The sequence below is a fragment of the Melozone crissalis genome, unplaced genomic scaffold, assembly GCF_028551555.1.
Source record: "Melozone crissalis strain CALT ecotype California unplaced genomic scaffold, PUWL_Pcris_2 ptg000042l_1, whole genome shotgun sequence".
NCBI classification, from domain to species: domain Eukaryota; kingdom Metazoa; phylum Chordata; class Aves; order Passeriformes; family Passerellidae; genus Melozone; species Melozone crissalis.
The window spans coordinates 16,980,439-17,263,397 of record NW_026535820.1 but is presented as its reverse complement, the minus strand read 5'-3'; the positions used below and the strand labels follow the sequence as shown (position 1 = coordinate 17,263,397).

Genomic DNA, 282,959 nt, shown 5'->3' with positions numbered 1-282,959 from the left:
GCCTTGTGGGACCCCAGCTGGAGTGCTGCGCCCAGCACAGAGGCACTCGGCATGGGAAGGATCTGCTAAATAAAGCAAGTCCACAGGAGGGAGGCAAAGATCGTCACAGGGCTGGAGCACCGCTCCTGGGGAGATAGGCTGAGAGAGCCCGGGATGTTCAAGTCGGAGAAGGGAACGCTCTGGAGGGACCTTATACCAGCCTCTTAGTACCTAAAGGGGAGCTGCAAAGGGACTTTTTACTTGGGCATGTAGTGGTAGGGGGAATAGCTTTGAACTGAAAGAGGGCGGATTTAGACTAGATGTAAGGAAGATATTTTTTATGGTGAGGGTGGTGAGATGCTGGAACAGGTGGTGGATACACCATCCCTAAAAGTGGTCAAAGCCTGGCTGGACAGGGCTCAGAGCAACCTGATCTAGCTGAAGACGTTTAGCAGGATGCCCTGCCCTGGAATGTGGTCAAGCAACTTGGACAATGCCTCATTTACAAGGCTATTAGTCCAGTGGTGGATTGAGAGAGGGCATCAAGCTGGCTTTGGTGTTGAATTCTGACAACACTAGTCTGACCCATCAACCCCCAAATTAGCATCCTGACAGTGAGGTAAAGATTTGGCAGACAAGCTGCTAAGCTGACCTGGAGATATATGAGTGGCAATCAATCACTGTACACTATAGAAGTCCAGTCCATTTCCGTATGCTTAGGTTCTTCTACCGTATCCTTTCTTGGAGCGTGTATGAAGATTCCTCCTCTGGGTGGGGACACCCCTCAGAGTTAGTCCTTAAGGCTGAGTGAAAGAGATTTTGCCCATGGTCATTTGCATGGGTGAATAACATCAATGTCTGCTTTAACAACTATTTCTTTTTGCTAGTTTTATTTAGAATTGCTTTAATATAGTTGCTTTGATAGACTGCACTGTACCATCCTATCATAGTAGTTGTATCTTCTAGTGTGTGTAGTAAGTAATTCTGAGTAAGATCTCCTTGTCTAATAATTTATCATAATATTCATTTTTATATAAGTAGATCTAGTTTGCCATCATTTATCCTACAGGACAAAGTTGTACAAAAGTTGAATCACACCTCTATAATTTCTTAAACTTAAACCACTGACAGTCTGAGGCTAAGATTAGATTCAGCTGCACCTTGGCTCCTCTCTGAGCAGGAATTTATAAAGCAAGGGGGTCCTTTCTGCACCTCATGGCTCAATGTGAGGGATTCCCTAATAAATTTTGTCTGAAACTCACACTCATGACAAGAAGCCACTCCTTATTGCAGGGGGCTGGACTAGATGGCTAACTTTAAAGGCCCCTTCCAACCAACTATTCTATGATTCTATGATTCACTGGTGATGTGTGAACTATAAATATCCCAGGCAGGTGAAAAGAAACGCCCTGTCAGGTCATGGTTACTGGGTGATCTTTTATTATGGCCTAGGTAAGCCTTGTTTTTCCCAGTCCTGGTATTAGCAAGGTCCTATCTTTGCAGCTCTTACCTTGACTTTGTTCAGGTAACACAAAGTACGGGGCCCTCTCTGTACACATACACCCTCTTTTTAGAGAACACAGCAAAGCAGCATAAATAAGGAACTTTATTTATGAGCATGGCTTAAACTAGGGAGGGAGGGAGGCACTAAGTGGTCAATTCCACTAAATGAGCCTGTCTAACTTGCTATGTTTAGCCTTTAAAGACAAGGTCAACAGAGTGCAACAGCTGAACAGCTGACCTGCACCAAGATAAATTAAAGTATTTTGGGTGCATCAGACGTGATCCTATCTGGTTTGTAAGGTAGTGGTCCAACACAGACATCAACTTCCAGTGCTGAAATGTTTGGTCCATCCAGGCTCACAGAGATCATTGATGAGCCACTGTAATGGATGTGTTAGAGATGGCAAGGTGAGTGATACAGCATTTCCACTTTGCACAGCACCTGTTTATGTACAAATGTCAAAAGTGCATTTGGCAACAAAGGCACACTTTGCATTGTGCCACAAATTCAGCCTGTAAAGCTTTAAAAAAGAGTAAGTAAAGTTTATGGATATCTGCAAAGACTAATGTAAGCATGCCGTAAGAGTACCTTTGACTTTTTATTACAGTGGGGTATCACTTTCATACAAAATATTACAGTGATATCTCTGAGCTTTTTGCAGTATTTCTTAGTACAAGTGGGAGACTGGGGCAAAGATGGTATATTTTCTTACAGCCAAATACAGAAGCAGGTCTGAATTCTTGTATGCCACTTAGAGTGAGAGATTAAGAATGAAGATGTAAATTTCTGCTAATGTTGTTTATCAGGACTGACTTGAATTACATACAAAGTAATCACTATGCAGCTTTGGAATTATTTTGATAATATGAAGGGATGTTTCTGCTCTATCTAGATTTTTAACTTTTTATTGGGAGGTATGAACGTGTTGCAAATTATTTTGTTTACACATCATTTCACAAAACATTTTTTTTTAATACAATTCACTTCAAAGCTTGATCCATTCATATGAGAAGTCATGGGATCAAGGCCTAATCAGGAAATATTCAAGAGATTAAAATAAAGGACTTCTTTTTGAAAACTTAAAAAACTTAAAAACTTAATAACAAGACATTGGAATATTTAGTTACTGTTCATGTCTTTCTGAATCAAAACCTACCACAACGCATTTTCTTAATCAGTGCTTGTACAGCTGTGCAAGAATAATGATTTTTCCCAGGGCAGCAGGACATTGCTTTGATATTCTGCTCATATATAAAGCTGTTAATTTTAGACAAAGAAGATAGAGGAGAGCATGACAGTAATCTTCACACCCAAAAGGCAGTTGCAAAGGAAAAGAAATAATCTCTTTTCACCAGAGCTAAGTGCAGAGAGGGTAAGAAACATGCTGGTGCTGCATCACCAGACAAAGCCACTCTCGCCAGCATTTGGCAGTGCTGTGGTAACCAATGAACCTGATGATCTTAAAGGTCTTTTACAACCTAAATGATTCTATGATCCTAAAATGCCTTCGTGGCACAAGCCTGTGTCACGCCTGCAGGTTGTGTGTAACAGGCTGGGTCCCTACCCTCTTCCAGATGGTTTGTCTTTTAGCTGGGAACTTTCTGGGGTAATGAACTCTGGAACAGTGTCTTAGGAGATTGTAATGCATTACGTCATTGCAGGTTGCTAAGGACAAATAAGAGGAACTTTGGCCGACGAAACTGATTCTTGCATGGCTGAGAATTGATATGAATGGCCTTTACTGAGCCTGCCTGGCAGTATAGGCTTTGCTAGATGTAAAACAGGGAACTTACTCCAAGCAGGCTGGGGGATGCCACAGAACCCCTTACAACTTCTGCCCTTGCAGCCACCCAGCTTTCCAGGCTGGTTTTCAGATTATCAACAGTGACTGTGACAGCGCATTTGTCTGACTGCAGACAGATACCTTCTACAGATGGTGATGAGCCAGCGAGGGGATTTCTAGGCATTACTTCCTTCCTTTAAGGAAACTTGCCCAAATAGACCTAATGTGTCATAGCAAAACATTATCCCATTGCTGCTGTCCTGGAAATAGGGCACTTTAGTCACAATACTATTTTCCAGATAAATATTACATATAAAATCGAGATGTAAAAGGCAGCAAGTCACATACAAAGTATTTCAACTTATATCTACAGTGGCTTACAGGACTGGGAAAAAATTTGTTTGTTTGTTTATAGTTTGGTTAATTTATTGTAATTTTTTTGTGTTCCTTCAGTTACTTCCTGTAATAAAAACAAATGCCAAATATTTCATTTCGGTTAGGTTGGAAAAGACCTCTGAGACTGAGTCCAATCTAAGACTAAACACCAAGTAGACTAGACCATGGCACTGAGTTCCATATCCCATCTTTCCTTAAACACCTCCAGGAATGGTGACTCCACCACCTCCCTGGGCAGTCTATTCCAGAGTCTAATCAACCCTTCTGTGAAGAAACTCTTCCTAATGTCCAATCTAAACCACCCCTGGCTCAGCTTGAGGCTGTGTTCTCTGGTCCTGTTGCTTGTTGCCCGGGTGAAGAGGCCGACCCCCAGCTGGCTCCAGCCTCCTTTCAGTGGTTGTAGAGAGCGGTAAGGTCACTCCTGAGCCTCCTTTTCTCCAGGATAAACACCCCCAGCCCCCTGAGCCGCTCTCCATCGGACTTGTGCTCCAGACCCTTCACCAGCTCCGTTGCCCTTCCCTGCACTCCATTTCATCTATCTGTTTTGCCTGGCTTACTGTTTGATTTGTTGGGGTTTTTTTCCTCCCACCGTTCCCTTGGTTACTTCCTGAGATAAAAAACAAACGTTAGCTATATAATTTCTCCCTTTCGCGCTACCACCAGCCCGGCTCAGCCCGCCTCTGTCCCTCAGCCCCCGGGTGGGTGGGGCGGGCCGGGCGGAGGTTCCGCCGGCAGGTTCCGCCTCCGCACGCCGCCGGTGCGGCCGCGGCCGGGCCGGTGACATCACCGGAAAGGCGGGTCAGCCCCGGCCAATGGGCCGCCCGACGGCCGCGGGGAAGCGCGGAGGACCCGGAAGGTTTCGCAGTCGGAGCGTTGCTGCCCCGCGGAGAGAGCCCACTGCTGCCGCCGCCCGCCCCTGCGTGCCCCATGGACTCGGTGGGAGTCGCTGCCGCCGCGCCCGACGCCGGGCCGGGCCCCGCCTGGCAGAGCAAGGTGAGCGCTGTGCCGGCCCCGCGGGGCCGCGCCCGACCCTGTCCCGGCTCCGGGGAGCCGGAGGAGCAGGAGGAGAAGCTCCGAGGCCGTGGAGAGGGCGCTGCGAGGTGGTGCCAGCGCCACCAGGGTGGCTGTCACTCGGTTGAACGACGAGAGCGCGGTTTGCTGCTACCGGCAATTATCTCCTTGGTGGTGAGAGCTGTTGTGACAGCCTGATAACTGAGCCGCTTCCCTCCGAGGGTGTTGGAGAGAGCGAGCTCGGTTATCCCGGCGGTAGGCAGCGAGTCCCGGCTTGCCTGGCTCGCCGTTCCCCAGCCCCGCCTCCCCCTATGAGCGAGGTGTTGTGTCCCTGTGCGGTTTTGAGATTGCATGTTTTACCGTGGCTGACATTTCAGGCCTCCAGGAGCGGGGCAGGAAGCTGGGCGTAAGCCACTGCTGTTGGGTTATTCCAAATTTTACCAAGGTTGTGTGTCTGCTTGTATGCAAACCTCCTGGGGAAGCTGTACCCCTGTCTCTAGAGGGTCCCGACACTGACAAACTGACGTTTTTCCCTTCAATCCCCGTTCTCTCTATTGAGTTTATGAAACTACTCTTTGAGTAGTTCCCCGAGTATCTGTAGAAGAGCCCTTACAAGATTACATGAGCTTATTTTGGAGCCAGCGATTGCTAATTATCCTGATTGTTGTGTTGCCACTGCACAAGTCTTGCTGACTTGAATAAAATGTTTATTTACAGTGTCCGTGGGGAGCCCCTAGCACAACATCAATATCATGTTCTCTTGCTGATGTCATGAGTGAACAGCTGGCAAAAGAATTGCAGCTGGAAGAAGAAAATGCTGCTTTTCCTGAAGTGGTTGCGTAAGTTTAAGTCCTGGATTAGTGCTCTCCATAGTTGTGATGCCATCTTCTCTCTGTTGCACATTTTCTTACAATGTGCTCAGTGCATAGCAATATGGTAAATGATTTGCCTGTTGCCCTTAATTCTGCTTCCTCTGATCTTTTTCAGTGAAGATGGCTTCCCCAGCTAAAAGTCTTCCTTAGATTCTCTTCTCTGTTGCTCTTCCTTCCTTATTGATGTTTTCTTTGCATTTTCTGGGGATGTTAACACAGTCTGTAAGCTATATTTAGAGAAATGTCAGAAATGGGTTTTTTCTACCCTTTTAGGAACTCTTGTCAACACTGTCCAATGTTATTTTGAGAACTATCAGGTGTATCACCTGTATCCTCCCACTACCTGAAAGTTCTAAACAAAGGCCAAGAGCTTACTGGTTCCAAAATTGTGCAAATTTTGGCTATCTTTCCTGTGAAGCAGAAAAAGCAACACTATTTGAGATATTTTAAACATATAAATAGGTATACGTATGCATACACCTATATGCCTTCTTTTTCTTTTTTCCTGAAGGACATCTTAAAAATAGAGCTTAATGCTTCTTGCTGAATGGTAAACAAGCAAAAATTTAAGTAAAATTTGCATCGTAAATGAGTAGCAAAGAGAAATGAAGTAATGATCTATTAATATTTAGTGTTGGCTTGGAGAGGAGGCAGACAGCTGAGATCCATTCCTTTCTGTCAGCTCTGCATGAAGTCTGTTGTATAGAGTGAGAGAGTGGTATAAAGCAGTGCTTCTGCTTAGATTGCTGTGTTTAATTTTTTAAAAATTCCTGTTTTCATCTTCTCTAGTGCTGCTGAAGGACCATTTATTACAGGAGAAAATATTGACACTTCTAGTGATCTAATGCTAGCTCAGATGCTGCAGATGGAATTTGACAGGGAATACGATGCACAGCTTCGGCGTGAAGAGAAGAAGATCAATGGAGATAGCAAAGGTACCTTCATCAGAAGGAATATTTTTGCTGTGGAGCTATTCTTGGCACTTAGCTTAAATTGGCAGAGCTATGAGGAAGTAGTAAATCCCTGATAATCACAGACATGCTTATTTGTTTTGTTTCTCAAGTCTCCATATCCTTTGAAAATTATCGGAAGGTGCATCCCTATGACAGCGACAGCTCAGAGGATGAGGTTGATTGGCAGGATACCCGTCATGATCCATACAGAGCAGGTATGTGCAGCTTTAAACAATGCAATTTCTTCAGCCAATAGACCTGAGAGTATGACAGAGTTAAATTAGGTCTTGTTTTAATGTGAGGAGAGACACTAGGTACATTTAAAATCAGGTCACCTCAATGGCAGGTGTCAGCAGGAGGTTGGGTGGATAACTTCAGGCTTCTGTCTGCCAGTATATTGGCTGAATCTGGCAAAATAACCAGTGTACATGGGAAGTATTGTGGCAAGTATTGTGCTCATCTGTCATCTATGTTTGGATGATGTGATTACATGTAATTTGCATATAATATCGAATACTCCTGTCATAGCATGCCAGAAATGTGTCTGACACCCCAGAGAAGACAGAGAAGTAAGTTGTAACATAGCCAAAAGACGCTGTCCTGCTTAGAATAGGAGAAGACTCTATTAAGATCATACAACTGAAGTAATTTATTCTGTTTTATAAATAAAATTATATTACTTTTTCAGATATTGTGGGACTTCTATGAGCATTGGTTATGTTTGTTTAGATGTAAAGTTTGGTTTCTTTTTCTCACTGCTGGCAGATAAACCTACTACTACACCAAGAAGGGGTTTCATAGGAAAAGGAAAAGATATTACTACAAAACATGATGAAGTGGTATGTGGAAGAAAAAACACTGCTCGCATGGAAAATGTAAGTGAAAACTTAGGGAAACTTAATTTGTGTAAAACTGGAATGCTGCAGTTCAGCCAAAGAACTAATGCTTGTCCACCAGTGCTGCTGGGTAGGGTGCTGACTTTTCTGTTTTCCCTGTTGCATGAAAGCAATGCAGTCTTTGCTTTATTGGTTACTCTCATTGGCAGTTTGAGTTTTGTGAGTTTTCTGTTTAAAAGTGGTTTGTTATTGAGCAATTCAAGGATTTGCACAGAACTGTTTTGGGAAAACAAAACTGTCAGCAAGTCTGGCCCACAAACTAATGAAACACAAAAGCTATTTTTGAAAACGATAGATGTTGTGTAATCTTTCTTCTAATTAATTTTGTCTGGTAAGCCAAGTAACTTATTTTCAGTCAATTGTTTGACTTGAAGCTTTTCAGTCTGTTTATCTTTAGTACATACCTTTCATTGTTTTTAAGATAACTGGTGCAACTTCTGTAAATAAGGAAATGTTGCAAGTGCTATTTTTTGCAGGATGTTAGGTAATCTCATATCAATTTGGGCAGAACTTTGAGTTCTGTGTTTAAAGCAATGTGTTTGTGCAATGTTGTCATTAAAAAAGTGAGTTTCACATAGGTCCAAATCTATCATGAGTTTTTCCAAAGCAGAATGAGAAATTTCTGTTTGTGCCAGCTTTTGGCATCTGCTAGTAACAATGCTTAAATTCCTATTATTTCTGCTTGTAGTTTGCACCTGAATTCCAAGTTGGGGATGGAATTGGGATGGACTTAAAGCTGTCAAATCAAGTCTTCAATGCCTTAAAACAACATGCATACTCTGAGGAACGTCGAAGTGCAAGGCTCCATGAGAAGAAGGAGCACTCCACTGCTGTATGTTTTTCATAACTACTCCTTTTCTCGTGGAATAGCTAAGCTCTGCTGGGTAACTTCTTGCAACATTCCATTTTTAGTAAAACAGCTAAGCAACATTATGTTAACATTGTTGAAGGAAATTAAATCAGCTAGCTCCTTCTAGAAAAAGGCTCTTTCTTTGAGCTGCATTACTGTGAGAACCATGTTGAAGTAAGAGCAAGCAGCTCCTGGTTTTTTTCTCTTTGTCTTTCCAAACTTGTCTCTTAATCAGCCATGTTGGAAAAACTGCCTGGAAGTTATTTATAGAAACATCCAGAGGACTAATCCTCTGCAGTTGAACCATATGGCTCTAAATATCTGTCTTCATAACAAGTTTCAAGAGTATGAGGTGACCTACTGACCTAATAATTTAGGAGTTTGCTTGGTAGACTGTATGGGTGAGTTTGAAGTAAGGCCTCTGGTAATTCCTGATGTGGACTTCTTCAGATTTGTGTGTTTTGCTTTGCTTTATTGTTACTTATATCAAAGAAATATAGTACTTGGGATATTGTGATTCATGATTTGTAAAGGCTTCTTGAAAACACTGTAGAAAGTGCTGTTGAGCCACAGTCTATATGGGCAATTAGTAAAATATTCTATGTGCACAGCTGATGGGAAACTAAGAGTATTAAATCAGTCCTGGAGCAGATTTGCTTTGCTTCAGGTGTTTGTTTTGGTTTGGCTTTTTTTTTCTCCCTACTGTCAGTTGAGAGAAATTTTATTAATATATTATTATTTCCATTTAGTTGAGTTCTTGTGATATATAAATATTCTAAACTCATGATAAAGCAAAGAATTGCTTTATTGAATTGAGTATTCATGTGTTGCCTATTAATCTTATTCTTGTAGGAGAAAGCAGTGGATCCTAAAACACGTTTACTTCTGTACAAGATGGTGAATTCTGGGATGCTAGAGACCATCACAGGCTGCATCAGCACGGGAAAGGAATCTGTTGTTTTTCATGCCTATGGAGGAAAGTGAGTATATTGTTTGTTACTGATGATAGCTTTAAGTACAAGAGATGATTTAAAAAGCAGAAAACACAAAAATATTTAAACGTCTGCACCTTTTTATTTCTGAGACTTAAAGGCTGTATTTGTGTATATGTGGGTAATAATAAAATCTGGAAACCAAATGATACCAACCATAAAGTAAAAGAATCCCCACTTTCCTCCTTGGAGGCTGTTAATGAATGGGGACAAATCCACTATGCCTTTCTGTGGAAAAATATGTACTCTTTTTATAAAAAAGAAATCTTGAGATTTTTGAGAGGCTCTTTCCACTGACCTGCCCTAGACCACAGAGCTGTCAAAAGGATTTTGGGCTACCTGGAGGTTGTCTTTCCATAGAGCTTGCTCTATTGCCAGCTCTATATTTGCAGCTTAGTGGAGGTGCTTTTTGTTACTTTCAGGTTATCTTGAGAATAGTGTTGGGGTACTGCTCATTTCTTGAATCCTTCCTGCCATACTGGAAAGATTAGAGTGCATTATGGCAACTGCATTGTGTTTAACTGACTTTAAACCAGTGATGTTTGAGAAAGAACTAATAAAACTCAAATACAGATAATGTATTTAGAGGTGTCAAGGGAGAGATTGGGAACTTTGGAATTGGGAAAGTTGGAACTGGGGAGATGTGCCTTAACAAATCGGGAGAGATAACCTATTTGATAAGCAACTTACAATCAAAATGCCAAAACCCAAACATTCATATGTAAATTTAATCATAGAATTTTTATAATTTTAAGCTGACTTCTAAATGTGATAGAAAATTAGATCCTCTCTTATATTAAAAATAGCTGTATGGGGCAATATATAAAAACCCAAACCCATGCATTTGCTTGTAAATATGTGAATAGTTAACTTTGTTATATATTTGTCTTTTTCCATGAGCAGTGCAACTGAAGATAAAGTTATTCCTCCAGAATGTGCCATCAAAGTGTTTAAAACAACTCTTAATGAATTCAAGAACCGTGACAAATACATTAAGGATGACTACAGGTTTAAAGACCGCTTCAGTAAATTGAATCCACGAAAAATTATTCGTATGTGGGCTGAGAAAGAAATGCATAACTTAACAAGGTAAAGAAAGATAAAAGAAGTGTCATTGCCAAATGCCTGTCAGTTTCCTGTTCTCTGTTTAAGGAAGATACTTTATGTCTGGGTATTTAACTTTTAGGCCAAAATAATATACAACCTGGCACAGATTGAATAAGCTCCTGGGTTTTTTTACAGTTTAATAAGCTGTGTCAGCATCTTCAGTGATTTTGCAGCAGAATTTACAGGCTCATGAAGTTAACAGGTTCTAGTTGCAAAAGTGATTAATATTTAGTGAGCATTTTTAGATTAACTTATAACTTCAGAATCTGAATTTTCCTGTGTAAAATACTGTACAATATATATAATTATTCAGTTTTTAATTCTTTCAAAGACTTTGTTTACTCTGGATCAGTTTTTTTACACAGCTCTCAGATTGCAAATGAGATAGCGGGAACTAGAACTTTGGCGGCTTTGAAGCTTTTGTTGTATTTTTCTTAATCAGTATCTATTTTCTGATCCACAGAATGCAAAATGCAGGAATCCCTTGTCCTCAAGTGGTTATCCTTAAGAAGCACGTCTTGGTTATGTCTTTCATTGGCCAGGATCAAGTCCCAGCTCCTAAACTAAAGGATGTAACACTTAGTAGTGAAGATATGAAAAAGGCCTACTACCAGATTCTTAATGTAAGATGATGCTGATTTCTCCTCTGATTCTGGGTTGTATTTTCTTTTAAGGGAATAACTGTAAGGACAAATGAGCACATATTTACTTTTCAGGATGCTTACATAATTGTCAAGATACGAAGTCCAAAGTCTTATTTTGCTGCTGTTTAATGTGTGACTTAGAATCAGTAAGACAGTATGCGCTGAAAAAATACAATTAAATTTAATCTGAGTGGAAAACGTACTGGAATTTGATGACAAACAGATGCTTAACAGCAGAGGAATTGTGAGCAAGTAGTTCTCCTTTTACAGAAGCAGTATGTGGTTTAGAAAATTCTCTCAAGTCTTTCTGGGCTTACCAAACCCTTAATGTACAATGCTTAAGCACTCTTCAGTGGATTGCCTGCCCCCTTTTCAGCAAACCTAGAAACTGGAGAATTAATTAGAACATTGCATGGTGGATGCTTTAATTTCCTATTATCTGCTTGGTTCAAACACACCAGCTGCTAACTGTCTACTCATTATTATGTTATAGATATTAAAAAAAAAATCAGGCAACCAGCCCCACAGCTTGGTAACAGGAGTGGTCTAGGTCTCAAATGAATGAGACCAGCGAGCAACACAGCTGGGTCTTAAGTGAATTTGTGTACTGGTTAGGACTCAGTCTCTACAACTGTGAGACTTTCTTCCCATGTGATAGGAGTGAAAATGACATCTATTTAGAGAATATGCTTATCTGTCTCCTGCACTTGGACTGCTCGGCAGAGCTGACTTGAGTTTACCAGAGTAGCTCTTCTGACTTTGCCAAAGCTAAGCTCAGTGATAAAAAGCTTAGTTTGCTGGCATTTTGCCAAAACTGCAATTCCCTGCATGGAAGTGTATTAAAGACTTAGGTAAAAATTATGTAAATTATGTGAGTGATTAGGGAAAGGTTGGTGTTGTTTTGGTGGTTTTTTTTTTTTAAGTCATGCCAGCAGTATTTATTTGGAGTATAGCATGCTTCCTTCATTAATTTGGTCCCTTGCAGATGATGCAGCAGTTGTATAGGGAGTGCAACCTGGTCCATGCAGATCTGAGTGAATATAACATGCTTTGGCATGATGGGAAGGTGAGTTTGTTCTTAATTTCAGGGGGGAAAGTTTTATCTACTGTGAAACACTAATACAAAGTGAATTGCTATTTCTCTGTGACTACAGGTCTGGCTCATTGATGTCAGTCAGTCTGTGGAGCCAACCCATCCTCATGGACTTGAATTTTTGTTCAGAGACTGTAGGAATGTTTCACAGGTAAGACCTCTTTGTCTGACAGTCTTCTGTTATGCTGCATGTTTTCTAAGATACAAGATATCTTAGATATGTAGAAGATTATTCTTGCACATTTTCCATGCTGATAGTGTCCCTCTCTGAAAGTGACAAAAATGTGGAAAAGTAAAATTATACCACTAGAAGTGAAAGCTTCTTTCAGTTACATTTATCTGTGGGTCAGCAAATGTAATTTTGGGTAAATGTAGTAACTGGGGAAAGTCAAAGGAATATTTTGTTGTGTGTAGTAAAGTGTTTAATGTGTGCTCTTTACATGGACTAGTTCTTCCAGAAAGGAGGCGTGGCAGAAGCACTTAACGAGCGGGAACTCTTCAACGCTATCTCAGGTTTAAATATTACAGCTGACAATGAAGTAGACTTCCAAGCAGAGGTATGGCTTTCTCTGTCTAACAATTTAAATTTGGTTAGCTATGGTAGCTGTTATATTACCTTAACTTTCCAGATTTAGTTTATGTGATTGCTGTGAGTAAAATTTCAGAAGTCATTCTGCATGTCTTTTTAAAACCTTGAGTATTTCAATTTAGTACAAACATTTCCAGAAACTCAGATTGACAGACCTCTCCACCCCCTTTCCTGATCCCCCTGCTCCCAGGCAGAAAAGACTTCATGTTGAATATAGTTGCTTCATTTCAGCATTAAGGCAAATCTAGTGATCTGCTTTAGTTTAAGACCTGTTGTCTTGCCTTACATATGTTAAAGGTTGTAGAACAAAAAGAAAGTTGGGTTAAAAATAGTAATTATTCTACTGCTAATTTTTCATGGTTTAGATGCCAATTTATTTGAAATTAAAGTTTAGGCTAGCATTTTTAATTTTGAAGCTTAAAATCATGCTAATGTAAATATGGACTTAGGAATCTGTGGTCGCTTGTTGCCTTTTAGTTTTCAACATTTGGCTGTAACTGCTCAAGGCCGGTGTCCAGATATCAGATTTAAAAAAAAGCTACTTGTCAAACATTCCATATTTTCTATTAAGTAAGGGCAATGTGGCAATTCTACTCTCCTTAATTACTAATGACATTGCAGGTTTGTGCTAGACCAGCATGGAATAGGTGGGAGCTGGTAATTAGGTGACTCCTGGGGCAGGTGGTCAAAGTAAGAAAGAGATAAAGGGAACACAGTGCCACAGTGCCGCAATCTCTGTGTCATTGGAGAAAGGCACACTTCTGTACTTTGAGGAATACAGCTGAAGTCTTAAGAAATCACCCAGTCCTCTCTGGTGCATTTTAGTTCCGTAGCTTCAAACTGTAAAGGAGTGCTGCTCATTTTAGTGACTTGTTGAGAACAGATATTTCAAGGTGTACCTGGCTGTATTTGAGCTGTTACATGGGACTGAATCTTTGAAATAGCAACATTTTACATACCTGCTCTGGCCTCAAAAGCTACTTTTTAATTCTCTTTAGAAGCCTTCTGCTGCTGGCATGGTTTTATGATTTCAGCATGGTGTTATTTTTGGCTCTCTAGATTGAAGCTTTGGAGAAGATGAATGAAGATCACGTGCAGAATCATGGAAAGAAACTGTCAACATTTTCTAGTGATGGAGACCCACCTATATATGATGAATAGCACTGAGTTTGTAGCTGCTGACGAAACAAAACACAAATTTACTGCTTCTAACTACGTTGGTGCAGTGGTAAATGTCAACTGCCAATGTCAAGAGAGTGGTTGGCTGGGAATACCAAAATGGAAAACACAGCAAGCATATGGTGATGCCTCAGTGGTTTGCTTTTTTTTTAACTTGTCCCACACATCAGGTTGGCACTGTGAGAATGGACTGTCACTACCACTTTGAACAGACTGACAACTTCACCAATTGCCCAGTTACATTAGACTAATGTAGCTCAGATGGTCATATTTTGCATGATTCAGAGCTTACATATCTTTTAGTCTAAAAAAATTAATTTTAAAATCATCTATATTGTCTGAAGTATCTAGTGGGAAAGCACACTAGAAGAGTCCCTCTCTTTTTTTTCCTAATGCAACTTGGAAAACTAATGAAATATTGTTTATGGACACAGTGTTATTCTATCTCCACCAAGGGCAAAATGAAAAGGCAAACTATGCACTGCAATCATATGAAAATTTTAATTTAGCAAAGTAATATATTTATAAATGCAGAAGTCTGGACTTTTTCATTTGAAGTACAGGGAATGTGGCTCTAATAATCTCTGTAAATACTGTTGGGTATTATATGGGAAACATATTTGAAATCCAGCCAGCAGAGGACTTCCTTGGTGACATGCCAGGAAATCCTGAGTCAATGATGTATAGTAAAGAGTCAGTTCAGGTAGCTTCACTCTTAATACACAAATGGTTCCAAGAACTTGGTGTAAGCCAAAACCAAAACTATAATAATCCTGTCTATACTTAGAACATCAGTTTGGAGCATCAAATATTCTTACCCTAAAGATAATCACAGACAAATATAAGTATTCTTTTTGCACCTGTAAGAAAAAAAAGCTTTGTTTAGAAATAATGATGACTGATACTGGTTTCCACAGTCTATTTATTCTTAATGTCAGTCTTTTTTTTTTTTTTTTTTTTGGTGAGCATCTTCTATAAATCTACTGATGTTTCTCTCCAAAAAATGCATTTAAAGATGAACTGATGTGGTGGGATAGTTTGGAATTAAGGAATTCTAATCAACTTCTTTTTAACTGATTTCTGGTTTCTAGTTTCTGATGCTGCTCTTTATCAAGCAGAATATAGTGATGCTACATGTGACCTCACAGTGTGCTGTGAAAGTGACTTTTTAATCTCTTTTTGTTGGAAAACTGGTGGTGAAGTAAAAATTTAAGATCTTGTGGTGGTATTCTTGCATGGTTCTTTGCATCACGGAGGCCTTCATTGATCTTTGGTGCTTCACTAGAGCAGTCTTAAGGGGGGTAGGACCACACAAATTCCTTACAACAATATAAAAATGAGTCTTTGGGTGGGTACTACATGAACAGTAAACAACCTTGGTTTTGCCAGTTTCACACTTGGATCCTCTTCCTTTTTCTAAATCAGACAAGTATCTTGCATTTACTCCTTACTTTTGAAATAAAGGAGCTTGTATCTTTCAGATCCTTAAGTCTGTTCTGAATTTCTCAGTGAAATAGTTTCCCAAAATAATGGTATCAGGGAAAGGACAGGCTAGGTACTGCAAGGGAAGTGCTAACCTCTTTAGGAGGACTACAAGCTGCTGTTATCAAGGATATCCAGATATCCTTCAGAAGAGAAGGCTTTTTTTTTAAAAAAAAAGATATTCCTATTCCCTGCTTATAACTAGTTTTAATATTCTTAACATTTGTTGGGGGGTGGGAAATATCTCAGAACAGTTATTAATGCCTTAAAATGTTCTTGTACAAGGAAGTTTTTGATTGTTACAGCTATTTGCATGAAGAGAGAGGAAGAAGGCAGAAATAACAGGAAGCAAGGAGGGTGTTTTTTGAGCTATTTGAAACAGGTCCCTCCTTGTATCTCTGTGCTTGGGCCAAAGCCTCCCTTGTTACTGTCATTTTTAATTTCTTGCTGAGATCTGTCTAGCACAGGCTTAAGAAAACCAAACACGCCCAAAATAAATGAAGCCATTTTTCTTGAGTCTGATTTAAAGCTACTGGGCCCAAATATATGATATACTATATATTATACACTATATACTATATCTTATATATTAATGTATTTTCACTTTGAGCAGTAAAATTGGCTCAGGAATTTGCTTTGAGATTTTAAGACACCTGGGCATGTTTCCAAGTAGTTGAAAACAAGAATTTGCTAAAAGAAGCATTTTCCTGGACTCCTTTGAAATAAAAGGTTCCAGGATTATTATTGGGCAAATAAATCTTAGTTTTGAAAATGGGCATTAAGGTTTATTACTATCAGATGAGTTACAAGTTGTATGTGTTATTTACTCGTCTGCTGATTTCCCCTCAAAGATACCTCAGTTTCTATTGCAGTTGTAGGAAGTCCATGCTGGTTTTTAGAGAAATAGAAAAGGGTAAATGTCAGTAGAATTTCTTACATTTTCACCCTGGATTAACTAAACTTCTGGCTAGAAAGCAATAAATTTTGTTACTTTATAAAAAATTGTAAACTTTAAGGTACTTCAAATGCTTTGGATATACTGGTCATCTCCAGTTAACAGAATGGTTTGGTGATGCAGGAGGGTTCTGCAGAACAAACAGCTCATTATAATTCTTAGTTGTGACTTTAATATCTTTATGTGAAATATCTTTAGTATCTGATGTGAAATTAGTGCAGGTGGACTGACTGGGTCACAAGTCATCCATTAGTTGTTTCATGATACTGTATTAATATCTGGTACTTAAATTTCTATTTCTCCCATATGAAACTGTGCTACCATTTTAATCTGAAATTTTTAAAATTGTTATGATCTTAGTCGTTTTTCCCCCCCTCTTTTTAAATTTTTCATTTCTAAACCAATAAGCGAGTACATAGTTGATATTCTCACACAATTTCTAGATTGTAATGCAGGGCTTACAGCTGGTGAGCTAAGACATTAGCTAGTGCATCAACAGAAAAATCCCATTGCTGTTTCGTTGTCCAAACTGAAATACATGCTCAGCATAAATGTTGAGGACCAAGCCACACTTTGACTTCAATAATGCTTCATTAATATTTTTCCTGAACTATTTTGCAACACTAAAAAGCAGTTTCCCGCCAAGGAGCAGGATCAATAGTGACAGTGATGAAGCAGTAATTGTGGACAAATAAAGGCAGATCTCAGAAGCAGTTGTTTCCTTTTTTTCTCCACATAAAAGTTTTGGGTTTGTTTTAGGTTTCTTGGTTTTAAGATCATTATAAAGACTGGGCCAAAAGCCCCTGTCTGCTGCTATGGCCTCCATGCTTGGCTGAGAAAGACAGTGCGTTTGCTTGCCTGACATTTTAAAGTCCATTAACTTTGCTTTTAAAAGCAGAATAAATCCTCCCAGCTAGAGCAGTGCCCTGATAAGTGAGTCAGAGCATATCCCAGCACCTTAATTCCCTTATTTCCCTCCTCTAATACGTGCCCTCCTAAATATTTGCAATGCGGTCCCGCACTGTAACGCTGTGCTCATCCCACGTCTTTCTTTTCGCCAGCATCCACGCCTTGCCCGAAGCAGATTTTGCAGCTTCTCGGGTCTCTGTCTCCCTTTGCTAAGCTCACTGATACCCCTCATACACTGGCGTTCAGGAGTGCTAGACAAATCCCTCTCCCGGTCTCTCCCAGCAGCGCTCCCTGATCCTGATCCCGGTATTTCCACCATAGCTCCCAGTCCCTGCTCCCTCTCCCGGGCCGCTGCGCCTTTAAGGCGGGAGCGCCGCGCGTCACGCGCGAGGGGAGTGTAAACAGGAAGCGGCCGCCCGGGAGCCGGGGTGGGCAATGGCTGCCGCCATGGGCCGCGACCCGCCGGGGCCGGCCGAGGACGAGGCGCCGGGAGCGGCAGCAGCAGCAGGAGGAGCAGCGGGGAGAGAAGGAGGAGGAGAAGGGGGCGAGGGGCGAGCGCGGGGCGGCGCGGAGGCCGGCGGCTGCTACCTGGCGCTGTGCGCGCGGCCCGTGCACTTCGAGAAGGCGAACCCCGTGAACTGCGTGTTCTTCGACGAGGCCAACAAGCAGGTGGGGCGGCGGGCCGGGCCGGCGGCTGCGGGGCCGGGCCTGGGGGTCAGCCCGGCCCGCTGCTGCTCCCCGCCTTGGCTATGCTTCCCTGCCCGGCTTTGCTTCCCTCCCGTCCCTCGGCTGCCGGGCATGAGCCCGGTTGTTTCCCCTCAGGACCTGTCATCGTGCTAGAGGCGGTAGAATTTTTTTGTTTTTCCTTTACCGATTTATTAGCTTGGATTTCACCTGCCTCACTCTCACTACCCTAAGGTCTTTCTGGAATTCGTCGGAGTCAGCACTTTTCCTTTCTGTTCCAAGTGTCCCCACCTGACTTGCAAACTTTGTCACTTTGCTCTTAGCTTAATTTCCCTGAAATTTTCACGCCTCTTTCAATTCCTGAAATTCAATATATTCATAAAAAACGAATAGTTACAGCTTTCTTTGTGGCACAGACCCAAGTGGCTGTTTCTTGGCTTTAGTGCTTTTAAGCAGGTTCTCCTTAATACCCATATGGGCTCCTGAGAGTTCAGCTCAGTACAGCTAAAAGATCCACAGGCTGTCATGTGCCTTATACAGATGTGGATACATTCCAATGTATAATTCCTCTAACTCTTCTTTGACCTCAGCATTCATGGAGTCAGAACCTTCAAGCTTTCTTCCCCGTGTAGCTGGCATGCCTTGCCCCATGTGTGGACATGATCAGTGGCATGTTTGGAGAGTGAGCAATATTTCTGGGCTGTGTTTCTTGCTGTTGCACTCTGTTCAGAATGATTACAGAATCATTTGGGCTGGAAAAGGTCTCTGAGATCATCAAGTCCAACCTTTTACTGAACACCATCTTGTCAGCTAGACCAGGGCACTGAGTGCCACATCCAGTCTTTCCTTAAACAGCTCCAGGGGTGGTAACTCCACACCTCCCTGGGCAGAATACAGAATATTCCCGTGTCTAATCACCCTTTCAGGGAAGAAATTCTTCCTAATGTCCAACCTAACCCTTCCCCAGTACAGCTTAAGGTGATGTCTTCTGGTTCTGTCGCTGGTTGCCAGGAGAAGAGGCCAGTGCTCACCTGGCTGCAGCCTTTTTCAGGGAGTTGCAGGGAGCAATAAGGTCCCCCCTGAGCCTCCTTTTCCCCAGGCTGAACAAACCCAGCTCCCACAGCTGCTCCTTGTAGGACTTGTGCTCCAGACCTTCCCCAGCTCTGTTGCCCTTCTCTGGACATGCTCCAGCACCTCAGTGTTCTTCCTGAATTGAGGGGCCTGGAATTGGACACAGCACTCGAGGTGTGGCCTCACCACTGCAGGGTACAGGGGGACAATCACTGCCCTGGTCCTGCTGGCCACATATCCATGGTACATTGTATGTATCTTGGTTTCTGGTTTCTTGGCCACCTGGGCACTGCTGGCTCTCGTTCAGCTGCTGTCATCCAGCATCTCCAGGTCCCTTTGCACTGGGCCACTTTCCACATATTTCTTCTTATAAACCATTATCTGTGAGGGCCACTTGAAATACCCTGTCAGGAGATGCTGTATCATAGTCTGGATGTGATATAACTACATAGAAACTGGTTGTTGAGAGCTCACTTGAAAGATTCGTGTTTTCCAGTGTAAATTTATTTCTCTGTGTTTTCTTGTTATATAAAGTAGTTTGCAGTGTGTCTCTGAATCATTTGTAACCAGCATTTCAATGACAGTTTCCCATGTGAGAGATGTGTCCATGCAATCTTCTCATCTTCCTGAGATTAAGAGAGGGTTGCCTTCTTTTTCTGTCTCCATAATACTAAAAATAGTTAAACTAAGTATTTATCATTTTAGTAAGGCTGTGGACTTGCTTGCAATTTATAATCTTGATATGTGTATTTCCTGCCTGAGCGTAGTGGACTGGCAGCATGGCTGAAAAATGTCCCTGTCACCCTGAGCCCTGCTCTGTGTCCCTGGTGCTGCTGCACACACAAGAAGTACCAATAAGGCATTTGCCTTTTCTTTTTCCAAGTTAGGCATAGTTTGTAACAGCATGACTTTTTTTTTTCCTTTTTTTGGTTATCTTATTCCAGCTCAATACGTGTCATACCTCGAGCAGGTTTTATACACTTACATGTGAAGCTGGGCTAAAGGAATTCTTAGTTGTAGGGCATATTGGCTGAAGCTCCTTCGGTAAAATCTATTGAAAATCTCTATGAAAATCTATTACTGTTAAACTATTCTGTTTAATAACATGTTCTGACAGGATCAGGCTTCTGGGTCATTGAGTTCCCAGTCCCCAAGCTGAGATCCTTTTTGTTTTAAACAACGCCTTGATGTCTTAGATACTTTTACTAGGAAAATATAAAAGAAACAAAAAACCAAGATAAAGGTTTATAAAGGTTTGTACTGATTTAACTTGCCCAGTAGTTCAGAATATGCCTGCAAGACCGTTGCAGTACCATTCAATCTGACAACTCAAAGTAAACTTGGAATTCCAGATTGTCTCAGTGTGAACTGTTAGATCTGCAGAAGAACAAAAGTTGTGTCTAGTAAAAAAAATTAAAAGGTGTGGCTTATAGAAGAGGAAGCAGGTGAAGGTGATGACTTTGAATGAGTTAAATATATATGTTCAAAACTTTTTCTGCAGGTTTTTGCTGTTCGATCTGGTGGAGCTACAGGGGTTGTTGTTAAAGGTTTGGAGGACAGAAATCCTATTTCCTTCAGGTAAGGCACCTTTGTGTTGGGATAGAAAGATGCAATCTTCAAATTATATGATGGTTGGTCCTGATCCACTGTAATTCAGGCATAAATCTGACAAGTAATTGTGATCATATTTTGACTTTTTCTTAGATACAATCTTGCAATTAAGAGGGTAAACTTTTCCCTCCCTGGTCTCTGGGGGGAAGAAGTAATTAGGCTGTGACTTCTTTTTTTTAAACAACAGTCTTTTACTGTAACATGCTGTACATATGAGAGAGTGATTCCTACAGCAGCAATGACATATCCAAGGATACAGTTTAGCAAGTGATGTCTGTGATTCAAGCACAATGTCCAAACCTAGGTGTAGGTTTCTCATGTTCTGTTCCTTGTTTCATCTGAATGGGCTTCTTCTGTGTCTTCTGTTTCTTGTGGAAACATTTTTGCAGAATTTGACAGCAGTAAACTATTTTATATATGTCTCTGTGAAAAGTTATGGCTCTTTGTGTTCTGCTGTGTGCATATGTAAGGAAGTATTCCTTTATTCCATATCAATCCAAATATGGATGAAGCAATTTGTAATAAAATTTGTTTACTGTGATCTCTTGGATATTGCACAGGGCCTGTCCTGAAAGTTGCTGGGTTTATTTTACTTTTTTATTTGATTACACTTGTCAATCCTGAAGGAGCTGAAAATATTTAGTATACTTCATGCTGTTCCAACTATTTTCATACTTGACTGTTTCTCTCTTTGGCCTGACTTAATAGCACATGCTGGAGGAACTCTATATACCTTATTCATGCCAGTTGTGCTGATGCTTGTTTGGTAAGAATACTTTTAAAATTTATTTTAATGGTGTGAAAGCAGTCTCACTCTCTTTTTAACATCAGAAGTTCTTCCAGAGGCTGTATCCTAGTGGGAAAGGAAGGAGGCTTGTGTCAACTAGCAGTAGTTCTGGAAGTAACACAGCAGATTGCAGGATGCTGGTGTCCAGAACTGAGGATGCAGGTTTGGATAGTCCCACAGGTGTTCCAGTTCCACATCACAGGCCACCAGAGCTGAGCATTTGCAGTGATTTCAGGTGCTAATTTGTGTGAGCTTAGCCATGATTCTGCAATTGATGTGTTCAGGACTTCTGAAGAGTGAGCTGCCATTTTCTGTTCAGTCTGGGTTTTGAATATATTAGTCAGGCAAGAGTAATAATCTGTATTCAACAGCATTTGCATGATCCTTTTTTTTCCCCATCATTGTCTTTTTTTAGGGTATATTCTTTATGAAACTATTTTAGATTATATTCCCATAACTTCTGTTTCTTTCTGTATAGGATGGAGGATAAAGGAGAAGTGAAGTGCATCAAATTTTCCTTGGGGAACAAGATTCTGGCTGTGCAGAGAACTTTGAAAAGTGTGGTAAGAAATGTACACCCTGCAGCTAGGGAATTGGAGCTGGAAATCCTCTAGTTCCAGAGTAAAACTCTTTGAGACAAATATTCAAGAAGTCTATTGGCTACCATCAGCTGTAGTGAAAATTCCTCCATCATTCTGAGAGGCTGGTCAGGCAGCATTGTTGTCTTGCTAGTATCATCATTTAAACAAAAAGTATAAGGGGAAGCCAACTCTGGCAAGGGTGAGGTGGAACAGAAGTTTTTCTTCTGTTCTGTTGTATATATTGCATCTAAGACAATTGGATAAACTAATATCTATTCTATGTATGTATCTTGTCTGTGCTTCATTATTGCTAATCCACTTAATGCGTGTTTTTGCAGGATTTTTTGAATTTTATTCCAGATAGCCCTCAGCTAGAATATACACAGGAATGTAAGGTGAGTTAAATGTCCCAGGCTTATATGCTTAAGTGAAACTCTGTTGTCAGTTAGGCTGGTGACTACAAGAGAACTAACTGGAGAAACCTTTCAAAACACTAACATCAGGGAAATGAGAGATGTCAGCACTGCTGTCTATTGAAACTGAGTGAACAAACAGGTATTAACAATACCTATAAAAACTTCCCTGTCTTGTGAATGTAATTGTTTCTTAGAGGGATCAGAAATGCTGTGGGGGCAACAAATGTCAAGGTTTGGTAAGGAGAAGAGACAAAGTGCTCATGATACAGAAGCAGTGAGCAGTGATTGTATTAGTGCCAGATATGTTAATGTGGATGTTCTTTCCTAATGTCACTAATCAGTAATAGTAAGCTATTACTAGTTTTCATATTGTGTTTGCTATTTTTTAATAATCCTTCTAATTGTTGATGATTATTTACCAGAAACAAGTACCATTGTCATTGCTTGATATTTTCAACTTTTAACTAAAACAAATTAAATTTTCGGGTAATAGAATGCTAAAGTAAATTTTTGTACATCTGATTTACACAGATCCTTTCATCCCTGTAGTCTTTAAAGCTGAAACACTGTCTGCTTCATTATTTAGGATTATGAGTTTAAGTAAACCATTCTAGCAAAACCTTTATGGTAATGAAAGTAGTGAAAGGAGTAGATTCTGAGTGAAGTCATGGCAAATTTTTTCATTTAGTTTTTAGTTTCTCTCAAAACTCTCTTCCTGCTTTTCATGTCAGGAACTGGTTGAATTGGCAGTAGAATTTGAAACAGAGGAATTTAATTTATCTTGGGTGAAAATAAAATTTGATTGTATAATAAACTTGTAAATCTTACTTGCTGCCAAAGATCCAGGTCCTACAGTAATTGTGTTCATGTGTAGTTTGGGAATGCATTATAAAAGCAGCTGATGCATGCTGGGTGTCTGGTTGGCCAAAAGTATTAACTCCAGAGATTGGATACCTAAATTGCCTTTGGTCTCGTGTTCATCATTTAGTAATATTAGCTTACCTGAATAGTTAATTTTTCCAAGTAAAAGAGTGTTTGTTTGCTTGTTTGTTAAAAGACAAAGAATGCCAATATTCTGGGATTCTGCTGGACAAGTTCTACAGAAATTGTCTTCATCACAGATCAAGGAATTGAATTCTACCAGGTAATACAAATAACTCCCATAGGACATGCTTAGAGGTGTGAAAATGTAAATTTGTAACATCGTATTTGAATTCTTTTGTTGTCGCTGTAACTAAGAAAGAGTGCTGCTAAAAAAGCAATTTTTGCTATTTGGTTTGCAGACTGCAATTTTTTTTTTTTACAGAAGAATACATTTTTAGGTCAGGGCAAATTTATCATTTACAGGTTTTAAGACGTTGTATAAAGGAGTATTCACCTAAGTTTTGGGAGCTCTAGATTAAGAGATGCTCTTGACTTGTATGGAAATGAGTATTTAAATCTAATGTGAAATACCACTTCACACAAAACAAATCAGCATTGGGGAAGATGTGTAAATACTTAAAAGGTGGCAAAGAACTAATAATTGACCAGCTAGTACCCTTCTGCAACTTGGAGCTTTGTCCTAGACCTCACTGACCTCATTGAGTCCCTTTATGTAACATGTAATTTCCTTTGCATGTGTTTTTAAAGATGTCTGATGAATAAATAACTCTTTCTAACATTCATGATGATGGATATTCAAACGCTTCCTAAAAAAAAGGTGTGCACTTTTCAATAGTTTCAGTCCTGGAGCTAAGACAGAATGTTTCTCGTGGTTACTGTTACTAATAACTAGTTCCTGAAAAAGCAGCATTATTTCATGCTGATTGAGGGGGAGAATATATATTTAGCACCTGAAAGGCTTATGAATGTCAACCCTGCAGGTAAAAGGACTAAATCAAATAAGTGTCTTTTAAAAGAGAGGATATTTAAGCCCTTGAAATGAAGAGAATTAGTTTACATATTTCTTAAAATATAAAAGATTAAGGAGGCTGGGGAATGAAGGCAGCAAGAATATTGTTAGAAGAACTTTTTAATCAAACTTCACTAGTTGTATCAAGCCAGGTGTTTTCTCCACTGTGCACAGAACTTATACCCAGATCTGGATGAGTGGGTAAACACAGCACCTTTAGGCTCATTTGTACTTGATGTGTGTTCTTTCTTAGCTACAGTAAAGTGGGGCCTCAGCTGTAATTGTCAGATTTCTGATTTTTAATTCTAGCACGGCAAGTGTCTTTACACTTACCTGTTTCTTGCTTAACGTTGTTTGCTCTTGTGGATTAATTACCATTTATGCTGGTGGAATCCTGGTGGTAATACAATGCTAATATTCTGTGTTTCCAGGTATTGCCAGAGAAACGAAGTTTAAAGCTCCTGAAGAATCAGAGTATTAATGTCAATTGGTACATGTATTGTCCAGAGAGCTCTGTTATCCTTCTTTCCACCACTGTCCTTGGAAATGTCCTGCAGCCATTCTATTTCAAGGTAAAGGGATATGTTCCAAACTTGTCATTGTCATTTTTTCCTAAATAGCTTCTTCATCCAAATATTCTATTGCTTGAATTTCTTCCAAAAGGTGCATTTGTTGATATCCTTGTATGACAATAAGCAAATCTATAATGTAGCTTCTAGGTGATGGCTTAAAATTAGGTAATTCACTCTTTCTTACATGCTCTTTGGGAAGATGTGTGTCCAGACAAGGCTGGACTGCTGACTTTGAGAAAGGAAAGAAAAAATTGGTGGTGACTAAATATTTTACAATTTAAATGTCTTCAAAGAATTTTTTTTATTAAATAGGTATTTATTATTTACTTTTAATATGAACATTTGCTCTCTGTAGCAATATTGATTTTCCTGATAAGGAAAAAAATAAGGGCCTTTCTCTTGTGATTATAAAGTATTACCTCCCTGATATGACTGGATGAAAAAAAGATAAAGAAAAGAGGTAGCACTTAAGAAAAAACTGTTGTCCCAAGCCAGAGAGGGCTTTGTCTACAGTAGTTTTTTCTTTTGGTGTTTTTTACTGTGGGCAACACTTAATGTTACTGGGGAAATATTTTTTCTTTTTGTCTTGGAAAAAGTGTGCTGTGAAAACCAGAATCTGCTTTCAGTTAATGATGCAGTCAGGTGGTTTTAAAAATTAGGAAAAGAACTGCAGCATTTATCTTGCTCCTGTCAATGGATTAGGAAGATTTCTGTGGCAGTTTAAGGGAAGAGATTGAAAAGCATCTTATTCACGAGTTTCCTGGTCTGTGTTAATCTTGTGTAGGGTCTGTACTGCTTCCTGAAATGATGTTCCCTTAGGTGGCTGGGGAACCTACTAGCCTTTCACAGTTTTCTATTTAACAACTTTGGTTATGGTTCCCTCTCCTTCCCATTTTGTGTCAAGTTGTAGCTTGAAGTGAAATAATTTTTATCTTGTGTTCAGAAGGTCATATTTAAAGATCTCTTGAGAAAAGTCCTGTACTAAAGTAATACTTGAAAATAGAGATCTAGCAAAGGAAGTAGTTCTATAGTATTCACACTTCACTCTTGAGAATGAATCAGTAAGAATAGGAAGTTAATTTCAATAGAAGCTTTGGAGACTGTGAAAACTTGCTTAAATATGAATTCCATAGAAAATAGGAAGAGGAAAGCAGAAGCCTTGGGCAGGAGAAGGGATGTGCTCTAAGTAGAAGGCAGGAACTAAAGGAGACTGTGACTGGTAGGAGGTAGTGATATTTTCTCCTTCCCAGGAAGCAGTTATTTAAGAGTTGGAGCATATACTTTTCTGGAAGAGGGAAAGTAAGTTAAGAGAATTTCTGTTTGAGATCTCCAGACCAATTGTACTTGGGATTTGCATACAAATTTGCCTTGACTGAATTGAAATGGAAATGTTTTTGTAGCTGAAGTCATAAAATCAAGATGATGAAGCTTCTGAAGTTACAGAGGTGTGCGTTAAGAGTCACTTGAGGGTTTTTGGGGAAAGAAAGCACAAAACCCTTTCGTTTGGGCTGTGACCGCCCTTCGCCTCGTGGGGGCGCTGTGATGCAGCGTTTGGGCAAAGGCGGCTCCTCCCTTTCGGTTCAGGTCGTGACAATTCTTGTTTTGCTTTTTAACAGAGTGGGACCATGGCAAAACTATCAAAATTTGAAATTGAGTTGCCTGCAGCACCCAAGTCATCCAAGCTCAGCCTTTCTGAAAGAGATATTGCTATGGCTACAATGTGCGTTTCTCACTTTCTTGGGAGGGTGGGGCAGTGTGGGAGTGCTGGAGGAAGGGAGGGACATTACAATGGTTGCACTTGTTTCTTGTTTTAGCAGTGCTGTTGCTTTAAAGCACTTCAGATACTGCCTTGAACAAAGCATCTAAACAACCCTCTTGGGTCAAGGTGGGGAGGGGCAGCAAATGGAGAAGTCTTACATGACACTGTTCTGGATTACCACAGAAATTTGGAGAATGTTTCATTTCTTTGTTGAAATATTGGTAGAGGAATCGTTCACAGGTGCCAGACTTGATAAATGATAATTCATGGCCTATACTCATGCAAGGACTGTTTAATCTTTCCCTTTTAATTAAATGATTACCTGACTTAGAGTCAGACATTTTATCCCAGAAGAAAGGATGAGATTACCTAAGAGACTGGTAGAGCTCTTAATTGAAAATAATCCTTTAATCCTGTTGTCTTGTTAGATACGGGCAGCTTTACGTTCTCTATTTGAGGCATCACTCAAGGACTTCCAACAGCACAGGAGCAGAAGTAGTGCTCTATCACTTACCCAGGTAAGAGCAGAATGAAGAACTTTAGTGGCAGTTCACATCTGTGTCAGTGTTGTGCTTTAATCCCAATTGGCAAGTACCACCAGCTGCTCCCCCAAACCCCTGGTGGGAGGGGCAGGAAAATCAGAAAAAGGTAAAACTCATAGGTTGAGATAAAACCAGTTTAATAAGTGAAATAAGGTAAAAAAGTAATAGTAGTAATGAAAAGTGCGTGGAGGAGGGAATAAAACCCATGAAAAGCAAGTGACACAGTAACAATTTTACCACCCAGCCTGTCCCAAACACTGACCTGTGCCTTCTGGCCAACTTCCCCTACTTTATATACCAAGCATGATGTCCTAGGATATGGAATATCGCTTTGGCCAGTTCAGGTCTGCTCTCCTGGCCTTGCTGCCTCCCAGCTTTTTGCACACCTCGCTGGCAGAGCATGGGAAATCAAAAAGTCCTTGGCTTAGAGTAAGCACTGTTTAGCAACAACTAAAACATCAGTATCTTATCAGTGTTATTCTCAAAATAAATCCAAAATACAGCACTGTATCAGTTCCTAGGAAGAAAATAAACTGAGTCCCAGCAAAACTAGGACAAAAAGACATCTTATATTGGCTTGTTGACCAGTTCTCATTTCTCTTTGTCTCTATAGAGAGGGCTCCTGTAAGAAGACACATATTTTAAAGCTGAACAGAACTGGGAAGTTTGCACTGAATGTAGTGGATAACTTGGTGGTAGTACATCATCAGGATACTGAGGTCTGATTTATTTATATTGTGTTGTGCCATAACTTTGAGAATTTAGGGGCAGGTTTTAATAACCTAATAATTTAATTTAGAAATTATTTTTCTTTGGGCTTAGCCAAAACCCAGAGTATTTGCAGAAACAAAGCCAGAACACTGTAAGAGATTCAAATGTATCCTTCTGTCCTGATGGGCTAACATATAATCAGGGCTGCTGGTAATGCCTGCTTTTTTCTTACACTGCTTTTGCTTCTTGTCAGTTTGCTATGATGCTTTGCTGCTCCACTGTGTAGGCTTTTAAGTCATTATATAAAGAAGTAGAGTTAAATTGGATACTAAATTATCAATCCTGGGAAGCTTACCATATCACAAACATTTGAATGATAATGTTTCTGTGACACAAACATAAGCTCCTTTAGTCTGAAGGCCTGGCTCTCTAAAAACTTGTATGAGCACCACCCTCCTTGTGCATCAGGTAGCACAGTTAAAACTTCTTATCTGTAGTCCCAGCAGCAAGGCTTGGTCAGTGGTTAAGCTAAAGTACTACTCTGCTGTTAACTTGGGAAAAGGCTTGGAATTCTGGTATTATCTTCTCTTGGACATCTTCAGGAAGTGGGGCACATTACCTTCTTAGGGGGATTAGTTGATGTTTCAGTTATATTTCATGTTAATTCTACACATTAGCATTTAACCCAGAGCACTTCCTCCCCTGTGTTTTGGTCAAACGATAAACATGACTACAGAAACCCAGAAAACATTACTCACCTTGCCTTTGGGAGACACCAGTAATTGAAATTTCACTGGCACTGAAAGCACAGCTGCTTTCCCTGGTGGTCCATGCTGGGTTAGAAGTGTTAGTGACTTGAGTTGAACAAGACTGAATGGTAGAAGTGTGAGGAAGATAGACAATTTTCCTCAGAGTTTATGCAGTGTCAAAGTCATGTGTTGTGCAAGACAGACTGAGAGAGACTTTTTTCTAGGGCATGTAGTGACAGTTCTAGGGGCAGTGGTTTTAGACCAAAGGGAGATAGATTTAGATGGGATGCAAGGGATGCAGCTTTTCACAGTGAGGGTGGTGAGACCCTGGAACAGGATTCCCCATTGCTGAAATGGTTCAGTTCTAGTTTGGACGGGGCCTTGAGCAGCCTGATCAGTGAAAAATGTCACCAACCCCAGTATATCCCTTCCAACCCCAACCATTCTATGGTTCTAACAGGGAATACTAGATGGAAATGTGAAAAGCAAACTGAATGCATTCAAATGAGTGGTGATTCACATCCATCAATACTAACTTCCTCTTTTTAATTGCAGACTTCAGTTATATTTGACATCAAGCTGAAGGGAGAATTTGATGGGTCCACAACAATCCATCAGTTTGTACTTCCACCTCGATCAATACAACCCTATCAGATACCTGTAGCAGGTAGAACCACTATGTAATGAATAACCTAACACTTAGCAAGAGCACTTAAATGTAACAGCTCACAGACAGGAGTGCTTCAGGTTACTAACACTTCAGTTACACATATTGGAGAGGGTGAGGAAGGAAGAAAGTAAGAAGCAATTGAGCAGAAGTTGGTGTTCCAAATGCGTGTGCCAACTACAGAAGAGTTGCTGTTTAAGGTGCACGTTTCCTATAGTACTTTGCTTTTACACTTGAAAAGTGTTGGGTGTGGGGAGTTTTTTGGCCATGGCTCTCAAAGCTTGTGGGTGCTCAAAAGCACTTCATGCTTTTCTGGCTTCAGTCAGGACTGTGTGACTTACGAAGTGGGAGGCTGAAAGAAAATACAAGCTCAGAATCAAGTTTGGGACCAGTTTAATGCTTCAATCAGTGTTAGGACTCAAATGCTTAGATTCTTCTTGGATTACCTTTCTGTTCTCCAGTCCTAGAAGTGTGACAGGTAGTTACACCTCAAGCTGGGGATATAGAAATAATCTGAGCATAGTTTCACTGGCAGGTGATAAAACAGTGAGGTTGTCTTTGTAGAAGAGAAAGATGCTTCTGTATAAAGATTGCACATTAAAAGCTCTAACATTTGATAGCAAGTATGATAAATCTGCAGATGGAGATTTGTATTAAACAAAGGCTAGGATCAGAATGTACCAACCACTTTTCCTTTTAAAGAGTATACATTTAAATACAGCAAATGAAATCTGTGTATCTAGAATTACAGTACTAGAGCTGGAATATTTCTACACACATTATTTCACTTGGCTGAGAAACAAAACAGGCATGTTTTGAAGGATTTCTTTGCCTTCTCAGTGTCAGATTTTCTTTGTAGATCTGGCTACACAGAGAAATGGATCTTTCTTTCTAACTACATGCTAGAGTGTTACAATCCATATTTACCTTTTCAGCATAAAACACTTGGTACAGGAGAGCTGCCAGAGTTACTACTGTTCTTCACCTGATGTTCTTTTTTCTGCAGGCCCAGCCTCTGTGACAAGTCAGGCTCCTGTTCCATGTAAACTCTGTATCCTTTAAATCCTCTCAAGAAGTAAGAACCTCATTCTATGTATCAAGCAGGAAAGAAGGTAGCATTTGTTACCTTGGTTCCTTAACAGAGCAGTTCTGGCTGATTTTGCACATGTACCTCAAGGCAAAATATGCTTCATAATAGCCTCACAATGCTTTCAGAGAGTTGTAAAAACTGAAGTCTAGTATAATACCACATTTCCTGATTATCTGAGACATGTGTATGTAATGATTGAATAGGTACACCATAAAATTGAAGATATCATTCCAAGAGCATGGTTCAAAGCCTCAGAAGTGACAGTAAATGAAAGTATGTTAATGGGATCTGCTTCTCTATGGTAATGTAAATTCAGGAGAAGCAGTTAGGCATCGATGTTAATATAGGTGTTAAAACCTTAACATTTAGATTCTTCTTCTTGGATTGTCTTTCAACCTGATATTATCATCAGTGCAAGTGAAGGTAAGTGGTGAGCTCTTGGACTCTACAATATTCAATATCAGGATGGCAAGTTTACACTTGCAGTGCACAAAGGAGCTTAAAACTGAAGGAACTTACTAGGTACATCTGCTGAGTTGATTGCTCTTGCTAGTGTTAACTAGAGCATTAGCTATCTCTACTACAACTTTTCAAGGGTAATGCTGCTCTAGCATATGGGCTTAGAAAGGCAAATAAACAATCTCAATGTGTTTTCATTTAAGGGTGGAAAAGTTGTAAGTCTAGGCTGTACTGTACAAGACAATTCATTTTGTTTACTCCTTCAAATCAAGGTTACCTCTGGAGTCTTCAAGTGAAACTTGAACCTGTAGTTAACCTCTTGCTGGATAAAGGAAAACTAATGGATTTCCTTCTCCAAAGAAAAGAATGCAAAATGGTTATCCTGTCTGTATGCTCTCAAAGTAAGTTCAAGTGTGTTTTATGTATCTTGAAGGTACAATACTGCTTATTCATAAATATTCACCCAAGTTAGCTTAGCTGTTCTTAGAGATGAGATCACCTCTGAATCTGCCTTGGTCCTTGGGATGCCATTTGCCTCAACAACCCTCAGTCACTATTCTGAAAGAATGTAACAGCGTGAAAAATTCAACTTTCCCCCCACTTCAATTCAAATACACCTGACGTGACTGAAAGTATTTCTTAAAAATTAGATAGAGAATAGAGATCAGCTTTTGAAAAAGGCAACTTTCAGGTGCCTGGTTATTTCTCCTCATAGTTATTTCTTTTTATCTTTTCAGTGCTGAGTGAACCAGAGAGAGGATCACTGTCTGTGATTGCAACTGTTTTTGACAAACTGAATCATGAATATAAGAAGTACTTGGAAGCTGAGCAAAGCTATACAATGGTAAACCGTGTTAGCTATAGCAGCTTACAGAGACAGGACAATGCTCTTTGCTTTTCAGGTGCTATCAAGGTGAAGGCATGCTCCTTTCTACTTAAAAGATTTGGGCTTACCCTCCAAAGGTCCTGACTGCCTGAGTCTCACAAGTAAAAGTCTACTGTGGGAAATGCTCTCAGACTTGACACTTGTGTGACAGGTGGTGCATAGTTCATCTCCAGAGTGATGAGTTAAAATACCCCAGTGCTTGAAAGCAGAGAGAAGGTAGAAGCTGAAAAAGCAACTCTGAATCAATACCTACTACTTTGGTTTCCAAAGCACTGATTTCACTGCACACTGTATCATGGCATAACAAGGCAGTCCTGATATATCTCAGTTACTTCTGTTAAAGTACCAATTCAACACTAACTCAGAGTACAGTCACATACTCAAAACTCTTCTAAGCCTGAGGGCCTGTCTCAGTGTAGTTAGATTCATCTCCTGGCTTTGAGGTATATAAGAGCAGCTGTATTTATATAAACTTTAAAAAGAAGTTTTAAATTTAATATTAAATCCTCACTGAACAAGATGCATCTGATATAACATGACCACAGATATGAATTTCCTTGTCAACACAACAAGTTTACAGTTGTGTTTGAATCAGAAAACAGTCTGTACAACTGAGATTGACTTAGAACTGTACTACACTACAGTTTTGTTTTTTTTAAGATCTCTTTTTTCCTCCTAGGTGGTAGAAACAGGCCTGAGTAGAAGTAATCCACTCTTGAAACGGCCTGTCCGCACCCAAGCAGTTATTGACCAGTCTGATATGTACACACATGTTTTATCTGTTTTTACAGAGAAGAAGGTAAGTTAATTTTAAGGGCTAATGAAATAAATTTAAGGGCTAATTTGGCAGCAGTCTCAGATCAGCCAGTGTAAGTTGATGGCTTGAAACTGGCTGCAGGAAGCTTTGTCAGGTTTAGGGTATTTTGATGCCTATTTTTGTGGGGTTATTAACAGAGAAGCCATGCAAATTCCATTTAACATTTGCTTCTTTGTCCAGGAAGCACCTCACAAGTTCACTATAGCTGTCTTGATGGAATACATTCGCTCTCTCAACCAGTTCCAGATTGCAGTTCAGGTAAACAACTTATGTGCTAAGTACATTGCCCCATTCCATGAAATTACATGCAGTTTTAGTCTAGTCTTGGTCACATTGTGAGTTGTATACAATATTGACTTGTAGATTGTAAAAACACATACAGAGACATGCTTTTGATTCTCTTCCTCCTGCATTCACAGCACTACTTGTATGAGCTGGTCATCAAAACCCTTGTTCAACACAACTTGTTCTACATGCTCCATCAGTTTCTGCAGTACCATGTGCTCAGTGACTCAAAGCCCTTGGTATGTAAGACAAGTAGCTCCAAAAGCTAGTGAGGGAGATGGGAAGGCTTCAGAATTTTAAGGTTATTTCTACTTTTGCCCTAGGCTTGTCTCTTACTGTCCCTGGAAAGCATTTACCCTCCTGCACATCAGCTCTCGCTGGACATGTTAAAAGTAAGCATTTCTGACTCTAATAACTCCCTGTCACACATGGGTTAGACTGGTCAAACAGCTTCCCTGACCAGGCTTGAAGTCATTAACTAGCATCAATCATTTCCATGCATTAGAAGCAGTGTCTTACAGCTGTGCTTGACTTCACAGAGACTTTCCACAGCAAATGATGAAATAGTGGAAGTTCTGTTGTCCAAACACCAAGTTTTGGCTGCCTTGAGATTCATCAGGGGTATTGGAGGACACGACAGCATTTCAGCCCGCAAATTCCTCGATGCAGCGAAACAAGCAGAGGATGAGATGCTTTTCTACACCATATTCCGCTTCTTTGAACAAAGAAACCAGCGGTTACGGGGAAACCCCAGCTTCACACCAGGTAAGGGAGAAGCAGTCTGACCAAGATACTCAGGTGTGCAATCCAGTTGAGCCTGTATTAGATGATAAAACTCTTGGCATAGTTTAGGCTATATTTTATATTCACCTTTAAGCACAATTCCAAATTAACCTGTCTTACTCCTTTGTCTACTGCACCCAGGAGTAAAGAGGCTGAACTAAACATAAACTTGCAGATGAACCTGTTTGACTTGCATTTGCTCTCACTGCTTAGGTTAGGAGAGCCATTATCTCCCATTAGTGCATTCTTCTGAAGTCAGCAACCAGGCTGGGAAACCTTTGAGTTCACTTGTCTATTTCCACTAATTACAAAAATTCAAGGCCTGTTTTATGCTAGTTCTTTCTTTAAAAGCCAAGACAAACTGCTTGCACCAGCAACATGTTTGTAACCACCAGACATTCCGTAGGTGTAGAATCCCACCCCACACTCTTGCATCTTGACAGTAAAAGGCTCTCATGGCTGTGAATCTGCTGGTTAGATCCATGAACTAGATCAAACCTCTGCTTCACCTCAAGAATACCAGTCACAGGACTGGAAATACCTCAGTATTCCAATGCTTTCTGTTTGCTCAACTCTGGTACTCAAACACATTAAAGATAAGAATTAGTACCAATAAATGAAGGTAAGTGAAACTACACAAGCTTGGTTCTTGGTTTGTGAGTTGGAAAGTGAACGTAGAACTTTTATTTTGTTTCCTGCAGGTGAGCACTGTGAAGAACATGTCACCTTCTTCAAACAAGTTTTTGGAGAACACGCTCTCATGAAACCCACAACATTCTGAAAGACTCTTCAACTGAAATGTATAAACTTAATTTATTGCATTTAAGTAGATTTTTGAACTACAAAATGGCTATTTTATAATAAAGTATATACAAGACATTTTGCCAAATAGTACTAAAAATATTACAACTTGTGATGGCTTCCCCCTAAAAATAGAGACAAAAATTGCATTGACCTGCATTTAAAATTAGTGTCAGTGGTTTAGCAGTCCATTCTCATACACATCACCTTAATTTCATTGACAAAATGCTATTCAACTCTCACTACAGCTGGTTTAGGTTTCTGAAGGAAAAAGATGCAACCTCTTGAAAACAGAAGTGTTTTAGTAATCTTATTAACGCATCTAGTTTTATAATACTGTTACTTGAGCCACACTTAGCATTTCCTGAGTTTAAAGCTATGTCCAAAGCTGCAGCTGGTATCTTCTAGTTGAATCTGTGCAGGAGTCAAGTCTGTGGTGGTTACAGTGTGATAGTCATAGAACATTGCTGCGCTTCAGTTCTTAGGAGTTGGGCCTAAGCCACAGTTCAGGCAGTCCACTGAACACTGTTAAAAACTAGAAGTAGAGGAGTCTCTCCCGCTCTGTACCTCTGGTCCTCTCCTGGGCAGCACGAGTTTTAGCTTTATTGACTGATGGGCCTGAGTGAGAGAACACAGTTACCAAAGGCATCAGGAAGCATGCATGATCTGTCTGTCTAGGGCCAGCTTAACAGTCAGAAACCTGCTTCTGCTCAGCTGTTAATAGCTGCCAGCCTCAACAAAGGCAGTGGGAGATGAATCCCCACCAGCCTTAAGCCCATTAAAGGAAGCCTTAAACTGAGCTTTACTTCAGGGCTACACTATACACATGCATTATCAAATTCAAGAGGACAGTGCTTGGACCACCCTCACTGAAAGGCAAGATTGTTTCTGCAAATGCAGGAACAGTGACTCACAGGAGGTTTGCTGCTTCCACCCACCATCCTGTCCCCAGGTTGAAACATGCTAAGCCTGCTGCTCTGTGGGACAGCAGGCACCTTCACAAAGCACAGCAAAGTGCAACCACTTGGGCCAGGCAGTGCTTGCTTCAGTTCAGCAAGCTCACAACAGTGAGCCTGCAGTGCCACCAGTCAGCCTCTGCTTTCCAAAGGACAGGCCACTTGGATCAGAAAGACACATTCAAGTGCTGCTTTTCTTCTCTGCAAACCTTTCCATGTCATGGTAAGTCCACAGACAGCTATTTGTGTTTGAAGTGTGGTATAGAGCAGACTGTCACATCTTACCTATGTAACTAAGCAGAACTGGAAGAAATATCAGCCCATGTGTTGCTCCCAGCACAACCATAGCTAGATACATCCTGAAGTAGAATATCTTGAAGATCTGAGATTTGGAAAAAGCCAATACTACAATTCCTCCAAATTTGGTCAGCGTGATACCACTGAACACCTGGCAATAAAAAAGTGATAAGTAGGAGTTTAGATAATCCATTTCTTTCAAGTATTTAGCATTTAGTAACATTTCTGCATAATCTAAGGCTCCCATATGCAGTATACTTCCTGCCCTGCCAGTCTAGAACCAAATCAAGATGCACTCAGGAGACGAGTTCATTTTTTTGGTCCCACAGGACAGGCTCAGTATGATTAAAAATCCACTCTGATCTGTGCAGCCACCTAATTAATTTTTGCATCAGGCAGATACAAGTGAAAACCATTACTTAACTCACATTCCAGTTAAGTTCTGTACCTGGGTGTGGTACACACATCACAAAAACTGTCCATTCCAACCCCATACATGTCACTTAGTCTAAGACAAGTGACATGACAGTACTGCCTAAACACCAAGTCCTGCTTGTTCTCTACAAGCTCCAACTACATCCCATATTCACAATCACCTTTCCTAGTCACCTCTGACTATCTGGAAGAGAAACACTTGAATTTTAATGGGACAATCTGAGGTTTATCCAAACTACTAGTTCAGCTAAAGCACTTGGCTCTCTTCTACTATTAGGTAGTAGTAACATCAGATTAACCCCTATTACTAGTAGAAGCCTGTGTTGACCTTAAGAGCTTTAAGCATTCCAAAAAGAAAAAGCAAGGCCATCTTTATGACTTAAGACTGTCACCTATAACATTTCTTAAAATAGTAAGGCTGTTACTTGGCTACTTGTTTTCCCCTCCCCAGCCAGCAGATACTCACTGAGCTGCCCATGTGAGACAGAGCTTCTTCTGCACGCTCCACTCTACTGCCCTTGGTACTGATGGTGAACGCTCTTGTCACATGACTGCAGAATTCCACAGCGATTCCACAGCTCTGGAGAGTCAAAGGAAATGTGAAAACTTCAGTTAGATCAGCACTTTGATAGCAAGGTCTCTACTCAGAATTCTGGATGGGCTAGAAAGATTCCTAGCAGCAGTCATCACTCCCCAGAGTTAAAGTACCATGGGAAGTTACAAACTTCGTGTTGTTTCCCAGAGGCTGTCTGTTGCAGGTGTTTACCACACAGTGTTTTACCACCAGTCATTACTAACAGGCAATCAAACAGGAAGTGGAACATGAGGTTATTTCAGAGGTCAAGTTTCCTGAGGTTGCAGCAAGCTGGCTTTGATGCACATAGTGAACATTGAACACTAGAATCAGTTTACAACTATTAGCTGCAATAACATTGCTTTAGAACAACACTGAATATACATCCTGATTTGATACCATGACAATTCAGCTGATCAGTCACTTGCAACACTAACTGAATACTTGGCTAATCTTAGCCTTATCTAGTAGATAGACTTCCTTGAACATACATCTAATTGTAACATGGGCCAACAGTTTACACTAGCCCTCAGACCTGCCACAAACCTCTAGAGAAGACAGTAAGGCCAGAGCAACCAGTAGCTGCTTGCTGGAGCTAGTTCTGGAGTGCTTTACCAAGGCTTTCTGCCCAGATGATTCCAGCCACTTATGCAGGAACAATACTGGTGCTAGCACATCCCAGATCTACTCTGTAGAACATAAACACAGCAGACAAACCTGTGCATCCTCCCCTTCAGCACGAGCCACCTGTGTTGATGTGGAGCAACACCTAGCCTAGATAGCAGCAATGCAGCTGTTGCTGCAAATCAAGAGTGACCTCCACCACATGCAGTATAACTTCAGTTCAACTGCTGTATCTTATTAGTGCTAGGACTAGTTCTCAGAATAAACTTGTTTTCTCTTCTGTTAAATAGTTCCACTACTGTGCAAAGGCCTGCCAAAGTTCAGTAGCAGAATACTACTCCGTATCACAAGTATAGATGTAGCACACAGAACTGTTCAAAACTTGGAAACAGAAGCAAAGAGAGGTTTTGTTGACTTACCATGACAAGATTTACTAATGAAACTGCATTCAAGCTGATGCCCCAGAGCCACATCACTCCAAACATGTTGACAATTATCATAGCAATAGTTATTGAAACCACAACAGCAGCCCACACTTCAAAACCAAGAAGCACAGTTGTCACCAGAAATATTGATCCCAAAGAGATGCAGAGGTTAAAGATAGCATCGTGCACAATTGTCAGGTATTGTTCATAGAAGACATAAAACACACTGCAGAAAAAACAGAGGTTGTCATTAGCCATCTTCCCTTCGATAAGCTAATATTAGATTAGTGTCAGTGCTAAGGAAAAAGTAGTTCCCCACCCCCCCACAGAAATTGGCTTCCTTGCATCAGTGGAATATCGTGTAACAGCCAGCATTTTGTAGGGGTTAACTCCTCACTAACACAACAAATACAGATCATGGTCTCAAAGTCAGTGTAATTCCCATATTTCAACATAGGCAGCTACAGTAGATACCAGAAGGCAGGTGCTCAGATCCCTTTAGGTATCTACAGGAGCTACTGCAGATGGACCATAAGTGCAGGTAGGATTCTTTGATGCAGAGATCAGTATTTCAGACACACAGATATCAACTCCAACTCAATTTCAGTGTGGTACTCCTATACTTGACATTTTATCTGAAGTCACATCACAGCTTGCCATTACCCATGTCAACATATCTGCTTATGTTTGAACTATTAAACCCTACTATGAAAGCTAGGAAATGCCCCAAAATGAGTCATATCTACATTTGTAGTGAAGGATTTAATGATAGTAGAAAGAGGCCAGTACTATGGATATAAATTATATCTTCCTAGTTTTACTAGAAATCCCCAAGTCTCTGCATTACCTTCTGTTAGACAAAACTCAGGTTTTTAATATGTTATTAGCCAGCACCTTTTCTGTGTTGCTCAAGTATTTGTCACCAAGGCAAGAAAGATCTAACCATACCTGTAAGGAAACACGCGGTAGTTCTTCTCTTTGATGCCCATGGTTTCAGTAATATTGTCTGCTATAATCCGAGCTTTCCTCATAGCATCAATATAATCAGATGATGTTTTCAGTACAGTATGGTAAGTCATAAAATAAGTGGCTCCAACCTCAGTTTTGTTGTTTATAAAGTTGACAGCAGAGTTATATGCAGCATGTCCTCTATAAAAACAGTTATCAGATGTCAGCACCATTCAAATTTATTAGCTTTTATAACAAATAATCTTATGGAATGGTTTGAGTTGGAAGGAAGCATAAGATCATCTAGCTAGTTGCACCTCTGCCATGAGCAGGAACACTTTCTACTAGACTATAGCTGCTCACATCCCATCCCACCTCATCTTGAACACTTCCAGGGATGGGCACAGCTTCTCTGAACATTCTGTTCCAGTGCCTCACTACCCTCAGAGTAAAGAATTTCTTCCTAACATCTATTTTAAACCTACCCTCTTTCATTTTAAAGCCATGCCTCCTTGTTTATCACTACACCCCCTTGCAAAAAGTCCCTCTCCAGCTCTCTTGTAGATATCCTTTAGAGAGCTAACAGTTGGTAGTTGTTTCTAGCAGTTTCTAAAACTAAAAAAGCTTCAGAGCACAACACATTTCAAGATTGCACAGGATATTCTAGAACAGACTGACCATAGATATTGTCTCTCTTTTTACAGGAGAAAGCTGCTGTTCCATTTAGTTGATGATGCATTTGGGTTTTTTTCAGAAAACAGTACAGAACCTGTGAGATGTCAATGTTTGTACGGCTTTTAGGAGGACATTATCCATCAAAGCTCCAGACAAAACCCAGAGCAAATATCTCTGACACATTGGTCTAAGCAGGGTCCATAGAATAAAGCCCTTACCCTTTGCCACATTTAGGATTAGGGTTGTCTGATAGGAACATTGGCAAAAAGGTCATGAAGTCTTCACCCTGTGGTCTCTGCTTGCCTTCTTGAGTCAGTGGTCGACAACGAGTGCAGGATGGATCGCTGACTGAAGAAATACAGGAAGGAGGTCACCCACAGGGACAAGTATTCTTTTTCCTAACACTAGGAACTTCTGACTTGCATTACTACAGGATGCAATTCCATAAAAAGCATTTTTACTGATGAACTAACTGATCCATCCTGAAATTCCATATAAGATTTGTACTCCTTAATTTGATTTATTGCTATTAAGGCAAGGGCTGTCAGAGAATTCTTACTTGTGCACTTATCTCCATTAGATCTGATGAGAACTACACCCAGCTGAAGGACCTGAACAAAAGCAGAGCACCAAGTTTGTGTGCTCTAAGAAGGCCAACAGAAGGATCAGAATTTTTACAGCAAGTTACATTGGCTGTCTAGGTAGGCTGTTTTCAGTCTGCAGCATTCCAGTAGAATATTGAGGCTCACTCAAACAGCAGTTCAAATAAATTAAGAGGATAACTCAAGAGGTTTCTACTTACAGTAAGAAAAGGTATTCACTTGACTCATAACATGAGGAAATGTTTTGGCTGTGAAACTTATAAACCAAGCTAATTCACTAGCAACAAGATGGATGCCAATACCTGAAGCATTGCAAAACTGTCCAGTGGTATTGTAGACTCTGCAACAGGACGACTGTGGCTTCACCCAGTCAAAGTAGTCATCAATCCAGGACGATGGGGCATAGCCTATCCTTGTGCTAATAACAATAACACAACATATCCATCATCAGTACTTTTATGTTTAATTCCAAAACATATCACTTGATCTCTCCAGTACCAATTTATGCCATGTCAACTCATTCTTGTCAAATCTACTCAGCTCTTTATACAGTCCCAAGCTCCAGTACTCCATCCAAGAGCCATAATGCTCAGGTAGCTCAGAACACCGCAGCTAGAAAACAGCAGGAGCTTTTTCACTGCATCTTGTTCTGCTGCCAAGCTCAGCTTTCCATTCCCCTGCCCACTCTGTTCCCCGTCCTATTCCACACTCTGTTGTCTCAGTTTTCAAGCAATGCTCCTCCTTCAGTTAGGCTGAAATGAACTACAGTGGAAAGAATTGGTAAAGACTTCCTTGAGTTGTTAAATTCCTGCTTAGTCTCCCTAGGCTAGCCTAGTTTATTCACCAGGTTTAGAAGCTGAGCATACAGCCATTTTCCAGATCATCATAACCCTGCTGAGAGGTTTTCACAAGTTATTCTTACTACCATCCCAAGATTCCTTGAAGGATCAAGCCCCTTTTCCAAACCCAAGTACATCAATGCATCCCATCAGTCCATACAGGTTTTATCCTCACTCTAGAAGACTGTCATAGCTGCTTCCAACACCCTTCCCTCTCAAACCCACAATACAAAGCAAATAAAATAGAATGTCAGTTTACAACCAGCAGGTGAGCCTGAGTAAATCAGGAGGACACACTGCTCTGCTACACCTCTTCCATGCAACTCTGCAGAAACAAGCATGAAAGACTTACTAGCTACCAATTTCTGCAGCATTGAAGACTTGCTGGACAAGTGAGTCGTTATTACATCCTGTTCCACCACACACCATGTTCTGCCCTTCCAAAGTGGTGTAGTTGTGTCCTTCTTCTAGGACAAAGTAGACAGGGGGACCCGCATGCAGGTACTGGCTGATGTGGCTGAAGTAACCTATTACATAGGAGTCCTTCAAGGGAAAGTTTTGAGTTACTATTACGGAATGTTGAGGTAGCACAACAAGGTATCAAGGTTTCAATTCAGCCACAAACTGCTGAACAGTGACACGATCATAAGACTTACATCTGGCATTGAGAGAGACTGATCCAGCCCAATCTCTACATTGTGCATAACTGCTGCACTGAATGACAGGATACCCACAAACACTGCTATCTGCAAAAAAAGCAAATCCATGGACGTGAGAACTGCACAGAAACAACAGGCAATAGGAGTAATTTGTTAAGCTAATAGGAACCATGCAAAGAGGCTCTAGTTTAAATACGCTACTCAGGCTTAATACAACAGTGGTAGCACAACATAGCCACTGAGGGGTCCCTTTGGGACTGTAAGGAAATTTATTCCTAGAAATCATCAGTGACGGCTACAAACACCTTCTGTAAATAAGCATGGTAACTTTAAACTGAATCACAGATTCATCAACAACGCTCTTGATTAATGCAGTGTAGAAGCCAATACATGCTGGTTTTTTTACATAGGCTAAAGTAATTTGATTGATTGCAATGAAACTCTTAAATCGGGGCTTTAGACAATCCACAATCAAACCTCTATTTACTGCAATACTTTTGCAGTTACAAAGGCTTACTTCTGTTCTTATGCCAAGAACCAAAAAACTAGAAGCTTCATTTGTTTCACTGTATTGAAGACTTTTCTTCTCTATTTAGGCCTTCAAGCTCACTGCTCTTTTGCTCAACTTTAGATGACTGCTTACTTGAAATAGATTATACATACTACTATTGGTCTCATCCAATCCTTAAGCAGATATGGAGAAAACAGATTTTTGAAGAACAGAAATAACATGCTCTCAGAACGCTGGACTCCACTCATTTCTTCACTGCTTTTGATGCAACACAGAATATCCAGTCTGTTACTCTGAAAACAGATTAAATGCCAGAGTTAGAGCAGTTCTGCAGATGTCATCATCCCTGGGACACTGCAGTTACAGGTGCACTTATACTCACCTCTTGACGCTTAATATCCAAGCCCAGGAGACTGACGAAGCAAGTGACTTGGAGGAGAAAGTCTATGAGCACAGCCATTCCAGCAAACAGGGAGAACGTGCGAACCGCTGGCATCGTAGACAGTGTCCCTGGAGGAAGTGACCCACTTTGTTAAGACAGCTCCCTTCTCCTAGCAATGCACCAGCATTTGCTAGACAAACATCCAGTTTAAGTGGTAGCCTTATAGCAGGACAAAGAGGCTTTTTTTCCAGAGCAAAGGCAACAGCCCATACAAGCCTGGCTACAGCTGCTGTCTTTGACCTATTTAACAGCACTGAGGCTGTGCAAAGGAGTGACTCGTTCTAAGCCATTTCTCAATCCCAAATTTAGGTGCAGACTGTGTAACAGGGCAGTTAAGGAGTTGCTGTCAGGCAACATCTTGCTTCAATATTAAGCCACTTCAATGCAAGTTGATCCAATGACAAATTACTCTGCAGGTAAACAAAGCTATTATGAAAGAAGACCAAATTATACTTGTAGGGCAACAAAAGATTTACCTCTAAAACATTATAATGTGAGCCTCAAGCATAAATCTGTCATAGGGGCATTTTTCCAACCAAGGGGCATTTTGGCAAGATGAATAAATGCAATATAGGAGTTCATACACCCTGGTATTTGATCTATTCCTGAAGTCAAATTGAGACTTGTCAGTCACTGCAAGTCAGTAAAAACCCCCAGTCTTTCAGGCTGAAAAGCTTGACAGATTCAGAGCTTTTTAACTATGGATCTTTTTAACTATGCCAGACTCTTAAAGTACTCCAATGCCTATCCCCAGCAGAAGTTTAACTTGATATTAACAATGAACAACTAAGCTAAACAGCCTCTACAAATTCTTATTTTGCTTTTATATTTTAGTATTGCATTTAGTCTTGAAACATGCAGTTATGGTAAGGCCCTTATCTTCAAATATTAAAGGAGTCTTACCAAGAAAGAATGCCACAGTCTCTGAAAAGGATGAGAGAAACATACTGGGTGCCACATCTCCCAAGACTCTGCCAATCTGTTTATCCAGAGTTTCACCCTGAAGGCGTTCATCTCTCTGTTTTAAGGCAATAATTTATTATTGTTAGGAATCATGCAATTTATAGAGCTATTTCATATGGCTGCAAAAAAACTGAAACTTTAAAATATTCTATCTTTTGTTGTTTCCACTGCATTAACAAGAGTTAGATAAAAATCAGCTAAGACTCTTAAAATAAGAGCAGCCTGAACATTACTTGTTGTCTTGCTTCAAATTTAAAATATAGTACTAAGTTCAGTACTTCAGATAAAACTACACATGTGACAGAGGCAGTACCAGTTTCAGTGGGTTATTGAACCTGTCAAATTAAAAAGCTTGTTACCCACTAAGACTTAGTGTCAAAAGTCTGTCCTAGTCTTAAGCATATAGTTTGGTTCATGACTACTTACAATATGCTAAAATTACAAGTGATCAAAATACCAGTTGAGTTCTACAACTATTTTGATATCAAGCAGCAATATGAAAAATATAGACATAAATTAGAGGTTTTTTTCTGAAGGTAGAAGGTACACAGATTCTTGTCTTTCTTTCACTCTCACAAGATACCTTGTGAGAGTCCAGAGCTGCTCACACTGAGCTGAGCACTGGAACACAGAAGACTACAAGTTTACAGCCTTCAACAATGACTGGCACTTTACTAAAAGTCTGTATGCAAGAATAAATACCTGAAGTGTCTGAACCATAATGAAAATGTTGTCCACTCCAATAGCCAGCACCAAGAAAGGAATTACTTCTATCACAATCAGTGTCAGTGGGATTCCAAAGTAGCTGAAAATGCCTATAGAACATGCTACTGAGCTCAGTACAATCAGGATGCCTGCAATGCCCAGAGAGATCTTCGAATCCACCTAAAAAAAGTTGTGAACATCAGCCAAACAAGCATCATCCCACAGAATAGATTATTGCAAAGGCAAAACATTTCTAACATTTAGTCTAGGTAGCAGAAAACATTTAACGGTTTTTTTGAAGATTCAGATATTTAAAAAAAAATTATCAACCCTGAAGCTGCAAGTCTTAAAGCTGATGTGAACTGAACATCAAGTGAAAGAACTCAACTGAAACTATGAAATACATATTAATTGTCTAGCAGAAAAACAATGCTCCCCCTAACTCCTGCCCATGAAAGACTCAATGCTGTAATAAAAAACATCAGCATTCTGCAAAAATAGTTAAGTGACTTACAGCTACCAGCAAGCTCTAGCTTCAGTCTTTATAGCAATGAAAACTATACACATACCAGCAGTCTTCTACAGCTCTGGATGTGTCCCAACGCTATAGAGATGTAGAGGAACATCACAAGATAGCTTATCAACACAACGCTAACATCACTGTTGCTCTCGCGGTTGATCTCATCTTCAATACTCCGTTCAGCAGAAAATGATATCGTTAAGTTTGAATTATTGTAGTTCTTCAGAAAGTTAATAAATCTAAAAAACAAAACCAGAGGTCGATCACACTTTAGAAGGATAAAACATCTTCCACTAGAAATACCTGAAAGTCAGTTGATGGCAAATTTACATCATCTGTGTAGTACAAGAGTACCCAGACAGTTTGAGGGGACCTTACTCAGTTTTAAAAGAGAGGTGCTGGCTACACATACCTGTAACTCTACTTTAAGAACTAGAAATACACTACATTAAAATACTTTCCATGTTCTCTCTAACATTTGAGGACCAATAAGTACTTTGCATGAGCTATTTCAAACACTAAGCACAATTTTCCTCAAAGCTAGACCTAGAAATACACACATGAAAGATGACTGCAGCTTGCTTACAGTCCTGGAACAATTTATTAGCCCTTGTTTCAGTTCCCCAACTTGGGAGGTGCTGGTGCTTGTGACACAGGCAGATGCTTCTCATACTTCTCTTTTGTCACAAACTTTCTAGTACAGTAGTTTTTATCCGAACTGACAGCCAGAGCAGCTGGCCTGTGTAAGCTAGCTCTTCAAGGTGGTAGAGGGGACAAAAGCCTTAGATGTTCATCTGGGTGACATTTTTAAAAATTAAAGGTAAAGAACTACAGCATCAGGCTCAACCTTTCCACCCATGGTTAATGGTCCAGTAAATTAAAGAGTCTACCTGCATAATTCTAGCCACAATAAAATAAATAATTTCTGAAGTTGCTTATTGGCAAGTACTACTGGGCTAGATGGTCACTAAGAGGAGTAGAACCCGTGTCTCAAAGCAAATTAAGTGTGCCAGACAAAGTGAAGGTCTTATGACCAGCACAGTCTGGTTTTAACCAGTTTTGCTGCCTCTTGAAACATCCCTGTAGTTCTACTGAAAAACTGTCAGTACAGTGCAGGTAGGCTTTTTTAATCGACATGTAAAGCTGTTTTAAGTCATGTATGCATTTCAGAATACAGGAAGACTACTTACTCTTTTTCCCATGCCAAGGCTTTCATCAGCTTTTTTGAGTCATTGTAGTAGTTGTTGACAGGAAAAGTAATAACAAGAGCTGTAGCATTATTATAGTTATCATCTATAGAAGAAATAAAATGTTTGGCATTAAAAAAATGGAACTTACTTTCTAGTATAGCAGATACAAATAAGTTTAAAATTAGCATTGCCCAAAGCAATCCCATCCCTACAACTCCACTGAACATCACTGAGTTCTGAAACATACTACTGAAAAAGAACCAAAGCTGACAAGCACTACAGATTGCATTCCAGAGTAATTATTCATTGTTTAACATGTTCATCACACCACAATGTTACATTGTTGCCTAGCTGGACAAAAAGCTACTTTATAACCACTGCTTATGACTTTCCATCTAATGAGAAACGTGGCTTCCTAAACACTGTACGCCTTGCATTCTCAGATATTACTCAAAGCAAATACAAATCCCATACAGTTAAATAAATAGGCACTTGCCTTTAAATGCTATTTCAGATATATTAAACACAAATATACTACTAAGTTTTGTTTAATTAGATAAATTGCTTGAGCAAAATCCTGGCTTAAGAGTAATTATGAAAGAATTTCCTTTTGAACACTTTAATCTATTCTTAACCGCTTTGTCAGATCAGCAACAAAACTTTATTCTAACTCAAAGCAAAACACACATCCATCCCATCATGTAAACCTGAGCTGCTTCACGTCTTTATCTTTTACCAGGTCCAAAGCAGACCAAACATTTCTCCTGTTGACAAGTACGTTCCAATTACAGATTGCTTGCCTTTGCACTTCCAGAGTAGTCTGCCTCCAATCCCAGCACTGGTCTACTGAAAACTTATTTAAAACACCCTTACTTATTGAAAGTTTAACAAAACTCCAGTTTCTCTGGACTGCATTTAAACAGCTGTGTTAAATGAGAACATACCTTTAGCATCAAGAACAGCACACAAGAATGTACTCTCAGATTTATGCTGCAATACTGTTTTGCCACTCACCATCATATCCTCCCAACACCAGCCACGGAAATACAGGTCCACCAAATGTTCCTAAGCAGGGATCGTGAAGCAAGCTTGTGTCATTCAGTGATGCTGGAGCCCTAAAGAGATCACCAGCAATAACTGTTAGCTTCTGCATGACAGCTGAGGCACAAAACAGTCAAAAGCACAAAACAGTAAAAAGCTGTTGTGTTACAACTGAAAAGCAAGACAAACAAGACAAGTTTGCTAGTGGTACACTGCTCTTGTGCAGCATTTGCTTTTAATTTAAACACAGTTTCAAAGGTGTCTGCCTTACAGCCTTTAAGACAAGGAGTAGCTTCTAATCAACTGAACTACAAACTAAAGAGAAAGCTCAGAAACTGGTCTTCTGTTCAGAACTCTTCAGAAGCATTGAAAACATGTTTAAGGTAAACCAGAACCAGCATCCACACCAAACCAAGCTGAACTGGCAACTTGATTAAAAAACATGCAATTGTACTGCTCACCGAACACAGTATAAGAAGTGAGTGTGGTAATCAGCATAGACAAAGAACTCATCCCCAACAGTGTGATCCAGAACAGAATGGCTGTTCTGAAAGTAGTTGAGTACGCTCAGGATAGTGCAGTTGTTGTTGTAGGGAGCAAGAGGAGCCAGGCAAATGTCCTTCAGCATTACAGTCTCATTGTCATGAGAAGCAGTGATGTTGACAATAGCATCCTGCAAATCCAGTACCTTAAAACAAAACAAACCACAGTTTAGGAGCAGCTTAAGAAAGCACTTCCCTTGCAAGACAGGACTTAAGTGCACAATATATTCTTGCAATTGCCAGAGACAGAGGCACATATCAATAGAAGCACATTACAAAAACATTATTTCTGTGTTCATACTATGAATAGAGACTTAGCTTGTAAGTGTCTCTCTGACAGAAAGCTTTCCAGCAAAAAGCTTTTATAGTAAGGCTATGATTTTTAATAAGAATATCTAGTGACTGTTTTGATGGATACATAACATTGCAGGTGGAAGCCAACTCCATGTGGTTATACCTGTTAAGTATGCTAAGGTCTTTGCTCTTGGTAAGTCCCAATTACCTGATGGAGAATATCTTTGGTAAGGGGAGGGCCAAAAGGTACATCTTCTCCTGATGGGTAAGGTGAGTAGGTGTCTGGGTGGCTCTTTGGTGCTTGAATAATAATTTGTTCAGTACGGAAGAAAGGCCCAAAGTGCGTGTCAAAGTATTCCTTCTCCTTGCGGGCTTGGCTGCTTGGGGCTGACCAAAGATCTACAGGATTTGTAGTTGCTTTAATATATACAAAGCCTGAGCAGCACATTGCAATGAAGACCACGGAGAAGAGGATAACAGGACGTGGATTTCTGACACAGAAAGCCCCCCATGATGTAAATGTCATCCTCAGGCCATTCTCAAACCTTTCACCAAGCCTTTCACCACAGGTAATGCTTCCTGCAAGAGCAAGAACAGTAAATATTTGAGAAGTCAGTAAAATAGCACTTTCTTGGAGTCCATTCAGAAAAAAGAAATTTTATTCACCAACCCCTGATTGAGGCCAAGGGGCAGAAAACAGCTCGTACCTATGTTGCCCCTTGTAATATAAGGTTGTGTTTGACAGCAGTAGAGGTAGCAAATAAAGCTAAAATATATATAAGCAATAAAACAAGCTACCTCAGCTGGTACACAAGTTACAGTACAATATGCTTTAAATTATGCTTTCCCAATATGCTTTAAATGCATACATGGATGAGTCAAAACATGACCATGTTGTCCTCTCTATACTCCCATAACAAAGCTCTCCAGAACTTCCTTGGAGCTTAGCTAGATCCATGAGGGGAGTACCCAGGGCTTTCAGCATCCAGTGAAACAGGGGTAAGTACTACTCTAAAAAAAGAGAGATACTGGTCAAAAGGCTGAAGGCCCTCTCAGAATGGACTTTTAGCCTAACAAAGCTAAAACTCCAGAGCCCAACCATAGGAAACAGATACACTTAAATTGAGTTTGTAATAAACCCATTACTGTTATCCAAGGCATACCATTGTCACGGTGGGAATTCACAGAAAAGGCTACATTGCTGTCAATTGGGGTGTACTCTGAGACAAAGTGACGCCTCCTGCAAGGCAAGAAACTCTGTTATCCTGCTTGTCCAAAAAGGCATCTGTACTGTTTGTACAACAGTCTATCCTGCTTGTCCAAAAAGGCATCTGTACTGTTTGTACAACAGTCTCCAGCTCTGTGATCTTTTGGAACACCACGTCAGCTATCTTAAGAAACTTTTTCAGCTTACATCAAGCACAGATTCTTTATGCACATTTAGATCACTAGCATTAACAACACAAATAATTTCTTTAAGTTGATTCTAAGTTGATATTTGCAAGAGATTTTTACATTAGAAATATGAACCAGGCATCTCAAACACACCACTTCATGATGTCCACTAAGGTAAGGCTGCTGAACATATCAAATTGTCATACCCACTATCCTTTTCCAAGCAGACTTAATTCTTACTATAGAGCAATTTCAGTTTTCTGGTTATAACTGAACAACCACAGAATCAGAATGGTTTAGGTTGGAAGCAAACCTTAAAGATCATTTAATTCCAACTCCCCTGTCATGAACAGGGACATCTTCACTACATCAGTTTACTTAGAGCCCAGTCGAGTCTGGCCTTGAACACCTCCAGAAATGGTGAGTGCGCAGCCTCTTCCACTGATTCAATACCCTTACAGGACAGAATTTGTTTTTACGATCTAATCCACATCTACTCTCCCTCAGCTTAAGACCATTGCCCCTTGTCCTGTCACTACATGCCCTTGTGTAAGAAGTCCCTCTCCAGCCCTCTTGTAGCCCCCCTTTAGTTACTGGAAGGTGCTGTAAGGAATCCCTAGAGTCTTTTCTTCTCCAGGCTGAACAGCCCTAACTCTCTCAGCCTGTCTTCATAGGAGAGGTGCTCCAGCCATGTGACCAAGGGTGATATGCTATAATTACTGAAAGCTTAGCTTTCATTTGATTTTTTTCAAAACAGGAGACTAGGAAAAAATATTTTTACTTAATTTACAATAGAGCAGTAACTGTTTTGTTGTGAATGTCTGTTTTCCCAGACTTCTGCATATTTAGTTATGAAAGTTGAACAATAGTGTATGTGATTCTGTAGCTAAGAATGCTATGACACATATGCATCAACTAAACCAACTTCTGCAATCACTTTTTACCAGGTTGCTTTAGCTGTTAGAACATTTTTGTAAGTATATGTGGTATTTGCTACAGAACATGACTTTTGGCTGGCTGAAGTAGACAGGACATAAGCATCTGACCAGGGCAAAGAAGTTCTCAGAGATAAACAAGTGACTTGCAGAGCTTTGCATTTTGAATGCTTTACCTGTAACACCAGACTCCAAAAACTAGTGCAAAAAATATGAGTAGAAAGCCCATGTATGAGATCCACATGATGACATAGACAGCATCCAAACCAAACAATAGCCAAGGGGGAGGCAATGGAGGGGGCTGAGGTTTTGGACCACAGACAATTGAACAGTCCTGACAGCTGCATGGTCCTGTTGAATCATCCACGGACTCATTACAGCCTTTGGTAGCATTATTCATGGGGTTCATTCCATGGACAGGAACATCTATGACAAATCACAAGTTGCAGAGTCAGTTTACTACCAGGAAAAATTCAGACCTTCCCAGTTACGAGTTAACCCTTTATATGAAAGCCCACAGCCCCTGTGTAGAGCAGCATTTCCTGGTCTTACAGATGAAGAATCCACTGCCTTTTCCACAGCAGGTACCAACTATTTACAGTAGTCTAATAATTAATTGACTGGTCATGTTTGTAACACTTTGGTCTGTAAAAGTAATAAGCACATATTTCTATCATCCCAGCAATGATTTGTCATCCCTCTTATCTATTCAGATTGTGAAATGTGTAACAATAATTTTCTGTTAATGAAATCCTCAAGGATGAGGGTACTGCCTATTTCCCAAGGAATACAAGTAGCCACTTACCTAGGCTTACCTAAAACTCTACCACAGAGTTTTAGAGACTTCTACAGTAAGAAGCTATATAGAAAAAACCCCAAAGTATGGTTTCCAAGCAGAAATAAAAAAAAAAAGTAAGTTAATCCCACATTGCTTTGAAAGCCTCTGACTGCAGACTTTCAATGCTGGGCAGCTGTTTAAACATCAATGCTCTAGCCATAGCACCCAGCCTTTGATAGAAGCTTCAAAGGCAAGGACTATTCAGTTTCTTACCTGAAAAAATTGGAATTATGCTGAAAGGAGTTTGTCCATTGTCTTTACTAAACATGTACTCAATCCAGTTGGTTGCATTGCAGTCTTTAGCATCCTTCCCACACAGCAACCCCAGTGCTTTAACATTGCTCGATGGAGCCTCCACATCTTTGCAGGCATTATACATTGCTGGGAAGAGTCATTAAACCAATGTCATAATTTGAGTAAGCATTCCAAGTATTTCCATTATTACAGACTCCCCAAGTTCCAGGAACATACTTACAGTTTACAAGTAGAAATATCTTAGGATAGTGAACTAATGCTTTCAGTTGTATTTATAGTATTCAAGGTTGCAATGCTTTGTTACAGCCACCTTGCTCTGAGAAAGCCACTCAAATCTGCATCATGCTAGAACCTACTCTTCTGCTTGACAGGAAACATTACCTAATATTATTTTCAGGGAAAGCTATGAAAACCATTTAAGGTACTTTCAACTTGTAGGCCGTATATGATTATCAAGTGTCTCAATTTCATTAAAGTTTACTGCAGAAAGCATAAAAAGACTGAATTACTGCTTTAAGCTTGCTACAAAATCAAAATACAATCCCAATGTACTGTTCTGTAAAAACATCTGATTTTGACAAAGGACTAGACAGTCCATTTCAAGACTGAGTACCTCTTAGAGAACCATTGTGTGTACAAATTTTATTATCATGCTTGCCAGACTGTTTTAGTATCAGGTAGACTTTGGACATTCAATACTTGGCAAAAAACTTTATTTTTCTGAAGTTAAAGTCATCAGAGTTATCAGCTATTAATTGTTTGTCAGATGTTCATCCTCGACTGACCCTTTAAAACATTGTTATTTAACAGTGTCAGTGTAATGAACATTCCCTGCCCAGGCAGAAGTGTTCCATAAGTTTTAAGGGGGACCTACTGTTACCTGTGTGATGACTCAAACTTCAAAAAGACAGAATTAGGGAGGGGGAAACATCTCTCTGACTTTCTGAAAAAGCACTGGTCTTGTTACCTGGACAAACACCAAGGTAAATTAACAAACTGCTTACTCACCATTTGCAAATCGATCTCCAATGAAGTACTGCAGCTCTGTAATGCTACTTTTGTTCTCTTTTGAAATGGGATCGTAGTAAGGTATGGTGCTTGTAACATTCAAAAAGTCAGACTGATTGGGACTACAAGTCAGTTCACAGAAGAGGTTTATCAAGTTGTAAAAACACGATGGACATCTGGAAGGAAGGCCAATTGGTAGGAAAGCCAATGAACAGCAATCAGATTAAGAGGTAAAGGTGCTATGTAGGTCAAGTCAGATACACCTTGCAAATATAAACATTCTGCTCAGAGCAACAGAACAAAAGATTTAAATTCTGTAAGATTTTAATCAGCAATATGACAATTGTTGATGCTACAGATGAACAATTTTAAGCACGATAAATCACTAATAAAATTGCCTGCCTCAAATAGCAGGTTCAAACAATTTTACTGGAATTTGAAGAAAAACGTAACTGTTGCTAGTAGAAAGACTTAGACTTCTTAATGTCTTAGTAAGAACAAGACCAAATGCTACATTGTCACCCTCTCCTGAAGGTTTCATTAGATAAAGTAGCTTGAGGCAAGCTAAGGGAATGTTTATTCTTACCAGCTAAATCAATCCAGACTGCAAGTAGTTGTTTCATGACATTGCAGCCTGCTGCTAGGGATAAGAAAGCCACTCCAGCAGCTTGCTCCAATAATCCTTTAATGAAATTACCACTTTTTCTCTTTTTCTACAGTCTACTTGAAGACAAGTGCTTTGTTATTCTATTATAAAATTAGTTGCTTAGCCATTCATTAGCATACCTGGAGAGAAACTGCAAAGGCAGCTGCAAGTTATTTTTCAAAGTCTGAAGCTGATGAACATCACAGCAAGTGCTAACATTGCCAAAGAATAAACCTGGACAGAGTTCCTTAAGAAAAAAACAAAAAACAACATTCAGATCAAGAGGAAAGGAAGAAAAAGCATGTTTAAGACTTCAGAACTCATTTTAATCATGGGGTTTGCATCAACATATTTCAGAACACAGTAGCTGTTGCTGTGGGAAACGCATAGGAGGAAAACAGTCCAGCAAACAAGATTTTTGTTTAGAAACTGGAGAGAAGAATCACTTTTTTCACTTCTTTTATTCAAGGCAGCACTTCCTTTTGAAAAGCTCCTTCAGATGATCTTTAGTCACCAGGGTCTATATATAGAATGATAATGGCATTTGAGAGCCTATTGCTAAGAGGACAACACATGTTTATCCAAGTTGAAAGTATTCCTGCAGCTTATCCTCTAGTACTCTTCCTGGATAGTATCAGATTTTAAAGTCTCAGAAGGCAAGCCACTAACCATAAAACCACTGATTACCTGGAAGAGCTGCTTCATGTTCACTTTGTAGAAAAGACAAATGCATTTAACATAAGTATAACTGATACAAACATACAAGAACTGTACATTAAGTCTTCAGAAACAATACACAACAGCAGTTAGCTCACCTACATATTTAATGAAGTCACTCCTGTCACCAGCCTAACCATTGTTTAACTCTGTAGTTATTTCACTCTTTAAAGCTTTGAACTATCAGATGCCAGAAGGCAAATCTGGCAATATGCTGTGTTGTGCATGAAGAGAGAGACTTCTTGTACCTCTGAAAACAAACTGAGGTACATTCCCTTAACCTAGTTGGACCTGAGAAATCAGAGACAATCTGTTCACTTTCTCATCAGGTTAGGATGAGAGGTCATAGCACAGGTCCAAAAGAACCCAATACAGAATTCTGCTGTTGGAGAAATTTTTTTTAGCAGCAACCTACAAGAGAAGCTCACCTGCATTAAGTCATAGCCATCTTCTGGTAGCGCTATTGGTGGCCCATCATAAGCACAGTTGTACCTCTTGTCTCCAGAAGCAACTCCACATTCTCCATACCAGACACACATTTGTGGAAGTACCTAGTCAACAAAACAGTGATTAACTGCAAGGAATAGTTGCCAAATATCTCAGCTATTGCAGAATTTATGTGCTACTACCCCAAAGGCACTTGCAGTCCAGATGTGATAACTTCCTGCTAATTCAAACAAAAGCAGATGTTTTTGACATGGTGCACATCACCACTGATCTTCATCTCAGCTCCCCACCTTCCCTTGATCATTACAGAAACAGGAGGTGCACAACCTACAGTTAGGATCAAGTATAAGAGTTACTTAAGAAGAACCTAAACAATACCTGAAAAACATCTTCAAGTACAAGGTGATTTAGAAAATAATTTGTTCATGCAAGACAACACAATAATTGTTGAGTTAAAATGTGACATTAGACCACAAGTCAGCGCACATGGAGAGAAACTTATTGCTTATGTGCAATCTCACTTTTTCCTGCCACCTCCTGATCCTTCCTGAAAACTCATTACAGTGGCAGATTGAGGAAACAGCAGCACAGAGAGGATTCTGAAACAGAACTTAATGGCTCCACATCTGCCATATATATATTATCACAATCTCAAAGGATGCCCTCCATCACCACTTTCAAGCCAAAGCATGGAACATTTAAATGGGATTATAGTGCTAAGAAAAAAACATCATTTTAAAGATGTTTTAATTTAAGGGACTATTGAAATTCAGAAATTTGTTCTTTATTGTGTGTATAAAAGAAATTGAAAAATGGCAGTGGCACCTTGAAAGCCTTTTATTTTTATTCAGTAGTACTGACACTGAAACATCTGAGATACTAAGCCAAAACATTTATTCTGAAAATTGAAACATCTAATGCAATAACAAGCTATTTACAACAAAAGCTTTAACACAGCTCCAAAGTTTTCCTACCACCTGGGCTGCAAAGCAGACTGCACAAACATTTACTACACTTCTGCCAGCTCTGATCAGGAGTTTGCTTAGTACAGTTTGAGATATAACTGACCTATTTTGATCTCCCAAACAACCTTGACTTAGCATTTTAGAGACACCATATGTTGTTGCTGCAAGGACAGACTGCTGTGCTTTGTGCTTGACCATGAATAGTATTATTTACCGACCAGAGAGGCCCCTGAAAGGCTGTCCTGACAATGCCCAAGAGCTACCCAGAAACACAGTGCCTCCATAACATCCATTTTTGTGCTGAACAACACTGACAGTTCTTCAAAAAGAACTTCAGTAGTTGGCTGTTTATCACAGACAACTATCATTAATTTACCCAACCCAAGACTTGTTTCCTCTTTCCCCTAACCAGGGCAACAGAGGCCAATTCAAAGTTACTCACTGCAAGCCAGGTCTATAAGTCAGTTTAAGTGATCATCTAGATCACCATTTCATTTGTCTATTCTAGCACATCTTCTAGTAAACCCACAACCAGCAGTTCAGTATTATCATGTTCTATGATAGAAGCTGGATAACACCCTTTAAGATTGCACTGATAAACACTGAATGTTTAATACCAGTATTAGTGTTATTAACACCAAGCCAAAAAGTCAGACTTCCATAATTTTTAGACTATTTCTCAAAACTCCATTGTAAATTTGTTCATGCACCAAGTTAATCTAAGAAGTTAATACTACTATGATGCAAATTTAGAAGTCATCATCTTTATCTCTGCTTCCTCACACCTATATGCCCCAGTTTTAACAGCAAACAATCTACTAGCAGTGGAAATGGTTCTGCTGTTTGTAGCAGCATCAGAAGTGAATAGTTTCTTCAAGGGGAAGCACAGATTCACTACTATTCTTGCAAAAGGGCAAGGAATTTGGAGCTGCTTTGCAATGCCTGTGAGAAAAGGATTAGTTATTTCTTCAGTATCAGGCTGGCTTCTGTATTTAGTCTAGAACGATTTGTAAGCATCCTTTCTAAAAAACACTTTCTGTGCTTCATTACATCTTGTTATCTAACACTTATTTTTTAAAACACACAAATTCATCAACCTACTCTTCAGAGAAAGACTTTGTTTCTTCCAGAGTGGAATGTGTGGGAAACCTGGTAATGCAGTTAACAGTTACAAAAAACTTATCAGGGCGCCTCTTGCATAGAAAAGCTTGAGTAAATTTCAGCTACCATGTCAGTCTGACTGATAATTCAATTGTTTTAAAAACATTATCTGTGTTTCAAGGCAGCAATATAGCTGGTTATTGTATCCATGTAGCTATAACCTTGGTTATAGCTACATGGATACAAAACATAACACAATCTGTCTTATGTTTATAAATTTACCTACAAGGCTTTCTGTCATCATTTTCAGGACAGAACATAAAACAACTTACTTGCACATGACACTTGGTAATGTACCAAAAGGTACATTAAACAGCTAAACACAAAAGAAAAATAAAGCAAGACAAAGTTCGGCCTAGTATTAGTTTACATTTGAATTTGGATAAAGACTTTCAAATCACATTCCTGAAGTTCCACAACAATAAAACATACAATGGAAAAAACAATGTTTGCCACTCAAACTTTCAGCCTGTTTTAAAAAAGCTGAACAGGTCAGCTGCTTTAAACTATTAGAAGAGCACTTGGGCCTAGAACTGCAAGTCTGAACACTCTGTTTCAGTATTAACACCTAGAAGGCAGTTTCAGAAACAGCTTAAGATTTTACATTTATGCCATTACCTAGCAGGATTTCACCAATAAAAGTGTGAGTTCGTCCCCTGAACCAGTAAGCTTTGGGGATGCTTGATTTACAGTGGTTGAACCAAGTCAATAATCCTAAAAAACACCAAATCATTATGCATCAATAGCCCAAATTGAACAAGACAGCTCTTGAACATTAACAAGTTAACATTGAGTCAGCCTCAAAATACAGGAGAGGACTGGTCTCCTGTGGCTGAGGCAGCATCCAGGGATACAAATACCTACGTAACTACTCCACTGCCACAGATAAGATAGAGCTGACAGTTCTTCCCTCTGAAAACCTTCCAGTAAAAGCTAGATTAAGTTAGAGAGTAAGACAAGCACTTTGCTCTTTCCATTCTTTCAGAAGAATACTCCTATGAGGGTAGGCTGAGATAGGGATGACTAAGTGTGGTTGTAAATAAGTCATAGCTGACAAAGCTGCTGCTTGCAGAGTCAGACTTTTAGGTCAGATAATTGTTCACCTGGCTATTAAGTTTCTTAAGTGGGTGAAAGCCTAGCCCCAAAAGCAACAGAGAAATGCTATGTTGAACCCAACTGCCTTCTAAACAAGGCAAAATACTTAAAATACTCCATAAGTAACATAGGGCTAATTCATGGTTTTAGGGTTTTTTTCTGTATGTTTTCCTTTTAAGATCACATAACTCATATATTTCATATATTAAAATGGGACTTTTCTAAGTATTTCATAAAGCAACCGCAACATAACCTTAGATAAAGGCTGTTCCTTCCTGCCTCTAGCATATCTTGGAAACCACTAACACCAACCCTCAGTATATCCTCAGAATTCAGAAAACTGTATTCCTATTTCTGGCAGGCTTAGCCTGTTTGAAGAGAAATTTCACCTCAGGCCAAGGCTCTAGAAGCCCTTATAAAGAACCTGCACATGAGCAAGTATGGGCATTCTACAAAAGATCTGTTAAGAGTTTTCTGGTTCCCAAGCATTATCATTCCTTTGTAATAGAACTAGTGTTCCAACAGATCATAAACACATTTAATGCAGCCCATGTTTCTTCAACTGCAGGTTGAAACAAACTGATAAATTGTGATGCTTCCAGCAGCATTCACCACCACCAATGAATACACAGCTGTTAAACAAAGAACAATGATGATGCTGTACACACAAACAGCAACTGTTTGTGGTCCTACAAATACCAGATGACAAGTGAACACTGTTGGATTCTTCAAACTAGGATTACTAATGTATGGAAAAGGCAAGAGCATCAGATACAGCTGTTTCCCTTTCCTTCATCCAGGATGATGCATCTGGGATCTTGCAGGGCAAAAAGAACAATCCAGGAAAGAGCACACTCTTCCCCTGCATCCCTTAATATCTGCTATTGCCAACCAGGTTGAGAGTTCTAAGGAAACACTACACCACCCCGAAGAAATGGGTGGTGTATGGGTGATGACTGGTTTATGGAATCAGGTCACCAGGTCAAATTCAGAGATCTGCCCCAGAAGTTGCTTATTACCTCACCCCCCTTCATGTGGGGGAAACAGGTGCATGGACTAAAGGAAACTTTACAGGTTTAGTTGTTATTCTTTGTCTCTTTCAGTAACTTGTTCAGAGCCATGCCTTATCTGCCAAGCTCCTCCTGTTCCTTTGCTCACCAGCCTGTTTCCTTTCAGATGGAAAAATCTACTACTCCTGGTCAGGCCAAGCAAGCCACAGTTCTGGAGTTATCCAAGAGCATTTCAGATGTCACAGTAAAGTCCAAGTCAAGAGAAAGCTGCAATAACAGCAATAATTCAGAATCTGTGGGGACAAGCTGATGTTAGCTGCAAGGATGCATGCATGATCAGGAAGTGCAGGGCCCCAGCTAGCACCTGTCTGCAGCTAAGTCCATCTGCACCAAAACAGCTCTGATGTCCTGCAGGTTAATAATAATAATAATAATAATAATAATAATGCACAACACCTAGATTGTTTTGGCTACTGCCCTGCTAGGTACTACTCAGTTCTACCAGTCACTCCCTTCACTCATCTCTCCCCTTCTGAGGCAGCTTCCTCACCTTCCATCCAGAAAGGCTGAACAAGTCACTCCTGATTTTCCAGGAAGTAATTTAGATGAAGTGGTTACTGTCTTGTTCTGGAGCTACACTGCCATCCCTGACAAGGAAACTGCTCCAAAGAGACATTTCAGAACTTCATGTCCAAGGTCAGGCAACACCACACTGCAGCCACTTGGCACGAGCAGCACTTGTCATTAACATTTTCCCATGAGATTTCAGAAAATCAAATATAGCTTGGGATCCCAGCTGCTGACAGGAAACCTGCATCCAACCTTGATTAGCCAGTGATTTAACAGCTTGTGTTTTAGCACAATTATACAAAGATCAATTGCAGTAGTGGCCATTAAGCACACAAACAGCATCTAGTGCATTAGGACATTCATAAGAAAATAAAATAGTAATGGATAGCTGGCAGAAATCTTGTACCATGTACTGTTCAGAGTGAAAGATACAGGCTGAACACTTCAAGTTCATTGTGAATACATATGTAGTGGCAAGACTGAGCTCAAGTGCCACTCCAGTCCACTGACTGCTTTGAAACGGAAAGAAACATGACATAGGGCACTCTGGATTACAAACATCACAACTGAAAGCACAAAACCATTACACCAGCAGTACACTTGAGGGAAAGAACAGTTTACCTTCACAATGCTTCTCTTCAGCAAGCATCTAACACTAAATAGGCTCAGTCTAACTGAAGGACCAGCTTTCCTTGCAAAGATATCAAGGGTCCTCTTTGTGAAGTGTCAGGCTGTAAATAAGAGTTAATGGCAAAGATTCCCAATAAAACCAGATTCTGCCTTCTTACAGTACACAACTGAGACTTGCATGGTTAGAGTAATTTTGCAATGTTTACTTCGAGGGACCACAAAGCCTCTTCCCCTAAATATTTGGGGAACTTATTTCAAGTTCCCATATGTCAGTATCCTCTGGAAAAGGAAAGCATTCTGTCATTTCTTCACCAGCCCAGGACACACCTCATTGCTCCAAGATGATATCTCCTCCAAAACACATTACATAAAGGTGCATTGGTTAGCTGTGAAGTATCATTACTTACTCACCTCAAGATCACGAGTCACTACTAACAATCACCTTCTCCAGGGCTAATAGAAGAATGAATACCTTATGTTCAAGCTCTTAAAAAGTTTTTTTCAAAGAGGATATGAGAACAGCACATACACAAGATGACAAACTCCTATGTTTAAAAAGAGCTAATCATAAAACTTGACCTAGAAAGTATGTTTTCAACGTAGGTAGAGAGGGAAAGAAAGCCAAGCACTAAGGCTTACAAGACACTCCTTGTTTCTCCAGAGGAATGTGGAGTATCCTGCTCCTATCTTGCGCTTCAGCATAACAAAACATGACTGAGAGGAGCGAATGTTGTACTATATTTTTTCCTAAAGCTCCCAAGAAGTCCAACATACTCTAGTCCTCGATTTTAAGGAAATATGTAGTCTTAATATTGGCACATAAGCAAACAGCAGCTCTCACTCAGCACAGATCATTACTTCCAAGAAGCCGTCACTTCGCCTGAACTACACCCCAAGCCAAGCGAACCAGACACCGACGACATCTGCAAGCCTCTGCCGAGCATGTGACTGCGTGGCCACTCACATGCACTGGGCATTGCATAACCAGGGCACGCCACGGGAGCATCCCGGGGGCTGCCGCTGCCGCCTGCGACCGCAGCGGACGGGACCGGGCAGAGGCGGAAGTTCGCGGGTGCTCCGCGGCGGGCCTGCCGTGCCACCGGCTGACAGCCCCGTCCTGACGGGGACCAGGGGCACGGGGGAAGCGGGGTGAGCCCCACCGGGGACGAGGAGGGGACACCCCAGTACCTCTCTTCAGCTTCGCGCCGCCCCGAGCCCAGGGGCCTAACTCGGGACCCGCCGCCTTGATCCAGCCCCGCCGCCTGGGACAGCCCCGGTCGCGGGGTGCGCAGGGGACACCGCGGCTCCCCCCGCCGCACGCAGCACCCGCGGGATCCCGCTGCCCACCCGCCGCTCCCTGTCCTCCCCACCACGCCGGGAGGCCCGGCATTCCCCACTCCACGGACTCACCCGCACGGGCGACAGAAGCAGGAGGAGGACGAGGAACCCGAGGCCGCCTCGCCCGGGGCTGCCTTGAGGGGTCCCCATGACGGCGCGGGCTGGAGCGCGGATGACCGGCAGGCGCTGTGGGCAGCAATACGGAGCAACAGCAAATGGAAACAAGAGGAGGGCGGCGAGACAGCCGCGCCAGCGCAGTCTGGAAGGGCCGCTCTCGCCTACCTGGGCGGAGCCGCCAGCCCCTTCGAGGAGAGGCCGATGGCCGCCCCAGCGCCACCGCCAACCGCGACCGCCGGCCCGCCCTCGGCACCGCCTCACCCCGCACAGCCAAAACAGGAACACCCTCCTCGATACCACCTCCCCCCTCACGGCCTGCCCAGAAACACCGCCCCTGGCACCGCCTTCCCTCTCACCGCCCGCCCAGAAACACCGCCCCGGCACCAACTCCCTCGTCACGGGCTGCCCAGAAACACCGCCCCTGGCACCGCCTCCCTCCTCACCGCCCGCCCAGAAAAACCGCCCCGGCACCGCCTTCCCGGCACGGCCTGTCCCGGCGGCGGGCGGGGCACCCGTCACGCCACGGTCGCTCCGCGCCGCCAGGGTGTGGGGGGCGATGCTCTGTGGGGCCCCGGCGGGAAGCTCGTCCCGGTGCGGGAACGGAGCCGTGCTCCTCCGGGACGGACCATCCCGCCCAAGCTGCACCGGCTGCCGGGCAGCGGCATCGTCCCCGCGCGGGAGTGTTAATCGCTCAGTTTGTAAATATCAAAAGTCGCTTTAAAAGCCTTTGGATTTGGGAAAAGCGCCTTAATTTGGCTTCAAAGGTGCTGATTGATGATTTCTGAGGACTCGTCTGGAAGCCCCGCGTGCCTGGGGGGGGGTGCAGTCAGATGCAAAGATCGGGGCTCTGGGCTGTCCCGGGGGCCGTGCCCGCTGTCCCGGGGCTGTGCTCGCTGCCCGCTCCGCTCCCGACAGGAGCTGACCGCTGTCGCAATCAGCAGTTCTGGGAGTGCTGGCTGCGCTCTGCCAGAGCTGTCTGCCTGTTTGGGCTCTGTTACCTTTGGCTCTGCTTGTTTGGACTCTGCTTGGGATCACTTCGGGACCTGGCTGGGAGGAGGCACGATAAAAGCAGGGCGTGAGGCATTCCGTGAATGCAGTCTCTAATTTCTCCACCTCTTTATTGCCTTCCTCGACAGGTAACTCGCATTGCTGTGCGAATAACAACACGTAATTTAGCTGATATTGCCATCTGCTGACGGGAACGCAGACTAGTCTGGGTGTCAGACTGACTGCTGGCGTGTTGGCCGGCAGCCTCCCCGGGGTCATGTAATCCGACTTTCCGCTCAGGGTATGACCCGGTTAGAGCAGGTGGCTCAGGGACTTGTCCGGCTATTAATAGCTTCAGAGATGGAGATTTCACAGCTTCTTTGCACAGACTCTTCCACTGAGTGACCACACTTGGAGTAAAATGTTTTCCTGAATCTAAAGAGATTTTCCCATGTTCCATCTGGAGGTTGCTGCCTCTTATGCTGTCATGGTGCCTGACTGAGTGTGACTCCTCCTTCTCCACATCCTCCCGCTTGGTAGCTGCAGTGATTAGTAAAATATCCCTACAGCCAGCCTCCTGCTTCAGGCTGAGCAAACGCAGCTCACTGCTCCAGCAGCCCCAGCTGTTGGGGTTGGGGTGGCAGTAAAACAGATTTTGCTACAGTATGTCAGTATCTTTTTTTTGTTTGTTTCCTTTTTTTCTTCCTTTTTTTTTTTTTGGGGGGGGGGGCGTGGGGAACGTTTGGTTTTTTGGGGTTTTTTTCTTGTTTGTTCTGGGGAGCCTAAACCTGGACGCAGCACTCCAGCTGTGGTCTGACATGTTCTGAAGAGAGAAAGAACCCTAACCCCTGACCTACTGACCACCCTCTTGCTGATGATGCAGCTTGCTGACTCATGTTCAGCATTTCGCCCAACCACCCTGTTCTTTTCTTCCAAACTGTTTTCCATCTAGCCACTGCCCAGCTTGTACTTTTTTGTGGGATTACTCCACCCTAAATGCAAGACTTGGCATTTGGCAAGTGCCAAACAAAGCTAGAGTAGTTAAAGTTATATTGTGTTTTAATTTTCATGTCATAAATAATAAATTTATTCAGGACTATGCAGTGTGATTCTAGAAGCAGGAGAACTAGTTCCAGGCACTCCTCTTAAGCAGAGAATTCAGTGGGCATAGCTTGCATAGCTGCCAGGTAAAAAAATGCAAGAACCTTGTTGCGGTGCTTGTGAAAAAAATGCAAAGGATAGCAAAACTGACTGAACAGAAATGGTGTTTTCTTTCTGTATAAATTGCAGAGTGAATAAGTGATTTAAGAACGAGAGCTGAGAGAGAAACAATGTACAATGTTGTGGAACAAGCAAGAGAAAAGCTACTGCAAGGACAACTTTCACCATAAAATAATTAACATCACCCTTGTCTACCACCTATAGCACAAAGAGAGAGAAGGGGTAGTATTTTAATATTTATCTCTCTTGCAAATATCTCTAGATGGCTGACTAAATTCACACTGTTACTCCAGTGCAATCCCTCAGAGTGATGCCTTTTTGCACTCACAAGCTGAAGTGGTGTAGGTATGAAGACCAATTAACAAAGACTGAAATCTTGCGCAATGGCAGATGCTGGAACTCAGACAAGTATCTGTTTTTATGTGGCCTTGATACCCTGGCAGCCAGGTGAACAGAGCAGGGTATGCCTTCAGTCCTGCTGCAGCCATTGGTCTTGGTCTCAGCTCTGTGCCAGATCTGGGGGATCAGGATGCAGAGCTATACCTGGCAGCTCAGGGGCATTGAAGCACAATTGCATGAGTGTTATCAATGGCAGAGCTGGCACTGTGACTGTGTCACCTTAAGGTTATCTTGTTCTTTGTGGGCAGGGAAAAAAGTAGCCTGGAATATTTAACCCAGTTAACCAACATGCTGACAACAGCTCATTGCCTTGTCTGTGATACACACGGCCCAAAAGGCAAGAGTCTCATTCCTTCCTGCTCCATGAGAAGGGCATTTATCAAATTATGTTTTATAAAGTTCCCTTTTAAACCCAGAATTATACATAACTGTCATGGACTTGGAAGGTTTATGGGAAACACTTATTCTGGTTCTCAGCAGCATACACAAAACAAAATTTTCCTGCCTGGAAGAAGAACCTGCTACTAACTCATTGAACAAGTCCTTTAATTGTCCATTAGGGTAAAATCAGCTCTTTCCCTCACTGGATCCCCTGGATGGTGTAGAGTTGCCTGCTGGAAAGCTCATGTGAAATAACTTGTGTTCTGTGTCTTTGATGGAAAGCCAGGATTGTTCCCTGCAGAGGTATGGGCTTTACTGTGTATCCATCCCATTATTCAATGCAGAAATGAAACCTGTGTTACCACTTCCAGTAGAAACTGAACACCTAGTGGTAATGACCTTGCAATTTCTATATGGCAATCTGTCTGTGGAGTTACTTGTGCCTACCAATGGAAACACAGTACGTGACTGTTTTGCAGCAAAATCAATTAAAATGTCTATTGCTGTTTATTCTCCATAATTCATAATGAGTCTTTATTATTTCTATTGCAATAACACCCAGAGGCACTAGCAAGGACTGGGAGCTATGGTAAACAGCACCCTTCATAAGCACATTAGAAAGTGGGATGTTTTCCTTGGGGATGTCTTGCAATCTGTGTGCAGACAAGCTGCAACAGGTGAGTGAGAAGTTTCACACAGTTTCTCATACGTCTGGTTTTCCTAGGCTCAGACAAAACCACTGTAGCTTGTTCCAAGACTGTTTCTCCAGCTAAACCAGAATAATGCTAATACCAAACAAACCTGGTGTTTCCTATTTGGTGTTATAAACTATTTGTATTCTTTTGATCAACTCTCATTTGTCTGCCTCCCCCAACTGTGGAGGCCTGCTTGGATTTTAATTATACACAACTCAATGTACCTGTCATTTTGGTCAGATGCTCTTGGCTTCAGATTAACCATGTGGCATCAAATCAGAGTGAGGGGGTTGAGAGCAATGTGTCTGATGCTGCCAGTACTCACTTGAATATGCAAGTAGTGTGTCAGGTGATGCTTAATCAAGTCTGTTTATCATCTTTTCATCTTTTTATCTGCCCTAGTGTATTTTGCTCCACTAACTTGTGCCAGTGTATCCTTATTTAACCTTCAACAGTTCTTAAATCACATCCTCTCTGCATTTATCATCGAAGTCAATGAAACTTGTCAATTTTTATTACATTTAGGTAAAGTTATTTATTGCATTCTAGCAAAAGCTTGGGACTCGAATTGAATCAACTCAATGTTTGCTCCAGCTTTACAACAAACTTGCTGGATGAAGTGGGCAAGTCCCAATCTAGCCAGTGCGATTTCCTCTTCTATAAAGAGGTTCCAATTGTGTGAAAATATGTGGCCCAAGAGCTCCAAAACCAGGTGTGAACCACTGAGCTGTTGAAGAAATACACTGTAGAAGTGCAGCTTATTATGGCAGTGGAGTCAGCAGACACTATGCACTTACTGCTGTGAGCAAATATGTGCAGTGTGTCCTCATGCCAGACACTGTGCATAAGCCCTGAAGTGCTGACAAATTCAAAGTTTGACCTACTAGCAGCTGTGTATGGTTTGCATGACCATCAGTTTACTGAGCCCTTACAGTACCATGCTGCCACGTGGTGACAATTTGCTGTCCAAGTGAGAATATGGGCAGAACTGTCACAGAGGAGTGCCTAAGGGCACTACCAAAATCTGATTTGTCAGAAAGAACAGGAGATGGGTTTCTGAACTACAATTCACAATTCACCTGAGGAACAGACTGATTTTGATTCAAAGGCATTTTGTCAGTTTTGTATCAGTTTGTCCCAGTGAGTAGGGTCTGATGCAGTAGCCTGGCCATGGCACCACCTGCAGAAACTGTTCTTGGAGTCTTCACAAAGCAGGATAATTCTTCTGCCTCTTATGCAATATATTCCAGGCAAGCAGATCATGAGGTCATGATATCACTTTTCCAAGGGGATGATGAGAGCCTATATCCATGTGCTGGATGCATTCATACATGTGCATGTATATACCACACAAGAACAAAGCTGTGCAATCCGTATAAAACTGCAGAGTGTTTCAGCTCTGCACTGCAGGTTATTGTCATGCTCTATCTGTGCATCCAAGCCATTTGCCGTTGCAAAAAGTTGTGTCCCATGTTCCTTCTTCACTTAGCTATGTTCCCCAACAGCACATCCCAGATCACTCTGCTGATCCTTGTTCTCTGGTAAGCTCCACTATGCAGCTCTGGTGCCAGTTCTGAACCAACTGACTTGACAGGACATTAAAAGCAGGACATTAAAGCATTAGCCCAGTTAAAGTGCCTTCTCAACATTGTGAGAGCAAAATGGATTATCTAGAGATAGCTTAGGTATGTGTCTTAGATTTCATCTTGCCACAGTTGCTAGGCATATGGTCCTGTTATTGATCCCATGAGAGTTAGCATCTCTCTAAGTCACAGAGGAGGTGAAGCAAAAAGTGTATTGATTCATATATTTCAAGATCAAAGGGACTATTATGATCACATAATGTTAGTTCCTGTATGTCATATAATTTAATCCAGTAATTCCTGAATCAAACACAAAATGTTTCAGCTGCTACACATCTTTCAGAATGAAAAATAGTTGGGTTTTTTTTTAACTCAAATGATGAAGGAACCATCTCAAGAATTTGTTTCTGAAATAATTATCCTCAGTCTTGAAAATCTACAGCTTTGAATTTGTCTAGTTTCAGACTCTTGATAGTGTTTTGATATGCTTTCATGTGCAAAATTAAGAAGATTTTCACTCCAAGAAATCATCCTTTGTAGTGATTTAGGCCATGAACAAATCACAATACTCTCCCTTTATATTCTCTGAATAGAGTGAGATGCTTTATTGAGTTATGGCCATAGGAATTTTTGATGATGAGCTACTCAAAATGTAGCTCATCACAACAGAAAATTGTATGAATAAGGCAAAAAGCCTGGGATGTCAAACACAGCGAAAATATGTCAAAATATGGGCTTCAGTGTAGACTTTTTCTTTTTCATAATGCACATAGTCCACTGCACACCATAATAAGCATATCAACAGAGTGTTGGCTTTTTTAGCTGAAATATGTCTGATCAGTGTAAGGGCCAGTTTTACATCTAGTAATCGATCGACTGGAATAGAAAAAAGTGGTCTTTGTGTAAATAAGAAACTAATTCTGGTATTGTAAACAGAGTAGAATAGAGAAGAAAGCAAAGAAATCTTGAAGTATGCAGAATAAGATTATCTGAGTAGTATATTTTTGTTGAAATTATATGGAAAAGCATATTTTAGTAAAGCAACATTCTGGTTGCAGAATATTAGTCTCACATGGAGCTACATAAATTTATATATGCTTTATCAAATGCATAAAAGATTAGGTCAAAAAAAAAGGCAGAACTCAGAACAGTATGAAACTCTCATGACATTCCCAGGGGCCCAAAAGCAGAACTGCTGTGAGGAGGCACAACTCCATTTAGTCCCAGGTGTGCAGTACAATATCCTGTTGCTGGGAAAAAGGGTCTTGTGTGTTACCATTGGTTAGGCCCATAACAAACACTACCATTCTAACACCAATGACTCCAGACAAGAGCTGTATTTTATGTCTGTTCAGTGTTCATATCAAATGAAGTACAAATGGGCTGGGGTTTGTGCTACCTCACTTTCTGTACTACAATTCTGAAATTTCTGAGACACCAGATTTGGTTAATTTGTGGATTTTCCAACAGTCACTAAGACTGGCTGGAAAAGCAAGTGTGAGTTATTCTTGCAATTAACTCTGACTGTGAGGCAGATAATCATAATTTTAAAGAGCATTAAATATAACCTGCAGCTATTTGATCTCATGCTCTAATTCTCTCAGCTCTTCTAAGCTAAACAAAGGTGGTGAATCCATAGTGAGATGGTTTCATGCCAGGAGAAGAAAGGCATGTGCAAGTCAAGTGGAACAATATTGCCTTTTGTATCATTACTGAATAGATGCCCCTGCAGACTGCACTGCAGTGATAATCCAAATTAAGAGCTCCATGTATTTTGGTACCTCTGAGGCTCCACCACTACTATGTCTATGCTGGGATGTCACTTCTCGCTAGACCCTGCAGGATTTTCCTTGTGCTCATCCCTTATCACACAACTGCTTGATGTGGTGGCCAGCAGCAGGCCTACCTGTGTAAGGCCTTGCATACTGAGTCTTGCTTCAACATAGCCACGGGAAAGGTAACAGCTCTTCATGAAAACAGAAGCAATAGCAAAAAAGAATTCTAGAGATCAGGACTTTTTTCTTGCACCTAATTCAACAATCCCAACTGTCTCAGTAAAAGAACAAAAACAATACCTCACAAACAACCCATTCTTGCACCTTGTCCAAGACTGAGCAATTACTATGGGGTAACAGCTTGTTACCAACCAACAGGAGATAGACATGAGAGGGTTTATGAAACTTTATATAAAGAGATGTAAAAATAAAGTTTTAGCTTCTTTCTCTCCTTGAAAGAGTGTGTCTCGTTCCTCTGAAACTAGATCAACAGTGACAGCTTGATACTAGTGGAATAGAAGAAAAATGCTCTACATTTTTCATTGACTCATTGGTGTGGCCTTTTGCTTGGTTACACATCCTTTGTACTCACTTGCAGCAGATGAGAGGTCACCAGGCTAACAGCACCTGCATAAATGTAGAGGGGATAGCAGGCTGAGCCTCTGGCTCTGAATGTGCAGAGAAGCAAACCTGAAATCAGTGTGCTAGTGGAGCTTATTGTTTTTGGGTGTAAGATGGATACATGCCACTTTAAAGGGAAAAGAAACCCCAAAACCTAACTCAGAAAAAAATTTGTTGTGTTATTCTGTCACAGTTCTATTTCACATCTTTATATTGTATCTATCTTCATCCTGTCATCTATGAAATTGGTTTAGTGCCCCATAATTTCTAAATCTAAATGTCTAAATTTACTATTTTCTGTTGACATGAACTGATGAAGAGCTAGTTTGTTTCACTGGTCTGTGAAGGAAAAAATTTACTTCCTTGCTTACCCCAGCAATACATTTTGGAACTTACAAAGATAAATAAAGTCTGTAGAGCACTTGGAAAACCTTACACAAAAGGCACCACAACTATGCAAAGAACAGCTGCCAGTATTAGTGAATCACTTCAGCCACCAAGGGAAAATGGGCTTCCTTTTTAATACAACAAACAAACCACAGCAGTATTTACTGAACACTTTAAAGATAACAACAGCTACATAAATAGTAATAATTATTAAGGTTTCTTTGTGAAAACATTAATTGCATGGTGATAAACAGTATTGCAACTTTAGAGCCCATATACAGGCAGATTAAGCACCTTTGGGTTACAGGGAGCCCAAAACTGAAACCATCCCTCTCGCCAAAGGCTCCAAGATGAAACAAATGCTCCCAAATAGAAGGTTTCCATGCCAGAAATCTCATTTTGGTTGAATAGTGTCTTTGCTGAAGCTAGGTTCAACTTCAGCCAGAATCAGGCAGAGAAAGACTTCAGTGCCAGTTCTCTGTGATGGATCCTGTGTGTTGTATCAGCACTAACAAGGGCAAGAAGAGACCAGCAAATCTCTCCCTTTAACCTGCCCTAGCCTCACATTTCAAATGTTGTTCAGAAATAAGAAAAGCCCATTATAGCACAAGATCACTCAAAAAAACCCCAAAACCAAAATGAAAAAAACAAATTAAACAGACCCAACTAAAACAACCCAAAAAAAAAAAAAAAAGAACCAACGAACCAAAAGAAAAAAAAACCAAAAAAAATCCAACCAAAAAACCTCAACCCTGGTAGCTGCACCCTCTCAGAAGGTCAGCAGATGCTCTGTATGGGACGCAGGGACCCAGGTGTTCTTCACATATTTCAAGAGATCCCCAGCTGCACTGACCATTCATAGAGGCAGCTGGACACAGGACTTGGAAATTCCTACTCTAAGTGGTGAGGACCAGACATGCATCTTCACTGGACAGGCATAGTTGAAGAAGCTCTTTGCTGAGTAACTGCTTCCTTTGCGATGAGACAACTATCCCAGGAAAATACACCTTGCAGAAAGGAAGGGCCACCTGTAGAGACTGGATACCTGCATTTGTTGTCTCAGCTTCCTTACTTCAGCTGTTGCAGGACCACTGTTCGCTTGCCTTGTCCTCTCTCCTATGTTCTGCTATCAGGAAAAAACAGGAGACCTTCACCAAAAAGGGATGCTTCCACATTTTTCAGGAGGACTGTGTGATTACTACAGCCTGTCTGGTATTAAGAGTATTTATTGCATAGCTACTGAAGACCTTCTAATTATTCACCTCCTTTACAAATATGAAAGGGCTTTTCACCTTGAGAGTGTAGTTGTTGCCAGTTGTTGATCTGTAGAAAATTTAGCATGAAAGTTCAGTATTGAGGCCAGGCTGACCAGAGTCCCTCTACTGTTCTCCAAAATAGTATGTGAAGTGTGTTCATCTTCAGCCCACTGGAGGCTCCAAATAAACCTGTCCTCTCCAGTGTTGTTTGTTAAAGAAGTTAGAGTGCAGTCCCTTGTAATGCTGTGCAATTTAAGATCCCAATAAGGCTCTTGAGATTTCTGCCTGCTCAGTATTTTTTAGTCTCTTGCAGAACTTAACTCTGGATACAGTCATTCTTTAAGCATCTTGCATAATTCTTTGGTTCTATACCAGTTCATCTGCAAGTTTCTGTTAGGCACAACATTATTTTAATTTAAAAATACAGCAGCATAAATTACCTAAACAAATAATTTTTTCTTATTACATTGTTGGGAAACTTCAAGCTTTCCTATTTAATGCAGAATAGAAATTGAATAGGAATTCCAGCATGCAAGAAAAGGTACACCTGGTTCTGTTCTCTTCACCAGAACACTGACTTCTTACCTAACTTACTCACAAAAGGAAAAACTTTATAATTTGATAATTCATATGGCTAATTTGCAATACATAAACTACATTCATTTGTGTTAGCTCACTTATAGATTTCCTTTTAACTCACCAAAGCAAAAATGCAGCAGTTCAGCTGAAACACAGGCAGACATTTCTTAAGCAAGAATTATTTTTTGTCCTTACAATCTTCCTTTTAAAGCAATTCAATAATTTGCCAAGGTTTGAAAGTGGGTAAAGTGACTGGATTTATATACTGAACTAACCTCTTACCTCAACTCACTGCAAATTAATCTCTAATGTTTTTGTGGCTAACAGGACATGGTATATACTGTTTATGCTGCAGAAATGACTGGGTTTTAATGGGCTGTCTTAGAGCAACATGGTTAAAACATAGGTCTTCACAAGCCACCTGCAATTTGCACTGCCTTCCCCACATAGGCACAAGTAGCATGTCTAAGTGTCTTAACCACAATAAAGGCCAAAACTGCCATTCAGACTTCATTTTCCATTTTCTGCAATAATTAGTGGGTCTGTTCAGGTATGGCCACGTGCAACCCTCTCACCAACTGTTGAAACACCTGTGCACTGTGCACTTCTCCCTTAGCTCCTGCCACAGACCTGGGGAATGAGTGCTTTGCATAGTACCTGTGGGTACCAAACCATGGTGTCACATATCTGGGTGCAGAACATACACATACCACTTGTGTAGCATCTGTGTGGTTTGTTGTGCCTGACAGCTCAGTTTCTGATGTACTTGCACCTGTGGAAAAATGCCTTTTTGGGCATGGTTGGTTTGCTCAGCAACCAGTCCTCCTCTACCCAAAAAAAGGCGCACAAGGTTGGGGAAGGATCCCCATAAGCTGCATAGGCATCTCAAAATCAACTGCTCCACTGTGTTACTGTTGCTGGACAGATTGGCAGATCAGGATGATGCAACTGAGAGGACTTGCCCTTGCTTTTTGTTTGGTTGGTAGCTTTTGACATCATGTGTAATATTCTTGATCATTTTTATGGAGCTTCATGTAAGCTCCATAAAACTGTTACCTCAGCCCTGGCTGACAGGAGAACTTTTGCCGTTGTGATGGCTCGGGCAGCATCTCACCTCTAGTCTCACGTGGCACTTGGAGGTGGAGAGGAATGGTCACTGTCAGCAAAGGGAGGGCAGGGGCTGCTCTGTAGGCAGCTGAATCCAAACAGCTGCAAGGTCCAGGGTATCCTTCTGGCACAAGGGTGAGTGCTTCCCTACCCATGCTGTCACAGGTGTGTGCCATGACAGCATGGAGGTGTGTGTCTGAAGCAGCAGGGGTGCTTGCCTGTGCTGGGATGCATGGGGAGCAAACGGGGGTGCTGGGATCAGTGGGATCCCTGGGGACAGGCAGGGCTGTGGTGCAGAGGCAGCTCCTGGGCCACCCCTTGCTCTTGTCACGATCCTGCATTCAGCGATGCCGGGCGGAGTTCCCAGCCCGTGGTGACCCTTAGCAAGGGCCTGGTGCATTCAGGGAGCGTGTACTGGACAGGCTAATCAGTTCTCAAACTGTTCCAACCTAGGATTACTGTCGTGCTGCTTGTGGTCAGGGCACATCTCTGTCAAACTGCATCTGCTGTAGGGCTGCATTAGCTTTTCCTTTGCTTTTCCTTTGCACGGAGGAGTCGGAGGATGCGTTCATTTTTTGTTAGTTCTGCTGGTAATTCATTTGCCTGGAACAAAAAACCCTTGAGGTTAGCAGAAATGAAAAAGTATTTCTCAATCATGGTTGAAAGCATTACACTCTAGAGAAGATCATACTGGTCATTATAATGACGTGGGCTTTTTCTAGTGTTGTCTCCACCACTGTTGAAAATATCTGAGGAAACCATCTTTCACTGTTCAAGTCTCATTTAAGTCTTCAAAACAATCCCAGAATGGAATTTGAGTGACAGTTTATTTTGTGCTGACTGTCCAGCCTAAATGCCCTTGGGTTCCCTATGGTTCTGCCACAGCAGTAAAGGAGAGCATAGCTGCTAATTTTTCAGGGGAGATGAGGCAGGTCCTTATGTACTAATGGTCCTTATGTACTTATGGTCCTTATGTCCATAAAACTCCAAGGGAAGACTTAAAATAGTGTTATGCTGTAAGGTTGGTAATAGAACATGAGTTTGTTATTGTTTTTTTTATTTATTGAATATAATTTTGGTAACACAAAGTATTTATGATGAAGCTGCTTCTGAAAATCGGTAATTCTGTCCTGGAAATATACTCTGTCATGCCAAATGGCATGTTGTTTACAAAAAACACTTACAAAATACACAAAAAAAAAACAACCTAAAAAAAACCAAAAAAAACCCAAAAAAAAAACCCAACAAAAAAACCCCAAAAAATCAGTAGGAGAGGTTTCAGCCACACACTTTCTTCTACTGCACAGCACTGCTGCTGGAGATCATTATCAGTAGCAGAAAAACTTTGTGCATTTTCAGGTTCTATTATAAACCCCAAATGTCTACTAACAGAGGCTACTGTGTGAGTGGCATTAACTGTGCTGCCCTCAAGTGGAATGATGCAGAAGTTAACAGCCACAGATTTTCTATTAAATGACCAAAATATTTACAACATATGTGGGGGATTGCTTGTTTTACAAACTTTCACTCACCTAGAAGTCAATGCCAGACCATTCATTTACAGCTTAACAAACCCATATCAAACCCTAGCGTCAAATAGTTCAGAAACATGTCAGAGGAAGACATTTTCACAGAATTATCAAACATGTAATTTTAAAACACTTCATGAGATAAAACTTTGTTAAGTTTTCTATGGAAAAATTGCTGTTATCAAAAGAATGCAAAACTAATAAAAAACCCTAACAGATCTACATAAAATATGGGAAAGGTGCAAGTAATTTGGGATTTTTTTAATTTTTTTTTTTTGTATTGGCAATGCCCTGAATTCTACACAGAAGCATGGGCTGCCCCTACCTCGATGGCACACATGGCTCTATGGCTGAGTGCTCCCCTGTGCCTGGGAGGATGGAGAGCCAGGACTCACCTTGTTCCTCAGGCACGGATCTGCTCCTGCCTCAAGGAGCAGCGCCACTGTCCTCACGTTGCCACTCAGCACGGCTGCATGCAGAGCAGAGGTCCCATTCTAGGAAATGCCAGTGGAGGTGTTTGTCCCATGCATGGGAAGAAAAGCAAAAGGCAGTGAAACACAAATGCTTGCAAAGAACAGACCTACGAGCGAGAAAGAAGTGACATGGGAGAGATTAGGTCATCAAAGGCATAGGGTCTGATTTAGGGTGCTGGCAGTCCCTAGTGGGATGTGAAGGATGTGATTTTAAATGCTTTAATAAAAATGAAAGTCAAGATCACATTACCACAGCAGTATTTCCTTTTAATAATCAGCCTTGGCAATAGATCAGAGGTGACATGAACACAGCACATGTTTCTGCCTGGCAAAATCAGCCATTAACCAGTGAAACAGAAGCACAAGCAGTAATGGAAGCCATCTGTGCATTTTGTCTTCTCTCTGATGATTAATGGCCTCAGTGTCAGGCAGCTGATAGGTGGGGGTTTTTATGGCTGGCCTTTTGTTTGTTTGTGGTTGCGAACTGACAGTTCAAATATGTGTGGAAGCTATTTCATACTCAAAATTAATAACTAAGTTGATGCCACCTACATTTTCAAGTACATTAAGTTTGCCAATCATTTGCATGCACAGAGGCTATCAAAGTATGTGATTAATGGACACATAAAATTAGGTCACCCATTAAAAAGCAACTTCCAAATAGCTGTTATTTTTCACGTCACTTTATGAATTCAGAGGAAAACAAAATCAAGTCGAGAATCTGCTCACAACAGATAATTTAGACTATTTTGCTGACTAAATGCAATAGAAGGCTGGGTGTAATGTTAAAATTGTACACTCAAGAGTAATCTACTTACAGTAGAAATAAAATCAAGTGACAAAAAGCAGAATTTCCTCTGTGACACAATGTGCTTATGTGCTTCCTCATTCCAAGAATTAAATTCACAGTTTTGTTTAAAAAAATTTGTGAGTGACATTAAGGCTAAAAAAGATAATTTCTTTTCTTTTTTAAATTTTTTTGGCTCAAACTCCTATCATCTTCCACTAGGGAAGTCATAAATGACATCAGACCCTTTGTCTTCTTGTGTTCTGCTGAAAAAAATCTCTATGTTTCACTACTAACCTTCAGCAGGCCAAGTGTGGGAGAGAATTTCAGCAACTCTTCTATCACATTGTTGTAGCCTTTAATGGCAGCCTTCAGTAAAGCAGTGGTGCCATCCTTTAAAAAAAGAGGAATGTCAAAAATTACTTGTCTTCATTCTCCTTGCAGGGGAAGCTGGAGGAGAAGAAAAAGCTGGAGGGAAACCCCACGCAGCAGAGAGGAGAGTCTCCTCTGCTCATCACCTTTGAGGGGGCACCTCCACAGCATGTGCTGCTGGTTTTAGGGCACCTGGAGGATTGTTTCTCTGGTGGGTGAAAACTTCAGGATAAAATGAACCAGTGACACCATATACCATCTTTGTCTCTCAACTATATGGACATTTCCATTCCCTTATTCCAGAAGGTCCCTCCAGGAAGCTGTCCCAGACACAACGGGGAAAAGGAAAGCTGTGGTGGGACTTTGCCACCTGACAAACAGGACAGACTCTGGAGGCACCAAGTCTCCATCCAGGCAGACTTAGAGCCCCCAAGTGAGGCATTCGGCTGCAGACAGAGCACAGGAGGAAGCGCTACTCACATCGCGCGCGGCGTCTCGCTCAGCTCCCCGGAGCAGCATCACTCGCACCACTTCGCTGTGACCCATCTGCGAGGCAATCCACAGGGGAGCTGTCCCATCCTGCAAACAAAACAGGACTGCTGAGGGCTTCACTGCAGTTCCCTCTGAAAACTCACTGCCCAAGCCTACTGGAACTGATGTACATGAATTACTCAGGCAAATCTTACAAGGAGACAAACACAAAACTGTGTCCAAACCCGTGTGGTAGGTTGGTGTATTAAGTTAGGACTGCTTCAGCTTGTGGAGTAGAGCCCCCTTTATTGCCTTCTCTTGCATAGTTTGCACATAGAAATGTGCATTGCTCTGTGAAATTAAAGGCCAGTAAGGCACCAGCCATGCCTAAGATACACAGAGAAGTTTGAAACATAAGGGCTAAAGGCATCCTGTGTACTTTGAATTCTAGGTGATTAGATGGGACAGAGGATACAGACAAACCTCAGCATGCACAGGCAGATTCTGAATCTGGGTGCCTGCACATAGGGAGTGAAAGTTGTTTACAGAAGCCAGGGAGCAATGCAAGGTGATCAACAACTTTCAGTACTGAATTACATTATCCACCCTCAGAGAATTGGGTAAAAACATCCTGTCTTACAGTGAAGGTAAGTATTTCAGAAATTTTATCTTCAAAACTCCACTACAAAACAAGGCAATTATCAAAGAATCCAGCATGAAACAATCTGCTTTGGAAAAGTCCTATGCAATAATTATTTGAGCACAAAGCCTCAAAAAATGCACATTCAGAGTAAGCTAAACTTTGCGATGGATTTCCCTCCCAAAGGCAGAAGGGAGTTGAAGCACTAGAAGTATTTCTCACTGGAAGTAGAATTTTGTTTTGTGTCTTCTCCTCTTTTTTATTCTAAATGGCCTGATTCTCCAGACTCCAGCAGTTATGTAATGCCAAACTAATTTTCATGGGCTTTTATAAAAGGCTTTGCCTGTATGGACTTTAACGCAGAAGTGAGGCCCCACAAAGCAGGGTGCCTGCTTCTGCCTTTTGGGCTTGCCAGCTCCCCTCACCACCCTCTGCAGCCTGAAGGCTTGGCTTGAAAGATGAAGACAAACTAAACTGAGACTTCAAAATTAGCCTTAATGAGAAGTTTCAGGAGAAATCAACTTTTTACATTAAATAAGATATTGCCACCTTGATCAAAGAAATAGTCTCTCTTCCCAGTGCCACCTGAAGATTCCTATGACTTGCTCATGCAACCCAGGAAACCATTGTTGAATCAGTTCTCTACTTTCCATGGACTATGAATTAATCCTTTGAAGGAAACAGAAAAGTTATTTCTTCCTTTGATATAATAATCTGGGCTTCCCTTTTTCTAATTCTGAGAAGAAACAAATTCACATCCTGAAATCTTCAGTATTCTCAAACGGTGAGAAAGATGATCTTTGCCCACCCTTGTATAATTTCTCTAGAAATTAATTCACTGAAATTAGTGACTGAAATCACTCTGGTATATATCCTGTTAATAAAAGTGATTCTTTGTGATTCAAAAATAACAAAGGCTGTCTTGTATAGAGAGTATGTGATGTTAGTTTGATGGCAAAAACTGTCCCTCTCCAATTTATTTATTTTAGTGTTTTTCCTACCAGTAAGCTGACACTTCATATTTTTCTAATCTCCCCCCACCAGAGGGCTCTAGAAAATGGCAATAGATGCATTGAAAAAGCCTGTAAAACTTGGAAAATATCTGAGAGCAGCCTGCACAATTTAATCTGTGTGAAGAACCGATGCTGTGCAAATCCAGTCTTGTATTTACACAAGCGATGAAACAAGCTCAGCATAGGAAATAAAGCAGCTTTTGTTTACTCACAGTGAAATTTGTAGGAAAAACCCCTATTTTCAAGTATGAAAAGGAGCAAAAGGAGGCGCAAATGTTGAGTAAAATCACTGCTACTGTTAATTGTCATTAATAGTATTGCTGTCAGACGTTATCCTCAGCACCTCAGCTATAGGATAGAGACAAAAGTACATTAGGAGGAAGAGTGGCTCTATTGAAGGACTTAGCCTGAAGAGAAGAAAGATAGTGAAGATAATGATGGGTTCACATTGACTATGGTCAGCTTCTTTCTCTTAAGCAAACAGCATCTAGCACTCAGGTTTATGCAAATATCTACATTTATATGGAGTAGATGAGCTTTCTGTCCATTTTCATGTTGGTGAACGATACAAAGCAGATACTACATTTTACTAAGAGGTCACATGAGAATTCCTGTGTAAACAGATATTAGGGCTTGGAGATGAGTTAGGAAGAAAGTGAGAATAGGGAAAGATGCAGTTAAAAATTTACTCTCCTTTCCTTGTCCCTCTGCCCAGCCAGCAGACTGCAGATCACTACATTCCTAGAATAATTTTAAATATCCCATTTGTTTGTAAGGTGTTCTTTTTTCCACATTTGGTTACAAGCTAGTATATATGGACAACACATTATTATATCCAGCAGCCAGAAGTTCCAAATATACTCTGACTGAAATTATTGATGTTCTTTCTCTTACCCATTAACTAATGACTTCATCTTGCAGCTTTGAATCTTAGCTTTTGCTTATGGCTTGACATTTTAGAAAAGGCCAGATTGGGGTGGGGGGTGAAAGACCCCTCAAATTTCCAGTAGGTATTTCCAGGGGCAGACAACCCCTACTCTCAGGCTACTCAGTGTCATATCCTGCACTGCTCTGCCTATTAGTCCACTTGCACTACTACAACTAATTTGCCAATAGCAAATTTCTTGCTTGCTGAAGTGCAACCCTATATAGATTTACTGTCTTACATGTATGTGTAATTGCATATCAAGTGCTAAGAAAAAAGCCATTAATTTTCAGGTTATTTTGAACCTGCTTAGCCAGCCAGAATAAAGCCTGTTGGGACACAGACTGCCAAAACAGCATTGGCAAAGAATCTTACAGCTTTGTTTTGTAAGTTGAAGAAGCATAGAAACATCTCCTGTAGCAGGCTTCAGACATTGCCCCCAGGTCTGTCTAGACAAAAAGATGACAAAAGAATTCCTGCCCAGCTCCTCAATTTTGGCAAGAGCAGAAGGCAATTACAAGAGAAAGTACACTGCCAGGGAAGAAACTTTCCAGGAAGCTTCACTATTTCAGCTCTCATTTGTGAGAGCTGAAGGCCTTGCATGTGGACAGCCAGGACCATCCAGGTGTCAGAAATATCCCCATGGCATGGGAGGTGGGACACCAGACTGAAGGGGAACTGGTACCCACCACAGCAGCAGGAGGAGATATAGAAGGCAGACACATATGTGCAGGGCCATGGGTTAAGCCACCAAATTCCCTAGGTAGAGAGGAAAACTTGGACACCACGAGGAAGGAGAGGGTGAACTCACACCTGGCACTCTGCAGCCCTGTATTTGAGGTAATGTTGCCTGGAAAAGCTTTTTACCACAGTAAGAGCAATGCTGCTTGTAAAGGAGAATTGTCTGGCATCAAAACTGCCCCTTCTTGAACTACATTCCTCATGACCAACACACCCCCTTCTAACAAAGTACAAATCCATTTGTTAGTAAGAACCAGACTGAAGTCCATCCAACCATTACTTGACTAATTAAACAGTAAAAATGTTCCATTTGTTAAGGAAATGTTTCAGATTACAGTGGGCCCAAATACAATTGCCATGCACTTATCCAGGCATAATCTTAGCAGGGATCGGAGGTACCCTCAAGCAAAGAGGGTCTGTCCTGCTGGAGATGAAACACAGGAGCCAGGAGGAGCATTCACACAGAGGCAAGTCTTTGCCTCAACTAAGATTTAAAATTGCCCTGTGAAACATTGTGTGGTAGAAATTGGATTAGAGAGCTAAAAAAATAATGTCAGAAAGAATTAGCTGCATTATAATTGCAGATAGCAGAAAGCAGTTTTAATGGCAACAGGGTTCAGCCAGATCTAAAGCTCCCCAACCTTACTCTGACTTACTCAAAAGGCATTAATGCATACCTTGGTCTCTCCTTCTACATTGAAACTTTAGACTTAATTAACAGCTTTTAACATTTCTTAAGCTTTTTCTAGGGGGGAGGCAACCCAGGAGCAGCTAATGCACCAGTGCAGGGGGTAGCTGCCAGCACAGCTCTGGTGCTCAGAGATGGGGCTAGGGGCAGCAGGAAAACTGTTCCAGTCAAGGCACTTAAAATACTTTCCACATCTAGGAGCGTACACAGACCTACACATGCAGCAGAAGCATATAGATCAGTGTCTGTTGCCAGGCTATGATTTGTCAGGCTTTTAGTGCAGATGAAAGGAAATACTGAAAATACCTGGCAGAGCTTGTCGCATGCCACATTGTCCACTGTTGTTAGAGTTTTCACACTCATTTGCTCTTGCCTGCTGCTTTTTCACTTGCTGCAGTCAGTGATCACAGCCACCTGGCTGACATGCATGACTAATTACAAGGACAAGACCTTATCCCATCAATTTCAAATGTGCAGTGAAGACTCAGGACAGCTACCTCGCCTGCAGGGTTTCAGCAGAACACAGGCAAGGGTCTCTTAAAGCAGGTAGAGATTCCTGAGAAGCTCCATCTCTAACCAGACATTTCTATGTGCTGGATGTAAAGTTAGCTGTGCAACTCCACCTCTGGCTGTTTAGGCACTGATTTTAGAGTCAAGAAACAGCTAAACAATTAAGAAACACTTTTATTTGGAAAGCAAGAGAGCTTTCATACATGTCTCTGTATACCACCTATGCTTACCTATCTCACAGTTAGTATAAAACCTAGAAAGCTCCTTGCACCCTTACCTAACTCCAGCATCCAGTGATGCACTGAATCCAGCCCCTGATCTCCTAGCAGGGATCTCTGAACCTGCAACAAATCTAGCTCACACTTCCCATTTAATGATCAAACAGCAGCCCTACTGCTTGCAGAGGAGCTAATTTGATGCTTACAGCTGCCACTGGTTGTGTGTGTTAGCAACATCAGGGCCACTAGAGTGACTAGCTGGAAATGGGGAGAAAAGCTTTCCATATGCATCAAGAACTTCCAGAGACGAAGGCAACACTTACGCTTGAATTTCAGAGTGCACAGGAATGACACAAAGTAAAACAAACAAATAAACGAAAGTTAAACTAAAAATAAAAGCATTTGTCAAAGATAAACTTTGACCCCAACGCCATGTCTGAAAGGTCTGGAGATTTCAAATTCAGTGCTGCCTCCTCCTAGAGCGCCCAGATTTTCAAAAGCTTTTCAAACAATTTTCAAAAGAACTCACGGATGTTGTAGGCTGTGTAGACCTTCAAAAGTAATGTACAACACAAACAGATTGGTAGTTGCAAGAGGTAGTGCAAGGCCCTTACATCAACATTCCATACCAGAAGGTTGATGGAGGGTTTTATTTTGATTTAGTTCGGTGCCTGACCCAAACATGCATGTGGTTCTAACCCATTTAAAGGAGCAGTCAGTGGTTTGATCTGCTCTAGAATCACAGCATCATTTAGGCTGGAAAAGATCTCTGAGTCCAACCATTAACCCAGCACTGCCAAGTCCATCACCAAACCATGTGTCCAAGTGCCACATCTGCACTGTCTTTTAAAAACCTCCAGGGATGGTGGCTCATAGGGTGTAACATGTAGATGTGGAGCAGAGCTTTCAGTTTCAATTCTTTCAGAAATCACTGAAATATTGACTTCAAAATCATGTCACCAGTCTGAAATAAAACACAGAATGTTGACACAGCCGCGAACCACCTTCCAATGAAACACCTCCACACAAACCCAATGCCTGGAGAAAATTCCAGTGTTAATTTTCATAACTATAAAATCAGAGCTATACAATTCTGCCCTGAAGTGTTGATCATACCTGTCGTGGCTGGTTGACCTTTGCTCCTGAAGAAAGCAGCAATCGGATGACATCCAGATATCCTCCTTGTGCTGCCAGGAAAATTGCAGAAGCTCCATCCTAAGAACAAACACATCAGTCTTACACTGAGTTGAAGTGATGCCATTGTTCCACACAAAACCAAATCAAATTGAATTAAGTTCTCAGTCTTAAGTCATTATGCTTTGTAACAGCAGATATACAACCATGCTCAAGAAATAACTACCAAAATGCAAAGTCTAGTTCATAATAAACTGTGACAACATTTTCATTCAGTATGCACAAATACTGGCTCCCATCATATTTCAAATCCAGAATTAAATCCTGTGTTTGGAATACTAAGAGTGTAGTTCTTTGAGGCATTGAGCTACATAATTAGAAATTAGCTCCTGTACAGCAATACAGGATCATTTAGCTTTTATATGTTCATGCAGAAGTGTCCTGCTACATGGATACATGGTGGAGAGATGTCAGGTACTTTGCAAGACTGCAGGCCCCAGCACTGAAGGCTGCCCTTGAGGCTGAAGGAGTAAGGCCTGTGCCACACTACTGTGCCACCCCAGAAATCACCATGCTTCTGCTCTGGCACATCTTGTAGAAGAATCTTCACCTGTAATTTAGTAATCTAAAAGTATTTTGTAGCCATATCAGAAACCAGAATTTTCCTGCAAAAAGCTTGTGAAAGAATAAATTGTGAACAAATCCAGGGTTTTATTTTTCTTTGACATGTCTTTCATGTGCAGATGTTCTCAGAATTTTACTTCAGAGAAACCCCTTCCATAGGAAAAAAAATTATAAGTCATATTTCATTAAGTGTTTTTGATGGAACATTTTCAAACAGCATTATAATCCATCTAACCAACTATAAGTAGGAATCTGTATTGAGGGTGGGACAGGTGTTTACCCATCCTACATCCACAGCACTATGCACAGGATGTGCTAGGACAAGTTTTCCCAGGAGGCGAGAATCTTTTCGTTTAAATAGAGACAGGAATTAACCCCTTTCCTGCATCTCAGATGTGCAAGTACACCTCTCATACCAACTCAGGCAGGTGCTGATCACAAAATACAGAGCATTTCAGTGTAAGCCTGCAGCTGGCCTTGTTGGCATATCACTATGTTGGGACTAAATGCTGCTGTCTGCAGAGAGAGTGTGCACAGTTACTCCTCTAGCTGAAAAACTCAGCACAGACTTGGTGAAGCATGAGCTGAGTATAGTGCCCCAGGGACTGAATTTAGGATGTTTGACATTGATTTCAAGACAAATGTCCTGGTAAACAAAAGAGGTGTCTGCTGGAACTATTAACGCCTGTCCCCGGGCCCTCTGATGGGCTGTTTTGTCTGTTTGCTGTGTGAGTATTTGAAAAAACCTGGCAGTACCAGAGACAGAGAACACTCTCCTCCAGAGACAGAGAACACTTCAATTTAGAAAGTAAACAAAGTTGTGTAATATTAAAAAAGCTCCTTATTGTAGGATCAATCAAGATGGAGAACCTTGCTGATATTCACTGATATCTATTTGATTTGAATGGATGCTGTAATGAGAATGCTTTTTTGAGGCTGTAACACACTTTTGCAAGAAATACTATTTAGTTAGAGTATTCTTTTGTCTCTTGCTCTCCTGATGCCTCACATGAGTCAATTTAGGACTGGGGAGGAGTATCCATAAGCATGCTCAAAATCCCTCCCATCTGGCTGCCAGTGAAACTGCCATCCAGGCACCACTTGACAAATGCAGCTTGGCCCATAAAAAGAGCTAGAAAACATTTTTTTCAAGAGATCATATTCTTATTTTATTACACAACTCTTTCTGACTGGCTTTGCCCAATGTCTGTGAGCAATAAAAGTACATTTTAAAATCCAATTGCAAATATTGCTCATTTCCAGAAGAGACAACAAGGAAGTAATTTTACTGCCTTGACCTCTGGGTAAGAGTCTGCAGGTGTGGCAGCATAGCTATTTTTAAACTGAGTGGCAGCCCCTGGGATTACCCTGCAGAGGGATGAATCACTGCCCTCAGATCAGAAACATGATTTGCACAACAGCAAGGGTGGAACAACTTTATTTATAAATGAGGGGTGAGGCAACACTGAGGTAGGATCCCCCTATGACCACTTCTGCAGTCACAGGTCTCAGCTCCCCTGCAAGCCAGTAGAGATTGCAACAGCATCCTGCAGATCCAAAGCCAATGGAGACAGCTGAAAAAACTCATATATCTCAGAGAAACAACTTCCTCTTTGTCAGCCTAGAGTGCCCTGAGGTAGGAAAGAGTGGGGTGGGAAGCAGAGGCAAAATCTGCTACTTGTTTCTGTTGAATGCCAAAAAGCTCAACTTATCTGTGTTTCTGTTGGAGTAAATTAAATCCAGAGCTTCACTGGCTCAATCCAACTTTCAGAAAAGTCAACTAAACAACATCAGTTCAGCCATTTAACCTTACTTTGCCCAAAACACTGGCAAACTGGAGATTCACAAATATCAAATAACATAATTTTAATTGATATTAAAAAAAAACCTGCTTTGAAGTAATTTAAAGATTTTCATTTTTGCTATTCTTTCTGGCAGAAAACCATTGTATTTCAGAGGCTCTAGAGCTATTTACTCTCCTGCATATCATGGTAGAACATGACATGCTCTTTCATCCCAGGCTAATGGGTAGCACAAGTCTGTTCCACATTTGGTACATATCCTCCATACAGATCATGAACCCAAAGGCAGCCAAAGAATCCTTTCTGATTTTGTGCTACTTCTCTCAGCATCATGAAAAGCAGACAGTTAACAAAATCCACTTCTTAGAGGAACAGAGTACTATAAAACTGCAGTGTTTGGCAAATGCCTGTCTGTGCTGGAGCCAGGGTGTCTGCTGTTGTCCAAGCAACAGCACATTTGTTCCACCACCACCATTGTCAATATTGTGTGTGTCAAATAACTCACATAGAGTTGATCGTGAATGTTGGCGCCGTGCTTCAGCAGAGTTTCCACAACTTTTGCATGCCCGTACTGACAGGCAGCCAGCAGAGCTGTGCCTCCATCCTGTGAAAACAAAAAAGAATGGGTACATACAGTCAGGTGAGAGGTCAGGCTGAGCTGAACTTCACCATAAAAAAAGAAAAAGAGATAAACTTTAAGACTTTTCAGAATTTGGCTCACAGCAGTTCTGTGATGAGTAGCTACTGAATCTTTCATAACTTTAATGCCAAGTGTTGACATGTAAATCTTTCAACTTGGCTCAGTCACTATATAAATTTTTCTCCTGAGTTTTTTTAGGGAGGAAAAGGAATGAAGAAAATTCTGTTTTTCATTCCTCATCTTCTGCCTTGCCATTAGAAGCTTTGTTCCTTTCACAACTTCAAGCTCCTCCACGTCTTTTCCTTTTACAGCCAAATTCCTCATGCCTGCCAAACTCTTCCACTGATGGAAGGACAGCACACCTTTCCACTGCTCCAGAACCTATTGATCATCTGCTCTTCTTTGGCCAGAACCTTGTGCCCTGTTTTGTCCTGCCTCTCCTCAGTGGCTTGTTGGCCTGAAGCTGAACAGACAGGAAGCATTCTAAAATGTGCTAGCTGACTGTGGAAATGTGATTCTGACCAAAGGCACAACCACCAGTGTTACTGCTGCTTGAGAAGCGATCCCTGCAGGTGGGATCAGTCCCAGGCAGTTAGAGTTACTGCACATCACCACTAAAGGGAGACCTAGGCACATGCATCAATCCCTCCTTGTAGAAACATTCCCTTGGGAGCCAGCTGAGAAGGGAAACACCTCAGTGTCACTGGTGATGGACCCCAAACCAGCTCAAAAAACTGAGACAGCAAACGTGGTTCTTACCACCTTAAATGTTCTGTGCCCCACTCAGAAATTACCAGTATTTCAGACACAACTATGCACAGCAAGTTCTTGTCATCTGCCTGGGATGGCACCAAGCCATCAGGCAAAGCTGATGCACACCCCAAAATGTCTCCACCACAGGTCTTCTCTCCTCCCCTGCCTTCTCCCAGTCTCAAGCCTCTCCCCCACAAAGTAAACTATCTAAAGTATTTCATCCAAATGGTTTCTAGAGCTGCTATTAATGTGGACACAAGACTGTGCTTTGGCCTAGACTTGTTCTCTGAAACAACTCCAAAGTTGTCTGAAATTTTCCACACAGACAGATATCCACAAAAGAAGCTGCAGCTTGAGTGACCAAATGTGGCTTTTATAACGAGAAGCGCCAATCAAATTTATTAATCAATGGTGCAATTTCATGGCTGTAATAGCCTGGTGAAAATCCAAGCTCTGACATGACTGAACTAACCCACAGGCACTATTTATAACTACCCTCAAAACCTCATATTCACCCTTCCTGCCACAACATTGAAAAGAAAAGAAGGCTTGGGTGTCAGCAAAGCCAGAGATGTGAGGCTGTTGTGTGACAGTCTGTGAATTGCCTATTAATTCTGGATTATTTGACTAAGTATAGTGTGTAATCAGGTCAGTGGAGTTAAGTTTCTCTTATGAGAAATTAGACTTTCCTGTCAAATTAAACTACTGTAACTTAATGAGAACTCCTGGAACAAAAACACAAAAGCAATCACAATTGTTCTTGGATTGAAAAACACCTTATACACATTTAAAAGACAATAGAAAAGCTAATAGCTTCATGTAGCCTATTTCCTCTCCCCAGCCAAGTGAAAGCCACTTTGTTCAAGGGGTGATTTACTGGATCAAAGGGCTATAAACAAAACAAAACAAAACAAAACAAAACAAAACAAAACAAAACCCTGAGAAATTTTTAAAGACTTTTCCCCTGAATGATGTTGAGAGAGAAAGGTTAGTGAATTAAGAAGAGAAACTGTGCTATCCAGACTGAAGATCCTCTGTGGAGACACAGGGAAGGAAAAGTTTTAGGAAGCTTTAAAATATTAAAGTTCCACATATGGAGGGTAAATAGATATGCTCAGTTGGTTGCATCTGGGAAAAGTTTGTTTACTGCTTTATGGTTTGGCTTTTGTTTTCTAAAATTCTTGTGTTCTCCACAAACTTCTGTTATTTTTAGAAGATTGATTGGTTATTATCATAATTTCTGTAGGGAACCAAATGAAAGGTCCTAGGTAAAAGGCAGGCCTACAGAGCTAACCCCAGTTGGCCCAGCAGAGCTGAAGCCCAACACTTGGAATCCCAAGGTGTGATCCCACCTCGAGAGATGTGACAGCTTGGGGTTAAGAATGGCAACACTCTCTCAAGACATGTTTAATTAATTCAAAAAGGGGTTCCTGAGCAAGTGTTTGGTTCAACCCAGTGAACAGTTTTAAACAGATAGTTTTTTTTTTTGAAAGAGTAACACAATTCCAAAATACGCCGTTTGGATCTTTCAGACTAAAGTGATCAAGTTTTCCTAGATTAGTCTGATAAGAGTACAGGGGTTGGAAGAGGATCATTGGATGATCCTCAGTTTCATCTTTTCATTCTGAATCAAATATTTACTGTGGCAGAGAGAAATGGGTAACAATTCCTGGGCTCAAAGATCTGGTCCCTGATCAGGAGGATAACTGAGCTCTACTGTCTGTCTGATATATGAAGCTGAACACATTCCACAGAAGGAATTGGGATTTCTCTACATGCTCTGAATTGGGGGTACCACAGTGAAAAATCAGATATACATCCTTCTGTAAGAAAGGGAAGCTGGGGGCAGGAAACTTTTCCACTGACCACGTGATAAGACAGCACTTAGTTAAATCAAGGAATTGTCAAACAGTGCAGTGGTTTATTTCTCAGTCCTCCTCTTGCCTCTATTGAGCTTCCATCTGGTTTTCTCTTACACTTAACTCCAGCAAGCTCTAGCTGAAGACCCCAATGCTTTATAGACCATAGGGAAAGAAGATAAGTTGTGGAGAATAAAAAAAAAAAATAATTCTGGAGTTTTAACATCCCTTTCAGACATGTGATTACCTCTTTCCTTTTTGGCTTCAGCTGAGATTAAGTAAAGAGCTGAAGCAGCGTCTTTGGTACTGGTAAGCCTCTTGGAAACTCTGAGCAGGGCAACAAGTGGGAGCTGGCCATGTGAGCAAGCACTGAGGGGCTCCTGGGGCTGTCACCCCTTCTGCAGTGGGCAGGAGGCCACTGTGCAACCTCTTAGAGATGGCACGTTGCCTTGGGTTCACTTCTTGCTCATATCCTGTTTTCCTGACACAATGAAGCTTCTATTAATCCTGCAAATACTTCCAGCTCAGATAGGAGCTGGACTTTTCTCGGCTACCTCTGCAATTCTTCCCCTGAAACCATTTTTCTGCCCTGCCCAGGGTCTGTCCTCCTCACTGCCAGCACATAACAGCAGCTGCCGATCTGCAGTGAAAATATTTGGAACAGCAGCACTGGGTAAGACCACACTAAGTGATGCAGACTTCCCTGTCTATTTGCTGACCCCTTTCCTCTGTCATCATCACCTGAAATAGCTTAGAAAATACCTTGTTTTACCATCTCTTAAAAATGGAACAGAGGAGGAGAACTGATCTTCTGCAATCAGTGCCTGCTGACAAACAGCCTCTGACATAGCGTTCAACCTGCACTACTGCTTGGAAAATGTGCACCATGCTTTTTAAGAACTCACATGCTTATCACATCTATCAGAATAAAAGAAAAAAGTTTCAACCTTTGTTAAATATTTCTGTGGATGTCAGACTGGAACAATGCAGAATAACATTAATGACTAATATTATATGTAAAAATTATATCATAACCTTCAATAGTACTATTCATTCTCTTTAGAACATCAGCATTTATTCATAATTACTTTATTACACTATTTTAGAGTAGTTTTACTTTGCCTGCCACAGCAAATATCAATTCTAATGACACAAGGCTTAACAAGAATTGCATGCCTGTATTAAGACAGTTCTCCAGAATTCTCATATATGAGTAACAAATGTAGTAATCACAATTTACAGATAAGTGAATAAAAAAGATGTTGGGCTTTGCATTTCCTTAGTTAAGTCTCTGTTTCCTAGGATACATTCCATTTGCCTGCTTATTCCAAATTGATGTAGTAATTTATAATAGAAATACATATATTCTTTGCAAATGGATTTATTTTGCACTGCCCTTTAAAAACAGGATCAGCCATATCTTTTCCAGTGGTGCCCCCAGATGAGTGTCTTAGTGAGAAAATGCCTTGTCCCTAACCTGAAAAGGTGTATTTTATCAACTATATTGTTTCTGGGGTTTGGGAGGGATAAAGCAGCCTGTTCCCTTGGTCACCTGTTAAAAGAACAATGGAATTATTCCAAGCTGTGAAAACCACATTATTAAATCAGAAGATTGAACTGATACAGTGGAAGATGTGGACTCTCCATGCACTACACCTGACTGGTGCCTCCTGCTCAGGCACACGCTGGGTGATGCTGCTGGAAAATCATCTCACATGCACATCCCAGCCAGTCTCCCATGTTACACCCACTGGGAGCTGGTGTTATCTTTCAACCAGCTTGTCTGGATGTAACAGAAAGCTGTGGCCTGGAGAGGAAGAGGAACCAGCAGCTTAAAAGATACTTGGGACTGGCATATGGGCCAAGTCAGGTCTGTGTTCCGAAGCAGGGTCAGGCAGGAAAAAAGGGTCTGGAATGAAATTTTCAAGGTGAGCAACAGGACACCCCAAACTTGCATTTGTCCAGAGATGGAGGCCATTTGGAGCAGCTGAACACAGGAATATTCTTTTATAATTTAGAGCTATCTGCCCTAGTGTTTCACATCAATATATTTTGCATGCTTCATAAAAGATTGTATATTGTCATGAAGGATCAGACAATTTCAAGTCTGCTGTCCACCTCTTGGATCAAATATTGGCTTTTTCACAAACTCCTAGTTCACAGGCTGTGGAAAGATTGATTGAAGCTGTAACTGTCTCTCTAGACAGAATAAGGCACTGAGCCTCTGACTTGCCAGCAAGGGAAAATGACCCCTCTGAATCTTGCTAACCCCCAGCCATACCCTGAAATAAAAGTCAGAGAAGCAACATTTATTTGAATATGCTACCTTACCCAAGAAATTTGTCCCACATGAGAGTATCCAGCACTGTAAGATACAGCTGTTGTATTTAACACTGCAACCTCCTGCATTGCCAACTTTCACAGCTGCACTCTGTGTTGTGTTAAACAGCCACAATTTCATTCATGCTTTTATTTCTGATTGCTGCTGTGGTCAGAGAGTTGCTCACCGCAAGCTCAGCTCCCTGGGGTATCAGAATCCTACTCTATGGCCACAAAACAACAGGATTTTAGCCCCTACAGCATAGGGAGCTGAGCTTCTGATGTTCCATCAATTCCCTTATATTTAGAGCCTGTATTTGCAGGGACTCCAGAAAGCAGGTATGGATTGAGAGAATCATTCAAATCACAGACTAAAATATCTTGAGAAATTGTTTGCTGTGGGGTAAAGAACTACCGCTTCTTCAAAGACATCACTAGGGATCCCAGGATAAGTTACTTGCAAGGGTCCTCCTTTCCAGATAATGGGAATGCTTCAAAATGTAACTAGCACATCAAGGACAAGCATACTAAATGAAAATATGTTGCTTTTCCCCCTGTTTGCTGACAGCAGAGGTGCTAATACTGGCTTGGGCAAAAAAAAAAAAGGTTGATGCACTGCTGTCAGTGATGAACTGCTGATCTTGCTGCTGTTGACCCCATGAGGGGTGAGGAACCCAAGCCCTGCCACCTGTGCTTTGGGCTATTCTAAGAAGATTTTGGAAAAGGACTTGCCTGAAAAAAGAAATAAAAGCTCTGAGGTACATTTCATCTTTTTGTTCCAGATAGGAAAGTAGGAATTTAGGGAGGACTGAAGGCATTATATTCTTATGTCTCATATGGTGGCATGTGGGGACATCCCAATGTTGATGAAATGTAAGTTCTATGCAACCAGAGGACATAAACACCTAAATCAGGATCCTACTTGGTATGTACAAGAAGACCCTTTGATCTTGTATTGGAGGATGGCTTATGAAGAAAGACTCATATCACTATCAAGGGACCTTGATGAACTTACACCACTCAGTCTAGGTAGGAAAAGCTAGTCTAAAGTTAATACTTCACAATGTGTTGCATTACTCAAAAATGTTCACGTGAGGAAATTTCATCATCTTAACACTTCCCTGTCATGTTTCATGTGAATACAAAAACCCAGCCTTGACTGTCAGAATGTATCAGCATGCAAACATAAACACATCATCTTACTTTATTCCTAAATTCAGTGGAGGCTCCAAATGAAAAGAGAAATTTCACTACATCGTTGTGGCCTTGCTGCGCAGCAAAGAACAGAGAGGTTGCACCTGACTGTAAAGGAAAAATGGATTAAAATAGTAACAAACACATAACACACTTGACTGAAGTATACACATTTCAAATTAAAAAGTATCGAGCTCAATCAGTTGAATATCAGCTGAAAAGACATGATGAATTTGAAGACTCCAGAGGACACCAGGTATCTTAACTCAGTCTTCTTCCCACTGCACTGAAAAATCTGTCCAGCATTTGGGAGGGAGGGAAGGAAGGGAAGGAAGGGAAGGAAGGGAAGGAAGGGAAGGAAGGAAGATAGATGCAGGCTTTCTTGACTTCGGGCTCTCTCACCCCATGTAGAAACTACAGGAAATGGGAACTGGATGTGAAATTCACTCCAGTGCCCAAAGCCTTTACAACAGTACATGGCCCCATTTAGATAATTTCAGATTCCCCTCTCCTGGGCACATTTATGGGACTCTCACTTCCCTGAGCTTCACAACAACTTCAGAGAACAAGAGCACTGGTTGGAGTAACTGCATTTAGCTGCAGAACAGTGCCATTGGTCTTTAGCACTTAATCTGTTTTTCTCCCTTTCTGCAACAGAGTGATTTTGAAGGCTTTCTGTGTTTTTCTTTATTGTTGGTTTGTTGAATCAGTATTTCCTGAGTGATAATCAAGAGCAGCTTCATAAAACTGTTCTGAACTTTTTCTTTTGTTGCTTCTTTCCAAGCAATGTTTACCTAAGGGAAGGGATGTATTTAAGTCCATGTTTTGTTAGAACAGGACCCCACTGAGAGACACCGGCAGTCATGGTTAGAGCAAGTTTAGGCCAGTAAGTGCAAAGACATCTACATCATCAAACAGGGCATTCACTGACTCGGTAACTTGCAGATGTCAGCATGAGATTAATGCTCTGGTTCCAGGTAACCAAGGAAAGTAAGGAACCTTAGCTGGTACTGTTTGAGCAATGAGCACACTGCTATCCTGCACGACCTGCCACCACCCCATGTAATTTCAGGCCCTCCTTACACTCCTCTTCTCTTAAAACCAGTGGCTGAACCAGAGCAATTCTGTTCTTTGAGCAGTCAACACGCAGAGCAACTGCAATCCTTACAACTGTCTGCATGGAGTATGAGTGAAAGGCAGTTTCCCAAAAAAATCAGTTGCTGATGTCCCTTCCATGCTGATGTCATGGTGCAAGACATGCCTTGAATGCCAAGCAGAGATGCAGGGAAGAGTACAGATGATAAAGCTGTGTGACTGCTAGAGATGAGTTGGCTCAGACTAAAAGGCAGAAACTCCACAACATACGAAGTCAAAACTAATCCCTGTGCTAGCAATGGCATCCACTCTGTTTTAATGACCAGGCTGCAAATCAAAAGGTGAAGGCCTTCTTATTATTTATCCCATCTGGAGGTCTGTAAACTGTTGTGCCAAAAAGTAAAACTGCAAAATGGCATAACCCTGGGGGGTTACATCCCAGATGTAACTGACCCTCACCAACCAGATGTGCTGAAAATGTTTCATGAAAATGTTTCATGTTATTATAAATGTACCTCTGGCATCTGATTTTCTACTGTAAACTCCAGGTATCTGATTCCCTGATGTCCTCAGAACAGAGCCTCTTATACATGTTATAAATACACTGTACAGCAAGTGACAAAGAAATAATTGGCAACAAGCAGCAGACAACACTCTTATTATTTGCAACAAACCAACAGTCACTTAATCAAGCCCTGTTTGAATCCTACCTCTCTCTGCAGATTGATATCTGCTCCTTGCAACACCAATTCCCGTACACAATCTATGTGGCCATAGTAAGATGCTACCATCAGAGCTGTTGTGCCAAGCTGGGAGTAAGGAAAAACAAGTCAGTACCTTCAACAGACACCTACAGCAATGAATCAGGCTGTCTGGATGAGACAGCATCTCTGCCAAAAAGCTGGAGGGAGCTTATGATACCTTATTGTCCCAAAATAAGTGCAACAAGTATAAAAAGAATGGGCTTAGTTTCTAAACAGCTTTATTTTCTCTTTTTAAGCAGAGAATCCCAAAGTTCTTTGCATCATTTCCAGAAGAATAAGCTCAGACACAGGAGCTGAGTGACTCAGCTGAGTCACTCAGAATTCTGAGTCATAATCAGGAGAAGGGGCTGGGTGATTTGAACAGCAATTCCCTATCCAAATAATGAGAGCAAACTCACTCAGTGACTCTTCACATTATAAGAGAGAACTTTCTGTACAGAAATCCGTGTTCAACTCCCTCAGTACGCTATAAGGTCACTTCCAGTGAATGAAGTAAGATTTATATGTATGCAGTGTATGGACAATATGCAGAAACCACAGGCATAAGGATGAAACACATCCTTCAAAACCATTCACACACAACAGCTCAAGTTAAAGAAGGAATGGGTGACATTACAAAAAAGAAACCTGCGGTCTTAATTGTAAAAAAAAATAATTTAGTCTAGAAAATGTGTGTCTGATACAATTATTAGTGCAGTGCAGTTTGAAAGTCCTTGTCCAAAGTTAGCCTTTTTTTGAGAAAAAGTGAACAGTAGTGACTTAATTTTTTCATACTGATCTCTGTCCTGTTTGCTACAAGCCTGTATTTGAACAACCTTCCCTCCCTTGTCAGAAGGACAGTCATGGCAGCAGCTCCAGAAGTGCTAAAGGACAAATACCTGCCTACAGGGCAAAAATGAAATGAAAATGAAAAGATACATTAAAGTCAATGGGCTTAGAAAATCTCTTACACTTTGAAGGTATTCCAAGTGAGAGAAGCTGTGGCAAATTCACGTTTTGGGCTGGAAGTGGCATCAATCCTTACCACCACCAGCATGACTCTGTGTCAGCCAGTCCCAATGCCAAACAAAAGAAACCCGGAACTTCTCACCCTCCTTTTCCCTTGCTCTTTGACTCAGATTAGCACAATCAAGTCTCTCACCATGTGTTTTAGGCAGAATAGAAAGTCCTGCTCATTATCTGTGTTATCAACCCATTTCTAATCTCAAAACTAATTTCAACCCATGTCAATTATAGTAAGGAAATTCCCATTAAATATGTCCTGTGTCTGGGCTCCTCTTGCTTGGCCATCTTGTGCCTTCATGTTGGTGCCCAGTCCAGAGACTGGGTGGAGGAGGAAGAATTTTGGAGGCCAGTAGTTGTTCTAATCATGAGAAGGTCTGTTAGCTGACAGAATCATTGTTATCTGGGCTCAATTCAGCCAACTCTTTGCCGTGATCTATTACTACAAAGACATTTCTTTGCAAAGAGAAGCCCGAGGTGCTAGGATGTGTGTTTGTAATGTCAGCACCACAAATAACTGTGTAAGACACATTTTTGAGTGCTGGCAAATTCTTAACCCCTTGCCACTGATGTAAATCATCAGACTATTTTATCTTACATTTCAAGCTTGATTACTGACAGGAGAAGGTTTTAAATCACCCTGAAGTACCACAAGACATTCATATGTTTCATGTTAGATCCCTACTACACCCTCTGCACGGTGGGCTATGGAAAGTGATGCAGAATGAGTGCTGTGGCTGTAGGTGCATTGTGTGCATACGCTGTCTTTGCAGTCCACATCTACTCGCCCACTGTTCAGCAGCAGCTGGAGCAGAGCCAGGTTTCCTTTCCTTGCAGCCCAAAATGCAGCATTGGCAAGTGGTGTTTCTTTCTGGTGGAAAAAACGAAAAGGAAAAAAAAAAAAAAAGAAAGCAGAAATAAATCACTTAGGAAAATACACTGGGCAAGCATACACATCCCATACATTCTGCATTCAAGCCAGGAAAGTTTCAGCTTAGTGTGCTGTTATTTCAAACTCAGAGCATGGAAAGGAAGCTAATTTAATTTCTTTTCGCAATTAAAGAGACCAGTCTTCCTGTGCTTCCTCATGTTATTTCAAGTCTTCCCTGTGTCCATGGCAGCCTATGTCTCTTAGATTGCTCTGTAATGAGAAAGGATGATGCTAGGCCAGATCCACAGGGAAACATCACAGAAAACAACATGCTCAGTGATGCCTGTATTGTCTGCTTCTGTGGTGGGCCTGACCACAGTTAGGCTGAAGCATCCTGCTGACATGTCCTGCTGCAGGACATCCTCTTGGGTTTCAGATTAGCTCTCTGTCATCTCCTCCTTTTCTGCACACAAAGTTCCAATACAGGAAATGTATTGCTCATGCATCTCCCAGACTGCTTGTTCTGCCTCCTGTCTGGAATTAACACCCTGGGACTATGGGCATGTGCAACATCTCCTGGGTAGGAGTGAATGATGACTGCTCCAGCACAGGAAAAGGACAGAAAGGAAAGACATGGACTTTGCTCCTACCCTCTTTACCCAATCGATGCAGACAGCTGCCTTGACAGGTAAGCACTGTCAAGGGTGAAGTGTAGGGGGAAACACCGTGATGGCAATGGTACATATCCTAGAGCAGACTCGTGCTGTTGATTATTTAATAAAGGCCCAAACCATCTACAGAGGTGTAAAACACCACTTCACCAATAGTCACACCAAAACAGAGTTAAAGATACCCAGGGACATTGCTTTGCAGTGAGGATATCTTGCCTTTAGGGTAACCCAAAGAGAGTGCAGAGTGGATATTAAAGTCAATCATTCAGCTTCAGAAATGACATAGGCACTTCTTGTCTAAATGTCAATGTGCACATGTAATGTGGCAGGGAATCAGGATTCAATAGTTTTATGCTTTATAATTAAAATGCACATATGCAGCACAGTTTAAATTGCTCGCCTTCACTGACATGAAGACAATAAACTTTGCAGAAACCAGCAGACACAAGAATCATGAATCTGAATCTATCTCAGGTCTGTCACACTGAGAACTTTCCATGGGTTGCATTTTTAATATTAATAGGTTGGAAAATTGGCAGCTGTTTCAGATGAGAGACATTCCAACCATTCAATAAATTATAAATCACTTCCTATAAATTGATAGTGGTATTTCTTGTACCAGCACATACATGGGCAGGAGTCTGAAAATTTTAGCAAGCACAATAAGCTAAATTCTGATCTTCTTTTCACAGCTGTTGCATTTCCCTGAAGTATCTGTAGATAATGATTAAAGTGAAGACAGCAGTTTATACCCTCCTTGCTAGCAACACTATAGTGTCCTCCTATCTTTACCCTCAGAACCACAAAAATTTTATGTAAAAGCAAACAATTGACCTAAACACACAGGGGCTCATGTTGCCCTTTTCTGCTCTGATTTATTAGATAGATATTTATTTACATAGCTGGCAGTTAGGAATATTGTCTTATTGGCTTTGTTATTATGATATTCACTGGAAAGCTATTGCAAAAGAATTATGTTTAGACCTTACAGAAGGGACAATCAAATTCCTTATCATTTATTGTCTCAAACTAGCCCTTAAAGTTTTAGGAAGTTTAGAGGTATGGCAATACATCCACATAAAAGGAAAGATTTACTTAATCCACCCCAGTTTTAAAAACAAGGGCACAGTAGCAGACTGAATTTTATTCTAGCTCATCCTACATCACCACTTTCAGTGGTCAGGGAGGCAGGAACTGGAATCCATATCCAGGAACTCCTTACCTGCTTTCAATAGTTCACATGAGAAGAGAACTAAATGTCCAGTGTGACCCTGCTTGGGAAGCAGAGAACTTCAAAGTCTTTGGCCTTATGAGTCATAAATGCCTACCTCTTTTTTCTCTCCTCTATATCCTACAGTAGCCTTCCAGCAGAGTTGTCCTTATACTTTGGATCAGACCCAAGCAATGGAAAAATTCTTCAGTTCCCCAAGGACACAAAATTAAGTTTTTTCTCATTTGAACTGACTCCTATTAAGCACTTTTACTTTACCTTGTGCCCCTGTGTTGCTTGGGATCCCTTGTATAAAAGTAGAGTATTCAGCACACTCAGACTATCAACCATCCAGTGACTGGATTAAAAAAAATCAGATGCCAATCTGAGCTATGGTATGTGCTAAGGTGAATGAAAATGCAAAATCATTCAGATGATCTGGGCACCTTACAAGTACAGCCTCATTGTGTACTGTGTGGCAGTTCATATCTCTGGATCTACATCTCTGTGATCTTCATTTTCATCAGCAATACTGACATCACTAGTAGGCAAAATGTAAAACAGCACTTTGGGGTTAATAATCCAATTTATTGAATTATTTTTTAGCAATAAATGGGTTTCTAGCTGCAGGATGTGACTGCTGTTGTTCAGTTCTGAACTCAGTCATGTCTCATCAGATACTTCCTAGGAAGAGGTAATGTTGAATTTCAAAAGACTAATTGGACAAATTTTTTACACAATTCTTATCATAAAGCTAGTCTGCTCCTAAAGCATCCTCAAAGTAAACAACTGATCCTCAGCACTGACAGCGTGGGAGCACAATGTAATAAACATTTGAAAATTATTAGCTAATAGCTTTCATGAAAATTGCTTGTTTCATTATGTCACTTGTATCAGCATCAGCAACTTCCAGGATAAAAGTTCCTTCACCTCATCAAGTTCTCTAAAGTATTATTTTAAAATCTGGCTGTGATAATAATTTTGATTGTTTGTCTGCTTTTATGAGAGCCAAAAGATGGAAAGCCAGCATTATATTCATGCTGCATTGACATTAGAAAAAACACTTTTTCAAAAATGGCCTAGAGGAAAATATATATTAAGAATCTGACAAAACCATTTCTCTGCAGGCATACAGAAAAAAAAAAGAATTGTGCTAAGCTATCTGAGTCATTTCAGGAATATTGAGGGGGAAAGTAAAATTTAAATGCTGTGACCACCAGCTCCTGCTCCTTGCCCTACCTTTGATTTGCTGTTTGCGGAGAAAGGGCAGGTGACAGTGGGGTGACTGCTGAGGAGGAAGGGTTCTTAAACAGGGATCTTGCAGAGGAAAGAAAAGGGGCAATAGACAAAGAGAAAGAAAATAAAGGGAAAAGAGAATGCTACTCTGCCCACTGACTTGTTCCTTGTGCTGGCAAAATGCAAGAAATTTCCCTTTTCTCTTTTAGTTTCCAAACCAGTCCTAATAGGAAGAGGTATTGAGTAAAAAGTTTAAAGAAGAAGAACTGGAAATCAGGACCAAGCATGATGGAAAAGGCTAGTGCAACTTGGGAGCAGAGTTCTTTATTAAATAGCAATATATCCTACATGAAGGATCCTGATAAAAAGGAAAGGTGATTTTATAAATAAATGTTTTAGCCAGGCAAAATGTGGCAGAAGAGAGGATATTTGTGTGAGAAAGAAAGACAAATGCTATGACATGGGTAAGTAGGATAATAAGACGGAAAATGTGAACAGCCAGTGGCAAAGAGTAAGAATCCAAGTTCATGATCTGAGAGAAAGAGAAAATGCCAAACAAAATGTCACAGGAAAGGGAGAGAAAACAGAGAGAGGGAGGTATGGTCTGCGGTTCTTCAGAGGGAAGGGAAAGCAGTCAGCTACTTTGAGCAGGAAAACTTGAGGGAATACAATGTGAGAAATAGGACATGGAAAAGCAGCTGGTAGGGATAGAACAGAAACTAAGACCTGAAGAACAAGTTAAATAAACAAGGATAAGAAAGAATAAGAAAAAGGATAAGAAAGAAAAAGAAGCTGGCATCACCAGGAACATGAGGCTCCTAGGGTGGATGCTTGTGAGTAATGAAGGTAGGCCAAAACTCACACAGACAGAATGAAGGGACAGAGAAACTAAGAAATAAAAGAAATGAGGTATGAGACCAATGCAGGACCAAAAAGGGGATGACCACACAGATTGCAGTCCAGAAAACCAAGTGTATCCTGGGCTACATCAAAAGAATCCAGAGCAGCAGGTTGAGGAAAATGATTCTCTCCCTCAGTTCTGCTCTGGTGAGACCGCACCTGGAGTACTGCGTTCACCTTTGGGGCCCCCAACATAAGGATATGGACCTGATGGAGCAAATCCAGAAGAGGGCCATGAAGAGGATCATGAGAGTGCCTCTCTTATGAAGACAGGCTGAGGGAATTGAGGCTGTTCAGCCTGGAGAAGAGAAGGCTCTGAGGAGACCTTAGAGCAGCCTTCCAGTGGCTAAATGGGACCTGCAAGAGGAGAGGGACTTTTTACAAGGGCATGTGGGGATAGGATAAGGACAAATGTCTTTAAACTGAAAGGGGGTAGCTTTAGAGTGGATGTTAGGAAGAGATTTCTTTAATGTGAAGGCGGTGAGGTATTGGAAGAGGTTGCCCAGAGAAGCTGTGGATGCTCCCTCCCTAGAAGTGTCCACGGGTAGGCTGGATGGGGCTCTGAGCAATGTGGTCTGGTGGAAGGTGTCCCTGCTTATGGCAGAGGGCTGGAACGTGATGGTCTTTAAGGTCCCTTGCAACCCAAGGCATTCTATGATTTCACCACCAAGTGTAAGATGAGCTGTCCCTGGAGAAAGGTTCTCTGCTGCCTCCACAGGAGGGCTTTGACTGCAGGTGGGAGTCACCTGCTGCGCCACCATCGGACTGACACGGTGACTCCCAAGCACCAGCATTCCAGGGGGGAGACACCCTGACAGGAGAGAGGCAAGTACAGGGAATAATCCATCAAATCAAAAAATGCAACACAAGCAATATAGCAAAGGACTGGCACCGAGGTGCTGATCAATAAGAGAAGGGCAAGCACAGCATCCAGAAAGTGCATAACAGAGAAGATGATCCATCATAAATATTATCTGTTAACATCATTAGTAAATTGCTGCTTGCTTCTCTCTTTGCCAAGTAATCTTATTAATCCTGTCCTTAGATTAAAAAAACTTCTTTAAGGCAATCTTTTGAAAAGACTGCTCTTGCGTGGGTTTGGATGGAAGAAGTACAAAAAGTGGCAGGAATCACATCTGGCAAAGGGAACGAACCAGTCTGGCTTCAGTGGCCACCACAGCCTGAAAGGAAGAGCACGGATGAAGACTGCCTCCTAACTATTACACAACCAGCAGAGATGGTCGCAAAAGTGAGGAGGAGGCTCCTGACTGCACCAAAACCCACAGCACGGAGCCCGGCCACTCCAGGGCCAGCGTAAAGCTCCGCGGAGCTCGCAGTTTATGTAACACAAGGCACGCACCCTTTAGGGGCTGTCAGCTGTGAAATCGCCCGCTCCATCAGCTGCCACCACAGCACTCCCCGAGCACCCCAAAGCCCGGGAAGGACGTCTCTGCTCTCCTTCCTTTCGCCCTACACCATTTTCCCTAAAAAAACAAAACAAATCAACCCCCAAATCCACGGACACGACAGAGCGCTCCACGGGCTGCCGGCACGACAAGCGCAAAGCGGGAACCCACAGGCGCATCCCCCCGCCCCTCTCCCCTTGAGGCGCCCGGCTCACCTTGAAGGACATCCTGCACATCGCAGCGCTCCGCCTCCGCCCCGCTCCGCGCCCGCCCGCCCGCCCGCGCGGCTCGGCTCGGCTCGGCTCGGCCCGCACCGCTCCGCGCCCGGGGCTGCGCGGGGCCGGGGCGGGGCGCGGGGCCGGCGCCTCCCTCCGCAGCAGCACCTGGTGCTCAGGGGGTGCCGGCTACTACTGCTCTCTAAAGGCTCTTTTTGGGGCCGGAAGGCAGTATTTGGTTATTATTATTATTATTATTATTATTATTATTATTATTATCATTATCATCATCATCATCATCATCATCATCATCATCATCATCGTTGTTCTTCTTCTTCTTATTATTATTATTATAACTTAGCAGAATAGGTTATATTAGATTAAAAGATAATCAATTGTATTCAAACGAATATTAATTAGATCAGCATACAATTTTATGTAATTACAGGAAATTATGTGTGATTGTTATTTTTGTGGCATAATTATTATTGTTCTGTCGTTGTTGTTGTTATTAGTTATAGTATTAGTATTATTAAAAGTGGGCCCCTGCTCCAGCAGAATCCTGAGAAGCCAGCACGCAGGGCGGGGGACCAGCAGCACTCAGCCTCTGGTTTAGACCTATGGATCAGGCCTCTGTAGCTCAGGAATAGCACTGGAATGGTCCAAACCCCAAGCACCCTCACCCCAGCCCTGTCCTCATCACGGTGCTAATGCCACCTGCATAGCACCACTTTTGTATTTCACAGCCTCTTCCCTTCATACCTAAGCAAAACCTGTCAAGAGGTGCTGTTCTGAGCACAGCCACAGAGCTGCCACCCAAACCTGTGATGGGGGTGAGTGTTCCTTCACCTTCTCTGCATCCAGCTATCACCAACACTATCTCCCCCAGCTGATGTGCTCTCATTAGGAAGCCAGTAAATTCTTAAGGGCTTAATTGTACGCCTTTAAAAATGAACAGTCATAACGCCAATTCATGTCCTGTTTTGCCTGGCTGCCACAGATTTCATTCAAAGTCTTCATGATATAAAGTAGGCAAAGCAGGGCATGCTCTGGTGAGAGATTCCTGAATTTCTTTGCTATTGTTGGTTTAAACTGAGCCCTTAGGGATTTTCCTCTTTTGATGTGCACACATAAATCCCATTCACGAGAAAATTATGCGTGTGCATTGAGAGCAAATACTTGTGCTGAGATCCAAATAGTTTATTCTACAAATCTGCAAGTGAAGGGGTTCCTGCAGATCTTTTTCCTGAGGCAATGTTCATCTGTGCATCTGTGCATACAGTAAAACAAACGGGAGGCAGGCAGATGAAAGCTGCTAATAGCACCAGCTCATCTCAGAATGCATGGCCTGGTGTGAACCTTAATTACTGAGATCATACGATCCTGGAGGATCACTCAGATTTCCTCTTAAACTTAAAAATACCTAATAAATTCAGCAGATTGCAGAGTTGAGAGTCATCCTTGCTCTGATCCAGTTGCACAGTGATGAATGTCCACTGAAAGAGGAAAATACTGCTGAACTGTACACACTCCGTACCTCACCCTTGGAAAATCCCTGTGTTTATTCAATCTATTGTGAATAACATACCAAACTTTTCACTTTCATCAGCCCAAATATTAAATTTCATGACCAAAAAAACCCCAAAGAATTCTTTCAATGAACAACAAAAACGGAGATGAAAGCAATATAGGTTTTTTGGGTCTGTATTTATCTTGGGTGTTGGGAGGAAAATGTAAAGTGCTTTTCTTAATATCTCCACAAAATCTGAAATTGCACCTATTTTCAGTTGCACATGGTCTCCTGTGACTTTTCTGTTTTCATATTTAGGTACAATAATTTGTCAGAACAGTTGAATACAGAAATACATACATAAATTATGCTCCTTTTTAGTGGTCCTTTCAAAGTTTATCCCAGAAAGCACAGAGAAACAATGGTTTTTGATGCAGATGTCTGCCTATTGTTACATTTGCTTATGGACACAGAGGACACGAACGTCATATATGTGTGTGTGTATATATATATATATATATATATATATATATATAAAATATATATATATATATATATAAACCCAAGAATTTGTAATTATTATAACTGAATCTTAAGAGTCTAATATAAGAATCATTACTAGAGCAGATGTAATTGTAGCAGAAAAGAAAGATGTCTAAACAGAGAAAAAATTCAGTATTAATAACATTACAGATAAAACTTATATACACTTCCTAGTTTTACTCCTTTTCTGGATGTTATCCTCACCTTTCCCCTGCTCTGCTAGGTCTCAGATTTGGTGGTTTCATTCTGATGGTGGTTTGTGATGTTATGGTGAGCTGTAGCATCTGGAATTGGTCATTTCAGGGACTATGATGTTCATGTTAATGGCTTCTTCTTCTTCTTCCCCCTAGGATCTACCTAATTCAGTTTTATACATTTGCTAACATGCTTTTACCTCTGACTCTTTTTTCACTGGTCTGCAGCTCCATATCACAACTGAACTAATTCTCATTTCAATTAGAAAAGCTGTTGTTAGAGATAAGCCATGTAAAACAAAATTGAGGGAGGTCCAGAAAAGTTTAAAAAGAGTAAACCTGGCAAGACTCAGTTCCCGAGGCCCTGCAAACTCCATGCCTGTTACTATCATGGGAATACTGTGTTTTAGGGCTACACATCTCCTCTGTTCTTTTGTCTTGGCACAATATTTAAGATTGCAAGATACTTGGACTGGTTGGGATTTGTTAGCTGCTTGGCAGAATGCATCTGCAGGGCAGGAGGCTGCATTCCTCTCACCTAGTATTTCATCACAGTGATTATTTCAAATGTCCTGAGTCATGTTGTTTTGTTCAAATCTGAAGGCTACCTAAGATGAATTGCAGGAACAAATTAAATTATTGCATTTAAAAGCTGATCCAACCATTCTATATAAGTCACAGAAAAACCTTATCTGAGCCAGCACAGTTCAAGCACATTCAAATATGGATGATTAAGAGAGATAGCACAAATTTTGGGTTTAAAAAATTCCTTCAGAGATTATAATCTACACCTCTACATTTTTTATGCAAATATGACATTAATTTCTACCTGCTTTAAAAAACAATAATAAATAAACAAATACCCATTTAGAAATGTGAATAGACAGCAATATAAGTTTGCCTACTGTATATGGAAATGGATAAATAAATTTCAGCAGACAAGATGGTCAATGTGTGTTTTGTAACTTCAGTGAACTGTGACATCTCAAAAACCTGTTGTTAAATTTGCCTGCCATCTTCTAGACTCCAGAGCTCTTTACTGCAGGGTGTGCCACACAACTGCATCTGTGTAACTCAGAATATATTGCATTGACAAATATGTTTTTGCAATAGCTTTTGTTATTTCCCATATGGCTCTATGTCAATAATGTCAATGCTTTTGCTTTCAATATCACCTGTATAAAAATCATTGATGAAGGTCCATGACATTTATTCTCTGATTGTAACTTACTTTTTTTTCTGAAGCTTTGCAAATGATGGAGATCTTAGTATAATGTCTTTGATTTCAGCTGTATCTGCATTGTCTTCTCTTATTGGACATTTGCTTCCATTAATTTCTTCCATTAACATTTAGTTATTGAAATATTTTAAAAATGTAAATAGGTTTCTATTTTTTTCTAGAAATAAATTATTTTATCCAAACTATGAAAAAAAAGGGAATTTAAAATGTAAAGTGGGGCAATCTTCAGCAGTTTCAGTTACAAATTTTGCAGCCTTATTTTACCCAGACAACAGCTGTAATAAGCCTGGCTACCGTGAATAGCAAATTCTATTTCTATTTTGCTAAAGGTATAGATGCTATTTACTACTATAGTTCTCTCTGCATGATTTCAAAATCCTGGATCATTGCCTCTTAGATGACTGTGTATGTTTCTGCCTGTGACCTCCTATGTGAGCCTGGGCAAGCCTTTTGTGCCAAAATCTTTAAAAATAACTTCTCAGTTTGTCTTCCTTATGGACTTTTGCCTTGTAACTCAAAATGATGACACCAAGACAAATACTACTTTTAAAACCATCAGCCTAAGGTTTTTGCACATCAGTTTTTGTCAGCAACATTCAATACCAGCACACAGTAAGAGAGCAGCTCTAAAACTTTTGTCTCTTTCTCAATCTTTGGACTTTTTATGTTGCTGAAATAATTCTTGATCTTGACTGAATCCTGCACTGTGCTGTGAACTGAGCTGGCAAGCTCAGACACCACCAGCAGTTCTGCTGTGCCAGCATGGACATCTGCATAGAGCAGCAAATCCAACTGCTTGGCTGGCTAAATTAGCTCATGCTGACCTCTCTGGGACAGCTACTTTAGTGCTGTAGTCAGGATGAGGACTACATAGCTGAAGTGAATCTCCTGATTGTCTCCCCTTATGGCGCTCTTTTCTTATTGTGAAGAGATTCTGTACCGTGCAACCTGGATCCAGTTTGAACTAAGCTCAAAGAACTCCTCCAGGAGCAGACTCAGTGAACTGTAGCTGCCAGGTGGGATTGAAAGATGCAGTACTTGCAAAAGTAGACAGCCTGTGTTGGGCTACTACTACCCCAGCTAGCTTAGACATCTCTAAAGTGCAGTGCAATCCTTGGTACACAAAAAATACCTTATAATAAGATGTCTGGCACAGCCATGTTTGCCCCAGTCTCCTGCCTGAAAAGGATCCAAAGTCTTGTGCCATGGCGCCTTCCCTTTGCCCTGTGTGTGTGTTCTCTCATCCACTGAAAATCTGAGAAGTCTCACTATCTGCCCAGGACTTGCAGATGTGTTGCAGCACCTACAAATGAGCCACAAACCATCAGGAAATCCAAGGCCTGTCCACTGCCGTCCACTGTGGGATTCATGTATGTTTACTTCCTCAACCTATTTCAAGGACATGGTGAACCTGACCTTTTTCAGGGTGCACATTGCAAATTCATGGTACATAACATACACAATAAATGTGATACTTTCTAAGCATGCTGTATCTACTTGTGTCATCAGCTTGTACATGTCCAACAAGAGTGATACACCCTGGAGTGCCTGGGCTTGCCCATTCCCTGCCTGGGAGTATTAATCATTCCTAATCCAGCAGTCTATACCACCTAGGAATATTGATTCCTAAAGGAATCCTTGTCTGCTTCTTGGTTTGATGCCCTTTGGCTCCTTCACAGCACTCAGGGTTGAGTAACTGGGCTTGTATCTTTCAATGAGAGTGGCAGTGCTCATCTCATGTTGAAACACTTGAACAGCCACGGAGAAAACCTCCTGGCATGTCTCAGATTGATTATTGCTTATGTGCTTAGCCCAAGTTTGCACGCAAAATGCTAGGACATTATGAGCTGGATATTAATTTGAATCCAATGTATTATTGCTATTCAAACTGTCTTTTTATTAAAAAGAGGAATAGTGACAGATCTGAAAGGCATTTCTAAATTAATTCAGCAAACTGGGATTTTACTTCCAGCCTTGCCGTGCGTGCACAAGGAGTTTTAAATCAGGAAAGCACCAGAACAGATCCATGAACGTGTCACTGTGAAAGTGCACAGAAATACACACAGCCTTGATGCTGAGGTGGTATCTAATCTCCTAAATTTTTATCTTTATGAACAAAAAAAGATGCTGCTCATTTCAAGCCAAAAATCTTATTCTTTCTGGCACTCCATAGACGAAGATTTCAATAACATAGCTTTGGAGAGATCTGCTACTTGAGACACTGAAATCAGTAAATCCTACCACACAGTGACAACTCCAAGGATTAGTTCATAGGACTGCATTGGGTTAATTCATGCTGTCATGCCTTTCCAGTACATTTTCACCCTGTGTTATGAGCCTGATTTCAAGATTTGGGAAGAACTTTTGTGTGATTCTTTAAGGAATATGACCCGGTTTTGTTGATTTCTTTGCTGTAGGACCTACTTTAATTTGAAGATGGAATATTGCAAAATTTAAGGAAAACTAAGCTAATAGATGGACTTCCATTTTGTAATTATCAGGAAAATTACAGTCTTCAAGTTGTATATTGCACTTTTCATTTTTTTTAAATTTATATCCTTCATGTTGTAGAAAATGAAAGTCTATAAACCAAAAACTTTCCCACCTGGTTTACCATTTCCATTAATCTTTCCCTTGCTAAACTGTAGAATTAATAGTATATGGCCTATTCCTTACTTCCATAATATTAAAAAAATACACGTCTATTTTACAAAAACTAGTTTACGAAGAAAGTACTTTGAGTTACTTTTTGTTTTCGAATGTATTCCTGGAAATGAATAGGTGTAATTTTAGAAACAGGAAAAGTTACTTTGAAAATAAATCTTGCAGACTTATCAGGAAAACTGTACTAAGTATTTATGCGTCCCATAAACCTTTCAAATATAGAATGGGGAATTTACAAAACTGGACCTGAAAATGGAAAAGTTTATCTACTAATAGAAGTAGTTTACCCAACATGTTGGCAACTGTATTCATTCATCCTTCTTGGGAACTATTACCTTGAATGTTTCTTTTTACTACACAGCCATTTTGCTGAGGCCTCCTGTGACATCCAACTTCCTATCAAATTTGCTGGTATAAGCTGGTGTAAGGACATGTAGCTGCTGGGAACCACAAGAGTGTCATTAACTTCCTTCACATGAACCTTTGAACTGATGCCTGGGCTAACGACCAGGGAATCAGAGAGAAGTTATCATTGCACTTCAATAAGCAGTAGAGAACAAATTCCACAAATTGCCACTAGTTTTTCAATGAGTTTGCTCTTTTCCTTCCTCTTTTCCATTTGTTCACAGCAAATTGATGACTTCTGTCACAGACAGGAAAGGACAGGTCAAGGAAATCAATGAAAGGACAACAACTACCATGTAAGACCAATTTCTGTCCAGTATAAGCACCAGCATGCCATCTTCACTTAGGTGCAAATGCCTTCCAACCTTCAAACAGCTTAACTTAAGCTTCTCTATGTTAGCATCTGTATGTCATACTCATTTTTTTTTTTATCTTTCCCCTCCCAGTCTTGGAATTTTGCTCTCTTCAAGTTATATTGCTTTGAGACAGCATTTACAGGTTGTGACTGTATGTTATCTTCATCTGTCATTTCCTTTTGCTTTCTCTGCTTACCCTCTGTATATGCTGATTTTATGACTCAGTCTGAAGTGAATTGTTTACCTATTTTCCATCTGCTTAGCCAAAGAGAAGCCTGTGTTCAAGTTTACAATCTTTTTAACCCTACTCCTGGCTCTTTAATGCTAATGGATAGTGGTGCAGATAAATGAAACTGGCTGAGTCCATGAACAATCTAAACTTGATAGCTAGTGATGTTCTCTAAACAAAAAGGCATATTCAAATCAAAAAATACCATATCCATTTTCCCAGCCATTGTTTGTATATTGTTGTATATAACTTTACTGTGAAAAGTGCTGTGGATCTCAAAACATACGTGTCACGTGAGTGTGAGAACAATGCATGATATCTCCCATATGCTAGTGCAGGTAGGAAAATAGGAGATTATCCAGGGCTTGCTGTATTGTTTTTTCCACAGAACTTCTTGTAAGTGGAAGATTTGTGTGCATTTACTAAGGTAGAAATACCCCAGTGTAAGAAATCAGGACAAATTCAAGTTATCCTCCTAAGCCTAAGTAAATAGATTTGTTAAAAGGGTCACACCTCACCAGCACTGCACAGGAACCACAGAACTGCTCTGTATTTGGCATGGAAGTGTAAGATTCTCACTGTCTCATTCTCATGAGCCATTCTGACCAGCTGAACAGTGTTTGGCTATTTCTTTTCTGCCCCAAAAGCTTTGTCTGAGGACAAGAGAAGCTGTTGTGGAGCAGAACTTTAAGAGTCCAGAGTCTGAGATGCCACCCTGGGACCTTAGAGCTCACCCCATCCAGTAAAACTGATCTGGTAGATGAATTTAATCCTCACTTGGAGAGAAGTGGAGGTCCTCAAAGGAAGGGAGTGAGACCTTGGGCTGAGGGTATGGATGACATGGCACAAGCAAGTTCAATAGGAGTCAACTCTGTGCATGTGAGAGAGAAACTACTTGCCTTGCCAGGTAAAAAAATTGAGTTACTGGCTGCAGCTCAGTCGGTTTGATTTCTCTGCCTTATGCTCTGCTGGTCAGAAAATCAGTCCACTAATTGGAAAGAAAGGACTTGGCTAAAGAACACATGCATACAACTGTATGATAAAATACCCAAATGACAAAATAATACCACAGTAGGGCTACTAAGCACTATCACATCTCCTAATGAAGCTCCTGATGATTAACAAGACTTAAACTAATTATTACTAACAAAAAAAAAAAAACAAACCCCAAGCCAACCAAACAAAAAAGGTGATTCATAAGAGCTGTAACACTTTTAATTTTAAATTCTCCTCCATGAAGAATTTTTGTCACATATTATGTCTGTGTTACAGAAATCTGTAATTATGCTCAAAAAAACATAGCAAAAGTATTGCCCACTTAATTTTTGGCACTTTCACAAGTTTTAAATTAACTATATTTTCTGAGTTACAAAAATGAAAATAAATAAATAAATATTCTTAAACGACATCTGTTTGAATTTTCAGTTACATTTTTTGCCTGATCCTCAGCTGGAATAAACTGATACAGCACTGGAGTCTCCTCAGTTTATACTGCTGAAAGTCTGGCTTCCTATCACATTTAAACATAAGGTTCTATTTAAAAATTAAGAATTTGATGAGACTGTGGTCAGGCTAGGGCTGAGATTGAAGTAAATCTGAGGCAGTGTGTAAAAGCAACACTACCTAAAACCTTTCTGGATACAGATCCCAGGAAAAAACACTGTCTTATTATTAGAGATCAGATCAAAGCCAATTCTGGCAGAGAAAAATATGAAATTCAAATGCCAATCTAATTTAACCAATGGCTAAAAAAGCCTCTTAGGAAAAGTAGTCTACAAAGAAGTGGTTTCCATGAATAGCTGTTTGGAGTACTGTGGCAGAGAGTGGAGTGCTGTTTTCTCTTATTATGATGGCCAAAGTAGCAATAATAGCACCAATGTCAGCAAATAGAAAAACAGGATGTGAAAAATACAAGAGCGGACATTTTAGTTTTCCCCAGATGTTTGACTGACAAGTCATTGGGTACTGACCAAAGGGAGCATGTGCTTCACAAAAAATCAGCCATTTTATGAACCACAACTTGTTTTCTTCTTTTTGAACTTTTATGTCCATGAGCAATTCTATTAAAAAGTACAGGAAGCCAAGAATAAGAAGGAAATCCATTACGAAACAAAACAATTAAGTGGATGGATTTTAATGTTGTCCATTAGAAAGTTTATTCAAGTTAAAAAAAAAAAAGATACATCATCCTCTGTAGTTAACATGAGTTATGGTCAAGTGTAGTTTGCTTAGTGAGTCTTAGCTATAGCTTTAGCTGCATAGCCCAGAGTGCTCCTCTGGACTTATTCATTGAACTGGATGACAAGGAAGTTGTGTCTCACTTCCAGGGTTGCCCTAGCCCCAGGATACTCACTGAGTAAACATAAAAAGATCGAAATTGGGACGGACTGTCATGAGTTCTACGCACTGGCTAGGGATGAGAGGTCATGTTTTTGCCTTGAAAATGTAATTTCCCTTCTCAGGAAAATGCAATTTGCCTTCCCATTAATGGGGAAAGTGTTGTAAAGTAGCAAACATTCACCTTCCCTCCTCTTTTGGCTTAGCACTTCTCTGCAGTGAAAGAGCATGAAATACCAATCTGCCACAAAGCCATTTTAAAGTTTCTTGGCCCACAATCCCATCAAGCCATGAGTGCTTACTAGTAAGTTGTTTGTAGCCAGGACATTTCAAGAAAGACAAGAGATAGGAAAGAAAGACAAAAGATAAGAAGAAAATAGAAGAGCTATGATGAGAATGCTCTTCAGATGTTGCAATTTAACTTGAGGGCCCTTAGAAACGAAGAGTATTTACAGTGGTTTTCTACTATAAGACTATGTCAAGTTAACTTAGGAAGCAGAATGTGCAGTAAAATCTTAGTACATGAGATTGCTGTCTGACAGAAGGAAAGAGAGACCTTGTATTTGTATTTGGCTGTCGAATGATGCTAAGTAAATGGTAACAGCTAAACTATCATGCAACAAGCACATCTGCACAGTACAGCAACATTATACAGCCGTCTAATTATGAAAAAGTTCAGAAAGTGTCAGCTGAAATACCTGAATCATGTGAGATGGTAGGACAGACAGTAAGAGAGGCTCCAGTTGGATGGATAAGATCTAGCAGGCATAGTACAGGGACATTCATAAAAAGATGGTCTATTAAGGAGGATGGTGTAATCCTAGTGTGTAAATCCAGAAAGAAACAGGTGAAAGAAACAAGAAAAAATGAGCTCAAACCAAAGGACAGAACAAAAGTGCAGTTCTGAATAACTGAGTTTGGGATTACACTCAGTAATGTAGCAATCTAAACTGTTTCTGCTGATGGAGCTGCATTTTAGACCTCAGTCCTAGCCTCTGTATGCCTCTCTTCCAGTTACAAAGAGGATAATTTATCTTTTTCAAAGTGACATGGTAAAGTCCTCAAATACTAAAGGAATTTCTGAGAGACAAAAAGGTACTTTTGTCAGAAAATCAGATACCAAAATTATCTTAAACAGAATGCATCTTATTTAATGAGGACACTTATTCAGTGAGGACACTGGTCTTGCCAGCACATTGCACCATTTTCCTATTAAACCAGAATGCCTGCAAGTAACCTTATTTTACTCTAGGTTTATTGTGAAAAGCTGTTATTAAAACTAATGAAAGTTTACATATAGACACAAACTGAGTATTAGTCATGCATAAGCATTTATGACAGGATGTGATAAATGCCTTATTTCCGTGATAAAAGAAGGGATCATTATCTGAGCTTGAAAGCTTCTGGTTGGGTATTTACACTCTAGGCTAGAGACATGCTTACCTGGTGAAGATTTAGTCTGTGGGAGAATCTTCCTGCAAAATATTGAGTCTCTCCTCAAGATTCTTGAGACTGACTTAAACATAAATGCTGGATAGGAAATATTAATGGGGTAACAAGATGCACAATTTATTCTATAATGATCACTGAGCAGAGACTCAGGACTATCTAATCTGAGAGACTTTCTGGCTACCTGGCAGGATATTGATTCATTATTATCACAAAAACAAAGAGCAAATTCCCATAACACCACGTGAGGCAACGTGGGATGGTAAAGTAGGAGCTAAATATTACCACTAATTGCTCAGTGAGCAATAAAAAATGTTACTCACTGGGACTATCTATTGATGGTTTCATTTTCACTGGAGGTTTATAATGTAACATATATGAAACAGCAGTACAAGATGAGATATGCTGTACTGCACATATCAATGTTACACCAGCAATGCTAATTTTCAACAAACATTCTTGACTTGAAATTTTAAATGAACATTATTTAAAATAGAAAGAATGATCTATATTCATAGTAGCGTAAATGCCTAATAATGTAATGTAATCTGCTTATATTATAATGATACAGACCCAGTAACATTTTCAGTTGCCTACATTTATTCAATAGTGTTCAACATAGTCAACTAACAAAGTTTACTCCTTGCAGTCAGGAAGAAATAAGGAAAGCAAACCTTAAAAAGGCTGAAGGAAAATGGAGGAAATGCTTTACTGGGAAGAAAAAAGGGCAGATAGCTGGAGAAGAATGTTTTCTGCAGAGGGGCACTGTCTCATAAATGCTGATTGCAGAGAGCTGCCAGCTAATAAATTCTTACCTGTGTTTCTGGAATGTGTAATTACAAAAAAAAAAAAAAAAAAAAAGATGACATGAGGGGAAGATGAAGTATTATGTCATTAATTATTGATAGTGACCTTTTTAGAGGATGAAGTTCTGCATTAGATAAGGTGAGCCAAAGCTCAGTGAAGTCACAGAAAAACTTCAGTTTTCCAACTGCTAGTGACAGGCCATGCTGTTATCATCACCTCCATATACACACCCACACTACTGCTCTGTCTGCCTCCTCATGCAAACATCTCTGGCTTTGCGTAGCTCCAGGGCTCTCTGCATAAAATTTTTTGATAATTCTGCATGAACTTTTTATAGGAATCAAGTTATCGAGTACATGTGCTGGGAACACCCGTATAAACATTTTTTCCAACCACCTTGAGTCAAAGGCAAAAATTGCCATTGCATTTTTCATACCTGCCCACATATTTAGAGAGATCCCTAGAGATTTTTCAAGAAAATCTAAAATCTCTCGAAATCTCTGTAAATCTAAAATCTCTAGAAATAGAGATCAATATCTCTATTGATCTCTATTTCTAGAAATCACACTGAATTAAAAAAAAAACAAACCATGTTTGGTGTAAGTGATTTACAAAAGGACAGAAAAACTACCTATAAGACCAACAAAATGTTTTAAAATCTAGGTATACATTAAGGAAAATGCATACAATTTTGTCACGGAAAAACCAGGAAAATTTCTCCCTCTCTTTTTCTATCAGATGGACTAATTTTGGGAATGTTTACAAAGTTTCCTGCTTTTAACTTTTAGGAAACTAGATCCAAGAAAATGTAATTATTTTACTAAACTATTACGTTCTTGCTCGTGTAAGTTGTGTTTTCTCACGTGATGCTTACCAATAAATGAATACTCTCTTTTTGAGAAGGGACATCTCTTGTGAGCAACCCACCAAACAGCTCACAAGACTCTCCTCTTCAAAGTGAGATTGCAAAAGATCTCCTGGAGCTTGGTTCCTTACCTGAACCACTCAAAAAAGTGGGCAGGCCTTTCTAAGCCTGCTTGCTCTGGACTTCCATCAGATACTTCCATTTGTAAAAAGTTATATACTCCAGGATATACTTGGAATGTAACTGTTTTTCAATAAGTAGCTTGAAATGACCCGTGGCTGTCCTATCTGATACCACAGCATTTTGGTTAATGAAACATTTGTTTGTGTTCAAACCTCTCATATTTCTTATGAAGTGCAATCTATTTGATGAAGTGAAATGATGTACATATGCAATAAGAAGTCACAGTTAGAAAAGGGGAATATTTTTAAGGTGCTCTAGAAGAGAAAAGAATTTTTGAAATCCTACATATGTGAATTGACAGCATGCTACATTTATGAAAGTCAACTTTTATTATGGAGGATACAAAAATTGTCTCCCAGAGATATGTCTGTATGGCCAAACAAACAAGGCTGGTGAGACCTTCTTGTAGGTAAAATCAATAGCTTGAGGCTGGTGTTTCCTGAAACAGTACACCAGGGATCTCTCTCGCCACTGCTCAGTGGCATGTAGCAAAGCTTTCAGAAAGTTATGAAATGCTTTGCAACTCACATGAATCACTCTTAAACTATTGTAAGCACTTGTATCTACCCATATCTTTTGTCTGAATCCCTCAAATTGTTTTAAGAAGAATGAACCCTGGATGTGTGAGCATGTGTAGGATTGGAAATGTGAATAGGTATGAAACTTAGGATAGCAATGCCATTAATCAGTGCAAATCCTGATGCAGATGACTTGGTTCTTAGGTGTCCTTCTCCCTCCCCAGCCTTCCCCCTCACCCCCCAGCTCCTGTGTTATCCAAAGTCTGTGCCAAATAGCTTCAAAAAGACAGGAGACTCATTGTCTGCCCTGGATGAGCAGGAACACCCATTTCACAAGGAGCTGCGAGCACGGACTGTGCATTGCAGGAGGGTGGCCCAGACTGCAGGGTTTCCAGCAGCCCCAGAACACTGAAGACAGCAAGAGGAGCTGTGATTTCTGCAACAGTCACTCAGGGTCTCATTGAGGCCCTGCAGAGAGCAGCAGGGCACACCTGGTGTGGAGATGCATTTCTTTGGGGGGGGGATGTCCCTGCTCGTGGAGAAAGCTTGGACAGCTTAACCTTACTCCCTGTATGTGACATGGCAGGTCAGGGGTTATCAGTGAATCAGAATGGTTTGGGTTGGAAGGAACCTAAATGATCATCTAGTTTTCCAAGCCCCCCGCCCTGGGCAGGGTGACCTCCCACTAGGAGGACGCTCAGAGCCCCATCCAGCCTGGCCTTGAACACTCCCAGGAACGGGGCATCACCAGTGTAACCTGTTGTGGGCAGATTATGAGGGTGGCACGCTCCGAGACCTCTTCTCGGTCTGTCACGAACACTGACCCGCGCACTCACCGGGGAACAGGAGGCTCAGAGGGCTCCAGCTCAGCCGGGGCAGCACCTCTGGGCATGCCCGCGGAGCTGGGCGCTCGGGCACACACCTGGGGCAATCCTGCCATCCCGGAGACCCTTCCCCCGTCCCGTCCCGCCCCGTCCAGGGCACCGCACGCCCCGGGGGACGGGGCTGCGCCTCGTCCCGCCCCAGCCCGCACCGCGCAGCGCAGCGCAGGCAGGACGCGAGAGAGGTGCAGGCAGCCCCCAGCCTGCTCCCGCTCCTTCTCCGTCTCCGTCTCAGTCGCTGTTCCTTCTCCTGCCCGCTCCCGCCCGCGCCCGGCCGCGGCAGTGCCCCCCGGGGCGGCGAGGGCCGGGCCCGCCTCAGGATGGCCGCGCCGCCGGGCCCCGCGCTGCTCTGGGCGCTGCTGCCGCCGCTGCTCGCCCTGGGCGCCGCGCAGCCGGGCCCCGGCGGGGCGCAGCCGGGGCTCAGCCTCCACCCGCCCTACTTCAACCTGGCGGCGGCCGCCCGCATCTGGGCCACGGCCACCTGCGGCGAGGCGGCGGGCGGCGGCGGGCGGCCGCAGCTCTTCTGCAAGCTGGTGGGGGGCCCTGCCGCCGCCCCGCTGGGACGCGCCATCCAGGTAACCGGGCATCCCCGGGGCGTGTGTGGGGCTGGGTGGCTTTTTGGGGGCGTCTGATGTGACCCTGCTGTGCGCCGTCTCCTTTCCTCCTGGCTGAGCGTGTGCCGCGGGCATGGCGAGGGGAGCGTGCACCGGCAGGGAGGCGCCGGGCAGGTTGGAGGGAAGCGGACAGCGCACCTGCCCTCAGGTGTCCCGGCACCTCCTGGAGGCACACATCGCACGGGTGCGGCTGCTGCCGGCCGTGTGTGAGCTGCTCGGGCGCCTGGAGTGCCCCGGGGCGCTGCTTTGTGACCGCGGTCTGCGGTGAGCAGCGAGATCGCCGGGGGTAAACCAGCCAGCCTGCGGGAGCGCATGGGACGGGGCTTCGCTGGCAGCTGCCGACTGGACAGCGGGCATCTCTCTGCAGGCGGTGGGAAAAGAGTCCTGGCTTTAGTCAAGTATTTTGTAGTGTTTTGGAAGCACTAAATGTGAGGCTTATCGTCTGTGCCTTGCATTGCCTGTGGGAGGAAGCCAGAGACTTCTTGGGACTCTTACAGGGAGTATAAGCACAGAGGGCAGCAAGGAGCATGCTGTTCTTTCCTGGCATAGCTCAAGATTACTACACACGTTTTGTGCCAGTCACAAGAAAGATAACTGCAAAACTTCTGAAAAAGGATTAATGGAAATATATCTTTCCTGTGGAAGAAACATATATTTCCACATTCATTAGAGGATAAGGAAGGAGTAACAAATGCATCAAACTGTTTTTCTGCGATAGATGCTTGATATCTGTTTGATCAGAGCTTTGTTAAAAGAAGGGACTTTCCTAAAGCCTCAGACCTTCCAAAGTTATTTTAATTGTATTCTCTCTTGGTGGGAGGAGAACCAGAAAGAAACTGCAATTTGAAAGGGATTTTGAAAGCTTAAAGGTCCACTGTCTGACTTTAGGCAATACAGAAAGCATACAAGTAAATTCTTAGCATCTTGGAGCAAGAGCTAGCGTTTCACAGTCTTATGTATGTTTTATAGTGAAATAACCCTTAAGATACGGTTTCAGAAGGGGTTGCAATGGATAACAGAGTTGTTCCTCTCATTTTTTAATGAGAATAGGCACTCAAGAGAGGGGGAAAGGACAAAGAAGTTGCAGCATGTGTATTGCCATGTGCCAGAAGGGAGCGTGCACCATCATGCAACCTGTCCTCCAGGTCACTTGGCAGCCACAGACAGCACTGTGCTTTGCTCTGGACTTCCTTCCCTCTGCCATAACTCCCTGCCTCACAATGAAATCTTCTTATATCTCTCTCTCTCTCTTTTTATATTACCTTATATCTCTGTAGTGCTTTCAGACATAAAAAAAGCTCAAAGTACTTTGGAGATGGCTGAGTAGTATACACATCTAGTGGAAGGGAAACTGGGACACATGTTTTACATGCTTAAACTGAGGATACAAAAAAAAGGTTGTGATGATCAGGAAACTGCTTGGTTTGCTGTTTCTAACACACCTCTAAAGTTTAGGCTCCCATCCTTCCATACTGAATGCAACACCCATGTTTAAAGTTGCCTGAAACAACCATGCCACCAGGTAAATTGTAAACCCAGCAATCTCTCAGCAACTTGCTACAGCCCAATGCTGCAATGAAATCTCAAACTGACATGCCTTGAAATATCAGAAATCACAGGGCAATAAAAATCAGCCAAAGCAAACATCAGATAAACTTGTCAAGCAAGCGGAACGAAGCCTGCGTGCTGCCTCTGATGGTTTTTGTAGTTGTTTCCTTTCTATACTAATACTCAACTGGAAATGAGGGTTTGCTGTGTAAAGGAAGAGGGAGACTATAAGGGGGGGGAGTTCTTCTTAAAAGTTTGACTTGCAGGTCCTAGGTTAGAGGGCTGTTATGGTTCATGCCCAAATAAAGTTCCCAGAAGGACTATTGATGGCTCAGCCCTGGCACAAGGAAGCATGTTGTGCCTCTCAGAGCGTTTGTGTAAGGACAGATACTTGCAGCATCTCTTTCCACTTTTAACAAAGCCCCATTGAGATACATAACATGAATGCTTCTGTGGTTTACCAGTAGTTGTTGTGGTTCAAGAAGTGCTGGAAAGTCTTTCAAAAGGTCAGGGAAATCCAGACAAATCCAGACTCGGAAAATGCACATTGTGTGTATTCTCAAGCAACTTCACCTCTCAAGTTCAAAGACACTGTAAATAAGAGAATTTCTTCTTTCATGGAAAATTGGAGAGAATTGCATTAAACTTTTATGGAACATGAGCTTACATAGAAGGATTTAAAATCAGCAATTTAAAATCAAGTGGGTTTCTTGAGAGTCGTGAGGGAAGGTCATGTGGCTTTTACAAAGTGATAGGTGTAATAGCCTCTGTGTTGTGCTGGTTCAAGTTCAAGTGATGCCACAAACGTGAGTCACTCTCTTTTGGACTCTCTACAATGCTGGATTGCAGGAGTTGCTCTATGAGTAGGGAAATTGGAAAGGAGGTGCAGAATGTGATCCTCATTCTGGCAAAGGGAGCAGACAGTTCTGTTGCCAGTGCTATCTGAAAATAAGGCAAAGAGGAAGAGCAGCCCCAACATCATTTCCATTGCTCTGCCATTGGTTATTCTCATTCAGCTTGTCATTTAGTGATGTGTCTTTTATGAAGCCTGTAATATCCAGCAAATCCAGAAAGAGCATTTGGATGTTGTTTAAATGTGGTCAGTGGGGTGGCCAGTCACTTAAAGGGCAGCTCAGCCAAGGCTCTTAAGGCAGTGCTGGACATACACTGTGGAAAGAGGTGGGTTTCCCTTATGTAGCACACTGGCATGTAGGAAATGGCTTAATGAGAACATTGTTGAGTGAAGAAATGCACAACAGTATAAAATATTTCATCAGCTGATAGATAAGCGGCATGCCTGGTTTTGCCTGCCAGTCTGTCCACAGTGGTGTGCGGGCGTGAGTTAAAGTCTAACTGCATACCTGTCCTGCCCTGCCAGTGGCACAGAGCTGCTGGGTATGAAAAAGTGAACAAATCCTTCATTGTTGTCCCTTTCTATAACTTACAGACAAGACATTTTCATCCCTGTGTGTCCCTGGTCCACACTAGCATATTTCAGCAAACTCTTTCATGCAGTTCCAGGTCTCTCCTTTGCTCAGGAGAAGCAGGGGAAAGGAGGGTAGCAAGGTCACCAGCAAATGCACACCTGCCTGTCTTACGAACTGCAGCCAAAATCAAACCAAGTTTCAAGGCTCAGTCTACTAGAATGGAGACGTGTTCTGTAACAACCAGGCAGAGCGCAATGTGCCTGAGATACTGCCAGTGAGAAGGAAGGAAGGCTGCTCTGTCCAATAATTTTTTTTCTTTCATTTTTGTTTTGCTGCCTAGTTGGCAGGGTTGCTGGAATGTAATTTAAATAACTGAAACTCCAGCTGTTGCAATGAAATTCTTTGAATTATGTGCCCAAAAAGAGAAGGATGGTATCTTGAGTTCAGATCAAGTGATCTGGTATACTGAAATCACATAAGTGCATGTAAATTAAACTCTTGTGTTTAATACTCCCCATTGTTTTCTTCTCATTCAACCTTTCTTTGAGGTTGTTTCCAGATCAGAGCTGAAACTGCTGTAACAGCAACTGTTTCCTGTGTACTTCCAGCCTGATCTTTGTGAATGTAATTTAGATCTAAAGACTAGGTTTCAAGCTCATTATAAAGCTATTTAGGGAAGTTTGCCCTGTTGTAACATATATGTCAGAACTCAGGTATGCATTTGTCAGGGAGGATGCTCTGATGTGGTAGTAACTGCAGTTGCCAGTGCATAGATTGATTTCTCAGGGTATGGATTTTTGCAGATAGTGACGTGAAGTTCTTTGTCATCGCTGCAGAAACTGGCAGCATTGCCTGTAGCTAACATGGGCTGATGTGTATCTGCTGCAGCAAACCACCTGAATCAGACAGAATCTGCCCTATTGGAGTTTGCATTAAAGTCAGCCAAACCATCTTCTCTAACAGAGCTGGAGGAGAATCATGTTTTAACATGACCCCAGCTGTAGTTAACCAACTCGTGTGTGTGAGTATTTGGTCTCTCTGAATCATCAAGAGTTAACCCCCAGCCACATTGGCATCGGCTGTGCTAAATCAGAACAGCTAATGATAGCCATGTCTTCTGGAAACTGCATCATATTCTGGGCTTTCTGGAAGAGCAGGATGAGGGTGGAACTATTGCTAGATGCAGATGCTGAAATCACTGCTATTGATGCAGAAATATTCAATTCAGTGAACATCTATTTCAGTTTCAAACATCAATTTTCTATTCAGTGGACATATTTGAAAGGCACAGGATGATTTATTCATATCAGATGAGATAAATGAAGTATTTTCCAATGTATTAGTAACTATGGTAGATGTTAAATAAATTCTGCTAAACATCTTTAACTCACCAAGCTTGCAAGACTGCACTCAGCAAGAGTGTGAGAGCTCTTCTGTTACTTCTCTGTAAAAAGTGGACAAATATGATTGCTCCAGTTACTTTGCACTGGTTAGTCTGACAGCAGTGACAAACAAAACAGTGGCACTTATATAGGAGTCTGTTAATTCTTAAAAGGTAGGAATGTGCTTCATGCCCAGCAGTGCAGATTGTGGAAACAACAAAAGATTTGTCACATGCTTTTGATGGTAACATGTGCTTAGTTGACAAGGTAACATTTGCCCCATTCCCTTTATTTTAAACAGGAGTCCAACACAGTGTCAGCAACTCGCAGACTGATGGATTAAGCAACTGTCCTACTGAAGTAGCCACGGGGGGTGTACTGCCATTCAATTAAAATGTTATTTTTCAACAAAGATCTGTAGCTGGCACAGTTTAGCATTTTCACTGATTATCTCCACCTAGTGTTGGAAAAAGAAGTGAATGGGACACTAAAAAGGTCCCTTAATAACTAATTTCAGCAGTTCAGCACTAATCTTAGTAGACTGTAAAATGTGTTTTCTTGGAGATAAAAATAGCTGGTGGGGCGAGCCAAGACATGAAATCAAAAGACAATTAAGTTTCCTGAAGTTGATTCATCATTATTGTACAAAGAGCTTAAGAGACTCTAAAAGGGCATCTCTGCATTGTGGCTTTAGTTGTGGACTGGAAATTGGGCAGTAACTTCTTGAAATGAAGGTACAATGGCATTCTTTAAAGGGAACAGTCTGTTGCATTTTCCACCAGTACATATTGTTCAGAAAACTCGGATTCAGAATGTATTTTAATGGTACGAAAAAAATGAAAACAGTGTTATAAAATTCTAATACCAAACCTATAGCCAAGTAACAGAGCTTTTTTTGTTATGGTTTTATTTATATCAGGCAATGTGCATACGTGTTCATGGTGTTTTAGAAGAATCAAGGATAATTTGTTTGTTGTTCCTAATCCAGTTTTAAGAATCTTTATTTCACTAATTTTCTGCAGATTTCCTGCAGACACCACTGTAGAAATAATATAGGTAATTTCATCAAAATGTCAATAAGTTAATAAAAGATTTGCTGTAGTTCCCTTATTGAGATTTCTGAAGCTTTAGTTTGTAACATAAAAGTTAATGTGTTTCAGTGTGTAATTTAATTACTAGGGGAATAATTTATACATTAAAAATTATGGTATATAAAGGCACAACACAAAATTTACTCACATTTTTAGTCAACACCCTAGTTCAGAAGCTCCATTAGCAACCACGTGCTATCAATGTGTAAGATGTTATCTGAGACCATGTTTTTGACTGATTGTGTTTCAGGGCCAGTTTTGTGATTACTGCAATGCTGCTGATCCCAGCAAAGCTCACCCGATAACCAATGCCATTGATGGCACTGAGAGCTGGTGGCAGAGTCCCCCTCTGTCCATGGGCTTGAAGTACAACGAAGTCAATGTCACCTTAGATCTGGGGCAGGTGAGTGCCTGAGCTATGGGGTGAGCTGTGATCATTTCTTGCACTTGTGCATATGCTTTGCAGTTGGGAAAGATGTTTGAGCTGGTGATTTTTGCTTCCTGACGTCACTTCCAGCTTTTTTGTCTGGTTTATGTTCTGTATTATTTTACCAAGGTGACTGTACACTGTATGAAATGATTGTTTTCCTTTAGGAATTTTGATGATGGAGGTTCTTCCACTGGGATCATACAGATGTAGTGATGGTGTACTTTCTTTCACAGACACTGTAACTCAATAATTTGAAGTGGCATGGGGGGACCTCTCAGTTGAAACTGGAACTCTACCTTCTGTTTAATATTCCCCTTTTCCACGAGCTTAGAGAGAGAGAGAGGCTTCATGATCTCTGTGCATGCATGCATTTTCAGAATAATGTTTGGAATCTGCTTTTGCCTCAGGGGTCCTTCTGGTTTCTCTGTCATCCAGCAAGATCTTCAAGACAGACAGAAGAATACTGATAAGGTGGTCTAAAAGGGAAGGGACAGCAAAACCAGTGTAATATGAATTAGTAATGAGACAGTAACAAGAACACCCATATTTCCCCTGCAAGCAATAGGCAAGTTGCTAAGAGTGATGCCTCTGTATCTGTTTTTTAAGCCACAGGGATGGATTCTCAGCTACCATGATTGGATATTGATCCAGTGAAGTTAGTTACCCTGTGCAAGTTCACACAATGTGAAAACACATGTTTATAAATACATACGTAGGCCTGCAAAATATATGTATCCACATGCATATGTATTTTGGACTGCAGTAATTGTTTATTGACTGATTATACAGGACAGGATTTTTTGAGTAGACTTTCAGTTTAGTTGGCAGCAAAGTGGGAGATAACTAAGAAAGTATTTGTCTGTGAGACTTAACTGCCATTTTGCTGGGGATTCAGGTGCAACTTATTTTACATCTTGTCTTACATGGTGGTGTAATACTCTTGTTCCTCCCAGGGGTGGAATGGTTCTCATTTTGAGGATATCCTCAGTCAGTGTTTCTGTATCCAGTAGAGCTGCAGTGCAGAAAGGCCATACTAAGCTTATTTTCCTGCTGTGCACTTTTTACCTTCCTTGGAGGACCTACTGACACACACCTTACTTTTTATGTGCTGGTTAAAGTTCTGGGAAACTTCTTCCCTTGAGAGGAGGGATATGAGCTAAGTGTCCTCTTTTCATGGGACTCCTTGGGCACTAGCAGCTATGTGCTAAGATTTCTGTAGTTAAAGGATTTCTTAGAGTGAGATTGCGTGTTTCTCAATACTCTGGTACTACTTGGAAAGATGGCTCTGAATCCCCTTTCTTGGAAATGCAAGTAATCAAAGGCAAAGGTGAAAATCACTCCATGTCCTGTGATCAGGAATGAATCATTTTAGCTGGTGGATACATGAGGGTTTGGTAAGATTCATATGATTTTTTTTCCCCCACTTCACAGACTTTCATCATTTAACTTCTTTCATCCAGTTAAACCTTAACCTCAGGATTTGTTTAAACTTGAGATTCACTTTTGACATTTTGCTTAGTATTTTCACTCTCAAATTTATCCAGTAGCACACAATGCTAATAATAATGGAGAACATTAAGTATTGTCACAGAGTAAGTCTACAAAAGTGAACAGGTAAGCACTGAGATCCCAATTCACATTACCTTATTTCCTGGTCCTAAATATTAAGAGTTTGGTGTGTCTTAAAGATGCAGGCTTTCTTAGTAATTGACAGAGACAATTTTTCAGAGTGCAATTCCCCCTCAACTGAGCTGAGATTAAGGTTTTGGGTTTTAAGGAAAAACAAATCTTAAAGTTAGATGTGTATCTAATTACAGAACAGAAAAGATAACAGGGATTTAGTTTTCCTCACTAATTATTTGCCCTTTTTTGTTTATTTTTTGTTTTGTTTTGGTGTGGTTTTTTTGTTTTGTTTCTTTTTAATACAAGTTATGTTTTTCTGCACACAAAAAATGGAGAAGTTTTTTGTTGCACAGAACATGACAAACATGTACAAATGTGTGCAGGGAAGCAATTACTGAGTGTAAGTTGGTCATCAAGCATCCACAATTAGAGGAAGCAGGACATAGTGTGAAGTCAAAAGCTTTTATTTTCTGCATTCCTGCCATTATATCTTTATGATTGAGAGCAGAGTCCCAATGGAGCTTCCTGCCATGGTCACATGACAATATTTAATTGAATAGCTGCCCCATGATGGAAGTTTTAGTGCTCACTACAGTGAAGTTGGAACAGAACACCCACCTGGTTCTGCTTCTGTTTCACAAAGGCTTGGGTGATTTTGAAAGTCAAAATGCCTTCAGGCTGTTAAATCTGTTTGCAAGAAGAATGCTCATTTTACTGTACTTCATAATAAGAGAAAAAGCAAAACCTGAAAGCAAACCCCCTGCTTTACTTCCCTTTCTGTACTATAGTTACATTTCTAATCAATCACAGTCCTTCCGAATAACAATTATAATGTTGATCCCCGAGGCACTCTCTCCTTTCTGTTAACATACCTGCTTACACTGTGGCTATTCCTGACTTGTTTGAAATATTTGGATCAAATGAAATCTCAGTTATTCCTCTAATTGGCTATGGTTTTCCCAATGTAGTTTTTAACTGCTTTTAAACTTCTGAATCCAGTCTTACTGAATTTCATTGCCCTTCCCCTGACTCTTTGGATTGCCTAATTTCAACAGGTGTGTCCTCACCTTTGGCTTGCTTAATGCTCAGCAGATATTACAGTAACACTGCCCCAGGTATTTTTCTGAACTCTCTCTTCAGAAGAAATGAAAGTTCAGGATAGCGTGATAGCGTATGATGAAAAAGAAATGTCCAACTACAAAAAGTAGTTCAAAGAAGTATAGCCCATATATTTTATTGTTGCTTTTTGTTATGTATAATTTTTTTTTTGTTTTTGCTGTGTGCATTTTGGCAATAATTTAGTGCTGACAGGCTCAGACTCAGTGGAATTTTGAGCACTAATATGTTGAATAGTTTTAATGTAGCGATACTATTAGTCACTGTTGTAAATTAAAAGTACACAGTGGAATGCAATGTCCAAATTAGTACTTTTATTAGGGATGGAGGGCAGCTCAACCATAAATTTAAGCTAAGTGGTGTGGCCTGTGGAGGACTTTATGCTTTTATGTTTTCTACCAGTTAAGGCATATAAACATTTTGTAAATAGCATCACAGTTTGGCAAATCTTCTGAGTTGCTTTTACATGGTAGAGGGCTAACTTTTATATTTGGTAGCAAGTCTTTGATTTACAAACAATATTTGTTGCATGGAATATTATTCAGCTTTGGCTAAATTGTTGGGAGCTAAAACCAATTGTTCTTAACTTAAAAAAGACTGACGTAGTAACTTAAAATGTTTCTGAAGTTACAGTTAATTTAAGTGTCATTCTGTAAAATACAGTGTTCTGTGTTCGCTTCTTCTATAGGGAGAAACTCTCAAGGTGGTGGGAGATTTATCACAAACTGCATTGAACTGTCCTCCCAAAAATAGTCGTTGCACTCATTGTGCTTGGCTTTTGAGTGCTTTGTATTGTTGCTGACCCTGAAATCAGACCCAGCTCTAGCCTGAAGTTGCATAACCTCTGTAATAACACTGGGAAGTCCTACAGATTAGGACATGAGAGCCACTGCACAAGGCTTCTGCAGTGCTGCAGAGCTGTGCCTCAGTGACCCAAAGCCTTTCCTCTGGAACCCCTCCACAGCTCTGAATCCACAGCAGCACCAAGCCCTCCTCTGCTGTCTTGGTTCACACTGGGGAAAAAAGGGACTTGTAAGCCTGGGGAAGGTGCAATACTGTCCCTACAATACCCAAAAATGGGGATGCTAACAGCACAGAAGTGTTCCTTTGTATTAGAGAACTCTGGTTCTGAGTATTTCAGTTCGTGCAGGAAGCTGATTTGGGATTGTGCTGCAGAACAGTATACTTTGAAGTTAGTTGTGATTTTTGGCTCAAACCACAGGAAGGTGCATCTGTTTGTGAACTCTAGAGTAACACAACTTCATTTGATGAAGTAACATCTGTCTGATAGAATCATCCTGAAGTTGGATCACATATTTAATTTAATACATGTTTCATTTATTCCTAGTTTACACCACAAGCAACTCATTCAGAATTGAGCTACCAGCCTTAATAAGGGAAATACCTTAAAATACATTCTTTCTTGATCATATGTTTTCCTTTAAGTTGTAGTCAAGGTGTTGTGTTTTCTAAATCTTTAATTAAGGACCTTTTCAATGGCTCAGCATTTGTTTCTTGTGTTTGCATTAGTCGCACGTCAGTGCTTTTAAAATGCATTTCTGATACTAATTTGATATTATTCTGAAAATATACAGGAGAAAACCTCACAAGTCTTGTTCTCCTTTCCTTTTCTGACTCTGTCTTCCTTTGGCTTTTCTTCAGCATCCTTTTAGGAGGGTCTTGGTTCCCACTCACTGATCTCACTTCCCTCCCTTCATGTCTGTACTTCTACTTCCCCCTTCTTCCTTTCTATGCTCATTCTTACATGTAACTTTAATTTTGTGATATGTTGTTTTAAATACCTCAGTTTTAACCCAGTGTAGTAAAAGCAGAACTTCTGGTGGTTGCCTCTAATCCTTTGCACTTCCCTGGGTTTCTTCCCAGTGTTGACAGTTCTACTGTGTTCCTTCTACTTTGGGCTGCAGCCCTCGTAAGGAGACATTTTTCTTCTGGACAACTGAGGGCTGAATCATACAACAAATCGTCTCCCATATCAATAGCTTCAGTGTTCTGTGAAGAAATAGGCCATATGTAAGAAATAATTATGAGCATTGAGTTGGTCTTTGTCCAAATCCTAATGGAAAAGTGGCTGCATGAAAAATTTCAGTAAAACAATTGAGACTCATTGATGTAGCAGCCTGCAGCCTTGGCAAAAAGACCAAAGACTGGTTGAATGTGGAGAAAGGACTATAATTTTGTCTCTGGATGCAGTTCTTCCTTCTAGAGCCCATGCTATATAGGGAGAGCTTCTCCCATCAACTGGGTCAGATCAAAGTTCTCCAGACGTGTCTATGAGGCCTTTCTAGAGGCGCTGACTCACCTAACTAATGACATTTTTCAGCATCAGTGCTGGTTAAAGGAAAGCATGATGTGAATTCAGTGTGGCCAGGGATAACTGAACAGCATTGAAAATCCTGTGCTTATTCCTGGCTTCTTCACCCCAGACTAGGAGGCTGGACCACAAGGAATGACTTCAGCATGCTGTACAGTGGTAGCCTCTGCAGGCACTGTCACTGTGCAGGGTAGTCATTGCTGTGTCTATGTGCACTCAGTTAAGCTGGATGGAACACACTCAGGAGGTCTGATGCCTCTCAGGTACTACCCACACATGATTTTCTCTGCCCCTCTGCTACAGCTATTTTTCCACATACCCAGAAGAGTAGCTGACAACTCCAGAAATGCTGGCCCACCTCTCTCTCTAGTTGGCATTTTTTTGTATTGTCATTTGTGTTACAAAATACCTGGTTGGGAACTGACTGTCAGGAGTGCTTTATACAGTACCTGGGTCTGCCAGGGTGCCTCAAGTCCTACTGAGATGTTTGAATGAAAGGACTGCTTCCCTCTTTGCAGCATCAAGAAATCAAAGCCTTTAATTTTAGCCAGAGTTTGCAGGATTTTTATTTCATTTGAGCAGATTGATGCTTTTGTGGCTTGGTCTCTGAGAGGAAGCAATGCTCAAGACTTTTTGGCTTCATTACACCAGGAAACCCGTGGGTGTGCACACGCCAACCCAATGCAGTCCGTGTGTTCTGGAGCAGGTGCTGAGCACAGTTCACACTCCTTGAAGCCCTTTCCTGCATCAGTCTCCCTGTGAAAAGTTTAATTTTTGTACTGAGCCATATTGGATTTCTGTCTCTTCTGAGCAATCTGCAACACCAACGACATTATTCAAGATAATGAAAAAACCTACAATGACAACGAAACCATGCTGAGGGAAGTTTTGGTGGTGCAGCTGTATCTGCCAATAACAGTCTGAGGAAATTTCACCCTGCTGGAAATAGATTCAAATTACATGAAGAAACATTGCTGTGATATATTTTTGAAATGCATCTAAAGATCTACAGAATGCCTCAGATAGATGGTCTACCTGGATTTAGTTAGATTCTTGCTACTGCCACAGTCCAGGACTTTTTATTCTTCATGAGCCAAAAAGGAAGAACAGTCTTTTCCTACAGAAGCAGCACACACAACATCATGATTGTTTGGAACACATTATGTTTTTTTTCTTTTGTGCTAGTTTATGTGCTAGTTTATGTTAGATGTGTGCTAGCATTCATCTAACAAGTCATTTCAGTGTTTTAGTATTCTGGTTTGAGTTTATGGTGTCAGGAATGGAGGAAAATGTGCTATACATTTAGATATTCATATATAACTTTTATCCATTTTTAATGCTTTCTAGGATTAAAAAAATATCTTGGAAATTTCTCTTTGTAAAGAGTTGTTTAAACTTTTAAGGAGAAAATAGAGAAAACATTTTAAACTAATATTATTGAGAATTTTAGCATTCTCTTGAAAATGCAGTGGGTAACAGGAAGTTTTTTTTTTCTGTTGGTTTAACATAAGTAGTGTGTGTGCTGTTAGAGATCATGAATATTGTATCATTAACAGTAACAGTACAGTGTAGCTCTCAATCAATTTAAATGACCTCTTTTAATATCATCTTAAGTTCACCTGAAAGTTTTTATAGGAATCTCTCTCTTTATAATGTAATATTGTTAATGCATAATACTGAATTTTGATTTTCATTCTCAGAGGAGGAGGGAATTTTGTTCATTCTACTTGATGACTTTACAAAACTTTTTCTGGGTTTTTGTGATTCTTTAAGGCCATCGACTGCTGGAACATTTTAAATCTGAACAAACCTGAGTGAACCAAAAAAAGGTCACATCAATGTGGAATTGATTAAATTCCAGCTGTTGATAATCCATCATGTTTGACCTATGGTGCTGGATTACAGCAGGATATGATGTTTGATTCTACAGTAATACATCCTCATTTAAACAAGCATTTCCAGAGTGGATTGTTTCCATTACCAGAAATAAAATGTCATTTCCACTTTTAAATCCAGGTCTTTATTCAAATAAGAAAATGGTCAGAATTTTGCTTAAGTCATACTTCTGGGATTTTTTGGGAAAATTTTTACTATTATATAATTATACCAAAATGCTGACTTACAATTTTAACTGTCCTTTTGAGAGATTGTTGTTTTTTATGAAACAAATTTGGCTTAAAAGCAACCAAATAAACTTTTTTTCCAAAAATTAAGGCACTTTCTTTTTTTTCTCAGAACTAAATGGCTGAAGGAAAACATTGCTTTGAGCTTAGTTTGCCTTTTTCTCAGGGTAGGTCTTAGGTCAGGATCAAGATTGAAAGTATTGAAATGCCAGCTTAGAATATGTGATTAAAATTGGCTTTAATGGTTGCTTTTCTAGGTCTTATGTCAGCAAGGTTACTCTTTTATCTTCAGATAGGATTTATTTGCTAACCCAAGGATTATTTCTCTTCGGTTGTTGTCTCATCAGATCTGGAGAGAGACCATCCATCAACTTGGTCAGTATTTAATCTTAGTGGAAGTTTAGATGTTCAAGTGCCCTTCTACATCCTTGATCCACGCCAAAACCAGATCATAGGCACTCATGTGAAGTCAGAAGCAGGACAGATGATAGGCATGGTGACTATGTTCTGGTGATATGTTGTCATTAACTGGCACTAATTTAATTTTTATCTGACCTGTCCCTTTTCCATTTCTGAATGTGCCTGTGCAGACCTGAGCAGTGTTTCAGAATCAGAGGTGGAAGGAGAGCATCATGCAAATGAATACAAGGTTTTCATGTACAACAGAACTGTGAAGTTGCCATACTTCTTTTTTTCCCCTCCAGTTTTATTTGCATGGAAATATGCAAGGAGTGGTGCTGGGTGGCAGTTCTTTAAGCATTGGCTGACTTGCAGAGCTCCTGATACAATACACATTTTTGAAGAGTAGGTGTAAGGTCACTATTGTAAATGCTCCACAATGTGACTACAAGCAGTGGAGCCCTGGAAAAGGCAGGACATTGTCTATATGCTTCCTTTATTTCCTCTTGAGCTTTCTAAACCACTTGTGTTGGTTAAATCTGTATCAGTGAACACACAGAGTGTTATCAGCACTTGCTAACATGCATGTCAACTGGGACTCCCAAGAATCTTAAGACATAGGGGAAGAAAGACAATGTATTAATGTTGCCTGCCAGTGGAAACCTGGTTTGAACAGGCAGATGCCCCTTGAGAGATTCAGCTGACCAAAAGTGAGAACATGAAGCACATTTTTTTTTAGGAGTTTCAGAACTATTATGCTTTCCTAGAATAATACCAATCTTTGCACTGAGTGGCTGTACCAGATGACATGTAATGTCTGTGTGGCTGATACATCTACTCTGAAACTTAACAGTGAAGTGGCAGAAGTTACTCAAAGGGTATCAGAAACTCAGTAAGAGCAAATCTTGCCACTGCCCCCAGAGTATTCGCCTATTTCTGACAATGGCTAAAATCAGGCTTTCCATCAGCATTTTGAGGACATTGCTCCGCCTGTGCAGTCATAGGTCTCGGTTTTGCCATGGCTCTGTCAGCAGATTGGCTGCCACTTACTCTGCTCAGTGTTGTTGTCTAGTAAGTAATTTTTCCTATGGAGATAATGTCTATTTGCTAATTTAATATCTCTGGAGGTAAAGCTGGTGCTTTTCAGGCTGTGTTAAGTAGCAGGTTAAATTTCAGCACTAACAGAAAAGTTGGGTTATTTTCCTCCTGGTTCTCTGCACTGATCTAAGTCAGCATCATTCAGCAAAGCAAGTTTCTGAAATGAGTTGCAAGGTGCAATACCTGCTGCAGTGATGCCTTGGTGTGTGTGTATAAAAGGGGCTTGCCCTGGAAAGTAGTTGTAAATACTACATAAATGAATGCACAACAAAAAAAAAAAAAATCCCTTTTTTTCTTCTGAGATGTGGGTTATTATCATGAGAACATGCTCCATGAAGTGCCTGAATTCCTCCCATTTCTCCTTGAAGTTTTACTTTCTAGTGTGAATACAGTATACAGGTATTCAGAAGCTGATGTCTGAAATAGATGTGTGAGGATGGAGGCTGCATGTAGCCATGGGATTGTCATGTGCAGAGCTGGTTAGGGACAAGTATTTCCAGGTATCTGTTGCACTGCATTATTTGCCATTTGCCTCTGCCTCTTGGTGGTCCCAGTTGGTGTGACAGCTATTGAATTGTTCCTGCCTGACAGCTGAATGGGCCAAGCATGCCAAAAGATATTGTTCTGAGTTCATGGTTGAGAGCTTGTATGCACTTGTGGTTTGGAGTCTAATAAACTTTGTAAAGTATTAGCTTCAGGGTTATGACATTTATGAGGTATGAGCAAAGATAAACTGCTTGGGTGTATTTGATGTGGGGGCTCTCGGAGCAGTTACTTGACAAACTGCTGACTGCAGTCTCCCCCATCAAAGTGAGAATCTCCTGCCAGCAGATGATTCTCAGTTGAGGTTGTTGAGGGGGAAATTCCAGTGCAGCTTCACTTTAATATTGAGTGTACCTCAGTATTTATTGACAGCTCCATCCATGTCATAGTTTAATTTTTAAATGACCCTTAGAATCAATCTGTGTTTGGCTTTTTCTGTAAAGGTAATTTTTATTGATGTCCTGGTTTTTAGATAGACTGTGGACTATCTCAAGATGCTTACAGTAAGACTTCTTGTCTTGTAAGACCCATTTCTTCTCTAGTGTTTGGTAGCCCTCTGTGTGATACACAATGAGCACCTAAAGAAGCCAGATGAAACTCTTGGCCTTGGGAACCTTGAGCTGATGGAGCTCTTTGAGCTGTTTCAGACACTGAATGAGCTACCAGTTACAAAAATCTCTCCTGTGCTATTTGATCCCCGCAAACTCTGGGGTGGCTTGATTCCATTGCTTGGAAGGTCTGTCAAGGAGCAAATTCATCTGGAAATAATCTTAACATGTGGGAGTGGGTGGCTGGGAATATTATCAACCAAAGGAGTCCCAATGTAAAGGGTATTTGCATTTTCTCTTCCATGATTTTGATATGCTTTAGCTACAAGCACAATTCCGTGCTTGGAATGCATCACAAATATCCCAGGGTGCTGCAAAAGCAGCTTAGTTGAGTGATACAGCTTTTCTGGGTTGAGTACTGTACCCTTAACACACCCAAGCAATCAGTGAGCTGCACAACAGACCTGTTCTGAAATGTCAGAGATGGCATTTAACACAGTCCTCTTGCAGATGTCTTAATGTTCTTGAGCACATTGCCAGGTGAAGTAGCCAGCTGAGAATCTGGCCTCTGATTTTGGTGAGAATGAAACTGCAGAGAATAACCTTCTCCCTGTGCACTACAGAAAAAGTGTTTATTTGCATTAGTTTTATTATTGCTGTACTTTTATAGAGTTAAAAAAAAGCTCCTGACAAGATCTATGTATATTCTGTCACCAGCTCTTCCATGTTGCCTATATCCTTATCAAGTTTGCAAATTCTCCTCGTCCAGATCTCTGGGTCTTGGAAAGATCGGTGGACTTTGGAAAAACTTACACTCCCTGGCAATATTTTGCTTGTAAGTATCAATCCTTGTGTCACTGGTCTTTTGGGCACAGGTTTCTTTAATAATTTCCTCAGTAGCAGCAAAATCAAACCATGGGGCTTGCTGAAGATTTCACCTGCAGAGAAGACAGTGAATGTTAAATACGTTTATCTTTTCTTATTTAGCCACAATAAATTAGTGGTAGGAGTGTATGGGTATGGTATTTTAAAAGTGCAACTCAGCACATGAATATTTTTCACTTTTTTAGAAATTTCTGTTTTGTTTTGTTTCTCTTGTTTTTTGGGAATGTCAGAACTTCGGTGTCCTTCTTCCCTTGGGACCCTGGAGTTTCTTGCAAAAATCAAAGTAAAATACAAGTGCAAAATCTTGTAGTAGCTATATAGATTTTTTTTCTGGTAATGATATGAGAAATACTGTGCCATGTCTTGTCAGGCACCACTGAATTGCTTAGGAAGAAGATTATTTGAGGAATGTCTGTTACTCTGCTGAGTGCCACAATCACTGTTATTGCTCTATTATTGGGAGAATTTACCTGAAAGCACAGGGGGTACCTGTCTGCTATTTTAAATTAGAACAATAGGGCCTGTTTTAAATAAAATTAATTTTGTTCTTGCTTGACTAGACTCGAGAGCAGATTGTTTGGAGCGCTTTGGAAAGGAGGCAAATCTTCCCGTGAGGAGGGACAGTGATGTCCTGTGCACCACCGAGTACTCTCGCATTCTGCCTCTTGAAAATGGAGAGGTAGGTGCTTTCAGGAAAGCATGTGTGATGCTGGAAGCAAACATCACTGGTTTCAGAAGTTTGTTGGAAGTAATTTTTTAGTTATGACTGCTTGAATCTCTATCAGGAAGTCCATAACCTAAACCTCAGTGAGATTTTGGGAGCATGACCTGACTCCTCCTAATTTTCACCATTCCCTATGGGGGTAGGATCTGCTCAGGGAAACCTTGTATTTGATATTTATCATCATTTATGTACCTCAATATAGCCATGTGCATTTGAAGGTGTTGACTGCATTTTCTGAGTTCTTCCAATAAGCATGGCAATACTTGGTACAGAATTGCTCATGTTAGTGAAGGCTGTTGAAACAGATATTTATCATTCAAGAAATAGTAGCTGTTAAAAAATTTAAAAATGTTTATTTATATATATTTATATATAAAAGCTACAGGTTTATAATATAATAAAAGTATTTGGAGAACATCGCTTTGATTTTAGCCATTGTTCCTTGCTGGGCAGAACTCTGACTTGTATTCTTGTATTACTTGAATGAATGTTAAACTCCTGGATGTGCCTATGGCTCCTCCTGGCATTCTGCTCTTATGCCTGATCTTGTTAGACTCCAGATCTGAACTCCTCAAGAGTTATTCAGCGTTTTGAGCAGATGGATCTAGGGTTTCATATTAAAATAGAATTTATTTGTTAAAGTACCTGTAAAGTTTTCCTAATCAGATATTGTAAAGAATAATTCCACAGAAGAGCACTGCTGGTGCCAATCCCTATTACATGCTCAATGATTTTTCTTGAAGGAATTGTTCTGCAATTGGAACAATCATCATACCCTTGTTACGTGCTTCAGCATACAGAAGCCATTTGAAAATAGAAATCTGTTATCTGGGTGGTTGTAAATAAATTCAAGTCTTTTACTGAACCCTGTACTTACAAACTAGGTTGTTCATTCAATACAGATTCATGATTGCTGAGCTGCTGGCAGCTGTTTCTTTAAAAAATAAAAAAGTATTGGATCCCTTGTTTTGGAAGTCAGAGAAACCTGCTTTCATGTGAGGGGATTTTTCTAAAGCAGCATTGTGTACTTTCTTCCAGAAGACCATTAATATGCTCGCAGGCACTGGACCTGCTAACAATAATATTTTCCAGGAATGTTTATGCCTTGACCCAAAAATAAATGTGCTTTGGGAAAGAGCCAAAATCTGATGTTTTTAATCAGGGTAAACTTCCATTGACACTGTCAACTGTTCAAACAACTACTTGCAACTATTCCTATTGTTTTTTCCTATTGAAAATGTACTTTTTGCATGCTATACCTGCTGTTTTCAAAACAGATAGAGGTACTTTTTTTTTTCTGATTTGTTATGTGGATAATAAGAATACAGGAGGCTTCAATGCCAACAACATTATTTTTCCCAATATCCTGACTTCAGTATGAAATGCCTAATTGTTACTGCAGATATGTTCAGAAACAATAATAAGTATTTGGACTCTTTTGTTGCTTCTGCTTTAAGCTGCTCTTGGCACTTGGAGTTGATGTATTTTAACAAGAGTGTGCTTATTTCTTTGTTAGATTGTAGTATCTTTGGTAAATGGCCGCCCAGGAGCAAAAAACTTCACTTATTCCCCTGGTCTTCAAGAATTCACAAAGGCAACAAACATCCGCCTCCGCTTTCTCAGAACTAATACTCTGCTTGGACACTTGATATCCAAAGCTCAGCGGGACCCCACTGTAACTCGCAGAGTAAGTGCTGTTGTCACTGAGGTGTAAATACCCAACAATCATACCCAGCGTGCTAGGCACCAAAAAGTGGTCTGAGTGCTTCAAGTTTTCAGCATCCTGACAATGAGATTTGCATTGACCCGCTTTGAAATCCCCGTATTTTTCTCCAGGTTTGTTTGAGACAAGAAAGTAACTGGGCCAGCATGGATTTATGGAGGGGCAGTAATGATTAATGATTTTGTAACAGATAATTTTCATTCCCTGATTTCTAATATGGAAGGAAGCTGAGTGGATCATGGAAGCTATAAAGGGCCAAAGCAAAATTATTCTATACTATCTTGTGCACAACCGTGGAACTAAATCTCTTCAACTGTATTTGGCACTATTTTCAGATATTTGTTTTCAAAAGGTTTTCAGAAAATAGTACCTGAGTTTATGAAGGAGTAAAAATCAAAGGCGGTACTTGGAAGTTGCTCTCTTTCCACAAATCTTTTGAGATCCCTAGGTATTTTCAGTGCATTTTGGGCTATCCAAGAGCTTGAAGGCCAGCGTTCCACTCCTGTTCAGTGGGTAAATATAAGGAAATACAGGGAACACCACACAGAAATTCATATACTCACAGAGATTTCAGACTTCATATTGTATTGCTATTTTTAACCTTTTAATTTAAAATGAAGATTTGGTAACAATTGGAGGAAACCCTGGGGTGAGGCACCACACAAATGTCTGCACTGAAAAAAATAAGGCTATTCCAATTATTTAACAGCACTCCCATTAAATGTCCTTGCTGCCTCAAGTAAATTGTAAGACATTGCTCACAGGCAGGGGTAAATGCAGAATGCAGTTTACTTGGCAAGCAGCACAGCTTTACTGTGAGAAACTTCTGGTGTTATCCTGGGCATGGGTTGTAGGATAGATGAATGAAATCTCGAGTGTTTTATTAAACTCCCAAAGGAGAGTAAAAATTTTTGTTGTAGAGACCTTACAAATATAGCAAACCTGATGTTGATATTTCTGACACAATACAAGCAAGGAAAGATCTGTGCATACTTCTTGTGCTTGTTCCACAGTATTACTACAGCATAAAGGACATCAGTATTGGTGGTCGGTGTGTTTGCCATGGCCATGCTGAAGTCTGTAATCCAAAGAGTGGTGAAAACCAATACCAGTAAGTAAATGGAGCCTGATATTTATCTGAGAAAAACAATACATGAGTGCTTTTAAATGACCTTTTCTTATTATAGAATTATGTAGTTTTACAGGGATTTTTTTTCTTTATATTTAAAAAAAAATAGAACCTGCTTATGATTGGCAAGAAAACATGTCAAGAGTGATTGTATGTGAAAAATAATAATAGAAAATCTTTAGGGTTTTTTTTAGGTCAGGTTTTTAATTTTAATTGAAATACAAGTTTGGCAGATTGAATAATTTATTAGAAACCTGTAGTTCTTTAAGCTGAACATCACCTTCTGAAGATGATATCATCAGACATGAGTTGATAGCACCTTCTTACATGAGGAATTAGAAGTCTAACTCAGGAACAAAATTGGGGGAGGATAGAATGTAAGAGAGTAGAGATAGTGCAGAAGGTAATCTCACCCCTGAGGAGTTGCAGCTGTGCTAATTACCAAAGACGAGGAACAGGCCTGCCCTTAATAGGCCACAGCTGTGTCCAGTTAGGATGAGTGCTATAAAAGAGTGGGTTAGCTAGTTGAGAAGGGAGCTGGTGTTTGTTGGCTGTGCTGTGGGGAAGAAGATGTCAGTGCTGTCGGGAGATGTCCATGAGAAATCACCAAGATGGTGTGGAAGTTTTATGATAAGATAACAACGCAAAATCAGCCAACTTTGTGGAGATATTGAGCACTCTAAATGAGCTTATGCAAGATCCAATGGCTTTAGATCATTACTGTAAAAACATAAAAACAGAATGAATGGAGTATTCCCTTTCCCTGTCAAGTTTGTGACCTGTATGTTGATTTCACAAGGACTTAGGTCAGGCTTCTTGGCTTGCCTGCTGCAGGGAAGTAACTATGAATAATCAGCCTATCTCAAACGTATTTTTAAAACCTGCTTTAAACCAGCTCTTGCTTTTATCCTTAATGACATTAAAACAAACTTTTATTAGGATGATGTAATATTTTCAGTTATGTTTTAATGAAGAGTAAAGGGGGGGGGGGATGGGTGCCTCCATTCCATTTGTCTGTGCTTCAGAAAAATAAGTAAAGAAGGTGAGAAATCTATATGAATAGGATGATTATACTGTAAAGTTCTATTACCCTTGTGTTATTAGACTTCATACATAAGAGAAGAATGTTGTAAAAAGCCTCCTGAGTCCCAAGGCCTTTGTTCCTCCTGGTATTCAGTTACTATGCAGGATGGTAAGACCTAGCTCAGAATTAGACCCTGTCCATTAAGTAGGCTATTCAGCTAAATAAATCAAAAACCTTCTTGCATTTTGTTGGTGAATAGTGTGCATTGTCTTAAACATAACAGGATCAAGTTATGATCTTGGTTTATGAAAAACACCGATAATATTATTGTAAATAAAGCATAATGGAAAAATTATGAGGGCATGCATTTAAAGGCTATAGGCCAGCAAGCTTGAGCCTTGGAACGAAGTTAAAACAAGATACACAGTAGTTTAGAATGTATCAGCTTGATTTAATAACCTACAAATGTTTCATAATCTAGTCTATGGAAACCAATTATAAACATTTTCTGTAAATAATGTGTTCTAATAAACTCATAGTGACATGATTGATTAATCTTGAAGAATTTTAGGAAAGTTCTAAAATGTTCTAGTCCACTGATTGACTTCTCTACATGCGAGGTTTATGTCCTGTCTTTTTCATACAATATATTAAGTCTTAGACTGCAGTAAAATGAAGAAAAAAACACTTTTTTTTTAATTTAGAAATTTAAGAGATAAATTTTAAGCCCAGCTTCATTAAGAGGCTTTTATTTCTGTAGGTTTCAGTGTGAATGCCAGCATAACACTTGTGGGGAAACTTGTGATCGCTGCTGCCCTGGGTATAATCAGAAACAGTGGCAACCTGCAACAGCTGGGAGCACAAACATATGTGAACGTGAGTAGCCAAAAAGATGGTGGGTTAAAAGAGGTAGTGACCAGAGGGTGGGAATTAGCTGTAGCACACATGATCATGGAACATAATCCCCTTTTTTTCTGTATAGGGAAAATGCTTTCCATACAGGAATAAAGAATCAAAACTGCGGTGAATATTATTTATGGTGTTCTTTCTTATTAAACAGTGGGAGTAATAGTTTGTGTGAGAATATGTCATGAGAAAAGTAGAAGACTTTTTTTGTAGAGCATTGATTCAACATTTCTTCCCAGTCATAACTGCTCTGCTTGGACACCCACAGTCTGTCATCAGACAGAGACTGTAGGCACCTTGTTCAGCTCCAAAATGTTCCTTTCCATCACCTGGCCTCTTGGTGTTTGGATTGCAGAGAGGTTGCTCGAGGCTGCCACTGCTTTTGGGTGCTTGAGCTGCCCTCCCTTCCCAGGCTGAGAGGTGCCCCTCTCTGGCTGTTTGCCAGTGGCACAAAGGTGTTTGTGGTGGGGAATCCTGGTGATTCCACACTTGTACCTCTTCCCATCGTTGTGTTTGGAGGATGTTAACCCTACAGACTGAGTTGTCAAGCTGGAGAAACCCATTTATTTGCCTTTCTCCCACTCTCCGTGTTTCATTCCTAAATAAAGTGACAGCACGGACTCTCTTTTGGTGATGGGTTTGTACTGTCACACCCGAGTGTTTGCATCCCCTGGGTAGAAACCAGATGGGGTGATGCAGAGCATTGCGGTCTCTATGCACAACCATTTCCTTTGTGCCTGGCCTGATCTATTTTTCTCCTCTGCTTTTCATGAGAGTAGCATAGCCAGTGGGTACAAACTCTTTAACAGGAGAACCTTATTTGAAAGCCAGAGATATACCTTTATAATTACTCTGAGGAATAAAGAGATGACTTGTTTAATTAAAACTGCAGTATGAAGACTTGGGAAGGGGGAAGGAGGTTTTCTGTGATTAAAATGTTTGATAGGAGGTAGGCATGTTGGGACACAGTTTTTGAACAATATTTGAAACCTCATTCAAGTCCCCCTCTTCAAAAGGAAAAGTTTTTGCCAGAAAAGAGACAAAGAGCACAAATAACGTCATGGTTTTTGAAGAATGAGTGTATAGAAGATCACCTACAAGATTCTGAGCCAAAACCACTTCATTTCTAACTATCTCTGAAAAAAATCCTTTTTAGTATGGATTGCTCCTAGCAGTTTGAGGTGATTTGTTGAGAGCATTTGCCAGGTGCAGGCCTCTTTAGCTGGCAGCCAGTAGTGAAGGAATTAAAACAACCTTATTCAGCTTTCCAGAAACCTGAAGTTCCTTGAGAGAAACTGATTGAAAAAGGTTGGTGAAGCTTGTAGGGATCAGCCCAGTATTTTGCTGGGAGCTTCCCAGTATGTATGGATCAGCAAATGGCCCAAAGTGGTGAAAAGGTGCTTGATGAGATAGAATGGGTTTCTGTTCCCCTAAAAGTGAAAGTGCTGCTACTGTAAATTTCGCATTGCTGTTGGAAGACATAGCTGAGCTGTAGCTCACAGGTGGTTTGACCCTAGAGTCAAGGGTGGGTTTATTTACATTGTAATTATACCTATATATATATATAATATTCTCCTTTTTTTCCTTTTCTGACTTCAGCATCTCATTTGTGTAATGTTTTATTTTCTTGAAGAATTTTATGAGTAAGAAAACCCAAAGATTTTCATAGGCTGTTACTTTCTGGCTAGGGAACCCAGTCTTGAACCCTGTCCAGTTCTTTTCAGCGGACCATAAGGGAGCCTGATGGCACCTCCTCAGCTGTGTGGTTGGTAATTTCTAGGAAAAGTCTTCCTAATCCACAGCTCTTCAGATAAAAAGACATAGAGAGAATGCAGAGAATGATCCAGTTTCTCTTCTCTTGTCTGTATGATTATGTAGCAATACATGGAAAATCTGTTGTCCCCGAGTTATGCTCCCAGTTGTGCCAGGAACTTGGAATAGAGTTTGGAAGGATTGCCTCCCATATGCTTCCCTCATCCTGAAGAAGGGGCAGAGCCCTTAGCTTCTGTAACCCATTGTCTTCCAGGGTATTGTGTCCCCTGGTCCTGATGAAGGGAGGGTTTCCCTAAACATGAAGTAATAGCTTTATCAAGCCATAACTTCAGGAATTTCCTGGGAAAGTAAGTTCCTCTAATTAAAATATCAGCTAGAACCCAGATGCTTAGGGAAGCCTGTTTTTGCTACCTGCATTCTTTCAAAAATATTCCCATTTGCCTCTCCAGCCAAGAAGGAAGATCAGGTCAGAAAATGAGGACATTGAATGAATTTATAGCCCTTTGGTTTATTCTGTTTGTTTGTTGTTACAGTTGGTTTCTACACAGAATTATAGCCAAGCTTGCTGGTATATCTGTAGCTACAGCTGAATATGAGAGTTCTTTGGTGTAGGTATTTTTATTTGAATGTATCTTACCTATAATTGTTAATTTTAAATAAAGGTTTAGTGCACATAGCATCACTCCAGATGTGTTTTTGAGACATGCCAAAATAAACATTTGAGTATGTTTTCGATAATTTAAGAAGAACTACTGTGGGCATTCTTCTGGAGCTCCCTAGTTCTGCATTTATGCATAACTATATAGTTTTGAGATGGTACAACTGTTGCCCTCTCTAGTAAGACTAGCTGCACGTTTTCTTCATGTCCACATTATTGTACTATGTGTCTGGTATGAAAATCCAGCATGCCTCAGTGTATGTACACATTTAAAAAAAATCTAATCTTCTTTTACACCTCTACTGGAGGTAAGTGCTGGAGATTGTTAAATTCCAGCATTACAAAGAAAGCTGACTTGGAACATTACTTTTTCAGCCTGCAACTGCCATGGACATGCCACTGATTGCTACTATGATGCTGACGTTGATCGGCATCGAGCAAGCTTAAACATCCATGGGCATTATGAAGGTGGAGGAGTCTGCATTAACTGCCAGGTAAAAAGGTCATTTTGATCAGTTTAAAAAAAGTGTTCACACCAGTAGTTTTGGGTCTGACCAGTCCAGATAGTCCCATTTGTCTGATGGTGTTTCTACTTGTACTCCAAGTGTGGAAAAAGGTGCATGAAAATAATCTACCTTGTTCAACATTGCTTGGTAATGTGTGAAAGACACATAAAAATTGTATTTATGCTCTGTCCTGTGGGATCAAAATAAAACCACACAATCAAAGCAAACAATTTGGTCAGCTATAAAAATTTCCTTTCCTTTTGTTACAAAGTCTACCATTTCCCTCCTTAACAGAAGGAAGTAAAATTAACCAAATAAAATGCCAGCTCTAGCCAGCTGGTTCCTTACTTCAGCAAAACACAGAGGACTCTCTCATCAGCAGAAATAAAGGAGGATCTAGACTATACCAAGATGGAAAGTTATAGATATTGGGAAAGCACAGAAGCGTGGAAGAGCCCTCTGGAATCCTTTTGGATAGTGCTCCAATCAAACCAAGGCTGGATGCAAAATGATATCCAGTTACACTGGGAAACACACAGTTGAAGTCTGCAAATTTCTGAGGGTACACTTTACACACACTCTGGGTAATCTTTAACAGCACTTAATCACACTCCTGTTCAGCAGGAGTTTCCCCAATTGCAGCTTGTGATAGTTGGCTTTTGGGCTTGTGCTGTGCTTACATGAGAAGAGTTGGTTCTGTCTTTTGTGCTGAGGAAAGATGCCTTAGGCAGGGGAAAACGGCCATCAGGCACCTTCTGCTTTGACACCAACCAAGTTCATTCCGTCAGTTTCCCCTGCAAACTGAGTGGATGAGCTCCATAACTGTCTCAGAGGCTCCATTGGATTGAAACAAAAGTTGTAAATTTGGAATCAGAGCCTTTACACCGTGTCTGTCATAAATAGATAACACATTCTTGGAAAGAACAAGAATTTCTTTCATTCTGACTTTGTTCTGCTCTGGAAATGACTATGAGGAAAGATCAAATAAGACTCTGATAAAGATCTAATCTTGGCCTTATCTCTGTGGGACTGAGTGAACTACTTGACCTCCTGAGGTCCCTTACAACCTGAGTCATTCATTGGTTCAGTGATCCTGGGGTTAAATAAATCCAGACTTACTTGGAAATCTGTCTTCCTTTTGTTGTCAAGTCATCTGATGTATGACAAGCAGCTGACCAGAATTTTGCATTGCAGGAAAATTATAATCAGTTCTGTTTCCTGTGAAATCTATGCATTGTGATTCATGTATTACCATGTTATGCATTTTAAAATATAGCTGTATTCAATCAACAAAAAAGGCAAATATCCAGTATAGATTATATTTTCCATATTCTTCCCACATTATAATCAGATATTGTCCAAAAGGCAGTCAGAAGAGAGTAGCATTATTTTTACTAACATGAGTAGAAGAACTGTTCTTTGTCTTCCCATTGACATTTCTGTGCAGAACTTTGTTCATACAGTCTAGTAAGATTTACCATGTTGGTCCTTTCTATTAGCTCTTTGTTCATGAAAGTACATTTCTTTTAATACTACTTCAAATATAGAAAATAGCAAAATTAGTCTAAATCTACAAATCCTAGTTATGTGACTGATATGAATTGTTTGTAATTAATTTTGTGGAAATGAAGTTGGAGTAAATGAGTTTAAATCCAATTATAGCTTTCTTTATTTTTCCTTTAATTTTCATTGACAAAAGGCATGAATTTTAGTTTACTTTTTCTGTTTGTGTCAGGAGAAAGCAAAGTTTTAGGAATGTATGCCTGAATGCAGAAGTGATATAAATGAAGTGTTGCACAAAAAGATAAAATCAGTTTCTTTAGAGTATGATGACAGAGGAGCTCTGGAAACCACACAGTCCTACTTAGAGTAGGTCTGATTAGATCAGGTTGCTCAGGAACTCATTCTTCCAAGCTTTGAACACTTCCAAAGATTGGAATGCCACAGCTACTCATGGCAGCCTGTTTCAGTGTTTGACTGCCTGCATGACCTATTTTGTCCCTAACATCTAATTGAAATTTTCCTTGTTCCAATCTGTGCCTGTTGCCTCTCATCCTTTTTCTGTGCACCTCTGACGGGAGTCTGGGTCTATCCCCTCTGTATTCTCTGATCTGGCAGTTGTAGGTAGCAGTAAATTGACCTGTCTCTTCTTAATGCTGAAAAAACCCAACTATCATCTTGGATGTCATGTGCTTCAGTCCCTCACTATCTGCATGGGTCTGCCCACAGCATCTGTTTTTGAATCACAGAGGTCCATGAGGTTGATTTGGGGATATTTGGCCTAGGTAAATTATGCTGGATATGTCCTATCCTTTGTGTGTTCTAAATTTGTTAACTGGATCTCCTTTTCCACTGAGCAATGAGCCCCTATCCCCATTATCTTTTCTTTTGCTGCTCCTCTACTCTTGGAATCTTTCTTTTTGCACTTCACCTTCCTTGCTAGTTTTAACTCCGCTGAGTTTTGGCTTTCTGAATTTTATTATATATTTGGGTGATATCTTCGTGTTGCCACCAAGTAGTCTGCCCTGCTTCTACCTTCCATGCACTTTCTTTTTGAGTTTGAGATCACTCAGGAACTCTATGTTTATCTGTGCTGGCCTTCTGCCATGCTTGCATGTTGGAAAAAACTGTTCTGGTTCTAAGGAGGCTGTCCATGAGAGTGAACTCATGGGTTCCCTTTCCCATCCAGGACACTTTCACACAGGATCTTGTCAAGCAGCTCTCTGAGCAAGGACAAATCTGCTTTTCAGAAGCCCAGGACTGTAATTCTGCTATTTGTCTTGTTCACTTGTCTCTCATACATTCAAAACAACTTCTGGATTACTTGCACCCTGCTGCATTGTCCTTCTGGCATCTTCCTGAGCTCTCTGGGCTGGGGCCACTGGAGAGAGCAGAGGTGAAGAACATGCAGAGTCCTGAGTGCCCTGCTCATGAACTGCTCACCAGTCCAGCCAGGAAATGCTGTGTGCCTGCTCAGCCCTGAGTTGCAACACTCCCTAAGGGGGAACTGAACAGGGAGTGGGAGCTGGGAGAAAAACTTTGGTTGCTCCAGGGCAGAGCTTCCTGCTCTGGTTCCCTGGCTCTCGTGTCTGTGAGCTCATCAGGGTGCCTCATGACCATGATTTACTCAACTTGTACTTGCCATCGCTGCTCTAGTTCAAATTGCTTAGGATTTTTTTTTTCTGGTGTGCCTAAACCATGTATTTATAGAGAGAAACACTTTTCTAGTGGAAAATCTATCTTTCACTGGCTGGACTGTTCAGGTTTTGGTTTCTTCTGGTATTGCTGATCTTCAGGAATATTCAGAAAATTAATATGTAGTATAAGAAAAAATTAGTGTTGCAGTTTCTTGAACAAACAATATATACATGGCGATAAGAAAGTAACCTAAAAAGAGATATTTTATGATATAAGGAGATGTTTTTCCAAAGGTTATTTTTAATGGGACGAGGCGTTGATAGTGCTTTAAAGAAAAAGTTCAGCTGCTTTATGTGAGAATACCATGATTCAGAAGCTGCAGAGAACAGGTGGTTAAAGAACACCACATGATTGACTCTTTATTGCAGTTGTATTCAGTTTTTTCCACTTCTTAGCTGTGTACAGAAACAAAGTAAAGGATGTTATTGTTTCTTAATTCTTCCAGGTTCCTCTCTTTACCTTGTACTACTTTTGTTTTATTTTGTGCAGCATAATACGGCTGGGATTAACTGTGAGAAGTGTGCAAAAGGTTACTATCGTCCTTACGGTGTTCCAGTGTGGGCTCCTGATGGTTGCATACGTGAGTCCTTCTCTACAGAGTAGCTTCTCCTGGTGGCTTGAGGGTTTGGGCTGTAATCAAGGCATAGGATGTGTCTTTGTGGAGGAAAAAATGAAAGGGTGGGCAAATGATATTGGAGAAGGGCTACAAATTAATTTCTGTATTGTTTTAAGCCTTTTAAATTATATTCTTCTCAACTTATGTGTCATATGAGCATATTGAGAACAGCAGAAAGCTAGAACATAGGCCATAAAAAGGTATGGAAGAGATAGGAGCATGGGAAAATGGGGTGCTGCTACACACCCCACAGTGAGGAAGATCTCAGGACCCCTGGGAAGCCGTTCTCATCTCCTGTTCTCGTGATCTTGTTTCTCTTAGCCCTCTGATGTACATGTGAGCTATCCTTTGACCCTTGGTCACTTGAAAATGTTATTCTGTAGCTCAAAAGGTCATAAGGATCACTACTCTGATCTTATGCAGTGCTGAGCCCATCAACTAATAAGTGATGCAATTGGGTAATTACTAATACAACATTTGAAAAATAATTGAGTATAGGTAAAAGGAAGGTATTTGATTACAAAAAGGCTGAAGGAGGCATATGACAGGCAGGAGGAAACTACAGTTAAGTTGTGCTTGGGGATTGAAAGGAGTGGGAAGTCAGCAGAGCTGTGGTCATAGTGTTGCGTGTAGTGTGTAAATGAAAGTGAATAGAGTTGTGCTTAGCCTAGACCATGGAGAGAGATGAGTGGTTGCCACAGAAAAATTGCTGTGGAGGAACAACATGCATCTTTTGTAATTTAAAACTCCTAAACGGTCTAAGAAAATAACAGGAGCTTTGCTTTCAAAGGATGTATTGGTGGTATGTAAGTACTTGGGAAACATTAACTCTTTAAATAATGAGTCATTCACATCAGCAAGTTTGTTGTTACAATGCCATTGTGCACTACTGTAAGAGGCAAATTGATTATTTTCCAAAGAGTGCCTAATTGCTGGTACTTTTACTTAGCCTGCAGTTGTAACTTGGAGCATGCAGATGGCTGTGAGGAAGGATCTGGCCGCTGCTTCTGTAAGCAGAATTTCCAGGGAGACCACTGTGAACGCTGTGCTGATGGATTCTATGGTTATCCATTTTGTGTCTGTAAGTATACAAGTAAAATTGCCTCTTTTTCTGTATTTTAAATGTGAATTAAAGAATTAATGGTTTTCATTGCTCTTGACTTGGTTTATAAACATCTGATATTTCAGCTTCACATGTTTATGTGTTCTGATAAATCAGTTGTTACAATACTGAAGAGAGTTGGGTTATTTAACAAAATCATAGTGACTTGAAAAACAGAGAATGTGCTGTGTTCTCACAATTCTGCAATAATTTGAGACATCAGGTTTACAGCCTGATGAGTGAGTTGTGAACTCCAGTCCTAAAGCCCTGGACAAATTGTTTAAACATGTGTCAAGATTTTTAGGGATAAAGACCACCTGCACAGAGAAGTAGAACATGACTGTAATGACTGAGAGGGGATAAAAAGGGTATATGTTCTCCTTGACACCTCCTAGGATTTGGAACTTCCACCTCTGATAAACAGTGCATTTCCCATAAAAAATTACATATAAAATAACTGAGCAGAAAACATAGTGTCAGGATTGCTGCATAAAGGCTTCCAACTCCATGAAAGGATTGCAGAAATGCATCAGTGGGGTGTTTTGTGCCTTCAGGAAAAAGACATGTGTTTGATAGCTGATAAAAACAGAAGGTTGAGGTGGAATGAGATCTGAGGTCTCACTAGAAGAGAGGTACCAAATAGAAACACAAGAGTAGGGAAAACAATACAAAACAAGGGAAAAAAGAAACCCTGTGAAAATTGAATGTTGTTTGAATTCAATGGCTATGATAGAATATTGTCTGTACACTGCATTCTAGATTATCACATCTCATAAATGTTCTTGATTGAAATCTGGCATTTTTAAATTAATTAAGCTCAGGTGGACGTTGATCTGAGTCCCACTGATGTGTGTAGATCACTGAGTTTGGATCCCATCTCAATGCAAGAAAGTTTAAGAATGGAAAAGACAATCTGGAGGACTCTCAAATAAAAGCTCGTAAGATGTACATGTCATAAATTATGGCAGTTTATGTAGCAGTTTATGTAGGTGGTAATGCCGCATAGGAGGAGATGGACCTTCACCTGGAAGCAGGAAATGTGAAATGAATATGAACATCCTTAGGTAATTTTCACAATGCTGTCTAGTGTAAGAAAGCTTTCTGCACAAAAGGTTAAGGAGAAGGAAAGTGACCTGGTGTAATTTCCAAATGGTGTCTGGCCTTTCCTACTACTTTTTCAGGAAGGGAACCTTGTATCTGAATTGGAAATCAAAAGTGCAATGTCTCTTACCTCTTTTCTAAGAAAACTAAAGAAAGCTAAGTTGAAGTTGGTTACTAGAATCATGTGAATATCATGCTCTCTGTATTGATGGTAGATAACTTCATTGTTTGTCATGATTTTTAATGAATTTAATGTGTTTGTTTCCAATGATCCTTGCTGTTTCTTTTGTTTTAAAGATACTCCTGTATATCCTTCTACTTCAGTTCCAAGTGATGCTGTGGCTGGTGACATTATAGGCAAGTTCTCAGTGGTTTTTCCCTATTTCACTGCTTTTCCCCATGTTGCTATTTTTTACTGTTTCAGTGGTGCCTGCTCTTTTGTAGAATAATAGAATCATTAAGTTGATTTTTAGATAGTAATTTTGCCTGTGTTTGTATTTATCTTTCAAGAGAACCTTTGTTCTTGCCAGAAGTTCATCATACTGTCATGTTTATACCAAACAGTTAGGTGGGCTGGCTCCAGAAGGAGTTATGAGTCCAAATAACTTTGGCAAGCCTCTGGCAAACATCTGCAGGAGGAGCTGACCATCTTGTTTGGTGCACTTAAGAACAGATCCATCAAGAGTTTCTGACATGTACAACTTTCTGGCATGACAACCACTGCTTTGTGGTGTAAATCTCTTTCTTGAGGCTAGCTGGCCTCTGCCTCTGGACTGTCCTCTGTCACCTGGCAAATGTGACATTGCCCTTAGCAGTGAAGGACTTGGATTTCTAAGAAAGCTTTGTATTTCTTGTTTAGCCCTCTGTAAAGCTGCCTGAAATCCATACAATGATTCCCTTGGTGGGCTTATGTTTTTTAGCCTATATTATAATTTTGTGCAATGTAGACCATCATAACTAGCACTTAATCACTTGCATACGTATAATGCACTTCACCTTGGTACGGCATCCAAAATAATTGCCCTGGTAGGCCTCTGGGCATTCTCTATTGTGTATCCCCTTTTCTCATGAATTTGTAAAAGGAAGAAGAAAAAAAATCCAAAGGAAAGTGAATAAATATAACAGGAGAAAACAGATCTTGAGCTCTTTACCATTTCAGTGAGCAGCATCTGAATTTGAAGACATAAGAAAGGCAGCTGCTTCTAAGTGGAAGTTTTAGTAGAAGTTGTAAATTTTTGCTGTCACACTGAACACAATTACAAATTGTGGTTTTTTGAATGAGGTCTTGCATGTAAGACTCAGACAAATATGGTATTTTCGTTCAAGAGTAATATTTACTAAGTACTGATCTATTTTTCTCTGCAAAAAACAAGAAATTCTGGGATTATATGCACTCACTTTGTTTTTTTCTTTTCCTTTCCTGTTTTAACTAGAAGGAGGCTGCAGACCAGGATATTTTGGCCCCCAGTGTCTGCGTAAGTGGCGTAGTTTCTTTGACTCTTGGAGCCTGTGCTCCAGGATAAATGCCAAGCTTTGGCTTCCAAGGGAAATAAGAACTTTAAGATCATAATACTGCAAATGTTTTTTTTACAAATGTGCTCTTCAGCGTGCCAGTGCCATGGTGCAGGAGTGCTGGGCAGTGACTGCGATGGAAGTACTGGGCAGTGCAGATGTCGAATGGGATTTGGGGGTTTTTCCTGTGATACCTGTGCAGCTGGCTATTTTCAGTACCCCTTCTGCCAGGGTAAGCTAAGCATTCCCTTTTGGCAAGCATATCCAAAACACCAAGTTTTATACTGAAGGATGAAGTTATTTTGCCATGGAAATGTATTCATAACAGGCTCTCCCACAACTCACAAAAGTCAAAGAAGAATAATGTGATGAGGGGAGATTTTGATCTAAAAATTCCCGTTTCCTTGGTTGCTGTCTGCTGTTTGATGCAGTTGCCAGACTCTAGTTTGTGTTTGGATTTAGTAACATTGATTAAACTTAGAATAAATTTGGAAATATTTCTGTTACATATCCTTGGAGTTTTAAAAAAAAAATGTACTTAATATGAGTTTGCAAGCTCACTTTGATGCACAAAGCTACCCTATCTAATCAATACTATAAAACTGACTGGTTTTGAACTTTAATAGCTGTCTCTGTACTGTCTTTTCAGGGTATTTATTGACCACTCCCACCTGAGACTGTAAATCTAAACCATTAATTTTTTGCTTCAGTCCCAGAAGTGATGGAACTACTCTCAATAGCTGGCAAACCACTTGGAATTGATAAATCAGACTCTCAGTGGGGCCAGGCCAAGTGTAGTGCTTTGACACTGATAATTGAACTTTGAGCCAGCTTCCTTGCTCTTTCATTAATGTTTTCCTTGTTCCTGAATTGTTACAGGTGTGAGCAATCAATAAAAGCTGTTATGAATCCATATAAATCTGATGGGAAAATTGTCGTACTGTTGAGCATCAGGGAGCAGGGAGTTGCTTTTACTGCTATTTTTTTTTCAAATGTATTTTTATTTCAAGAAAGAGAAAAGAAGAGAGCCTGTACAGAGGCTTCCTCTGAAATATCTTTTCTCATTGGCAGTGTGTGAATGTAACTTGATGGGTACCCAGCCCGAAGTCTGCGATTTTCTTGGGAGGTGTCTTTGCCGCTCAGGGGTGGCTGGACTTCAGTGTGACAGCTGCCAGCCTGGCCACCACTCATTCCCTGCCTGTCAAGGTAAGGCTGATGATTGCATGTACAGCATCAAACAGGGCCCTGAAAAGGCAGACAGCAGTGCTTTCCAGGACAGCAGCCAGAGATGCCCATTTACTGTTCACAGCAGTAAATAGGCAACTCCCTCTTGTGCTTTACAGTGAAATACTCATGTATTTTAATTCTCCAATTTCAGGCCTTTTTTTACCCTCATAGTCAGACTGTTTGATGTACTCTCGGTCAGCACAGCTGTCTCACTAATAACCAAAGCATTTGAGAGCTGTTCTCACATGGAGGCCCACAGCAACAGGGCACGCTTGACTGCTGAGGAACCAGCATAGCAGAACTGTGAAGCACTGGTCTGCTTTTGCAGAGAGTCTTTGGGACCTTGTTTGGTACCAAAGTTTGTTCTGAAAATCTGAAGCTCTTATTTTGCCCTTCATGGTGGTTTCTCACTCGTTTTAAGATCATCTGACAGGAGCTAACCCAACCTATGTCCATGTAGGCGTGGAACATGAAAGATCTCTATGGAGTTTCCCACCAAGGACTAACCTGCTTTTTTACAAGACAAGGAAATTAATGGAGTATAACTTTTGAGTATCATAAGGGTCTTGTGTGTGTACGAAGACTCCCATCACATCCTACTTGGCCCTAAGTTTTGTCTGTCTTTAAAGTGAATGAGAGAGAGGGCCCTTAATCCTTAGTGATTTTTATATTGAGAAGGAATATAGAATATTGCAGAGTTCTGATATGTGCTTTCCTGTGCTGATTAACAAGGTTCATGTATAAAATTATGATTTGCTTTCTTCTCTCTTGTTATTTTTGGCTGTTGACTATGTCAGTCTTCTTCCTTTGGGCTTATACAGTTGTTTATCTCCTATAAGGGGACAGCAGAATTCTTTATGCCCTTGTGCCCTGGTTTCAGCTGGGGTAGAGTTAATTTTATTCCTAGAAATGTGTACAGTGCTATGTTTTGCCTTTTTTCCTCATCTTCTCCCTATCCCATGGGTGGCTGTGTGTACCTATTTGACAGCTGGAGTTAACTGTGGCACCTTGCAAAGATGGGCTGTGTTGTGTTACCAAACACGATGGGTGGAATATGGAAGCACCATGTGATTGTGGGTTTTATGGTCTGGAATAGATGAACATTTTAAATGAAAAACATGAAATCAGGATTCTGCATTGGTACACACTGTTCAGTGGTTTTAAAATAACCTTTCTTTTCCTAGAGCAAAATCAAGTAGCGACCTTAAAGCAAATCAAACCTGTATTGAATATGTTTGATCTTTGAACACCAAAAGCTGAAAAGAGACATAAAAGCTTAAAAGAGCATGCAAAAACAAATTGTGAAAGACAGATAAAAATAGTTGAAAACACAGTCAGTCGTATTACTCAGAACTGCTGCAGTTCACAGTTTGTTCAGTTAAAATGAGCTGCCATGGGTTTAAACATAAATTAACAGAGCATGCTGCAAGCTGTGGGGGAAAGTGAGCAGCCCAGCCTGCTATTCCTGTAAGGAATTGTCATCTTCAAAAAAAGGACAGATTTATATTTTTTGGGCTGCTGTGACTAGAACTTATCTCTCTGCTCATGACTTGTTGAACTCAATAGAAGCTTTATTCAAATAAAGTGATATCAAAACAAAGCCTTTAAACAAAACACTAATACTTAAAATTAGGAGAGAATGCTATATGGTAGTCAAATGATGAAGCTCTCTAGTGTAGGTATTGTTCTTGGAAGCTTCAGTGTTTATATTTCTCTTACACTGACTTCCTAGCAAGCCCTGTGTCTTTCCAAGCATCTTTAAAGTAAACACAGCAAAGTCAGATGTCTTTGACTGCAGCAGAAAGAGGAACCAAAAGGGGGAACCAGAAACGTGAACATGTAGCAGAAGACAATGTTTGCCTTGTATTTCTGTCAGCCAGCCATTTCTGGCAGTCATAACATCCAAGTGGTTAACTGCAGCACTTCATCTTGTACCTGGGACAGCTGGGATGCCCAGGTGGGGTCCCATTCCTGTACCTGTGAGGTGTGACCTTGTGGAACATGGCAGCATCATCTCAAGGAAATAGCAGGTCTTGTCTTTAGCTGTTAGCCCAAAATAGTGGTAACGCCATGAGAAGTTCGCTGTTACAGTTGACAACATGCTCTGAATATATTTTTTAAAGATTTTTTTCCAGTATTTCTGTCATGTGACATTCCTCCCAAATGTAAGGTGGATTTATGTCCCTTACATGTGTTTTGCAAGGCATCAAACCAGATCTCTCAGCTGTGAGTTACAGAACTGCAAGAACCAAGATTATCAGTGGACAATTGCAGAATAACTGTTTGGGGATATTTATTTTTGCTGGTGAAATTATGGTTTGTCTGGTTTTCTGAACATAAATGATTGATTTACATTCAAAGGTAAGTTTTTTGGCAAATTCTAGATTTAGACATGCATCTGTTTTTTATCCTCTCTGTGCAGCTTGCAGTTGTGATGGTGTTGGCTCACTGGGGAATACCTGTGGTCCTGGAGGGCAGTGTCCATGCCGTAGTAACTATGCTGGGCTGAGGTGTGACCAGTGTGCTCCAGGATATCATAGCTATCCCAACTGCTTGCGTGAGTAAAAGCCTTCTGTACTTCTACCAGGGTTTTCCTTCCTATTTCTGCAACACCGAAGAAAATAAATCTTCTCAAATATATTTCCAGTTAAAAGATTTCCATTTTGATGCCACAGGAACTTTAAGAAAGTATCTGTCAGTTCCTTAGCTTAATGCTCTATTTTTCCAAGTGAATGCTTTGCATACCATCCCAAATACTATAAATCAGGCTAAATACACATTTAAAAATTAATTCTTAAAAGCTTCTGCTGTCTTGGAGTTTAAAGTATTTGAGTCTCTCCAAGGTAACTGTATTAAAAAGCCCTTTCAAGCTCACACCGGCTACATTGTGCTTCTGCACTACTACATTCCACAGCCTCTGTTTTCAAAAGATCTTTCAATGTGTTTGTTTTATAAAGGTGTCAACAGCGAGTGTGACCCTGCAGGTAGCATTGGTTCTCACTTTGTAAGTATTCTGCCACAGCAGCTAACAGTGCATGTTAATCATTCATGTGTCTTTGCTGAACACATCCAGCTCATTACTCAAGCCCTGAAGCCTGCTCTTAGGCTCTAAAAGAATTGCAGGAGCTTGTTTGAAGAGTAGGAGTAGAAATAAACTTTGTGTTTTGCTTTTTGATCATACCAGTGCGAAACCTTGTCAAGGATGGGGTTTTTTTATCTTTTATATATAGGATATGCAATCTGTTTGTGTCTTTTTGGTATACTCTTAACACTAACATATGCATGAAGATATAAGCCTGGGCATGTCTCAAAGACCTTCTGGGTCTGGGTTGCAACAAGTCTTGCAGCATCAAATTATTCTTGAAAAATCATTGCATCTTTGTTGCCATTCCACTATTATTGTTATTAATGCGATGGTCGTTATTATTGGTGTCTTAATAGTGTCTTGAGATGGTGTCTTCCACCAATAAAGAAAAGATTAAATATGAAAATGAATTAGTGTTTTTAAGGAAATACTGGGGTTTATTCTTTGTACAAACCAGTTAATACTTTAGAGCACTTCTAATAAGGCTATAAAAGAATTGGAAAGTACATCCTTTGGAACCCTTAGAATAAATTAGATACATAAAAAATATGCAGGATGGAACATTTCTTTGCTGATAGTATGAGACAGAAAAATCTAAGATGTCTGAATCAGCCTGAGATCCATGGATCTGTAAAAGTCAGTAAACTGCATGAGCTCTTGACAATGTTAGGTTTTTCTTAGTAGTAAAGATCAGTAAGTTTTTTTTATGGAGCAGGTAAACCCTTATTAGCTCCTTTTTGTTGTTAGGGATATTGTGAATGTCTCCAGCATGTTGAAGGTCCTACCTGCAGTAAATGCAAACCCTTGTACTGGAACCTGGCCAAAGAAAACCCTGAGGGATGTACAGGTATGGCTTCATGGCATATCTCTTTGACTTATGAAATGTAGTCATCTTTATTCTCTGACACTGTCTGTGGTGCTCTTTGTGATTTTCACAACTCTTGTTAACAGCATGTTTCTCATGCAGCTTAATTGTAAACCCATGATACCAGCAGTTACTTTCAGAAACCAGGCCATAATTTCCTGGGTGTTTGCCTAGTGCTGAACCAGGGTGTGCTCTGAAGTTCCAATGATGTTCACTTTATAGGGTCCTATGGCGGATCTACTGGGGCAAGACAGGATTTTTACCTGTAATCCTGAAACCAGAATTTGGTTCATTGTTTTGAGGGGAAAAAAGTGCTTTTTCACTTTGTTATATCCTAGCTTGGAGTGTAAAACCTTCTTGTGGCCTCAGGGTGTGACAGATCTCTTATGGTTTATATCTGTATAATAAGCTGTGATTGTCCATGTGTTCCAACAGGGAGAGTGTGTTTTTAAGGCAGATAATAATAATTAATGAAGATTAAAAAGGGTAAAAAAAAAAAATCTTTAAAGTACTCTCCAACTGTTTCCTTTGGAACAGATTCCACCACAACAGCCACTTAGGATGAGTAGCTTTAGACTGATAATAGTATCGTTACATTTTTTTACTTTAGATCTCTAAATACTTAGCAACTCCTCAAAAATTATGAACTGCACTTTCCATGTAATTCTCTACTTTCAGTCACAGAGTCGATACTGTGTTTGTCCAAATTTCTGGCTCAGCATAGTTCCTCCCTGCATTATTTTCTCCATTTCTGTTTCATATGGAGAGTTGATTTGGTCCCAGAGTGTCATTGCAGAAAAGAAGGTTGCCAGTCAGACTGGAGGACACTGTTTTGTATCAATTGTCTGAATGCTTCTAAGAATGAATTTACAATTGTTTTCTATCTCAATACTGTTTTTTGCCAAATACAAGTTAAATCACTTTAAAACATACCAGTAAACTACACATTCTTAGAAGTCCTCATTCTTTCTCCTTTTCTTTTTCTTCTCACCTCATACCAGTTTGGTGTTCTGAACCTTCCAGAATAAAATCCACCTTGTGGTACATTGACTCAAAATTGCAGTTTCTGGGTAGTGGAATTTTTTGCTGTAAAGTATCATGAAAAGATGAAATGCAGATGTCTTTCTTTTTGTTTTTTCATCTGTGCAGAATGTCAGTGTGATGTGAGTGGAACACTAAGTGGAATTGGAGAATGTCAGCAGGTAAAGAGAAATTAAAAGAAAGATATTAAATTGTTTATTGCTAAGATAAATTATTGTGACATTTGCTAAGGTAGAAATCTTAGCACTCTTTATTGCTTTTGAACATAAAATACCTAGTTTTATACATCGAAGGATCAATTTTATGCATTCTAGGGATATATAAAGTTTTAAAATTTTTTTTCTTCATGAGTTGATGTATTTTCTAGTCTATTTCTGAAGATGATAAATGACAGAGCTTATGTCCAGATAATGGGGTTTTTTTGTGTTTGGTTAGGGTTTTTTATTTTCTTTTTTGAGTTTAGAAATTGTTTCCTCTTCAGAGGAATTAGAGGGAATTCAGCTAGAGGGAATTCAAAGTATTGCGAAATTGAAGTTTTGAAGATTGAAGATATTGAAACATTTTTGATGAAATTTATTTTCTTCACAGGAAAATGGGCAATGCTACTGCAAATCTAATGTTTGTGGATATTCCTGTGACACTTGTGAAGCTGGTTATTATGCTCTTGAAAAAAAGAATTATTTTGGCTGCCAAGGTAAAATGAATAAAGAACATCTATAGTGGAACATTTGCACTTAGCACAGAAGTCTTTAGAATTCCTTAGGCAGTACTTTTAGAATGGGGATGTTTGAATTACTCATGTGCACAGCATTTTGCACTGGTGGTGTAACCTTGCTTGTGACTCCTCTTTTGCCTTTCAGCAGGAGAAGAAACAAGGCAGATGGTACCACTGTGCTTCCCAGTCCTTTTGTGCATGTCTTAGAAAACAGGGTGCTTTTAGACTAGGACATAAATCGATATAGGAAGACTCAGCCTTTCAATCCAGCTTGAAAGTTTTAGCCTTGACATGCTTGCTCCTTAGTACAGCATATTATACCTCATTACAGACCTCATCAGATGTGTCCTTTAGTTTGTGCCACAAGTGTTGTCTCCTGTAGAAAGTCATTCAGTGTTGTTGTCCAGTGTCAGTTGAAAATATGTGTAATATATGAACCCATACATTGCAGTTTTGTCAGATAAAATATTGAGGTACCAGGCTTCAAAATATTAACATCTTGCAATTTTTGTAATTTAGGTTTTAGAATTTGGTGTTAGTGGGTTTTTTTAATATAATTATGATATTGCTGCAGAAGTTCTGACTTGCTGGGAACACATTTGAATTAGCAGTTCTGCAAAACTGCAGCCCTGCATTTAGCAATGTAGCAGGGTGTATTATTTGAGGGGTTTTTTTAAAGTGACTTTTGTCACATTCTGAGGAGAAATTATAAAGGAAACAGGCACAAACACGGGAAGCTCAAAATAATTGCAGCTTATGCACGTGTATTAAGTTGTGCTTGAAAGAGTCTGAAGGGCTCTGGGAGGAGGAAGCGAGTCATTAATGGTGTTTAATCAGGTGAAGCCATGGTGTGTTTGCTGATAACTTCCACCTCTCCTTTTCTGGTTGTCTCCTGCTGTTGGCGTGCCAGGCTGCAGGTGTGATGTTGGAGGATCCCTCAGCCCAGCCTGCTCCCAGCCCTGGGGCAGCTGCCAGTGCAGGGCACACATCGTGGGCACCACTTGTCGAGAGTGAGTCCGGCTGGGCTCCTGGCACAGCTTCAGCACAGTCCCTTGTTATGCTTTCATGTGACATTCTGGGTTTGTTGATGATTAACTTGGTAAATTGCACTGGTTATTGATATTAATTTTCCTGGGGGGGAGTTTCTTCCTATATTTTAGTAAGATTTTCTGACTTGTTTCCTTAAAGAACCAATACCAGTTTTGCAATATGTATCTATCAAGAGTTGCATAGGAAAATGCATGAAAGCTGTAAAAGCTTCTGGAAAGAAAATTCTCATTGCATCCCTCTTACCAGCTGTCTTGAATCTATGAGCTGGTGTCAGAATTCCTCAGTCCTCACCTCCCTTCCACTGGTTTTTGCCCTTAGATGTAGATCATAAATGACTGCTAATTCTTTGCTGATTTGTTGTGGGTTTCTTTTTCCTTCTTCAAAGGCCTGAAAAAAACTATTTTTTTCCTGATCTGCACCACATGAAGTTTGAGATTGAAGATGGTACTACTGTTCAAGGAGAGAAAATTCGGTTTGGCTATGATCCTCAGGAATTTCCTGGCTTCAGTTGGAGAGGATATGCACAGATGTCCTCTATACAAGTAAGCTGGTATTTCACTCAAAACTTCAGAGTGAAAATGAAAACAAAAGTGCATTGCACGTATGTCTTTATAATACTGCTATGTGTGTGGAAGGTCATGAAAAAAGGACGGGATCTGACTAATCCAAGCCCTTTGGCGCTATGTTGCTGTTGGGATTAGTGAGTGTGGGTATTTTTGTCAGGTCTTTTGCATGTTGCTTGTGCAAATGCACCTTCTTCAGAAATGTTCTTTGAGGTTGGTTTTTCTGTGAGACAGCTGTAAAGAGGGAACTTAAAACTTTAAAATCTGTAATACTAAGTGCAGAAATTCTTATCAAGCCAAGAACAGTGGGAACAGCAGAAGGTTAATGCTTGGCTAAATAGTTTGAATTGCACAGGTCCATGACAGTCCGTGTCCACAAGATTTTCAGGTAAATTCCAGCTGCTGTCACCGAAGTCATCTTACACTTGGACTTACATTGGGTAGAGAAGGGAGAGGTGCTAGCTTTCATTATGAATGATACCTTCACATTACAGCAAACAGGAAAGTGTGTGGTTCAGTAAAAGAAGCTGTGCGCAGGGGCATATTGGCAACAATTATTTTAGTTTCATGGCAGACTATGAATAAACTAAACAATAGCTGAGGGAATAAGTAAATCATAGGTAGAAAGTCACTGTAATTTCTCTGAGAAGAGCTCTTCGGACTTTGGATTGAACTGCTCATCAAATGAAGCAGAATTTTAAAACAATAGATTTAAGTATTAAATGGGATTTGTTCACTCACCTTGAAAGTAGAGCTTTGGTATAGTCGTGTCCAGCCTCCATTTGTCCAGGGACTAATGAATTACTATAGCTATTATTTGAATTACTATACTATTACTATATGGGACAAAAGAACATAACCATTGCACAATGGTTTTCTTTAGGTTCTTCATTTTTCAGTCTTTCTTCTTTTGTTGTTTTGCTCTTGGCTTTTTTAATCCCAGATAAGTTTTGAATTCTCAGTATTATTCCACATTCGTAAATGAAGGCAGCTCTTCGGTATTTGTGATTTCTTAATGTCTGCTTTCTAATTCAGCTGCTTTTTGCATTTCTTTTCCATGGGCATTTTGTACTGGCTTTTTGTTCTGTTCTCAGATGTGGGAAACAGAGAAAATGTTTGCATTTGGGGAAGCGGAGTGGAGCACAGTGGTGAGGAGGTCACCGTGCCACAAATAGCTTGGAAAGGGACAGCAGGTGGATTGTGATGGATGAACTGGTGGGAACTGGATAGCGAGGGGGGCTTTAGGATTTTGGATGGAAAGAAAGAAGCCAAACCCATGAGATTGCGCCAATGTTGTTTTTTCCTAATCCACCACTGATCCTTAACATGTCTCTTAGTTTTTCTGAAAACTAAATAATGGGGCTGTGTGAATGCAGAGAATTTTGTGGGTCTGGAGGTGTCAGTTCAGCCCCAGGACAAGGACAGCATTCCTGGTATTGCAACTCAAAGCAACTGTAGGATCTGGTAGAGGATCAGCAGCTTCAGTGACAGTCTGAGGTGTCTGCATGCTGTGGGATCTCAGACTGGGATCAATGATTGTGGCCTGTTCCTTGGAAAGGCAGGAATATCAACAGCCATATGCCTCCTTTATGGCATCAGTGGGGAGAATAACAGTAAAATACTGTTGCTGAATCACACTAACACACATGTTAGATGAGCCATTCTGTCCTTCTGGATCAGCTGGTAATCAACAAGAGTTTTATTTCACAGGAGATTTTGTTCTATGCTCTTTTGTAAGCTGCCCATGCCTTTTTGTCTTTACCAAGTGGTTTTTCTTTCTCTGGGTGATAGTAACAAGTAATGTACTTTCCATTCCTCCTTTTTCCCTTTCTTTTTTATTTTTCCCAGCCAGAGGTGGTTATGCCTATCACTGTGGCTTCCCCTAAGCTCTTCCACCTAGTCCTCCACTATGTCAGCCTGGGCTCAAAAAGCTCTAAAGGGAAGATCTCAGTTGCTGAGGGAAAACAAATTGGCACTAATTATACTTGTAAGTGAAATAATTTTCTCACTAGGCTTCCCTGTCTTCCTCTGTCATTCACTAGCATTGCCATTCCAGTATATACTCTTCTGCATGTGCTTTTTTCTTGTAGGACTTTAGTCTGGTGCTTGCATGGCTTCTGACTGTTCCTCAATTCAGCACTTTATGGCTGTTTTTGTTTATTAACTTCCATTTTTCAGAATGAAGTGAGGATAACTTTGAATGTGGAAAAATCAAACCTCTACTTATTTCGCATTATCCTGAGGTATATTAACCCTGGAGGGGAAACATTATCTGGTCGTATATCTGCTTGTCAATCTCAGCCTGGAGCAGGTAGGTGTAACTCAGCAGTGCAACAGCTCAGGTGAATGTTAGATCAGAGAAGGCTTTCCAAGGTGCACCTAAGTCAAGTCTTTAATGTTGCTTAAAAGGCATCACTTTTAACAGTGTCAGTGCTTTGGGGCTTCTCCTTGTATATTTTTGCTGTATAATTGATGTGGCTGTGTTTGCATGAAACTCTTGCTTGCAGTAGTAATCAGCATTTGTTTCTTCAAATGTTTGCCGCGCTTAGTACTTTGAGTCCTGTACTTGGAAGCTCTGAACTGTAGGTTTTATGAAGCTTTTAAAGAAGAGGTAGCAACGCTTTGTTTTACTTGCCTTTAATATTCAAGTTTTAAATGTGGCTTTTGCCTTCATTCAAGGAGTAGGGCTTGTTTAAAATTATGAGCCCAGTCTACCAAGTTCTGATTACAGACCTCAGAAACATATTATGCCTTTCAGACCTTGATAAAAGATAAGTACTCCATATCCTTTGAATGGTAGGGGCATACCAGGCCTATGTGTCTTACTATTCCTGCCTTATTGAGAGGAGTGAAGTTATAGATCCTTTTAGAAATTCAAGTAAGACAAAACTGAAGACTTCACAGACACCATTCAGCAGTGTGGCAGAAATTTGTGGCCATCACTGGCTTCCAATGGCTGGGACACAGGGAACCAGATTTGGTCTGTGTTCAGGGTCTTCAACGAGGAAACCTTGAATATTCATAACAGTTGATCCTCATGACTTCTATTTGACAAAACATACCACAGCTTTCTTTCTGTAGTACTTGGAGTCACAGAATTATCTGGGTAGAAGGGGGCTTAAAAATTATCCAGTTCCACCCCCCTACCATGGGCAGGGATACCTTCCACTAGACCAGGCTGCTCAGAGCCCCATCCAACTTGGCCTTGAACACTGCCAGGGATGGGGCATCCACAACTGGCCCATCATCTCTGCCTAGAAGTTATCTGTCTGTAAGTAAGCATTTTAGATGGTGCTGAGAACCTCCAACACCTGAAGTATTTGACTTAAAGTCACACAAGAATGTGTCAGTTGAATATCTTGAGTGTCAGTGCAGAGAGAGGTTGAATGGAAAATTATGGAAGGGGAAAGTGAAAAAGTGACCGTTTCAGATATTGCAAAATTGGCCATTGCAGGGGCAGAACTCTGCTTTTCTGTACCAGTTTGCTCAAGAGTAATAAGAATGCAATAAGAATGCAAACAACAACCACTGCATAGCTCTGTGTCTGGTTGAGTGCATTTCTAATGCATGTTGACTGAAAATCATTGATCAACTCCTGTCAAACAAAGTTTAATAGACCAAATTATCGGTCCAGCCCACTAAGCAAGTAGAGACATTTTACACAGTCACTTAATTTTTTTTACTTGATCTTTTTTTTTCTGGCAGGGGCTGCTCAGAGCAAAGAGTTTGTCTTCCCACCCAGCAAGGAGCCAGCTTTTATCACAATCCCAGGAAAAAGCTCCACAGAGCCTTTCTCACTGGCTCCAGGCACGTGGACTGTCAGTATAATGGCAGAGGAAGTCCTCTTGGTAAGAAAACAATTGAGGAAAACAACTGCTTGAAGGTTGTCATGAAGTTACTGCTCTGGAGTTATTTGCTGGGAAGAACCCTGCAAGCAAGTGAAATTCAGCGCTAGTGAAAGGAACAGAATACAATTATGAAAATTTACAGTTCTGCCTCTTATTTCTTCTGACTTTCTCCTGCTCTGATCTTTCTTCTCCTTACAGACTTTAAGTCTTATATGGAATCTGTACCTTCAAATGATAAGGTATTACTGTCATACAACACAAATCATAAGTGCTCACAAAAATTAGTAATTTTTACGTATCCAGTCTTGTGTCTAGAGCTTAGCTCAGCCAAGGCCTTAGTTTCTTGACAAAAAAATCTTCATAAGAGTATTGTAAAATGGGCTGCATTATGAGCAGGTCAATTTCTGACTGCTTTTATCCTCCTGTTTTTCTCTGCTTTCATTCACTGAAAAACTGAAAAATTTTCTAGCAGCAGTTCTAGGAAATTTCTAGAGAAAGAGAAATTGTTTGAGATGATCATTTATGAAAAACCTTAAATATGATCACAAAGACAGCGTACTGGAACTCTTACATATTTCGTACAGGGATAAAAAGCAGTGTCTCCAGTCATTAAACCTGGGGCTGTGTTAAATTTATGGAATACTACATGAAGTGCTAGTAAAGAGCTTGCAAATATATTTCTTGCTGAAAGTGAGAAATATTATTGTGCTGGATTTTTTCACTAATATCTTTGAAAAGGTATGTATTGATAATCTTAGCCCATCATGTTCTCACATTAACAGTTGTTATATTTAAGCTCTAATATGTTAATTTAAGTAAGCAAGGCAGAACAAAAACTCACCCAGAGTTGAGATGTGTGCTTGTGGGTTGCACTCATGGATGAAAACTGCAGGCATCTGGCTGTGTGTTACTGAGCTGCAGGGAAGCTCCCTTCACTACACTTTGTCCAACACATGATGGGAGAGTGGCTTCAGAGTTTCCCTGACCACAGGGCAGCTGCCTTCATGCCATCTTTCTGAAATTACAGAGTCAGGGAAACACATTCTGATGTTACTGGCCCAAGTAGTAACAGAAAAAGCCCCACCCACATTTTGCAGATACCCTCTGCACAAATTGTTTCTGTGATTGGTTTTATTCATTGTTATATAGTGAAAGCCTGGAGATGTTCTTTTTGTCATTATTTGAGTGCTTTAGCATTTGTTGCATTCTTTGTTCTTAGGATTATCTGGTGCTGTTACCTAGTGATTACTACGAGGCGTCCCTGTTGCAGATCCCAGTTACGGAGCCTTGCACACATCCCGGGCCTGATTCAGCAGAACAGTCAGTAGATGTGCTACAGCCCAAACCATGCCTTGGTTTATTTTGTTATCATCCTGCTGCACTTGAAAACAATAATAATCCTGTGTTTTGTTTTTTGGTTTTTTTGGTGTAAGCTGCTTGCTGTATCAGCATCTGCCCCTGGACAGATTTTCCTGTGTCCTTGGCTCGGAGGCAGTGCATTTCAGACACGGGGGAGAATCCAGAAGAATACCTGTGCAACAGCCAGCTCCCAGTCAGCCAGTGATGGCCCACATCACTGGAAGAGAGGTCAGGTTCCTGCCTGCTTATTGCAGTCCCATCTGTGCTGTTAAGTATAAACCTACCAGACTAAAATGCTTGCAGATTTACGGCTCAGGATTTTCAGATCTTAACACCTCCCTAAAACTGACTCGGTACCAAGCTCTGCATTTTAGACAAAACTATGTTAAAGTATCAGTGTAGGCAGATTTATAACTGTGACAGGAGTGGACGTTCCACTCTGGCAAAAGCATTTCCTTAAATAAAAATCCTTCTCCTTTAGGCATACTGGCTTATTCAGAAGAAATGACACAATGATTTGTCAGCAGAAATTGTATACATGCATCACTCTAAATTAATCTTTTTATTTCTTAGATAGCTACACTTAGGTAAAATGTTTGCTTTACTGAAAAACAAGCAGAAGCAATTATGCTACTGCTGTAGGTCCTTTGAAAGCAAAACGTTCTATGAAATAAGAAGATCTACTGTGTGTTTGGCAAAAACTAAGATATTTTACCAAGTATGTGATAGTGATGTAAAATTACTACGGCCTCTATTACTGTGCTTGGATAGTTATTTTAAAAATATCAAGTACAACAAGAATATTCATATGCCACAGGCTCTGGTGCTTCATCACTGATGTATGTGCAAAATTTACTGGTATGAATAATTGCAGTGAAGTCAAGAGGGCTGTTGACAGAATTATTTACCTGTTTAAGTGTTTGTAGCCTAAGGAAATACTGAGAAAAATTTGAAAATAATTATGTAGTCAACTGAAGCAAAACCTTTGTAACCACAGCACTTAACTACTTAGAAGTATTTTGCATCAAATATTGTGTTAACCACTTTGTGCAAGAAACCTAAAAGAAAAACTTGCTGCTTTTCAAGTGTTATTGTTTGCTGGAGAAGATGCTTTCGCTCTTCAGGGAGTAGGGTATCAAAATACAGCATTGCTATAGTAGGAATTTTGTGTTCCTGGAAATATTTTTTCAGTGGAGAAGTGAACTCAGTTTTTGTATGTTGTTGAGGATTGCTTAGAGATGATGGTGACAATTTTTTAGCATCATAACATTTCTTCCCTTTCTGCTGGGGAGAAGAGAAATAATAGTATAGCAATTTCCCAGGGTTGTTTTACAGCTTTCCTAGAACAGTTATAATGGCAGCTGTTTCTTGAACTTGTTTGACTCTTGTTAGAGGACAAAGTGATATTTATAAGCATTGTTTGCATTCTGCTGGGTGTCTTTTTTTGAGACACTGCAGGACTGGCTCTGGACTAATGCTGACCAGTCCAAAGAACAGGAAATGGGAGTTTCCTGCAAGAAAAGGGAGTAACAGATTTAACTCCTTTTTTGTTTTTCAATTATTTTGACCCAGGTCAATTTAGAGCTGACCATAAATGTTCCTCAAGTGGGTCGCTATGTTCTGGTTTTTGAGTATGCTAATGAAGAGGATCAGATAAACACTGCAGAGGTAACAGTGCATAGCCCTGGACCTGTCACTGAAGGCAGAGTAAGAATATACAGTTGTAAATACAGGTAAGAATTTCTGAAGTAATCACTAAATTGTTAAATAAGCATTTGGAATATAATTATACTGTTTTTATATATTTGAATCCATTTTACCATGTAGATTGTTCAAATTCTAGGGTGATTTAAAAGCAAGTGCAGGATTCTGTGGATTTTGTAGAGGTTTTTAATTCTCTTTGTGCAGTCAGCTCATTAAATATTGCTACTGCTTATATGAATTGTTTTCCTATTCAAAGGGTTAAATTTTTTTTATTTACATTTTTAAATCCTTATAAACTACTAATCTCCAAGTCCAGTGGAAGAGCATCACTGCTGGCTGCAGATGCCTGCACTGATTTTCTTGAGTTAAAATTATGTCCAAGGGCTTTGGCTATAAAAAATGTAGCAGCCAGTGTTACAAGAGTATTCCCACCGTTTCTAACAAGATTTGGTGAAGCAGAAGTATAAAGGTCTCTGAAATTCTGCCTGTAGTCATCCTCTGGCTCTTAGGCTGTAGGCAATGTCTTCAGCCAAATGCTTCTTTATCCTTGTTGACTTATGAGGTTACTGCAGATGTTTCTGCACAAGAGATTTTGCCTGTCCTGAGTGAGATTATCTTTGACACTTGAGCACCTCAGCTTATTTTGAGCCCTTGGGAGAGCCTACCCAGTGCCAGGGGACTACAGACATGCAGCTTTTACTCCCATGAGCCAACTGCTTGGCTGAATGGAGGCGTAGGGATATTCAGGACGAAATTGCTCAGTAAGAAAAATAATTTTCATCAGCATGTTTGTGATACAGGGCACAGCCATGTGGAGCAGTGACCTTGTCAGGTTATTGCTGGGGAAATCTCTTATTTTTAGCCTATTACATAACACTTTGAGCCCCAAACTTCTTGCTATAAATCTTCCATTTTATTGGGGTTTTGGTGTTTTTTTCCCCAAAACACATTTTTTCCCCGCATTTTATGGGCTGATTTTGAACATACTTGTTTATTTATATGATACATTGGAAATGTGTTCATGGAAATACAAAGGAAGCTCTGGCTGCTTTAATGTAGCAATGCAGCAAATCCCTTCTGCAGACATTCTGCATGAACTGAGTGGTCACATGGTGAGCGAGGTGCTGTGTCATCTTTCCCAAACAGGAAGGTGCAAGTCTCTTCTGATAAAAAATAAATCAAGCAATGACATAGTGAGGTACATGTAGATAACAGTAACTTGTAGAATTTGTAATATATTGTGCCAGACTTTCTTACAACTCAGTGAGCTTGAATATTCCAAATGGTAAGAGAATAAAACGTCACAGGCTTTGAGCAAATCATGAGTAAGGGACCTATATTTCTCTAGTTGGACATGTCCCTAGCCCTGAGCTGACCTTTTTTCTGATATATGCTTTAAACAAGAGTGAAACTTCCACATTCTCTGGTTTGTAGAGGAGGCAAACCCATTTTTTCACTTGCATTGAGGAGCATCTCAGCATACAGAATAGCTTCCTAAAATCAGGCCTTTCCCACCTGCCACTGTGTGTGCAAGAGCTGCTGATTCACATCCTCAGAGGCACATGGCAGTGGTAGAAAGGAGCAACTTGAGTTGCTGGCATCTCAAGGAACACAGCCCAGGCAGGAGAATATTAGTTACACACATGTTACCGAGTGTGAAAACATCTGCTGGTAGCATCTATGTGTGGCTGTCTGTCCACATCCTACTGAAGCCAGGAGCTCAGGTGGGAGTCTGATCTGAGATCTGGAGGCTTCAGCTCTAACCCCCCCAGGATAAGCAGTGTTTTGTACATGGTAGATCCTGTGCTTCACTGGCGAGGACAGTGCATGTTCCATAGTGGCCACAGGCAGGTTAGTCATGGTCCAGCAGGAGGGCCAGGTGCTGTGGCTGGCCAGCAGCCAGGCAGTGAAGCTTGGTGACAGCCTAAACAACGTGGCAATGCCAGCAGGCTCATCCTTAATCCTGCCTTCTGTCTCAGTTTCCTTTGTCGCAGCGTTGTGGTTGATGACAGGAACCGCGTCGCAGCCTATGACCTTCTAGCGGACACAAAGATACATCTGAAGGCGTCATCAAGTAATTTTCTTCTGGTAAGTTCACATTTCCTTTTCCCTTTGGTCATACTTGTTCCTTGGTGGGGTAAACAAAGATATTTGTCTCCCTGTGTTCACATTCTGTAAGGTAACATGTGAAGTTATGTATGTTAGATGCTTGACTAGACATGCTTTATATACATCCCAGAATGCTGAAGTAAACCTGTCAGTTTCAAAGACAAACAGAACTTTGCCCTTATTGGCAAGGTTTTTTCCAGCTTTCTTGTGCTTTATTTCAGTTCTCCTCTCACTTCTCCAAGTAAACTTTAGAGGAAACATATTCTGGTAGCTTTCATACATAATCTTTTATTGTCTTTTTTTATTTTTCTTTTTTTCTAAATCCTCAAAACCCATGTAGGAGTTTCCCAGGTCTCTTACAAAATTCAGGTAATAAATGCATTCATTAATCGTTTAGCTTTTAGATATTTTAAATAAAAAGCCTTCACTGACCTCTTTTGGCCACACCAGGAATGTACTTTTCTGGTGACTAAATTTTCTTACGTGTTGTTTCTGCTTTCTATTTTAGAAACACAAATTTTGTTAAAATCTTGAGCTCCAACCCAGCTAGTAACAACTAGTAGAACTAACAGCTGATACATGCTTTCTTCACTTCATGAGTCAGTGTAAACTAATACCATTTACAATTTCTGTTAGCTTCTGGCAGCAACTGCTGTGCTAACAGGATTCGACCTTCACAGTCTTTAATTGTAAAGTTTGCACTTAGCAAAAGATGGGAAAAGGGAAAAGAGGTGCTTCTGGTATGTAGACACTGACCAAGAAGTCAATGGCAGCAGTTTTGGGGTTGAAGACACTCATGTGTTCCCTTCATACAGAGCAGAGAGGCAAATGGGAGCCACCTCCAATGCTTTCCCTCATGTCCTTACCACTATGGGTACAGCAGGACTACCACATATCACTTGTTCATGTCCACTTTTAGTTAAAATAAAAAAGCCCATATGAGGTCTTGCTTCTTTTGAAATGAGTTCTGAATACTGGGTTGGAAATCCTGGTGTCACTGAAACTCACTCCCATGGACTTTGCACTAGCAAGTGTTTGTGCCTTTATTTGAGAAAGTCTGGGAGTTCCCCCAGGGTCCAAAAGTCTCAAAGAGCTTTTCCCTCCTACTTCTCTACATTCCTTGCCTTGCTTCTCAACCTTTGAGCTGGTCTTCTGTCTTTGCCTTTACCACACATATATGCTTACCTTTTAGTTATGTCTCTCCTGAGCAGCCAATATTCCCTTGACAAGGACAGAAAAATGCTATTTAACCCTGAGGCATTGAGGTGCAGGGAGGTAAAGGTATCCACAATCTTGTGGGAGGTCTATGACAGAACATGGCTTTGGGCTTATATCTCCCTATGCTAAAATTAGGCTTCATCCTTCCTGTTCAGGCCTGGCCCTGTTATTTATGATATTAATTGTTAATTGTGTCTTGTGCTTGTTTTTCAGCACAAGGTTTGCATTATATCAGCTGAAGAATTTACTCCAGAATACGTGGATCCTAAAGTACAGTGCATAGCTGCTTACAGGAGTAACAGTGATGGAAGGTAACTTGCTTGGTTTTATCCTTCCTATTATCTGAGGACAACCTTGAAAGGTAGAATAAATGGTGTTTTAATTTTTTTGAGTGAAGCTTTACTCAGTGACCCACAGGTGATTTGTAGGCCATTTCTGTAAAGTAGTCTTTGTAAAGAAGCTAAAATGTTAGTGTTAATCTACAGTCTTTGCACAGAATTTTGTTGATAAGAGCCTTTTCCTGCCCCATCTGAACTTCCCAGTGCTGATGTGTGAGAAAACACGCATCTTTCACATGCCATCCAGTAGGACAGGTGTCCAAGCTGGAAAATCGTTCCTACTTTAGTGGCCTGAAATGCTTACTGTTCCATCTGAAGTTTTCTTCTGCGTGTTACTGCTTCAGCTGTCCCAAAATGGCTTTAATTTGTCACTATGTGTGGGATGTGACTGCCCTTTTAGGCACAATTTGGCAGCCTCAAATTACTCAACATGAAAACCCCTGCTTCCCAAACAAGCCATTCCCTTTTCCCTGTCATCGTGGGGCCCTAAGGTGGGTGTGCCCTCATTATTCACCTCACACAGTAATGCCCGCTGATCCTTCTTCTCCATCATACTTCATAGGACCAGTAATTAGGGGAGTCATGTACTGCTTGATTGATCCAGGCTGACAGCTCTTTTCTTGCTGTGAAAATCTGAACCTGAACCTTGCCTTCCTCAGTGGTGAGGTTTGGGTTCTGCAGAGCATCTCCTCTGTCCTATTGAAGCTCTTCCCCTCCCCACCTTTTGTTCTTTGGGACAGAGAGGAATTGTCACTGCAGCTTCCAAATTAGGGACCTCCACATTTCAGTGCCTGTTGAACTCCCCAGGATGTGCCTCGTGATGCCTACTCCTAAAGCTTTCTTCCTACTGATCTAGCAGTGGGAAGGGTCTCAAAATAAAAGTAAATGCCATTTGCAAGACTTAAGAGGCAAAAAGAGTTGGTGATTTGGTCTGATAGTTTTCCAAATGGTAGCTTGTAATATAATGGTTGAATTGAAACAGAAAGCAGAAAAACCTGGGTAGTAAATTGGATAAAAACATGTGACTGTGCTTGGTTTCCAAACATGCATAGCGTTGAATCACAGCTTTAATTCTCCTGCTCAGTGTTACTATTGAGAGCAGCTTTGTAAGACTGAAAATACTTGTCCTTCACCAAATTTATTTTGCAAATATAGGCATTTATATTTTGAGTAAACAGGGAAAGGTGAGTGAAAAACGTGATTCAAAATAAAATTAATATAGAAACTTACATATTTGACTTTGGTTTTGTGTTGGGTATTTTTTTAAACTCTTGTTACATTTACATTGTTTACTGTCGGTTTTTGTTTCATTTTTATTGTTATCTGCCAGCATTTTTGCTTACCTGAAAGTGTTTTAAGTCCATCAAGTTGAAAGATGCAGAGGCTTGGCTCAGTTTAACAGTATTGTAAGTGGATGCTGCACATGATTTCCCACAGTTCTGGCCCTGAAACATACTTGCCATTCCAGTTCTGGGTCTGTCTTGAGCAAAGATTAATCATTGTCTGTTGAGTACTTACTAGAAGTGATTAAATACAGCCAGGAAACCCCCCAAAATATTTTTATCCTGAAGTCTTGGAAAATTCTTCCCTCAATCCCAGAATTAAATATGCCAAGGAAGAAATAGTTAAACACGGCAGTGAATGCATAAGGATGCTTTCCAGGAGTACTGTTATTTATTTTGGCTCCAGTTCTACAAATATTTGAGTATACACTTAACTTCTAAATACCTTAGTCCCATTGACTTCAGTGGGAAAACTTGCATGTTTAAAGGATACACCTATGTAAATATTTGTAGAACTGAGAATTCAATATTAGTACAGATTCTGGTGAATGTAACTAACTAGATTAACTGAAATGTATTTAATTTTTAGTACTCCTGATTCTTTTAAGTTTCCTCTTCCTCAGCAAATTCTTTCCACTGAAACTTAAAGTTATGTGAATTTTGTGTGAATAAAACCAGTTAATACATTAAAAGTGTACACACTTTCCCGTTCTTATGGAAGTTAAGTCCATACCTCTTGTTTTCATTTACTTTCTGATTATTCATAAAGAATCCAAATAGGTACAAGGGTTATTATTGCATTATCAATTACAATGCAGTCTAATACACTGACTTTTAAAGTCAGCAGCCTTTCCTGTTATGATTAAAACTTTCTCCTGGCCCTAAGGATGATTACTGTGGTTCTGTTTTTAGTGCAGCATGCATTCCCTCAGATTTTGAGACTCCACCAGGAGCTTTGGTTTTGGATGCATTCAAAGACGGGAAGATTTCTGAAGTACAGGAGAATATACTTCATGACCCATTGAGTGCCACTTTTCCTGCTGGTTCAGTTCATGGAGTCACCTTGACACCATTCCAGGTACCTCATATTTTGAAAACTTTGTTTTGCAAGTCACAAGGTATGTTCTTAGTAAAGTTAAATAGATTGAATTCTGTAAGATGATCAAAACGGATGATGTGATGTGATGAAAATATTGCAAACTGAGTAAGCCGCAGAGACAATAAAAAGAATGGGAGAGGAAAAACCCCAAATACCAGTTTCTTTCTGGACTACACAACAGTCTTATAGACTGCAGAGGAATGTTAAATGTACTTGGCAGGCAAACAGAGCATGCAGTTGCAATGCCATTTTCCTTGAAGAAATTGAACTTGCTGAGAGATGCTAAGCCCCCTCTCTTTCACCGTAGGTAGAGGGCACTGAGCACAGCTGGTAAGCCCAAGAATGTTTCACAAAACAAATCTATTCTGTGATTCTATGATTTAATACCAGAACTGTTCTTGTTTCTCCAGAACCAGATCACCTTGAGTGGCAGAGTGCCCCACTTGGGCAGATACGTATTTGTGGTACATTTTTATCAGCCGGCACACCCAGTGTTCTCTGTGCAAGTCCATGTGAATGCAGGACATGTGTGGTCAGGTAGGCACCTGATTTTGACCTAACCCCTTTCCTTTCTTAGCATTTTGGGATATGGAGCTGTGTTGGCTTGATCCTGGATAGGCATCAGGTGCCCAAAGTTTCAAACACTTTGCTTCCACCTTTCCCTTTTTCCTGGGCTCAGCTTTACTCCCAGATGTCTCCAACTCCTCCCACCGAGTGGCACATGGGTACAGAGAGCGTGGGCTGTACTCAGCTCATCTCAGGTTGCCTGTGTTCCTTCCTCCTCAGCGAGGGACTGCTCACACTCTTCTCATGCTTTAGTGTAGGATCTCTCACATGGGAGATAATCCTCCACCAGCTTCTCCAACATGAGTCATTCTCCTGGGCTGCAATTCTTCACTAACTTCTCCAGTGTGGGTGCCTTCCATGGGGTCACAAGGCCTGCTAGGAGACTGCTCCAGTGTGGAATTTCCAGAGGTTCACAGATCCTATTGGGCATCCACCTGCTCTTGAGGGGGTCTCCTCCACAGGCTGCAGGTGGATCTCTGGTCCAGCACCTGGAGCTCTCATCCTCCACTGGCCTTGGTGACTGCAGACTTGTTTCTCTTGCATGTTCTCACTCTTCTCTCTGGCTGTACCTGCTGTTGAGCTGGAGTTTTCCCCCTTTCTTAAATATGTTATTCCAGAGGCACAACCATGGTCAGGCACAGCCTTGGCCAGTGCTGGGTCTGTCTTGGAGCTGACTGGGATTGGCTCTGTGGGACAAGGAAGAATATTCTTACAGATTTTCATAGAACCCACCCCAGTAGCCCTCTGCAATCAAAACCTTCTCACATAAACCCAATATATTTTTTTCTTCTAGGTACTTTTAATGCTTCATTCTGCCCTCATACTTCTGGCTGTCGGGTTCAGGTGGTTGCAGCAAACCAAATTGAGCTTGACATTTCTGAAGCCATGGTCTCTGTTACAGTGATGATACCAGATGGAAGAACACTGGTTCTGGTATGTGTATTACCTAAATGTACTTGAAAACGTTATTCTCAGTTCCACCATTCATTTACAGAGAGATGCAAAGACAAAATCCAAAAAGAATAATTTTTTAATGTTGTGTTTCAGATTTTTAGCATCTTTTGCACTGATTTTATTTTAAATTTTTAAGATACTCTGCACTGTTTTTGTTGTACACTGCTTGTAGCATCACAACTTTGAGGGCAGTATGCAAAGTTTATTCTCTTATTTTGGTTAAAATCTTAAAGGTTTTGAAAAAATCCAGAATGTATAATGAAGCTACATTTAAATATGTAAATGCCTTAGCTTGTATATTTTTGTTTTTCTCTGAAATGTACAATTTAGCTTTCTTATTGTTTTAAGGAAAATATCTTAGTTGTTCCAGCAGACACCTACAGTTACACAATTCTTGACAAAGAGACAGTGGACAAGTCATTTGATTTTATCAGCCAATGTGGAGGAAACAGTTTTTATATTGAGTAAGCATCACTTTCTAAAACACAGAACATTGACAGCAAACTAGGAATAATAATACTTTTACTCTGTGTTAAAGAGCTGCCTTAAATCCCTATAATTGTGCTACATTAAAATGCTTTTCACAGCTTATGCTAGCCTATTGAATTTCCATGAGTCACTTTTCCATGACTTTCTATTGCAAATGCAATGTAAAGGTAGAGCTTTATTACTCACAGTACAAAAGAGGAAAATCTATGTCATCTTCCTGTCTTTGGTATTTCCATCTTTGGTATTTGGTATTTTGCTTGGCGTGTCTGAACTGATACAACTAATCCACACTTGCTCTGATAAAACCTCTTACCTGCATGTTCAAAGCTATTCACCCCAATTTAATTCAAGTATATCCTTGCATGTGTGCTGATGCCATCCTTATGTCAAACTGCTTGAAAGACAGAACCCTAATTTACTGAACCACTGCAAAGCACTCTCATAGCAATCCTGAGTGCTAGCACTGACATGATTTATATTTCAATTTAAACAGCCCAGAACGATCATCGGCCTTCTGTAAGGACTCCGTGAGGTCGCTGGTGGCTTTCTACAACAACGGAGCCCTGCCATGTGACTGCCACAGCGCAGGTGCCACCAGCCCTACGTGCAGGCCCCTGGGAGGGCAGTGTGCTTGCAGACCCAATGTCGTCGGTCGCCAGTGCAGCCGGTGCCAAACCGGCTACTATGGATTCCCCTTTTGCAAGTGTGAGTGTGTGCTTGCGTTCCTTCAGCTCCTGGCCTGGCCACCTGCTGAATCCTCTGAATTTGCTGCAGGTGTACTGCAACCTGACTTTTCTTTGTAGAGCCTGATCCTGTGAGAGGCTGGTCAGGCTGTTTTATCTTTAACATAGCATGGCTTCCAGTTTAAGGCAGAAGAAATCCCATTCCCCTAAAGCACACCTAGCTCATGATGAAGTGACCCTTTGCATTTGTTGTCTGATCAGGCTTACAGCTGAACTGGTTGAAATCCATGTTGCTGCTATTCCAGTGAATTTGATTTTTTTCTGCACTGACTGCTAAGTCATTTCCAAGTTGTTAATGTTTAATCCCATTTTACACCTTCAAGCTTTTCCATAGATAACCAGAGACACAGCATTCCTAATTCCTCAAATTCTGATGTTAATAATAACTACAGATCTATAGATTACACCAACAGTCCTCAGCTGCTTTCATAGATACTATACTTGATGTTTATAAATATTGCTTTATAAAAGTCATGCCCTTGACACCAAAACTAATCCTTGGCAGTTTTGGCAAGTGATAAACAATGTCTGTGGTGAAGTTAAGCAACCAATCCATGGAAAAGTGCCAAGCACTAAATGTGCTCTTTGAAACAATTGTTGCAGTCACATATTTGGTTTCTGTGACCCTGAACTTTAGTGAGAGAAAAGAGTCATATTTTCTATACATAAAGGTTGTGTGTATTTGTTACATATTCAGTAAGAGTTGATTGTTGTAAGATGAGATGTGATTGATTTCTTTGATCTAGTATGCAACTGTGGGCAGCATCTTTGTGATGATGTGACTGGTAAATGCATTTGCCCTCCACGAACTGTGAAGCCAAAATGTGAAGTGTGTGAGAAATATTACTTCAGCTATCATCCCCTTGCTGGCTGCAAGAGCTGCAACTGCTCAGAAAAAGGAATTGTTGATGTGGCAAGCCCAGAATGTGATAAAACCACTGGGCAATGCAGGTAAGTTTGGGTTGTGTGTATTATAAACAATGGTTTGCTTCAATGCTTTTTCGGGTGTTTGGAGAGAGTATGGGAAATTTAGGATTTTCACTCTTCAGTGTAAGCAAAATGGATTCTATCCACTGAGAACAGTTGTAAACTAACCCAAGCTTTGTGGGTGATTGAGACCCCTGTAATTATTCATATGCTCACAATTCCCCATTTCTCTGTTACCAGATGCATGTCTTGAGTAATGCCTAGGCACATTTTCCAGCTATAAATCTTCTTCCAGCTCTGCTTACCTAAATTCCATGTCCAAGTTTTATACCTTGATGTACAGAGGGTAATTCTGCACTGTGAGCCCTGAATAGCTGCAGAAGTCTTAATTCTATTGTGAGCATTTTTATCCTTCAAAGTCAAATCCATTCCCACTCAGTTCTGTGGCCATTAAAAATGTCACACTATTCAAAATCTGAGTCACACTATTCAAACTCTGACAACAATACTAACCTGCTGCTTTTTCTCTGTTGAAGTCATACAGCTGTGTCCCAGCCATGCAATCCCTTTGAATATCCACCTACCTGTGGTGTTATTTTCCCTTCCCTGCTCCATTCCTACCTCCCTTATTGACTCACTCCTGTTTTTTGATAAAGATGCAAACCAGGAATAAAAGGACGTCGGTGTGATCAGTGTGCTCCTGGAACTTATGGTTTCCCTAACTGTGTGCCATGTAGATGTAACAGAGATGGAACAGAGCCAGATGTTTGTGATCCCCAGACAGGAACTTGTCTTTGCAAGGTCAGATAAATCAAATTACTTCTGCATTCACAAGCATGATTTGCTTACCAGTGACTGTTTCTTATATAATGGGGTGGACAAAGTGAGTTTATCAGTAAATTTTCGGTAAAAATTAAATGCAGCTGTACAAAGCCATCACACTTTGCAGTATGTGCACAGATTATCATGGTCACATTAAATACCATTTTTAATGGCTTCAATATCTGTCAGTTGTACAGGTGGTCTTAGTTTTTGCAGGATGTTAGAGAGCTGCAGAGTAGATGCCCATTGAATCACTGAAGCAGTCTGTACCCTGCACAGATCCACTTTATCCATCTGCATCTTGCCTCCTGAATGTTAACCAAGAACCATGCTTTTTTTAGCCATATTATGTCAGTTGACATTTTACCACATCATTATAGCTAGGAAATCTTCTTTTGTTCTGATCTGCATAATTAAATGTGAACTTTCACAAGTGACCTTTTATATTGTGGGTTTGCAAAAGCCAGCAGGAGGGTTTTGGCAAGGAAGTTACCAGCTGTCTCTGACTAATAAATATTACTCAGTGGTTTACATTTCAGATTATAAACTGCAAAGAAAGCTTATGAGATAGCCTCCAAGACAGTATTATTTGCATTTGTAATGTGGCCTATCCAGACAACCACGTATTTTCATTCATTTGTTTCTATACATTTAAATATACATTCTTTCAGGAGATGTGTTTCATGTGCAGGAAATGTTGGGGACCTCAGCAAAGCAAAAAGTAAAGCACTGGAATTTCTTTGAACTCTGTCCTAACAGGAGAATGTTGAAGGTGCAGCATGTGACACTTGCAGACCAGGATCCTTTTATCTGAACCCTTCTAACCCCAGGGGATGCACACCTTGCTTTTGTTTTGGGGCAACCAGCAGCTGTCGCAGCACGGATCGTCGTAGAACCAAGGTGTACCAAAGATCTTTTTTCTTTTCTATCATGAACTTACACTTGTTCCATTAAGGAAATTCCAGATTTCTTCTAAAGTTGAAAGTATATTTTATTACCTTCTAAGGATGAGAAATATTCTCCAAGCAATTCTCCAAGTGAAGATTTAGTACACCTTTCTCAAGATTAGGAGTAGTCTGAAAGTGCTGTTCTGCAGAAATGGCGCTTTTCACCTGTTTGTTTACAAGTCACTAGTTGGACTGAAGTTGAGCTGGCCTTTATCTTGCTTGCTTTATCTTCAAGCTCTATGTCATCATTGAAGTCAATGATCTCCTTCAACATGCTTTGATAAGCACATATAATTTTCCATGTCTATATTATAGATGCATTAAGAATTGTGTGACAGATTCTATAGAGATTGTGAAAATTGTCTTTCTTACCTCCCTGTAAAAGAGACATGACATCAAGTGTGAGAAACAAAGATTTTAGTAGCATAAATGGCTGTAGACTGAAAAATAATGTGACTGAAAAAAAAGGCAACAGCTGCTTGAAAAAAGGCAAGAGAAAGGAAAAAAGAGGAGAGCTAGAGTGGTGGATGAGGAGTTTAGTTAAGGTTTAGACATAGACTAGATACAATCCAGATTGTGCCCTTTACTGTTTACAAGCAAAAGGTGAAAATGTGGCCTAAGTGAAATCAGTAAAAACTTCCTCTAGTCATTACTTGTCCTCCCCAAAAGCTGGTACATCATACACATTATGCTCTCTTTCCTCCAGCATAATGATTAAAAAAAGAGGCACAGTCTTTCATGAAGCAACAGCCATAAACATAAAATGTGCATTAAAGAGGCAGAATATTAGGCTACGTTGCCTGCCTCTCTAAAATGTCATGCAATGTCCCCTCCCTCACAGTTAACCTGTTCCTTACTCTGTCTTTGAGAGACAAAAATTTGATTTCGGAATGGACTTTAGAAAGCATCTCCAAATTATATCCTCGGGTTTGTGTGCACAATTCCTAGTTACTCCCAGAAGGCTATGTCTTCCTGTGGCTGAAGACAGAATTTAGTTTCCAGGTGACAAACCAAATGCCTGTGTCCCAAGTAGCTTTGGCACATCTTCATATTTTCACTCTCTTTTGAGGTCCATGGAATATCCATTGTTCAAAGACTTCAGACTGGCTCTGAAGAAGTTGGATCTCATCTAAGGGAATTAAAGCTGCTAAACAATTTTTTCTCATTACTTGGTAAAGTTTTAACAAAGGACGAGGCAAACTTTTGTTTCCTTTATGTTTTTCATTAGTTTGTGGATATGAGGAACTGGCGCTTGGAGGCAGTAGATGAACATATGGACATTCCAGTCACTTTCAATCCAGTCAGTAACAGTGTAGTGGCTGATGTTCAAGAATTGCCAGCTTCTGTGCAAAATTTGTACTGGAGAGCACCACCATCCTACCTGGGAGAGAAGGTAAACGCCACTTAGCTCTTCTGGTTTAGTAACATGTAATCATTTCTTTACCAGTGTCATTGAAAAAGAGTCTCATCGGTTTTCTTAGACAAGTTTATCGCTCTTCACTCGTCTCTCTTACCTGTCATGCAAGGAATCACACCATTTTACTTCTGAATATGCTTCTGAAATTAACCAATAACACAGAATTCATCGTATTGCTTGGTGCCAGGCAGGTCTTAATGTGAACAGCATGATCAAGAACTCAATGGCTCCAATGGCTCAAGCAGGTGGTACCTTCAGCTGCTTTTCTGAAGCCCAGAACATGTAGAACTTGGCAATGTGGCTGCTCTGAAACCCAGAACACGTAGGGCTTGTCAATTCTTTAGATTCTCTTGAGTATGTCCTGGGCAGATTTCCAAGAAAGTAAAAGCTGATTATGTGCTCAGTGGCACACAAAAGCCCCCAGCCTTTTGCTTTGGATATGCTGCTTGGGAAGAGCATCAACTGGTTTTCTGCCCTTTGTGTTCCTTGGGCTGGTGGCTGCTCTGTCAGCCCGTGCGTGGGAGCAGCCTTCTGCTCATGGTTAGTGCCATCAACATCTCAGCCTGAGGATCACACCGACCAGGGGACTCTGCTAATGGTGACTTGCAGGCCCAGAGCCCCCTCCTTGGAGCTCTGACAGTGCCAATCCTTACCAGCCTGTTGCAGGACACACAGCCTTTTCAGATGTGATCCTACTGACACACAAGAGAAAACAAATGGTGTTGACACCAAGACATGAAAGATGGTTCAATTTTTGAAGTTTCTCCTAGTCCTTATTTTAGAGACTAGAGCAGTATTTTTCTTCCTGCTCTCCTATGCTCAGAGCTGTATATATATATCTCAGGTGAACGGCACATTTAGTTTGAGTGCTTTTTCTTGACATTATAAAGGTTCTTATTTCAGTGCCCACAAATTATTTTTGAAAGGAATTTCATATTAAAGCACACATTATCACCTGCAGTGTTAAACCAAAAGTATTCTTGTTGTTCAGTAACAAGGTATAAAGCAGGCAATAACCCTTTTTAAACACAGCTGATGTGTTGTAAGATCAGTGCTAACTTATGTTGCATGTCCCAGTACCTGCCTAGGTCCTAGGCCTGCCATTACTTGCTCTTATTTACAATGACAGCACTGCAAATAAAATAGTTATAATTTGGGTTCTGCTTTTGCTGTATGCTGTGTATGAGTGTATATTTTAACACAGGCAACACTGCAGTAATGAAAGTCCCACCAAAATGCTATCTAGCTGTGAGTTTACTAGTTCATAAATTTACCAGTTATTCATGTTATTGTGTTTTGAAAATATCAGGGTTTGGTCTGCTTCCAGTGATAGCATCTCTTTTGGAAAATATGAACAAGATCACTTCAGCTATTTTTCTTTATGATGAGGGTATAAATACTGTTTTCCATTATCTGAACTTTTAAACTGGTTCCACTGGAACATTTATATTTAGCAGAGTATATTTTCTTTCCTCTCTCTGTCTTTTGTTTACAAAGTTAAAAGGAAATAAAATATAAAGTTAAAAGGAAATAAAATATAAAATGCGTAACAGTACAGAAACTAAGAGTAATTGAGAAATTGAGATCACATTGTCCCCATTTTCTTTTGTGTTTTATCATTCTATATAACTAACCTCTATATTCTGTAGTATTTATTTTCTAATGTCACCATTTGTGACATTAGAAAATAAATACTACAGAATACAGAGGTTAGTTTGTAACATCAGTATTGTCCTGTAAAAAAATTGAAAAAGTAATTTAACAGCCTCTCAAATGGTGCAGTTCTTAAACATGTTAAATAGGAAATCAACTCTAATTTGAATTTCCATGTTTTTTTAAAAGAATTCATTTATACAGTGTGATTTGATTGTGTTGGCAAACTATAGCCAATGTTCCAAATAATGCTTTTGAAAATGCAGTTGTATGAGGAGAATAGCATTAATTATGGACCTATGATCCACAGAACAAATTTAGTGTTGAGATGTCAGTATTTTATTTGTAATTCATCAGAGATATGCAGAGGAGTAGATCTTCCCTGTAGAAGAGCAGAACCTGACAAAGCAATTCTTCCATAGCAAAACCAAGGATAAGATGCAAGGGTAAATGAGAAAGGTGCAAACCAAAATAGGACATCCATGACATAATGCCTGATTTCACCTGGTACCCGCAAACCTTCCTTTGAAGGTCTTCTTGGGACAGAAGCTATCTAGGCTGTGCCTGGAGCTTCCTGTGCTCCCAGGGTGTTTTGTACTGAGTCCCTCACACAGCACCAGGGACGTGCTGTGTTTGTTGGGTAATTCAGCCACACTTGCCTGTGTCTGTTCTGGGCAGCAGCCCCGTGTTCAGTTGGGTCTGAGGCCACCTGTGGTCACCTGTAGCTGGTTTCAACTCAACCTAAGGGCACAGTCTCCTTACCACAGAGCTGATACCAGTAGAAATTCTGTCCTGAAGGTAGGGCAAAGGAATCCTGATTGGATTCATGTTTGCAGTAAGTTTAGAAAATGCTGGCTTTAAACCTGCTTAGTCTGCCTTCTTTTCATCCATGGCTATTCATGAGGTTCACCACCACTTTCACTGTCAGTCTGATGTCTGTTCTTGATGCACCAAATCTGCTCTGTACAGTCAGGGGAAGAGCAATATTTATGTAACCATGGGATTTCTCCATGACACAGGTGGTGTGAACCCAAATATGAAAAAAATACCCCATGACACAGGTAACCTTTCAGAAAACAGTATCTGCTCGTATGTCAGATACACACAGTAAACAAAATAGAAAGTGACTTCTTCCAAACAGCAATATTTTCATATTTTTTCTAAAGAATGAGGAGTAAATGTGTTATTTATAGTGCTGGAAGATGAGATAAACTGGAATAAAAATTTACATTAATATCAGGCAATAGTGCAGTAAAGTATATCTGGTCTTGTGCATTTTGTTACAGCTTTCTTCATATGGTGGCTTCCTAAGTTACCAAGTGAAATCCTTTGGCTTACCTAGTGAGGGCATGGTTCTTCTGGATAAGAAACCTGATATACGACTCACAGTAAGCTTTAAAATACTATTTTTTTCCTATAAGCAATACATGATTTTCATCTTACTTAACAACTATGGCAAATAGTGGACTTAACTATTAAAACATTAACTTAACTGTTAAAACCAATAACTATTTCTATAAAAGTGATTTTACTTAATTTTGCTCAAAACCATCAACACATCTGTCTCTGTTGCCAAAGTAACATACTATTAAGCATAACTGATTTGCAGAGCAAGTAAACAGATAAACTGGGATTTTCTCTGTAGAATATGCCTGTGGAAAAAAAAATAATCAATGCATTGCACACTTGTCAACAAGTATGGCCTCATCTCTGCAAAAGATGCCCTGGATTTCATGTGTAATTAATCTCATGTTCTGTGAGATTTTTTTTTCAACATAAAACTAAGCATAATTATAAGAGTTCAAGGGACGGAAACAAAGATGCAATTTAGGTTGACAGTTTTTTAATTTAACCACTTTAGAGCCAAAATTGAAATCTTTAACTGTTTGTTGAGATTCTCAAGGGGATGTTTTGTTTCCTCACCCCATCAGAAATACCAATTGAATGCTCCAGGATTCTTATTGGGAAATGTACCTCATAAACTGCTACCATAATACCCAAAGTTGCTGGTGCACTGGGATGCAAAAAAGAATGTTTCAAAATGCAAAACCATTTTTATTCTAAGGTAATAACTAGTTCCTTTGAAAGGTGATCAGCATTAATTTGATTCTCTTGATGTTTTACAAGGTTGTTAATAGGCAAAAGCAGTGAAAACCTTGCTGGCACCAGAACACAGTGCTCACTATACCACTTTCCTGAAAAAAAGGTGTACAGTTTTCCTAATATTACTCAGTTTTGATCCCCCAAACAACAGGATTAATGTGCTTCACCAAATTTTATTGTATCTGAACACTTTCCCATAACAAGTAGTGAAACAGCAATGTTATATCCTCATTCTCATATAGGGCCAACAAATGGAAGTTGTTTATATGGATCCCAACAACCCACTGCCTGATCGTCAATATTATGGCCGAGTGCAGCTGGTTGAGGTAAGAACTGAAAAAGGAATGGCCTTCTTTTCCTTCCAGAGTCACAGAAAAATGCACACATGCAGAATATGTGCAGAAATACCAAATACTTGGTAATGGTGTGGAATATAAATAACACTGTAGACCTTAAATATAAAGAACATTTTTTATCTCTCTTTACTGCCACAATGAACCTGGGTTTCTGGTTCATGACACCTAATTTTAACACCTCTGGGCTGGGCATCTTGTCCAATGTAGCCCACAGCATTCCCTCCAGGGCCAATGGAGTAATGGTGAATCAGTCCTCAATAGAAGGTGATTCATTGCAGCCACAGACTTTACTTAATAGGGATGGAATGAATTGTTATCTGTTTTCCTTGGTGTCTAGGTACTAGTTTAGAATGGGGTGTCCAACATTCAGGTAGGTGAATTCAGCAGGGATTATTCCTACCTTAAACCTGTGCTCAGAAGGTTGAACTGGGTAATTTATTTCATATGCAGACAAAGAAGATGTTTCTTCAAGCCAAGTTCCATTTTCAGCAATGCTATATTTATTAACAGTAAGAAAGCTCCAAAAGATTGGGTTTCTAGGATTTCACTTACTCTTAAGAATGAAAGCATTTTCCTTCACATTTTTATGGTTTGGTGGGTGATATCTCAACGAAATTTGGATGACTGAAGAACCTACAAACTTCTTCAGTTTTTAATACCTCAAAGCCATACTTGCACAAAGCTACATCCTTTCTTCATGCGCATTATTCTTTTTTCCACCCATTGTGTGTCTGCGCTCCTGGACTCTATTACCCCACACCAGCTGGCACTAGGCAAGTCTACTCCAGCGTGTTTTCTCCCTTTCTCTGCCCTCTGGTCTTCTTTGAAGCTACTCTTTCAAGCAGCTGCCGCGCTGTGCTCATTTTGTGCCCCTTGATGTGCAGGGCAGCTTCAGGCACGCCAGCAGCGGCCGGCTGGTGTCCCGGGAAGAGCTGCTGACCCTCCTGTCCCGGCTGGATGGCCTGCAGGTCCGGGCCCTGTACTTCACGGAGACGCAGCGGCTGGCGCTCGGGGAGGTCGGGCTGGAGGCAGCCAGCAGCGAGGGCAGCGGCAGCGTCGCGCACAGCGTGGAGATGTGTGACTGCCCGCCCGGGTACGCCGGTGACTCCTGCCAGGTAGGAAACACCCTGTGCCTCCACACTGTGCCATTACCTTGTGTCTTCGCCTACAGCTATGTGTACTGGGCTGGTTAGAGGAGCAGGATGGTGGTTGTAGTAATTAAGTGTGCTTCCTGTAAGCCTGTGCGCTTTCAATGGCTTGAGTGCTTTCACCATCTAAGAAGCACTGTGGTTCTACTGTGATTGTGGTTCTACTTGTGATTGCTTTTATGGAGCTGCAAGCATAATTTTGCATATGTAAGGCACTATGGTGAGGGATTCTTCTATGACACCCTTAATAATCTCTTACTTTACTGGAGAGCAGGTCAGAATTGACTTAATGGAAATCTGTGAGACCACACATGGTAGAGAAGGTTCCTGGTGTTTCTTATTTTAGTGGGGTCCAAGGGAAGTAGCCTGAATCCAGACAATTCAGGATACTATCTGTGTAGAAAAACATGTGAAAACTGAAATTAACGTATTTGCAAAAAATATTTGGAGATGTGTTTATGAAAGATAGTGTAGGCTTTGCAAAATAATGCTATTAGCTGAAGACTGGCACTACAGCTGTATATCCTGTCCTTGATGCAGTTCCTGTAGCTGTAATTCTTTTGCTTGTTACTTTGCTTAGCTTAAAGCTTGGCTGTTGCCATGTGTAAGCACCCAATGCAGCAGAATAAAGCACCAGAGAGATAAGCAGTGCACAAAATATGAGGAATTACTCTCTGAAAATGGTTGAGTATTACCATAAAGTGGCAATTGCTGTACTAACCTTGCAAAAGCTTTTTGAATTGAAAATGAATGAATAGTATCTAGGCTGGAGCAGCTGCAGGGAGACTGAACAAAATCATGTATGGCTGGCTTACATTCTGTGTATGCATCCACGGCTCAGGACAGGTAATTCATCATCTACAGAGTAACTATTTGATGAATATTTTTGATTTTTTCACACTTCTGTTGCTCTGTGCCACACACAAATTGATGAGCACTGACTGAAAATTCTACTGCCATCCCATTGTTTTCAACATACTACCTTGTTTAAATTAAACTTTTGGGGTTTTTTTAATGTAACCTGGTGAAAACACAAAGCTAAGGGAAGTGATCAAGACATTCACTGGGAAGTTCGTAATCCCTGTATATTTATGCAGCATTACTCAGGCAGTGATTTACTGCTCTAATCACCAGGCTGTGTCTGGCTGCCTTAGGTGGGGAGGAGGTGATGCCTGCCACACCCTGACTTAGGTATATATTGAGCTACAGGAACTGCGGAGTTACTTGTTAACCTCAGGAGCGGTGCTGTGTGCCGAGCGACTTGACTCACGGATAAAGTTTAAAGGTGGGGCCCATCCTGGCCCAGAACCTCATTAATCTGAGTCAGAAGCTGGAGAAGGAGGGGGAGTAATAAGAGAAAGAACAGTGAGCACCGAAGGGAGAGCAGCGAATGGTCACAGGGGAGCCAAAGTAAAATGATGGCCCGAGCACAGAGGCCAACAAATGCAGGATGGCTGGTTGTCACTTTAGTGTCCCTTGGGCATTGCCTAGCACAAGATATACAGCAGAGGCTCTCCTATCCCCACCTTCAGGAGAGGAGTCAGTGGCAACAAGTTCAAATGGATTTTTATCCAAGAGAGGTAATTTGCTCATTTTTTCTTCCTCGCTTCCTTCCTTCTTTCACTTTGTTGTTAAATGAACTGATTTGGTAACAAGTTCTATATTGCTTAATATAGTTTAAACTTCTATATTACTTAATATAGAAGTAATGAGAAGATTAACCTTTTGTCTCAAAGTACTTTACTAACAAAACTGTGTACAAGAGATTTGTTTTAAATTGCTGTTTACTTGAAAACAATGATCCTAAAAAGCGCTTGAAAGTGCCTGGAGCTTTATCTTCATGTGGAATCAGTTTATCATTTGTGTGGAATCACAAATGCTGCTTCAAAAACAATGTGCCCACGTACTCCAAATGTGTCACTTTAAAGACAGCATAAATAGAAAAACAAAAGGCTGTACAGATTTTTTTCCAAATGCAATTAGATGTATTTTTAAAATGTCTGATTTATTTTTCTCTCCAAAAAGAGACTTTAAGTAAATAAAATCTATATGCATTAGAGCATATATTTAGTCATGCTGTTAAATGTATTTTAGGCCCTGGTTTCTTCTGAAGCTGTGTATATTGGCTCCCTGTTGTTCAGGGAAAATATTCACTCTTTAATAAATGTGTCAGAAAAACTTCAACTGTCTATTCTAAATTTAGTCCTTGCTCACACTGAAGTCAGTATTCAAAGCTGTTGATGGTATTAGTATTCTGCATACTTCTGTTTTTCCACAATTATCCTATATGTAGAAAAGGCAAAGATGGCAGTAGTGATTGCTGTTTCAACAGCAGCAATTCAATATTCTTTTTGGGATTGCTTTGTGAAAGATGAGTACTTTTTTTCTCTGTGATAGTTCTGTCATTGAAAAATTCTCTGGTTAATCCTGCCTCTGCATAAATACTTATGCCTCTGACCACTGGAATATGATTTGTGGCGCAATCCCACAGACCCTTTGCTCTTCAGATTGTTTCCATCAGTCTTGGTGGTGCACTTACTATGAGGAAAGATTTATGGCTTTAGAGTTCATCTGTCACTTGTTCTCTGCGTGTTGCTGGGGCCAGCCCCTGCCGTGAGGCAAAGGCAAGGCAGAGGTGCAGCTCACAAGAACATTGCTGGAGGCAGGAACCTGGGAGGTGCTGCCTTCGTGGGGAGCACGGCTTTCTCCCCACTTCTGTAAGCTTTTGATCCTCTTTGCCCCACGCCAGCTTAGTTCCTGGGGAAAAGAGCTACAGAATAGGAAGTACAGACTGATGTCTGGTAGTTTTTAGTGTGGTTGGTGTGCCCAGAATATTCCAGGAGAAGATGAGCGTGAATTTTTGATCTGTATGCAGCAGGACTTCATGCCCATGAGGAATTCCTTGTGATTTCCCTGCTCATGTCAAGCAAGAGCCTGGTTTTAACATATTAGTTACTACCCTCCTGCTGTAGGTAAACACACTTGATGTCTCTTCCTTCATTCAGAACGTCCCTCTGGTTTAGCTCCCTGTTTAAATCCAGCTCTGATCTGACAGGCTGTGCTGCTGCTCCTGTGCCCTCAATAGTTGGAACATTCTTGTCATGCTTTCCCTGTCTCCAGGGCAAGCCTGTACTTAGAAACTAGACCACTGTATGTTTTGTTACATCACCTAGCTATGTCTAGGTGTGGCTTTACCTCTTGGTAGACTAAATTGTGGAAGTCATGATGAATGTATGTAAAAGGTATCCAGAACTGTTTCCAAGGAATACACTGTAGTGAAATTATTATCAAGATATAGCCACTAATTAGTGTGTGAGATTTCCAGGTGCTCTTCTTTAGATTCACACTACAGTGTTCTCATACTCAAATACTTTTCTGTGGTTTAGAAATCATATTCTACACCTTTGTACGTAGCCACAGGAGATGTATTTTTCTCAGGGGTTAGAGTCAAAATGATTAAACCATCACTGCCATAGTGTCTAAAGCACAGGGTTCAGACTAAACTTCATCTCCATTAATTGTTATTTACTGCATTAAAAAGTTTAAGCAACATTATGAGCTTAGGAGAGCTTGAGAGGAAATTCATGCCTTCACTACTCCTTAGAAATAGAAAACACTTTCAAAATGCACTTCCTGTAACATATAAAACTTTCTACCAATGCTCACCATTTTTTTTTTCTTTCTTCTTGATGTCCAGGAGTGTGGCATTGGATTTTATCGTGAGAATAAAGGAATATTTGCTGGACGCTGTGTGCCCTGCAACTGCAATGGAAATTCAAATAGATGTCAAGATGGTACTGGAAAATGTATTGTAAGTAATTAGTGACATTCAGTAAATTACTGGGTAGAAAAGGAGTAAACAACATTTCTCTTACTGCAGTATGGACCATAGAGTATTGTTAAATTCCAAGGAACTAAGAGTAATCCTTGTATGTCTTATTGTCTTAATTTTATACTGTTAATGAGCATAAGATGGGTACACTTAAATGTACATTTAATGTAACTGTGATTGATTGGAAGAATTTGTGTCCTTGTCTTAATTTCTTTCTTTCACCTGTAATTTTTGTTAGCTCCTGGTTACAAAAAAGTCACCACACTTTTACATAAGGAAACATTTGTAATTTATAGTAATCCTGGGTCTTATCCTGAGTTATGCAGTCCTGAGCTTTATACAGATATACTAGGATATGTCTGTATGATGATGACAAACAGCACATTCATGTATAGCATAGGGCTTTGCAGAACCTTGTTTAATCAGCTTCAGTGCATCTTCACTAATCATAGTCTACAGCTGGATGAGTTAAAAATATTGAATTAAATAAGATGAAATGAAAGTAATAGAAGTTAGATTAACTAGAAGATTTCAGCTGTTACAGAAGTTGTGGTGGGGTAGATTTTTCTCCTTGGCACTCTGTATTAAACCCAAAGCAGCCCCATGGGAGTGGATCAGCCCTCAGCAATGGAAGTGTGACACTTGGCTGACTGTGCTTCTCCAGTGTGTATCCATGATGCTTCTTTGAATAGCTTATCCTGAAAAATTCCCCCTTAAAAAGCTTTTACTAATTTTTCATTTACTGTGCAAACAAGAACCTTGCCAACATCTTTCATGGTCTGTCTTTTCTGTTACTTCTTCCTCATTTGCAGAGCATCCATTCTGCCTGCGGTGCATTCCTGCACGTTATGTCATTCTCCCTGACTTTGTTTCAACCAACCCTGTTGCTTTAATGGAAACTATAAACCAATTCAGCACATTCTGGGAGATGACTTACAGGCTGCTGCTTTGGAGGGGCAGGGCAGGCTGTGACAGGAAAGTGCTGCGGCACAGCAAGAAAGATCAAGAAGTTTCACTTCAGATTAGAGTTATGAAGGCAAATTTTACTTTCACCTCATGAAGTATGTGATCTAAGTTTTTCTTTATCTCATCCTTCTCACAGCTGGATTAACTTTCAGATAGGTAGAGCTAAATCAGCCCTTAGTCCTGGGCAGGCAAAGTCATCCAGAATAATGTGGTGAAAAATGAAAGCCCTGAGGGCCTTTATTTCCATCATGAGCTTCCGCCCAACCAAGAACAAGTTTGTCTCTCAGTAGAGGAGCCATGGGACAAAAACCTGACATGGTGCAGAGAAGACAAGGAGGCCTCCCACTGTGGAGCCATCAAGTTCCACATCCAAAGTGCAAAGCTTGTTCACTTGGCTTCCTGCTCCTCACCTGAAGCCCCAGACCTGAGTACCTACATTTGTCAGTGTCCCTCCAGTGACAGCCTGCAGAGGAGGCTTTGTGAGGGAGGCTAAGCCCAGGCTGGCTCCTTTCCCTGTGCAGCAGCAGCACAGCCCTCCCTGGCTCAGGCAGTCGCTCTCCCACTGCTGCATGCTGCTGGAGGGCGACGAGTGCACTGCCATGCTGCTCGAAGAGGGGAGCAATGGAGGGCGGGGGGAGGTGGAGAAGAATGAAGACCTTGGTTCTCATGTGAAGGGAAAAAGCATTTCTCTGCCATTAGTCAGGCTTTGTGTCCTCATGGTCCCTGCCCTTCCTCCTGGAAGGCACATTCCCTCAGCAGCAGCATGGTGCTGAGACTTGCTGATTCCATGGCATGTTGCTTCATGTCACGGAGCCCCACGTGTTTGATGTAACCTCGGCAGCTCTGCTGTGGCCCTGACACTGCTCTGACTCCCTGGTACCATATGGGGGCATATGGAGTCAGCTGGAAGTTTTCCTTTAGGGTTTGCAGTACTTGGTTTGGAGATGCTGTGACTCTAGAGCTGTCTCTGACCCTGTAAAACTTGAAGGAAGACCCATGAGGGAGTTGCTGCTCTGGCTTCATTGCACTGTGCCTAGGGAATTCCAGCCTTTATATGCCATGTATCTAGAGGAGCAGCATGGCACATTTAGGGTGGCTTATATGTGAAATAGCTGAAATTTGCTTTGCAATTGCAGAATTGCTTCAGTTTCTATAGACAGAGTGAGCAAAACAAAAAGCCAGGGGATAACATTTTGGGAGGAGGTTGCTCTAAGATGAAACCAGCACACATATTTTAAATACATCTCTTTTACTCTTTCTGCAGTTGAATTTATTATTCGATATTATGAAAATTGACAGTAATTTTTCAGAAACAGGTTCTGAATTTTCCATTAGGTTTTTGCAGGAACATATGCACCAGCTTTTATAGAGGCTGCATTTTAAAATGGTTTCTTTTGCAAACATAGTGCCTTTGTGATATTTGATGTTTAACTTCATGTCAAATGGCTCATGTGGAAACTGGAGCTTCTCCTGTTCTTTCCCAGAATCAGAACCTTTTATCAATGAACCACAGATATAGTTCTTTAACCAAAATAAAAACAAATTAGGTGTTACCACCTGAGGGAGGAGCTTGTGGTTGAGGGAATCTGGTGTGGAGAAATGGGAAGGAGAATGGAGTTTTAGAGGAGATGGGAGAGACAGAGCTGTTTCTCATTTGTAGGGAAAAACACCCCTCTTCTGCCAGTCATGGTAGTAGGGTCTTCAGACATAGCCCTGAGCTACTGCGGTCCCTGAAATGGAAGCACAGTTTGCTCAGTGACTGCTTCCAGCTGATTTCCTGCTTCCTTTTTTCCATCTTTTGCTCTGTTAGTAAGCCCTCAGCTCTGTGGGACATTTGATCAGTCTGTTGCACAGAAGACAAACAGTTGTAGAACTTGGGAGTGTGAATGCCTCTCAACTGTTAGTCATTTGATATTTTTCTTATGGCTGCTTATGTATTTTTATGCTGCTTGTGTATTTGAACAACTTCTATTTTAAATTAGCAACGCTTTAGGTAATGCAAAGGCAACTTCCTTATTCTGTACCCATAAGATATAAATGTATGATGGTTAGACAGCACTAGAATGAATAATGTTTCTAAACCAAGATACAATTCTCAACAATTGTATCATGGGAAAAGGGGTCAGCTGCATCAGTTTCAATAGTATTCTTAGCTTTTGCTTTCTATTACTTATTCCAGTTACTACAAAAAAAAAAATACAAGTAACACATACACTGGAGAAACTACATGAAATTCAATTCTGGTCTGAATCTACTACATGAAACAATTTTTGTATTTATTTAATGAGATTTTTAAAGGAATGTACTTTGGCTCAATTCATTGCATGCTTATAGATGCTATCTGCCTTCTAAGTAGTGTTAAGATGCAAAATTTAAAGTTTTATATAAATGTAGTGACTTTTAATTGTAATATGAAGACAGAGAGCATTAATGGAATGCTCCTTTAATAACTGTGAATCTGGCTGAGTTTCTTTTAAAATATGGTTAATTAAACTTATTTATCTGTTGCTTTTCCACAAGAGAAAGGAAACTGTGCTTTGTTAGCACAATTAGAAAATGGACTGAAATTGTTCTGTCCTGGCTATGAAGGCAGTTTGACAATAAATGCTTGCTTATATGGAAGAAAACGAACATATTCTCCAAGTAAATAGGCTGTATTTTTTTAAATAATAGTAAAGCCATATAGAGTGTTAAAGCACTGCTAAATGTCTTGCTCATTTCCTTTCCAAGGACTGTCAGTACAATACTGCTGGGGAGAAATGTGAGCACTGTAAAGATGGTTATTTTGGAGATGCCACTCAGGGTTCCTGCCGGGAATGCCCTTGCCCATATACAAACAGGTACAGTAAAAGCTTGTAAGAAGAGTCAAGCAGGGGAAGGAAGAAAAAAAAATGAGGGAGAGAGGAAAAAAAATCCCAAAGCCCAAACTCTGCTGCCATAGGAATATAATGATCTTCTCTGTTCTCTTACTGAGAGCTTGGTGGTCTGTCTCGCAGCATTGCCTTTTTTAGTAAGCTGAGTATGCCAATTCTCATTCAGATCCTGAACTTCAGAGGCACACTGCTCATAACCTTGGGGAGACCCAGACAGTAGAAGTGGGCTTTTTTTCAAAACCACCAGTACTACTTCTCCTTATAATGAGAAATCTACAATGAGGTCTTTTCCCTTACTGGGTGTATCCAGAATCCTTCTTTTTACTGGAATGGAAGGTGTTTAGCACCATTACTCTGGCTAGGAGATAAGAGAAAACAGTGAGCCTTCTATAGGAATTCAGAAAAAAATATTAAGGTGCAAAAGTAATGTAAAAACATTTACGGTCTTAAGCACATATCTAGAACTCTTTTAGTGTATGATTGCTTTTCCTGTCAAAGTTCTGTTTGAAAGGGTAAACATACTGAGATGAAAAGTGAAAAAATGAAACTTACTTGTATCTAATAAGGTTGCCAGGCTTTCAAAGCTGAACAGTTAATGGCATTTTAAATGCATGGTATGTTTAGCCAAATTATCATCATTGGCCACTTTTAACCATGGTAAATAAAATCAATTTTAAAACAAACCAAACAAACCCTAAGCTATAAATTGCTAAAGGCACCACATGGTATTTGCCAGGTGCATTAGCGCACACCACGTAACCCTAAGTAGGAGATTTACACCACCAGACAATAGACAGGTTTATCATTTATCAGAGAACTCTCTGATAGATCTGGTTTTGACAGCCTCTTCTGCAGGTGCTTGCCTGAGGCTGACTGAACATGTTTTTAGTCATCATTTGCCTTCAGAGCTCTGAAATATCTAGGGAGACTATAAACCTGTGCAGTTTCATAACTGCAGATGAGGGTGGTGAATATCATTCTAGACATAGGAAATGCACCCCACCTGGCATTACTGGAGTTGACAATTTTCCATCCAGTCAAATTCCAGTAATTCTTAGTGCAGACCTCTCTTTTGATATACAGACTTGCTTTATCTAACTGTTCATAGATTAAAAAATGAAAATAGCAAACACAGCCCTGCTTCACATCCTGCCTTCTCCTTCACAAACATTGAACTTTGAATCTAGACACATCTGCTTGAAAGAGCAGAGAAAAAAGTTCATTGTGTTAACCAGATCCTTGGGATTCCAAAAATTGTGCACAACTCTATTTTGCCTTGGTTAAAAAAACCCTAAATAACATTAGCTGCATAAAAACATCCTTTAGTGTTCTCATCCATTGAAAAGGAAAGGAAAGGTGTGTAAACATGAGGAAACGTATGTCTAGCACAGGCTATTGGTTCTTGCCTACTAAGATAAAATAGCTACCCAGACTTGTTTTATGACATCACTATTAAGGTTTATTTTAGGAATTCCTTTGGGTAGTGAACTATTACATTCAGGCCACAGGGCCAGGAAATTATAATTTTTTGAGTCTAAGGAAGTGATTTGCACAAAAAAAAAAAACTTCAAAGAATTAGTCACAATAAATTATCTAGAGGCAATTAAATTAGCTGAGAAGTAATAATTTGGTGGTGTAAAAACTTTTTAATCTGAAAGTCATTAAACTGAACCTCTAGAGTGTCAAACCTATTTGATCATGTGCTCCCAATAATATTTTTGCTTCTTCTCAAAGATTTGCAGTTGGCTGTGTGGCAAATGGTGAAGAAATCCAGTGTCTCTGCAAAGAAGGCTACACCGGGGCTCGCTGTGAGCGGTGAGTAACCTGTTTCTCAAAACAAAGTTTTGAGAGATGATAAAAGGAGGGATCTCTGTATTGGGACAGACACATGTGGACATATGGACATGCACCTATGCACAGTATGTATGTCCATAAGGAGCAACTATTTATATGAATAGCTGCTGAAGAGTGGTGCTGTGGTGTAATTCCACTCAAAAACCCAATACTCCCTGGGGAAATGTAAGCAATTCTCCACAGACTACTGACTGCACCATTTTTACTGAGAAAAGGGGTCTGCCTCTTTGCTGAAATGCCCTATGCTTTGCCTCGTCCTGCACTCTGGTAATAATGACTCCCTCTTATTTCACCCCTTTTCAAGCTAAAAACATTTTCGCCTTTTCCTCCAGTGTGTACAATGGTGCCTCAATGGTCTTATCCAACAGCAACCATGTAACATTTAGCACCATACCCTTCATCCCAAATCATTCTGGTGTGTATCCTCAGTTGGAACTTACACACACCAGGCTGAAGCCATCTCTTTTGCTGGAACATTGCAACAGTCTGGCAAAGCAAGAGAGGAACAACAGAGTGGTTTCAAGCAGCCAGAGGACCCAATTTCACTGAGTTTCAAATCCAGAGAGAACTGAACTGTAATGGAGTGGTGTTGTGTGTCTGGTTTGGAAATTTGAGGTTAATAAGTCATAATGTCACATCTGAAGACAGGACCTGCAGTAGGACCTGGTCTTGTTCTCCAAGACTGGTGCCTTTGACCCTGTCTAATCTGCAGTTTGTAGGTATTTTCTGTTCCAGGTGTAGCTGTACCTCAGCTGCTCATCATGGCCCTTTGATCCTGCATTATCCCCCTTACAGATCTTACCACAGAGTGACTTCTAGGAATGGTAGCTATCCAGTGTGAACAATGTATTTTACCTTTAAAATATTTAGAGCTCAGTCACACAGACTGCTTTGCTGGCAGGAGGCAAGAGGGGGTATCACACAGCAGAAGGGTGATGATGTCATTCAGTGCTGTTGCTGTTGGAAATCTCAGCTGTGCTTGCAGTGTGATCCCCCTCAGTACATGTTTTGTGCTGGGATCACAGACCAGAATGGTATGGTTTGCTTGGTTAAGCCTTGTCAAATTCTTGTCAGATTAAGTGAATTATTCCTGCAAGAGCACTGTGGGAGTTTTATTTTTAGAAAAAAATCCTGCAGCATTCACAAAGATATTTTTAGCATAGTGCAGAGGATACTGTAAACCAAAAATATATTATTTCTGTCTAAGTCAAGACATGAAATCAAAAGTTCTTGAAAGTTTCTTCAGGCAAATAACTGGGTTTTTATCTCAAGGGAAAGTATATTCCACAGAATTAGCTTCAACTATTTAATAAATATTACTTGTATCTCTTTATCTAGCTGTGCTCCTGGATATTTTGGAAATCCACAAAAATATGAAGGCTTCTGTCAGAAATGTAACTGTAATAATAATGGACAGCTGGCTAGCTGTGACCACCTGACTGGAGGTATGTGAGGGCCTGTGAATGGAGCATTGTTCTGAATGGAAGGGGGAGCATTGTTTTCTCTTTGGGAAGCAAAGAAGGAAAAGAAGGAAGGTACTTGGATAAGCTGAACTCAAAGAAACATCTAGGCTTACAAGACATGTAGATAATTTTTTTACAAAATGTAAAATTTCCTAAAACACAACACCACAGTAATAGAAGGGCTGTCCATGAGTCATCAGGTTTACCCTTCTAAATGGTTTTGTCTTGTATTTCCCTCCATAAATACTGCCAAGTTTTTGTTTTTGTTTCATGGCAGTGCTTTTAAATATATCATGGTTCCTTTGTTGACAGGGTTAAATCATATCCTGCCAGTCTGTCTTACGGATTTAGGAAACTGAGCATCCTCAAAATGTCTTTTTAAATGTCTTTTTAAAATGTATTTGGCGCAGTTTAGTGAAATCTTCAGATTCTGCTTCAGGCACTGCCGTCTTAGGTATCCAAGCTTCCTGCATTTGCAATGGAAGTTAGAGCCTGACTCAGGAGGCTCTTTTATAAATCCTGCTACGCTGCTCTTCTAGCTAAAACATTAATGATTTCCCAGAACCAGTCACACATGTACTTCACTACTACTAAGCTCTTACATAATGCCATGGGCATAGGTTTGCTCGATCTATTAGAATTCTGAAATAAAGAGCCTGATCTTACAGTCCTCAGAATGTCTTTACCTTGATTCACCTCAGTCCCTTAGGATACTCCTTTATATTCAGAAATACAGAGACCTCTGCTCCTGAAATGTCCTTGATTCTCCCATATTTTCATTCACCAATAACATTTCACTTTTCCTTCCCTGTAGACAGATTTTCTTCCTCATATGTTAGCAAAGTTTCCAACTAATAACTCCAATTTCTGTACTCTTAATTTCTCTGCACTGCTGTTCATCCTGCAGTCTAGTAACTGCAAGGAACCCATTGTCTGTTCTTGGCCACAGAAATCGGAAACAGCAGGTGATATGAACTGTTGTTGGCAGCTCGTGCAATTTTTCAATAGCTTGTTCTCATTTCATATTTAATCATTGAAGTAATACATCTCTATTATACCTTGTATGGAACAAATCCAAGCAGTGTTTGATGTTTTATCATTCCTTTCTTTATTGAAGCAACAGTTTGCCAGGACAAACTAATCCATAGGGCAATATTCAACAAGCCAGTTTGTTTTCCTCCAAGTACACCTCCTGATCAGCATTAGTCCCTTTCTCTGAATTAGGAATAAGCCCCTCTGTGATCATAGGCACAGCATGTTCTAGCAGGTTCCCTTTGCATGATGTTTGGCGCTTGGCCAGCACTTCACCATTTCTTGGCTGATGTTGTTGGTGCACAAGCTGTAATGATAGTTTTATTTAATTAATACTTCATGGTGACAGCTGAAATATGCTTGCTGTTAGCTGACCTACACAACAGCAGAACTGCAGGGATGTCTGAATTTTGGAGGAATTTCCTTCATTCTCTTAAAAACACATCCTTTATGATTTGTCTCCTTCTGGCAGCGGTAATCACTACCAACCTCGTTTAACTTCCCAATGACTTAATGTGCAAGTGCCAAAGGAAATGGCACAGCTAGGCGGTTTGTTCCAGGCTGTTTCATGCTGCTGGTAAAGTTCAGGTCCAATTTTATCACTGTATCCTCTCACAAGCTGCAGGCTGTTGATGGCTCTTGATGGTGGCAGCCTATACTGAGTGCATCCTTTTCCCTTAGAGTAAAAGGCATAGAATCATTAAGGTTGGAAAAAGACTTTCAAGATTATCAGGTTCAAGCTTTGACCAAGATGCATGGCCCTTTTCATTTTCAAGAGGAGATGACAGCTTGGCAGTGGGACCAAGCCTGTAAAAGGAACTTGGGCATCAAGATGGGGAGATACCTGTCCTATATGATGACATTTTTAGGAGCCAGTTCCTCTCCTGCATCCTAGAAGTTAGTATCCCAGGATGTTACTTGACATGCGCCTGGAGACTGTTAAGCTTCTCATAACAAGGTTTGTAAAAACCAAACAAAAGAGTGCATTGGACAGGAAATCACCTGTGCTGGCTTGTTGGAAAGTCTGAGGGCAATGTTTGTTATATATGACCTGCATCTGTGGTCCAGGCTGCATGCCTTGTCCTACGTACAGTGCCTCCATCCATGCACACACGCTGTGGATTTTTCTCAAGCTTGATTAGTACCTTAATCTTGGAAGCTGTGGCAGGCATGAAGGAAGGCCATAAATATTTCCCAGCTCCTTCTGGGTATGACATTCTTTGGGGAATCAGAACCTGTGGTGTGAACCTGGATACTGAAGTAGACAAAGGGGTTTGAACCTATGTCCTGGATAAAGTGCTTTAACAATATAATCTTGTCTCCAATCCTGGTGGTGTTTTTCTAGGCAAATTCTAGCAATACATTTGAGAGGGTCTCCTGCTCCTATCCAAGTAGCATATATTGTGGGGTTACACTAGGTTTCCTTTGAGGGATGGAAAAGGTGTTGCTTTCATCAAGGCATTAGTGGGAGTTGAATGTTCTAGCATGCTCCAGCCTTCTGAGCATTTCAGCTCATTTACAGTGGATATGGATTTATGAAAGGGCAGCATCACCTCTTAATGACTGCAAACATGAAAAGTGAGGGGAAAAAATACAATAGTATTTCCATAAGGAGACTTGGGTTACTAATGACCTTCTTGTGATTTCAGAATGTTTCAATAATGAACCAAAAGATGTGGATCCCAATGAAGATTGTGACGGTAAGTGATAAAATAGAATTGCAGTTGGATCACTTTCAACTGGCTCTGAATACATACTGCTGACTCTTTTAAGAGTGACATAGTTTTAAAAGGACTGAGATATCCTGTAATGAATGTTTTAAAAGCAAATATTCACCCAGGTACTTGGAAAAGTGATTAAAGAGATGCACATCTAGTCAGGTGTAAATGGAATCTCCTCCTTACTTTTGACTTAAGTCACTTTCCTTAATGCTGTAGGCTTTGTTTTGCCTTTGTTCTTCTGACTACACCAGGTGACAAACTTCTGAGCTTTTCCATCATTACTAATGTGTTCAGTGAAATGTTCTCTGTGTAAAATATCAAGGATATGTATTGATTCCCACTGCTCCCTCCAGCCTGTGACAGCTGTGTGATTACACTGCTGAAGGATTTGAGCACAATAGGTGACGAGCTTCAGCTCGTCAAGTCTCAGCTGCAAAATGTCCATGCAAGTACCCACACTCTGGAGCAGATGAGAGACCTGGAAACACGCATCAAGGACTTAAAGGTAGGCACACAAAAACACAGAAAAGTGAGTTTCAGATTAAATGGATAGGCAATGAACCCAGGAACCTTTGCCATAGTTTTGTCACTTGCAACAAGGCATACATCAACCCTGGATTCCACATACCAGGTGCTGGCAGCACTGGGCTTCTTCACCTGTCAGAAAGTAGCTGTGTTTTCCATGTCATGCTGTGGAACAGAATCAGTTTCTCTGCTTTTTTTGAGGCCTGCTCACCTTGGAAGTTATACTTCTGAGGTGTCCCTCTAGCTATGTCATTTTCAAGCACTTCATGTCACTGCATTATCAAAAACCCCCAACATTCCTCTTGCTGTTATCAAAATTCATTTTAAAAAAAGGTTCTTTGGTTGGAATAGCAGTTGCTATACTCCCAGATAAAACCCTCAGGTTTTGGAAAGGAATTGTTTGGTTTTTATATCAGTAATTCTTTTATTTACCTTGGGTAAAGATTTAATCCAGTGACATTTTTGCTTTTTGTCTAGTGTGCAGTGGGTGACTTATTGGATTAATTTTTTCCTTTCTTTTCAGGTCTTATTGAACAATTATCGTTCTGTTGTTCATAATCAAGGTTCTAAGGTAGATGAGTTGGAGACAGAATACGTTAAACTAAATCGTGATGTAAATGCTCTCCAGGAAAAGGTGACTTACCTTTTTAATCAATTTAAATCAATTTACAAGTACGTCTCCTGACTATGTGTTAGCATGCTGTATCCAGATACTTTTAAGCTAATAGGTTTTTTCCTTGCTAGGCTGAAATGAACTACAAAGAAGCTGAGAGATTATTTGACAATTTTGGCCAAACTCATCAGAAAGGAAAGGATTTGGTTTCACAAATACAAGTAGTGGTCAACAATATACGAGGTAAAAAATAATTTCTAACTCATGTTTTGTTTTATAGTGTCTTTTCAGCTTATTTACAATATTCTTAATTCCACATAAGAAGTTTTCTTAGAATTCAACTTTGTAAATCAGAATTTAGTCACAGCTGTAATATTCACTCGTCCTGTTAGAAATCTAATATATAAGGTTAGTTTAGGACCCTACCTTCCCTATGAAGGGAAAAGGGACAGAGAAGCTTCACTACAGAGACATTTCAAGCAACAAATTTGACTATCCTAGGCTTGAAGAGTATTTCAAGTATAACTTTGTTTTGGGTTGTTATCATGGGCTCTTTAAAGTTAGAAGCTTAAAATTATTGCTGTGAACTTGGTCGTTTGGGACGAATTTCAAGGCCAATGCCATCTTGCTCTCTCTGGTTGTGTGTCATAGGATACTTTTCATCTTAATAGAATTAATGGAAAATGGATCAGTTTCATTAAGGAAAAAAAAAGACATGCCTATTCCTGAATTCATTAACGAAACAGATCCATCTCAGAGAAGATGTTGGCCCTGTCATTTGGGAATCTTGAATAGGCTTAAGCACATTCTGTTTTTAACTTTGGCAGTGCTTTTTTTTCAGTGCTCCTGGAACAGGTAGCTGGCACAAACGCAGGAGGGAACAACCTGCCCCTGGGAGATGCCTCTGAGGAACTGGCCGAAGCCCAGCGCATGATGGCCGAGATGCGGAGCCGCAACTTCGGCCAGCTTCAGGCTGAGGCAGAGAAGGAGAGGACGGAAGCTCAGCGCTGTGAGTGCTGCTCCTCTCAGCTTCTGACTTTCTGGAAAGATCAGTCTTAATTCTGAAGAATTATTGATTGGGTTGGAGTAGAGGGAGGGGCCTTTTGCAGCGTATCCCTGAGATTTGAAGCTGTTGTTAGTCAACGGGAAAGTGGTCGTTCTGGAGGGGATTTAAGGGCATTTTTTGTGTGTTATGGAAGAAAATGGGTTGAGCTGGGGAAGAAACCCAGTAGATCCTTCTTTTGTAGCTAGATCAATCTCAGTAAAATAAAGAGGTAGCGAATCCCAACACACTTATGCAATACTTCCGTGTATCGTAAGAGATAGGCAGTGGTACACAGAGTTATTTTAGAGGAATTGCATATGTAATTTAACAACAGATTTTCAGAAGCTGCTAGAGTAGTCTAAGGGCCAGGTCATACAAGGACAAAGAAGTTCAAGAGTTCTAGTTGCACTAGTTGTACTCCCTGTCATGTTCTCTGTGAGTGTTTGACTGGGACATTCAGAAACTTGGTTCCAGACAGTGAAGACATCAAGAAAAGTTGCAGGCTTATCTCCAAGGGGCATAGTGGAGGGATGTGGAATGTGAATGTCACCCATATGAGTGACAGTTAATTTCCATCAACCCTGAGCATGGATACCTACCTCTGAGTGACTCTTCTGTATCCTATTTTCTCAGCAGTGTAATGGGTGTGCTAAAGAGTGTGATTAATTTGTCATCTTTTGTGTTCCTATATTCTCTGAAATTAAATGTGCTCATATCTCTCCATTGATTACAGAGGAGGCTTTGATAACTAGTGCAGTTGTAGATGTTTATATTGTAGATGAAATTGTTGATGAAATTATGTTATTTTCATATAAAAAAGAAAATTAGTATTTTCCTTACTTAAGAGAACATTTATCTGTGTTCTGTGTCTGCAGCAGCAAACTAGTGAGCAGATTTGATCCAGCGAGATGCTGAATAGTATTTTTGCTATAGTAGCACTGAAATTAGCATTGCAGAAGATGCTCAGTTCACACAAGTATAGCTTTATAATCCCAAATGCCAAGGCCTTTTTAACAAAGTTGGTTCTGTTCCCTTTCTTCTCTGAACAAAACTTTTCTTTCTGGTCCTGGTCCTGATACTGCAGTATTGGCACGTATTAAGAATGAACTACAGAAGCACCACCAAGAGAATCGTGGGCTTATTAAAGTTGTGAGGGATGCACTGAATGAATATGAATCCAAAATCACTGACCTTCGTGAAGCTCTGAACGATGCGACAGCTCAAGTCAAGCAGGCTGAAGGCTTAAACAGAGACAACACAGTTCTGTTAGAAGACATTAAGGTAATGTTGGGCATCAGGAGAAAAAAATTAAACCTCAGAAGATAAGAAGTGGTTTTGGTTGCTGCTTTTGACCTCACAAAGCCAAGCAGCACTAATTCTTTATAGACTTTCTTCAGGATCTCTTTCCATGTTCTAATGGGTGTGTGGACAGGTCTAAATGTGTGTTCTGCTGCTTATGGTCTCTTTGTGTGACCAGAACATGGACCTGATGAGAGCAGGGAAGGACAGTCTCTGCCCAGAACTTCTTTCCAGCTGCCACTAGTGCTTTTGTTTCCTTTTCTAGACCAAATTCCTGATGCTGATGTATTTTTCATAGTAAGTTCTTCAAAGTGTTTAGCTTTAACAGCCATGAAAGATGGGAGCAAAAATGGGTGCAATACTGTTAAATTACTTGGGATTAGTGTTCCACATAACAGCTTCTGAGGTCTCATCAGGACAAGGAACAGCTGTTATTACTGAGCAGTATTTAAATTTTACAGCTGGTAAAATACTACAAGAAATAAGTGCATGCTGCACTTATTTCTTGTACTATTCTCTAATTGTGGCCTTGTTGAAATATATCACTGGTTTAGCACACTCATCTAATGAAAAAAGTGACTGTGCCCTTGGTAAATCCTAGTGCCAGCTAGATTAGGTTTGGGTTTGTTGTTTTGGTTTGGTTTTTTGAATTTCGGTTTCAAGATACGGCTTTTCCTGCCCCTTTTCATAACTCAATCACATGTTGTTCACCTTCTCATTTTTCCTCAGAAACGGATTGAGGAGACAAATGTGCAACAGAATGGTGTCCTGGATATTCTGAGCTCAGCCCGGTCTTCCCTGACACAAGCTAAGAGTGTGCTTGGATTATTGCAAGAGAGCAAAGAGGTAAAGTTTAAGAGAAGGTAAAAAACCCCAATATCTTCTTGGAGATGAGGCTTATCTGAGCCAGTCAAGAAAGGAAGGATCCCACAGCCCATGCTGGATGCATAAGGAGTCTGCCTGCCTGCACAGGTTTCTGTAAGAGAAACTTGTTGAGGGCTGTGATGTGTCTGAGGAAGACGCTGAGCTGCAGATATCAGAATTGGGGAGAACATCTGTGAAAAGTACCATAGGCAATTGTGCTATTCTTGTATTTCTTTCTGGTTAATTGCTTTTAGCCACTGTCAGAGAGGCAAGATACTAGGCTAGAAGGGTCTTTGCTCTGACTCAGCTTTTATGTAATGGATCTGGAAGCATAATGTAATGACTCCAGTAACCTGCAGAATAAGTTGGAAGGGAATGTTTTTCCCTTTGGTCGCCTCAGGTGCAAGGTATCTGTACCACTGAAGTATACATGAACAAAATGAAACATGTACAAATAGAAATAAAATCATATCTTTTAAAAAACATAGGAATATGAAAGCCTGGCTGCTCAGCTGGATGGAGCAAGGAAGGACATGAATGAAAAAGTGGCAAATCTCTCATCAGCAAGCAAAGAACCACTGGTGGTGAGGGCCGAGGAACATGCCAAATCTTTGCAAGATTTGGCAAAACAACTGGAAGAGTATGTTGCCATTCCTGTAAATGAGTAATTCTTGTACAGAACAAAAAAAGTGGTTGTAATGATCTGTAATTTCACTTGCTTTTCTAACTGTTTGCAAAATTAGAGGGAAATTCAGTTGGTCTCTTTCTGCTTCTTCATGATGTACAGAAATTTTCTTTTTCTCCAAAAACCACATCTTCCTGGTTTTTTCCTGGTTATATCCCCCTAGAAGTGTGAACTCACGTAATACTGTTTTATACTACTGTACTAACACTTCATTACCATCTTACTAGCAAGAGAAAATCCTCAAGTACAGAGTGGGAAGATGTTTAGCATATTTTTTGTAGAGTTATTTCAGGTACTCATACTCAGGGATGCTTATATGGTATCAAAGAATTGAGGCAAATTGAGTAAATAGCTGTCTTGGAAGTCTTCAGACATGCCTGCTCAGCACTATGGAGGAAAAGACCTCCATTGGTTTTCTCATCCTTCAAGGAATCTTCTAGAAAGGCAAAAATATTATAAACTTGAAAGGAATCAAACGTGTCTGTCCATTATTTGTACTTTGCACTGGAATTATGAGAGGGGTTTTGGAGGCCTTCTGTGATCCATCAGAACAAAATGAAAAAAGTTAAATCCTGGTTTACTTTTCTCTGTACAAATTGTTTGCATTTTGTCGTTGCACCAACTGCAAAGTCTCAGAAAGTTAAATTCCAAATTACCTAACAGCTGGAAAATTCTTGGGTAAAAAAACACATTTTCATTACTATTTTTGTTAGTTTTCAGTGTGATTTTTTTTCAATTAAGAAGGCACTGTTCTCACAAATACAAGGCAGCTAGTACTAGACAGTTTTATAGTTCACAGGGAGTGGGTAGAAGAGATTTTGTCTGTTGTTTCTGATTCCAGAGCTGCTGTGCTGGCTCTTGGGGAAAACACAGAAGGTCTTGCTCGATGATCTGACATCTACAGTTCTCTGAATTCCTCTTAACTGAATGGTATTTGGAGGCTGGTATTGAGGTGCCTTACTATTTTCCATATGCTTTGGTGAATTCTCTCCATCTTAATAATTTGAAGGCTGCTTTGGAGTCTCACAGCTGTGCTTTTCCATATGCCTGAACTTATCCTGTCTTCTGAAGAGTCTTTCCATGTTGATCTATCACCAAATTTGACTTTTTTTGTAGAATGAAGTCACAGATCTAATTGAAAATAATTTTCTGTGTTGGTGTTACTTAGAAAATACCGAGTTCAGATCTGATTGGAATGCATCTCACAGCCTTGGAAGAAGGCTGCATTTTTCACCCTGTTTCCCACAGGATAAAGAACAGTGCCAGGAAGGACGAGTTGGTAGGCTGTGCTGTGGAAGCTTCTAGTGCCTATGACAATATTATTGGTGCCATCAAGGCAGCAGAGGAGGCAGCCAACCAAGCTGGGAAAGCAGCTGACTCAGCTTTATCGGTAAGTATCAGTAAGTGGCCAAATCACAATAAACTTGTTACAGCCAGGGGTCTATTTTCTTTAACTATCTCAGAGGCCCCAAAATCAGACACCTGTGTGTCTTGGCATGCTTTATTTTTCTGTGACCTTTTGTATGAGTTGCTGTTCTGCATGTTGATTAATTAGTCTTGGCTCAGCACTAACCAGGCCAATTACAGCCTTTCTGATGGGACTGCCCATATGAGTACTGACTGTTGCTTTCAGCGCAAAATAAAGACATCTTACAAGGCAAGCCTGGTAATCACTGCAGGTGATTTCAGGCGTTCTTTTACTCTGTACTACTAATACCCACAAGCTTTTCAGCAGAGATATAACATCCAAAAGCTGTATGCTGGTAATTTCCTCCTAATGCCTTAAAATCTGTCTGAAGATTGCTAAAGACCAAGGTTGTAGTATGCTTGAATTAACCTGGGTAGTTGTTGCTAAAGGTTATGTTCTTCAGGTGAGATCTCAGAGGAGTTCTTTAAATTGGATTGGGCTCTCTCTTTTACTCTTTAAATTTTAATGCAATTATCAAGTTATCTTACAGTACCATGCTTCTGTTGTCAGACTGTGAAGAGAGAAGACCTATCAGGAAAAGCTGCAAGGTTAAAAACTGAGAGCAGTGCACTCATGGATCAAGCACAGGAGACTAAAAGGACATTGCAAGGTACTAAGAAAGAAGGTGGTACTAGAAATATTGGCACAGCATGAGAAACTTTCCTTGAACCACAAATTCACATCTCAGCAAAGCCCTTCAGCACTTGTTCAATGAAAAAATGCGAGTTCCATTACAGTGGGACTTTTTGTCATAGTTATTTCCCATGGCAAAAGGGCAAGGAAGTAGATTTCTGGCTTCTGCTATGCTATACCCCTTTGCAGTCCTCCTGTCCAGCAAATTCTTTGCCTTGTGCTTGTTTTGCAGTGGATTCAATGCGCAGTGGCAGCATGAGCTGTGTAAGAGTATAGACGAGTGCTGCAACACCATCTGTCTAACAGAAAATTGATATTTTTCTTTGGAATTCTCACGGGGCTTTCACTGTTTTGCAGCTATTGGTCCTAACCTGGAAGACCTAAAACAAAGACTTGATGTTGCTGATGGAAAGACAAATACACTGAAAGTTGATCTTGTTACTGCTCAAAACAATCTCGATGGTATAAACAGAGGTTTGTTACTTATGGATCACTTCTGGCCTGCCCCTTTTATCTGTTACTGTAAGAATTTGCATGTTCATTTCTGTCTGTTTCAGATGACATTGACAGCATCATCACCAGTGCAAGGAGCATGGCAGAAGATGCCAACTCTGTCACCAACAGTGTGTTGGGTGAACTGGTCCCAATTGAAGCAGAAGTGGAAAGAATTAAGAGTAACTATGGAAGCACACAGAGTGCCAGCTTCAATAAAGCACTGATGGAGGCAAACAATTCAGGTATTGCAGGTGCTGTGAGGGACCTGCCAAATCACTGTAAGGGTGAACATGGCCAGTTTGCAGCAGGAGCTTTAATCACTCAAATGTTAGGCACGTACCCTAAGCTGGTGTTCTGAACTTCTTTTATGGCCAGTAGAAAGGGACAGGCACAGCAGAAAGTGACTCAGGCTGTTCTGTGCTGTGTGTTGAAAGCTAGTGCCATGAGTGGTCTCTAAAGATTGGGAGGCCAGTGGCTAGTGGGGGACCTCAGGGGTCAGCTGGATGTGATCCAGTTCAACATCTTTATTAATGATCTGGATGGTGAGGCAGAGTGTGCCTCAGCATGTTTGCTCCTGATGCTGAACTGGAAGGAGTGGCTGATAGACCAGAGGGTCATGCTGCCATCCAGACAAACCTCAACAGGCTGTGGAAATAAACTGCTAGGAACCTCTTGAACCTCCTCCAGCAAGGAGAAGTCCTGGACCTGAGGAGAAATAAACCCATGTACCATTATAGGCTGAGCAGGTGGCCAAGCTGGAAAAAAGCTTTGTAGGAAAAGACCTCAGGGTCCTGGTGGCATGAAGTTGAAGATGAGCCTGCAATGTGCCCCTGGGGTAAAAGGTTTAAACACAGGAGATTCCCTCGGAACATGACAAAACAGTGCTTTTACTGTGAGGGTGACTGAGTACTGGCACAGGTTGTCCAGAGAGGTTGTGTAGTCTCATCCTCAGGAATATTCAGAAGCCTGCCGAGGCAAGTTCGGGGCTACTGGACCTAGGTGGCCCTGCTTGAACACAGAGGTTGGACACTGACCTCCAGAGGTTTCTTCCAACCTCAGCTGCTCTGTTATTGTGTGATTTTCTGCTGCATTGGCTAGAGAAGGGCCCTAGACTATTACCTTAGGCTACATGTTTGTTAAATTAAATTAAGTGAAAAGGATTGCACAGAGCCACTGCTGAATACAAAATAAGGGACAAACACATGCCCAAACAACTTCATTTGACATCTTTTCATCAGCTTTATCTGATAAAATCAAGTAAGAGGAAAACATTTTAAATAATACAAATACAAGAGCTAGTCCTGCATGGTATTACAGGGTTGTAACTCATCCCTGCAGTTACCAAACTAGTTTATAAGTCATATTTAGAAAAACAAAACGTCTAGATTTCATTTTATTTGCCTTCTGCATTATTGGGTTGGAGATGAGAAATTGTTTCCTATTATAATGAAAGTTGAAATACTCATCATATTTTATTTTCTCTAAAATAAACCTGGCCAGATTCCGTATAACACTACTAAACTGTGCTGATTAGCAGCCTTGACATAAGAACATAATTCATGCCCTACTCAGTCCGGCCAGCAATCTGCCTACCCCATTATTCACTCTGGCAGTAAGAGATGCTATGAGCCTGAGTCCTATCTGCTCTCCTTTATTCTCATTCTCCCCTAGCATCCACAGCCACTGGGTAATATGTCAGCAGCAACCACATCACTGTTCTATTCAATACTTTTTTCTGGACCTTTACCTAAAACATTTTTGGAAGTGCTGATTCTGGCTGCTTCTGCAAATACCTTTGGCCAAAAATTTCAGGAGTACAATAACCTCTGTATAAACTGCTACTTTTAGTGAGAGCTTCCTAATATTGTAGGACCAGTCAAAACTGTTTTGTCATTACCCTGTCCACAATTTTCTGATAATTGTGTAGTGATTCCATATTTTTGCATCTTGTTTTCCTCCTCCTTTTTAATATCAACTATTTGCTTTCTTTCATTGCAGTAAAAAATTTGACAAACCAGCTTCCAGATCTGTTCAGCAAGATCAAGAGTATCAACCAACAGCTGATGCCAATCAGCAACATCTCTGAGAATATAAATCGTATAAGAGAGCTGATTCAGCAGGCAAGAGATGCTGCAAATAAGGTCTGTCCTGAGCATTGCAATCGTGCTTGACCTCAGTGGTTTGGATACACAACACTACTTTCATTCCTCTTTCTAAATAATTTTATTTCAATGTGTGTGAGAGACCAGACATAAGTTTAATTCAACAGCACTACCCAGCAACTGAAGTAACTGTGGTGATGAGAAGCATAATAATTCATACATAAAAATCACAGGATGCAGTAGCATCCTGCTACATCTTTCTCCCATTAATTTTTTTCCCCAGGGCATCTCTGTAATACTTATTTGTACAGCAGCCTCTTGCCTTGCAAGGTACATTGTGGTGGCTTTAGCAGAGGGACAGAGTTGGCTCTGCTGCTTAGAGACCGGACTCTCCACCCATGCATGGTCAACTGAAAGCTGATGCTGCCAAAGAAGTTGTGCCGCCCTGTTACTCCAGCTGCTCCAAAATGTTAGAAATTGGCTTCTGGCACTTTATTAGACTGCCCTTTGTCGTTTAAGGAACTGCTGTAGTTGCTGAAGTGATAGTGTGGTCTCAGGTACTAAGAGCCATCCCTGAGATCATCACAAATAGCCTAGAGCTACAATGAATAAGAGGAATCAGTGATCATGGTGTATTTAGCTGGAATAGGATGTGTCTTTATGATATCAGAGGTGCATTGTAATTCCCAACAGTCAAGTCCAGCTAAGTGAAGCACCAGGATGTGTTTGTAGACATCTGAATAATTCATAGCTTGCTCTTCAGAGCTGCAGGGCACATCCTTCCCTGTCCGTGTATTGAAGGTAACAGTTACTTGACAGAGGCACAGTAAGTGTTGATTAATTAATGTCTGGAACAAAAAAGTGCTGTGTTAAGTATTGATAATACAGACTACTGCATTATCCACTCTGCCTCCTAATTATTTTGTTTGGTAGGATCAGAGTCCAGATCTGTGGTAATTAATGGTTGAAACATGACTAGGATGTGTAATGGGTTACTTTGTAATTAAACTCACCAGTGAAACAGTAGTGGTAGCAATAGTCAATTGTAACATACTCAACTTTGGTTTTCTTAACAGGTTGCTATTCCCATGAGGTTCAATGGCAGCTCTGGGGTAGAGGTTCGACCTCCAAGCAACCTTGAAGATCTAAAGGGCTATACTTCACTTTCCTTGTTCATCCAAAGACCTAAGAAAAGATCAGACACTCAGCAGAGGGCAAATAGGTTTGTCCTGTACCTGGGTAATAAAAATGTAGGTATATTTTGATATTTAATCTGATTTTAAGACCAAATATCATGTTTTGAGAAAAGGATGGGAAGTGATCTGTTCTGATTGAAGTTTGTAGCTACTCTTGGCCTATTTCTTTAAAATTGCATTTAAGTTATGGTAGAAGTGTTATTTTCATTCCTTCCCTAGCAAAGTAACTAACAAGTGGCTGAGCCTTGTCCTTTGATGCTTTGCTCTTTTGCTCCTTTGGAAGTTACTTCTCCATCATGGATACCATCACACATTCTTATCAGAGCTGTCAGTTTCTGCAGCAGTCAGCACAAACTCAGCCCAACTCCTGCCTCAGAGCTTTGCCTCTTTTCACAGTATAAGTCACTGAGTTTCTCTTTTGGATAAAAAAAAGTGATCGTTCCACTTTTAAAATTCAACCCCTCAGCTCTTAATTTTTTGTCTTCTGAATATGCAGAATAATGCAGACCTGCTTGTGCATTCAGGTTTGCTCAATCACCATCAAACATTTTAAAAAATTCCTGCATGTGATTTCTAGTCCTGTTATTTGACAGCAGCTGTATCTGTAGTAGGCCTTGTGTTTACACAGAAGGCTGTTTAGAGGTACTTGTTCTGCACTAGATTTCATCTTTTTATCCTCTGAATAACTAGCCAGGATATCTGTTGCAAGCATTTTCATGGTTACTTCTGAAATACAGTCTCTTGAACAAATAAAATGTGACTTTTTGGGGAAAATGCTCCCAGTCACCTCAGCAGGAACCATTGTCCTTCCCTGAGTGTTGTTCTGTATGCCTTTTTTATGTCACAGGTGTTGAGTCTAATTCTTAGTAAAGGTGTCATGTTTTCATAGCTTTAGCTGGGAGATGTTACAAGTGAGAAAAATATTTTAGATACTGTTGTTACAAAAGTAAAAAGTCACACATGACTTTTCAGTTAATTTATGAATATATTCATTGAATTAGTGCAACATATAGGATTACAGTTTTTTCTTCCCAGAACTGATAAACTTAATTCTCATCATTAGGTGGGTGGATTTCTTATGACTCATGCACAGCATGATGATGTCTCTGAGGAAGTGCTGCTGTATTTTACCTTAATTATGATTAATCATTTATTAATTATTATTTACTTGCTATTTTTAGGCTTCCAAGGACTACATTGGTATGGCTGTGAAAGATGGTTACCTTACTTGTGTCTATAACCTGGGAGGTGGTGATGGAGAAGTGAGAGTGCAGTCAGTGGTGACTGAAAGCAGCACTGAGGAAGCAGTTATGGATCAAGTTACATTTGAAAGGTATAAGACCCGCAGTGTACAACAGTCTTCTTGAAAACCTGCTAATGACATCTTTTATCAGTGTGATGTGATATTCTGCCTGTTTTGGTTTTAGGATTTACCAGTATGCAAAGCTGAAGTACATCAAAGCAGCAACATCAATTTCTCCAGATGATGAAAGCCTTAGGAGTGCAAGCAGCGGAGACAGTGACATGCTCCTCAATCTTGATCCCAGCAGTGTTGTCTTTTATGTTGGAGGATACCCACCAGATTTTAGGGTACAGAGTTTCTTAGTGTTTTAAAGAGATTTTGTGTTAATCATTCCATTGTTCCTATAAGTAAAGATGGGACCTAGCAGTCATTCAAAAGCATGTGTAAAAGTTTACCTTTGTCAGTAGGAATAGATGAATTGCAAGGAGATGCTACTTCCTACAGAATCTGCCTGGCTTGTACTATACTAGAGCTCAAAGAAGGGAGCATGATGATATTTCATTGCCAAGGAAAGCATGAAACCTGTCCAGCCCTGCTAAATACTGCTCCCAGTCCATGTGACTCTACTTTAAATTGTGCTGCAGTACACCTAGAGTTGTATCAGATAATTTGGATATTATATACAAGCATGTAGTATCTTTTTTTACATATTTAGAATGTCATATTCTGTGTCTTAATATTTGCAGTAAGTCTTAGCAGTTAGATAGCAATGTAAAATTTTGTTAGCTGATGGTGATGAAGTGGTTTTAATGGCACTGATTTGCAGCCTCCAGATAATCTCAACTATCCTCGCTATGAAGGCTGCATTGAATTAAACAGCCTAAATGAGCGTATTATCAGCCTTTACAACTTCAAGAGGACTTTTAATCTCAACACCACTGAAGTCCAGCCCTGCAGAAGGTATTATATGAACACAGAAGTGTTTCACAGTTCTGTGATTTTATCATTATGAGTTCTTGTCTTTCACATCCAGAAGAATAACCACTGTAGCTAAATTGGTGGTTTTTTTCTAACTTTTGGTCATTATTACATGGTTCACAGCTATGGCAATCTCAATCTGTTTAAATTTAAGTGTTATAAAATCCAGACACAATTTTTAGACTAAGGTGTTCATCTACTTTTTAAAGTAAATATTACACATTAAGTTTTTAAAAATACAGTCATTAATGATTTCCTCTCTAAAGATCAAATTTGTGAATCTGATAGAAGCCAGTGGAAGGTTTTCTCTCTACTTGGGCTAGATCAGAATTTGGCCCTATACCAAATTCTTTAACTTAAGCTTTTTTAAAATTATAATGGCAGTAAGTCCAAGTGGTAGAAGTTTGTACTGACATACATTCACACCTCTGACATTGAATTATTGCAGGTATAAAGAAGAGACTGACCAAAGCTATTTTGAGGGCACTGGTTATGCCAGTGTCACAACAGGAGAAAGAGTTGCCGAACGAGTTCGGTACGAGCAGACAATTGAGACAACTGCAGATGAAGGCATCGTGTTCTTTGCAGCAAATGGGGTAATGTGTGGAATGCTTCTGTCTGTTCTGTAGTGCAAGAACATCTTAAAAATCATGCTTTTTAAAGAACATGTTAGATATAGTAATAACTGTAAGGAAATGTCCTAGAAGTGTTATTTTCATCTGTGTGGGAAATTAGTAAATATTGCTGTATGTTTAATGTCATATGGTTTAGTCTTAGGTAGCTTTGCAAGAAACAGGGAGTTGGACTTATGGGTCCCTTCCAGCTTGAGGTATTCAATGATTTTGCCATGGTTGCAAACACTCACTTTGTCAAGGCTGAGTAAAAAATCATCCCAAGAAGCTCCTCCAGTAGGTCATGCAGAGAATTCAGAACCGGGGGCAGGAAGGGAGGAATGTAATATGGATCAAACCAACATTGGAATATTGAAATCCCTCAAAATTGGAAATGCACTCTTCCCAAATCTAGATATGTGTGGGAACAGTAAGAAGGAATATAGAAGGGACATGATGACTTATACTTGTAAAGATGCTCAAAACCACAGTGCTGCTACTTATCTAATAATCTTGTAAGTGTATTTGCAATCACCGGGACATATTCTGGATAATTTTTCAATGCTGTAAAAAGTCAGTAGACATTTGAAATTACATAAAGTCCTTCAGAGATTTGGAGCTGATAGCAGATCTGTTTATAATGGTTTAAAGTAATTATGATTGATTAGTACAAGTTTTAGGCTTTGTGTTATCCTTTCCCCAAAAAGCTTTCTAGAAGCAACTAGATAGCTTCGTTAAAATTATTCATATGACAGTGAAGTATATATCTGAAATTATGGCAGTTTAACTGTGTTGGTGTTTTTTTATTTATTGCAGGATCAGTTCATCAGTGTGCTCATTAGAAATGGTCATACAGTTTTTAGATACAAACTTGACTCTGAAACTCCAGAAGAAGTAGAAGCCAGAAAAGCTGTAAATGATGGAACATATCAACAAGTATGTAATTTTAAAGAATCAAGGGATCGTTATTGTAAAAATACACTTTAACTGAAACTGTCCCATTGTAAAGTTTAGTTGTGGAGTTTTCCTTTTGTGTGAGGAAATCAAGTCACTGGACACTAGTTTGGATATGTGAAAATGATTCTTTCTCTTGTCCTGCTTTAATGTGAATAGTTAAGTTTTAACAGTGAAACCACCAAAGAAAAATTTTTTTCAGAGCAATGCTTTACATAAAGATAGTTGTGTACAATGCAGTTGTTTGCATTAGTTTCATACTTAGATTAGTGTTTTCACCACGTAAGGGTTTATTTCTTCAGGGTGGGCTGATATTTTTAGAGATTACTCTTTTGCAATCTTTGTTGTTGCTTGTCTCCTTAGCTTCAGTCCAGCTCTTTTGTAGCACTACCAGAGTGAAATCATAAAGACATCATTAAAAACCTTTGATTTCCTGGTTGATTAGTTCTCCCTTTCCCCTTAATATATTTCCAACTAAGTAGCGTAAACTGAAGGGTCTGCTGCAAGGAATCTGTATGCTTTACTGGGTTAAGTTACCTTGGGCCAGCTGGCTGACTTAATTTTTGTTTCAGGCAGCAGCTTCTGAATCTTGAGCTATAAAGACAAGTCAGTATCTGAATCTTAGGGGAGGTGTGTTTTTAGGGCAGTCTTTCAGACGAAAATAAAACCTCACCTTGTATTGGAGAGTTGAACATTTTCTTTGCTTTGACTAAATGCCCAAAGCTTGCAAAGTACCTTTGAACTACTGCAGTTATCCTTGATTTAAGTCACTAGCAAAAAAGAGGGGGGAAAAAAACATCACCGTGTCCTACTCTGTGGGGGTTCTTTTAACCAGGTAAATGATTTTTGTTTCTGCCAAGTGAAGTGGGTCTCATTATTCATGTATTTTAGATTAATTTGGTGTTTGACCGAAGAAACAAAGTTGTGTATGTCAGTCCTGGTATTAGAGCTAACATACAAGTCTTCAATTTCACTGAGTACTACCTAGGTGGAGTTCCATCTCTTCTACGGGAACGGTGAGTAACTATAAAAGAACTGTAATATACAGGCTTTGTAGGGAAACTCTATCTAAACTCTTTCCTTACACAATTTCTTTCATGCTCTGTATAGACTATCTAATGTGATAGATGAAAAACCAAGTGTATAATACATGATCATAATCTGTGATTTTTGGCTAATGGTGAGATCTTCGTTGTAGCTCATCCTAAAGATTGGGTTTGATTAGCATGAGAATCTTTCTTGTACACAAGAAAGATTGCTCTTGTTCTCTTTTTCTACTTCTTATATTGTCAGCATTTATAGGTTACTATAGTGGCGTGTGCTTTGAAATGCCAAGCTACTGAACTCTTTTTCCTTCCCCTCCCTGAAACCAGCTTTAATATATCCACACCTCCATTCCGGGGCTGCATGAAGAATGTGAAAAACCCAATCACTGCGTCTGTTGTTTTTGATAAGACTTTTGGTGTCAGCAAGAAATGCTCAGATGACTGGAAGGTAACTAATAAATTTCCTCAAAAACTTCTGCTGGAGTTCACAGACTGGTTTGTCTATAAATCCTGGACCATTATGTTTTGCTAAGATCAAAAATTATATTTGGTTAATATGTGATGGCAGTGAAAGAACCTAGATTGGATGTGAAGTTGCAGAAATAAAAGAGACACCAGCCCTATTGTGATAGCTTCTTACAGCACATAGTCCACCCTCTTATTTAATACTGTTTGCAATTAAGTATTCATATTTACCATGTAAGCTTGTTGGCTTCCAGTTGCTGTTATTGATTAGGCTGGAATACTTGTCTTTCACATCTACTCTGCATCTTTCCTCCTGCCATGGTGTTTACGCTTCCTAATTAAATGACCTCTCAGCCTTTTTTTCTTGAAAGATCTTAACAGACTCTTCCATCAAATTCTCACATTCTAAGGCTCCACTCATCTGATTATTTTGTAATTATTTTCTGTGCAGCCTTGAGTTTTGCCATGTTCTTTTTAAAATAGGACAACATGACATTTTGGTGCTGGCTTAACTAGTGCTGCATGGAGAGATTAAAACTATCTTTCTGTTTCTACTTACTGCTGCTTACATGGTGCATGATCTCATTTGCTCTTTTTACTACAGTATTGCACGGAAAGTTTGTGCTTATTTTCTTTTACTTGTGGCATCTAAATCTTTCACAAAGCGATTTCTTCACAGACTATCTTTGCAAAGGATCTAATCTTCATTCTCTGTATCTGCAAAACTTTTAATGTATTAAAAAGTGTCCAGTGACTCACACAATTTTAATTATGTAGCTCATCTGCACAGCTTCATAGTTGTGAACTATTCCTCCAGCTACTCAGTTTTGTGTCCTCAAACGTGCAAACTTTCAAAGCCACCATAGCTAGAGATGAGCAGCTCATTATTCTCAGCAAGCCTCCTCTCTCTTTGTAGAGAGTTTCTCAGACCATAGTTAATGCTGGTGAAGCCTACTCTGACAGTCTGTTCTGTACTGAAATAATGGTTTTTGAGGTTTGCCTTGTGCTTGATTTTGACTGGAGCTGATCACAATTTGTTGAGTGGGGCAGCTGTTGTCTCATATTGGCATTTCTTCTGATTAAAAGGAAAAATCACTGAAATCATTATTTTTTCTCTTTTAGCTTGTCAGATCTGCAGCTTTCTCCAAGGATGGAACACTGAGCCTGAGTGCAGCAAATTTCCCATTTCCGGAGGATTTCCAAGTTGGCTTTGGCTTTCAGACAACAGCTTCTACTGGAACACTCTTAAATTACAATCTACGGGTATAAAACATGTTCAACTTAGCATATGTGATGGGTTTTATCTCTGAATCAGTCATTTCAGTTTGGGTCATAAGTCTCATGTAAATTCCTGTATTTTAAGGTAAGAAATGCCTTTTTTGAGTGTGGCATTGTTCATGTCATAGGTCAGAGAAATGCATTCTGGCAGTTTCTTCACATGGCTAGCAAGCAGTTTGATGAGTAACAGAGCTTTGAACTAGAGCCTTCTGCAGAGTTGCTCACACACCTGAACCAACATCCCAGCAAGAAAAGTGTTGCTTAATTGGCTATAAATTTTCTCAAGGAAAAATGGCAGTCTGCCCACACAGAAATGTTACCATGTCCAAATAGGCAGAGGAGAGGGATTGGTTCTGGCTATGATCCCTCAGAAAGCAGGGAGGTTTAAGTAGAACCCATTCTGGCTGGCTGAAGGAGCTAAGAACTGAGTGCACACCAGGTATTTGAGAAGTGGATAACTGGCTCCTCTGCTTTTTGTAAAAATAAACAAGTATTTTAAATAAATGTTTGCTATTCAGAGTGCAGAGGTATTTTGTAATGGAAGCTATGCTCATCATGCAGAACTTGGTACACATCTGCTACTAGATGACTGAGAAATGCAGGTCTAGTGTAAGAAAATTTGTTGTCTACTGGCACCCACTGAGAGCTGTGTTAATGGCAGTAGCAAGAACTAAAGGCTTTTGCATTTATTTAGCTGATCATTTTGTGGGGTTCTTTTGTAGCCTGATGTTCTTTCCATCTTTCTGAGTCCTGGCTCTGTAACTGCAAAGATACGAGATAAGGAAATTAAACTGGAAAAGAAGTATGAAGATGGCTCAATGCATTATGTGACAGTAATGAAAACAGGCAACAGGTGAGTCCAGTTCTTCATCTAGATCTTATGTAGTGGTTGGAGAAAAGAAATTCAAATTTTGGGAGACTAATTCTTTGGATAAACAGCTTAAAATGGTCTCTTCTAGCAGAGGATACCTAAATAATGAAGTGAAAGGAGATTTTTGTTCTATGAATATGGATGCTGGTACCTGTGATGTTTCAGCTGTACCCTACTATGCATTTCTTTTATAGGTTATGTGAGTTTTGAGTGCTTGTCTAGCTGGAGTTTTGGAGTCTTTGGGGCTCTTCTCCTTCCCATAACCTTCATGTGTGTCCCCCCTGTAAAGGACCAGGGAAGAAGCAAATGCTGTGTCTGATTTTTCAATAATGATCTGTTATGCAGATATTAGATATTAGAAGAGACAATTTACTGAAAAACTCCTAAATCATACTGATTGCTGTGTAATGCATGAAATTACATAAGTGTTTGTTGAAGTGGAAAGTTTGGAATGGTTTGCTATAACTTTGGGTTATTGTAACTTAATACTGTCTGTTTCATTTTGACATAATGACTTAAATCCTGTTCCACAGTTGACAATGAGAGCTTTTTCATGAATTTCAGTTGCACCAGGATTTCATTGTAGGACTGAAGTACGAACTTCAACTCTTCCTCATTATCTAATATGGAAAGCAGAGCAATTTCACAGCAGTCAATAAGCACATACTGAAAAAGTCCCAGAACTAAGCTAATGGAGCTCTAGCATAATCACAATGTAACAAGGAAACACATCTGTCAAATGGTTCTTTTATATATATATATATATATATGTATATATATATATATATTTTATTTCGTTTCCTAATTATTTCTTTATATATCATGCTTATTTTCTTTCACTTTTTTCAGAGTACATCTGATGGTTGATGATGAGTCAAAAGCAGTTGACTCTCCCAGGTCATCAAGCTCACAGGAATCAAACAGACCTATAAAATTTGGTGGAAATAATTTTGAAGGTTGCATCTCAAACATCTTTATTGAAAGGTATTTGGCCTAGAAAGAATTACTTTTCATGTACTGTGGCCTGTTCTTCTTCTTAAATCATATTAAAGTTATATTTTGCTAAAATGCTTTTCTTCTACATGTGTGAAGCCTTCATGAATGCATAACTTTGCTGCCCTCAAATACTCTTTCATTCAGGTATATTATACATGGGATCCAGTTACAATTAAATCTGCTGTTCAGATGTAAAGGAATTTTACTTTCAGTCATACCTGTTTAGCAGTCTTTTAGCCAAAGAATGAACTCTGCAGAGTGAATTGGATATGTCCCAATAAGGCATCCAAAAAGATTTGCTAAATTGTCTTGTTATAGCTCCCCAGGGAACCAGGTGGTGAAAGGAGCAAAGCTACTGACGTAATCAAAACAGTTACACAAACAAGTGAGACCATATGTGTAGAAATCATCTGCCTTGTTTAGGCTGTCTCTTCTTCTCATGTGTTTGTCTGATTATTAGAGACACCTTACAGCCAAAATTTAGGAGAAAAAATATCCATTAATGTATTTCTAGAAGACAAGCATTCCATGAGCCATAACTCATATCCCAGTGGGGCTTTGTGTTAGCTAAGTTTTGATGAGTATTTCTACATGTGTAGAGTTTTCAAAAATAGTGTATTTTGATTCAATTGTCATACCACCACAGAATGAGAAGGGCTGGAAGGCACCTTTAAAGAACCTCTAGTTTTAGCCCTCTGCAATGGGCAGGGACATCTTCCACAAGACCAGGCTGCTCAAATTATGGCTTCATTTAAAGTACTACGAGGCAATCAAGTGATGTCAAGATGATTTTTCCCCTTTTCTTTTATATACCTTTTATGTATCCTCAGTACTTCTAGCATGCATACTCGTAATTCCTTAATTCTGATAACTCAGCATAGCCCTGGTAGTCTGTTAAGCCAGGAGACCAAACATCCTAAAGGCCTCATAGGACGCTGGAAAGCCCTACACTGTCTTGAGGAACCAAGGCCCCCTCTAGAACATATCCTGTCAGCTAAGATTCTGCCCATCCAGGGGGAATTCCTTGGATGGGGGAATATCACACTATTCACCAAGCCTCCCATTGGGGTATCCTTGTTAGATATCCCAATTTGTAAGGTCTGTGAATTGTATATGTGATTTTATCATGTGTGTGCATTGTCGTTCCACGTTGGTGAAGTGGTGCAGCATAAGGGTCCTTATTAAAATACCGAGGTAAAAACCCCTTATCCCTTAACCTTGTTTGGCTCTCAATTTTTTTAAGACCAGGAAAAGGCATCAGAAGTAACCTATATATTAAATTTCCCGTCAGAAAACAAAGTGGGAAAGTTTTTGTGCCAAAATAGATGAAGAATAAATACTATAGCTGGTCTGGTGGAGTGAATGGAGAATGACGAGCATTCAAGAAGTTCAGGTCCACTCTTCTATAGAAAGTGGGCTCTTCTACCACTTTTCTCATAGAAAACCACAAGCAAGGAGCTTTGTATCTTCTTTCTAGCTGTAAAGATTTTGTAATTTACTGATTAGAGATGCTTTGTACAACTTAGAAAATCATAGTATTGCTTTAATATTATTCCTTATACACAGGGTAAATTAGCTTTGAAAGTCTTCCTGATAATTTGGTTAATACTAGAGTTACATGTGAAATTGTGACTGGCTTTGTCCCTTGACAAAACTCATCAGAACATCTTAATTAAGGAGAGAGTGAAGCAGAACCTGATGATGTTATATTTTATTGATTTGAAACTGTTTATGTATAATTACCAATCAAAGTTTTATAGTCGTTATAGATTCAGAAATCTTAATCAAGGCTGCTGTCATTTTTTCCTCTGTTTTCAAGGACCACATATGTTTGTGGTTTTTAAATTGCTTTTAGCAAAAATTATTTTGTTTAGAAAAGATGAGACCAGAAATCAGAGTTTTTCTATAGCCAAAAATAAATGAGCAGAGCCAGGGAAAATATGATTTACAGCATTGAATGTACATTTTTCGTTGAAAAATAAAAATTGGTCCTGTGCTATCATGTCACTGGGAAATATATTTTGTGCAGAAGACATTTTTACAGTATGCTTGTTGTTGATTACATTAAAGAAAAGGAATGCTGAGTCACAGCACTTTACTGCTTTCATCATGACAGGGTAGGTCAGCTCCCTGAGGTTCAAAATCTTGTCACTAATACTGGAAAGACTGGTGTGTCCCTTGGAGCTTGCCAGGAATATGAAAACCTTGAACCAATGCTGCTGCAGGAATTTAAAAATCCTCTCAGGCTTAAGATGCTCAAGGTATGCTTATTGTTACTGTCTTTGCTCCATTTGATGCCCAGGCTTTCCATAATTTCTGGAACTGAGATTCAGATGTTCTTTCTTTCCTTCCGTCTCACATCTGAAGCAAGTTCTCACCATGCTGGAGTTTCATGCTAAACCCACACCTGTCTAGAATGACAACAGCTTTTCTGTCTTTTAGGGAAGGCTGTTGACTGCCTTGGGAGCTCTTAAATGTGTTGGTTAAAATGTTTCTATTTATGTGCACATATAGTAAATGTTTCAATTCTATCTTATGTGCACAGAATGAAAAATACCTTGATTATTTGAAAGCTGCTAATGTGCAACACCACCCTATGCCAGCTCCATTACATGACAGCAGTGAAGCTTATCTCCTTGGAAGCATCCCAAACAGTTTCATGTCCTACATGTTTGCTCCATTGTTATCTACAGACAGGTAATAAAAACATTCTCTGTTCTCCTTCTCCTACTTGAACTGTTGAAGCTGCTTTACTCTTAGGGTGCTGATTGTAAGGATTTTCTTCTTGTTTGTATCTTGGGCCATAACAAAAGGTGGTTCTAAAAGTTCAGGCTTTTTTTTTTTCCGTGCGAACATTTACCTAAACTGAGTAGATTGAATGGGATGTGGTGAACAATTACAGTGCATGTTAATGTCAGTTCCTAAGCCTGAATATGTCAAGTTTCATTCACATTCAGAAATGTAGTGTATAATGCCATGATTCCACCCAAATTCTATTTAAAAAATGAGTTTCACTGAGAACAGAAAAGATAAAACAACCAACCAAACAGACCCATACTGGAATGTGCTTACTTTCCACTACAGGTTACATTTCTCTGTAGATGTACGGACTCGATCATCAACAGGATTAATAGTTTTCATAGAGGGAAGCTCTGAGGACTCTTACATGGCTCTCCACATTTCAAAAGGACGTTTTGTCTTTTCACTTGGCTCTGGAGAAAAACAAGTCAAAGTCAGAACCAGTATTAAATACAATGATGGGCAATGGCACACTGTAAGTAGCATGGAACCACAGTGTTAGCATAACTAGCATTGAGCAGGCACAGCCTAATGCATTTTTAAGAGAATAGGAAGTCAGTTTTGGTCATTGGAAAAATTGGAAATTAATTCCTATGCCTGAAAGTTCATGTAGTTGACAGGTCTCTGAGAAACCTTACTGAGACTGATGGTCCCAGGATGTTACTTTCAGTTTAAATATTTCATCAACCTGGTATTTAATTTAAAGACAAAGAAAATCTGCAGTGGCTTTTGTTGGCTTTTGGGTTTTTTATTCTGTTATCCTTGCCTCCTGGAAAGGTGGTCTTCAGCACAGATGGGAAGAACGCCCGCCTTGTTGTTGATGGTCTAAGGGCACAACACAAAAAACTGGCAACAAATTCTGCCATCAACATTAAGCCACCAGTCTATGTGGGAGGGCTGCCACCACTGAAGAGACAGGTAAATAATTGACAAATCCACCCACACACACTCCCCATGCTGCACTAATTATATGGGAAAGTCTTTAATACGCAGGATTTCCATGCTGAAAAGCTTTGGGGAGGATTTCCAAGGACCACGTGAGCACCATCTGTGGCTGATGTTTGCAGTGGCTCATTACAGATCTTTTTCCTCACCTGTCCACACAGCCTTCACCTGGACCTGTATTTTCAATATGTTGCTGAGACACTGAGGGCAACCATATACTCTTTTCATTTTTATTCCTTAAAAATAGAGAAGACCAAAGTCAATTTTTTAATTCCAGAAATACCATCTTTCTGCAGAACATTTACCTCAGTAGACTAAGCAATAATCAGTAGAAAAGCAAAAGAATCATTCTCATTAAGAAATTATGGATGTAGAACTGGATTTGAATCTGAAATACATGTGATTTCTATTTTAAAAAGAGGACAGTTAATGAGCCAGGGTATTTTATAAAATCAGGATTAAATAAACAGTCTTAGGAAGGGAAGGGCTGCTTCAGGGATTTCACAATTCCTCTTGCATTGTCTTTTTTGACACGTCATTGGGAAGTATCTGTTTTACAAGCAGGAGTCATGTTAATTCAAAATCAACTCTTACTGGGTTTCAAGCATGTTTTTAGAACTTTGGAATACCTTTTCACTGCAGCAAAGATGGGTGCTAGATGCCTTTAGTGCCAGTTGCCTTTCTATAGCCCAAAAGTCCAAAAGAACTAATGTTTGGGTTTTTTTAGCAATAATACTAAACATAATGCTTCAGTATTCATGTTTTGAAATATGCTTTCAGAATATGCCAATGAAGAGTTTCAAGGGTTGCCTGAGGAATTTTAAGATGAATGGAAAAGCCATGAATGCACCTCAGCAAAAACATGGCGTACTTCCATGTCTGGATGTTCCCATGGACACAGGGATTTACTTCTTTAATGAAGGAGGATATATCACCATTGGTAAGATGTGTGGGGATTATGGTATATGGAATTGTGTGAAGCACAGAGGTGTATGGGTTACTTGTTTTTACATGGCTTTCCAATTATCTCCACCTATGATCATCCCTCTCCCCACTGTTTAATTCTCCACAGGTAATTTGCTGATGGGTTTGGATTTCAGGATTGTGTTTACCATTCGACCAAGGAGCTCCACAGGTGTGCTCCTCCATGCTGGAAGCAAGCAAGACAAGTACTTGACTGTTTACATGAAGGGAGGGAAGGTGGGTACAGACTGCATCCATTCCAGCTATATTGCCCTCATTCAGCAGGGGGAATTCTGACCTCCCCCTGTTGCTCCTGTTCTTTGTCACAGTAACTTAACAGGTAACTTCTCTACAGGTGATTGCTGCTGGAAATAGTGATGCTGGAGAATTCCAGGCATCAGTCACACCTAAGAAACCTCTGTCTGATGGGCAGTGGCATACCATTGCAGGTACATTGTACATACCATTTCTTCTGAAGCTTTGAAGGGATGGTGGGCACAGAGCACTGCAGCTCCAATTTTTTTATTAATCATTTCACTTCTGTTTAGTCTGAGAATACTCTTGTATTGTGTCTTGTGTTAATTAAAGGCTTTACATAAGGATTTTTTAGTAGGCTCTGTTAAGCCCTGGATGACCTAAGCTTGTCAGTCTGACTCTGAATTAAAATAAAATCTGTTTTTTTCTGTGCCTTAAATTTCTAGAAAGATGCTATTTTAAAATAGCGCCATATCTAGCTGATTCTTTAATAGGTTTGAGAAAGAGTTCTTATTTACCTGCTTCTTTGCAGTCTCTCAGAAGGAGAAGACAGTGCAGCTAGAGGTGGGCACACAGAGTAACTATACCACTGTACTTCAACCCTCTCCTCCTAGACGTGTGTATCAGCTACTCTACTTCGGCAAAATTCCAGGTAATATTATTGCTGCTTATTTTTTTCATGTTGTTTTCCTTTCCAAAACAAAGGTCCCATCCATTCATGTTCTTCTATATCATTTCCTGTCTTTTGAATACCCTGCCATAATTAACGTTCTTTAAAATAATTCTTATTAACTTGGTCTTTCCACCTTGGTTTTGTAGCAAATTTGGACACCCCATGGCTTCCCGTTGAAGACCCGTTTTTTGGCTGTCTTCGGAATATTACCATCAATGACAAGCATGTCTCCACCAGGAGGATTTCAGAGGTGCATGGTGCAGTGAATTTGCAAGGGTGCCCAGAGAAGTAGCTCTGCTGTTACAGTCGTGGGGCACACATTGGGCTGCTTGGATTCCCCTTTGGTGACCAGCATCAGGCTGCTCCTTCTGAACAGCCGGTGAGCAAATGCATCCTCTGGATGTGGACTGTGCCAAAGCAAACAAAAAGTATTTGCTTTGACAAACTCCCTTTTAAATGTTATTGATTTCTGAGGTAATCTGTTGTGCCTTTGGAGATATATGCAGAAAATGTAATTGCATATACCCTACTGGGCCAAATTCTGCTCTCACCCACGACAGCAGAGACTTGAGCAACTCCAGTGTCTTAATTTTGGAAATTTTCCTTAATGTTGGCCATCTTGAGAGCAAATTTGATCCATTAATATATATAATTTTATAAAAAATAGAAATCTCTTTGGTTTGTTGCTTATACAGAAATGTACATTGATGTTCAAAGTAATAATAATAATATAAATGGAGTTTGAAGCACTTTAAAGAGTGAAACTCTGGGGGTTTGTTACAAAGTTAGGAATTGTGGGACCAAATAAATGCAGTATGTTCCTAAAACCCTTTTTTCTTGTTTGGGTGTTTTAACTTGGTGGGTTTTTAATGTACTTTTTAGAAGCTGCTAAATCCTGCTTGCTTTGTGCAAATATCTCTGTAGGTTTAAGATGCTGATTTGCCTGAATAAGCAGGTATCCATCATCTCTCCATCTCTGCTCATCACAATTTGATTATCTAAAAATCTCAAAAAGAGGGTCATTTTTTTGCCATCTTCAGAGACAGAGAGTCTCTTCAATAGGCAATTTTTTTTTTGTAATGAAATGAAGAAAAGTTTTATCAAGAATAGCAGAGCTGCATTTGCTACAATTATGTAGTACAAATTACAGGACTAACCCAGCAAAACTCTTTTCTTCAATATTCAAATTTTTATTTTGTACCTGATTGTGACCCACAGTGGAGGGCAGGGAACCCACTTCGCTCTACTCTTCTGAGAAGAGGGCTGGACTGTATAGACTCGACATGGCTTCTTTTTCCACTGTCATTCAGAATCAACATTTTGGTAATGGTTTTTTTATCCCAAATCCTTGGTGCCAACCCTCTTTGGCAAAATGAAAAAATAAAAAAGAAGAAAGCATTTTCTAAGGCAGATCCTTGATGTAGGAAGGCAGGCAGACAAATTCTCCTTCACTCCTAATGCTCCTGTTTTCCACTGCCGCCTTCTCAAAGTGCAGCAGCATGTCTTCAGTGTGTTTGAAATGAGGTGCAAGCTGGAGTAACAGAAGCAGATGCCAGATCAATAGTCCTTATGGCTTTGGTCATTAATCCCTTTGCAGCTTTCCAGGGTAGCAAAAGTGTCAGAAAGCTGTTCACACCAAATCTTGTGTTGCTTTCTCTTTTGTGGCAACTCTTTTACTGGCAAATCTGTGTCCATGCAGAGGCTTCTGAGGTGTAAAGCCAGTTTTGGTGGGAATGGGATGCATGCTGAGGCTGAGGGCTCAGGGGGAGCAAAGGATTGGCATGTAATGGCAGAGCCCTCTCCTTACATTATACATATTCTCCTGTACAGCAGCCTGCCACGTGGGACAGCAGCACCCATCAGGCTGGAGGTGATGGGTTCAGAAACAATCTCTTGTGATAGCAACAACTGAATCCTTTGTATTTATAAAGGCTCAAAAATTGCTCAAATACTCGGTTGACCAAAACTGTGAAAATACTCAATTCATTTACTGGCTTAATTGACACTAAAAGTTTCCAGAAGGAGAAAGGAGGAACAATTAAATTTTATCATGCAATTCTCTGGTAACCTTCCCTAGCCTTTTCATTCTTCTCTTACTGCTGTCAGAAAAACCAAGACAAAAACCATGGCAAAGATTTTTGCATTACAACCTAGAGCCAGTCCTGGATTTCATTCCCTTCCATTTGATTTGATTTTATCATAAGTAGTTTTAATGCTGACAAAAAGAAATGAAAAATGTATAAGGACTTGAGTAAATATAAGATATATTGATCAGGAAGTATTAATTCCAATACAATACTACTTTTGCACAACAAAAAAAAAAATAGAAAAGTCTCTTTGGTTTTAAGGTTCTTTGTGGTTGTTTGGTTTTTCCCCCCCCCCACAATTTTTTTCAGTTGTATTGCTTCCACAGAGTCAGGCTGTCTTACATTGTGGGGACAATGAATAAAAGCCAACTAGAGTTTCAGGTTCTGTACTTTCAGAGGTAAATCTATATCTGGCTCATAGCCTCAAGGATCATCAAGTCCAGTGGATGATCTTAACATGAGGGAAGATGTTGTTCTGTTTCAATCGATGAAGAATTTTTATTATTGAAGAAATCAGTGTTATGGGTTTTTTTAATTGTTAGAAGTAGTAGTTCCAAGACTTTCATCACACTGTTGCCATTTGACAATAACTTGCATGAACTATTTGCCTGTTTTGGCTGTAACATTTCAGGTGTGCCCCTAAAACTAGCAATTCCCATGTTAGAATAAAATATACAGCAGAGGCTTTCCCTGTAACATTTTATTCTGTAGTCATTTTACTGATCAAATACCATGTTCAGTACACTAAGAGCACATGGCTAAAAAACACACACTCTTTAACAGTGTGTTAGAATTCTTCTGAATCCCAAATCAATTACAGAAGGAGAGCAGATTTCCACTCTACACTAAACCACATTGGTATTGTTAGCATCAAATCCCTCTCTTGTCCATATGAGTATCAAGGGCAAAGGATTCTCATCCAGTTAATTTGGATTAGATTTAATAGGATCATGTTATCTGAGGTGGATGACACCAAGGTCTGTGAGTTTCCATTTATTATAACTACAAACCACAGCTAGATTATTGGCAGCTGAAAGACAGAAAGCCTAACACTGGGAACTGAGAGCAAGTAAAATGAAATAGATCACAGGGCACTGTAGAAGGAAATGCACATTCATTGTAGAAAAAAAAGCGGGTATGTATATAAAAAAGGAAAACATACTGCCTTTTCAATGCTTATAAATGACTGTAACTTAAGCTTCTAATAACAAAAACTTCCAACTAAAACTTTTAGCATTCTTTCTGTACCTTAGCCTTTAAAACACAGAACCATTGACCTTTCATGCTGTCACCAGCAACATGAATTGTGCAAGCTAACTTTCTGTGGTTTTGTAACCACTTCTTTGAGTCACTTGTGAGCCAGTTCATTTTAGCTTTCCATCCTCTTTGCCTCTTCATAAGTCCTCCATGGATATTTTAATATAAAGTTTTTTTATTATTACTATTTGGGGCATTTTCTCCTTTCTCCTTCCTTTCTGCCCTTCATAAAATAGCCTTGAAAATGCAGACATAGTGAAAACAGTATAAATGTGTTATGGTTTTGTAATGGACTCTTCCCATGCTCTTTGCCTATTACCATTCTCTTTGTGGTTTCCTCATTTAAAAAAACCAAAAACCTCCTGCATCTTTCTCTAATGATGTAAGGAAGTTTAGGACACAACCTTCTGTAAATCTGTCTGCATTTTCTAAAAATACATTAAATGGACATCCCTGGCAAAAGGGATGTTAAAGGGTATGGTGCTATAATACAATATTGTAGCTTCACTGGAGACATTATGGCTGCAAGGCAGAAACATAAACATCCTTTGTGCAGCTGGCCCAGACATCTTAAAATTGCAAGAGGCTAGTCATTGCCTGAGCTGCAATGAAGCACCGTCTGAGTATAAAGAATTGCAAGCAAAATAACCAATGATTTTTTATGTTCTGTCAGTTTGAGGGATCCTCTGTAGCAATAAAACCAAACTGTGACCTGTTGGTCAGATTGTATGTGCTGTGTCTCCTGCTTTGCAGCTGAGAGCATAAGATCTTTTTTAACACACTCCTATCATTACTTTACACCTCAGCCAGTTACTATGTTTCCTACAGGTTGTTCCAAATGTGAAGCCCATGTGAAATGTTCCATGAGAAACAGTTTCTTTGTTAAGGTGTCGCTCACTCGTTGAGAAAGATGGAACACTGCTGCATTGTCACACACAATAAAAAGAAAGGTAGTTGGCATCATGGCCTTTTGTCTCTGTTCAGTTATATTTAAATTGGGAGCAACAACAGATTTCTCCATTGTGTGGGAGCCTGTGTCTAAGAGTTCTGTCACAGGAGGACTTTGCACTGGTAAGAATGAATAATTGCATTCATAGTTGTGTCAGTAATGTTTAAAATAATATGTATCATGGTTTAGGAATGGTGCTTCACAGTTCAGTGCACCCACTGAGACTCTCCCAAACTACACAGATGCTTGCCCCTTCCTGGTCCAGCAGAGGAAATTGAGAATTAGGGCACAAAAGGTGAAGATCGCAGGTTGAGAAAAGAACAATTTACTGGAAACAGCAATGAGATAAGAAAATTAACAGTAATAGCAACAATATGAATAATGACAGTATTATTCAAATAATACAAAGAGAGGTCGATTCATGTGCAGAGATGCTCACCAGGGACTCCCAAGACAATGAACCACGGGTTTTTTTTTTAACCAGAAGCCCTGTCCTTTCCCACAGAAGCCAGTCCCTTACCCCTGGTCCTGGCAGTGACCTGAGATGGTATGGAATAACTTCCTGCCATGCCCCTTGAGCCATGCTCCCTCAGCTACTGCAAAAAATTAACTCTGAACTGGCCAAAACTAAGGCAATATGGAAAAGAACTATTAGAATTTCAATCCAGAAAGGATTGTTCAGGTTATTTTTTGATGCCTGAAGACGTAACAAAGAAAAACATTTTAAAGGATAGAGAAATAAATGATTTTGTGGCCAGCCAGCTCTTGCTGACACAGTTTTAATTAACAGGGTTAATTATTAGTATAATAAGCTAAAATCTATCAGCATGAGCTATTACTTAATAGAGGGGTTGTATAGTTGGGTAACAGCACCTGACCATAAATCTTAATTCTAGATCCTGATTACTTTCTGATCAGAATTGCTTTCCTAATACTACAAACCTAGAGAACCAGTAATAGGCCCAGGCACTGACTCCTGTGGTGAGGTCAAGGAATTCAGCTAATAAAATTTACCTGAGAACAAGGTGTCAGTTCAGTAATAAAGTCCTACCTTTCCCTTTTTTGCATTCATTTAAATCAAAGGTAATGACATGTCCCCAGGGCCATCAACCTAAGCAGTAAAGAAGCTAAAAACACTCTGAGCAATTCTCCAGGGAAACACATAGGCATAATCCAAAGTTCAGGGGCTTAGTGGAAAGACTGAACCAGTTCACAGGACTTTGGTTCATACACCTTATTAAAACATGCAGTAAATCTTACCTACTGGTTATAAAAAAATGTATTCTAAAATATTGCCATGGTTTATAGAGAATTGTTACTGCAGATTAAATGTGTTTGTTATGTAATAAAGGGCAGGACATGGTCTCCATAAAACCTAAGATAATCCGTCTAATGCAAATATACATAAATGGAAACTTTACACAAACACAAAGGGTATTTGCATCAGCAAGAAGAGTGGAAGCAAGGACACCAGGCAGATCAGCCGTGCTCCTGAGGAGTGTCACTGGCGAAGGCAGTGCTGGGAGGAGGTCTCAATGCCTGCTCTGAGCCATTCAACCTGGATGCCAAAGACCCCACTGTGGTTCAGCTGTTTCCTATGCTGCTCAAAATCAAAAGTAGCTGCAGTCATCCCACTATGCCTTTACCAGGCCAAAAGGAAAGAAAACTCCTCCAGCAATTTCATTATTCCTGCATGCAGAAGAGTAGTACCAAATTTCGGACTGATCATTGTATTTAGTCAGACTCTTGTAACTTGATATTGGCATGGTAGAGGAAGGTAATGTTCCCAAATCAGAGCCACTTAAGAGGACATTTGATCCCTGAATCTATGTATATTGCATTTATCATAAAAGATGAAACGAATCAACATGACATATATGCTCAGCACAAATTTAATTCGAAACAGACACCACAAAACCACTACTGGTCATTACTGTTATTTAATTAAAATGGAATGAACAGGTTAAATATTTCAAAGAGACACTGCATGCCATCAAACAGAATAAAGGCCAGGTGCCTGATCAGAATAAATCAACATTACTGTATTGTTCCTGGATTTAGGCAGATAGGAGAAGAGGATCTAGTTGGGTTTGTGTAGTTTTGTGTGCTTTAAATGTTGGGGACACAACTCAGAGACCCTATAAAAAGGACTTTGCTGCAAAGAGTTAAAACTAGGAATACTACAGTTCACTTTCTGTGAAAAAATATAAGGGTTGGTTTATATCAGTGCAAAAAAATGCTTAAAAATGAGATACAAGCCTAGAGGGCGGATAGAAAGATCTTATAGTTGAAGAAGAAAAGTAATGCAGGAAAAAGCAAGCCTTGGTACTGCTCAGAGAGTACTTACCCCTGCCAAGGGAAGTGTCTACAGCAGAGAAGCTGTTGGAAACTGTTGTTAATTTGACTAGACTATTTTATTGTGGTTTAGTGTGGACGATTTATGTGGTTACAACAAGGAACACAGGCCCTGACCCCTTGAACCCCAGACTCAGCACTGCCCTCCTGGGCTGCTGCTGTGTGGCATCCAGGGTGTCCCAACCTCTGCTCAGGCCAGGGGAGGGCAGTGGGGCTGAGTGGCTGCCTACACCCCTTCCCCAGTGCTGAGGGGAAAGGCTTTTCCCAGGCTTCCCTCTTTCCTGACCAGATGTAAGTCTGTGAGTTTACAAATCTCTGTCTGCCATGGGGAGTTCAGGAAAGTGGTCAGCCAAGCTGAGTATATGCCAGGAGGGAAAACATCACGAAGCTGCCACTCCTGGCCCTTTTTATTTTGCTCTCTGACCCTTTTTCTTTTGTTTGTTGTACTCAGTATAATGGAAGGGAACATCTGGACGCTAGTGACAGCAACCAAATTTGCATGCATATAGCAGATAATTAAGCACGTGTCTATGTGCAGCTGCAAACAGCAATTAGTCTTAAGATAGCTTTGCACACCCCTTCCTGCCTATTCTTCTGTTCCCTCAGAGGGCCCTCTCACGTGTGCATCTCTGAGAGGCACTGAGTGCTGGCCTCCTTTTTATTTGTGAAGACAGTCGTGCAGCTGAGCTTAAACCCTTCAGTGTAACTTTGAATAGGATGAACTTCCTCTGATCTATCAATTTCCAGTAGAAACGGCTTTCTGCATTAGACATGATGCGGTGACCCAAATCAAAACATCCGTGCTTACATCCCAGCGTTGCTGAGACTATAAGCAGATTTCATTCCTAGTTTCTCCTCTTAGATCTGAGGAAACTGAGCTCTAGAAAGTCAGTTCTGACTGCTGATGTTTTGTGTGGCTGACTCTAGCCTCTCTGCAGTTGCCCAAGGCAAATACCCTGCTTCCTGCAGCTAGGAAATTTACATTTGCCCTATAGCCTCCACCCCAGGGCCATGAAGGGCATTTTATAACATCTTATCCTACCAAGTAAATGCATTTATCCTATGCCTGTCTTTTCAGTTATGGAGTCCCCTAGCAATGAAACCATAGATAGCATTTTGTTGCCTAGAACAGGTGTCCTCATTTCTCCTGTGATAGAGTCAAATTTTCTAGACAGGTACAATAGAAGCTGCTCAGCGCTGCAACGAAGAGACACAGTTTAGAGTCATTTACATTTACAAAGCAAAGGAATTTTCTAATTTTTTGAAAACCAAAGACTGCAAATTCCCAAATGTCAGGTTCTGGTATCATATCTTTTAATTTATCTGTATGCTAAAATGGAGTGTAGTGATAGGGTGGGCTTCAGCTGGGATAGGCTCAAGTCGGAGAAGAAAGGGCTGGAGTGTGATCAAAGAGACCCCTGTGCCTCAAGCAGGGATTAGATTCAATGGAATGGCTTCACAATCTGGACAACAGTGATTATTGCATGTGGCTCTTTGCATTTGCTCATTGTATGACCCAGCTGCCTGATCAAGGCTTTTGTTGAGGTAAGGGCCTATGTCATTCTCTCTGCTGGGGAATTCCTGTGCATGTTTGAACTCTTGGGCATAATATGCCATGTTTCCATTGGATTTACTTCTGTGTAAATAAAATGTAGACATTCCCAGCTATAACAAATTCGCAACAATTGCAGAAAGTGTTTGCATCAAGTAGTAATTTGAAAACAAAACTGCAGTTTCAGAAACTTATTAAGGCATAGAGACCTGTTGGAGAACAAAATTTGGCTTCTATATGGAGAACATGAATCTCCTGTGTTTCAGTGGGCAACACCAATGAGGTTTTTTGTGAATGCCCTGTAGCAGCAATGAACAAAACAACCCTGGCTGGCACCAACAAGCACCGTAACACTGTCACATGCATCTTCATTTCATGCATAGCTGTGCTTACAGGAGCACATGCCACCACCAAATCCAGACAGAAATGTTAAGGCTTTTACTATTAGGATAGGAGAACTCATTATTTTTCATTTGGGAACCCACAGAAAGTTACAAAATACATGGACCTATTTGATTTTAAGCAAATGGAATGGCTAGACAGACTTGGATGCATACAAAATCAGCCAGTAGCACTGGTAGTACCCACTTGACTTGAGTAAGACCCATAGCATTTGTGGAGCAGTGTGGTTACTCATCTCACAACTTCAGGTGGACAAAAATTGGTTGTGTACTCTAGGCTGTCTTTCTGTAATCAATGGAGGAGGGTTAGTCATCCTCAAACAAAATTTGAGGATACTATCTCAAACATATGCTGTAAGAGCACATGGCAGCAGCCAACAAAGCTCTGGGCTCCAAGCAAGAAACCCCTAAAGATGGAGGCAGCATTTGGTTATACTTTAGTCCTCAGGAATACTCAGCCCACCTTATGACCCAACTATAAAACATCATCGTGTGGTACTGTCAGCAGGCCACAGAGAAGAAAAGAACAAGCCACAGGAAATTATCTCCTGCTTCCAATTACAGGGAAAATTTGACATTATAAATGCTTTTGTCAGTCATCCTTTTCAATACTGAGTCACCCAGACATAGCATGGTTAGCTTCTGGCATCTCCATATGATGAACTACTTTTTTCTGTGCTTTGTATGATTTGAAGCTTAAGAATCTAAGAAGAAAACGTAGGTTGAACCCAAATGAAAGGCACAAAAAGTAAAGAGATGTGAGATAGAAGGCGTATTTATATGTGCTTGTATACGTACAACCCCTCTAAAAATAGGTGAGTGCAAGAGCTATCAGAATGAAAGGAATGGAAAGAAAAGCTGAGGAATGCTTGCTGGATGAATTGCAGTAGAAAATAGCATTTGAGAAGAAATGCTAATGAACTGAAAAATGGGGAAGTGTACTGAAAAAATAGAAGATTGTTTCTCCTTGTGCTGTGCCTGGTAAATGAGCTCTGAAGAAATGGCCTGCAGTAAAAGCACAGATTTTCACACTGTATTATCCTGGTTATTGCCATGCAAAACTCATAATGGCTAAAATTATGCAACTCACTTTAAGGTACTTGCCTTGTACGTAGCTCTCTGCCTCACAAAACATGTTTGTAGAACAATTAACTGTGAGTCAGTACAGGATAAGTCACCCAATGTATGGTTTTAAAAGGCACTGTGCTTTCAGAAAGGCAGCAGTGTTTTCAGAGTCCAAAAACACTTTTAAAAAGAGGAGAGTTATTAAATTTGATATTAAGCTGTTACTTTAATGAAAATCTTGTTGAAGTTAAGATTTGTAAGTTACTCCTGTGGTTACCATTACACACACAGAATCTTGACTTTGATGTCTCCCTTTATCTGCAATGCAGTGTTTTGCTTGCAGAGCTGCCACTTCCTGTAGTGGGAGCAGATTCTGGTAGTCACTGCTTCGAGGAATCTATAATTGTCAAGAGTGTTTTCCAACTCACATACCTTTATTAACAAGTCTCCAAATAGGAACATATTATAAATTAATTTGTAAAGAATATGTATACCAAATAAATGCCCCAAGTTTCCAGAAGTAAGTGGAAGAATGGAAAACCTAATGGTAAGCAATAACAGAAAAATAATTCAGCTGCATGCTGCTTATTTCCTTAAGTACCAGGAGGTAACACATACATTCCTGGGTTGCTCATTTCATTACAGCACAAAGTCTAGTTGGTCAACAGCTCCCAGTCCCTTAAATTTTCTTTAAATGTTGGCTACAGGAAATAATCTCACCAAATGACTAGAGCATACTTTTTATGTCTGCTTTACAGTTTTACACATCAAAATGTGAAGAATCTTCCATTCATATCAACTGGTATCCCATTCACTTAAATTAATGTTCATGACTATAGAACAAATTAAGGCAAAGACTAGACTGAAGATTATTTAAGCGTGTGGCATTATTTTGCTGTTGTCTCCAGATAATGCTGGAGTGTACCTAAATAAACATACTGCCTGAGTACACCCTTAAAAGAAGATGAACCCTTCACTTCAGGTTTATACAAATAGACACAATGGCTTTTCTTGCAAATTAAATTCTCTAAATTAAATGGCACAGCTAGTTATTTTCTTGAGTGAGCAGCAAAAGTTGTCAGACCAAAACACATTTCACAGATGAAAAGCTAGTATCCAGAAATAAAAACTGGATATCTGAGGTAGCATCTGTCTCTCAATATGGTTTCTAGGGTTTTTTCTGACTTTTGATATATGCTGCAGATCATACTGTTTCTTTTAAAAGCCAATTGCCACCTCTATGTGTGCAAGCCTCAGAGAAGAGTTTTGTAAAGAACAGAGCACTGTGCTCCAGAAGACATGATTAAACTCTCCAAACATAAGGAAGTGAAATAATTTGGGACAAAGGCATCAGTAGCTAAGTAGGCGTAAATGCAAGAGAAGGAGCTCACCATCTTTGTAGGTATGGTGTGTATGTGCACTGCTGACAGAGCTGCTCCCATGGACATGTCCTGCTTGGTCTATTCCAGTGACAGAAAGTCAAAATGCTTTGGCAATTGTAGGTCACCAAACAACTTCATGTAGCATAGCCACTAATGTTAATGCACAAAATTATTGGGTATTACAATTCCATCAACAGATGTGAGAACCAATGCATGGGCAATTTAAGCAGCTTGCTGAAAGGCACTGGTGAAGCAAATTCCTTCATATGTGACTGACACATGGCTGTCAGGAGACAATGGTTTCTTAGACCATGAAGTAGTACTCCCATCTAAAAATGTACAGAAGGTGTGAAAACAGGCCAAAAGGGACATCTGCACAAGAATTCATTGTTTGCAGTTTTTATTAATGCCAGGAGTGGGAGATTCACAACTCTGCTGTGGCTGCTTCATAACCTCCTGCTGAGTTCTCGTCTGCCTTCATGGGTTGTACCCAACCATCAGCCCACCAGGCCTTTGTTTCTCATGCCTTCCTTTCTGTTTACCTCAACTACTGGGCATTGCAGCTGTGATGACCTTTCAAAGCAGGGAGTGCAAAGCTAGGTCTTAGTCTCCTCTAAATGATTACCTGGACAATCTGGCTACATAAACTTGTATTTCATGTCAGAAAAAAGACCTGTCACCAGTGGGGTCTGCTGACATTTTTGTCACTAGAATTTAAACAAGAGGTTCCCCACTCTAAGTCAAGGAACAAAAAGAGGGGCAAGAAATGTAGATTTCAAACTGAAACACAAAAGTGATGCCTAACAACCAAAATAAAGCCTCTGCAGCTCAATTCTGCTGAATGGCCTTTCCATTTCTGTAGCAAAGGACTACAGAAAGAACAAAGTGAAAACTGTTGAAATGCTACGTATAGAATACATATAAAGCCAAAAATCCCAAATGGAAGTAGAAAAGTACAAAATGTTGCTGACAAGTTTTCTTTAAATAGTCTCACTTCAAATCACATAATGCATCAAGCTGCTTGACACCTGTGAGAAAATATTTACTGCTGAAATTATGAAAGAAAAATACGCCTTCAAAATATGTTTTACAAGGGGTTTTGATTACTGTAAGTGACAAGAACTGGGGAGAGCAGTAACACAAAGGGTGTTTATTGAGGCTGATATGTTTGCCACAGGTTAACTATGGCCTTGCTGATTATTTGATTCTCACCACAAGCTTGAAAGTACAAAGGAACTTCATAACTATCTGGATAAATCATTTGTTGACAATATAGCTAGATACATGTGCATGTAAATAGAGGAACATATAGAAAAAAATATTTCACAAATGCAATTGGTCTGTAAAGTGGCTTCATGCAGAAATAAACAATGCAGGAAAACTGGAGGGCCCCTCCAAAGTAGATCAGCAAAAATTATTAGAGGTTAAAAATGTATGACCTGCTTGTGAAAGCTCAAAGCTGCTATTTGTTGTAAAAATTGAAAGACTAACAGGGCCTCAATCAAGAGCCCATAATGTAGAAACAAGGGACAAATAATGTTTATATGCACCAGTTTGGGCATCCTACCTCACCTTCCATACACAAAACCATTAAGCTCACCTGTTTTAATTTGCCACTAACACCCTGCTTCTATAAGAAAGGTTCATATAATTGTTTTCTTTGTACACTGGAGCAAGAACATGAGGGAAATAATCTACAGGCTCTCCATGCTCAAAGTATTTCAACAACATTCAGAAAAAGATTTTTCTTTACTATTTACATGAATTTGTTCTGACTCTCCAGAAAGGACTGGGTTAGAACTGGTGGATTTATGGTGATCTCTTTGGGCTTTAAATTTCCTGCTGTGTGGCAATACAGAGCAGGTATTTTTATAACCAAATGTAGATCTGAACTCTGTAGGAAGTCATTCCTCTGAAAGTAAAACATTTTGAATTGGCTCTTAAAAATTCAAGTGGCATGATTATTTTGAGTAGAAGTCTTTCCAATTAATTTTTATAAAACAGGACAGCATGTGTCTGCTGCCTGAACAGAGCAGCTGTTAGTATTTAATACTTGTGTATTCCTTTGTTTTCTCCGGAACTGTGTGCATATGTTTGGCCATTAGCACATTCTGGGATAAAAATTCCAACACTAAAAAGCTCTGTTATTTAGCATTCTTTATATAGCAAAAATTATACACCTTTATATGCTTCAGTAAAAATAACTCTGTGTGACTGAACATCAGTTTATCCCAACATATGACTGATTATACATTGGGTCCAGGACAACATTCTGTGGATAAAAATAAACATTATCCAATACAACAAATATGAAAAAAAAAATGCCCTAACTTGCTCTGTCTCATCTTTCATTCTGTTTTTGAACTTCCAAGAACTTTACCTGCTCTGACCCAGCCATCTCTGTCATTGCTCTGAGCAGAAGTGACACAGCACAGTCTGTGTTACAGACTAAGTGAGAGCAGTCACAAATCAATGCTCAAGAGACCAGGACTAAAGGATCAGTCACCTTCTATCTGATAGCTCACCCTACACAAAACGCTTCCTTAAAAAAAAAAAGGCAGAGACAACAGAAAGCTTGTGAGAGGAAGGAGTAGTTGATTCTGAAGTAAGGTCTACTGCAAAGAAATAGTGGTTATTCTAATTGCTATTACAGTAACTCTCTTTAATTAAAAGAAAGGGTCAAAGGACTAATTTTCAGTATCCTTGGAGTACTTTGGATGAAGAGACTCATTGAGCCTGTCCTGTTTCAGCAGGGTATGTTTGCATATTCCTTGTCTGTTGACAGAACAGACAAATCGTTTCATGTGTGTGTCCTCAGGCAGGGTTTAGCCCTCAGAAGGACAATGCATATTAATGGGGAAATGTCAAGAGCCAGCTCTGAGGATTAGCTTGGCTTTGTAGTATTGCTTAGTTGCTGTGCTGTATGGAAAATACATGATGATAACCGATGCAGAGCTCACCACTCATAAATATTTAAGTGACCAGACACAATAGACAGGCATCTTTATTGTTCAAGATCAGAGGTACAGTGTGAGGCACAAAGCACAGGAGTAAATTGCTTTAGCTACTTTAAAAGTACATTTCCTTAGAAATGTACTTGTGAACTTATTTTTTTTTTCTTCTTATATTCAAAAAGGGAAGATCCCCCCATTTATATATTCACTAGCCATTACTGGCAGTCACTGACACAGATAAGCCCCCTCTGATGGTTTGGAGAAGATGGCTGTGCTCTGGATTGCAACATCCCTTCATAGCCAACAATGGGACTGCATCTGATATTGCACTAGAACGGCAAATCCTCCAAAAGGAGCACAAAATTATAGAAGCAGGTTCTGCAGGTTTGCATCTGAGATTCAGAAAGCATGGGAGATGTCTCTATGATTTTAATAATTATTTCCAGCATGTTACATTCATACACAGTCACATTTTATGAAAAAAAAAAAAAGTTAATAGTTAATTCCATCCTGAAGAATTTTTTTTTTTCTCTACTGAAATGAGCAGTGATTCAAACTTAAATGCTGATTGTCAAGTATTCTAAATCAACTGCTGAAATTTCATCGTCATCTTAAAAACTGCAAATTGTACCAGGCTTATTGAGGTATTCCAGGACAGAGGTAGAGTTTGGGAGCAATATATGTAAAGGGAAACCCAGCAAAATCAGATTTAGGGCACTCTGAGACAGAAACAAGGGGTTAGGTTGGTGCATCCAGACACAGTGGAGAAGAGCCCTGAGATAAGTGGGACCTAAATTACAGACTATGAAAATGATATTAAAGAAAATAGACATATAGGCCTGCCCTTGGTTTTAACTCTTTTCTCTCTGATGCTTTAGATAAATCAATATGTTTTTCTGTAATATTCTTTTCCCTGCTACTTTAACTTCTGCTATTCTCTGTTGTTTAGGAGTAGGGCTAAATTCCAGTTAGACTGTGGCGGAAAAACATCAATATTTTTTACTCAGAGACCAGTGTGTGATGACTAACTGGACTTCTCCCTGTCAGAAGCTCAAAGACAGGGCAGAAACTTGGAAAGCTTGTCAAAGGGAAGAGCAGTTGAGTATTCAAGGTACAGGCTATCTTGAACTACAACAGCAGTGTTGTGCAAAGAGGCTGTAACACCACCACAGTTCTGCATCCTGTAGGGGTTGTGAATATTGTAACCACTTCCATTACCTAACAGCTTCTGGGAAGCTAGAGTAAAGGCCTTGGAAATTTCAGGCCAGTTAATTTATTGAAAGTACAATTCTTGTTCACCAGTAACTTCACTGCCCTTGAATATTACAAATCAGTTGTCTCAACCTTTTTTCATGAGAGCTACCAGGCCACAGCAGCACAGGTTATTCAACACTACCCTGCAGGAACTGTGAGGTGAGGGGAAAGCTAGCCACCCACTGACCCCTCTGCTAAAATTGTTGGCTGATGACTGCCTATTTTGCTGATGATAGCATGCTACCAGGAATTTAAAAAACAAACAAACACAAAAAATCTCAAGAAAGATGCTTAGAGCATTGTTAGACTGCAAAGTCAATGTAAGCTTTGATGGGCACATACAAATCATCTATGTAGTCCTCTTCACTGTGGTTTTCTTGCTCCCTTGGCCATTTTTAGCAGGATGAATCAGTCATATCACATCCTCCATGTGAATCAAACTAATTGTAACCCATCACAAGACCTCATCTGCTGTTACACGGCAGGGAGACCTACAGCTCTGCTGACTTCCAATCCAATTCTGCAGGAAAACAAAGTTACAGTGCAGACCACAACAACATGGGCACTATAAAACTGCTGCTGCTCAGCGGATGAAGTCAAACTGCACGTGTCAACTTCCTTCATTAAGGAAGGTGTGTTCAGTGTGTTACTTGTCTACTTGAACAGCCAAAGGGCAGTTTTTGCCTTTTTTTTTTCTGTACACTTATAACTGTGTTTCTGTAGAGTTGATTCAGCTATTCACATCTTGAGTTTGAAAATTATTAGCTAGCCACCGGGTACTTATAAAAGCATTTGTTACAGAAGAGAAATTATCAGTGCCAGCCCTCAGCAAGGTCTGGAGCAACTGGGTACTAGAAAGAAGATCTCAGGAGAATTCTAGCTTCTTGTGCATGGGATCCAAACCTGCAGGAAGCACACAGCCCTGCTATGCTATTACTCAAACACAGGGGCAAGGAAAGAAGAGTGTAGCATTGGAGAAATGGAGTAGGTGTTGCACAAGTGACTTGGCTCTCTGCTGCTCCTCAGAAATAGTACTTGGAGGTAGGAGTTAGTCTATGACAAGTTTTCAGGGAATCCACAGGAAGATTCATTGCCTCTTGATTGATTACATCTGACAAAGGGGAAGGATATAATAAACTGCTCCACCATGAACCCCTGCCCACAGAATCCTGCCTGGCAGATATTGCAGGAGTAATTGCTTTCATTTGGAATGCAGTGTCTTGAAACACTGCAGCCTGTGAGAATAAGGAATAAGGGCAGTGCAACTGCAACCTGAAATTTCCTTTTATTGAGGCTACTTGCATTTCTGGACAAATAACCCACAAACACACTGGAGAGCATGCTGTTCCCTAGTCATGCTGTGCTGACTTTTTAGAAGCCTTTTAGGATTTCTAGGCTGTGTAGATCATGCTGTTTTGGAGATGTGCACTGTAACTAAAGATGTGTCCTCTTTAAACACTCCCTGAATGTCCAGCCCTGCTGGGCAGAGAGGAGTGTTTACCAGAGAGGCTGGCAATCAGCCAAAGGATGCGATTCACACCTGACAGATTGCAGAAGCCTCCTGACATTAGGCAATCCACACCTTCCAAGAACTGTTATTTCAAGAAGTTATTGGTACAAAGTATTTCCCGAGGGGGTGGCAGCAATTCCCACAAGGCATGTATGGAAATATGGCAACTAGATTCACAGGAAGACAGACGTTTTGCTTGACAGGGAAAAGGGGTTGCTAAAAGTAGTGTTTGGTCCCATTCCTTTGTATGCTACCAAGGGAGGTGGGGCAAGTCTAGGTCCTAAATTTTTCTCAAGCGCGGCTGTAGGACTCTTCTAGCTGTCAGGAAGCAAGACCAGGTTGTTGGTATTAGCTTCCTATTCACCTAAATTTAAGCACAGCAAGGAAAACCTCTTCTTGAAAAGAAGGATGGAAACAACGTGGAGGTATTTTCAGTGTCCAGGTACTTGGCCATTTTGGGTTGGAATAGATACATTTACACAAGTGTACTTTCTCACCCATCCTGTGCTTCGAAATGCCTGCCAGATGAGCTTGTATCTGAAACAAATTTGCAAACTCTGATTTTTGCTGTCAGCATGACAGGTAAGTTCACATTGCTAATCATGAAGTTACGTGTCAAGAGACAGGGAGCAAATTCCTAGAAACCTTTGTTTCCCAGACTTGCACTGGGGAGGTCACAAAGTCACCACTGTATGAAAGAAGAACATTTACTCTCTGTTCTAGTGACTGCAGTCACTGAATAAAACCACTAATAAAAAAAAAAAAAAAAAAAAGAAAAAGAAAAAGAAAAAGAAAAAGAAAAAGAAAAAGAAAAAGAAAAATCAATTATCTGGAAATGGAAAGCCACGTTATTTGTCAGAGGAGGACTTTGGACTTCTCTTCTTCACACTCTAGGGCTGGCTGCAGCCCCAGCTGCTACAACCCATCCATTAAAAACCACAGTGGGTTTTGCAAGAAGCCACAGGATTGTGGAGGGCAGGAGGATGGGTCGCAGCCACCTTTGCCTGTGTGGTGCCTGACAGCAAAGCAAAGTGAGGTGTGAGGATGGGCAGGGAAGGGTGGCACACGGAGGCAGGGGCAGCTCCCCACATGGACACACCTAAGCCAGGCATCAGTGCATGCCTATCTCCCTGCTGGTGCTCACTGTGCTGTCCCCAGAGCTGGGGATACAACAGTCAGAGGCAGCAGTGCCCTGGCAGCCAGGAGGGGCAGCCACGTCCTGGGGGCATTGAGCACATCATTACCACCCGGGCAAGGGAGAAGCCATATGAGGAGCAGCTGAAGTCACTTCACTTGTTCAGCCTGGAGGAGGCTGAGGGGCGGCCTCATTGCAGTCTTCAACATTCTTGTGAGGGGAGGCAGAGGGGCAGACACTGATCTCTTCTCTGGGGTGACCCGTGACAGGACTTGAAGGAATGAACCTGTGTCAGGGGAGGTTTAGGTTGGATATTATATTAAAACATTCTTCACTGAAAGAGTGATTGGGCACTGGAATCCTCTGCCCGGGAAGGTGGTGGAGTCACCACCGTCCTTGGATTTGTTTGAAAAAAGACTGGACACAGTGCCATGGTTAAGTTGATGAGGAGGTGTTGGGTCATAGGTTGGACTTGATGATCTCAAAGGTCTTTTCCAACCTGGTTCATTCTGTGATTTTGTGAAAAGGTTCTTCACCCAGAGGGTGTTTGAGTATTGGAACAGGCTCTCCAGGGAAGCGGTCACAGCACCAAGCCTGCCAGAGTTCAAGAAGCCTTTGGACAATGCCCTCATAGTGAGATTTCTGGGGTGTCTATGCAGGGACGGGAATTGAACTCGAAGACCCCCGCGGGTGGATCCCTCCCAAACCAAGACAGGCTGTGATTCCGCGAAATGCGGCTGAAGGCTCGCCGGGCAGGGCCGTCAGCGCAGCCCCGCCACAGGAGGAGCCGCCCCGCGGCCGCTGCGACCCCGGCCCCTCACCCGGCGCCGGTCCCGCGCCTGCGCGGCCTCGTGGCGGCGCCTGCGCGCTGGGGCGCGGGGCAGGCGCCGCCGCTTTCGGCGCGGTTGCGGGTGCGGAGCGGCTGCGGCAGCGGCACCGCCGAGTTCGCGCCTCCGCGAGCACCGGGCGCTCCCGGCTCGTCCCACAGGCACGCCGAGGCGGCACCGGGCTGCCCGGGAACGGGTGGGCGGGTAGGCACTTGGGTACGTCGGTAGGTACGTAGGTAGTCAGGTAGGGGAGAGTCGGCTGGTCCCGCTGCCTCCTCATCGTCATGGCCGGCTCGGAGCAGCGAGAGGACGGGGAAGCGCCGTTGCCCATCGAGGATTCGGAGCTGGCGCTGGCCGGCATCAACATGCTGCTGAACAACGGCTTCCGCGAGTCCGACCAGCTCTTCAAGAAATACAGGTCAGTCCCGGCCGCCCCTCGGCCGCCCGTTCCCCGAGCCCCTTGCCGCGGCGCGGCCCCTCCGCCCCCGCGGGCGGGCGGTGAGCGGGCGGCAGGGCCGAGGGGCGCGCAGGGAGCCCTGGAGCGGGCAGCCTCGCCCTGCCCGGCCCCTCAGAGCGGGAAGGGTCGGTGCTGCGGTCACTGCCTCGGTCAGCGCTCTCATGGGGAAGGGACACGCATGTTGCACTGAATTACAGAGTGGGTCAGGTGGGAAGGGGCCGCAGTGGGTCCAACCACCCAGCTCAAGCAGGGTCATCCTACAGCACATGGCACAAGATTGTCCCCCGATCGTTCTTGAATATCTCCAATGAGGGAGGCTCGACAAGCTCTCTGAGCAGTCTGTTCCCATGCAGGGTCACCCACCCACACAGTAAAGAAGCTCCTCTTCGTGTTCAGGTGGAACTTCCTGTGCATCAGTTTCTGCCCATTGCCTGTTGTCCTACTGCTTAGAACCACCGAGGAGAGCCTGGCTCCATCCTGTTGACACCCTTTGGATATTTATGCACATTGACGGGGTTCTCTCTCAGTCATCTCTTCTCAAGGCTGAAGAGGCACAACTCCCTCAGCCTTTCCTCCTAAGGGAGGTGTTTCAGTCCCCTAGTCATCCTCGTTGCCTTCTGCTGGACCCGCTTTAGGAGCTCCATAGCTCCTTTGTACTCGGGGAGCTGGAACAGGGCACTTCAGATGTGCCTTGACTTTATCAGGGCTGAGTAGAGGGGCGGGATCACATCCTTTAATCTCTGTCACTGCTCTCCCTAATGCATCCCCGGGTTCTGTTGGCCTTCTTGGCCGCGAGGACTTGGGGGTGATATGTGCTGTGGTGGGGGGTGTCTGGTGCCTTGTTGGAGGGTGGAGAAGGGCTGAGCAGGGGTCCCTCGGTAGCACTGTCTGCATTTGGCTGTAGTGTATGTGTAAACACACATGTGTGGCTGGAGATGTGTCCTGGGGGGTTTTCGCTCTGGTGCTCGTGTGCGGTCTGACGCGGTCTTCAGCGCGCAAAATAGAAAGCAACAAAAGGTCTGTGAGTGCTGCTGTGGTTATCTTTGGGCTGTAAGATTATGTTCATAATCCCCACACACATCATGTCTACGTTTCTGCGTTAAGTAGGCATCTGGCAGGAGTGGCATTAGTGCAGCTGTGGAAGTCAGGCTTAAGGAAAAGGTTGCCCCTACCTGTCCTTGCTTCTTTTCTTAGGACTGATGTCTTCCACTCGAGCTTGGGCTGCTGTAATTGCGCATACGTTCTAAATAATTAATGTGCACTATGCTGTTGTCTGTATGATTAAAAAAGACTTTGGTTGACTTAAAATAGAACTTCATAGCAGTGATGTACTTATGTATTTAAATCTTGTTTACAGAAAGGATGGTTGGAAGTGGAGTGCAGGGATTGAGACATGTTAATATTTCGCTTAATAGCAACAACAACAGAGCAACACTTTATTGTGTACCTGCAATAATAATTAATAATATATTAATTATTAATAATATTAAACATGTCATTTTTGTCTCCAGTATATGCTGCTATGTTACACAAAATACTGTTGTGTAGAACTAACTGGAATTTTGCAGGTGACAAGCAAGGTCCAATTCTGCATTCCTCACATGCCATAAGCATGAAGTCCACCTCTTAACCCAGCACTGCCGAGACCACCACTAAACCCTGTCTGTAATTGCCATGTCTACATCATGTGAAGTTGCACCCTGTGAGCTACTTCTTAAGTATTTCTTTCTTTTGAAGCCCTCAGTTGTTCTGTGTATCTAAGGAACCTGTTGGTTTTGGTTGCATGCTTTTGTATTGTGTAATTTTTTTAAGGTGCCAGTTAAAGAATACTCAGTGTGGTTTCCTCTCCTCCACTTTTGCTTGTGCTCTGCCAATTGCTTTCTCTCAGTAGTGTGAATCTGGAAGGTAGTCTAGAAAGTCTAAGTATGTGATGCTTCTTACACTTTAAAAGTAGTACTAGGAAGTAAAATGGTTAAGATTCCTATTCTCAAAATGCAGTTTAATCCTCCCTTGACAGGGTGAATAATGATTTCTTTGCAAACTTCTCTTGGTTATCTAGAAGGTTTTATTACTAAAGATATCTTAAATGAAGAAATCTGCCAATCTTTTTTGCCAGGCGCAGGCTTTTCTTTGTTTGATTTTATCAAGAAATGCCTCTTGAGTTCAGTGTACTTTCTGATTGTGGCTTTTAAACACCCCCTGCAAGGAGTAGATACGAATCCCTTCATAAGATTGATAGTTCATGGTTCATAAATTGATAATTGCTCTCTTGGGCTGGAGATTTTTAGAGTAATTTAAAAACTTTGTTCTTAGTCCCAAAATTTGTAGCAGGTTTCCTCTTGCTGTGAACTAATAAACTCTTATTGAATTGGAGAGAGGATGCAGCAAATTAAGCTCAACTTCCTATAAACCTGAATTCTGGAGACATTTGCAGTGAGGGCCACTTGTTTTTCCCCAGAGTTTTTGGTTCTGTGCTTGTCTTGAATGTGTTCTTTTTTGCAAGGACTTAAGCAGTGCTATTATATGTTTGCTTGCATGCAGTCTTAATGAGTGTGTTTTTGTAGGTGTGTGCTTGGAATCATGCAGTAGGATGGGTTCATCCTAAATGGGACTGGTAAGCCCAACAGGGAGGGTTTAGAAGCTCTCCATAATGTAATATCAATGTTTGTGGTTAATGGTATTGGAGGTCAAAGATGTTTGATGGCATACAGCTTTTTTAACTTGATATCAGTGTGTGTTGTCTGTATTTCAAGTGACCTTTCTTGTAGAAAGTGTTAATTCTAAACTACTGCCTGTGCAGGTAGTTCAGCTCTGTTTCAGAAGCTTCAGTTGTTCAGTTGTCAGCTTCATAACAGTTGTTAATGAATTGTAGAAGTGAAGAATGGAAATACTCAGCAAAACTTACATTTCAGTAGTCACATCACTTAGGCTACCTAAAACCATTTCTTAGAAACTGCTGGTTTTGATTCTGCTTTTTGTTACTTCAATTTTAAATTCAATTGCCACCTGAAAGATCTTGTGAAGAATTCAAATTAATGCTTCTGTGTTTATGGGACAATAGGCAACCTTGTCTCTAGAACATGCAGCATGTATTTTTCTTTGCTCTTGTGCATTTTTGCTTCTTCCAGAGAGTATTGAGTATTGAACTAGAGTGTTCTTTTTCCTCTTGTAGCTTTGAGGATTTCTAAGCATATAAGAGGGAAACTGTCAAAAGAAAGCTGACTGCTGAACCTAAAGTCAATTACATTTGAAAGCTGGTCATTATGCAGTCCTTGAGGAAAACCAGGCTTGCAATTGCAGCGGTTTCATACACGTATGCACACCAGTAAAATCTTGTCTGTTAAGAGTGGTGGTACTTTGAAGTTATGTGCCACAGAATCATGATTTCTGTATTGAACATGGAGAGAGGTGTTTTGTCTTCCGTGGTTGCAGCTCATGTACACTTCTACAGAGGATCTGAAGAAGATGAATATTCAGTTGTGTGCCAGATACAACATGTAGCTGGAACTTCATTGACTATCACACTGAAGCACTTAATGATTTGTCAGGTGTGGTTTGGGAGTATTGTTGTTTTAAATTATACTTGAGGGAAGACAGTAGGGTTTGAAAAATCATCTACATGTAGCATATATATCTGCATATGCTTTTTCACAAGTTTATTTTTTTTTAGAAGTCCAGATCTTTTACCTGGTGGTGGTGATGACATTCTGATCACGAATCAAATACCAGTGGATGTGGTATTTTTGTAGTTCTTTACTAGACAGCACCACTGTTCTTAGTGCTTGTAGCCATACTAGGTTCCCTCAGTGCTAACTCATATTTGAAACTGTCAGATATCAGTCTTTGTATTCAGCTTGAACAGTGCTGACTCTGTCCTAGTTCTCATCAGTTTAAACTTTTGAGTGTCTGTGGAAGCTGCAAGAGGTATGGAGGTTAACCAAGGACATAGACAGTGAAGATGGAGCCCTCAAGCATCAGGATGGTTTGTGAACCACCCTGACACTAGAAGGAATGCTGAACTGGAATATTCTTTTTCTCCTTATAGCTTTTTGGATTTCTAAACATATAAGAAGGAAAGAAACTGTCAAAAGAACTTATTTTTTTGCTGATTCTTCACTTCTTAAGAGCATTTGCAATTCAAAAATTATTTAAAGACTTAATCCAGCTAAGAGAAGACTGTGTTAAATAAAACCAGGAGTTTTTTCACTGAATGTTGACTCACAACGTAAATTGTCAAATCATAGAGTATCCTGGGTTAGAAGGGACTCATCAGGATCAGTTTATTGAACTGTGCCCTGCAAAAGACAGTTCCAAGAATCACCCTATGTGCCTGTGATCATTGTCCAACACACTTTTTGAACTCTGTCAGGCTTGGTGCTGCGACCACTTCCCCAAGGAGCCTGTTCCAGTGCTTGGGCACCCTCTGGGTGAAAAGCCTTTTCCTATACGTAACCTAAACCTCCCCTGATGCAGCTTTGTGCCATTCCCTTGAGTCCTGTCGCTGGTCTTGAGTGAGAAGAGATCAGTGTGGGCCTCTCCGCTTCCCCTCAAGTTGTAGGCTGCAGTGAGAGCTCCTCTCTGTCTCCTCCAGTCTGCAGAAGTCAAGTGACCTCAGCCACTCTTACACAACTTGCCCTCAGTGCCCTTCACCTGTGGCCCTCCTTTGCATCCTCTCTGATGGCTTTGTGCCTTTCTTACATTGTGGTGCCTAAAACTGCACAGAACCTGAGCTGAGGCTGCCCTAGTGCAGAGCAGACAATTGCATCCTTTGACTGGATGACAAACTCTGTGCCTGATGCACCCCAGGAGACATGGTTGACCCTCCTGGCTGCCAAGGCATAAATCATAAGCTCAGGGCTATTATCTCACAAGAAATCCAACAATCTTCTGTCTCCTACCCAAGAGAAATTTGACTGTGAGTGAATGATTTTAACATCTGAGAAGGCTGGAAAAATTTCCTAATGGAAAGATAAATGGTACAAAATTACAAGTAAAATGTATGCAGTAAGGTCATATCCACAGAAGAAATTGAATATTATATGGAGAAATGTGATTATAAGACAAAATGTGTAAAGATTTAGAGAATGGGGCTAGTATAGAAAGACATGATGTTCAGCCTGCCAGGGTAAAGCAGAGCATGCAGAACTAGAAGCTGATGCAAATGGGAAAAAGCTTACTATGGTTGCTTAAAAACCCTGAAATTAATTTGAAGGTAACATGCTACATCATGTGTATTAACAGGCACACAAAGTTAGTAATGGACCAGAAGTCCATTATTAATAGGCATTTGAACCTCATATTACCAACTTAAAATGCTCTCTGGCCCAAAATACTTTTGATCCAAATGCAAGTTGAGGCAAGGTAACATTAAGCCAGCATTGATCAGTAGGTGGATTATGACCCATGTATGGGCTGTCTAACCACTGCTGAAATTCTTGCTTATATACCTCAGCAAAGGAACCTTAAGAGCAAACCCACAGTGATTGAGTAGATGCTGCAGCAGCCTCTCTAAAGATAAGGCCAGCAGAGCGGGAGCTGACGTCACTTGGTTGGGCACAGGGTGATAGCATCTGGATTGGCAGTGTGAGAATAAATCGTGAGTGCCCTGCCAGCGACCCTGTGTGCTTCTGTTTGCTGCAGCCATGGGCAGAGGAGCAGCTGCTAGATGGATGTATAGAAAAGGGAGTTGTTTGTAAGGGAAGTGATTTTTAGTAGCGGTATTCTAAATGTGTACCCCAGCGAGGCGAGATTTCATTGCTCAGTGCCAGGCAGAGTAATAGTAATAACGATGCACATAAAACCAGCATCAGTTTTCTGGCTATTTGGATAGATTAGAAATATTTTGAGTATTTTGCAGTTTAAATCTTCCAGGTGATGGGTATGCAGATATGATCACTTTTGTGGACTTCTTGACAGAGACAGGTGATGTTGCCAGAGGAAGTGGTAGAGGGTAAAAAGGTTGGAGGGAGGCTGAGAGATCTATTTGTCATATGGAACAGTATCTGGTGGCTAGAAGTCCAAGGGAAGATGACAGAAAGCTAAACTAAAATCTGGGTTTATAGCTTAGAGGTTAGAAGTCAGGTTTGGAGATGGCAGAAGAGGTGTGATAGTAAGCAGATCTTACTCAATTCTGTGAAAGATGCAAATGCTTTAAAGACTTTTTACACATGTTAGTGCACCCACTCATTGATCTGCTGCTTCTGGTAAAATATTTCAGGCTGTTGTGATAGGATAGATACATTTTTGTTTTAATCTACTTCAGGATTTTCAAGGTACTAAAGAAGTTACATGATGTCAGTTAAGCTGCTGTAGTTGGTCGTGGAGAGTGATTTTGGTCAGGTTGGAAAAAAAAAGGTTTTATTTAAGTCCCCAATTCTGACAGATTTAGAGAGTGCAAGTGGAGAGTTAGTACAAATCTGCTGATATAACTAGCTTGTCTCTCACCTTTGTAACTAGTTTTCAAATTAAACATACAATTGAAAATTCTTCTCCTAATCTCCAGTGTTTTGATGTTGTGTATCTAAAGTTCACAGCCTGAAGTTAGAGCAAAACAATCTCCCATTAATTTGCAGGAAGACAAAACAAATCGGATAAAAACTGGATAGAGCAGGGCCACAGAATTGTTTTTATATTCCTGAATTTTTCTTCTGGTTGTCTATGCCTAGTAAAAATAGAAATGTATGCTGAGGATTCATTTAACAAAACAAATATGGGCTGATTATGAAATGTAAACTAAACCTAGATCTGATATTTGCAGTTCTCAATGTGAAATAATACTGTAATGCTTCCATGACACTTTTATTACCATGGGTATTTCATTGACCAGTATTGGATGAGAGGTGTACATACATGGCTCTGTAATGTTTGTAGTCTCACAAACAATTTCTAGAACACATTTTAAAATAATCTGTGATGGAATAATGACCAAAGGGTTTGAATGTTGTTGCAGTGAATTCCTTACCTTTCTATTTACATATTTTATGCCTTGTTTTAAAATATTCAGTTCCTGCGTCTATATTTATCTGTGAACTTAGATGAATTATGCCATTTTGCTTTATTCTTTCACTTTGTGGACAGAATTAATTAGTTTTATTTCAACCTGAGCATCACTCTCAGCATGATGGCTGGAATTCTTGATGGACTGTGGTTAAAGTAGCAATGACTAGAAAAACACTGAGGAAGTGTTGGCAAGTTAATTACATTACTCTAAATTTAAACCTGAGCTACACTGTAGTAGCTTTAGAAGCTGATGTGAAGAAGTGAAATACTGTCTTGGAAATAGCTGTTGGGAAAAAAAAAAAAGGAAATACTGAGAAGTAATTGATTTTTTTTGTTGTTTGTTTTTTTGTGCTTCAGTTCTGAGGTATTTTTTAATTGTGAAACTGGGCTGTATTATCTCAGCATTCTTAAACCAAAGCTTAAAACCCCTGAATGCTTATCATGTGTGAAAATGGGGCATAATGGACACCTTTCTTCTGAAAGTGAGTTAATACCTTAAATATATGCTATGAAATGAGGCAAATCAGTCAGGGTTTTTTGGGAGAAGCAATGTCTTGTGTAATGCTAGTTTATAGATCTGGAAGAAAGTTCTGCTTCAGTGCTCTTAAGTTTTTGATTTAAGTTTGGTTACAGATGCCAACTTTATTAATATGTAGGACCTTTTACTGTGGCATCTTGCAGTAACGGTGTTAATAACGTCGTTTCTTACAAGAAAGATACCTTCTGAGTCCTAGTTTCCCAGGTGAAGTGCAAACTGTGTTTTACAAAATATGTCTGGAGACTGTTTTTTTTTTTTTTCCTTTCATCTTTGAACTAATTAAAAGTCTTGAGATTTTTCTTTACTTAATGGAGGTTTTTGCTTTCAAAGTCATGAGGACAGCTTGGGTAGTGCAGTGTCCCAGTGTTAATTTGTATTCTGTTCCACAACTCCTGTCAGCATTGATGCAACCCTTGGTTTGCTGTTAATATCTTCTCAAGTGCTGCCTCATTTTTTTGTTTCTTAACAACTTCAGAGTTGTCTGTCAGATAGGATGAAACTTCATGTCTGAAGCTGAAGGTCACTTACAAGGAGCTTGAGCTTTCTGTGGGATTGTGTTTTTCCCAGAAACCTACTGTCATCATTAGTCACACCTCAGTTTTTACTGGGACAGTACTGTGCCATTTGAAACTTTTCCTAGCCTTCAAGGAAAAGATAACCTAAACCTTGAAGAGTTTATCAGTCAACATAATACTTACAAAGACTGAGCACATAACATGGTTATTATTTAAAATTGTATTTTAAGCACTGAAATTACCTTACTAAATGATCTTCCATAAAGCTGCAATTATAGTTTCTACCCAGTGACTATGTAGGAATGTGCTAGAAGTGTTCCTTATTTTCCTTAGTGATGACACAAACTCTGTGTGGGGGACTCCTACAGTAAAGTTTTGATGTTTTGATTGCCAAACTCCATGGTCTCAACAGAACCATCTCCAGACACAGGATAATATTATGCATCGTGTTTCCTTGCTTCAGGGTCCTTTTGTGCTGCAGCCCATATGTGCTGTAATGGCAATGCTTTTTATAGATTGAGTGAGTGAAAGTTAAAAAGAACTGATCTGTGACATTTACCTCATGTATTATAGCTACTGATAATTTCAGAATGGAATAATAAAGTGGCTCTTGATTTTTTTGTTGTTTCATCTTTGATCATGGGGGGTGAATTGGGGACAGAAGTAGCAGTGAGTGTCAAGAGTGCAAGTGTGGAAGCAGTTTTGAAAGGTCAGATAAAAAAGATAAGTATGTACTTGGGGAAAAAACTCAGCTGTATTCAGACAAATATACATTGGAATACTTGGGCAAATTTTCATTGCTTCAGTATATTTTGCACTCTTTAAAGAACAGTTGGCTCTCCACTGTAGTTAACTGTTGCAGTTTTTAACATGAATGTTTTTTAACCCCCCAGAACTGCTTGTGTTCTGTGTAAGTGGGTCTGAGGAAACACAAAAATGAAACATTTGCTTTATTTCTGAGCTTCTTTGAAATGTGATGTAAATGCAGCTTCGTACTTACAGACATGAAAATGATCTGTGTGGTGTGGTGCTGGTCTGTTCTGCAGCTTTAGATCAGTTGGGTGTTGACAGTGCAGGTGTGACCTTGGAATGCGCGGTGAAGGTTGTACTCAGAGCGTGGTGGTAGGACTGGCTGCTGGATGGTCCCACATACCTCATGAGTTGGGAAAGGGGTTATGAGGGAGCCATGTGCCCTCTGGAGCAGGGGTTCATGCTGGAAGTGCCAGCTGCAGCAAGTGCACTTGGTGTGGCTGATTGCTGCTGCCCTGTGGAACACAGCTGCTGGGAGAGCACAGCCCAGGTACTGAGAAGCAGAGACATTTGCTGGCAGCTGCTCTTTGTTGCCTGCTGTCAAAGGGGGAAGTACTCAACCTATTTTTCCTTTGGAAAAAATAATTGGAAAATGTGACAAGTTGTATTGATCTTGCATTTAGGTGTATATACAGAATTGAGCAGTGTGTATAAAAAGGGAAGGTTTTTCCTGTTACAACATGCTTTGTTTGTCTTCCCTGTTTTTCTTTCTCATTATTCTTGTTCATGGTCTTGCTTTTGGATATTTATGCTAAATCAAAAGTGAGAAAAGGTGTGTGTGGGGGAAACATTGCTGACTGCTTCTTTTAAAAAAACAAAACACCGAACAAACTGCCAAACTACTCTTGTATTGTATGTGTGTTCACTGCTGGAAATTTGTGTTTTAGCAACACACTTCTTGTTTTTCAAGTACCTCTGCTATTTTAAAACTCTGCTTTAATATAATGCTTGTAGAATAAAGTTGAAAAAAATTGGGTGCTTTACTGTAGCAGTATATGTTTCTGTAGCCCAAATTATACGTCTTAAATCCTGGAAGTCTGTGTTTTTATATAACCTGGCAGCCCACTACTGAACAATGTGAATCACTGGTACCACTGAGATCCTGATGTTTTAATTTTATTTTTTTTAAGTGCCTTCTGTGTGGCATTACTGTAGCCTCATGACACCTGTCTGATGTATCACCAGGGTTTTGGTTGCCTGAATTTTTTGATCTAGCTGTGATTTCACCCTTGGGAATAGCCCTGTGAACAGAATAGGTTGAAGCATCTTAAAGCTGATCCACACAGGGTAGAAAAATATGTATTCTGAGCTTGAAACAAAACAGCTACAAAACTGTAAGCATTTTAAGAACCTTATATTACAACAACTTCATTATGTAGTAGATGCATTTTTTTAGTGGGTAGATTAACTTAAATTCATAGAAACAGTTGGAAATGGGACTTTCTTAATAGAACCAGTTAACATTTGTCTTCTAGGACAAAATCGTAGTGGTGAATCAAGAGGAGAGTAGAATTGGCAGATTTTTAATTTTTTGTAGCTTTTTCTTTTGACCTGAACTGAATGTATTTTGATGGCAGTGGTTTCTCTTAAAATATGTAATTAAAATATGCTGCATTGTAATACTGAAAAGTTATTTTTATAAGATATGTTCAGTATAGTAAAATATATGAAGCTTTTGGTTTTCTGTTTCCATTATGTTTTACAGATATCTTTGTAACTTGACACAAAATACCCATCAAGACTTATTTACAAACATACAAACTGAACCCAAGGAATTCAATATGGATCTTTATTACAGGAAATATGTACAAATATAGTAACTATTTTTTGTTTTCTTTACAGAAACCATAGCCCGTTAATGAGTTTTGGAGCCAGTTTTGTCAGTTTTTTGGTGAGTAGATGAGAGCAGAGAGTATACATCTCTTGGGGTTCATGAGTGTATGTGCATACATGTGTTCATAATACTCTAATTTTTTTTCTTTTTCTGAGACTATTTTTTCCAAATTTTTAGATTAAACATAGCTGGAGAATGAGGCATTATGCTGTGTAAAGCTTGTTTACCCATGTGGTTTAAATAGAAAGTAAAGGTTCTGCTATTCAGCTTAAATGTATTAAATATTTATGTGTTCCATTAACATAGCCATAATAAAAATTCTCTTAAGTAAGCAGTGGAGTTATTTATTTATTTGATTAAAATAAAACTCATGAATGCCTGTTTTTCTGGTAACTTTTGCTATTGAAGATTTCTCCATCCGTACTTCTGGGTGAAAGTTGTTAATTCAGTCCATTCACATTGCTTCCATTTTGGAGAGATGAGAACTGAGAATATTGATTTACTAAAAAGTCATAATGAACAAGTTAAGTTTGTTAATTTTTTTTTCATATAACTTAATAGGAATTATAATGCCATGTATAAAAACTGAGCAGGTGTATTAGAAAGTGTTTGGATCTTGTGTTTTAGACTGCCTTTGCTGCTTCATCTTAGATCTCACCAGAAATTATCTATGGTAATACTCTTTTGAAAGACAGAATTTACTATAATATGCCAGAAATACATGATATGTGAATGAAATAAATATGAATTCTCTCTAGTGTGCAATATGGAAAAATACACTGGTTAGGAAACTTCCTGGGGCATATGCTTCCTATTAAGTTGGTGCGGAGGAGAGGGGAAAGAGAGAATCTCTCAGGCTTGCTTATCTGAATTGATGTGCTGAACCAGTGCAGCATCAGAAGATCTTGAAAGTATCTTGCTTAGCTGCTGTTCTAAATATAGCAGCAGCACTTGGTGTGCCTGTGTCATTCAGAGCTTTTGTTTAATAAGCTCCAAGAAAAGAAGTTACTTGTCCTGAAATTTTTTTCAGTTGATTCAGCAGTAGTTGGAGTCAGATGTGGTTTCTTTTTCTTCTTGCCTGTGGAGGGACTGTGGCTATTATTTTGAAGAATTTAATAGCTGCTTGTTGTTACTGACTTTGAAGGCCTGTTTTTTATATGAATGAATAAAAACAGATACTTGCAGAGATGCAAACCATGCCTTGCATAACAAAAATAAAAAATGAATGTATAGGAGTTTTTCTTCTGCCTAAAGTAATCTGATGGTGCATTCAGTTTGACTGTATATAAAGGTCTAAGATGGAGGGTTTTTTTTAGTTTGTTCTCAGTTCATTGTCTTGAAATCTTGGTAAAGATCTCAACTTTCTAGTGTGATGTTTATGTGTTAGAAGTGTTTGCACTGATGTATGTGTGTTACTACTTCAGTTTAAAAAGTTTTATTGTCCGGTTTTTGTGAAAATTTTTACTATCCTACAGCTTTTGTAGAAATAAAAGTATTTGTGGTTTTTATCATTCAAATATGCTTGTTTTTTAATAGAATGCCATGATGACATTTGAAGAGGAGAAGATGCAACTGGCATGTGATGACTTAAAGGCTACAGAGAAACTTTGTGAAAGTGAAGAAGCTGGAGTTATAGAAACAATCAAGAATAAAATTAAAAAGAATGTAAGAACATAATTATGTATTGAATAAATTTTTCTGGAAACTTCCTTTCTGTCCTCTTTGCATCTTAAAAAGATGATTTTTGGTATGTGAAGAGCCATTGAGATTAATAATAAATTTGGAAATTCAATCAAATATTTTACTTGTATTTCCTAATTGTTCTAAAATACTTAGTCTCAGGTGAGTGAAGTGTCTTCTAAAGTGTCAAGTTTTGTTATGTTAGTAATTGTTTCCTGAACATGCAAATTTATGACCTACTAAAATAATGTCAGGAAGCTGGTAGTCTGTCTAATTCAGGCTAACTTTAATTCATCCATGCTCTAGTAATGTTCAAAAGTTGGGATGTTGAGGCTGCAGATTGCTGTGAGCCAGGCATATTCCTAGGGATTTTTCCTTCCTTTTTTTAGATTTTTCATTCTAAATAATGAAGGAAGAATAAAGCATGGAGATTCAGAACAAGTTAAAGCAGTTGTATAGAAGCATCCAGTGAGCAGCCTGCCAAGTGTGACACAGCAGAAAAAGAAGCCATTTCTCTTCAGTGTTTAGTTTGCTAGGTGAAAAGTGTTGAACCTGTCATACTTAACTCTGCTCTTAAGAGGCACTGTATTTACCCTGCCACTTGTCATACACCCTTTTCTGTGCTCTTCCTGTCTAATATCTGTTAATTGCATGTCTTATGAATTTAGTAATAATTAAATAAAATTTAAATCTGTTCTGAAAATTTGTATAACCTTGGGGAAAATAACTGGTAGTGTATGTATAAAATTTATCTATTAGGTAGGATTTTGCATGATAATCTGTCTGAGAAATTTTAGCGTAGTTTTGAACTTCAAAATGCTGCGTTATTTTAGTAGCAATACCACCGCTTGCAGTTAATTTTGGATTTTTTAATTTCTCAGATTTAGACAAGTATTGTGTATTATCTTCATTAATATTTCACTGTGCTTTGTGTTTGTATATTCCAAACAGGTTGATGGACGGAAATCTACTCTATCCATGATAGATCGTCTGCAGAGACAAATAATTGTAGCAGACTGTCAAGTCTACTTGGCTGTGCTCTCGTTTGTAAAACAAGAGTTATCAGGTGTGTTCTGGCTTTCATGTTTAGATATATTTTAGCATGTCTTTTTTATAAAACTTGATCATAAAATAACCATGTGGCTTTCAGTAAAAATAATTGTTTTGTAAGCACAGTTCCATTAGAAACATTCCAGGACTGATACACTTAAACATGTATTCTGCCTTTGTGGAGGTAGTGGTGAAAAATGAGATCGATTGCTGCAAATTAGGGCTTTTTTTCTTTTTCCATACCAATAATTATATTCAATTGGTTCTCCTTAGACAAGTTTACTTGTTATCATAGAAGTGTTGGAGGAGTTGGGATGGAGATGGGTACATCTGTGTGCTTTGTGGCCTGCAAGATAAAAGGGGCTATTAAATCCAGGCCACTGGGAAAATCCTGGTGTTCCATATGTATTCTGTTCATGACAATTCAGGGAGGTGACAAAGTGCCAATGAAAGCAATTTTAAATGAATGTGCTGAACATGGAACTGCTGAATCAGTTCTTACTCTCTGGTCACCAGAGTGTGTCCTTGCATGCCAAAGAGGGTAGTCCTGTCGTGTTGGATACAAACCCTTCCTTTCAACTGCAGAGCTGTTTCTGATGTTTTCTTACATTCCTGCATCTCTTGCACAATCTTAAAACATGCTTTTATCTGTAAGTTTGTAGAAACTGTGGTCAAGGTCATATAGGAAGTGGAAGCATATCTCAGGTTTCTACCAAATCAATGAAGACCAAGAGATGGCAGACAGACCAAGCTCTGCTGATCAGCTGCAAGGAAATGGGGAAATAACATTCAGATTATTTAAAATAACACTTAAAATTTTCAGTCAAGGATATAATGCATTCTGTGATGTGCAGACTTGTTTTATTCCAAGCTATGGCATCAAGAATCTGTTTGCTTCTTGTCAGCAGAAATTCAGGAGATATTTCTGTCCACTTTACGTGTTGTGCTGCAGAAGAGTTTTCTTGCTATTTTTGATGCAATTCTGGGTTTTTGTTTGTGGTGGTTATTTTTTCCCTCCCTCTTGAAGCTTTTTTCCCTTGTTTCAGTATGTATTCTGCAGCTGCATAACTGGGTTGGATGCTGTAACTGAAGGTGGTGTCTGTTCCCTTTCTCTCTTGCCTGCAGCTCAGAGAACTGAAGTGGGTAGTACAGAATTGCAGAACATGCTGTATATTTGGGTTATTCTGATGAGCAAAAAATACACCTGTATTCTTTAGTTAAAATTCCAAGCAGCTAAATACTACCTCAGTGACTGCTAGTTACTGACATTGCTGATCTGTTGGATCTATTATTTTGTGTTTTAAAGTATATTATCTTTCTGTATATACATTCTTTATTTGTATCGTATTTCTGCACAGAAATAGCTACCATATGATTGAAATGAGTGTAGTTTCACAGAAAACACCCAGGAGACAAATATTTCTGATCAGTGGATGAGAGAAAAATTCCTTGTGTTTTTCTTCCTGGAACAGTTTGACAAGAAGCATATGATGCCACGCAAGTTGGTTTCTCACATGCTTCACACATTTTATATTTTCTTTTCCACCCTCATGGATGTATTAGAAATAGTTTCATCAGAAAGTTGTTGGCAGACCAAATGATATTAGCTTTTCCTGGCAATACTGAACTACCTTCTCTTAGTATTTACCACGGCTGTCATGGGTCTGATGCTTTCATGTTGGGAAATCAACTCAGTGATTTGGCTGGATTTAACTTTTATATCAAAAAAGTCAGAAATTCCTTGTTTTAATCTGTTGGAATATTTTATATTGGTATATCAATATCATAAAAATTATAGTTATGCTGTGTTAGGGAACTGTTAATGACAGCACACCAATGGAAGCAAAGTGTAAAACTGTACTTTTTTTTCCACCATACCACATCTTTTCCATTTCATGCTTGCATTGGAATACACTGGTTAGCTCTGGGCAGAATCATTATCTGTAGCATTGGTAAAATGTGGATTTTTCTTATTACCTGTGTGCTACACTGCTGTGCATAGTTGTGTGAGCATTCATCTTGTGGTGAACCACATAACTTTTAAGGTACTCTGTGCAGCCAGAAAGTGACCTAATTGCTTAGAATTGGATTCACTTTTGTCTTGTAATGTAACTGAATTGAGGTTGAGGGGTTCATTTTTTGTTCTGATGCTTTAATACTCATCTCAAGAGAGAGGATTCGTTGTTTTTTTAAATACTTCCAAGTTCATGTTGACAGAACCCTTCTGTCATAACTGAGAATTCAAATTTCACAGGTTTTTTTCAGTACAGTTTTTTAAGACTATCAAACTAACTTCATGCCCTCTTCATATATCAAGAATCCAAAAAGAGGCAGTCTAGTCTGTGATGTTACTTTCTCTAGAAATGTTGGGCTTTTTTTTATGACTTGGGAGAGGTTTTGTCAAAGGCCTCAAAGGCATCAAAGGCTTTTATAGAACTGTTTGGTATTAATAGCATCTTGCTTTTCTTTGACACACCCCACCTGTTATGGTCTAATTCTGGCATTAGTTATAACACTGATCTTTGCAAATCTGGCTATATCTGTTTAGAACACTGCTGCTTAAAACATGTTTTTGTTATATTTTTAGTTAGTCTTTGTCACTGCAGTTCCTCACTCTCAGGGCCCTGTCACAGCCAAAATGCTGGTGTCTGTTTTTACAGCTGATGTGTGCAAGGATATTCCCCATTTGTTTCATGTTTAACACTTAGCATTATTAGAGGGTGTGCTTATAACAAAGATGAGTGCTGTGTAAATAGGCAAATTGAACACCTTCCCCTTTTGATGTCAGGCCTTTCTTTACCCTGCTGTAAAGATCACAGACTGAGAATGCTGTCATTCTCAAACAGGAATGCTCAAGACCAGATTTCTAGGGAAATTCAGGTACCCACATTGCTTTTGAAATTGAGGAAGTTAGGCAACTGAACTATACTTTAAAACCATGTAATTTTTGTGTGGGTTTTCTTTTCCTTAATTGTAGGGCACTGTGTTCATGCGAAGGGCAGGGAAGTGACAATATTGAAAATCTTACTGTCTAACCCAAAGGAAAAGGCTTCTCTTTGTATTTTCCCATCAACTGTGTTTTAACACAATTGGGCTTTAAGAGAGGAGGTGTAATCTCTTCTGAATTGTGCTTCTCTCTGTTTGCTAGGCAGCTGTTTCATCTGCACCCTGTAGTGGAGCAAAATCCAGCATGAAATTCTTTGATTGCTTTCTTTCTCTCTGACAGCTCTCTTGCCACGTCGCTGACCAAAGCTGCCTCTGTGTTCTGTGCTGCTGTGATTGTACACACTGAACTTCATAGTGCCCACTGTGCAGGACCTCTGTGAGGGAGCAGTAGCTATTAAAAAATCCTTTAGACATTAAGTTGTTGCAAATAGAGAGAGCATCTTGGGCTTGGAAAATAGCATTTACTACTTAGAATGTTCCGCTTCTGAAATACGTCCTTGAAGTATTTCTTTCTTTCTTTCTTTCTTCCTTGATTTTTTTTTTTTTTTAGCATACATAAAAGGTGGGTGGATACTTCGAAAAGCCTGGAAAATTTACAATAAGTGCTATACGGACATTAATACACTTCAGGAAATATATCAGAAGAAAACAACTCAGGAACCCTTGACTTCTGATGCTGCAAATGATAATCATATTGCTGCAGAGGGTGTAACGGAGGATTCGCTAAACAGACTGAAAGGTGCTGTTAGCTTTGGATATGGACTTTTTCATCTTTGCATATCCATGGTGCCCCCAAACCTGCTCAAAATCATCAACCTGCTGGGTTTTCCTGGAGACCGCCTACAGGGGCTTTCCTCACTGATGTATGCAAGTGAAAGTAAGGACATGAAGGCCCCTTTAGCTACGTGAGTAGCTATATTGAAATGCTTTGGTAGATAACTTAGTACTAAAAGTAAGTAACGGGGAAAAAGTCAAAACCAAAAAGTCATGTTGCTTTAAAGGAAACAACAGCAGGTAAAATAAACTGGTAGTTTGTTGTTTAACATACCATGGTTTAGTAAATTCATCACTCACTAATGTATGAGATCTCAGCTGTTAATTATTTACATGTATTTGGGCTTTGGGTCAATATTTTGCTGTATTCTTCCGTACCTGCAGTTCTAATGTCCTGTAATTTAAATTTAAACAAAAGCTCCCCCTGAAGGCTGTGTGAATTTACCTGAGTTACATTCTCTGCTGTGGAGAGCATACTACTTAGTATGAGTCACTGGTCTCATTTAGCCATTTTTTCTTACTACTAACACAAAATATTTTCAGTTATTTTAATTTTTTTTGTTTGTTTGTTTGAGCATCTCAGTAAAATGAGATATTCATTATAGTATTTTTAAGGGAGTATTTTTTGTGTACTCTTTCCCAAGACTTCATACTGTGCTCAGGTCTTTTCAAGAGCTGAAGGATTGGCCAGACCTGATTTAAACTGCCATCATAAATGGCTTTATTATTCCATTATCTAAAAATTAATGCTTTTATTACTGGACCTACTGCAGGTACCATCAGGTGTCAATTTTGAAATATGACAGTAGAGCTGAAGTCTCTTCTGCTTCAGGAGAAGAATTGGGATTCTGTTTGTTTCAGAAAGCTTAGGATTAAATATTCCTGTTGATCTTTCTCCTTTCTGGGGGAGAAAAATTACATATTTGGGGGATGTTTCCTCCTTCAGATAGTCTTGGAAATCTTTGTGCTCTGCCTTTGTTTCCAGGAGTGATGTAGGTCATGTAAACATCTACCCTTCTGAACACAGGATGTATTTCTTTTTCACATTGATTTCAGGAGTATCTGCTGGTGTGTGTTCAGGGATTTTTGTTGATTTTTGTCGGGGCTTTTTTTGTTGTTTGGTTTTGGGGTTTTTGTTTGCTTTGGGGTTTTTTTCTTTGGCTTTTTTTGTTTCTAGTAAAGAGTTAGTTTTCAAAGTATTCTTGTGGGTTTTTCTTTTCTAAAATCTGCTGAGATCTAAAGGCTTAACTTCTTTCATGCTATGAGCTCAGTTGTTTCTTTGCCTTTGTGTAATGTGCTCTGAATTGTATGTTCAGGTGCAGTTTAGGAGTGCATTGATGTGTGGCAGTAGTATTGTGTTTAAAGTATAAAGCCAGATTGTATAATACAAGATTCAGATCTATCTTTGCCTTCCAGAATAATTTAAAAGTTTGTCTGTGTAGAATGTTATCCTTAAATTTCTGTTTACAAGCTGTAATCATTTTTACTCTTACATTTCTTTTAGATTAGCTCTGTTGTGGTACCACACAGTGGTTCGTCCCTTTTTTGCCCTCGATGGCAGCGATAACAAGGCAGGATTGAAAGAGGCAAAAGAAATTCTTGCCAAAAAAGAATCTGCATATCCAAATTCTTCTCTGTTCATGTTCTTCAAGGGAAGGATACAGCGATTAGAGGTATTGCACATTTTCATCCTTTAGACTGATTTTTTCCTCCTGATCGTTCCTTACATTTTTCTGATGTGAATGAACTGTGCAAGCTTCAGCAGATTGTGACTAAAGATGCAGGTACCTGGAAAGATAAGAAAGATTGGATTAAGTCCTTCCTAGTTTCAAGTTCACATGCAGACCTTGCTCTCCCACTGCATCTATCTGAATTAACGACATTTTGAAATAATTTTTCAGCTACTTGATACTTCTGCAACTCTGTGCTAAAGGAAGTGCATTTGGCCACTCAGATTTCTTGAGCTATTTCAGTTTTGCTTGTCAAGCTAAAATTGAGTATTATCTGCTGAGTACATAGTATTTATCTTCCTCTCTGTTTTATGCATTGTTCGTATACAGCTAATTCTCTGCAGCAGTTTCCCTTCAATAACTACTTTGCTTTTCAGAGGTCACACCAGGATGTTTTCTGTTACTAAGGGTGAGCTTTGACCTGAGCAGAAATGTATTCACTGAAGATGTGTTTGTGAATGCTATTGCAAGGCATTATTCAAACACGGCAGCAGCTTTGTGGATTTTGGCAGAATTATTCTCTAAGAATCTGTTTGAAGTACTACTCAACTCCTAGCTGCTGCTTTTATCAGACCAGAATATTTTCTGAGCAATTACATGAACCAGAAAACCTAACACAAAAGCAGAAGCCCAGAATGTTCAAACCTTTCATGTCAGCATTATAATTACAAGAGCTAATTGAGATGTTGATATTGGTGTTCGTTTTTTGCTGGATTTGCAGCTAAGTCTTTCAGATGTAGCTCAGTATTTTCAGAGGTAGTAACAGAGCAGAGGAACAGGCTTCAGTGCCCTTTCAGATTTGCAGGCATATTTCCTGCATGGGATTTGAATGTTGTTTTTCTTTTTTTGCTATCTTTTTGAAAGCAGTGGTGCATTTTGGGAATTATATTCTCACAGGCAAGTTGTCGCTCTTGGGAAAGTATTGCTGTTGCCTGAGAGACCTTAGTGGGTTTAATTCATTTATATGCCTATTCCGTTCTTATGGTAAAAATATTTTTTTTTGGGGAATAACTACCCAATGGATGCAGGGTATAACTTGGTATTTTAATGTAACAAGGAATAAAAGATTATTTTTCTGACTTTCAGGGCAAATTACAGCAAACGTCTAAACATAAGTTGTTAATAAATTGAGTGTATGTGTAAAGAAGGAGGATGTATTTGGGATAAGTGTCAGTTTTGTGTGGTCAGTCTCTTTCTGGAGAACTGTAGTATTTCAAATGAGAGTTGTTTAAATGTAATCTTACTGCATTATTTAATGCACAGTTACTATATGGAGATAGTGAAGTTTAGCTCCACGTGAATGGAGACACTGTGGCCATGTTAACTAAGTTAGTTAACTCAGGCAGGCAGAATGCTGTGCATTATGCTATGTAGCCATGCCCTTAGTCAGCAGAAAGCTTTTTGCTTGCTGACAGGAATTAAAATGTCCCTTTGCTATTCATGTGTGTGTTTTCATGAGAGCTTTTCCATTCAGCAGCCTCGTCCCCCTTCCCCCATCATTTCTTTGGTCCAAGTGGTGCTCAGTCACAGAGGTTTTGCTGTGACTGAATGTTCCAGTTTGTGTCTTGGGCTCTTCTGGATTTTGGTAGGACTTTTCCAGCTTAATTTGCTTAAATGCTGTTGGCATAGTAGTGAAGGAAGGAATGAATGTGACTGGTGGCAATGGCATGGGGAGCTGCACTGGGTTTCTGCACGACACATTTGTGCTTATATGTGTCCTGAATCTGGGCATTGGTCTTACAAGCATCCACTGCATATTAGTGTGTCCAGCAGGGCCAATGACTGTGTCCCCTGTGAGGTGGCACTGGTGAGGCCTCACCTCAAGTAGTCTCCAGTTCTGGGCCCCTCAGTTCAAGGCAGACATTGAGGTTGTTGGTGTGTCCAGAGAAGGGCAGCACAACTGGTGAAGGCTCTGGAGCAAGAGTCTTTGGGGGGAGCAGCTGAGGGAGCTGGGATTGTTTAGTCTGGAGTAGGGAAGGCTCAGGGTGACCTTATCACTCTGTACAACTAGGCAGTTGGAGGCTGTAGCCAGCTGGGGATTGATCCCTTTTCCCAGGCAGTGAGCGATAGGACGAGGGACATGGCCTCAAGTGAGCTAGGAGAGGTTCAAGTGGGAGATCAGGAGTAATTTATTCACAGAAGGGGTTGTTTAGCATTGAAAAAAACTGTGCAGAGAGGTGGTGGGATCACTGTCCCTGAAGGTATTCAAGAAATGACTGGATGTGGTTCTTAGTGCTGTGGTTTAGTTGACAAGGTGGTGCTTGGTCAGAGGTTGGGCTGATCTTGGAGGTCTCTTTAAACCTAAACAATTCTGTGATTCTGAACCAGAAGTGCACAGAAACTCTGACATTACAGGCTAACATGCAGAGTTGTAATTTCCTCCTGATTTCTAAGGTAGGTGAGGAGAGCTCCTGCAAAGTCTAGGAAGTGCTGATTTGGTCTTGCTTGAAACTGTTAGTGCACAGTTAGGTTTAAATTCTTTCCAGTGGGCATGGGATATAATTCTAGGTGGCTTACCAGAATTGTGTTTTAATCTATACACACTTTAAATATACCTTGAGCTGAAGCTTATATACTTTATAGAGTCCTTCTTTTACATCTTTTAACAGTTCTGTGACACAGTATTATAGTACAGATGGATAAAAGGCCCCTTCTGATGTTACTCAGAAGACCTTGTGTGTTTTATTTGTGGTTGTAGGGTTTGTATTTAGGGCCTGCTAATACTCAGTCCATCAAATTTTTTTCTTGTGATCCTGCATACATTTTTTGTAGCCTTCAGCTGATGGTATATTCAGCTTCCATTAGGAAGCCTTCATACTGTATGTGTCTTTTCTTTTCTATGGAAAAAAACCAGTAAGGAGCACAGTTCAGCCCATGGACCCTTGGAGACAGGGAAACTGTTCAAAAGGCCGGAGCAGTAATTCAGGACTGGACAGTGAGACACAAATCTGACAAAGGAGAAAATTGTCAAGGAAGGCAGTCAAGGAGAAAGCACTGTCTCTGTGAAACCTTCCTGTCTATAAAAGACAAATGAGCAGCATGGGACTGAATAATGCTTTGTGCCCGAAAAAGCATGAATGGATATTAGTCAGTAAAACCCTTAGCAGATTTCAGTTTTTGAAGAAGCAGCCTTACAGGTGTCATAAACGTGGAGCAGATTATCTATCAGCTTTTTTTCCCCAGATTCACATTTTCAAGAGAAAAGTCTGAAAGCATTTGGAGACTTTTGAATTGGGCAAGTTAAGGGAAAGGAAAGGAAGATCCTGAAAAGACTGGAATGAACGTGCCCGAGAAAGTTAAAAGGTTGCATTCCTAGGTTGATCAAATGTCTCTTTTCTTTCCAAAGAGTAGGTTAAGAGTCTGTGTATTAAAAATGGTATTTTTACTGACTTTTGCATAATTTACTAAGGCTGCTTTTATGGAAATTTCTGTGCTTGATTTGTGATTATGTGGCACATATTCCAGCCTCAAAATATATATAATATATAAACAACAGGACATCTCTGGCTGCAAAACTGCAAAAAAACCCCTCAGGTTCTGAGGCTTGATTCACATTTTCCATTGGGGTAGGTGCAGGTAAATAGTCTGAAGGAAAAAGTACCAAATACTCCAGGTGACAGGCAGAGCACCAGTGTTGCTTTCAGGTGTGCTAAAGTTTGGTTGATGAGCAGGCTGCAGAAAATGTGCAGTGGTAACATGTGCTTAAATGTAATGCCTACAAGCACCTCTTGCTTTTTACTTACATTTTGTAGATATTGTGTCAGCACCATCATTCTTATTTAGGGGTGAGAGGGTGTGGTACAGAAAAGCAGACTAAGGACAAGACTAATAACAAGCATTGAGAAGTCTTAAATGAACTTTCTGGAAGAAAATCACAGTAGTGTCTAAAGTAAAAAAAATTGCAGAGCATGCATAATATCAAGGTTTATTTTCAGGAATTGTGCTGACTTTTCTAGTTACTTGTTCCTGTAAAATACAAATACCCTAATTTTATTCTAGTTTGATTTTGTGACTTGTCTAAGGAAAAATAGGTTTTAATGTGTTAAGGAGTAGAAAATACAGGCTTTGAAACATCCATATAATGTCCTCTGGTGTAAATTGTTAGCTTTTAGAAGTTGATTTTTAATTTTTCCCTATTTCTGAGCATGACTTCTTAAAAGCTTTATGAATTCAGAGTGGTGATTGAGAATAGAGAAGGAAAGGGTCCTGAGATTTCAGAACAGCTCTGGGAAATGCATGCTGTCTTGGGAAGCCAAATTGTCTTGGGAAGCTCTATAGATGCTTAATTGTTGGGTTGGGGTGCTTTTAGTTTTAATCTGAAGTCCAGAAATGTAAGACTAGGCTTCTTCTCACATTAGATTTATTAATCCTCTTTATGGTCTTGTAGTTCTATATTTTATGGGTTGGTCTTTTTTTAATTTGTATTATGTCCAAAAGAGATGTCAGTGATACCTATTGAAGGAATTGCAAGTGTGTGTATATATCTTTATAAATCTCAAGAGCATCAATTTCAGGTGCAGCCAGGATGTTACACTTGCCAACTCTTAGGATGTTGTAATTATTTTTGTTTGTTCTTTTAAGCAGTAAACAGAAAGTAATTAATTTAAGAATTAACACCAAGAGTAGTAATTCATATTCCAGGATGTTGCTGCCATCCCTGGAGATGATTGGAACTTTAATTATTAATGAATGTCTGAAACATACTTGAATGAGCTTGATGCTGAAGGAGAACTTAGGCAGATGTCAAAACATGTGAGAGATTCAGAGAGTTAGAGGGGTGGGTTATGGAAGATTTGAATATTCAGCAAACTGGACTTGTATTTTGCAAGGTGGTTGGTATTTGCTGTGCTGCCCCAGACAGGGGTACAGCATTGCAGACAGTGAGTTGATTGCCAGTAGTCATTGTATGGAATAAGTGATTTCTATTTCAGAATGGTTAGGGCTTTAGAAGGCAGTGTAGCTTTGAAAAGAACCAAACATTTAGATTTTTTTTTCCTTTTTTGTCATTTTCCTCAGAAGTGTTGAAGACACATTCAAAAGCAGAGCTTTTGAATTCCTAGCCCAGAAATAAAGTTCTAAACTGATGTTCTTGTATTTTATCTTTTCTCTAAGACTGGATCCATAGCAGTTACTTTCTGGGAAGGTGTGTTGGGGTGATGCAGTGTCAGTGGAGTCATGTAGTGGAGAGAATGTGCTGGCACAGGAGTGAACAAAGTGCACCTGGCTCAGGCTCCCTAACAATTCTGACAGCAAATACAACTCACCTGTCTTTCTGTGTTGTATATTCTTCTGCCTTGCCAACAAGCATCTTATTTCAATCACTGTTGTACTTTGCAAGTGTACAGTGTTTGTGTTGATACAGCTGTGGCTCCCTGTGCAGGCAGTTGTATTGTCTTGATGCAATGTGTATTATTTACAGTTAAATAATTCCTTAGCAACTAAACCAATTTTCCCTGATGAGACAAAGGAAAAAACCTAATACAGTCATTTCAGAGCTTTGTGTGTACCTGGTCTTAAGCTACAATGCTGCAGATTTTTGTAGGAATTTTTGAATTCAGTTATGTTGTCATAGATGGTGAGTTTGCATTTTCAAGGGTTTCTTTTGCTCACATGCTTAGTCAGCAGCGAGGGGCTTAAAAATTCTCCTGTTGTAAATGACAATAAATGTATGTGATAAATACAGGAACAGTATTAAAGCTGGTATAGGCTCTGTTGGAATATATAGTATGTTTAATTAAATACTGATTTTCATTCCACCCCATAATGATTGAGAGGGAGAAGTCCCATCCCAGAATGGGAAAACCAGGTAGTCAAAATAACTATCATTCTAGTTCTTAGAAAAATGTCAGCTCATTTTGCTAAGCTGTTGTTAGCTAATGATTTTTTCAAAATGCTTTTTCTCTCATATGCTTTATCTTCTTACATGCCATGCAGCATTTATAAATTCTCTATTAATTGTTGCTTGAAGGGGTTTTTGAAGCATATGGGAAGAGGTGAAAAGTTCACAATAAATGAAATCAAACACCAAAAGTATCCTCTTGTGCAGAAAGCTAAACTTCATTAGCAGATGCTAAAAATACGATTTTTAAAGGTGGAATGACTAGGTAAAGTGGAAGTGAGATTGCTGAAAAGCTTACTGCACAAACCCAATGAATTTTGGACTTAATAGCACATAGGAGGAATATAGTGACTGATTTTTAAGGTTGAAGGTGGAGACCTGATCTGACCTGACTGCTATTACACTATTAAACTCCTCTAATCTAGTTTTTAGTAACTACCTATTAGAAGAAATACGAGTTTTTCTTTTTTAATATTAAATTATCCAACAAATTTTAAATCTCAGGTGTCTGAATTTTTTCTTTTTCTTTCACCTTTGTTAGTGTCAAATTAATAGTGCCTTGACCTCATTTCATACTGCTTTGGAACTTGCAACAGACCAAAGGGAGATTCAGCACGTCTGCTTATATGAAATAGGTATGTTGGATGTGTTTACACCATAAATGGCTCACTTTCAAGTTCTGACTAGCAGCTTCAGTAAACAAACTGGAGACTTCTTACTAGGATTTTTAAAAAAGGTTTTGGATTACTGGCCTTTGTCTTGGGTAAATTGTGATTTACTGAATTCTACTTGTTTAGACAAGTAGAATTCAGCACTTTTTCATAATAAAATTATCTGCAAGTACAAGGTGATGCAAAATCAAAGAGTAGACTGGAATCAAGGGCAAACTGTTGGCCTACTGAGTATGATTTAAAATTAGAAATAAATTCATCTGACTTGTCTATGGATTCATCATTTCTGTGCCAAAAACTAATTGGTTTTGAGGCTTCAGAGTTCACAGTGTCTGTATTTCTTGTTCATTTCCTTCTGTCAATAGCAAGACCCGATATATGGTATTAATTTGCATACAAGTCTTTATAGTGGAGAAGATAGGTTGCTTCAAGCTTTAAATGGGATCTTGTCACAGTAGAAAATAATAATGGAAAAAGTAGTAGCTGTCTAAGTTTCAACATTCTACAAAATGTAGTATTTAAATTTTAAAAATGAGAGGTTTTGGTATATATTTTTGTTCCTGCTCTGAAATGTGGATTCTTTATTTCCTATGGAATCTCCTAATTCAAAATGTCCCAGTAAATTTAAATTAGATTTTAAATGTATGTCATTTGTTTTTGTTTTTAATTTTCCAGTTACTTTTGTAGTTGTTAAACGTTCTCCAGCTCTCATAACAAAACAAACACAACAGAATTGTGTGTTTCAATCATGTTGACACCGAGTTTGAGTTACTGTACTTCCCCTGAAGTTAAATCAGTGTTGCTTTTAGGTTGGTGCAGCATGATAGAGATGAACTTCAAGGATGCCTTTGAATCCTTTGAGAGGCTTAAAAATGAATCCAGGTGGTCCCAGTGCTACTATGCTTATTTAACAGCAGGTGAGTAAATCCAGGCTGTTGGGGAAATGGTAAATCAGTGATGTGGTAAGGTTTTGGCACTGTTTTCTCTTGGGAAACTTGCTGGTGCATGTAGTGCCTTCCACACTGCCTGCTGCACATGCAGCTTTGTGCCAGGCTTGACTTGGACAATTGTGTTTGTTTCCATAATGAACACTTGCATGCTCATACATGTACCTGCCTGTGTGTACACCCCTCTCCATGCTGATAGAATTATTACCACTTCACAAGCTTGGTGGCATTACCGTCGCAGACATTTTTTCACAGAAATCCTTTCTTTCAGATTTCTGTATCTGCTGGGAAGCAAAGGGCCCCAGAAGGTGAATGTAAACAATTGTTATCAGCTGCTGTGGAATGTAACAGGGACACCTTGATTGGCTCATGTTTCTATGTTTATAATTAAGGGCCAATCACCAGTGCAAGCTAGGGGACCGAGTCCCTGGACACAACTTTGTTTTAGATTCTTTCTTTTCTATTCTTAGCCTAGCTAGCATCTGCAACCTCTCTTTTTATTCTTATCAGTATAGTTATAATGTATTATATATCATATATCAATAAATCCAGCCTTCTGATCAAGAAACAAGATTCACTGTCTCTCTCTCACCAGCAGTGACCCACTCAGGCGCTGTAATAGCATTACTTCCTTTAATGGATGTAAAAAGTAGTACTGAATTTTAATGAGCACAGAGGGTACCTGGGGGAGTTGAACTTACCATGCTGCTCAAATCTTCAGTCTAGATAACTTTCTGGAAGTGAGTGTGTGGAGATTTTTCTCTGTGACAATATGATATCTCATCCTAATTTTTCCTGTTTCATATCCTGGTACCGTTAATGTATTTTTGTTTCTGTTAATGTATTTCTGTATTCTTGCAGTCTGTCAGGGAGCCACTGGTGATGTCAATGGTGCTCAGAATGTGTTCAAGGAAGTTCAGAAGCTTTTCAAGAGAAAAAACAATCAGATTGAACAATTTTCAGTGAAAAAGGTTAGTTTTTGCATAGGCTGACTTGTTTTAGTACACTGATGGCAGTTCAGTTTTTAGTTCAGTATTTTCTTTAGCAGGATGCATCTCTTTTCTGCTGTCCTGCTTATGCAGAATTTGTGGGAAGGAACAGTGTGGAAAAATAGTAGTGTCATTTGAAGGACCTAACAAAGGAAGTGTGAATTAGCTATTCACTCTACAAGCAAAGTAATTATTACAGATAAAAATACATGATACTGTAGTTGCTTGGTAATTTTCCTTCTGGCTTTGCCTTCCTTACTCCTTTTTGTCTTGTCTTGTTTGTGAAAGCCTTAGTTGTTTTTGAGAGCTAGGAGGTGTCTAGGAAATAGCTCTCAACTGGTGATTTTGCAGATGGTACTGTCTCAACATCCAGTCAGTTTGTGTTGGGACTGTGAAATACAGTAAAACCCAGTCAGGCTTCCTACAAGGAGGTTTTAATGTTGATGAATATGTAAGCTCTTAAATTAGTTGCAAGATTTTAATTTTTAGTCAGAAAATCTTTAGGCAAAGTTACCGCTGACTTTATTTTCATAAAATTGTTGCATGACTTTATAAAACAGTTAAAATTAGTGTTTGTGATATATTGTTTGTAAATATCATGTTCCCTCTAAAGAAAAAAATTATGGATCTCCCTTCCTTCTTTCTTGCACTTTGCAGGCAGATAGATTTAGGAAACAAATGCCAACCAAAGAGCTCTGTGTCCTGGCATCCATTGAAGTGTTATACTTATGGAAAGCCCTTCCAAACTGTTCCCTCTCAAACTTACAGCATATGAGTCAAGGTATATATGGCTCCTTGATTTATTTATTTACATTTTAAAATGAGATGTATGATTTTGTGCTGTTGTGTGGAGTAGCTAATTGCAGTAGCATGGACATTTTAACTTGTGTGAATGTGTCATAGCAAAATACAGGTGAGTAACAAAAGAATAGTGACCCATTATGATTCTGCCTAATGCTTCATTTTTACAAGTTTTTGGGAGAAGTTGTAACTGCCTGCTGCATATAGCTGTTTGTTAATAATTGTTTGAAATGAAACAGTAGCAGGATAGTTACTGTTCCAAGTCGCTGAACAAAATGTAACTCATTTAAACCTAGCAACAAAATAGAAAAAAGGTAAAACAATGTATTCATTCCTGCATGTCAGTTTTCTTCTAAGAGGAAATAGTTAGCTTATGAGGTGTCTAAGACATGATGGGTATTCTGTTTGTCCTGGGACCTTCTTAGTGGTGAATGGTTGCCTCTTCCTTAGTCTCTAGCTGACTTTGGGTGTCTGCCATGTGAAGTTTATTGTAGCAGTGTATATGATGAAGTGTTCAGTGCTTCTTACTCCATCCAGCAATCACTCTTGTTGGCATTCTGCAAACAGTTTCAAGCTGGTTGAAGAGAAGCTCAACATGACCTGCATTGGCAGCCCATTGGCTGCATCCTGGGCTGCATCAAAAGGAGTGTGGCCAGCAGGTCCAGGAAGGTGATTCTGCCCCTCTGCTCTGGTGAGATCCTACCTGGAGTGCTGTGTCCAGCTCTGGGGTGCTCAGCACCAGAAAGACGTGGACTTGTTGGAGTGGGTCCAGAGGAGGGACACACAGGTTATCAGAGGGCTGGAGTACCTCTCCTATGAGGTCAGGCTGAGAGGGTTTGGGATGTTCAGCCTAGAGAAGAGAAGCCTTCAGGCAGTCCTTAGAGAACCTTTCAGTTCTTAAAGGAGACCTACAAGAGCTGGGGAGGGACTTTTTGTAAGGGCAGGAGTGACAGGACACGAGGGAATGGCTTTAAACAGAAAGAAGGCAGATTTAGATTAGATATTAAGAAGAAATTACTGTGAGGGTGGTGAGGCACTGGAGCAGATTGCCCAGGGAATCTGTGGCTGTCCCATCCCTGGGAGTGTTCCAGGCTGGACAAGGCTCTGTGTAACCTGGTCCAGTGAAAGGTGTCCCTGCCTATGGCAGCGGGCTGGAACTAGATGATCTTTAAGTTACCTTCCAACCCAAACCATTCCAAAATCCTCTGATTATTACTTGCTCATTTAGAGAATAAAACTAAAATTGTCTGCCACGGGTTGCCTTTTTTTTTTTTTTTTTTGTAATTGTGGAATTTTGGAGATTGTACACAATTTTCATGTTATGCTAGAAAACTCCAGTCTTGAAGTCAAGAGTCAGTTGTGGTGTTCCACCACTAGTTGTGGTGTGCTTTCCAGTTTTAATTTGAGTTAACTTGCCCATTAAATAGTCAGATTCCTAGTTGTCTAGTCACAAAGGTAATGGTAGACTTTAAAATCAGATATACTTACATCAAAATAAATTTAAGTATATTTTTGGCTGTCATTTGCCTTCGGAGTGGTCAGCTGTAGAGGGTGTAAGGAGTTTGTATTCTCTCCTGCACACTCAGAGGCAGTGTAGGTCTCCCTTGTGTAAGCTTCCAGTCAGTGGTTCACATTTTAATGTGGAGTAGCAGTATGGCTTCAAATTCAGAGATACTTTGCTCGTGAGTTTGACACTGGCAAATATGTCTGCATCAGCCGTCTCTGGTTGAAAGTTTTCTGTACAGTGAATGTTATTTCTGCACCTTATGTGTATTTCAAAAACATGAGTAATAGGTTTTTTCCCACATTTGTTTCCTCTTGTCATGAACAATTGGATTGTAATTTGTTGGGGTGGATTTCCAGGCTTTTCCTCAGGGCTACAACTCAAAGGAATGAATTTGCATCCACTTGTATCTCTGTAAGTAAAATGCCAAATAACTTGAGACTTGTAATCCATGCAAGAACTGACAATGCAAATACTTCATGAAGCCACCTTATGGTTATCCATAGGTGGCTTCTTAGGTTTGTGGATTATCTGTGTTGTGAATGGAGAGCTGGTTAAGATCTGGCAGGGTTTATACTTTGAGGCAAAATGTTTAAGGAGCTGCACTGCTCCAGACACAGCAGTTATGAGATGAAGAGCCCTGTACTCTCTCCTTCCTGGAGGTGCTGGTGTGGGCAAGTGCAAATAGCTCCTCATGGAACTTGCCTTGATTTAGCAGAGCTGGCACTGATAAAATGGAGTCTGATTCATTTAGAAATGGTTCCATGCGTTGTGATTCAGTTTTTCCTGGAAACAGAGCACTACTCAGCTGAGGCACAGTCTGTCCCCACATTGTGGACCAGCTAAGGTCTGGCAAATTAACCTTATCCTCCCATCATCACTGAGATTTGTGATGCCAAAACACTCTAGGCTGGGTTCTTGACTCCAGTGCAAATTTTTGTGCACCTGTCACTTGGCATCGGTTTAGAAAAACTCAGGTTTGTTTGAATTGCTTGCCCTGTGCTCCTTCTAACTTGGACTGTGTATTTTTCTTTCAATATGTGACTAACCAGTGTCCTGTAACACCAGAATGAGATGATTGTTTTTTAAGTTTACCTTGTAGTGGATATTTCAAAGACCAGTAGAGATCAGTCCTCCTCTTGTGAGGAAAACACATCAACTGCCTTTGACTTCAACCCATTCATTCCTGTTAGGAACTGCTCTCATGAGTGACAGATTTCTTGATGAGGTTCATACAGAATGGGTTGTATTTAAAAGAAAACAACTTAGTTGTCTTTCTGTTAATGTTACTAGCATCTGCTTTTTCTGGCAAAATTTAAATATCAGACTAAAAGACAATGTAAATCACAGTTATTGTCTAAGAAAGTATTTCAAACCACCTTGTTTACTGGAATCTTTTCATTAAGCTTGTCATGATGTGGATGATTCATCAGCTGCTGGTTTGAGGAATTTGCTTCTTGGTGCCATACACAAATGTTTAGGAAATTCTGAAGATGCTGTTCAGGTAAGTAATTAAATGATAATTTCCTCCGTTATTCCTATAATTTATAAACTATCCTTTTAACAACAGTGAATACTTTTGAGTAAGAGTGTTAAGCAAGTCATTAGTTTTTCAGTGCTATTGATCATTCTGGTTTGTGAATTCTAACAGAGTTTCTTTTAAAATGTTCTGATTTAACATGTCTTCATTATATCCTGTGCTGTGAAAGTAATTGGCTTTGTTGAATGAACATGGCAGTAGAGTGGTTTGTAGTAGCAAGAGTTAAGGGGAAGCTGGGAAGAATAAGAGAAAAGTTTTTGCTCTGCTAGATGTACTTTGTCCATCAAAGAAAATGAATTTTTTTTAGAAGTATCTTGGAGATTGACTTTTTGAAGGCACAGCTTTGCTGCTTCTTCTCTGGACATGTTAGAGAGAGGAGTTTGATTATTAGCACATACAAAGAATAATTTTGCCACCACTCCAGGTTTTGATCTGTAGGTACAACTCTCCTTTTTCCTCCCCAGAATAGAATGTTATTCATATAAGTAGCAAGATGCTGGCTTTAAACCCTCCTTCCCCCTGCCTCATTTCTCTCTCACATACCTTAAATAATCTGGGTGCTTCATCTTTGATGTCATAGTTTCTTGTTAAAGCTAGTATTTTTTTCACTGTGAAATTGGAAAACTCTTGAATCAGTCACTATAATACCTGGTAAAAATCCAAACTAATAATTTTGTCTTGATACAGTAGTGCTGTAAGAATCGAAACCATTGTACATTTTAAATAAATTCTCATTTTAGCTTTGGCTAATTTCTACAGATTAAAGTTGAATGGTGCTACTGTATTGTTTGGAAGTAATGACCAGTCAATTTTAATGTACCTCTGCAGTCTTTGGTTTCTTTTTTTCCTTTCATTTTTACAGTACTTTCAGCGAGCTGCTAAAGATGAACTCTGCCGTCAAGGCAACTTATATGTCCAGCCATATGCTTGCTATGAACTTGGCTGTATCCTGTTGGACAATCCAGAGGTAAAAGCATGACCTTTTTTTGCACTTACAAAAGCAGTGGAAGGGGTCAACATATCACCAGGCAAAGAATGGAACAAAGCTTGTAGGTGACTGGGCATATGAAGTTTTAAAAATTTGTTTTATACCTACCATAAAGAAACCTACAACTTTGTGGGGGATGGGGATTCAATCCAAGAAATGGAATGTGTTTTAGGTCACAATGTCTTACTTTTTTAATATTGAGAGTGTTCCTGCTGCTGGTAGCAACAAAGGCCTCACCAGAAGGCCTTGGGTAGGCAGGGCTTTCTTGTCTGCAGGTGGTATTTAGTGTGGTAGATGCCTAGGGTCCTTTTCTTGCCTATTTAATATCCTGTTGGGTGCCATTCAAAGTTCACCTGTACTTATCCTCTCCAAATAGAATTCGATGCCTTCCTAAAATAGCAAGTGGTTTTTTAAGTAATTTAAATTCCATTAAAGCTGTTTGTGTGGGCATTTTGACTTCCACCCTGAGTAGTGAGGGTTTTGTTCTTCAGGATGTGGAAGATAACAATCCACCTGGCTTTCAGATTGCCCAAATGGCTTGGCTGACAGTACATTTAATTGTTCAGGTCTTTGCACATACCCTACCTCAGAGAATCTTAAACCAGAGCAGCTTGTGCAGCACTCTTGGTGCCTTTTCTCTCCTCAAATGTGTAACCCCAGTCCTTGGAATTTATGCCACCTTGTGTTGTTAATGAGGTGGCAGGGTAGGGGGGAAGTGGTCACAGGGTAATCACTTGAACCCCCCCTTCACTGTGTGTGGTGTATGAAGTAGTGAGCTGATAGTATCTCATGTTCTTCACATTCTGTTTCCAGCTGGTTTTGCTGTTGTCACATTTAGTTAAGAGTTGAGCCTTCCCCTTTAAGGGGGAAGGAGAGGAAAATCTTTCAATAAAGACAATTTTCATAACAAAGGACAGAACTAGAAACTAGAAAATGCTTTTAAAACGAATTTTCTTTTTGAAAACCCTGCTGCCCTAAGACTTAGAGCAGGGCTTCAAAGCCTGGAAGGAAGGTCTGAGTCCCATAACAGTTCCTGCTGCCTTTCTTTCCACGTTCATATTTAAATTTGATCATGTCAAGTGTCTTTAAAAAAAACCCTAAAAAATGTGGGTAGTGAAGGCATGTTAAGATTTGAAGAACATGAGAGCAGTCCTTCCTTCTTCCTGCCTTACACACAGTGTGTGTACACAGTAGCTGAATGTGCCCCATGCAGGGTGTTTGAGGGCTGAACCAGCCTCAGCTGGAGGAGCTGTGGTAGTGTTTAGTGTATGAAGGATGTGGAGGAGACTCCCTCTTGTGGCACTCAGAAAATGAGGAGGTAAATGATGCTTGGCTTCAACAAAGTGGGATGGGGTAGAGAAAAGCAAGAGCTAGAACTAGAGGTGAATGGTTCCTGTTTACACAAAATTTCATTTAGTAGCTGGGGTGTTGTGCTAGAGCTCCCTAATGGTTAAGAAAGAGAAGGGAATAGGATTTTGTAGTTTGTGTAATTTCACATTTTCTGTAGAAGACTAGAAATACATAATAGTGCTTCTCCTGGGTGCCTCATTAGTATTTCCAGTTTCCTAATTTGAGAGGGTTTTGTCTGCTCAGTACCTTTTTCAAAAGTAGAGATGCTGCTCGAGTCTCACCAGCTCATTTACTTAAAGTATTTTCTGTAACATTTGTGATGTGTCTCCAATGCAATGTTTGTCTTTTTGTAGACTGTGCCAAGAGGCAAAACCTTACTGCTCCAAGCCAAGGTAAAAACTAAGGCATTTTCTAATTTAATTGTCTAAAATGAAAGGGCATTTGGGAGGTTGTGTTTTCAGGGGACTGGGTGTTAAGTGGTGGTGTCCCTCACCTGTAATCCACAACTCCTGTCATGTGGGTGTGCATTAATGTGCATGATACACATTTAGGTGTGCTCCATAGGTATGTGCTGCTAGGTCAGCCATCACACAGAGCCCACATCACTGACAGCTCCTGCAAGCGTTAGAACCTTGATCCGTTTTTCAAGCAAGATTTGGCTGCAAAACTTTTGAAAATGACAATTCTCCATTCTTGTCTGTTCCACCTGGTTCCTGCCTTGGGTCTGTTGGGATTTTCTGGAGCTTTTGGATTAGTAGAACCCCTCAAGTCCTCTTCAACTATATGGGCTTCAATCTGCCCTCTTTACCAACTTGGAATTTCTGCAATAATTCCTTTGCTGTGGGTAATACGGGGATATTGCAACATGCAGTCGCCAGTTCATCTCTTTTCTTTGGATTCTTTTGTAACACGATTTTTAAAGCATTAATAGCAAAATTATCTGCATATCCCAGAGAGAAGGAGGCTAATAGGTGTATATTTGGGATTTTTTCCTTGTTTTTTTCCCCCAGGAGGAATTTACTGGCTATGACTTTGAGAACAGATTGCACGTCCGCATACACGCAGCCTTAGCCTCTCTAAGGGAAGTGGTTCCACAGTGACCATCAGGAAGGCTTGCTATCCTTTCCCACAGTTCCTGCACTTTAGGATGAAGCAGAAGAAAGAGCTGTTGGGAAGTCCAGCTTTTCTTCTGAAAACCACTTGTGCCAGAGACACTTTCCTAGTATGGCTGAGTAAAAATATTACAATTTTAACTAAAGGTAAATCAACCAGGAAGAAGGTTAAGTGACCTTGTGTTTTTAACTCTTCATTTTTTATTTTGTTCAAACCAAGGTGAACACAATTACTTGTAACTCTGTGGGTGAGCCTAAATAAGCACATGATTTACTTCAACAACATTGGCAAGGTTGATTTTTACCTTTTAAAACAGGTCTACATCTAAAATGTGCCAGGAGGAACACTTTTGGTTTGATTAGAATAATGCAATATATGTAATTGGTTTAAATGTTGAAGTTGGAAGTGGTCAGAATACTCCTTTTTCTCCAGGTATTAACCAGCACACAGGAGGAGGAAGAGAACTGTTTAGCCACAAAAAGTAGATATACTAATTTTTTGTGGCTTTTGCCAGTTACCTCATGATGGCTAATGGTGAATTTTAAACCTCTCACCTCTTTAAGTTCTTTATCCCTTTCCTCCCAAGCCAGCTCATATTTGTGATAATCAATAATGTCAATGTTTAAGTTCTTTGCTTCTGGTACATTCCAGAAAAATCCTTTAACATGCAGCTACTGCTTGGGCAGTTCTTATTTCGGCTCTTACATTCTGAATATTAAGATTTTACATGTTTTTCATTCAAGCTGCTGGATCCTTACAGCATTGACCTTTAAAGGTATTTTAAAAACCCACAAACAAAAAAAAATATACAACCCACAAAACTGCTTTAGTAATTACACCAATATTACAACATCTTCAGTCTCTGTATAGTATTTCAAGCCTGTGATGTCAAGTTATTGAAATACCTCAGAGAGCCTAAAACTTTTGTCATGACCATATAATTTTTAATACTTGGCCATCAGTGTGCTTATCTGTAGCTTTTTTTTTTTACTTTTGTCCTTAATGTGTAGTATTTCCTTATGTTTTATATTCAGCTAATATTATATTCTAGGAAGGTAAATATTTTTTTAAAGAAGCTTATGAATGGAAATCTGACCATAAAGTTAGTTGAATTGTGTTACTTTGCAAAGCTAAGAAAACTGGATATCTTTGGAAATAGTTATCCAAAAGCCTTATTTTTACTTTGGTCAGGTTGCCTTAAACAGTTCTTTAGCTTAAGCTTGTTTTGTTTCTTCTTACCTTTTTGTAGAGCATGTTGCCAAAGTTCTAGACTTTGCCCACACCTAACCTTCATTGATTTGCTTTTGAGGTTACATCTAAAGCAAGACTGATGTGGAGGAGAGAAGTAATGTCCTGTTTGGTAGGCCAGATGAAATGGTTGAGACACTTATATTTCTCTCTAGAAAGACACAGTTCTGCTATGAAAGGCATTCCTAGAGCAGTTTAACACTTCTGTTGCAGTTCCTGAAGGAGAGGAGGAACTCTTTATAAAGCAGTTTTATTTTTGTATAATCTAGGTGTCTTACAGGTAGTACACTGGGATTTTTTTATTCCACTTTGATGGTAATACTGAGTCATAAATGGGTGTTCAACCTTATTTGGTCAATCCAAATAAATATTGACTAGAAAATGATATATTGTATATGTATATAGTGACTGCTTAGAGTTCAAATAATTATTTTAAAAATGGGCTTTAATGTACTTGAAATCTTATTTTATCCTATCTGACTTTTAATGTTTTTCAATCAGACAGTCTGTTCTGGGTAAATAGCTGGGAATGGTGCAGCTACTGGCAAAATTCTTTTTAAATACACTCCTTAAATATGATGTGAGACTTGGCTGTTCAGGACACAAAGCACCTGCATGCAATTTGTGTTGGGATATTTAGAGTCTGCATACTTGGAGGTAGCTAGAAAATTGTAGTAAATTTACTAAAAGGCCTGTTCTCACCAGGCCAGGAGTGGGTATAGAAAGACGTTATATGTTCATGTAACAGTTCAATAACTCTGTGCAAAGTGCAGCTTTCCTGTGGGCTTAGCAAATCATCACAACTGTATGTTTCTGTATTAGTTACTTTTTCCCTCCCCTCTCCTCACAGAAGACCCTCCTACACTGTATATGGCAGAATTATTTTTTATGTTAGATTGTGCCTGTGATGAGAAAAAACCCAATGGTCTTTTGTGTAAACTAGTAAGTTTTTATACTGTGGAACTCGGAGGCATGGTCTAATAGCAATAATGGAATATGCATCTTGCTAAGTAATATATTAAGGCCATCTTTACTGGGACAGGTATTTTTTGTTGATGTTGATGCAGTTTTTATCTCAGTACAACTCATTTCAGATAACTAGAATTTTTAGATGTCACAAGGTGGCATATTTATTGTGATGTACTGTAAATGTTGTTAATTTACAGAACTTGCACTTTTATATTTCTGAGTAAAATTAAAAGAAATGTGGACATTAATTTTGTTCCTTTGCTTCTTGAGTTTGAATTCTAATTGATAGCCTCCTGAACAAGATGATAAAAAGTATTGGGAAAACTTCTGGGATGTTAAGTGACTCTGTAACAAAGTTTTCTACTCAGCAATTACCTCCAGCCTTTTTTCTTCCAATATAATTACAGTCTCCTGGATTAGCAAGTGAGTTACTTCATATTGAGCTCAGCCATAGAGTGAATGAGCTTTAAGGTACATTTTTAAGATGTCAAATTCACTTGTTCATCACTGAAGAAAAAGAACCACATAAAATTGTATTTGTTGTATTCCTACACCTTTGAGAAGTGTTTCTAATTTACTCTAAAGCAAGCACTTTAATTTCTCTGACTTTGAATGCTTGTTTCATACTCTAGTTATGCTTTATTCCGAAATAAAATTCCCCAAATGCTGTACTGAATTGCTTTTCAGTTTGCAACAATGTGATTGCCTTTCTAACAAATGATTGTACTTGTGTTTAAGAACTGCTGTGTACCTGCTGAAGTCTGAGCAGGTGTTAGGTTGATGTAGGCCTGATCAAACCTTGCAGTGGCGTGGAAGCAGAGAATAGCACTCAGCTCCCCTTTCCAGCAGTCATTATGGAACACCAACAGTGGCAGAAAAAACTTTCATTACAAGTTATACAATCCCAAACAAATATTGTTAAAGCTAATCTTGAGTAAATTTATGTTTATCTTTTTATTTTAAGTTGGGAAGCCGGTGGCATCTGTCAGAAACTTTGCAGGCAGCCTAGAGCACAAAGGAAAAGTGAAATTTAGAAGTAATAGACTTGTTCAAGTCTATTAGTTCACAAAAGTGTGCCATTGTTAGGAGATGGTGAAAAGTGTTCCTCCTCTTCCCCACCCATTTCCTACCACACAGAAATTAAATTTGAGGCGACCTTTCCAGAATTAAATGCTGAATTGTTTCTATATCTGATTACTTTTTTGATGTGTGGTTGGACCCCACAGCTGGACTCACCACAGGTTATCAGGGTAGGTGCATATTAGTTGCACCTATTATATTTCTTCCCTGCCTTTGCTCAGAACCCCTTTGCACAACAGCCCAAGATCTCCACAATCTACTGAACCCCCTGTGTTTTTACCACCAGTGAGAGTCAGCCATGGGGACTTGATGTGCAGCTGTCTTAATGTTAGCCCTAATTTTTCCATTGCTGGCTTTTCCAAAATGCTGCTTGTCTTTTGATGTCACCTATTCCATGATGGTGTTCCAGTCAAGTACTCTGTTAAGCTCAGCAGGACTGGCTGTTGGTCAGTGTTCTTCAGGCATTTCTGGCAAGCTGTGCTTACCTAGAGGAGATGCCCAGGTGGGAGAAGGGAAGAGATTAAAAGGAAAAAAATTACTTGTTTGACTTGAGGATTTGAGAAGGAAAGGAGAAAGAGATTGTCAGAATTTGCTTAGCAAAATAATTTTTGTAATAATGACCTCCCAGTCTTTCACTAAAAGCAATATGTTTATTATATTGAGAAAAGATAGTTGTACTGCTGGGACATAGACTTTTTCCCAGTTAATGAATGACCTGATCCCTTTTCTGGTAGAAAAATAAAGCTTATCTGGGACCTTGATTTGCTGAACTTTTGCCCAGGCTCTTAGATTTCAACCTTGTCTGGAAGCTGTTACTTTTGCAAAGGGTCAAAAGGTACAAGGCAATGACCTCAGCTGGGCAGGCTGCTCATGGGCTGACAGGCCCTTCCCTATGGGGCCAAAGGGTGATGTGTGTTAGTAAAGTACCTGGTACATTGCTCTTGATGGCTTCCAAAACCAGCATTTAAGTCCCAGCACAGTGAATTAGTTTCCAGACATATTTTTTTCCTGTAGCTGATCTTTAGTTTCAGACACACACAATTTTATGTTAGGTCCTGCAGCCTTTTCAAATATTTATGGAGGTTTATGCTTCAGTGCTGTCACCTCTGGTAATACATTATTTCTGTGGTTTATGATATCTGTACATAGCTTTTGCTGTGCAGAGCTTTGCTGACCTTGAGTTCTGAAAGTTTTCCAGAGAAGCAAATGTGCAAGTTCTCCTCTGCTCTGTATTCACTGGGGATGGTTTGGAAGTAATCATGGCTACCTTTGCACTCAGGTATGTATAATACCTTTATCAAGGCATGTTGCTTCCATGTGCTCTCAGTACAGAAATCTAGACTTTGGATTGCTCTCCCTACTCCAAAAATGATGCATTTTCTACTTCTCATATATATATATATTCTTGAAAGATTTTTTCTATAGGAAGCTCTTCTTCCTGGTTTTGCAAGTCGTAAAATACAAATATTTAACATTTTAAATATTATCATCTGTGTTGTCACTCTCCAGGACTGAAAAGATAATGTGAGAAGTTTTCTTGAGAAATTACTAAGGATTCAAGAAGCATTATGTGGTGAGTATACATTAGCATACTTTCCTGTGAATGAACTTGAAAGCCATTCAAAATTAGCAGAGTTCTGCTGCAAGTATGTTACTTTTAAAAAGAAGCTGTTACATATTTTCTAAATGCTTTAGCACCAGTGAGTTTTAAATCTTCTGTACTGCTGGAGTTCCCCTCAGGTTTGTGTAGAGATGCAGACAGCCAAGAATGCAAGAGCAGGTAGGTAGATGATGGTTTTCCATCTGTAATGAAGGCTGATCTGCAGCAATGTTTGTGGTTAAAGTTTTTATCCCTCAGCAGACTCGTGATCATGCCTTGCCCCTGTGATCTTTCTGTCTTTACAATCCTCCAAAATACAGTGGTAACCTTGAAAATACAGCACTACACAGTGACCTTTCTTGTGCTTGTTGTATGGAAACAGAAAATGATGTACCTGCTAATAATGTGTGCTGGGAAGCAAATGTCACCTGCCCTCATCACCTGGGCAGGTGGGGTTTGTTTCAGGGTTTGCCCTTGCAATCATAAGATTCTGCAGTACAAACAAAGCCTTTATGAAGGAATAACCTGGTTCCTCTTGGGTGTGGCTGAAGAAGTTACAGTCTCCAGCTGTGTCCTCTGAGCCCCTGCCAGAGGCCACCAAGGAACATTGCTGCTCGAGTGCTGTATTTTGCAGTTTGTTCAAATCCCTTGGGTTTTGTATGGCTGTAAGCAAGGGGTGGTCTGTGCACTCAGCCCTTCACCACAGAGGGGTGAGATGTGGCTGCAGCCTTTCTGCTTTCTGCAAGTTGCAGCATTAGAGTGTGTGGTGCCATCATAGCCTGAGGCTGAGGGAAGAATTGCCCTCATCCTGGGAAGAAATGTCTGGCTTGGCTGCTAGTGAGGAAAACAGGTTTTGGCAAAGGCACTTGCTTAGAAGGGTTCTGCCTGTGTTGGGCATTAGGCAGGTCAGTGGCAGAAAGCAGGAGCAGATTTCTGGTACTGTGGGGAGGGAGAAAAGGCAGCAGCTCATAGGAATGTGTGAATGCTGTGGGCAGATGCAAGATCTTGCACTTGGCCTTGGCTGAGCTTCCTGAAGCTTGTTTGGGCCCAGTCCTCAATCTTGTCCATCCCTTTGGATGGCATCTTGTCCCTCTGGTAAATCAACTGCACCACGCTCAGCTTGGTGTCATGTGCAAACGTGCTGAGGGCACACTTGATCCTGCTGTCATTGAAGAGACAGTAACAAGTCTGCTACAGACTTGTTACCAATAGTTTTGGTCCCAGTACAGAGCCTTGAGGGTGCACTTACTGCTGGTTTGTTTCCACCCTTCTAGCCACTTCCTTATCCATCAAACCCATGTATCTCCAATTTAGCAGCCAGAATGTTGGGAGGGACTGTTAAAGAAGTCCAGGTAGATGACAGCTGTAGCTCATCCCTTGTCCACTAACGCAGTCACTCCATCATCCAAGGCCACTAGATCAGTCTGGTACTGTTTGCCATTGGAGAAGCTGCAGCTCGTGTTGGCTGTCCTTAACCATCTCTCCATCTTCCATATGTTTTGATGTATCTTCTGGGATGATCTGTACCATGGCCTTACCAGGCACAGAGGTAAGGCTGGCTGGTTGGTAGCTCCTACAGTCCTCATCCCCTTTTTTTAAAAACAGATGTGATACTCCATTTTCTCCAGTCACTGGGGGCTTTGCCTGACTGCCGTGACTTTTCAAATATGAGAGAGTGGTTGCATAATTGAGAATTGTCACCTGAATGCCTGTGTTAAGGAAACATCCCTGTCCAGCCATCCAGGAGGCACACAGGCAGTGACACTCACAGCACCTGGGCTGGCAGCAAGATTTCTTCTGGAGGCTCCCACCCATAGTGCCAGTATAGGATTTGGGACTCGTGCACCAGTAGGGAGCTAACTGGATTGCACAGCTGTAAGGCAGCCATTCCTTTCTGTGGTATTGCCCAACAGTGACAGGTTATAAATGGGCCTGACTTGCCTTGGGCTGGCAGGGAGAATAATGTTTTTTCAGAGGGGATTTAGCTCTAATGCTTCGAATAATGTCTCTCATAATTTCTGATGTCATTCAGAAAGCAGCTCAGTGCTGAGCTGTGATGATGAATTGAGAGACTTGCCTTCTCCTCTGCTACTATGTTGGTTTTACAGAGAATGATCATCTTTCACCTCCACCATCACCTGCTCCTAATGATCCAAAGGTACAACATTAGGTTGTACCTTTCTGCAGTGAAACCAAGGTTACCTGTTAAGGTAACCATTGAGGTTACCAGTGAGGCTGTACCATTGTGTTGGGATGACGAATTGATTATGGATGCAGAAGTTCCATCTTTTTTAGAGCAGTTTTCAGAGTAATTCCCTTTGTAGACCAAACAAATTATCTGTTGAAGATGAAGCAGCCATTAAATGCATGCCAGGCCTCAAGTACTACAAACTTATTTGGCATGCAGAATCTACAGCACAACTGGAATCAAACTGAGCAAGTTTATCTTGTCAGGTAAGAAAATTTGGGCATTTGTGTCATCTTCCCAATTCCAGCTTCCAGCTCTACAGCTTAGTGGTAAATAAATGAAAGATCACCTATTGGCAGTGCAATGCAGGGTTAGAGGTGACTTCTAAGAAACTACTGAACCAACACTATCTGGCCAAAATGCTTATGCTATATTTCACTGCCATTTAGTCCAAGAAATGTGGCTCTGGCCAGGGCTCTACTCCTGAGGGCAAAGAGGCAGGTAAGAGTGATGGCAAAGTGCTCATTGATGCAAAATGATCTTGCTGAAACCTGTAGTTTCTGAAGCAGGTATTAGGGACCTAAGATGTAATCCATGTGCCCTGTGGCTAAGGAGAGGTGACTAGTTGGAATCCTAGTTTTGATTCTTCTTGACTGAAAGATCATTTATTCCAGAAGTGACCTAAGCTTTTTCCCTTAGAAAGAAAATGGTGGTGGTTGCCTGTGGTGGCTGGACTTGGTGAGCTTCTGCAGCCATCCTTCCACAAAGAGCAGGAGAGCTGGTGCCCATCTCAGCCCTTGCCCAGCTGGAGAAATCCTCCAGCCTGGGGCTCTCCTGCCTCCCTCTCCCTGGAACAGCAGAGCCTTTTGTAAAGGAGAGTTGAGCTTAGGTAGATTTCTAGATTAACAGTGGCTTTTTGTAAAAAAACCTGAACTTTTAGGCAAGTTTGTCAAAGTTCAGTTTCAGAAATACCAGACAAAATAGCCTCTGCTCTGACAACATTTTATTTTTTCCATTTTTATTTGCTAGGTTGCAGGTGTTTGTCACCCACCTAACAAGTGCTGTTTGCTGTCCCAGATCCCTTCTGTATCATGCTTGCTTTCCCTAGGTCTAGGTGTGTTTAAGACATAAAGATTTACCATATGACTGGAACTAACTGCTTCTGATTCCCACAATTATGTCTTTTTAGCCTCAGGTGCCTGGGACACCCACCACACTCTAATGTATGGACCTTGTTGTCTAACTCAGTTGAGACAAAGTAAAAATTACCATGAAGCCTTTGTCCTGCTGGAGGTGGGGGTCCTTATTCCTGGGCAATGCTCAGCTTTTCCAGGGGAGAAGATTAACAACATGGTCAGCTGTCACAAATACCTTCTCCAAATTATGTGATGCTAGAAAAATGAAATCAGTAAATTCTCCACTTTTTGTTCTAGCAGGCTCTGATGTTCCAAACACACAGGACTGGAAACCTGTTTCTACCCATGCCATGTTTGGACAGCCAGATGCTGGTGCAAGGAGGAGGAGATCATTACACTGCCTGATGAGAAATCAGGAAGCCCTGGTTCTAACTCCGCAGCTGAGAGTGCAGCTAAGCCATACACAGCCAGTATTTTCCCAGTGGCCATCCCTCTGGCAGATGGGATGTCTGCAAAGACCCGCTGGCAGTAGCACACACTAAGTGCTCCTGCAGGAAGTTACAGTACTGCAAGGACAGGCTACCAGTACATCAGACCCTGTACCCAGAGCAGGGTACTGAAAAACAATGCTTGCTTCCCACATAGGCACATGCTACTGTTTGCATTTTACTACTAGAAACTTAATTTATGCCTTTTCAAAACAAAACAGAGATGATTGGTTAAACTAGTTGTCCTATGTAACACACCCACATTGCTTTCCTCTGCTTGTTATTGTTTGCAAGTCCTGCTCTGATTTTAGTCTGAAAGAACCACGTTTTTAACCTCATATTTACACACATCTTTTTGCCTGTAGCCTGAACTTTTGGTGTTTGCGTAATATTCAGAGTGGCGCAAAATACCCTCCCCTTGGAGTGCATCTGGTAGCACCTAAAGAAGTTCTTCCACATTTACCTACTGAGTTCATGTTAATTTTTAAACAGAAGAGAGAGAGAAGAGAGGCTGTTTGCACTTCAGGAAGTGGTCAGGATGGATGGAGTTTACATTACAATAAATCAAATAATGTTAAGCAAATGTTAAAAAAAAACCACCAGCAATTAGAACTGCATTCCCATGTTGAACATCCCCAATGTTAGCTTTGTGTGAACTGTGCCCACTGCCACAGCTGCTGGAGCTGTTCCACTGAGGAGCCACCCATGCTATAGTCATGGGGAGCAGGCAGGAACTAAATGTTTTGCTTTCCTTGGCACTCAGTGCTGCGTGACCTGCACTGGCCAGGCTAATTCTGCAGATCTCAGACTCACACCTGGAAGCTGCACAGCAGTCCAGACAGATTGCAAGAAGCTCTGGCCAGAGAAGAGGCTTCCTGCAGATAGAACAGGTACTAAAATCCTGCATCTACAGGTCCCTGTGAGAGCTGGCCCCTGACAGGAAAAGCTGCCAAGGAAAAAGCTTTCCCTTATCTATGCAAA

The 282,959-nt window shown here is 40.3% G+C and overlaps 6 protein-coding genes across 8 annotated transcripts; 4 read left to right on the top strand and 2 right to left on the bottom strand.

The window, feature by feature from the left end:
• The first annotated feature begins 4,482 nt into the window (after positions 1 to 4,482).
• RIOK3 (RIO kinase 3) lies at positions 4,483 to 15,337 on the top strand. Its single transcript, XM_054284788.1, has 13 exons — positions 4,483 to 4,655; positions 5,391 to 5,512; positions 6,335 to 6,480; positions 6,609 to 6,713; positions 7,264 to 7,373; positions 8,083 to 8,226; positions 9,097 to 9,224; positions 10,140 to 10,325; positions 10,807 to 10,966; positions 11,973 to 12,053; positions 12,142 to 12,231; positions 12,530 to 12,637; positions 13,729 to 15,337. The coding sequence occupies exons 1-13, from the start codon at positions 4,590 to 4,592 to the stop codon at positions 13,828 to 13,830; spliced, it is 1,548 nt and encodes a 515-aa protein (XP_054140763.1). The 5' UTR covers positions 4,483 to 4,589; the 3' UTR covers positions 13,831 to 15,337.
• A 2,292-nt stretch (positions 15,338 to 17,629) lies between these two features.
• Positions 17,630 to 34,437, top strand: RMC1 (regulator of MON1-CCZ1). The gene is made up of 20 exons (XM_054284605.1): positions 17,630 to 17,863; positions 20,451 to 20,527; positions 21,826 to 21,910; positions 22,267 to 22,323; positions 23,402 to 23,488; positions 24,670 to 24,810; positions 26,427 to 26,530; positions 26,998 to 27,087; positions 27,725 to 27,830; positions 29,127 to 29,238; positions 30,245 to 30,289; positions 30,698 to 30,751; positions 31,060 to 31,188; positions 31,525 to 31,631; positions 32,353 to 32,472; positions 32,671 to 32,748; positions 32,910 to 33,014; positions 33,099 to 33,167; positions 33,315 to 33,540; positions 34,260 to 34,437. Exons 1-20 carry the CDS (start codon positions 17,630 to 17,632, stop codon positions 34,337 to 34,339), a joined length of 2,106 nt encoding a protein of 701 aa, XP_054140580.1. The 3' UTR covers positions 34,340 to 34,437.
• Positions 34,438 to 34,532: 95 nt separating this feature from the next.
• On the bottom strand, positions 34,533 to 60,840 carry NPC1 (NPC intracellular cholesterol transporter 1). Its single transcript, XM_054284603.1, has 25 exons — positions 60,684 to 60,840; positions 53,824 to 53,946; positions 52,819 to 52,925; positions 52,033 to 52,208; positions 50,983 to 51,150; positions 50,108 to 50,357; positions 48,765 to 48,841; positions 47,810 to 48,180; positions 47,227 to 47,453; positions 46,739 to 46,839; positions 45,725 to 45,827; positions 44,584 to 44,773; positions 44,012 to 44,194; positions 43,250 to 43,364; positions 42,287 to 42,414; positions 42,057 to 42,197; positions 41,391 to 41,480; positions 41,087 to 41,277; positions 40,198 to 40,313; positions 39,512 to 39,641; positions 38,619 to 38,819; positions 37,665 to 37,896; positions 36,514 to 36,627; positions 35,601 to 35,763; positions 34,533 to 34,977 (listed from the first exon to the last, which is right to left on the bottom strand). Exons 1-25 carry the CDS (start codon positions 60,759 to 60,761, stop codon positions 34,895 to 34,897), a joined length of 3,858 nt encoding a protein of 1,285 aa, XP_054140578.1. The 5' UTR covers positions 60,762 to 60,840; the 3' UTR covers positions 34,533 to 34,894.
• Positions 60,841 to 69,490: 8,650 nt separating this feature from the next.
• On the bottom strand, positions 69,491 to 99,863 carry ANKRD29 (ankyrin repeat domain 29). 2 transcript variants are annotated; one of them, XM_054284767.1, is made up of 10 exons: positions 99,782 to 99,863; positions 94,033 to 94,143; positions 92,217 to 92,315; positions 90,421 to 90,519; positions 84,152 to 84,250; positions 81,203 to 81,301; positions 75,361 to 75,459; positions 74,806 to 74,901; positions 73,644 to 73,742; positions 69,491 to 72,322 (listed from the first exon to the last, which is right to left on the bottom strand). In XM_054284767.1, the coding sequence occupies exons 1-10, from the start codon at positions 99,800 to 99,802 to the stop codon at positions 72,239 to 72,241; spliced, it is 906 nt and encodes a 301-aa protein (XP_054140742.1). In that variant the 5' UTR covers positions 99,803 to 99,863; the 3' UTR covers positions 69,491 to 72,238. The 2 variants fall into 2 exon arrangements, with proteins under 2 accessions (XP_054140742.1, XP_054140743.1); XM_054284768.1 differs by lacking the exon at positions 99,782 to 99,863 and adding an exon at positions 99,521 to 99,580.
• Positions 99,864 to 120,353: 20,490 nt separating this feature from the next.
• On the top strand, positions 120,354 to 220,379 carry LAMA3 (laminin subunit alpha 3). The gene is made up of 76 exons (XM_054284554.1): positions 120,354 to 120,427; positions 130,954 to 131,071; positions 131,682 to 131,800; positions 133,362 to 133,532; positions 134,582 to 134,679; positions 136,482 to 136,597; positions 139,434 to 139,552; positions 143,252 to 143,342; positions 144,328 to 144,459; positions 145,879 to 145,938; positions 147,015 to 147,056; positions 147,188 to 147,325; positions 148,165 to 148,299; positions 150,743 to 150,877; positions 151,278 to 151,324; positions 152,153 to 152,252; positions 153,420 to 153,472; positions 153,900 to 154,005; positions 154,937 to 155,036; positions 155,462 to 155,618; positions 157,488 to 157,626; positions 159,345 to 159,487; positions 160,707 to 160,807; positions 160,921 to 161,074; positions 162,419 to 162,579; positions 164,530 to 164,638; positions 166,091 to 166,188; positions 168,411 to 168,576; positions 169,008 to 169,134; positions 169,958 to 170,097; positions 170,467 to 170,582; positions 171,101 to 171,312; positions 172,097 to 172,301; positions 172,934 to 173,078; positions 173,859 to 173,999; positions 175,275 to 175,439; positions 178,403 to 178,504; positions 179,462 to 179,545; positions 180,460 to 180,690; positions 184,421 to 184,534; positions 188,252 to 188,361; positions 190,129 to 190,209; positions 191,587 to 191,693; positions 194,393 to 194,443; positions 194,818 to 194,969; positions 195,513 to 195,623; positions 195,734 to 195,845; positions 196,444 to 196,611; positions 197,732 to 197,928; positions 198,676 to 198,792; positions 199,299 to 199,450; positions 200,744 to 200,885; positions 201,474 to 201,573; positions 201,954 to 202,070; positions 202,154 to 202,333; positions 204,090 to 204,232; positions 205,270 to 205,443; positions 206,571 to 206,722; positions 206,817 to 206,979; positions 207,459 to 207,592; positions 208,059 to 208,206; positions 209,038 to 209,157; positions 210,067 to 210,191; positions 210,549 to 210,669; positions 211,809 to 211,949; positions 212,687 to 212,817; positions 213,685 to 213,819; positions 215,948 to 216,092; positions 216,377 to 216,528; positions 216,916 to 217,105; positions 217,408 to 217,548; positions 218,356 to 218,515; positions 218,648 to 218,775; positions 218,894 to 218,987; positions 219,326 to 219,445; positions 219,613 to 220,379. The coding sequence occupies exons 1-76, from the start codon at positions 120,380 to 120,382 to the stop codon at positions 219,756 to 219,758; spliced, it is 9,798 nt and encodes a 3,265-aa protein (XP_054140529.1). The 5' UTR covers positions 120,354 to 120,379; the 3' UTR covers positions 219,759 to 220,379.
• On the top strand, positions 219,786 to 276,162 carry TTC39C (tetratricopeptide repeat domain 39C). Of its 2 annotated transcripts, none has more exons than XM_054284553.1 (14): positions 219,786 to 219,845; positions 249,356 to 249,404; positions 250,884 to 251,012; positions 251,979 to 252,093; positions 255,574 to 255,928; positions 257,302 to 257,470; positions 263,908 to 264,001; positions 264,847 to 264,954; positions 265,846 to 265,955; positions 266,631 to 266,754; positions 269,685 to 269,782; positions 270,681 to 270,785; positions 272,510 to 272,548; positions 273,167 to 276,162. In XM_054284553.1, exons 2-14 carry the CDS (start codon positions 249,372 to 249,374, stop codon positions 273,254 to 273,256), a joined length of 1,569 nt encoding a protein of 522 aa, XP_054140528.1. In that variant the 5' UTR covers positions 219,786 to 219,845; positions 249,356 to 249,371; the 3' UTR covers positions 273,257 to 276,162. The 2 variants fall into 2 exon arrangements, with proteins under 2 accessions (XP_054140528.1, XP_054140527.1); XM_054284552.1 differs by lacking the exon at positions 219,786 to 219,845 and adding an exon at positions 238,336 to 238,612.
• Positions 276,163 to 282,959: the final 6,797 nt, after the last annotated feature.

Excerpts from the sequence above, each read along its gene's own strand:
- RIOK3 (XM_054284788.1), top strand. The coding sequence starts at position 4,590 with ATGGACTCGGTGGGAGTCGCTGCCGCCGCGCCCGACGCCGGGCCGGGC. Across the intron at positions 8,227-9,096 it reads AGAAGGAGCACTCCACTGCT|GAGAAAGCAGTGGATCCTAA; the intron begins GTATGTTTTTCA and ends TTATTCTTGTAG. Across the intron at positions 10,967-11,972 it reads CCTACTACCAGATTCTTAAT|ATGATGCAGCAGTTGTATAG; the intron begins GTAAGATGATGC and ends GGTCCCTTGCAG.
- RMC1 (XM_054284605.1), top strand. The coding sequence starts at position 17,630 with ATGGCTGCCGCCATGGGCCGCGACCCGCCGGGGCCGGCCGAGGACGAG. Across the intron at positions 27,088-27,724 it reads GTGCTCTATCACTTACCCAG|AGAGGGCTCCTGTAAGAAGA; the intron begins GTAAGAGCAGAA and ends TTGTCTCTATAG. Across the intron at positions 33,541-34,259 it reads AAACCCCAGCTTCACACCAG|GTGAGCACTGTGAAGAACAT; the intron begins GTAAGGGAGAAG and ends TGTTTCCTGCAG.
- NPC1 (XM_054284603.1), bottom strand. The coding sequence starts at position 60,761 with ATGGGGACCCCTCAAGGCAGCCCCGGGCGAGGCGGCCTCGGGTTCCTC. Across the intron at positions 36,628-37,664 it reads CATTAGTAAATCTTGTCATG|AGCTGTGGAATCGCTGTGGA; the intron begins GTAAGTCAACAA and ends TTGACTCTCCAG. Across the intron at positions 35,764-36,513 it reads TGTCTCACATGGGCAGCTCA|GTGTTCAGTGGTATCACGCT; the intron begins GTGAGTATCTGC and ends TTTTATTGCCAG.
- ANKRD29 (XM_054284767.1), bottom strand. The coding sequence starts at position 99,802 with ATGTGCAGGATGTCCTTCAAG. Across the intron at positions 94,144-99,781 it reads TGTGCAGGATGTCCTTCAAG|AAAGAAACACCACTTGCCAA; the intron begins GTGAGCCGGGCG and ends TTTTTCCACCAG. Across the intron at positions 92,316-94,032 it reads ATGTGGACTGCAAAGACAGC|CTTGGCACAACAGCTCTGAT; the intron begins GTATGCACACAA and ends CCTTACTCCCAG.
- LAMA3 (XM_054284554.1), top strand. The coding sequence starts at position 120,380 with ATGGGCTTGAAGTACAACGAAGTCAATGTCACCTTAGATCTGGGGCAG. Across the intron at positions 157,627-159,344 it reads AATTGGCACTAATTATACTT|GGGCTGCTCAGAGCAAAGAG; the intron begins GTAAGTGAAATA and ends TTTTTCTGGCAG. Across the intron at positions 216,529-216,915 it reads CCATTGTTATCTACAGACAG|GTTACATTTCTCTGTAGATG; the intron begins GTAATAAAAACA and ends TTTCCACTACAG.
- TTC39C (XM_054284552.1), top strand. The coding sequence starts at position 238,479 with ATGGCCGGCTCGGAGCAGCGAGAGGACGGGGAAGCGCCGTTGCCCATC. Across the intron at positions 249,405-250,883 it reads CCAGTTTTGTCAGTTTTTTG|AATGCCATGATGACATTTGA; the intron begins GTGAGTAGATGA and ends GTTTTTTAATAG. Across the intron at positions 270,786-272,509 it reads TCCTGTTGGACAATCCAGAG|ACTGTGCCAAGAGGCAAAAC; the intron begins GTAAAAGCATGA and ends GTCTTTTTGTAG.